Source organism: Amblyomma maculatum, chromosome 1, assembly GCF_055883805.1.
Source record: "Amblyomma maculatum isolate TAMU_Amacu chromosome 1, ASM5588380v1, whole genome shotgun sequence".
Classification (NCBI taxonomy): domain Eukaryota; kingdom Metazoa; phylum Arthropoda; class Arachnida; order Ixodida; family Ixodidae; genus Amblyomma; species Amblyomma maculatum.
In genome coordinates this window covers 284,596,078-284,818,577 of record NC_139344.1, presented here as the reverse complement: position 1 = coordinate 284,818,577, position 222,500 = coordinate 284,596,078, and the positions used below count along the sequence as shown (strand labels likewise).

Here is a 222,500-nt window from a genome sequence, read left to right as displayed (position 1 = left end):
CCGGCTCGGCGGTCGCCGTCAACGGCTAGGCTCCAAGAACGGACACACCGCGCTCCACTGCGCAACGAACTACGACCAGTGTTACGACTTCCAGAGCTACCCGAGCCGTGTCCTTTTTACTGCCTTGCTGCCTCGCAAGTTCTATCGTGCCGGCATAGCGTGGCGCCATGAACAAACACGAACCGAAGCTGTAACACGAACCTTTTGAAGATGTGGAACGACCGCTCGCTGCTACCGTCATCATGCGAGAACAGCTGTAGCCCTAGCGATAACTTGGTGCTCCTGTGCAAGAGAAAACAATCTACTTCACAAACTTTCCTAGCTTTCACAGCGCTATCCAACACTTGCCATTGACAAAATACTCGAAGTAAAGCCTCGTGTTCCACGTGCAACTCGCCGTCGACGGTCAACCAGCGGATCGCAACGACCAACTGTTTTCGCCGTTCACAACTCGACGACTCGACGGCACACGGAACATCTTGTATCGCGTTCTAGTTGAGTTGCCGTAGTTGAAAGCGGAGCACAACACCTCATTCCCAGCAAGTTGGGTGCAAATATCAAGAGAATAAAGGTTGCAACCGCCCGTCTGCAAGCAATGCCAGCAAAAACCAAACCACAAAAACGACCCAGAACTTAGAAGTCAAAATTCACGTGACAAAGCTGGCCTGGCTGCGTATTGCCATACCATATCCCGTAGGCGCACTGGAGCAGACGACGCTTTCAGCGAGTTAAACGGCGATTGTTGCTGGAAGATCTCTCTGAGCGCAACCTAAAAGTAACATACACTCACTGTAAATGGTGATTGTTGCTGAAAGATGTCTCTGAACGCAACCTAAAGGTGACATACACTCACTGAGGCAGGAAATGATTGTGGGGAAGGTAATTGCTTAGTGTAACTCTTGTCATACCGATTCTTATTTAAAGGTGTCATTAAACGGAACCTAAAGGTAACATACACTCACTGAAGGCAGGATATAATTACAGTGAAGGCAATTGCAAAAAAAATATTCCGAAAAAACATAAAGCACAGGAGCCGAACGCATGTTTAAGTGGAATCAGTGAAGAGAGGCGTGGTGTTAATTTTTTTTTATTGCCTGCTTAGACATACATCGCTACACAACAAAAGTGAAAGAACACATGTGCATAGCGTCGGTATGGGCTAAAACTTCCAGCCAAACCTTGACTGATGTAAAGGTGCTAAAAACTCTTCATGTGCATAAGGGGCTCAATTCTCGATACCCATTCGGGCACCGGGCACACATTCTTGTGGGTTGCCACGAACGCCGCAACGGATTCGCAGAAGTACTGGCCTTGCATCAATGTCGGCGTGTCGCGCTGCCATGCAGGCTTTCCATATACAGTGCAATCCCATCAGCATTACTGCGTCGAAAGGGACGCCTTCATCATTTTCCACAGCTAGGAAACGAATTCCTCGGGGGTCTAGTGGCAGGTCTTTTTTCAGTGTTCTTTGCAGTATGTCCCAAAAGAACACGCCACCCAAACACTCCAAGAAGACGTGCTCGACGGTTTCGGGCTTTCTGCATAAAAAAACAATGCACACCCCAGGGAACGTACAGTCCCTTTTCCTCCATCCAGGTTTTTACCTCTAAGGTTCCGGTGTGGAGCCTAAAGAAAAAGGACTTTGCGCCTGGAGCCACATGCATTCTCTTTACGCGCTTTAAAACGTCGCTACCGGGATTGGCACTGTACATGGTGCGATACAGTGGTACAGGAAAAACTACGTCTGCAAGGTCCTTGTACAACTTTTTGCGCTTTACTACAGCTAAATAATCGCGTGAGAATCGCGCACTTAAGAAATTACAGGCCGCCACGACCTCCTTGAGAAAACCAACTACACGTGCTGTTACAGATTCGGTAGAAACAACAAAATCGGGTAGAAGTTTGCTTAATCTGATCTGTAACACAGTGCGTAAAAAAGGGTCCTTCACGTCTCGAAGGAAGCAGAAACGATTAACTACCTGCCGCAGGTATAAATGCGACAAGCCAAGGCCTCCATTACCAACACTACGGAAGAGGTTTGTACGGCTTGTCCTCTCCCATACCGACCCCCACACAAAGACAGCGAATATGCGGTGAAACTTTTGCACATTAGCGCGCGAGCAGTGCAGAACACTTAGCACATACCACAATTTACTGACAAAAAACACATTGCACACAGTGCTGCGTGCGAACATGGACAAGTCCCAACCTTTCACCCTCTCCGTCCTATCACGCATTTCCCCAACTCGATTCCGCCAGTAGGGCTCACTGTCGCGGTAAAACTCTAACGGAGCGCCTAGGTACTTCGCGGGTGCACTAAGACATTGCATGTTGGCGAAAGTATCAGGGGTCTCTGGCCAAGTACCATGCCAAAATCCAAGGCACTTAGCCCAATTGACAGCACTTCCGCTGGCAGCACAAAAACGCTTCACAATATCCACAGTTTTCAAAATGCTCTCATAGTCAACGCAGAAAACCGCAATGTCGTCGGCATATGCAAGGAGTTTGACCTCGGCTTGCTGTAGTTTGAAGCCTTTGATATAGCAAGTCCCGATGATACTGAGGCAAAGGGGTTCTATGTACATATCAAAGAGTAGAGGCGAGAGGGGGCAACCCTGGCGCACAGATTGTTGCACCTCGATGCGCGCTCCCACCGACTTGTTGATTATTAGCCGCGTCGTGCAACCACTGTACGCCATTTTGACACCCTCTGTGATGACTGTTCCGACATTTACATGTTGCAAAATGGTAAACAGAATTTCATGTGGCACTCGGTCGAACGCTTTCTCCAAATCGAGCTGGAGCACTGCGACGCGCATGTGTAGAGCATCGCAGCAATCCAGCACGCATCTCGCCGTGTGGATGTTTGTGAATATTGATCGGTCTCTGATACCGCACGTCTGATGTGGTTCAACTATATCCTTCATAACCGTTTGAAGTCTTTTAGCGAGTACTTTCATGTATATCTTATAATCAACATTGGTTAAGCTAAAAGGACGATAGGCAGTTACTTGCCTTAATGCGGCTCGATCATCTGTTTTGGGGATCAGAACTGTATGAGTGGACAGGGATGAAGGCGGTAGACGCTTTCGTTCGTAAGCGTCATCTAAAACTCGAACCAATATAGGCGCTAGTTCTTGCTTAAAAGCTTTGTAAAAATCGGCGCTTAATCCATCTGGCCCCGGGGATTTCCCTCGTGTTAAGTCGTCAATTGCCAACTCTATTTCATCGGCTGTAATCGGGCGCTCTAACCTCTCTTTTGAGTTGTCATCAATTCTGGGCATCAAATTCAGGAATTCTGCCTTGAAGCTGTTTGAGTCGACCCCTCTACGCATGAATAAGGCTGTATAGAAAAGTGTGAAAGCGTGCTCGATGTCGTTTTTTCCTTTTACGATAACTCCGTCCTGCTCAATTTCAGAAATCATGTTCTTGCTGGCCCATTTGCGTTCCATTGCCAGGGTCCTTTTAGTTGGGGCCTCACCGGTTATCACTTTATCTGCTCTTGCTCGAACAAGCGCCCCGTGATAACGTTCGATATCTATCTGCTCCAGCTTTTGCTTGAGTTCACAGATGTCGGCCTTGAATGTGCCGGGGGCTATATTTTCTTCATTTATTAGCATTTGCAAGGTTTTCCGCAAATCTGCCTCATACTTATTCTTCGCATGCTTTATGGCACTGGCTCGTTCCAATGCCTTCATTTTTGTTATTTGTTTGAATGTTTCCCATTGCTCGCTTATCGCTGTGGCTGTGTCGTTCTCAATTTTTTCAAGCATAACTGACGCCTGTTCTTTGAAAGCATCGTCATCCAAAATTTTCGCGTTCAATTTCCACAGATCCCATGTGAAGTTTTCCTTTTTTGCCTTATGTCTAATGTCAACCTTTACCAGGCAGTGGTCACTGAATGAAACAGACTTCACGTGGTATTCACGACAAAGCGCAATCAGTTCGGCCGACACGTACACCCTATCTAGTCTGGCATGACTTGCTGCTTGAAAATGCGTGAAGCGAACACACAGCTCGTTTCCTAGGGATTCCGCCACGTCTTCGAGCCCAAATTCGTCAGTTATTTTGCTCAATACTGCCGTGCTGGCGTCTCTGTGCGGTGTAACACTCGCTTTATCACGCGCCGATAGCACGCAATTAAAGTCGCCCATCAGTACAAGTTTTCGGTCAACACTCATAAAATTTTTGAGACACTCAAAAAACTGTCGTCTTTCCTCAAGCACATTAGGAGCATACAAACATATCACCCGCCACTCTACTGAGCCAAAAGCAAAATCGCATACAACCGTGCGCCCCGACATGTCCATCCTCGCTGCCTGGACATCCAGCCCCAAATGTTGCCGAACAAAGAGTGCACACCCCGCAGATCTCCCGACAGCATGACTAACACACGCGTAGTACATTGACGTGAAAGGGAGCACCATACTCTCGGTCTCATCATCGCCTTCGATTTTAGTTTCCTGTACAGCAAGGATGTCTATATCTTGTTCCACTGCCAACCTATATAACTGCCGTTGTCTCCTCCTCGCTTTAAGCCCTCGAACATTGATTTGCGCCACCAAACCGACGAGAACGGTGGGCTTTAAATATGTTCTTATTTGTTTAGACAATATATCCACTATTTGTCGCCTGGTGGCGCTGCTCAGAAAAATCACGTAAAACCCCTCTATCTTGAAAAGTAGCGAAATTGTAAGATCTTTGCCGCCGTTTCCCTCTCCCGGCGCTTTCCTCATCGCTCCTCTACGCTCCCCTCTCCAAAGAGAGAATGAGGGCGGTTTTTCTGGTTTGTCGTTGGCTTCCGGGCCCCCTCACGTGGCCAACACGTCACCATACGTCATCAGCGCACGCAAAATCTTGTTTTGCTTGTTTTTTATCTTCTCACTACCGCCATTAAACTGCCTCGTCGTGCCGTTCTTGTGGCTTGCGCGCGTGCAGTTTCGTGCGCGCGATGCCGTGCTGCTGCGCGTTTCAGTGTTCAAGTAGAACAGAGACAGAACGTAGAACAGTAGAACAGAACGACTGCCGCGCTTCGCTGATTACAACACGGCACCGGCAAGGTTAATTGAGTTGAAGAACTTCTTCTCAGTCTCACATGTCACTGACGAACCCATCACCAGCCGTCATCGAAACTGTAAAAATTGCTGAGAACTTTTTCCGCAGTAACCAGAGAGGCTCTCCTCAAAAATTCAATCAGCACTGCACAACTGTAGGCCCCGATAAAAGATAGCATTTCATTGGTATCTTTCTTCCCAGCCTGCCACGATGTTGTAAAAGAGATTGTGAGTGTTTTCGCGAGAGTACGAATCCGGATCCTTGCCCGAGATGAAGCCTCCAAAATATCTCCAGTGACTAGCAGTAAATGCGGTAGCAAAAGCGTAGGCATGCGGGTCGCTGCAGCTCAGATTTGGTGACAGTATGCATTCGTAATTTCATGTTTTATTAATTTGAAACATTTGCGAAAGTTGTGGTTTGAAAATCTGTATACAATTATTATTTTGCCTGTCGCCTGAATGAATCTGTAAATACTTCAAAATTTCTGGTAACTGCTTGCATCTTTTGAAAATATTCTCGTGCATATCTGAAGCTTATTATCATCGAAATTAAAATTGGATTGCAGCGTGTGTTAAAAAGGTTTGTACGAAAATTATTTGCTTGTGCTTCGTTTTCATATCTTTTCATTTCGTTAAGGGTTCTCAGCATATATATCTTTCAATTGTCTAACAGAGTTTTTCTGTGCATTTATTTTTATTTGGAAATATGTGCTTTGAATTAATGTGCCTGCGCCAGTCTTACGACCCTTTTCAAAGCGACCAGTGCTGTGTCAGTAAAATCAAAGATGCTACTTGGTTCCAATGTGCAACAGTGTTTATCGCTACATTTCTTCTGTATTTGGAACTGTTTATTTTGTATGCGCCACATCTCACGACCTTTAAAGCAAACCAGTATTGTGCCAATTAAATAAGATGCTATTTTGCCTGAGTCACTTTGCTGATCAATTGATTTTGCGAAGAAATAAAAGCCACTTTTTGCACCTACACTGCCTCTGATTAGCAGCCGTAAAAACATTGCTTCATCGTTTTCTTACAGATGCGATTTAAAAATGAAAGCATACAACAATCGACGCTTTTGCTTGTAGGTTAGCCAGAAGCGATCGATGTCAGAATTCGCATGGTTTGCCGCTCACGCGCAAAGATGCAGAAGATTTCTGAAGGGGGCATTGGCCCTCATTCAGGGTCATCTGTCACCCAACACAGATGACACCATAATTGCCTGCTCAGTTTATTTTCCGTTTTTGATGCTTCAGAGTACCCGAGCGCGATGCTGAGTGCAAACATTTCTTGCAGTTTTGGGCGTGTCTTCTCCTTCCTTCTTTGTTGTTGCGAGCAGTATGTCCCTCTAAAACCAAACATAACATTTTCAAATCGATTATTTACCTGTGTAAATCAGATTTAAAAGAACGCTTTAAAAGGCTACACAACAAGCCCCCGCCATTCACTACCATTGACCCTTCCGCGGCGCCCCTCGAGCGCAGGCAGGTTCAGCGTGCCGTGCGCAGTGCTCCCGCCGGTGGGAGAGTGAAATCAGAGAATAATTGAGGAGGAAAGCAGCCGAAGGGAGGAGAGTTTCGCTACTTTCCAGATAGGGTGATGCTACATTCACATCAAATCGGTCTAGGGGCGGAGTCTCCGCTTTTCACGTGACCAATGACGTTATGGCATCGGCAAAAAACACATTAAAAAAATGCTTTGCTCCGGCGCGGCGGCTGCGCGGAAAGCGTCGCCGAGGTAAGTCGCCTGCTTCAACTTTAGAGCTATAACGTCCGCTTGTGTACCCTGCACTCGTTGTAGCTAGCCAGCAGCGGGAACTTAAAATTCCTTATGCTAGCATAAGCAGTCTTTCCAGCTATTTATTCACTTTTTTTTTTTTTTTTTTTTGCAAATCTTCGCCGAAAGAGCGCGCGAATCTCGTTCAGTTTCACAATATAGCTCCGGTAACAGAAATGTGCGTGATGATTATACAAACTTACTATGCGCATTCAATGTGAGCTTAGAGATATTGTTCTTGAACGATACCTTTAATTGTGATCATTCGAACCGCGCATTTGCGGAGCTACGCCGATCATCAAAATTATAGGCTTACCGATCTATAGCTGCATATTGCGCAACTTAATTCTGTGCAGCTAATAAAATGGCACATTTTTAGCTGGCATGGCGTTTCGTCGGCACTTACCTCAATCATGCACAGAACCTTCATGATGAGATCGTCATTGAATTCACCAGCTGGCACATATATATATCCATTTTACTCTCGGGATCTTACTTTATTTCATTTTATACATATGTATATGGTCCTATACCTAATACCACTTGTGCGTTCTTATGCTGTGCTCATCATATTTTCTTCTAGCTGCAGCTCAGGTGTTTCATGCAGTCTTCAATACCATATCCTGGGACAAGAAAAATGGTTTGCTTCCACTTATTAACAATATTAATTAAACCGTTAAGAAAAAGAAATAAAGAAAATGAGCTAATTATAACGGCTATATTTACTATGTCTCTCACAGCAGCATTCATCAAAGCTGCATTTTTATTATGCCTGCTCTCATTCGATCATACCGTTCTAATTTAAACAATTCAATTTTTTTTAACAGGACAAAAATCTTGACCAGCTAGTTAAGCTCGTGGGGCTATTCTGGACCTAACTGGCTTTAGCTGGAACCAACTGAGGATTTTCCCATAAACTATACCCTAGATGGTGAAGATTCCTGCTTGATATAATTAAAAACAAAATCTCAGAACTGAAAGCATAACCCCCATGCCCTTCACAAATTTAGCAGAACATACAGTACCTGTAGCTTTCACACCATGCATCAACTTTTCTATGCAAGTAAAAGCAATCGATGCATTCATTTTCTCGAAGAAGGCATGATATGCAGGGAAGACTTCGAAGTCATTGAAAATTCAAGTTTATTTATTATGTACATTATTTACATTGAAATGAACACAATTTCATTACAAAGAACAAAAAAATGAAGCCATATGCAGGAATTAAAGACAGAGATGAACTATGCATGCAATAAAAAATGCACCAGAAACATACTCTAATTTCCAGATATATAGTCTGCACTGTCTGTAAAAACCAGCTAAAGAAAGGATAATTCGCACATGGCATACAGTGCGTGTGACTCAGGTGTATGCATAGCAATAATGGCATAACATGGTAAACACTCTTTTTTTTTGGGGAAGTATTACGAGTGCTTTTCAATGCACACCATTGCCATCAGGTGTGCAGGGCAAATACCTCTGCCGTATACATCAGCTAATTAACCGTTTCTTGTGCCAGCTGCACCCGCCTAGTCCTCACAAACTTCCTGATCTCATCCGCCCACCTTTCTGCCTCCCTCTGTGACGTTTGCCTTCTCTTGAAATGCAGTGCAGTTACCTTATAGCAACCATCGGCTAGCTTGCCTGAATATGAAATGCCCTGCCATGTCCATTTCTTCTTGGTTTCAACTAGAATGTTAATAGCTCCCGTTTATTCCTGACCACTCTCTCTGCTCACTTACTGTCTCTTAGTGTAAAACCTATCGTTTTCTATATCAAAACTGTCTGCATTGTCGAAAAGTTATGTTGAAACTTTTTTTTTTAGCCTTCTCATTGCTGCCCAATACGCAGTACCGAAAAGATACAGCTGTCACATATACTATACTTCTTGAGGTATACTACTGGGCAGCTGCCATTCATGATCTGAGAGCTAGTACCTGCCAAATGTACTCCAAGTCAATTTTATTTTTCTAATTATTTGACTGCCATCGAAGAGACAGGCGGTTGCTATACCTGTATTTATAAGACATATTTCCTAACCACTTCCAGGTCCTTGCTACCTATTGTAAACTCCTATTTGCTATCCTAGCCTATTAAGTGTTACTTTCATTTTCTCCTTATAAAATTTTAGCCCTATTGCTCTACCTTGCCTATCTAAATTCGTCCCCTGAGTTACTTTGCAAGGCACCATTATCAATGAACCACAGTTACTGAGGCATCATCCTATACCCTTCAGTAAAAAAACTGCTGAATTATTTGGTGAAATGAGAGGGCAAAACTGTGCCTTTCTAAGTCAATGATTGTAATGGGGTCATTTGTCGTGCAGGTGCATTCGTTTAGGGAGAGGCTTCAGAGATGAACATTCCTGTACTGGTGAACTTTGTACATGCAAGCCAGAACTCTCTGGCACAGAACTGGCTAGCCTTCTGAAAGCATAGTAAAAAAATAATTCGTTTCGGAGAGAACTTCCTCGTTATGACAATGATAAAAAATTGAAGTGCACGTTTCCCAACCTTCCACAATTTTTCTGTGCATTTCTGAAGGCCCTGGAGGAACTGCTGGCTCAGACACTGCAGCCCCAGAGGTTTCTGTTGAGTCTTTCTTAACTGTTTATGGTCATGGAATGTTGACGCGGTCGATGCCGTCGCATCAAGCTCAGTTCGTTGTACTAACGGTGACGAAACTTTTCAGGACGCGTCATGGAATCGAAGACGAATGTATATAACCGGTGTCACACACATAAAAGTTGGACCCGCATATATGCTGTGACATATATGCGGCACTTACAGAAAAAAAAAAAAAAAAACATTTTCTCATGTCCTGCAAATTTTTGCCGCCGATGATCGATGCATAATACCGCTTTTACAACATATATATATATATATATATATATATATATATATATATATATATATATATATATATATATATATATATATATATATATATATATATATATATTGTAACAGTAAATTCAATTAACATCATTAAGCTGCCGTCAACACCATTTTTAATATTTCTCCCTGCGCGCTTCAACAAAGAAATACTGAGTACTTCCGAAATACCGCGAAATACCGAGTGCATATGCATACGCGCGCACGCACGCTCGCTCGCACGCACGCACACACACACACACACGCACACACACACACATATATATAGGGCCCCTGATATCATTCCTGAATCTATATGCATGTACATGCAGATTTGTATATGTAGTTACATGCGGTTACAGAAAGGCTAAATTCCTAACGCTAGTTGAATGAAAAAAAAAAAGAAAAGAAAATCAGCTAGGTATAACCATCATCAATTTCAAATCTTGCACATACCGAGTTGTCATTCTTCCAGTATTCTTCGCCGAGGATGCAGATTTTTACAACTTCTTTCTCTACCCGGAAAGGCACGTCCATAAGAATTTTTCCGTCATATGATGAATCATGGAGAACATGTAAAGAGGTACGCATTTATCAGGTTCGTATAAATGACTCACACACACACACATACACACTCTCTCTCTCTCTCTCTTTCGCGCGCACGCAAATAAATTTTGCGCAATCCTTGCTACAATCGAAAAGCGAAATTATTGCTCTTATGTACAGTATAAAGTTCACATTACAGCATTGCACAGTTCGCCTTAATGCTGTCGTGCTGCAGCTAAATGGCACAAGAAAAATCGAGTGATGCTTGCATGCGTATACACATACATATATTACTGGCTATAAGCGCCAACACTGAGAAAGGAGCTTACCTTTGGGTAACGCATCGAACTCTCGTGAAGTCCGCACAGCTACTTTAGTTGTCAGCCGAGATCTCTCCAACTTTTTACAATCTTCTTTCAAGTATCAATGTCAGTAGCCTCCTTCCTCATGTATGTAGCTGAGGTAGCGTCGCAAAATGAGCTCCTGACGTTCAGGAGCGTCACTCATGGTCGCGAGGAAACAGTGGAATGGATAGAGAAGATCGAGAAGCGCGCGCGCGGATCGACGGCCGAAAGGAACGCGCGGAGCGCGCTTTTTTATGGTATGTTTTTTTGTGCCGAGGCCATGACGTCACTGATCACGTGAAAAGCGGAGGCCCCGCCCCTAGACCGATTTGGTATAGTGCCTAGAATATACTGGCTAGTGTGCCGAGGGCGCGCGCTGGCGTGTCCGCCGCGGTGATGCCTTCCCGCCGCCACCGCGGGGCGGCGCTACCAATAGCTAAGGTGCTATCGCTCCGCGTTCGCGGCCTCGGCAGCATAGGCGGCATATAGGTCCGGATAGCGCGCTGCGCTTTTCACTGCGAAACCTGTCTCTTGACGGTTTAAGCGCACTTTGTGTCTAAAAACAGTCTTGGTGGAAGACATTCATACCGTCCTAGTACTGTGCGGAGAAAATCATACGCTCAAATAGCGCTCGAGGAAGCGTTTAACAAATACTGTCTGGTCCATGTCTGCTATATATCTGTTTTATTTATTCAGCTGAACCGGATAAGGTCTTAAGCAGAACACATATTGACTTCCTGATATCCAGCGAGAGAAGAAATTTGAGAAAACCACCTAAAGTTGACACGTTGGTTGCAATAGTTTGTTAATCTTTGATTAAACGATCGAGTCCGGGCCAGATTCAATATATTGCTATGAAATATTCCGATGACGATTTTATTTGATCTAAAGCCACTCGATTGCGATCCACGCATCGCGATTGCGGATGTAAGGTATCGTATGCATCTTCCTTCTGAGTGACGCGCTCAGTCAGCCCAGGTGGTTGTCCCGAATTATGGGAACTATATATTCTCAATCGCGATCTAACCCGGAACGGATCGACGACGACTGTTATTGTCCGTGTGTCACAGGTATCAGAAAATACCCTTAATACCTTACACTGTTCATTAATCCAAATTTGAATTTTATTTACTCTTCGGTCTTTTCTTGTGGTCCATGGTATATCGCGATGCCGCAGTCAAGTGCTACGAACGTCAATACGGGCCTCATGCTTTCGGATAGGTTACGTCGACGTTTCTGCAATTCAGTCATGCTTATTGCTAAGGTGATATATATCAGGTTAGTGACGTTTTATAGCGTCACATAAATGCTACAGAAAAGAAGGGCGATCTTGCTTTTTCGTAACATATATTCCACGCGCGCATGTTTTCAAAGATCGCATGCGACAATAAACACAAGCAGTCTGAATCTGACTTCAGTTTTTGTTCTTACTCTTTATTCATTTGTTTTATTAGGAAGTCACTCAATTGTTGCTTCATACATAAATGATTATTATGCGGTGTGCTTTCTTTTGTAACAGAAGGAAAGGCAAGAAACAAAAGTGGTGATTGTATCACTGATTCTTTTTTTTTTACAAAGTCTACAATATAGTAAAATTTGAGCAAAAAGGCGCAGCAACAATAAACAAGTAAAAATATAGAAATGCACCGCTAAAGGTTTTGGAGAAAGGCCGCACATATGACACCGCAATAATTTTAAAGTAGTCTGATACCAATTTTTTTGTGGTATTTTTTTTTTTTCACTTGCTAATGATGCGCTAGATATTCCTGTATAATTCTCCACGTGGTTTCTTGCTTACCACCGCTAAGTAATTTATATATAATTTTACTTTCTTTACCAGTTTCGGCTTCGCGGATATTTCAGCAGCCGAGCGGTTGTTGTACGGTCACAATTGTCTAGGTCACGCGCGTGATTAAAAAAAAAAAAAAAAAACAAGCTTTAACCACAGACTCACTTATTAGCTCCTCATTTTGCGCTTTCAATAGAGCCACTTGTTCTGCGCTCCATGCCAGTTTTCTCTTAGCTCTTCTCAGAGCGCGAGAAATGTTGCAGCATTTATTTGGCTAGTTGCATATGCTTTAATTTTCCTTCTTTCTGCGCATCTTGTGTAAGCCTCCGCTGGTATTTGCATTCAGCGCAGCTAACCCCTTCAGAGTTGACGGTCAAGCGACACTTTTTCTGCAAAATATATTCCCATGAATGATATGTGCTTCCTGAATCAGCTGGTTGCAGGCCACATACGGAACAAAGACCCTCCAGTGCACTCTACCTATATAGCTCTATCTTCAGCTTTAGATATTGTTGTATTGTACGCGCTTGTTTTTTTCTTTTCCGAGAATATACACTGCAGTGTCCACAGAACTACGTTCAGGCTTCCAAAAGTTATCACTTTTTCTATGTACAAAGTAACAAAGTTCTTTTTCTTTTTTTAGGCTCGATAACGCACGTAGGCTACAGATCCAGCAGGTGCTTCGGTTATTTTGGTCCAAGTTGCAGGCATGTAAATTGAGTCAAACGGATCCCGAGGCTCAAAGCTGCACGTCTGCTGCTGCGGGCATGAGTTCTCGCTCGGCTCTTCTGCTGCCAGCTCCTTGGAAGCATTGTCAAACATCCTTGACGGTGCGTGCATGGCTGTGTCGTCTGCAGTCGTTTAGCGGCCGGTTGGTCACAGAGGTTTCTCAACTTTCTTTTCGATGTCTTCTTAGGCAGAAGATGGTTCGGATAATGGTCGAATAGCGTTGGCACGGTTTCGGGCTTAATTCGTGGTCTATCTCTAGCGAGCTCGTTGACGATGCCGTTTACTGACACTTTGAAGCCCGATGTAGCTCTCCTCAAAATATTTTTCGCAGACAACACACTTTGAAGTCAGCTTGCGGTCCTGTCTTTTAATCAGCCGCTTCCACTACGCAAGCTGCGCAGGGTCCGATGGCACACCGAACATAGAAACCTAGTCCTTAGCGGTAGCCACTCCGACAGAGCGACACGAAACATGTCTTTTCCCTGCCCTGATGCTTTATATTTAGCATCATTAGTCGTTGCAAATTTAATTATCTCATATGAATGCAAGAAACAGAACGACTAAAACAAAAGAACAGCGTAGACGCGTCCAAAGCGCTCGAACCCACTGATGGCTCGGCCAGCGCAGCTGCGGCAAATCAAGGGCGCGCCGGCGGCCGACGGCGTCGACGGCACCTTTACGATGAGCAGCGCCCCTGGCGGCCAAAGTTGGAAGGCATCGCCGGCGCGGACACCTCCTCCCATTGAGAGAGCCCTCCGCACGGCACACTAGCCAGTATATTCTAGGCACTATAGATTTGGTGTGAATGTAGCATCACCCTTCCAGATAGGGGTTTTAGAATCACGCGCCAGAGCATCGTCTGCTTGAGTGCTCCTACGGGATGGTTTGCTAATAGGCTGGCCGTGACGCAATGTCCGCCAAAACTTGGACATCACCTAGTGTCGAACCCCCGTCATGCTATTTTTATTTTTTAGTGGATGTTCTTAAAAATTATTTCATTCAGCAAGCCTTAGAATTGGGCCTAACCACAATTTACAAATCCAAAAAGCAGACGTAGTAAAAAATAAACTTTATTTGACATGCCACATGGTTCGGCTTTGGCCGTGTTGTAAACGTGTGCTGGCAACAGCGTTTGGTAATGGCCGGTGTTAGAGTACTATGGTGGCGTAGAGAGAAACGGTAGGAACGGTGTAGCTGGAGTCGTGTGTACTAGTTAGCGCAGTTTAAGAGAGGAAAGAGAAGTACAGAACGTGCCATTAATTACACAACTATAACACATTGCAGTTTTTTTTTTTGAAAATGTGATCTAAAAAACTGCAGAGCACTGACGAGTGTCACCTGTCAAGCAAATCGCGCGTATGTATTTACAACGGGCATCCTGAGAAAAGAGTTCTTGACGGAAGCTCTGGGCGCATTGCCGTGCCGTTTTGTGTTGCTGTCCTATGGAACTGTTTCGTACGTAATCAAATATACATGCTTGCTAGTTCCTGCGAGGGTTACAATTTTAAGTTGCATGAAGCAGGTGTATGGTGTAACGAACTTCGGCGTTAATTTTTTTCGGTGCTTGCGTTTTGTTATCCCAACGTTTACTGAGTTCTGGCATTACATATACATGCAACTATGCTTCTACTGTGAGCCCTATACACTCGCTATAACGCATAACTGCGCAGTGTTAAATGTTTCTTGTGGCGATGTACCGCCTGCGAAAACAAGGCTAACTTTCATCGTTAGAAAAAGATGGGCGTTATTCACCCCTTTTTTTGCTCTTAGTTCCTCGATGAAGACCTAATTTTTACTATAAGGCATCATGATCGCCAAACAAGCATCTAGACAGCCATTGAAAGAAAAGTTTGTCCAGATCTACGAAGGATTCTTCAAGGTAAGTAAAACATCTGGGAGTTTCAGTTTGCACCCTGTTAACCGGTATGTTAACCGCACGTTAACCGGTGACTATTGTGCAGGGCGCTGACCCTTCGGCAAATAATCAAAACTTTTGGGACGAATTGTTCTTGTTAAAGGTAAGAGCTTTGCTTGTTATTGCTGCAACCGGGTGACCAGTGTTTTTGCCTCTAGGTGAATGTCAACTTTATTCAGCAACAATTTGACAACCTCTCAGGGGAGGATCTTGTCAGACTGAAGGTAAATTATGAAAACTAATGCTATAATCTTGTGCTCACATCTGTTTGTTGGTGCTGCTAACTTATTACTTCTTTTCAGGACACAATAAACAATCTCTTTTATCATTGTGTGCAAGCCCTGCGAAGTGATCATCGTATACGGGTAGTGAATGCTCTACAGGTGAGTAGAAAAACTGCTAATTTCTGCAGGCTGGTATATACTGCTTACAGTCGATAAACATATTTTCAAAATTCTGTCTTTGTTCGCAGAAGCAGGTGCTGGAGTTTTAATTGGCTTGAATACTTTGATTTAAAACAGACTGGAGGTAAAATAATACAGTAGAACGTTCAGCTAGTTGGCAGTGGGGACGAAACATACAAGCATGGTTTTTTGTTTGTTTGAAAATGTGATGTGTGTTATTTATGGAGATCACGGAGTAACTGCCATTCTCCTGTGCCTATGCTTCCACAACCTTGTTTTATTTCCATCTGTTTTGCTCTTAAAAATATGGCAGTGAGACAGATGAATCGAAGTAAACAACATGGCATTGAATAATTTCATATGCACTGGAGACATTTTTGATGGGGTTAATATGATCGTAGTTGAAAAAGAATGCATGCTTTTGTAAATAGCCCTTTGTAATAAGAGGAGGTTGTTGACATCTGTGGCTAGGCAACATAGCGTTGAGTTATGAAATGTGCCCTGCCATTTGTACAGCTCTACTTGGTACTTGTCCATCTGTTTACACTTCAGTATGCATGCAACTTTGCAAAGATTGGGCTAGTTCTTCTTTTTTTTTTTGCTTTTTTTTTTTTCCTTTTGCTTCGGCAGCAGCAGCAGCTGGTGTTCTGTAAGATGTAGGCAGTAATGTTTACGAATGTAGGAGAGACTGGATAGTATATGAAGTGAAAGTGTTGCTGTCAAAAAATTCTCTTAAGTGTGTTAACCTTGAGTTAGTCCAGTATGTTGAAGCCTGGCTTCACTCCATTGTAGTTGAAGCTTAGATTGCATGGCAGATACATAGTGGTGTGTCTTGAGTTTGCTTGGAATAAATTATTTTTCAGAAGTAGCTTACATGAAGCTTTGGTGTAAATGGCATCACTTTTTCTATTGTAGCATGTTGTAAATAAGAAGCACATGAGTTCAGCTTTTGGCTAACAAGAACATTATCCACATGTGCCTGGTGTACCATATTCAGTGGTGCAAAGGGCTGAAAGGGACTGTATGCACTATTTAGCACTTGTAGCATTTTCAGTTCGGTTTCTACTCCTGGCTCTTCAGTGCTGTTGTATTCTTTTGCTGCAGTCTAGTTTGTTGTGATTGCTCTCATTTCTTCGTGCAGTTCACAAGTGTTAAATTTTCAGTTTGATACTGTCATCTTGACAATGCTGTGCAAGTACTTTTTGTTCCCATTGCAGTTTGTTTTTTGCTCTCCACATTGCTGCTAGCTGAAAGCAAGACAGAGAGGCCTAAGAATAGCATATGCAGTGCATATGATCAGACAGTGTTAGGCAAGCATTGTGCTTTTATTTATTTTTTAAAACGTATTACCATGTAGAGGTGACAGCAGGTGGCCTGGCAGGTAGGCAAGTGAAGTCTTCCAAATTGAATTGTTCATTTGGGCAAACTTGTGGCCACTGTAAGAAAAAAAAAATTAAGTAGAGCAAAGTTCTGCTTTGTTTAGGTTTGCTTTGCTATATCTTGTCACATTTAGCTGAGTATTTAATAAGTGCTTTGGTCTTCTATTAGGTTGAAGGAGGCCTAATTGAGGCATTTGGTGCAACTTTGTCAGAGGAAATGAAGACAACATCTGAAGCTCAGCTTGAAAGACTGGCACCTAAGCATGTAAAGAAATTGGCTACCAAGTGGCACAGTGGTCTAAAACAGTGTCCAGTGAAGTTGACCTTTCAGTTCGAAACCCACTTGCGGCGAGATTCTTTTTCAAGTGATTGCTCAGTGGAGGCTTCAGGACCACCTTGGCAAAATCCAGAAATGCGGGTAAAAGTTAGAGAAGACACTACACCAGCCAAAAATATTATAACCCAGCATTTTAGGACCAACTCGATCCTTTCATTAGGGGCAACTGTAGTGTGAGCCCGCAGTAGTTGGGTTATAATCTTCGGTTAGTGTTTCCTCAGACTTTTGTTTCAAGAGACCAACCAAGCAGATTTCCATCAAAGATGTTCCCGTTCAAAAGCATGTGGGTAGGGTAGTAATGCTTCTGCATTAGAAAAGCAGTAGTTCACTTAGGGCAAAAGAAAGAAGGTAAAAAAAAGTATAGAAATGTGGCAATGTGCTCAGAAACATGCTGTTCTGTTCTCAATAATGCACATAAGTCTTGTAATGGGTTTGTCTACTGTGAAGAACAATGAGGAATGTAGAGAATTGCAGGGGTATGCACAAAAGAGCACTGTAGGGCCTTTGAGTGTTCTCGGACCACTTCGCTTATAATGCTCTTAGTTTCAGCCATGCAATTCTTGAATGTTTTCGTTGAAAAAAAGGTGGCATTAATTATGACTTTCCTGCATAAAATTACCCTTGTTCGGCCTGCAATACTATCATATGGCAAACCTACATGTATATGCCAATAATTTTATACTTATATTCAGCAGTAGATTATTGCCCTTTAAACTGAGATTTTTATTGATCTGGTGAATTTGATGTAAAACATTTCATTTTTGGCTCATTTTCCACAGACACTGTGCGCCCTCATTCAAGGTGTTTACAAAAAGTCGCATGGTGACTATGGCTTTGACATCATCAACCTTCTCATTGGATTTGACATGGCTGAGGCAACAATGCAGGTAAGCTAAGACCAGCGTCGGAGCATAGTTTTTCTGGAGCAGTGTAGTGCTAAGAGTGTTGCAGGGGTTGTGTTGCTTTCATCACCATCTGAACTGCAGGACCAAAAGGCTTCTTCCACATCCCTTTCTGTCCTGTGCCAGCTACGTAATAATAATCTTGTTTGCCCATCTGACGCCCAGGCTCCACCGGCTACTGTACCCTCTCTCGCTGCCATGCCCTTTCCTTTCTGATTTGTTCCCTGACCCATTGTGCTCTTTTCTTGTGGGCCCACCATTTTCCTTCCCATAGCTGAGTGCGCTGTCCTCAGTGGAATCCTTCAGCCTCCACGTTTTTGCCCCATAGGTCAGTGCTGCTAAGATAGAGCTGTATTTACTTTCTTCTTCAGAAACATTGATAAACTATTACTCATCATCACTCCATCCTTCTCTCCTGTGGTCCGAGTCTACGGTCACTGCCTGCTTTTAAGTTAATGTATTCCCTCACTACTTCACAGCCTATTGTAATCTGTTGTTTCCTTTCGAGGCTATTTAAGATTTGTTTACATTCCCCCAATTTAATTTTTGGGCCCACTGTTCTGTTTTGCCTGTCTAGGTCCTTCGTGATGCTTTGCAATGCTGCCCCTGAATTACTTCACTGAGCTATGTCGAAATTTTAAAAGTGGAAATTATTTTAAAAGGGTGTTGGGCATACTTGTTTTTATGTGTATCAATGCTGGAACTGCTGATTAGTCAACATGCTAGTGATCAGCTGCCAGCAAAATTTGAACTGTAAACAGATTAGGTGTCCGCTGCAAAAAAATAACCTTGCATTGACATATGCTTTCTTAGCAATACTTTCAGTACTGTTGCATCGCTTCTTTCCAAGTGCACAGTGTATGTACTTGTACACTCATTTATGCATGTTTGGGTACAAAAGCACCGATGCTTTCTGCACAACTATAAGAGCTACTGCGGCTATGCCATTGGTGTAAATGCAGTGCGCTGCCTGTCAACCTAAATATATCTTGTTTTTTTAATTTGAAGGCACTGTTCTTGGTTATAATAGAGATATTTCGATAGTGCACTCTCTTTTCATTTAAACCACAGTGCTGTTGAACTGTCATCACACAGGGCATATACTGTAATTTTGGAGATTATCGTTGTGGTTTCAGGTGTGTTGCCTCAAAAATTCATCACTTTTAAATTGAGCACTCGTGTGTACAGCACACATTGTGTTTTTCAATACCCATTCTGAGCGCTTGTTAAAATTGTCAACGCTGTCTTGTTTTCTGTTTCACGGGCACTATCGTTTGGTCAGCAAATTGTTTAGATTATAGCCACCATGATTGTTTGCCATCTACGACCGTGCCTGTCACAATATAAGTAAGGATTTCTCAGTGGAAAGAAAAGACACGCTGCATTCATTGATTAGTCAAGTTGTGTGGGGTACACTGATAATAGCTGTGTTATACCACTAGGCTGCTTAGCCTTTTGTTATGCAGCTTACAGCATTGAATTAAAATTCTAAATGATTTAACCGGTGGTCCCATGCCTGATTCTATCAGCATAAGGCTGACTCATCCCACTTCCACATTATCTTGAACCCTGCACAAATCATAAATGTCCTTTGTTTCAGCTGGTGTGCAGCTGTATAATGCTACCACTTTTCACCTGCACCCATTTGAACAATATTGTGGACAGTATTCTTGTTTTATGAAGGGGCTCCAGAATACAGTTTGCACAAAATTGGTGGATGTGTTTACAGTGATGTGTTTGTTAGTTATTAGCTCAGTTTCTTTTTTTATAATTACAGAGCATATGGTTTTGAAATCTACAGAAAAAGGTCCTTTTGTTAACGGTTTGATCAGACCCCTTATTTTATGAGGGCAACCAATAAATAAAACCAATTTTGCACTAAGAAGAAATGTTTCGATTGTTTAATTATAATAGAGAAAAAAGGTACAGATGATTGGATATAAAGAAATTTTTCCCCTTTACTGCATCTGCCTTTTCCTCACCTCTCACTGCACAAAAAACAATGCTAGTGTGCGAGATGTTTGAGACGGTCCACCCAGTGGCTGTACTTCAGGGTTTCATTCTTTTGGTTGCTTTTTACTCCTGGCCTATTCATTACTTTTACTAGGTTGCTTTCTCTGCTGCTCCACTGTAATCTATTTCACTGCTGTCTGTCTGTCTGTCTGCTGTGACAAGATAATAGTACAAATGATATCATGGAACTGGAATTGGAACAAGTGCGCAAAATGGAACACAATTTTAAGAGAAAGGCTTAGAGGTATACTAAACAGTTATCCAAGAATATTGAAAAAACACTAAATTGCATTCTTCAGACATGATTACACTAGTACAGACGTAAGTCGAGTTAGTTTTGAGCGGATGGCTTTATTTTTGACGTTTACTGAGCGGCCGCTGGGTCCCAGGCAGCGCGCTCCCGACTGACGTGACGTCACATTCACCCTCAGCAATGTCGAGCCCCCCCCCCCCCCCCCCCCCCTGCACCTGAGAGAGGGCCTGCAGAAGAGATGAAGGAAGCTGAGATGAGGGGGGGGGGGGGGGGGGGGGGGGGGGCTGTGCAGGAGGTGTACGAGGCTTTCTGGGAGCTGTGGAATGCTGTGACGAGGGAGGTAGAGGGGGACGTGCGCTGGGAGGGAAGGATAAGTAGTGTGCAGCGTGGTCTAAAGGTGCGCGCGGGAGATGCACGAGGCTTTCCTAGTCTGCAATGTTTGCACGCGCGGAGTGTGGAATGCTGCAGACAAGGGAGGTCGAGGGGGACGTGTACGAAGGGCGCGTATTGCAGGCAATTATTTGCGCGCTGGAAGGGAAGGATGAGTAGAGTGCAGTGTGGTTGAAAGCAACTTTATTTAAAAAAACAAAAAAAAACGTCCAATCGTGCATCTTGTAAGTGCCACAGAGCAAGGGAAAAATGAGCGGGTGCCTTTGGCGAGTGCGATCGCTCGCGATGGGGTTTGCTAGGGATGCATGAGGGAGGCGGGTAAAAGTGACGTGATATCCGGTTTTGTCAGAGCTTTCACAGGAGGCCTCTAGGTGCGGTGATTTGAGGAATATTCATTCATCATCATCATCATCATCATCAGCCTGATTATACCCACTGCAGGGCGAAGGCCTCTCCCATATTTCTCCACTTAACCCGGTTCTGTGCTAGCTGCATCCACTTGACCCTTAGAACTTCTTAATCTCATCCGCCCACCTAACTTTCTGCCGCCCCCTGCTACGCTTTCCTTCTCTTGGAATCCAGTTTGTTACCCTCAGCGACCATCGGTTATCCTCTCTTCGCACTACATGTCCTGCCCATGTCCATTTCTTCTTAATTTCTACTAGAATGTTAGTAACTTGAGTTATTTCTCTGACCCACTCTGCACGCTTTCTATCTCTTAATGTTACCCCTACCATTTTTCGTTCCATAGCCCTCTGGGTTGTCCTCAACTTAAGTAGAACTCTCTTGGTTAGCCTCCACGTTTCAGCCGCATAGGTGAGTACAGGCAAGATGCAACTGTTGTATACTTTCCTGTTGAGCGATACCGGTAAGCTGCTAGTGATAATCTGCGAGTGCTTGCCAAATGCGCTCCATCCCAATCTTATTCTTCTTGTTATTTCCTTTTCATGGTCCGGATCTGCGGTTACTACCTGTCCTAAGTAGACATATTCGCCTACTACTTCCAGTATTTCGCTACCTAATGTAAACTGCTGTTCCTTCCCAAGGCTGTTGAACATTACCTTAGTCTTCTGCATATTGATTTTCAAGCCTACTTTTCTACTTTTCCTGTCTAGGTCATCAATCATTATTTGCAGTTCATCCCCCGAGTTGCTTAGCAAGGCAATGTCATCAGCAAATCGCAGATTACTGAGGTATTCTCCATCTATCCCTATCCCTAACTGCTCCCATTCCAAGTCTCTGAATACTTCCTCTAAACAAGCTGTGAATAGTACTGGGGAGATTGTGTCTCCTTGCCTAACACCTTTCTTTATGGGAATTTTGTTACTTTCTTTATGCAGAACTATGGTTGCTGTGCAGCCACTATATAGTATTCCAGTATTTCAGTATAGTATATTCCAGTAAGGAATATTCATTAAAATACTTAATTCCCGCTCATTTCTGTTCATAAAGTGTGTTGTTTTGCACCTTCAAGGCAATAGCAATAGCTACCATTTGTGCTAGAAATCTCGGTGGCAATTTTTTAATTCAGTATACCTTTAAGGTCTTCAGCTATGCATAGGGAATCTGTCTTAGACTCATATGTGAATTATCACATGGTGTAGTGATTGGGTAGTCTCGTGTTTTTTGTTCAAGAAGGGTTCAATGTAGTGTATAAGGCAGTTTGGTCATACCTGTTTGAAATTCTTGAGGGAATATTAATTGATGATGGAAATGTGGTTATTGATCTTCACCTTTCAGTTATTAGAAATTCTAGTGCTCTGTGAAGTCTTGGTATAGTTTTGATTTTATTGGCTTCTTGATTTTGCATTGAACAGTATCTACCATTTTTTTTTTTGTAGGAGCTGATTGAGTTGATCCGTGGCTTTCTTGAAGGTGAATATAGTCACAGCCTTAAATCATTAGTTCTGCGGTTCCTGCTTGTGCTGGTTACGGTAAGTTAATGTTGTGTCGTTTTTTAAAATCTTTGCACTACTTGTTCTGGTCAAAGTGCTGTAGTTTAAGAAAACATGCAAAAGAGTAATCACAGAGGGAAAGTATTGTACAAATATTTTTTATTGACAAAAACTTGCCTTTGCGTCATCTTGAAGCATAGCTTTATTTTCTTAAAGGAGTATAGACACCAATTTCTGAAGCGTCGGAAGGAATACGGTTGCTTTCCTGGTTATACAGAAATGCTCCCCAAGTAATCCCAACGTCTCATTTTGCCGCAAACATATTTTAATTTGATTTTAAATATACGCCAGGCAAAAACTGCGTGCTTCAAAACCTATCGACAGTGAAATCTCTGTAAAGAAAATGTGTACATAGGTGAACAATATGACGTCATCAAACAACTGTGACGTGGAGTCAGCAGAGCAAAGAGAAGTGATGACACGGGATAGCTCACCGCGTCTGCCCTGTCTGTATCGACTGGGTACCCCAGAGAAAGCTTTGGGCTTTTGCTCACTTGACTCGATGGCTTTCCACTCTGTCTTCGTTGCTGCATGTTACAACTACTTCACCTGGTGTCGATTTCGCGGTCGGCGTGTTTTTCAAGCGCAATGCTTGGGTGCGCTCGCACGGACACGCAGATCGGACTCCGAAAAGGGGAAGCAAAATTTATTTACTTGTTTCATTAACGCTGCACTCGTGCAACTTGAACCTGGTGTACATCAAGGCTGCCTGCTGTACTCTGGTCCCAAGAGCATTCCAGCACAAGTGCACAGCTTTCGGCAACTGCGCCGCCTGCTGGCGCACCGGGAGACGTGAACTGTGCCGCCGCTGCTCGCCTGCCCTAGACGTCGCTGAACCTAGCTGGTTTTACATCGAAGCGGCAGCGGACGGTGCTTTGGAATGGGCTAACGCTGTAATAAACGTTGGACTTTCACGCCGCTTCACTGGGAGGTCTATGGAATAAAAAATGCATTCTTGATTCACAAGACGCCTTCAGCAGCGGAGCTAGCAGACGCCAGGCGAGTAGTGGGGAAAAAAGCTCGCTTGTATCGCTGCAATCACTCTACGGGCACCTTAGTATTGTTCAAACAATCCTCCCAGTTTATTCGTTATTCATGGTCCTTTGTGTGGAGTTGCTATGCACATGAATAAACAGTGATCCGCGACAGATTACAGATAGCGGAGGCTATCGGAGTCAATTGTGGCGGGCCGCTTTGCATACCCAGATCGCCTTGACAGCGCCAAATGGCGCCACATGCTGGGACGGCGCCACTCAGACCTGCCGCGTTGAGACCAATCAGCGCGTGAGTAGGCGTGAGTACAGGCAGCTTTAGCGCGGTAGCAGGACACGGTGGCTGACGTCGCCTGATCAGGCCATGGATTTTTTTTTTCGGAAGCCAGCTTGGAGCTCACAGAGCCGGCAAACAGGGCTGAGAGAGCAGTATCTTCATAGTAATCAGTACCTGTGATCAACATCTCTAACCAGCTGATATTTCCTGCACGCCAACCGCCAAGCTTTCATGGCTGCTGTTAGTTACTGCTTTTTCACTTGAGCCGCTGGCGAGCGGGTCGAAATCAAAGTGCTCGGCAACGTCAATAACATCCGTGCCTTCGGGCGAAACAACGTCGAACTAATCATGCTACGCTGAAACACTGCTCAACGACGCTATTTTCTTGCACGTGCGATTGCAAGCAGACGAAAAACGCTACTCGTATGTGTCATTAGATTGTGTGTGTAGTGTCACCAGCATTGCCAGCAGGAGGTGCTCGTGTGGCGCGCTCGCATCTTTGACGTCATCGCGCGCTAGTGCTCAGAGAGCTCGAAACCGAAAGTGGCCCTGATAAATGCCCCGATAATTAGTTAAGGCGTTTTGGGGCTTTTTGGGTCGCAGTTCCTCTGTTTTGGACCATCGTGGATCGTTTAAAGCAAAAATCCCGAAACAGAAAATGTATGTGTCTATACTTCTTTTAAATGAATAACAGGTGCCGATTCAGGTCTGTACAAATATGTTCATAGTAATGTGAGATGGCTTGTACAATAGTTGTGCTTCTTGAAAAAGCATTACTTCTCACAGATGAGGTGATGCCATTCTGTTTTATGTCTTCTGAATCCGCCTTTTTCACAAGCCCGTTCTGTGCATTCGTGCTTCTCCCCTGGTTAAAAACAAACCACCAGCCCTAGCTGCACATGTGCAGTTCTTGGCGATCGGCGCAGCCGAAACTGATCTCAGGGGCCATATTCGGGGTAGGCATATGTGGCAGATGGCGGTAGCTGTCAAGAACACGCATCGCCATTTCTCTGGCGGCTGTCTCTCCCAATTACGTTTTCAACCAGTAGCGGCAGAATTTTCAACTACTCCCAGAGGGCGCCACATTTTGTGAAAAAGGTCGATTGTCCACATCTGGAGTGCCTTTTGCTAATCACAATGCCAAAATCCATTATCAGCTTTCTGCAGTTTATCTAGAAGGTTTCACTTATACCAAGTTTGTTCAGAGTTTATAACCATGCAATAAACGTGTTTTCAGTAGCTGTCCTGATGCCTGTGGTTTCATTTTACTTTAGTTTTTCTGCGATAACTGATGAGTAGAGCAGAAGCTTGAAAGGGTGTTCGGAAGTGCAATATATTTGGTATGATGCTGCAAGGCCCGTGCAGATGAGGACAAGGCAAACGCTAGCCTCTCTATTACTCCTTCTTGTCTCTGTCTCTATGTTTGCACTGCATCGTTATGAATGAAAAAATACAGGCTTTTGTGCTTTTTAGGGGGCTGTGAAATACACTCCACCCTAAAGTCAACAATTGCCATTGTCATTACTGTAAGAGAAGAAAATGATCATTTACTCTTGTGTTACCTTACACTGTTACTCGGGAGAGGAGGATGGGGTGGCAACGCTGCATGTGAACAGATGATAACTAAGAGTGGTTGCAAACTTCCTTAAAAGCGTGCATATTGTCCTTTCTTGCAGGCCACTGAAAATGTAAGCAATAACACACTTCTGGAGTACGTCATGATGAACTGTGTTTTTGAAGCCATTTTACAGGTGCGTCACTCATTCTTGGGATCTGATACAACCTTCTTATTTGCTGTACAGTAAAACCTCGTTATGAAAGACACTCAAGGGATCCGAAAAAGATGTCTCTTGTAGCCAAAAATTCTAACCAACTCCTATGTGCGGCAATTTAGATTCCCTTATCTAAATTCTGTTCCATATCAGTGTCCTTTTTTGCTGCAATATGTCAGGAACCAAGAAGGAAAGCCTCTTGCTGACTGGGAAGTCAAAATGTCCCCGTTGCTTCAGCCACTGTCATCACATTCCTGCGTGACTGAAACGACAGGGACATTTTGACTCCCCAGTCACGAGAAGGCACTCCTTCTTGATTCCTGACATAATGCGACAAACAAAGGACATTGATATGGAATAGAATTTAGTCTGACAAGGAAATCTAAACTGCTACACATACAAGTTGGTATGAGTCAGCTGCATTGTTTGAGCATACCTGGGTAAATTGTGTCTTTTCTAAATAGTGAAGAAGTTACTTTAGGGACCTGCAAAAGTTGCCCTTAGTAACAGAGTGTCTCTTGTAACCATGTCTTTTGTATGCAATATTGTTAACATGGCAAACATAAGAAAACCAACCAAACTATTTTCAAGTGTCTCTTATAACCAAGTGTCTCTTGTAACCATGTCTCTTGTAACGAGACCTTATTGTATCTTATTTTTACAGCTGCTTGCTGACAAGCACTCTCGAGCACACTGTGGCTATGATGCTGTTCTAGTGTTGACAATCCTTGTGAGCTACCGGAAGTATGAGGTCAGTGCTTTGTTTTCCATTCCATGGCAAGAAGCAATGCCCTTGTTTGGTCTGCTGCACTGCATACAGCACAACATTTAAAACAAAAAGCAAAAGTAAGGCTATGTTCCTGAGCTTTGCTAAAGGTAGTCTTCTGTTTAAAGAGAATATAAAATACAGTCGAACCCGGATACATCGAACTCGAAGGGGATCGCCAAATAGTTCGATATATCGATAATTCGATATACAGAAATCGGCTTGTGACGGCACTTACGATGCGAAAAAACGATGCCGTATTTGTCGTGTAATCAACCCACTCGCATAATGAACCCACCCTCCACTTTTGCACCCGAGAATTTGAAAAAAAAAATGCGTTAAGGCCAGCTCGCTCACATGCAAGCGACTGAGCGATCTCAGCGATGAGCGGCAGCAACAGAGCGAAAAATTTCAAACTTGTTGCTCACGAGCCACCGCGGCAGCTCAAAACAAGGTTTGTGTGTCGCCGCGGCCAGAAATCGCGGGCATTTTCGCTTGCATGTAGATGGCGCGCGTCAGTCCGTTTCGGTCGTCTCATCCACAGCTCATTGGCAGCGTGCCAAGATGCTGCGCAGCGATAACGTCAGGGCGCGTTTATCTTTTGATAGCTCCTGCAGTGGCGGGGAGCGAACTTGGCAGAGTGCCCGTGATGGCTTGATTGCACAAGCCTGGTTCAATTTATCACGCCGCGCTTGGGGCGGGTGTCATGATCGCAGCAGCTGACCGTGTGCTTTCGCTGATTCATACATGCATGGATAAACGATAAAAATAAATAAATAAAATAAACATCCCCACAAAAAAAAAATCCTGCCGCTTCTTAACGTCCGCAGCCGCCATATTTTACGCTACGCCACGCGTACAGCACAACAATAAGAAAGGATGACTCTCGCAAAAAAAAAAAAAAAACAGAGAGAGCTGCCGCTTAACATCCCCAGGCGCCATAGCCAAGGTAGATATACCATGGTAGCGAAGGCTCCAAAGACGCCCATTGGTCCAAAAAATGGCGGCTCGTGGGCACCGCCATATTGGGGGGCAACTACGTATGAGTGACGTTGAATGACGTCATGCATACGTATGTTTTTAGCGCGAATTTTAAAGTGGTCTTTTTATAGAACCCGCGTTTTCAAGCCGGTATCTCATGAAGGTTGCCTTTCAGTGGTCACCAACCTTTGCCAGTCAAATGTGCTCGAGTTCCTGCTAGTTATGGCCGTGTTAATGTACAATTCGGAACCCAATGCAAGTGACTGGCAAAGAAGGCAGCATAGAAAGGCAGCAACACTTTCAGACGCTGGCTTACCTTGGCTGGCTAAGCATGATTCGTAGTGGAAACCTTGGTGGAAATACTGGTGCTAGTACTTTTGAGTACAAGGTATGATGCACAAAGCACAGGCTCAAGTGCACAGTTTGCAATACAGTGTACGGCAAGTATGGTTTTCATATTCATGGTTTATTACAGCAACCAAACAAATACAGTGATAAAGCACACCAACAAAAAATACGCGTCACAGGCAGCTCAAGCAGTAGTTTCTTTAAGCTGGCTATTCATCTCAATGGTCATAGTGCGGATAGAAAAAAGCCCTGCAGTTCCACGAACGTTGCCAGGTAGGAAATTGAAAAGCATAGAAGACAGTGCTAAGACGGCTTCAATTGAGGCAAACATGACGTGACATAAGTAGGCGCATCAACACGGGTCGCAGCCTTTTTGACGATAGATACGCAGACGGTTCGAAGTGCTTGGAACAAACCCGCAAGTCGCGCAGCTGCCATGATGTCTTCTTCTCCAGGCTGACGTTGTGGCAGAACTGCACCCACGCTTGGCACCTGGACGTGATGCAACGTGCACGTTATTCACAATTGCGCCTTAAGGAATACTGGATACTCCAAACGCCAATGCGTCATTATTCCTGTCAATGCTAACTGCAGTACAATATACTTCCATTATATCTGAACTATGGTAGTAAATGCTCGCCCCAAGCTCTCAGCGCCCAAGAGTGCGGTTACGTGCGCTCGTCCTCATGCCATGCGGGTAGCTATACTTTTCTATGGTTAAGATTGACGACAATGAAGTGCGTTTAAAGTTACCCTAACGGTCATGCATATGCAGAATAGCAATAACAAGACAGGCAGTAACTCCTTCTGAGTGAATTCAGTTAAAGCACCCTCAAGGCCGCGCATATACACGTAGCTGAATTTCGATACTACCAGTTGCGAGGGTCAAATCGGCTTCGCGGTGTTGGAAAACTAAACAGTGTTGTGCTCAGACTTGTCAGGCAGCACAATTGGTTTTAAATTGGCCTTCCGGTCAGTGGCATGCGCGGGGTTGCTCCTGAGAGCCCGGTATCAAGTTAACGCTGGTGATAGCCAGCTGCATGAAACTCACCATAAATCAGACAAATGGTGAGCCTCTTTCGCACAGCTCAGCACTTAAAGTGTGTGCCCTGTAGTGTAGTACATAAATATCCCCGAAAAAATGAAGCCACATGCGCATGAACTGGTTACAGAAACAGAAGCGAACAGCCCAACGAAAGCATTCGGAGCATACCTAGAGCAGACGACACTGACAAGAGCTCACCTGTGAAAGTCCAGCGGGAAGCGGTGTAGCTTGACACCGACGGTACTGTCCATGCTGTCGCAATGTTCCACGGCGCATCGTTTCTTCACACGCCGCAAGCTGATCTTGAAATAAAGTGCTAAGCGCTTCAAAAGAACAGCATGAAGCGTGCAAAGACGGAAAAAGACTTTGCACTGGCCGCACGTCGAAGGAAACAACAAAACCAAGAAAACTGCCGCAGCGGTGCGGCGGGGTGCAAATTTTACAAAACGGTGACAGAGAAGTGATGCGCAAGGACGACGAAAACTTCGCAAAAGGGGCATTTCGAGACCGGCGAGCTAAATTTATAAGCTTTATCAGGCCCGCTATTGCAGACAGCTGGCGATAAGAAACCGCTTCGTGAGCTCCCGCGGCCACTGCGGCCGGGTGCCGAAACAAGGCCTGCAAAGTCAAGCTGCAAATGCACCGCACACTCATCAGCAGGGGGCGTAACAAGAACGTTGGAAAAAATTAAAAATGCGGCGTAATGTTTTGCTGAAATAGTTTACCTATTTTATAAAACGTGGCATTAAAATATTTATTTCTTTACGTTATTTTATAGCGTTTTTATTTGTACTTTTGAATTTCATTATCTAAGTGTTTCGGCCCCCCCCAAAGTGGCTGTGCTGCTGTTGCGCTAGACCGTTTTTGGGCCCAGCCTTCGCCACCATTTTACATCCGCCTTGCCATAGCCATGGTAGAATTAGTAGCCACGTCCGCTGCCGCGCCGCCGCACGCAGAGGGTTCGCAACACATGCTGGAGAAAGCTTCCGACGTCTGTCTGAAAACGGGCTGAGCTGCTTGGCCCATGCGTTGCGCGTGCTGAAGGAGAGAGATAGCTTGGCAAAAGGATGGGCACACCCACGCACATGGCTTGCAAACGTCATGTGTTGGCGCGCGGGAAACGACAACTGCAGATGCGCGCGCCTTTGGGGAATGGGCGCGGCGCTGCCCAGACCAGCCGTCGCCGAACTGTCCCCTCTCATTCCTTCCGCACGTGGCTTGAAAACGTCACGCGGTAAACGGCCAAGGGTGATGAGATCGTCTTTGGGGAAGGCACACTTTTCAGTGCGTGGTGCGGAGTTCGATATATCGAACGACCGGTGAAATTGAGTTCGATATATGACGCGGCTTTCCTATACTTTTACATGGGATTTTCAAGGGGATATTTCGTGAGTTCGATATAACCAAAATTCTATATATATCCGGGTTCGATATAACCGGGTTCGACTGTATTAACATGTTCTTTTAAATCCTGTTTAATGGCAATAATAACAGGGCAGAAATTGCAGTTCAGGAGTTTATATCTTATTTAATCTCATGCAGAAAGTGCCATGTTTGCTATACTGGAATGCCTGGTATGTTTGGCCTTCAAGGGACAAGGAGAATTGTTCGAATTATCCGAAAGTTAAAATTATTAGATGATCTTAATAAGCTGTCAAAAACTGTTTTCATCGTAGTGCTTTTATTTAACGAACACCAGAAATATACTTTTCTATACCTTTGAGCTGAAAACAAAGTGACTACTACCATATGCATATTATGGATAGCAGGATAGTGTCAATGAAGCGCAACTGAAACTGGGCTATATTTCCACAATGGGGGATTTTGAGCCTGCCATAGCGCATGCCTAAAATGTTACATACAGTTCAGATAGGTCTATTTAGAGCATTGTGGGTTCACCTTGACGTGATCCCCCGTCTGAATTAACCAGTGCAAGCCTGCCCACATCCGGATTAACAAGCGTCCGACGCTGGACGGAAAGCTGCATTCCCATGTTGCAAAATTACGTTTAAAATTTTTCTGCTGTTTCGTTGCTCAGCTCCATCGCCTGGTATACATCTAATTGGGCAAACAGGGTTTGATTTCTGCATAGCAATCGTGCCCAATGAAAATTGCTAGTTTGTTCCTTTAAATGAGTGTGGGTGTCACTTTTGGATTTGACACGAAAACTTTGTAACTGTTTGCCAATACGAAACAACTAGGGGTGTGCAAATGTTTGAAATTTCGAATACGAATTGAATATATTGGTTGTTCGATTTGTATTCGAAAAACTGATACTGGAATTTTGAAATATTCGAAAATGTTATTCGGCAGTTTTTTTTTCAGGCTCATAAATTGGACATTTTTTCTGGTTCCTTGAGGCTGGATTAAGGAGGGTTTACTGTATTCAGAGGCGATATGGCAGCTCCACCCAGTTTCATGCAGATCTATCCTATACAAAAAACTAATATACACGGAATCTTGTATCAAATCTATAGTGGATTTTTCAGTGGGGTATAATACACTTCTCTGCAATTCTAGCTTAACTTTATTTGCAAATGCCACATGAATTGTGAAATAAACAAGGCAAACAGTGTTTGGTATATTTAAATTTTGTTTTTTTTTTCACTGATCAGATGTTCAATTTGATATTGGAAGGCATTTTTTTCCTATGTTCATATTCTATTCGTATTACAAAATTTCAGTTTTCGCACACCCATAGAAGTAACTGTTTCTTTTTTGCAGGCTGCTAACCCATACATCGTGAAGCTTTCCATTGTTGATAATGAGCTGGCATTAAATGTAAGTATGACAGTTGCTTGTGATGGTGTTTTGAATATTTGAGACTTTTTATTGATATACTTTATTGCCATCTTATAACTTCAGCCGCAGAACGTCCAGTTTGCATGCACTTAAAAACTTTGGTGGCATCTTCATTGAAGTCTGTTATTTTTCTAACCATTGTAAAACTGGTTACTCATTGTGGTTAACTGTTAAGCTTCTTGGTACGATCCAAGTTTCTGCGGTGTATGCAGACCTGGTAGAACAAATTCCCAAATATTTGAAAGCCAGCTTCACTTTCTCGGTTCTGGTAGCCTCTTACGGATGAAAATTTTTAGTACTTTTGTATAGCACACCATTTTGTTTCAGGGGTACGGCATGGTCGTGTCCACTGCTTTAGCCGAATTTAACAGGTGAGCTATTTTTTGAGCTGATTTAACTTTCAGGTTTCCAAGTGGACTCGTTCTGGACACCTGGAGAAACAGACAATTTTGACAGGTTTTAACTTTTAATAAATGCACTAGTATTTATACAATCTTGTTATAACATATGCCATAATTTGGCTATTTAGACAATTTTTTGAGTGTATGCAAAATGTTTTGTTCAGACATTATGCACGATATGAAAAAACAAATCATTCTCGGCGAACTATTGATTTGGCATCTGGACTCCTGATCTAGCAGTAAATGCTTGCGATAACCGTCTTTGTGCTTCCAATGCTTATCTGCCATAGGGAGCGGACCATCAATGTGTTCTCGTCTTTTTCGTCATCCATGTATCTTGTAACACTTTTTTTTCTGTTTTAATTTCTTTACTATTGTCCCACTTCTTCGTCATCACTTTGTGCCTTCTGCCAGGCACGAGAAGGAAACACTTTGTCTTCTTCATCGCATAACATTATGTATTCCTACTCCTTCCCTAGGCCTTCTGGGAAGGCTGGCAGTATTTGAAAAATAAATAAATAAATATACATAAATGGTATGAAATTTAGAAAAGTCATAAATATCAATTTAAAGCTGCACTGAAAATAATTCAGAAAGTAGAAAACGTGCTACGCCATCTGGGTTTTTAGTTGTGAAACTTCGGCGCGCCTATCTGATCGTTTCTTCCTTTAGTGTTGTTCGGAAGCAGTGGTCACTGTCTAGTAGTTCCCACGGCAGTCATTGGATGTCTAAGATGCCCATTCTCCTAACTACACTAGCCAAGTGCAGTGAAGCCAAAGTACCAGGGAACTGATGTGTTATGTGGTGACGTCCAAAGCTGTTCTCTATAGAATGATGTTTTCATAACATTGCTAAAAACATTCGTTTTCAGCTTGTTCTTCTGCTCATGGCACAGCTTAGAGTCATTGCATTTTCGTTTATGGTCTGTATATTTAGGGGCATGTTTTGCGGAGAGTGGCAGAGTGCAATTTGGTATGCTATCAAAAATCTGTTCAAGGAGTAGGGGGTCAGACTGAGTTGATGTGGCTAAAAGAGCACTTGGTAGATGTTCTCAAGATACCACCTTACATGCTGGAGCTTTCTGTGTTGTTGAAACCCTATTAAATAGAGATGAAGCAGTGAGAATATGTAGTGAGCACACATAGCTGCTCAAGAGTGAGCTGAAGTTGAAAGTATGCTTACCTTGGGCCTTCAGTTCAAGTCCTAAGCTGATTGGCCGGATTAATCTGGGCTGAAGGTGGAGCCCGTGAAGTTGTCTTTGGACTCTTTGCTACTGCTGTCATAATAAAAATCCAAAGTAGAAACAGTGGAACTGTGCAAATGACGCCGAATTGTTTACCTGTCCTGATGTAAATTTTTGGCGACACTTCAGATCACTGTGCTCCAAATTATTGCCTGCTAAGTTGCTGCCTGCCCCAAAAAGTGAGCTACACGGAAATTGAAGCTGCTGATGTCAGACTACCTTCTAGCAGGGGCTTCATGCTCCAGTTCATGAAAATATCAACCTGGGAGTGCGTGCAAAACTATCAACCATATGTGATTGCACTTGAAATACACTCAGAGGCCACAAATTACTTTTCAGACAATTTGTACAAGAACAAGCAGAGCCTCAAGCAGGTCTCTTGTCTACTGTAACCAACCTCGTAAGTTGACCAATAGTGTAATCATGTAAAACTTACTTTGATGTGTGTGCTGTGTATTGCATGAGCTGGTTGGAAGCATGAAGCACATTGTAGAATGGAGGACAGAGAGCGTAACTTGTTTACATCATTATGCTGCTTTCTTTATAATGCATATCACTATATCTGCTTACTGTGTGCTTCTGTTAATATTGTTTGAAAATCTTTCTTTAGTGCATGAGCTGCTAGGCATTTATTTATGGGTATATTCTTATTGTCTCTCACATAGGTTGGCACAATGTTTCTTGCTGAGGAAGGGGCACCTATGAAAGACTCTGGAAGGTAAGGCTGTGTAAGATTTTGTTAACTTTTGCCGAGCTGTTGAATTCCATGTTAATATGCCCCACTGTGTTGGCTCAGTGTTAGGCTGCTCGACTACTGAGCCGCAAGACCCAGGTTCGGTCTCGGCTGCAATGGTTGCATTTGAATGAAGGCAGAGTCCAAGGTGCTTGTGTGATGTCAATGCACGTTAAACACCAGTTGGTCGAAATTATTCATCGTAGCCCTTCACTGTAGATCCCTCATAGCCTGTCGCATTGTGGTGTTAAGCCCCCGTAGATAAACCAAACCATGCAAATATTGTGACTTTGTAAACATTGTACGTAGGCTAAGCAGAATGTAAGAGTTGGTAGGAATGGTTGGTTGCAAGGGGCTGAAATTTCCATTGAAAGCTCTCATGTCACACTGCTTGCCGTGAGCCCCGCCACCTGGGTGCAGTGGTTAGGACACTCTACTTCTGTGCCCAACTATGCGGGATGAAATCCCGGCCACGGCGGCCGCTTTTCGATGGAGGCAAAAAGCAAGGCGCGCCTGTTCTGTGCGATGTCTATGCACATATAAAGAACCCTAAGTGGTCCAATTTTCTGCCGTCCTCCACTAAGGCATCTCATAACCTGAGTCGCTTTGGGACGTTAAACCCCATAAGCCAAAGCCAAGCCAAAGTGTTTGCTGTGAGCTTGCATTATTGGAGTGTCAATTCTCATCTGTTGCTTGGCTACCAATACTGCTATGGTTCTGTTTATAATATAGACGGCTGTGACAAGTAAGGCTGCTATTTAGAGGCAGAACTTCTAATAGGTGAGCTAGAATTGGATAAACAATTGTTAAGCTTAGTTGGGATGGACAGGTATTGGTTTTTGTAATTTACCATGAGTATGGTCTTATGAAGAAGGGCTTATTATAACACCCACTTGATGTTGGCTGCCATGAGCTTACTTGATGGTAGTGTGCTGTTTCCTAAAGTGTAGTATGCATTTGCTCTGAATACTTTCTGAGATATAATAAGTGCAATAAAGGTGCGTAATAGGACCATTAAATTGAAGTGTTAAATTGTTAACAAGGTTACATTATTTATGTTTATTTATTCCTGCAGACGTGAATACAAAATATGTTACAAATATTATACTTAATGAAAATTATGCTAAATTGTAGCCGACAGGTAATTCGGACTCCAATAATTCGGACTTGTAGGATATTTCGGACTTCAGTGAGGCACCGTCAGTCACCCCATAGAAGCGCATACATATTCACGACGGATATTTCGGACTTTAAAAGTCCGAAAGTTCGATTTTTCGGACTAATTTCAGTCCCCTGCAGGCCAAAATCTGCCATCTTATCGGCTTTTCGCCGGCGCAACAAGCGCCATCTTGGATTGAGGTGGATTGGCTCTGCAGTTGGGTTGGCTTGACATGGTTTCGGTGCCCCATTTTTGCCAGGAGAGGCCCCTGCTAGGGTCCCTAGAAATATTGCTAGTCTGTCGTCCGCCGGCCGCAGCGGGGGCTGCCGCTGAATGATCGCCGCGGTGGCGCTGCGGTGAACCGGAGTGCGCCACTGCTGACGGAGCAGACGACGCGCGCTCCCGTGCGCTTCGAAATGCATTCGCTGCATGCTCATTGTCAGGTGCCTTGTACATGCGATGCCGCTCTTTAGTCTTTGATTTCAGTTTAGTCGTAATATTGAATTCGCAGCCGAGTTGTTTTCATAACCACGGATGCGACTTTTTTTTTTTCGTGAGTGAAGTTTTGCGCGCATGCCCCTGAGTCGATGTAGAAACGAAGCTGCTTTTTATACCCTATTATCCTGCTGAAGCTACCGCCGTGCCGTATTGTAATGAAGACTTCTGAGGATTTTGTGCAAACAATTGCGCTTGCATGGAGAACTATACTAGACGCACATTCTAGGCTCCAAGGACCATGTGTGCGAGCAACAGAGTGCTGTCGCCGGCGTTTTCATTCATGCTATAGTTTCATCTTAACTTCTTCGGACGTTTAGCTAAGTTATAACACGTATGTAGAACTAGAAACTTTCGGATGCATGCACAATTAAAGCACGCAAGATGGGAACCCGAGCCCTTCAAATCGCACCGCACTTCAGGCAAACTGCTGATAGGCATTCTTTGGTACTTAGGAAACCTAGTAGCCACTCATCAGAATATGCCATCACTTTTGTTGACTTCCGCTTTGCAACCTCTAAAACATGTTTTAACAGCCAGCTGTTAGTTGAGAGGAAGGGCACTAACACTTCTTTCAAACTCTGTCCTTGAAGGTGTTCATTTTCATTTTTCATTTCACCGAGCTAGAGCTTTTACCAGCTTTGCCACCTTGTCCTTCGTACGACAAACTGCTCGAGACATAGAAATCTGTTTCTTAATTTTTTCTTCTTCTTCACAGGGAGTTCTGAGTTAACTTTCGCAAGTATTTGCAGGCTATATACATGTTGCATCAGAAATAATGGTACAGTTCGTCGCAAATTAAGCAACGCCCATTGTAGGTCGGAAAGGTCTTGGTAATAGGCTTCAATCCGCTGCCAGGACACAAGCTGAGTTTCGCAATGTCCTGAATAAGATTAATTACCTCTTCTGTCGACTTTACAGCTATCTCCTTGACTTTGTTTCCTCGAATGCACACAGCAGCATTCATGGCAGCTTCACCACTGCGATGGAACAGAACTCGCCGATGGCAATTGCCTCCGGAGATTCGTCCTCGCTTGAGTGGCACTATGCGAATGTTCATTGTTCAACATCAGAAAGATCGACATTTGTCCCCAGTGGCGGTGGCATGCACCTTTTTGCATTCCTGGAGCAGGCTCACGTCACACGATCCACCACCGCTGTATTCTTCAACTGGTTCCACTGATGCTTCAGGATCAGTGCACTTTTTTTCTTTCTCTGCAGGTCTCCCTGCTGACTGTTTTTGCTCGTACAAGTTGCGCTCCTTTCTCTTGAGAGGCAGGGGTTTCAACAAGTATTTTGGAGTGTCAGGAAACAGCGTTGAGATGGTATCCTTCGTGAGTTGCGTAACATCCCGTGGAATCTCAATTACCTTTACCTGTCTTAAAACTTCGCTCAATAAAGCAGGGTTTGAAGTGTCGCTCACAAACGTCGACACTAGCTTATTCGTGTTACAGTAATGTGAGGGCAACCCCGATCCAGATCATTCGATATTTATATATACCGATATTTATATCAACGTCCAGGATTTCCTGTCTGCAACTCACAAAATAATGAGGAAGATATTCACCACTTGTGGGTTTGCCCGCCACTGAAGCCGACAATATCGGCACCTGACGGCAGTGGGCCTTTCACAGAGCAACCCATCTTCGTACATTGCTTGCACGCAAGGGCCTTATCATCGTTCTCTCTTGAAGTTTATTAGAACGCAGCCAATCTATTTTCTTTCATTTATTACGCCTTTTAATTTTCGTTTTGCATATTCCTTTATGCCCTAGCTGAGACAATAAACAATGTTATTGCCTTTGCAGCCGCGCTTGATGTTGCGCTCCCACTCTTGCCTCTTCCCTGCGTCTTTCGGTGTCCTGAAGAGAGAACATTTCACCTTGCACGAGCGCTACCCGGTCTTGCACCCGGGCAAGAAACACGTGCTATCACGCTTACCTTGTTTTCTGGACATGACGCGATCACATATCCATAAAAAAAGGCACACTTGCACACATGCTAGCTAATTTGCGCGAATTCCGGCTCGCGAGCGAAAAAAAGTGCACGTGGTGCACGAGCCTTGTCACGGCACCAACGGATCAGCGCGGCGCGGATTCGCAGTACGGCACAACCGCCACAGCACCACGTACACAACGCGACCACGCTCCGAGTGCGTACAGCGCCCCCTGCGCTTTCATCCGGGAAGCGGCCAACCGGTTCCATAGGGAACCCCGCTCGGACGGCAGACTAGCAAATACTTCTAGGGACTCTACCCCTGCAATCTCTGCCACTTCGAGGTGGCAGTCGGATTGTCATCGCCGTCAACCTGCTTTTGTTGCCAACGCTGACGCGGGCAGCTATCTCTTTGTGCTTTGTCTCATACGTCCGCCGTGTTGTCACACGAGTTTCTCCGACCGCGTCAACCGAGTGGCGCGCCGTCAATCCTTTGGCCGTTTTGTGATTGCGTCCGGCGGTTCCACCGCTCTAAACGAAAAGTGCCTCATTTTTGCGTGTTTGACGAGCGGTGTGGTGCGCACTCGGGCTGTGGACATGGCCCCGCCGGTGCTGCCGGGTCCGTCAAAGAAGCGTGGGAGCTATTCTACCATGACCCTTGAGAAAAAGGCAGCGATCATAAAGCTAGTGCTGATCGGGCGAACGCAAGCTGACGTGGCCAAGGAGTTCGCACTGTCGAATCAAACTATTTCGGATTACGTGAAAAATAAGGAGAAGACCACAGCCATCGCTTGCACAAATTACGAACGCTGTGAACTTGCTGTCTAGCGTGTACAGCGAAACGACAACTTTGGCGCAAATACAAGCTCAAATCGTCGCCAGCAAAAGAAATTTGCCGCAAGGTAAAATCGGTGACTTTTTTAAGCCGATTTCCTCTGAATAAAGTGATTTTTTGTGCTTCACGGATTTTTCGGACTGTTCGATTATTCGGACCATTTTTCGGGTCCCTTCAAGTCCGAAAAAACGGTCGGTGTCCAAGCATGAAGATTTCAAGTGTGAATTTATTTTTATTGAATACATCTTTGGTTTAGTAATATCATATTTTGTACTTGCATGCTGTGTTTACACTAATCTAATGCAATTTTTTTTTTAGTTCATTGGTTTGATAGGGCACCTTGTGTCATTGTTCAAAAGCAATGTATGAATATAATGCATTTTTTCTTGCTGCTCCTCGAGATAGCTACATTGGGTTCATCACCAGACTTGCAAGTTGTAAGAAGAGCCAATGGGCGGAGGAGGGGGGCGGCTGCGAATGCGTCAAGCATTTAGCTTGGGCTGTTAAGAATGAATTGGCTTTGAAAGAGTAGGAATAGGAAAGAAAAGTGAGGGGGCATAGATCTGGGCCACATGAGTAGTGATGCAGCAGTGACTGCGTTGGAGATAGCGCGCACTAATTAGTCGATGGTTCTGCTACGCTTGATCTGTGTTTGATGATGCTACGCACATCCTTGAAGTGTCCTCTCTGAAATAATGTTGACGTGCCTATTGCTTCCATATTTTTGTATGCCACTTCTGTTTTTTTTCTGAGCCCTTGACTGTAGCTGGCTTGAAAGAGCTGAAACTGAATTATAAGGATAATAATATTTTTATCATTTTCATGAGGCCGCTTTCATGTTATATTCACGGTTGCTTTATACACGTGTAAATACATTATACATATTTTTTAGTTTGCATGCAGCACCGTTCCTATGCTTGTAAGCTTTGCTTCTTTGTATGGTACTCCAGGTTTGTATTGCAGTCCTCTTTTTATTTCCATAGTAGTGATTTTCCTTCTTACATTAGTATGTAATCAGTCACTTTCCATGTAGCTGTGGACAAAAGTTCTGAGATGCAGCTTTGCGGAAAAAGTTTTATTTCTATGGGGTCTGGCTATTAATCAAAAGTATTAAAGCATGGGTGGGGGGGCATGTGTGTTCCATGCTCTGGAAGAATACTAATGGCTAACTAGCAAGGCAATGCAGAAATACATTTTTTTTTTCCCTTGCATTCCGCATCTCACAAACTTGTTTATGACTGTGCTCGCACAGTTTCTTCGCTGCATTACTGTTGTGATGACAGTGATATGATGACTTACGGCTTGTTGCTAATTTATACCATACTGGGCAGGATTCACTTTTGTACACGTTTTTATGTGCAGGTGAAATGCATAATTTGAAGGACTTAAATTGAATTTGTTTATTTATATGGCCATTCAGTATTCTTTTCGTGGTTCTTGAAAAATGGCAAAAGGTGCATGGTTCTAAGTGGTATCCAAAGCTAGTTTGACCCACACATTTGTGGTAAAAAAAGTTTCAGTGGTTGCATGTACCTATTAGCATTAATCTATTGCAGCTGTTGTTGTGCCTATAACAGTACAACCTCAAATCACTTTCAGGAGGTCACACGAAACCGTCATGTAATCCAGGCTTTGTATGATTGGATATCTTGCAAAAACTTGTGAATTCGATTTACAAATTCATCTGCTAGTCTGGCTGCCAAAATTATTTATGCTTTTACAAATTCAGTATGAAAGTGCCTCTATTTTCTTCCTGTGAGAGTTTAGTCATTGACTTGCATATTTTGCGTCTTCTTTCTTAAAATGCTTAAGGCTTCAAATCAAGCGTGTGCAGATTACATGATTTTGTGAACATGTATTAAAAAGTGCAAGATTTACCAAACATTGCCGTGTAAACATCGATCCCTGAACTTGTGCCCTTCACTGGCCAAAAAAGAAAAGTTAGCTTCAAAATGTAACTTGATGCCGACGAAGAGGAGGCTTTTGACGAGGCCCATATGCACTCTTGTTGCGCGCTAAGTAGGAGTATCGTGCTGGATGGAAAATGATGATTTGGACAATGTGCAAAAGATATGTCTGCTCCGACATTTCAACGACGTTTTATGATACACAGTACAAGCATGCCAACGACGTCTGTCTGCTCAGACTTATTCAGAACTGGTGTCACTCTGCGGCGGCAAGCATCAGTGTCTGTGGTTAGAAGTGTGCGTTAGGCATTTGCATCATACAGGAAAAAAGAATGATGCAGTGCGAATGCAGGTGCACCCTAGCCGATGGCACACTTCATGCAGCGAGGCGCCACTAGCCTAACATGCTTCCCCTCTGAAGCCGCAGTAGAAAGAAAGCACTTTGGAACTGATCATAGGAACATCTACTCGTGCCACCGCCAGCCATGAATCTGAAATTGATTTTCGTAATGTCTTTGTTAGCAAAGCGTGCAGAGCTGTCACACACAGATGGGTGTGAGTCGCACGCATGGAGTCAAGAACCGTTGCAGAACTGGCCCTACAAGCCGTTGTATGCTGGATCGTACCCTTGCATGCACTTATCTCTCTTGATTGCGACATGGAACACTCCGATGTGATGCCTACTGATTGTGCTCTGCCATCACCTGTTATTCCAGACATTTCCTGCCGGCCCTCGTATGAAGTTGGGTGGGCATAATTTTTCATTGTATTATGGAAGTTTTTAATGCATTAACCCTATATAGGGATTTGCCAGGCCTGCCCCAAATTATCGCAGAAATGGGGGGGGACACATAATCGGGGGTTCCAGTGCATGCATGCCATTCTGCTTGCAATTTTCACATGTTGATTGAAACCAAATGTGGTACCTTGTTACATTGAGTTTCTAGTGTGAACCTTGTGGAAAGCTTGGTTTTATATGCTGTTCATCATTCAGGGTGTAGTAAAATCTGGTGGGCCCTTTTCAAATTTCGTGCCAGTTTTTGAGTTCCCTTTTACTTCATTTGTTTGATATATACTAGCTAGTTGTACTTTATTGTGTGAGTTAGTGCTGGTTGTTTGGGTCTTAGCATAAGCTATGTTGTTCATGGTAATGCACATATTTTTCTCTTTCAGGAGTGATGATGCTGTTCTTCTCGCCCTGTACGAGGCTGTTCACTTAAACAGGAACTTCATAACTATCCTGACAAATGTGAGGCACTGTGCTTTGCACGCTTATCTTGGTCTAAAGCCTGGCTCGTGTGTGACTTTCCAACTGTCCTTGTTGCTCTGGTCTCCCAGTCCCAGACAGAGTCCTGTGCGACAGCATCGGCCCCTAGCAGTGCTGCCACCTCTCCAGCAGAGCACTCTCCCCATGGTATGCCACTGGCCTACTCACGCTTTTGGAACAAAGTAAGGTGCAATACATAGAATGCTGTAGACACTACTGGCAGTAAGCTGTAACAGATGTTGTCCGCAATATTGTATACAGCTTGTTTAGTCAAACAGATGTTGCTGTTTCTGTAACCCAGAATTGAGAAAAATGTATTGGGAAAAATCTGCACATGGCTTTGTATGGAAACTGTGATGCAACCATTCTTGGCGCAGCATTCTGGGTGATATACCATTCCCATTCAGCAAGTTGGAGGCTAGTCTGCGATAAGGATTCGATCTGACAACATATGCTCTATTGGCCGAAGTTAACCAACCATTGCTCAGGCATCTGGGGCTGCACGATGGTACTGCTCTTTCGCTCTGTGCGTTCACGCCAAACTTGGCCCTCACTCTCGTGCCGCTGCGCTTGATAAATTTTTAGTGCTGCATTCGGTCACTCTGGTGCTCGCAACAAAGGGAATTGTGCCTCACTGTTAACCGAGCACATGGTGCTATCGCGCAGTAATGGATGGCTGCAGGGCATCAAAAGCACTGTGAAGGAACAAAGACTTGTTCTGTTTTGTTGTTATTGATTTATGTTCGCCTCGTGTTGCATATTAGTGCTTGTCACCCACCACTGCTTGGTTTTAGGCAAGACGGCACAATGGCAGCTACCTTGATGCGTGCTTTTTCATGCTGGAGTGATAAGTTATAGAGATGGGGAGGTTTTCTAGGGTGCTGCTCCTCTGTTAAGATTGGTTTTCCGGTATGGTCACCAGCAGCGGGTTTAATATTCATTGCAGTGAGTCCTCTGAAAACTTCTTTTTATCTAGTTGCAGAGACATTCCTTAAAGTTTATTCACGGAAGCCGATAACAATAGCAGTCAATGGCATGAAGGGGTGATGAAGTGTGATCAAAAGTTGCCGTTGACCGTGACAACTTGGCCGACTCATTTTGGCGTTGAGTCATAGAGCGCCACCACTAGCTAATGGACGCCCACGCGGCGTTTCCCCCTTTTTCTTCACAGCATGCCACAGCTGATCCACCTTGCCACCTTAAAGGTGTTGTGGGGCAAGCGTCTTCTTCAACATTCCCTAGATATTTTCGATCGTGTTGAGATCGGCCCCATGAAGCGGTCACAGCAGCTGAGGCATGGCGTAGTGGTTCAGAAGGGCGCTTACAGTGCGTGCTTTGTGCACGAGGCTGCTGTCATGCTGGAACAGGTAGCAGCCATCCTGAAATGTCCAGGACATGAGTAATCAAGTGCTTGGTGAGGACTTTTACAGTACCTCGTCCCGGTGAATGAGTCCTTGACCCAACTGATGGCGCCCCAGACACTGACTGAGCAGTAGCTGCTGCTAAGCATGCTGTGGAGATAGCCAGGAATATAATATGAGAGAGCAAGCATTAACATATGACGTTGGGTTCAAAAGCATGGAGTTAACTCACTGCGCTGCAGAAAGAAAATAAAGGTGGAGGCTAAAATTACACAAATTTGAACATTCAACCCACACTGATATGCAATATGTGCCAATGAAACCCTTGGTATTCAATACTGCACCTATGTCAACTCAAGCGGGGAGAAATGTGGCAGCACTGCCTTCTTGAGGCTACCCACTTTATGTTTTAGCACTGAGAAGTTAATTGAACTTTACCTATGATTTTGATTAGCTTCGAAGGTGCCAGGTCATACCTGCTGTTGAACAGATGCCACACATGCTGCTGTTGGTCCCAGTGTGTACAGAAGGTGGACTTGTCCGTGAAAGTCAGAGTGAAGGCAAAGATTGGCGTCACTCGGGGCACTCTCGGTGTGAATTCACGGAGTGAAACAGCAGCACCGCAGTGCGGTCCTGGAGCTGCTCCGGCTGCTTGAGCCGTGGTCTGTTTCCTTCTTTGGCCAATAGTATCTCCAATAGCATGCCGTTCATTGTAAGGGCAGGTGTTCTCCGAGAAGTGAGACATATACTGTGCTTTCCTTTCCTTACAAAACCAAACAATCTAAAGACGTTTAACACTCTGCCAAACTCTGTGCCAGTCTCTCTATGCCAAAATTTTCACAGAATAATGTCTGTGTTAAAGGTGCTATCGCATTTACTGTTAAGGCAAAGCTTAAGCATCCTCCTAATTTCCGTCTGGAATTGGGAAATTAAAATTTTTTTGCTTTTGTGTGAAGTAAGCATGCTTCGGGGATTACTAACTTTTTCTTTATTGGCATGCAGACTTAGTTCCCGTGGATGTGAACACCATGGATCAACCACCATCCAATTTGCTGGTCACATTCCTGGAGTTCTGCTCCATTGTGATGCAGAAAACAAAGGGTGGGTTTGATTCACTACTATTCTGTACCCTTTGGTTCATGGAAAACGTGGTTAATTGTAGCTGTTATTTATTAGAAATAACTGCTTGACTTCACCCACTGACCCTCTTTTTTTTGTATATGCTGATTGAGACTTAGTTGAGAACTGATTTTTTGTTTTCAAATTATCATACATACTTTAGCACTGTTCAATTATGGTCTAAGATCTATGTCATTGTTGCTGTATTGTAATTAAAATTTTAAGCATTTTCTTGAAAGTATGTGGCAGAAGATGAACAGGTGCAGTCAGAAGCAAATGGAGCACGCCATTGCCTTCAAATAGTTTTTTACACTTTGCCTTATTGAAACTAGCAGTTGTGATACATGCAGGCCAGTAGGTGATTGACCTTCTATGTGAAAAATAAGGTTTGGTTTATTTTGATAGGGAAAAAGTGACTGCAGTTACAATAGAATAGCTCTGTTTACTTGCCTGCACCTGCACTTGTTAAAAATTTGCTGACCCATGTTATTTATCACCATTTGCTGTTGCATGCTTCAAACACTTGCACTTTGTCATGTTCCAGTTGAGGCTAATGCGAACACAACCAAGCTTGGCTTTATAATTCTTACTTGCATCACTGAAGTGAGTACCTGCATATTATTTGGCTCCATTTATATCTTTTTCGCCTGATATTTTCTGCTGTTCTAGCACAAAAACATTTTAGTGTACTGGTACAAATTCTGTGAAGCAACAGAATTCAGTCATATTTTACTCTTATGGATCCTCTGGTGAATGAGGCCTTTTGCACGTATACTCCTGGGCAACTTTTTGTAGCTATGCAGCCAAAGCTGCGGGAACGGAGCTTTCGTTACGGTGTTACTATACCAAGTTGTTCTGGCATATCTGGCATTAGTTACAATTTCTGTTTCAGTTACGCCTTTACTTGAAATAATAGTATTTGAGCTGCCTACAACACAGAAATGTGTTACTTTACACCACTGAATGAATATAAATTCGCAGTTAATGAACATCACACGCTGCATATGTTGTCGAAACAAGCGCATTGGGAAAGTACGCAGACACCGGCGAGTGGGTGCAGTCGACACACGCTCTGCAGGATTCCCAACCAACGGCGCAGCCATCACATTTGCGTTGTGTAGTGTACAGATGCACTACACTGTAATGGCTTGTATTATAGCATAATCTTGATGTCATAATAATGTGAATATTTCGGTAATGGTACAGCATTACAAGGTATTTATGAAGGGAGTATATTCAGCAGCATAGTGAGCTGATGCGTTTTGGCTCTGTAGCTTTGGCTGCATAGCCACAAAAAGTTTTCTGGGAGCATAGTACTTCCTTATGTGTACTTGACTGCTGGTCGTGACCTGTTGGGGAACAAAGTAACTTTTTTGCTCTCTATCATTTTAGCGGCATTTGTAGAACTTTATTCTGTGGAATCGGTCTCTGTAGATAACATGTTTTTCACTCTTGAATTTTTTTCCTTATTCGATGCTCTTTGTTGCCTCATGTTTTCAGGACCAGTATGCCAATTCTATGATGCACGATGTCAACATGGTCTTCAAGGTTCAGCTTCACAGGATGGTATGTCCCTTTTACTGTTGTTATCCTCAATTAGTGTGGAACAGTTGTAGCGCCTTAGTAGGTGGGAGGAAATTTCATTACGTGTTCAGATCCTTGAAATTGTTAAAGTGCCACCTTCAAGCTTGTAAATAGTAATTGTTCTTGAATCCTTGAAATCGCTTAAATTTGCCTATTATATGAAATAGAAATCATTATTGAAATTAAGGAAACAGAATTAGATTTCTGATCATATATCTTCACTTACCCCCATCTGCCACTCCCATGTTTTTGTTTTAAAAATTGTCACGAACTGGGAATGTTCACTTTAATAAAGGGCTCACTATTTTGAGGCCATTGTTTCTGGCCATTCTAGTTGGGGCCACTAGAAGTGTGGCAGTGTTGTTATAGTGTGCACTGATGGTTTGTGCTTTCAATCCAAAGGCTTCTTTGTGCTGCTGAGTGTTTGCTCTTCCTGTGTAGATGAAGTCATGCAGTGCGAAACAATGTCAGGGAAGCTTTAGTTTCAAAGTAATGACACTTCGAAAGACACAATTTTGCTGCGATCCACGAATGCACATTGCATGAAAATACAAGCCCTGTGGCAAGCACTTCAATCCAGCTGCTGTGGGCACAGAAGCATGGACAGGTCATTTAAAGTGTTGAAATGTGGAGTACAACTGAGTGTGGGTGGGCATTTTTCTGCAAGCATGAGCAAGTGAGCCATCATCTGTTATGGTCAATGCATTAGAAGGAAGTTTGGCCAACTAGCAACAAGACATCATACTTTCAAATTAAATGAAGCTTTTGTGAGAGCAAACACACCACTCATAACTTTCAGGAGGAAGAATGTTCTAGATATATTTTTTTTGTGAACCTTTAGCCTTTAGTTGCTCCTAAATGGACCTGTTAAAAGTTGTGAAACTGCGATTTGTGCTACATCCCGGCCATGTAGCTGTTTAAAGGGGGTTTAATGTAAGAGGACCAGAAAGACCTATTTTATACCTCGCAGCTTGAGTGAAGAAGCTGTGTGTACCCTTTGGGTACTGCATCCAATGCAGCAGGGCCCATACTATCTTAGCATTATCATTCTGAAAGAGCTGAGGAGGGCAACATTGCTTACAAGGCACCAGTATAGCCTGAAAAAGCGTGAACAGACATACACAAAACTGGAAAGCAACTTGCATTTGGTGACCTGGCTCAGCAGAGGACTGTGACCTTCTGTGCATTATAAAGTTAGCCTCATAAGAAGAGCAGCGGCTAAGGGCAAAGGATTGTTGATAGTCAGCAGTAAGATTTATTCGAAGCTCCAGGGGTTCTCTAGAGCTTTTCATGACATTTCTTTAAAAAATAATGACTTTTTTGTCAAATGCTGCAAAACATAGTGCCTACAATTGATTTCAAATGCTTTTATGTCAATAAACTGTGACGTGCTACATTGCATTGGGTTCTTGAAAAATCTAAGATATAGCACAGGAAATCCTTGAATAACTTTGAATAGTATTTCTGTGGAGCCTATAGGAACCGTAAGATCTACTTTGTTGCACCAGAAAATGTAATATTACTTTCGCAAATTAAATCTAACATGCTACATTTTTATCATATGCTAAAAGCAAGCTCTAAAAAGAAAGGGAAAGGCAGTATTGTTAGTGATGTCACATGAAAAAACATGGCAGATTTTAAATCAAATGTAAATTTTTGATATGAAGGTATATGGTGAACTGATGGAAAGTTATCACAATGGCTGTTTATTGTAGACAAAATGTTATCATATGTCATACTACTGCGGATGGAATGTGAGTGCAGGGTTACCTTAGTGCCTTTATAGAAGGGAAAAAGGCATTGGTGTTGGGAAGTGATGCTTGCCTTACTCATGTTTTCTAGTGCACTAGCACTAAGGCTTTCACATTTGCATGATGTTTCTTGGCTCCTCACGAGCATGTCTCTGGCAGGTGACATGGCCAGGCACTGCTTGAACGGCAGTTTTATGTGATATCATGAAAACAATGTCATGGCCAAATTGGTAGGAGCTGCCAACTTGGGCAGCGTTCTTGAGATAGGGATTTTGATTCCACGCTGTTTCTTGGTTGTGCAGGCAAATTCGTTCGGATTGGTTGAACTGAGGCTTCATATCTATGTTGGCTGGTCTTTTACATAAGGTGGTAAATTTGCCACATGTAAATCAAAACTGAAGTGAAAATCAAAGTGCTAGCTCACCTAATTTACACTTTGCCTAACCATGCTAAATTAGCTGTCATTTTTCAAAAATCTACCTTTGTAATAATGTGGAAGAGTTCCCCTTGTGCAGCTAACCTCAGCTGCCATTTTCAGTTAATTGTTTTTTCAATGCTGAAGCATGTAATATATGACTGTCACCTTTCGGAAATGCTATTAGTTTCCTACATGCTAAAGAGTATAAATCAGAGGTGCTTATCAGCTGTACAAAATTGTTGATAGTTCATCACAGGCAACTGAGGTACCTGACAGCTAAGCAGCAGTGAATAGCATGCTTTAAGAATATCTTGCAAATATTTATGTTGGGGATACTGACACATTTAGTTCTTAAATAAATTTCGGCTTCAAACAGGAAAGAAGAGACTTGCATTTTTGGAGCAGCTGTTGCTTAGTGGAGGTGATGTTGAAAAAATGTAACTTCTTCTTTTGTGGCTACTGTGTGTTAGAGACAGCATCCATTGTGTAACCACAGAAGGCTGTCTTCCTCTGATTTTTGGCTTGCTACTCGATGGTTTGAAACAGTCACTGTTGTTTAGATAAACGTCTAACATGTGGAGAGTGACAGCCTTACCTTGAGAGCTCAACAAGGGGCTCTGTTTACCCTGTTTTGGTTGCAGCCCATGCGTCACCGCAAGGTAACACCCTTACGAGATGTCCACTCTCGGCCTCTTGCCTGTGCACTCTTGGACCTCATGGTGGAGTTCATCTTCAGTCATATGAAGAAGAACCTTCTGCTGGATCTGTACCAGTAGGTTTGCATCTGCTATCCCTAAGGTCCCCAGGTTTCCACAGTGGGAAATTTTCATTTCTACGAGTTAAGAATAAGGGATTCACAGTATTCAGTGGGAGACATCAAATGACAAGCCTTTTTTAAATGACCTGCATACTCCAAATAATTTAAATCAGAGCTGGGTGTTGCTAGATGATGTTTGGCTCTTGACTCATATTGTGCCTCTCCAGCAACTGTATGATCTTTGTGATGGTATTCTAGCGGGCATTCCTGCGCCCTTTGTGGTGATCATGTCGGGACACAGCTGTGTAAAAGTCTGTCACCAGCCTGATGCTCACCTTCGTTCTTTGTTGGCTCATTACCGCAACATGAGGAAGCCTCTAGATTGTAGGCTGGGTGCGCTTGAAATTAAACACCTTTTTTGCGGCCGCTATAAATATGGATTTCAGAATGCCAGTATCCCATTGAAGGATTTGGGTGTGCTGTTGCAAAAGCTGTCACACAAGTTGTTCAGGCTTGCTTGAGTGAGCAGACGTAAAAGCAAGCATGTCAAGGCATTGGCAGAACTCTGTTTGGTACCCAGATCCTTGCTTTCAATTTAACGATTACTATATTTCTACATATTAATATGAAATTTTCTCCTCAGATCACCTGGTTTGGAGACACTTTGCAGTGCATTCAGAACCAGGTATTTGTTGTTAGTAACCTAGTGTGTATTTTTTTTTCCAGCTCTTCAAGGTAGTTGTGGCGACCTTTGCCACTGGCCATACGAGCTGCTAGCTTATCAGTGACATTGGGGCAGAGCACACCCCAAGACATGTGTAAAGGCAAGGGGAACAATACTAAGGAAAGATACGTCGAAGGTGGTGGAAATAGGCGTTGTTCAGCATCCTGTGCAACTTTCGCATTGAAAATTTTATGACAATTAATGATAAAAAAGGTCGCCAACTTATCTTTGTCGGTCAGAATATTAGGAGCATTTAAAAATTATGTTGACCTAATCAAGATGTGTGCCTAAACCATTGTGTTGTTTCATTCTTCACAGAGCATTTTTTTTAAAAGCTTGGCACGAACCTGATACACCCTGTAAAGTGCTGCATTCTATAGAGATGCTGATACTAGCTCATTTTCAGAGATCTTGCAGGTTCTTTACTTACAGCATCAGTAGAGTAGCTTTGCACTTTGCTTTCATCATTGGTTTAGTGACTTCCTTTTGCTTATGAACTAGAAGGCAGCGTCTTACAGTGATGAAGCTGCTGAGCTATATAAATCAAACTGTTTGAAATCGCAAATTCTGGTGCAGGCCACTGCAGAGCCCAGCTCTTGCATATTTTTGCACCATGTGTGCACTGTTTTTTATCCATCAGCAAAATTGTTTCAACGTGCTGCCTGTGTGGATGCTCCTCAGCTGCAATCTTCTCAATGATGGTCAATGTATACGACCCAGTATATTGGTTGAAAACTTTCTGTAGCATTAAAGGGTACTGAGCTTGTGCTGAACTTGTGCAGGCCACAAGCTTTTAGCTCTGGCTGATTCGTGAGCACTCGGCATTTTCAAATTCCATAGTGCGCGTTCGCAGCTTTCAGGACAGTGGCACAGAAGTAAAGGGGTGTACGAACATTAGGAATTGCAGATAGACTGTGCACAGTAATTGTCATTTGATAATGGCCACGCTTATTCTATTCAAAGCAGCATTTGAGTAAATATTTGAAAACATGAATTTTTATGCTGCCCAAACAAGGGGTCAAATACTGTGGCATTTCGAAATAGCACTCCCCCTTTTGGAGTGGATGTTCTTGCTCTTGCCACACAAATAAATTTGTGCTTTACTCATGAGTCGTTCATTTGCCAGAATGCCACAATGCATGCACTGTACCAGTAGGCTTTGCGTAAGAGAGCTGCACTGACGGCTTATGATCACATTGTGCCATGGAGGGTGGTTGTGACTGTGTTGCGACAAAGAAAGCTACTAAGTTCTATTGTTTTCGGTCACAGATGAGGCGATGAGACAGGGCTTGCAGAGAATAGCATACTGGGCAAAGCTGTGGCATGAATGTGCTCCATTAAAGTTTCCATGGTGACCATAGTCACCCTGGATAATTTTCATTGATTTAGAATTTAGAAATTGGCTCCTCTACATCATTTCACCATATGTAAAAGTATTCGAAGATATCTATAGTGGCTGCACAGCAACCATAGTTCTGTGCAAAGAAAGTGATAAAATTCCAATTAAGAAAGGTGTTAGGCAAGGAGACACCATCTCCCCAGTACTATTCACAGCTTGCTTAGAGGAAGTATTCAGAGACTTGGAATGGGAGCAGTTAGGGATTGGGGTTGATGGAAAATATCTCAGTAATTTATTGTAAGTACCTACAGCGCCCATGAGGCATTATTGTAGGGGGGATACAATAACACATGCAAAGAAGATATAGGGAAACTTGTTAGCAAGGTAACACAACACACTAATAGAACACTAAATGAATTCACAAGTAGTATAAGTGATAACATAAAATACATTAACACAGCGTTGGCAAACGCACGAGATCTGGAAGAAATATATCACAACAGCATTTCAACAGCACTTTGGAAGTCAGGTGCATAATCTGCAATCTGCAATTCGCTGATGACATTGCCTTGCTAAGTAACTCAGGGGATGAACTGCAAAGAATGATTCATGACCTAGACAGGAAGAGCAGAAAGGTAGGCTTGAAAATCAATATGCAGAAGACTAAGGTAATGTTTAACAGCCCCGGGAAGGAACAGCAGTTTACGTTAGGTAGCGAAGCGCGGGAAGTAGTAGGCAAATATGTCTACTTAGGACAGGTAGTAACTGCAGATTCAGACCATGAAAGGGAAATAACTAGGAGAGTAAGATTTGGATGGAGAGCATTTGGCAAGTTCTCGCAGATTATGACTAGTAGCTTACCGGTATCACTCTAGAGGAAAGTATACAACTGTTGCATCTTACCTGTACTCACCTATGGGGCTGAAACCTGGAGGCTAATGAAAAGGGTTCTACTCACACAGAGGGCTGTGGAATGGAAAATGGCAGATGTGACGTTAAGAGATAGGAAGCATGCAGAGTGGGTCAGAGAAATAACTTGCATTAATGTCGTTCTAGTGGAAATCAAGAAGAAGACATGGGCATGGGTAGGGTGTGTAGTGTGAAGAGAGGACAACCGATGGTTGCTTAGGGTAACAAATTGAATTCCAAAGGAAGGAAAGCGTAGCAGGGGGCGGGATAAAGTTAGATGGGCAGATGAACTTAAGCTCGCAGGGGTGAAGTGGATGCAGCTAGCGCAGGACTGGGTTAATTGGAGGAATATAGGAAAGGCCTTCGCCCTGCAGTGGGTATAGTCCGGCTGATGATGATGATGATGATGCCACCATTCAGGACAAAAGAAAGTGGATTATAGACAGAAAAGCCTCAGAGCCTGTTCACACAACTGCATCTGGTACAGTTCTGCTGCACGCACTGTCCCATTTTGTGCTTTCATTTTCACGCCTTTTATTCAGACTTGCATTACTGCAACCATGGAATGGCATTGAAAGCCATAAAAATTTTCCTGCTGCTTGTCAGTATGTGGAAAATTGTTTGAAAAATTTCTTGCTAATTTCTCAAACTGAACTGAGATAATGGTTTTGCAGAGGCATGCTTTTAAAAACACTGGATGCATATGTTACTAATTTAAAGTAGCACTGAATGTTCATTGCAGCCCATCACTGGGCCTACAGTACGGTCAAATCTTGATATAACGAATCTCGCGGGACCGCAAAAAATTGTTTGCTATTTTAAAATATCGTTCTAATGAAAAATCTGCGATTATAAGCCAGTGGTCAAACCTAGGTATGAAAATGAAGTAGTTGGCAGTAGGCACGTGTAGACAAGTGAAACCTCAAATGAAACTGTTGCACTAACTCCAAAGGTAATTTATTTGAAGAAATCAATTATTTTCTTCTGCCTCATACATCAAACACAACCACGCACTACATTACACCACTAATGTACATACACCTTCTACTTTGTGCTACACCTCATCAGGTGCGTGATTGCACCGAGCGATGAAAGTAGGGACTTTGTCCATGTGAAGAAACGTCGATGGTTTGATATGACCTCACCTTCAGTGCTCTTTGAAGTTTGAAAATCTTGTCTCGTTCTTTCAAAATGATTGCGGCGGTCGATGGGGCAATGCTAGCTGTCTGCAGAGGCCAATTTGCATTTTCCCTGCATCAATTTCTCGCAGTGAAAGCTGCGTTCCTATCTTCTTGACACTTCGCTGGCTGCAGTCATCGTCAGATCTCGCACAAACTTTGCAATAAGATAATCCGCACAAACAAAACAAACCGTCCCGCACGCGCGAATGGCACGACCGACCGACCGGCGAATGATGCACAACACGGAGAAAAAAGGCAGGCGGCTAGGCCTGCTGACTACTGCATAATGAACCACAGCTTTATGGTTGTGCTAGGAGCTGGCACTAGATATGCTGACGATGATCATGGACCTTCAAGTGGTGCAGCGCAACGGCACGAAGCTTGTCAGACCAACTAGCCCTCCAGTTCATGTTGTATAGATCATGGACCATACACACAGAAACAGCGGTTTCTGTTTCACGCTTGAGTTGCGAGCTGCAGCGCTGTTAATTTTAGCCAAATTCGTAATACTGATGTTCCTAGATTATTGAAGAAAAATTGAAATACATATGTTATTTAGAAATGTACTTTATTTTGAAATTCATAATTCTGAAATAGTTTCACATTGAAAATATAGGAAATCTGCTGGGGATCCTTAAAAAATTCGCTAATTTGAAAAATTCGTTAATGTGGTGTTTGTAGTGACGCGAGTTCACTGCATATGCTGTCGTGAACATTGCATTTAGGGCTACAGTCCATAACCGTTGCTTTGAAGCCTCGCGAGAGAATGTAAAAGGGATGGTCCCGCTCACGTTGCAGCTTAAGTTGCCCATTTTGTCTTTTTCGTGATTGTGAAATGTTGACAGCAGTGCCTTTTGCCTTCCAATAATCGACTGCTGGCGGCACTCGTCCTGTGAGGAAGTATCTGCATGAGCACTTTACAGTTCTTCTTGGCAGCATTTACATGTAGTAAGCTCATTAGACATGTGAACATGCTGCCATACTCTGATAGTAGACTTGGTTTACTGACTGCAGTTGTTCAGAAATAGTAAAGAAGGTATTGTCTCCAAAATAATGATTATAACAATAACTAGTAGATGATACCGCTTCCCTTATTTGATGCCTGGTAGACTTTACAGATTCTGTAAATTATGTTGGTTATGGGTAAAAGGACATTTTTTTTTTTTTTTTTGCAATATCATTGCTTATCTTCATAGATGTGTTTTGTGAAAAAGTGTATCTTTTGCTTGAGCTACCTACACTTGTTTGACTGTTTGAAATCATTCAAAAATGTTATATACAATTTTTATTATTCATGGCTTCTTCGCACTAAAATGTTAAGATTTTATTTCACACACCTCTAGTTTTTACATTTTTGCATATGACCGTGATGATAGTTAGCATCTGCCTGCTTGAAAAGCCAAAATGTAGCCTATCCCCTTTCTTTAAGTACAGGCTGCAATGGTTTACAGTCTGTACACCGTCACCTTTTCCACATCCTTTTTTCTCTGCACTGCCATGGACTGGAATGGCCTTTCCCACAATGTAGCTGCAATCTCCTGCCCATCAAGTTTTCTAAGCGATTGATGTAATCATTTCAATGATATCGCATGATCACTATAACCAGTAAGTTTTGTTTTCCCACCCCTTATGTAATACAGTCGAACCCCGCTACAACGAACGTCGCTTCAACGAAATTTTCGCTTCAACGAAATATTTCCAATTCCCCGTCAGCTTGCTATACAAAGTAATGGAACAAATTTCTCATCACAACGAATCATTTTTGGGGCGCGTTTCCGCTTCAACGAAATTTTTGCTATGCGAAGCTCGATTTAAAAATATATCTTACAATAAAACAAGCATATCGCCGCCCATCTATGTACTTCCATAGGCCCACGCTGCTTTGTTTCGCTAAACATTCGCTGGACCCAACTAATCCACTCACTGAAACGCACATGATCACCGCCATAGCTTGGTGTTGATGACAATCGGGCTGGCTGCCTTGCGACAAGGCGCGGGGGCAAGCTCCCGTTTTCTTCCAATCCAGAGCCGCAACCAATCCGTTGCCAAAGGACGCAGCAGCCTGGCAACAGCAGCGCGTTTGCCCTAGTTTTTTTCACTCGTGCTTGTGCTGCTAGTGCGCTGTAATGAATGCGAGCATGGCGACTTCATCTAGAAAGCGGAAGTTCCTCTCGCTTGAAGAGAAGGCACGGATTATCAGCGCGGCATCCAGCGGCAGGAAAAAGGGAGATGTTGCAGCGGACTTCGGCATCTCACAGAGCACGCTGTCAACGATCTTGAAGTCGAAAGACGCGATAGCGCAAGCTCTTTCTTCGGGGACATCCGCGAAGCGGAAAAAGCTGACGCAAGTGGCTCACGAGGACCTTGAGAAGGCTCTCTACACGTGGTTCCTCGACGTGCGCGCAAAGAAGATGCCGGTCAGCGGAAACATGCTGCAGCAAAAGGCGCTTGGCTATGCCTGTATGCTGGGCATCAATGATTTCGGTGCTCACGATGACGACGTCGCGATGCAACTGTTCACCGAGTGCGAAAGTCGCGCCACTGCACTCGTGGCAAAAAAAAAAGAAGCAGAAGAAGCTGACCGACTTCTTTGGAAATAAATGATGTTTTGGCACTATGTGGTCCAACCTCACAGTGTTTTTGGGCTGTTTTTGCCTCAACGAAATTTCGCTTTAACGAAATTTTTCGCGCGCCCCGTCAGTTTCGTTGTAGCGAGGTTCAACTGTACCACCACCATGAGGTCTTTAAGGTAACAAAGTGAAGTGAAGTAATGTCTGAAGCTTTGCTGCAAATTGTAATTTTTTCTGCAATAGAACCTGAAAGGTCTGACACAAAATTACCTTTTTGGTCCAAGTTTCTTTAGGATGTTAAACCCTCTAAACTAAACCTGAAATAGCTGCTGCAGATTACAGTGTCAAATACTTTCAAGTTGTTTTACTGTAGCTTTTTGTCTGGGGTCCATCCCGGTAGTATGAACTTAAAGGGTAAATAAAACTAATACTAGTACTAATACTACAAAAAACTTCTACAGAAAACCTGTTGTCAATTCCACATCTGGTGTCTTGCCTTGTGTGAAAGGCCCGTTGCTCAAAGGGCATATGTCTTTGGAATGCCCTTTTGTTTGAGCATGCATGTGCATGTTTAGAATTTACATGAGATAAGTGAATAAATGACTTATTTTTGTCAGTAGGAATGATGCAGGTATTTATTTACTTGTATGGTTGAAAATGAGCTTGCAAGCATGTAATTTGCATTGTACCATTCACTTTTTCTCTGGCTCACTGTCTCTGTTGTGCAGGAGGTGTTTGGGCATAATCCACCGGCTACTCTGCTACCAGAAAAAGTGTAGGGTGCGACTTCAGTACAGTTGGAAAGAGTTGTGGACCTGTGAGTAGTCTTTGGTATTGTGATAAAACTGTGCTCTGCATTTCAGTTACTGGGTTTTTGTCAACTGGTACCAAGTGTGTTCATTAGTTTAGGCTTTGTGAGCAGTGGTCATGACTCATTTTGGTTGTAGTTAAAGAATTGAAAAAGGTTCATGCATAATAGGCAAACTCTTGGAATGGGCTCCTTTTTACTTTCCAACATTATTATTATTATTTTTTTTTGCACTTTTACCTAGGGGTCTATTATATACAAGGTGTCCAAGCTAAATTTAGCCAGGAACTAAAAAATAAAACATTTGAGGTAGGCAAGAGAAACCGCTTGTATGCAGCTGCGAGCCATCTGGTGCACCACAGGCAATTTTTTATTTTGTAGTTAACCAATTAGTAATTAAGATAATTTATCTAACTTAATAAGCATTGCCTTTAGACAATAAATGTTATTTGCAAAGTTGGAGAGCACCTTCTGAAACCCCCATTCCATTTATATCCGATAAAGAAAGCCTCACATATCTTTTTCCTAAGCTCTAAAGAAAGCCCGCGATACAAAAAATATCCCGTGACTGGTGCATTCGTGGCGCTTTCAACTGTGATTTGAGTGGGCAAAATCAGCTGCGGCCATGGCTTCATGGCTTGCAGCAGCAGGCCGGTAAGTCTGCGATGGTTTCTTCGTCTGCTTCAGGCAGTGGGCGCACGTGATAGTTCAAGTTGCAGTGAGCTCACTGTGCTCGCTGCAATCATCGCCTACAAAATATCAGCCTACTGCTGGAACTGGGCTGTCGAGTTATGGCTGCAGCTAATTTCTTTCACTGAAACCGCGATTGAGAGCAGCACAATTATGGCACGCGAATGCATTAGTCACGTGATATTTTTTGTATTTCGTGGGCTTTCTTTAAGCTTGGAAAAAAGATACATACGAGGATTTTTCTATCGGAAATAAATGGAATGGAGTTTTCACAAGATGGTCTCCAACTTTGCAAATCACGTTTATTGTCTAAAGGCAGTTATTAGTAAATTAGAAAAAGTATCTTAATTACAAATTAGTTAATGGCAAAATGATTCAATGAAGCCTTTATTTAAAGAAAGGGATGGCTCTCGGCCGCTGTTTCGGCAATTAGAGAGTTAGGAGAGATGGGAGTGTAGCTTCGTCATCACGGTTCTTCAAGCTGTTGCTTGTTGCTTGCCATGCGGCCGATCTTCGCGCTGTGAGTCGACCTCTCTCACACTATTTGAAGCAGGCCGCTCTCACTGCTGTATGGAGCAATGGAATGTTGTATTGTGGTGCTTGATAGAATGTCGTCGTGTGGAATATATGCGTAATTTCGTTTCTTCCTCGTGAAAACAATGGACATTGCCATATAAGGTGTTTTAGGTCTGCTGTACACTTCCTGACAGTGGGTGCATGTGTTGTGTTTGAGTGTTTCGTGTCTTCCGAGAAACCACTTGTCAAGTATGTGTGGTGTGTAAGCTGCGTTTGTTATTACTTTGTTGAAAAATATCTCGTGGTCGAGTGAGCCCTTTCGTGTTATCAAACACCGGCGTTGGTGTCGCTTCATATAATCTAAGCTTGCTGTCGTGTACCAACAACAGCTCGAGACAGATGCATGGCTCAGCACTTGTGCGACGCTCGGTCGCGAATTCGGCCTTAAAAAGGCTGTGGGGAATTCTACGAAGCCTGCTGGAGAAAAAGAAATGTGCACCACTACTAGCAGAGCTGTTCCTGCGCGCGAACCCAGCTGCACTCGAGGAAAAGGTGATCCACACGTTCTTCCCGCATGCTTCTGAGATACTCACGCCGCCATTGCTAACAATCACGATTGAGAACACAATGATGGAACTTGAAAAACCATTTACATTTGGCGAGCTATTGGCAGCACTAGCCCACGGCAAACCAAAATCGGCCCCAGGACACGACGAAGTAACATGGCAGGAGCTCAAAAACCTTGGTGACGAAGCCCAAGATCAGCTCTTAACTATCATAAACGATTTATGGGAATCCGGAGTGGTGCCAGATGCACTCAAGCTATCATTGATATACCCCATACCGAAATCAGGGAAGGATCATAACCAGAGAACCTACGGCCAATAGCTCTCACGTCAACCATCTGCAAATTGATTGAGCGAATGATAGCCGCAAGAATACAGCATTATATCGAATACGTACAGCCTGGGTTGCATCCGGCTCAGGCAGGATTCCGTCCGAATATGGGCACGCATGATTGCCTTTGGCTGCTCTGCAGGGTAATCAACCGCAGGTCTCGTAAACAGACACCAGATTACATCCTCGTGGTTGATATTTGCAAAGCATTTGACAATGTAAACCAACAGGTAGTCCTAAAGAATTAACAAAGAGATATCCGAGCCAGCATTTGACAATGTAAACCAACAGGTAGTCCTAAAGAATTAACAAAGAGATATCCGAGCCAAAAAGCGTACAATTGGATATGCAGCTTCCTTCAAAGCAGACCTATTGGGCTTGGCAAAGCTTCGGGATGGAGCCCCAGAACCTATTACTTGGATAGGGGCATGCCCAGGGCTCTATCCTCGGCCCTTTGCTATTTAACCTGGCCATGACCCGCGTAGCAGAAGCGCTCGAGAGAGACACTTCGGCCCGCTTCACCATCTACGCAGATTATGTCACCATATGGACAGAAGCAGTGGATTGCCCAAATGAAGAGGTCATGCAGACCGAGCTGCAAGCAGCAATCTTCAGCCTTACTCACAGCTTAGAAGCATTGGGGCTACAGCTCTCGCCTGAAAAGACACAACTCATAAGCATAGATTGCAAGAATTCCGCAAACGCCAGAAAGCAGATTATACTGCCTCTTGGATAACACAACATCACGTCTGCAAACGGGCAGACAAAAATCTTAGGGGCACAGATTTCTAGTTGCAACAGTCTTTGTAAATAGATTCGTACATTGCGGCGTAATTGGACTCCGATGTTGCATATGATTTGCCGGATTTCAAACAAGTACGGTGGAGCCCGGCAAAAATCGTGCCAAACACTGTCTAGAGCGGTTGCTGTCGGCTGGATTCTGTACGGGGCACCTGTGTATGAGTTTTCTCATCGTGACCCTAAAGACATCGAAAAGCTACACAGGGCCACTCTTCGCACCATTACTGGGCTTCCTAAGCACGCAAGGAATGAAGAGCTACTTAAGCTGGTCAGCATACCAACTCCTACAAAACATTATACAGTGAAAGCTCGTTAATTCACAACTCGTTAATTCGAAATTTTGGATAATTCGAAATAATCATCGTGGTCCGGTCCGCAGTGCATAGAAGTCTATGCGCGTAACAGCTCGTTAATTCACTCAAAAATTGGTACCGCCACCCATAATTTGAACTGCGCGCCGCCAAGCGGCGCTGTTAAAAACCATCGTTGGAAGCTTTCACGGCAGAACGATAGATGGCACAACCATCGGGGCGCCGCTAGGGTGCTGGAACAAGTACTAAACAGTCTTTCCTGCCGCGACTCCTTCGAGGAACGACGTTTTAGTGTTATCGACCACGGTTTCGTGTTGCATTTCGTGAGCCCTCGTTTTGCACGCCGCTTGTTGTGAGCTTGTGTCCGCGAGATGTGTTCGCGTGGGAAATACTGTGCCAAGACGGTGAAGGAGAAAGTGGCTATTTTACGCGAGGTGGATGAACGGAAGGCCAGCAAAGTGGAAATCGCGAAAAGCACGGGATTCCACCAAGCACGTTGTCGACGTACGTCCGAAATAGGAAGGCCATCGAGGATGCCTATGAAGCCGAAGATTTCGCCAGCAACAGAAAAAGGCTTCGGCTAGCCAAGTATCCGGAAATTGAGACCGCTGTGATCACGTGGGTGAAAGAAATGAGAAGCGCTGACATTCCACTGAGCGGCCCAATTATCATGGCGAAGGCGGCCGATTTCGCCCTGCGCTTGAATGTGGAAGATTTTGTCGCCTCCGAAGGATGGTTTCACCGCTTTAGAGACAGACATAATCTTGTCTTCCGGGTGTTGTCTGGAGAAGCCAAAGAAGTGGATGCAGAAACTTGTGCCACGTGGCGAAGCGGTGCTCTGCAGCAGTACTTAGAAAGCTACTCGGCACATGATATATTCAATGCTGATGAGACGGCTTTGTTTTATAAGCTCCAGCCCGACAGAACAGTAACATTTAAAGGGGACAGCTGCGCTGGCGGCAAGCGAAGCAAAGAGCGGATTACTGTTCTGGTCGCCGCTAATATGACCGGGACGGAGAAGGTCCCTCTTTTTGTTGTCGGCAAGGCACATAAGCCTAGATGTTTCAAGAACATTAGGACGCTGCCGACGGAATACTCCGCCAACAGCAAGGCGTGGATGACGGGCGAATTGTTTAAAAAATGGCTCTTGAAATTCGATCGGAGGATGGAGCTAGGGAAGCGTCAAGTTCTCCTCATTGTGGATAATTGCTCGGCACACAAAGTCGACGCCGAGCTGAAAGCCACAAGGCTCGTCTTTTTGCCCGCCAACACGACTGCAGCCTTGCAGCCGATGGATCAGGGGGTGATCAGAAACATCAAATGTTTCTATAGGCGCCACATGATCGAGCGCATGACTTTGTGCACTGGAAACCAGAAGACCAGCACCATCACATTGCTCACAGCAATGCACATGTTGGTGCGTGCATGGGAGCAGGTCACGCCGTCCACAATTGCAAACTGCTTCCACCACTGTGGCTTTGCTGCCGGAAGTATGAAAGAAAGTGGCGACGATGGGAGTCCGGAGCCTCTGCCTGCGGCTGTGCGTGCTGTGCTGCAGGACGTCAGTTTTGATGATTACGTTGGAGTAGACAGCGATGCAGCAGTGTGCGGTGCCCTAAGTGATGAGGACATTGTCGCTGAAATTGTTGGGGAGCAGTCTGTCCCAGAAGAGGCAGAAGACGAGGACGACGACGAGGAGCAAGAGCCCGTGCGTCCATCCGCGGCAGAAGTTATGGGAGCGCTGAATGTCGCGCGCCTTTTCTTCAGCTTTGAAGAGGGGGAAGAAGACTCCCTGCGTCGCATTCGCATGCTAGAAGACCGAGTGAGTACGGTAGCCCTCAGAGAGAAGAAGCAGAAGATGATAACAGACTTTTTTGCTAAATAAATGTTTTTCGTGCCCTCCGGGCATCAAACGCCTTCATTTTTGCTCACTTTCATTAGTTCGAATTTTGGTTAATTCGAACTGGCCTGGCGGCCCCGTGGAATTTGAATTAACGAGCTTTTACTGTAAGAGAAGCAAAAATAAGAATGCGATCCCGACTAGAAAACGCGGCGCAAGGGCAGCAGATCGTGGCATGGGACAACCGAATCAACACTGCTCTGAGGCCCCTGGGGACAGACACTTCAGCCCCGTGAGAGACGCCGGTAATTGCACTAAGGCCACAACGACCTATTAGTAGGCAGAACGGGGTGGCTAGGCACCTTTTAGAATAGAGAACTGCCCTCACAAGACCGCTGAATACAATAGAGATCCACACTGACGCTACAATTAGAAATGAAAGGGTGAGTGTGGCATGGGTGGGTGTGCCAGCGCCCCAACACAACGGATAGCACACGTGCCACCTACCTGGAACAATTTTACACGCCGAGTTGCTTGCCATATGGGGAGCCATAAACACCGTTACTACAGCTGCAGCCACAAGAGATAATTTCAATGGCTATCGAATTTTAACCGACTCATATGCAGCGATTGCAGAGCTGACAGCACCAACTACAGACGACGCAGTGGCCAAGGACATCAGAAAGAGGCTGAAGTGAATGCGGGAAGTTGGAATAGAAATTCAAATTATATGGACACCGGGACATACTGGCACGGACAGGGGAAACGCAGCTGCCACGCAAGCGGGTGGGCTTGCTGAAAGGTACAATGCCCCACACTCTAACTCTATTCCTAATCCGATACTTAAATCCTTACTAAACAATGCTCACTAAAGGCTCCCCTGGCAGATCGATGATGCACTATGTACGCACCAAAATTGCAAAATAAAAAACATTTGCTGATGGTTTAACTTTGGTTAACCCTGGAGTGAAGCAAAAGCTTCATGTACATGGCTACGCTCATTGCTAAGCTTGGATTAAAAATGTTGTGTGTTTCTCCGAATGTAAAGCCGCCCAAGTAACACGCCTTCAGTGGGCCGCAATTAGCCCAGTATTGGGGAAAACTGACTCCAGCATTGGTGCAATAATGGCGTTTTATTAAGGTGCTACCTATGCCAAGGTTTGATTCAATCTACTAGACTGGCTTTCCTACAATGGCCACCAATGGCAGACTAGCTTATTTATTGGCATGCAGCCTCACTCAACAGCTACCCAATATCTTATGCCCAAGCATGCCCACTGGCTGGTATACAATGGACATCCAGCCACTGGATATCCAATACTTGCAACCAAGCTTACTCACTGGCTTTTAAGAACTGCTATCCAGCTAGCCTTATTGGTGGCCTAACAGAGCCCACCCAAGCTTGTCCACTGGCTTTGCATCGTTGGCATCCAGGCAATCCCATTATTGTTGAATGTTTGTTTTTATTGGTGGCAATTTTTTGCTTGATGGGTGTTAGCCGCAGAGGCAACTAAGGCCATCATGCGCCAAACACAGGGTTGAGTTCGCTTTTCTGCAGGTATTTTACATGCACCTAATAATATTTATACAACATGCTGAAATTATTAATGCGTACAAAAAAGTCAGAATGGTTCGTTGCCTGAATATTTATTAGGTGCTCATGTGGTACATAGTGGAAAAAACTCTAGGCAGAATTCTTTCAGATTTCCAGGACTTAACCTGCGGTTGAGTTCATTGACAAGGTGTCGGCAGATCCCAGGTTGTAGGAAGACGCCGCATTAATGGCAGCTTCAGGTGTCTGCCAAGCCAGCATTTCTAGCATGCGCCTTTTACTCTCTGTTATAAGGACAGCAGCTTTCAGCAGCCGTTGCCGATGTATGCTTGAGCAGCTTGCATATCGCCATCTTCCCTTTCGCAGAAAATATCTGCAAGTAAAAACAATAAGAAACCATATTATGTACAACTTGGGTAAACTTTTCGTGAGCCGTAAAATTGCCCACTGTTACAAAAGTTAGTGTGTCCAAGTCAGTGTGCTGAAAATGAAATTCATGGAGAGGGCTTATTTTCAGTTTGGTGCAGTAGAGTTTAAGCAAAAGCCTTTCTGACTTCCTGCGTGCATAAACAGGAGATAAGCACATTTTATCAATCATATCAGGTGCCAATGACTGACAAGATGATTAATTTCCAGTTAATATGCTGAACTGGTAAAAACAATTAATAGCTTACCGTTCGGCCAGCACAGCCTTGCATGCAGCATCAACTGAAGCAGCCCAACAGGAAATTGGCACCCAAAGGGAAGTGTAGCAACATGGCAGGGAAATAAAGCAACAAATATTTCCCAAAACCGGCTCCATTACGACCATATATCTTAAACCATACATCCATTTGCACATTATATCGATTTGCACGTCAGAATCGCTTCGGACCTCCACCAGAGTTTCCTCTGGCCTCGTCGTAATAAACAAACCCAGTTTATTAACTTCAGGCTTGCTTGAAATGAAGACTTCTTCAAAATCGGTAGTGTGAGAGTCGATGCACCGAAGTAGCCTCCCTCTGAGTAAAACAGATGCTTTCTCCGCATTAAAAGGGTGTACATACTCACACGGAGGTGCAGACTGTTCTAAGATCCGCTAGACAGGGCGAGGTATGTCGTGGATCGACCGTTTATTCTCCGAGTGAAAGCAGAGCTGCAGCCGACAACCCGCGAAGCACGTACCGCCGCTGCTAGAGAGAAGAAGGAAGAGAGAGCGCGCCAGTCATACGAGCATGGCAGGGCTGTCTACATGGTTTCATATGGCACCACAAGTTTGAATTCCACCGGCATTCACAGCACGGTTGCTGCGGCGTGGGAACAAAGAACACATACACTGCCACGGCGAAGGCTGATGCCGCTGCGTCACAAATAGCTGCCTATCTAATACAGCTAGAGAGAATGTACGTATTTTCTAAACTGTCAGAGAGAACGAATGTATTTTCTGGATTGAAATACCTTCGGTCTGGCTGCAATATGTTTTGATAATATGCCCATAAAAGCATGGAGAAACTTCCCAGAACACTGCTTAGGAAGACTCCTTTAAACGCGTGTGTTAAGTCAACTTTCGAAAAATATTCGAAGGCAGCTCCATGAGAGTTATACACCCGCTTGTACAGCTTTCGGACAAACTATACGGACAAAAAAATAACTTCCTTAATAATAATTTTATGATGAATGTTTCGGTGGTGAGCACGTATTCATTACATCATGCTTTTTTTTTGTTTCTGTAACAAAATTTCATTGCCACATATTTCCAGTGCCGAATAGGGGGGTTGCTATGATTTAAACTTCTTCAGTATTTTCTCTTTCAAATCTTCGTTACCTGCAAATGTTAAGTCCAAACTAGTTAAACAGCTGCCACAACATGTACACAACTTATAGTAAAACGTTAGGCAGCATACAAGTGCTATTGAATTAAATACACTTCATTCCAGAACATCCAGGAATTAAAGCTAAACTTTTTTTTTCTGCCAAGTGAAGGTAGAGAACGTATAGAAAATATTGCTTAAATTTTTTTTCTGTGGGCGGGTATACCTTATGACTATGAGCTATGCTGCATCAACAGCCTAAAGGGTTTGTTCATCATTCGTCTCTTGACGCCGGCATATAGGACTGAAGTGCAAGTTTAGGAAATCACAATACAAAATATGCTGCAAATAGCCCTACTTCTGAGCTTAGAAGACCACATAGGGCTCAATACAGTCGGTGCTGGCGCCGAGTTGAGGAGTCAGCTGGCGAGACCACATAGGGCTCAATACAGTCGGTGCTGGCGCCGAGTTGAGTCAGCGGGCGTACATGGCGAAATGGCGCAGCATTTGCCTTCACTAGCTTAATCTTTTTGACCTCTGTTTTCCAGCACTTGATCATATTCAGTTTCATTTCACCACGTAAATTAAATGTTGTATAAATAAAGTATTTACATGTCTATTTTCAGTCATGGACAGAAGTTTACAGGATGGGGATTTAAAGCCTCATCACTACGGATTAAGCCGAGCTGGCAGCCTATAGTATGGTTTAGTAGGTGCTACATCTTTAAACTGCCCCATTGCTGATTGCAGAAGTGTACAGTGAAATCTCGTTACTACGAACACTACATTAACGAATTTTTCAAATTAATGGATTTTTAAAAAATCCCCAGCAGATTTCTTATGTTTTCAATGTAAAACTTGTTCAGAATTACGAATTTCAAAATAACGTATATTTCAGAATAACGTACATATTTTATTTTTCCTTCTATAACCCCTTCAGGCGGCAAAAAATGTTTTGCAATAAAAAAAATATATGAACACCATTTTGTGTTCTCCACGCTTTAAATCACGAGTGTTGAAGAAACTGAAGCAAAACATTTATTCCTTCAATGTATTTTGTGCTGTCCCCATGCGGGGACAGAGCGCCTCAATACAGAAAAAACAATGCACACTACTAACAGAGCCTGCGATAGTGTTCTTGTGACAGCTGGCACAAAATATGATTAATTATTTGCTGCTTTATTTATAAGCAACTGTTTAGTGTCTACTTGGTGTGAAAAAGGTAAAAGCAATTGTTCTGAGCCGACACGCACAAAAAAATTTGCCATTTTTGACAGCGAATCCGGCACTTTGCTGTGCATCCCTCTCGGCGGCAGCGCTGAGAGTTCGGTGTGCTGACATACTCCGGCCAGTGATTGTAGCCATCATACCTAATGGCTGCAGTCGGTAGCAAATGCGGGCTAGTCTTCTTTGCAACAGGCTCAGAGTACTAGCTGCTCGGCCAAACGCGCTTTTTTAGAGGTGCTCTGTTGAACGCGATTAGGCTGTTCGCAATGTCTGTTTGAAAGGCCATCAAGTCCAAGTACTTTTCTGTGCAAGTTTCTCTGCACTGGCGTCTCTCAGGTATTCAATCCAGCCGTTGCACAGCGCAAAAGAGAGAATGTGAGAAATGACCCTCACCGGCCACTTTCTTGTTCTTGCTGTAAGGGGGTACAGTGACATCAAGAAGTCGATTTTATCGACCCCTCCCATGTACGTGTTGTACTGCACAATCACTTCTGGACATTCAATTTCAATATGTTCCTTTTTTGCCTCGCTCCATCGCTTGACTTTTCCAACGTTGCCAATTCCAATTTGTGTGGATGCTATGTTCACGACTCCATTATCTTGCCATCTCACAATGGCAATGTCTCCTTTCTCAGAAACCTTCTCATCCATGCTTCCCTGACCTTCTTTCTTCATTTCTTTGTCACTTTTTAAGCAGCACTTCAACAACCGGTTGGCTCGAATTGTACCGCTGGCAAGAATGCCTATTTCTTTCAGCTCCAGGAACAGTAGCACTGCGGTGAAATAATTATCCATGAAACACTTCAGGTTCTTTTCTTTTGGCATTGTCTCGACAAGATGCATGACAATTGACCCGCCAAGTCCGAGATGTGCATGCTGCGCACTGGTCCCTGTTTCCTTACCTTGGTACAGCTCAAAGTCATGAGCTAAGCCATCAGCGCTGCAGCGGACGAACACTTTCACCCCTTCCGGGTTTGGCTTTCCCTTCACATACTGTTTTGCAGGGACACGGCCTGTGAACGGAGCCATCTGCTCATGTATACTACTGTGTTCTAACGGTTCCAGCTGAAAGCACCGTGACCTGATGGCTTCTATTACAGGGCGCACTTTCCAAAACTTGTCCTGGCTGGCTGGGTCCCGCGACGCGTTGGAGTCTGTAATGTGTAGCGCGGCTCTTATTCTAAAAAATCGCTTTGCTGTCATGGCTTCAGCTATTGCGGGAATTCTTGTTGAGGCTTGCCAGTACATTCGAATCCGCGGAAATTTTAAAACTCCCATGAGCATGAGGATTCCACAGAAAACTTTGATTTCTTCCTCACAAGTTCCCAGCACAGTTCCATCTTTTTGGAGCACGTACATGTTAGTGAAAGTTGCAAGGTCACGAAAGAGTGTGGATGAAAAATACCGCGTAAAGTATGTCATAGGGTCCTCTGGCACTGATCCACCTTGAGGCTGGTAGGTGCAGTCAGTGTGGTTAGGTTGAAAAGCTTGGGCCACCCATTTGAATGTTGTCACCTTCTTCGACGACACATCTGGCACTTGTTTGTCCTGCGCGCTTGAAGTTCCTGGCGATGCTCCTGCACTCAGCGCAGTGCTATTTGTGGCAGAAATCTGAAACAAAACACCACATTATTTCCAAACCTCAAAAACAGAAAACAGGCATCATTACCTTATTTTGCGTATCTTCCTCGGTGTGTTCGTCATCGGAGAGATCTGCGTCTGAAATGTCGCCGCTTTGAATTCTTCGAAATATATTTTCTGCAGTGTCGTCATCTAACCTCCTCCTTTCTACGTTGTGCTTGGAAATGCCTGAAAAGATGAGATATTCTTCATGTTAGTGTGAGAGCGAGGCCGCACACTCCGAAAAGGAGCATTTGAGAACGACGGAATTGAGGCGCCGTGTCTCCGAACGGGGACGCAAACATTCGGAAGTGCATGCAAGGCTTAATACGTTTCTAACAAGGATGACAGCGGTTGTTTCACATTCATGCGACCTTATTTTCATTAAAATATGCTAACGTTTTGGTCAGCCTAAATTCGCAACAGTGAAAAATGAAACATAACAAGGAGCACTTACTCGTAGCTCCGTTGAAGGTAGTGGCATCCATGTTTTCCGCGCATTTCCGGCAGCATTTTGCTGACTTCGCGTAAGATGGCGCCACTTGTCCGTTAAGGCGGCTTAGGGGGCTTGTTCTGGCCGATTCAAAACGGCATTTTTGCTTCGACTTTTACACAGCAGGGCGTGCAAAGTTCACGTCCCCGGACGGGGACACAGCGCCCGGAGGGGATAATCTAGGAACATCAGTATAACGAATTAGTCTAAAATTAACAGCGCTGCAGTTCGCAACTCTCGTGTGAACAAAAAGAAAAAAAAATGCGCCATGGCTCGGCTGTGCCTATCATCATCAGCATATCTGGTGCTAGCTCCTAGTGCCTTCACAAAGCTGCAATTTATTGTGCAGTAATGAGCAGGCCTAGCCGCCTGCCTTTTTTCCTGTGTTGGGTGCCGTTCTACGGTCGGCCGTTCGTGCCATTCTCGCGTGCGGGACATTACTTTTTTATTTCTCGGATTATCTTAATTCCAAGTTTGTGCAAAACCTGACAGTGATTGCAGCCAGTGAAGTGCTGAGAAGATAGGAACGCAGCTTTCACTGAAAGAAATCGGCGCAGGAAAAAAAGCGAATCGGCCTCTGCAGACAGCTAGAGCATTGCCCTATGGACCGCTGCGATCATTTTGAAAGACCGAGACAAGATTTTCAAGCTTCAGGGAGCACTGAAGATGAGGTCATTCGAACTCTGATGTTCTTTTGCACATGGACAAAATTCGTACTTTCACTGCTGGTGCAATCACACATCCAATGGGATGTTGCGCAAAGTAGAAGGCGTATGTGCTGTAGTGGTGTAATGTAGTGCACGGTCGTGTTTGCTGCACGCGACAGAAGAAAATAATTTATTTCTTCAAATAAATCAGCTCTGGTGTTAGTGCAACATTTTCATTTGATGTTCTGCCTGTCTACACACGTGCCTACTGCCAAGGTACATCATTTTCATACCTAGGTTTGACCACTGGCTTATAATCGCAAATTTTTCATTACAACAATATTTCAATATAACGAATGATTTCGTGTGGTCCCGCGGGATTCATTATATCGAGATTTGACTGTATATGCTTGCATACTGCGCTGTATTTTGTTTGTATACATAGGCAACGAGCATTGTCAGCTTAAAAAAAAAAATTATGCACCAGTTTTGTTGCGTTAATTAAAAGGACGGTGACGAAGTATTCTTAAAAATTTGACGTATGAGTGGCCTCGCGCATCGTGCTGAAGCGTATAGAAGTAATGGTAGGGTCTGTAACGGGTGCGCTTTTCACCCCAGTACTAAATTTGTCCACAGTTGAGAACAGCGCAACAGTCAAGCATTTCTAAGCGCTTCATAGATGGCATAAGCCACACGTCTGACTCGATGGCAGTAACGTGCACATTGCACGAGGCATGCGTAGTGCCACCCAGTCATGCATTTCGGGGGCTTCTTAAAGGTTTGGCTCGAGAATGTCTGCTTTTATCTGATGGCATGGGTTTGTCAAGAAAATGCAGCCTTACCCCGCAGGGGTTCAGCCAGCGAAGCAATGGGGGAGGACCCTATACCAACCCCGCCCTTACTGCCTAAGGCATTTTTCTTGAATAAATGTTCTCTACTACTGTTACTATATTGGTGGTGACGTATAAAACATGCTCGAAATCCACCGCAAAGGGCAAGACAGTATTGATCGGGACGTTAAAGAATATATCAGGATATACCAGTTGAGAATTGATTGTTAATATCTGCAAGCCAGTACTGGCCAACACATGTCATGATATGGGCAGTGTTTTCCAGCTGTCAAAACCCATGCAGTGGACAATATCGACCACTATCACCCAAAATCATATACATTGTTGGAAAGTCCCCAAAACAGGGGGGATAACAACGACCAATGTATGCGAAAATATATTCAATGTAGATAAGCCATCTACAGTCGAACCCGGATATATCGAACTCGATGGGGATCGCGAAATAGTTCGATATATCGATAATTCGATATACAAAAATCGGCTTGTGACGGCACTTACGATGCCAAAAAACGATACTGTATTTGTCGCGTAATCAACCCACTCGCATAATGAACCCACCCGCTCACATGCAAGCGATCTCAGCGACGAGCAGCAGCAACAGAGCGAAAAATTTCAAACTTGTTGCTCACGAGCCACCGCGGCAGCTCTAAACAAGGTTTCTGTGTTGCCGCGGCAGAAATCGCGAGCGTTTTCGCTTGCATGTCAATGGTGCGCGTCACTCCGTTTCGGTCGTCTCATCCACAGCTCATTTCTTGGCAGCGTGCCAAGATGCTGCGCAGCGATAACGTCCGGGCGCATTTATCTTTTGATAGCTCCTGCGGTGTCGGGGAGCGAACTTGGCAGAGTGCCCGCGATGGCTTGGTTGCATGTACAAGCCTGGTTCGATTTATCACGCCGCGCTTGGGGCTGGGGCGGGCGTCATGATCGCAGCAGCTGACCGCGTGCTTCCGTTGATTCATACATGCAAGGATAAACGACTCCCGCAAAAAAAAAAAAAATAATAACTGCCGTTGCTCAACGTCCGAACAGCACAACGATAAGAAAGGATGACTCGCAGAAAGAAAAACAAAGAGAGAGCTGCCGCTTTTTAACGTCCGCAGGCACCATCCTCAGCCGCCCCGCCGCACCCAGAGGGTTCGCAACACACGCTGGAGAAAGCATCGACGCCTGCCTGAAAACGGGCTGAGCTGGCTTGGCGCATGCGTAGCGCGTGCTGAAGGAGAGAGATAGCTTGGCAAAAGGATGGGCACACCCACGCACATGGCTTGCAAACGTCATGTGTTGGCGCGCGGAAAACGATAACTGCAGATGCGGGCGCCTTTGGGGAATGGGCGCGGCGCTGCCCAGACCAGCCGTCGCCGAACTGTCCCTTCTCATTCCTTTCGCACGTGACTTTAAAACGGCAAACGGCCAAGGGTGATTGGATCGTCTTTGGGGAAGGCACACTTTCCAGTGCGTGGTGCGGAGTTCGATATATTGAACGACAGGTGAAATTAAGTTCGATATATGACGCTGCTTTCCTATACTTTTGCATGGGATTTTCAAGGGGATATTCCGTGAGTTCGATGTAACCAAAATTGTGTGCTGGCAGATGTATACAAGTTGTTTTTCTGTCCTACCTCAAATGTTTTATTTTTTAACCCTTGGTTAAAGTTAGCTTTGACACCCTGTATACAGGAAGCTCAGCATTATATAGGTATTCTCAAAACTGCCTGTGGAATAAACTTTGAACTGAACAGTGACTCTCTATCACAGTATCCTTGCTTAAGTAAACTGGCCCATTGAGACCATCATTGTATACCACATGCACATACGCACATGCTGGCAGCTTTGATGCCTGAGGTAGCAACAGTTGCTGCACTCTGCACTTGATCACGTCCTGCATGGCACTTGTGTTATATGGCGGGATGTTTGACGTCCACCTCTGTGTGAACACAGAGCTGGGCCTGCACTCAGAAGTAAAAATCATGGGGGTTTAAGCATGGCTTGAACCTAGTGATATGAGTGAAAGCTGTGCCAAGCCTTGTTATGCATGGTTTGATGGTTTGAAATATGGGGGCCGCGATAGCCCCTGTAACACCGCCTTTTTAGTCCGCGTTTTTTTTTTTTGTATTTTTTTCTTTAAGAAGGGAAAGCGCAGTATAGTTTTGGGCGGACACCTGGAATGGAGACCTACACTTAATAAAGTCAAGGTCACACCACCTTTTTGAAGGTCAAGCGGCCGTAGAGGCTTACCTTGGCTGATACACGGCGTAGCGAAGCTTTCATTTCAAAGGGTGGGATAACCCCTGTCATAACGCACTGCATGTGACATGCAGAGGTTATGGGTTACCAACGGTGGGACCTTGTTGGCGGCGTGTGATTTCTAATTCTTCTACTTTCTCTATCTTCTGTCTTAACCCATTCGCTTTTGATGACTATTTGCTTTGTTTGTTCTAAAATATTCACTTGAAATATACAACAACCGATGACACCACATGTTTGGCTGCTAATTTTTAGATAGTAGTTTTTACATCAGAGGACATTGATTGCTCACTAGCTTTGAAAATGGAATAACTGCAGGAAAAAAAATAAATTTCTTGCTGTTTCTGTTCAACACTACCTAAATGATAACACAACTGATTTTCTACTTCGATCAACCTCACCGTAACGAGTATAGTAACACTCCCCCATGCTTTCCTTGGTTTTGATGGCTGTTGGCATTCACATGTGCATGCACACACATGCACTGCACAGCAGGAGGAATTAAGTCTGTTGACATTACAGTTCCAAGTTATTGCCAGACAGTAGATACGTGGTAGACATCAGAATTTTGTGAGCAAAGCATTTCTTTGTGCATCTCTCATACACAGCTGCTGCATCTGGAAAATGCATGCAAACAGCTGATTCTTTAAGTTACTGAAAAATTTATGTCTTTTACCGTTTGTACTAATTTGCTGCTCTCAAAGGCAGCACTGTGTTCGTGGCATGTACAGTCTGTCAAAAGTGTAAAGCCCAGAGGGTCTGCTTCTTAGCCATTTTGTGTGGCTTGTAATGCATTTGAAGTGTTCTGAATTTCTTGATCGTAAGAACGTTTTTTGCCCTGCCCTCTCCTATGGGAAGGACCTCCACTAGTGCTAAATCGGCGCCACTACAGGGCTCAGAAGCATACCCCCTGGGCTCTACACTTTTGACAAAGGTTGTACCTGCATGAGGATGCAAGACTGGTACTGAAGCCTGCCTGTTTTCGTTTTTCACCATCTGTTCTTCATCACGATGTTTTTTTGCAGTGGCTCAGCTGTTACTTGGTGAGCTTGAGGGCACATGCTCAATCCCAGCCATTGTGGCCATTCTTCTATGAACGCAAGGCGCCTGTGTACTGTGCAATGTCGGTGCATATTAACGAACCTCAGGAAGTCCAAATTAATGTAGAGCCCTCCACTACAGTGTCCCTCATAGCCTGTGTCACTTAGGGATATCAAATGCTATATATATATATATATATATATCAGTCGTGCCTCGTTAATATGGACACTTTGATTCCCGCACAAAACTGTCCATAAAGCGAGTCGTCCGTAATAATGAATCGGAATTTTTTTTTGGAAAAAATGCTAAGGATGAGATCTACTTTAAAGTGTAATGGAGGCCAGCGAAGTTTGCATTAGGAGCTACAAGCACATTATCCCAGTCGCCGTTATGCTTCAAATGCGATGTTATTGAAAATGATGTAATGCAGTGGCATATTGTTCTTAATGGCGTTTCACAAGTAAATTGCTTGACTTTTACAACTTTTCATCTCCTTTGAGCCCCTGCTACATATCAGCTTTCAGTCATTTAAAAGTTGCTGAATGCGGCTTTCTACAAGGCGCAAGGTGCAGGCAGTTCTCTTCGCGTGAATTCATGCAGTGCAAAAAATTGGAATGCAGTGTAACGCATTTCGCAGTGTAAAATATGAAACCACAAACAAAAAGGGCAATCACTCAGTCATTGGCACTATGTTCATATAGTGCCAATGCCAAAAAATCCAAAAGAGAAAAACCTATTTGAAGCAGTATAACTGTTTCGTTTTCATGACTGTCCATAATAATGCGACAAAAATACATGGCTGCTGATGGGATCCCTGCATTTTCTCCTTGTCCATTGTCCAGACAGTGAGTTTCCATATTAACGAGACGTAAATACATGGAAAAAGTTTGGTCCCCAGAAAAACTGTCTATAATTCGAGGCGTGTGTATTAACGGGGGTCGTATTAACGAGGCACGACTGTATACACCAAACTGTACTGTACCATCTGTTATTGCTCTGCTAGATTTCTTTTCATGTACGAACTTGAGAGATGAGCTAGTTAATTAGCTTGGGTGAACATTTTGTTTGAGCTTATGTCTGCGAGGATCAGGAGGGGATGTAAATATTCTTGTGTTTTGTTCGGGTTTTGCAGAAAAGTGCAGCCTTTTGGAGGCTAATTTTCCTCATGGGGCATGTGTTTGTACAGCACTGATCAGTCTGCTCAAGTTCCTGCTGAGCCGGGAATCGGACTTTATCAAGAAGTACGACATCTTTCAGCTTGCTAGTCAAGTGGTGAATATCTTCAACCTGTTCATCACCTATGGAGATACCTTCCTGCCTTCGCCGGGGAGCTATGATGAGCTGTACTACGAGGTCATCCGTATGCACCAAGTCTTTGACAGCATGTATTCTATGGGTGTGTACTTACATCATTTCATTCGTCCAAAGGGGTTGCCATAAAGGTTGTAAAAGTATTGAGGTTTGGTTTTATGTAGTTGGTGTTAGCATTCTTAAGGCCCATAGTGTGAGGTACTTGTCATGTTTAGCAAATAGTTCTTTTTAGTATTGTCCAGTTGCTTTGGCTTCAAAACAAGAGCACCTGCTAGCATTCACTATTGGCACCTGGTGCATATCAAAAGAATGAGTTACATTCATTACATAAAGGGGAAAAAAAGATACACTGAGAGCCAAGGTAGAGGCATACATTCATTATGCGAGCAAATTTATTACACAAGTAAATATAGCAATTCGTTTTAACGGGATTTTGATAGCCTTGCATCATTAGGAAATGGAGTAAATGTTAGCATTCTTGCTTTAGGTTGTCTATGGGATTCTAATACAACATTTAAAAAAATTTCATTCTTTTATTGCTTGATGTGGGTGACTAAACTGAAGAAAGCGCTTTAAAAGCATTTTTTTTTTTTTTTCTGTTTCTTTCTAGTCACTCATCTATCTGAATATTGTCAAAATGCAGTGTACAATGCTGTTAAAGAAAAGAGATGCTTACTTGCTCATGGAAAGCAGAAAAGTCATCTCTGATCTATTGTGTGTCTGTTATGCTAATAAAGCCCTTTTGTGTAATTCACTGCACTCATTAATTAAAATATTCCTTTTATTTGCAGTGAAGCTTTGTTCCCAACTACATCACGTGCATTTTAAAGGCTGCCCTTGGATCAAACTTTCTGTTCTTTAAATTAATTTTCACCTCCCTTGTAGTATGAACTATTGAAAGTTGACTGCATATATTCCGGCTGTGAAGGGTGATGTGTACATTTTGTAGACACTGTAAAAATTTAAAACCATAAAGTTATCACTTTGCTTCACGAGGCACTAAGGAAATGTGGTCCATAGTATTATAAAACCTTGTAGATTTCAATCTGAAAATACAAAAAATTTTTATGATCATGCAATCTTTGGAAGAACCAGAAGTTTTCTATTATTCAGTCTGGACCTATTCATGCATCGGATTTTTTGCTTCAGAAGGGACATTTCTTATTTAAATATAAGACTTGGTCACGTCGTTGAAGAAAATTCTAGAAGGCACTTTGGACCACTAAAGTGCAATGAGGCGAAAGCCAATATAGCGTGGTGGATTGTAGTCCTCCACTACGGCACCTCTATCTGCCTCTTTTCTTTCACTCCCACCTTCCTTCTTTTCTTTACGGTGTGGTACATGTGTCCGCGGAGAATTGTGACAGATACTGCGCCTTTTCTGTCCAGTAAATCAATTTCAAATGCCACTGATGCCTGCTGTACTAACACCTAGACAACTGGGTCTGGTTCTGTTTGCCATGTGCTGCGGCGTTCGAGGAAGCGGGAAATGAAAGGCGCCGCACGGACGCCTGGATCGGACGCCCGGCGGGGTCAGCTTTGTATATGCATGAATCTCCTGGTGTCGTCATGACCTGCCTTGACGGTATATCGCGCGCCCCTTGTCAAACATAACCAGCATTTTATTGAGGGCATCAGAGTTCACCGGCATCCTATAATTCGTTTACAGGAAAGGAAAGGCACAGTATCTAACACGCGCGGAATCCCGCTCTCATCCTCACGGTAGACAAGGGGAATTATGATGAGCGTTTCACGATTCGGGGCGTAATGCAGTTGTTTAAAACACTGGGCTGGGTATCCAAGGGATGGAGGTTCGATTCCCGGTGGAGACAAGATTTATTTATTTATTTTTAACTTCATGTCCGGTCATGGTCGATGACGTTACCGGGTCATGACGTCTTACTCTCGCGATATCCTGCAAAATCTCGCAAAGAACTGTGACACTTCTCGCGAATGGATGACAGTATGAGCCATTAAAGGCTTTTGTCTTAAAATGCCATTATTACAGTAAGAGGTTGTACAGAATTGGACACGTGGCCAATGCTGGCTGCTGTCATACTTGTGATACTACTGGCACCATTTATGCAGCATGTGTGAGAGGAGGACACGGAAATGTACATGTGGAGCTCAGCTTGCTACTGGATTTCATATCGAGCAGTGCTCGAGAATAAAACTAGACTGTTGCTCGCAATAAAATTCAGTTGCAGGTTTAGTGCTGTGTTTGTATATTCTGTTTTTGGCGTGCTTGTCTTTTATGTACTGCTGCATAACTTGCGTCTGTGAACCAGCTAGCCCAGGAAGTGACTGTGCTGTAATACAGGGTGGTCATATGAGTTCCTGTGGTGTTATTATCAGTATGGCTCAAATTATAGTAAAAAATGAACATTTGTAAGTTCGTTGGGTTGGCCTTTTCTGCATTGCATAGTTATATAATATTAAAATCGTTGCACGTGCTAATGTCACCGAAAATATGTTAACTTCTACAACATTATAAAATGCACAAATGTCTTCTGTATTTAACGTGACAGATGCCATCTAATGGATTGCAATGCCAGAGAACCAACTTAATGAGCTTGCAGATGTGCATTTTTACATTTGATAAATTGAACCATTCCAAGTGTTGAGAAAACTTAAAAACAGGGTTCACCTTTTCTATTGACAACCTTCAATTTCTCAATATAATACTGCCCATTGAATTAAAAAATAAGAATTGATTAGTCAATTCAAGTTACTTAATGATTTAATCATCACTCTATATGCCACACATGATGTCCACCTGGCTGTAAAACCGACCTGCACAGACCACACATCTCTTGCAGTTTTTAAAACGCAAGTTTTTAAAGTTAAAAAAAGTCTCCTTGCATACACACACAACCAGCAGAAAGCTTCAACTCGTGGGCTTCAGACACACAGCGACGGTATCTGCATTCATGGTGGTGGTTTGTGTTTATTTCGGTGGAGGGCAAGCATCTCACTGCTCTTTACTGTGCGAGCAATGGTACAATGGTTTAGATCTCCTTCAATCATTAAAAAATCTGAATCAAATGCACGTTAATGCTGCTTGATGGAGACGTAGCAACAACTGTCTTCCTAGCCACCAAGTGTTGCCAGTTTGCAGTGAGCCATGAGATGCTCATAGTTGCAGCATAATGATGTTGTCAAAAAGCAGTTTCTGCTGTGCATTTGTGTATGACGATGCAGTGTGGGGCTGCCACTGAATATGTTGCTTGCTAACTTGTGTTTAGACAGTTTGTTCCAAGAAGGGTTGTGGGGCCATGATTAGGTTTTAGTTCAAGGCATGAATGTTTGTGCGATATCTTACTGTGTATGTTTTTCCACTGGCATAGTTTGTGCGCTAGTGGAAGATTAGCACAGTCATTTTATGTAGTTGTGAGAAGTTATCTGCCTTTACAGCTCTACGTTACACAACTGGGGACAGCCAGTGGAAGGATTCTGCAGCCAAACTTTCTAATCATTTGGTGAACGTAAGGTGAGCACCATATTTCCTACATCAGTGGGTTTCTGATGGGCGTCCAGCTAACTGTTTCATGTTTATGAAAGCATCCCTAGATCCCTTGGACCTCTACCTCCTCAGTGACATTTCATGACTTGTTAAAAGGACTTGGTGGAATGATGCGTCCTTGTTTGAGTCACATATATATATATATATATATATATATGAACAGAAGTGTGCCTCTTTTGGAACGATTTTGTATCTCGCATCTGAATGAACCACAGAATTGCAGTTGCACCATGCTTAGGTGCACTAACAGAGTGAACTGGTGCATTGTTTCTCTCTTCTATGTTAATTTATATGAAATAATGCCAATAAGTGGTCAGAACCAGTTGCTTAAAACAGTCGTTTTGTAAACATAACGCTACATTTCATGACTATGCCAGAGCATTATACAGGCAGTTTATCTTTATTCATATCGACCTATGGCAGCCTACTTTTTTCTTTCATTGAACTGACCCTACTTTTATTGTATAATCTTGTTTGATCCTCTTTTCAAATTCTTTCCAAAACGTATTAACGCAACCGACGCTGCCTCTAAACTAGTATTAGAGCTTCCAGTGGCAGCACTGTTATTAGCAGAAATGATTGTTGGTACCTGTGACAGATATCAGCAGTTTTATTTATTCATGCTATTTTACTTAATTTACCTTCATGGTTTGCATTATAGTTTTGGCAAAATCTGTGCATCTTGGTTAATGTCTTGCTCAGTATTGTCTCTGCAGTGGTCGTTGTGTCCGTAAGGTTGCATACACTTACTGTACTGACTGTCAGTGGCATCGCTAGGGTCACTCGCATCCAGTGCAAAAGCCGCCCCCCCCCCCCCCCCTTCTCTCATCCCCGCTTTTTAAGCACTGAATCGCAACTTCCTTTCTACCTCCTCTGTCCTCATGTTTTGCTTTGAAGTCAACTTTGCTCTGCACCCAAGTACGCAGTGCGAGTGAAGTTGCATTTTTTTTTTTAACACTAGACGCTGCGATTGTGCCTGAAGACTGATAATTCAGCAACACATCACATTAAAAGTACACATATTTCCGAGAAAGGCTGTGGGCGTCTACAGGCTCATTTTTTTAAAGCTTTCTAACGTCAAGTTTTAACGACTTTGCCTTTTTTAAGAGAGAAAAAAAAGGTAAAAATCGCATAGTGCACTGCGTGAGCACCCTTGGGTACATTCATTCTCAATTCCCCTTTTAAAGCACCTGGCCTTGCTAAAGGTACCCTCCTTCTCATTATTATTATTTTTTTTTTCTATTCAGCGCATAGCGACTTGTCATTCCATTGAGCAACAAGCATTCCGTGCCTTCCGGCGTTTTGACTGGGCCGAGGAGCGAGAAAGGTACAGGAGATAAATGAACAAGACAAAAGACTGCCAGAGAGATACTGCCAGCGGTCCTCGCTTGGGAAAGGAGAGCGAGCTGCAAGTACACAAATAGAGGCGATGCATCGGCGTGGCCGCCAACGGGTGTTGTTTAACATGCTCCCGCGCAGGGGTACCCAATGGGTATCGAGTTAATGCTGAGTTTTCTGGGGTACACGCACATACACAGGCCCGGTCAAACGTTAAAATGGCGTGTAGTCTCTGACATAAACTAAGGCATGTGTTTTCAAGCACTCTCAAGAGAATAATTCGTTCTACGAGATCGCACTTGCCAGTCGGTGTCATAGCGGCACCAATGCATGCCTTTTCGCGTCTTTACACAATAATTCATTTCGCCCCTGCCCCTTCCTCCCTCTCACTGCCCAGCTGCACCCACCTGAGCCCTGCACCCGGTGCGGACCGCACCCCCTTCGCGACGCCGCTGCTGACTGTATATGGTGTCTTTGATGTCAGGATTTGTAGAAGCTCTTTGTCATTAAGAAAATGAGACTCTCATATGAAAAAATTAACCTTTAAGTTGCTGTGCCGTGTCTCTCAGCGCCAAAGCTGGGTAGAAACAAATTGTTGAAAAAATCTCCCTTTAAGAGCAAGGTCCTTCATCATGTCCTGCCTTCTTGTTTCCTGCTATACAGTGCTCATTTGCTGTGTCATCATTATTCTGCAGTTATTATTTTTCTGTTTGTGTGCTTGTAGGGCAATTGTGAACCACTTCACTCCTAAGATTGATTCCTGGTCTGCTGCCAACCATATGTCAGCACTTACGGAAAAACAGGTCTGTCGTAAAACTGCTGTTGCTGTTTATTTGCCTTATGTATATATTAATTGGCCCTGAGGCAATAGGGTGCTCGTAATGAGCTCTGCTTAGTGCCAGTGAAAGCGAGAAATACTAGTTATTTCGTGTAAAGTAAGCATGGTAGATTTCCATTACATATACCACGGTGCGCAAGGTCCTTGAAAACCCTTGAGTTTGAAGATTTCATTTTCAAGGCCCTTGAAAATCCTGGAATTTTTGCTGCTCCTTGAAAATCCTTGAATTCTTAGGGTACTGCATGCAAATTGTTATTAATCATAAAAAAAACACAGTTAAAATATTTGTATTCTCAATAATGTGTTTCAGTATCTGCGTTTCAGGCGTAAAAAATCAGTTTGTGCTAATATAGCCAACGTTGAATGACGGTTAGCCACATTGGAGCCACTCGCTCTGAAGCCAACTTGAGCCGATTCAATCCAATCTGATGATGGTTGATGGAACTGTATTTTACGTCTGTTCTGCACCCGACTTGTTGCGGCTGAAGCATCCGACTGCAAAGCAAATACCTGGAAAATACAAATTTCAAGGTGTGTGGCTTCACGACGACGCTTACAAAGACTGGATTGCACCAGATACGACGAATGAGCACCGCTCAAGATGCAGGCCTTGCAGCAAGACGTTCGATATAACCACCATGGATGAGTCGCCGTTAAAGAGGCATATGAAGAGTGCTAAGCATGCTGGTGTCATGAAGATTGCAGCCAACAGCTCGGTGCGATAGTATTTAGTTCCAAGTACGAGCCAACAGTCAGCCGTCCCGCCTCCTTCGCAATCGGGAAAGCTAGGGGATGCTTGCAAGGCACATGAGCTGGTGACGAACGCTGAGATTCTGTGGAGTTTGAACGTTGTCACATCGCATTTCTCCTATCAGTCATCATCGGAAGCAGGCCAGCTATTCCAGCCTATGTTCCCAGACAGGGACGTGGCCGAAGCATTTTCTTGTGGAGAGAAAAAATGTGCCTACGTTATGTGCCATGGTCTGAGGCCATTTTTTTTATCTGCTTTGCAGAGGGAGATAACAGATTATGATTACTATGTGGTACTCTTCGACGAGTCCGCAAACGACCATCTCCAGCGGAGACAAATGGATGTTCGCATCCAGTTTTGGAATTTGTCTCACAAGGCGGCAACGAGGTACTATACCTTGGTGTTTATGGGACACTCGACATCCGAGGACATCCAAGGCAAGCTGTTGAGTGCGCTCGAGCCTTTCCCTCTTGAGAAAATTCTTCAGATTTCAATGGATGGTCCCAATGTTAACCTTAAGTTACTCAAGAGTTTCCAAGAGCACCTGCATCTAATATACTAAGTTCAATGTCTGGACATTGGGACCTGTGGCCTCCACACCATGTTCAATGCCTACAGGGCAGGCGTTACAGCAAGTAAGTGGGGAGTTGACTGTCTGCTCTCCAGTCTGAGCGTGCTTTTCCATGGTTCTCCTGCAAGGATGTAAGACTTCTCAGCACTTACTAGTCAGAAGACTTTTCCCCTGAACTTTGTTGCACACCAGTAGTTGGAGAATGTCCCTGTGATAGAGAGAGCCTTGCTATTATGATGTGATATTAAGAAATTTATTGCAGCCGCAAGGAAGAAGGAAGTAAGCCCCCCCAAAATGTGGATCATTAAATAACTTGTGCGAGTTTGCCAGTGATGTCTTACTGCTAGCAAAGCTTCAATTTGCACTAGGTGTGGCCATGACCCTCAAGCCATTCCTCATTGAGTACCAAACGGATCAGCCTATGGTGTTCTTTCTTGCAAGGGACTTGGAAACAGTAGTCAAGAATCTACTGACGAAGTTTTTGAAGTGCTCGGTCTTCAGCAAGAGGAGTCACTGGTCTGCTGACGGTGGACACTGAAAGCACCGGAACACACACTCCACTTGAAAAAGTGGATGTAGGCCATGCCGCTGAACAGACTGTCAGGAAAACTAAAGCAAGCCAGAAGGACGTGTTCCAGTTCTGCATGGAATGCAAACACTTCTTGATTAGTGTGACAGAGAAGGTGCTTGAGAAGCCCACTGAGATTTTCAATCGTTAGGGGTTTGTCCTCTCTGGACCCACGACAAATGTGTACTAAACCAGATGAGTGCTTGACCAGCTTCAGAATAGTGTTGGATGCCCTCATTACAGCAGGCAGATGTCTGAGCACCAAAGAGACACTGTACTGGGGGAGTATACTGAGTTCCTGCAGGAAGAGAAGAATAACCTGCAAATGTTTGAGAAGAATGTAAACAGGTTGGACGAGTTCTTGTCTGAGCTGATGAAGTTTAATTCATCATGTGGGGAACTCTGAAAAGTTGTCAAGCTTTTGCTTGTACTCAGCCACGGGCAGACCACTGTTGAGCGAGGGTTTAGCGTGAACCGACAAGTTGCCGTAGAAAACCTGAAGGACCCCTCGTATATTTCACAACATATTGTATGTGACACTGTAGGCAAGGCAGGGGGCGCTCCTAACGTCCCTATCACAAAAGGCTTAAGGACTGCTGTATCAGCTGCCCGGTAGCAGTAGGCTGCACACCTGGAGGCAATAAAAAAGAAGCAGTGTGATGATGCCAGGGAATCAAAGAGGCGCTGCATCGACGAAGAGATCGACACGTTGAAAAAAAAAAAGAAACTCGAGGCAACAATAGCTGACCTCCAGGCTTCAGCAGATACGTATGCTGAAAAGGCAGAGACAGCTAATGATCTGAAGTAAATTGTCAGATCCAATAGCCTGAGGGAGGCTGCACGAAGCAAGACTGAGGAACTGTGTCGCCTCAACGAGAAGATTCAGGAAAAGCGGCAAGAGCTCCCCTGAAGTTGCCATTCATTAGCAGTTTTGCAGAATGGATTGCTCTTCGACATTGGTGCAATGCACTGCAGGGTGTTTTTCAAGACTGAACATTTTTTTATTATTTTGGCTTAGTGCAATACTGGCTTTATTATGTTGGCTTAGTGCAATACAAGCTGTTCCTTGAAATGTTTCTTTTTCGATTTTGTTCAGTAAAATTGGTACCTGATATTGAAAACTGCTGCATGTAGCATTGTGTTGAGTCCTTGAAAATACTCCAACTGGGCCTTGAAATTCCTTGAATTTACCCGTTTTGAATCTGTACGAACCCTGATACACGTAATAGTATGTCTGCCTCCTTCCTTGCTTTCTTTTTGTGATAGAGTAGTGATAGCTCATGCAGTGGTTTTGAACTGTGCTGCAGGTTTTGGATGTTGTGAGGAGCAACTATGACACGTTGACACTAAAGCTTCATGACAATCTTGACCAGTATGAAAAGTACTCTGAGAAGCCAAAAGAGTCTCCATTCTTCACCCTGATGGTGAGCTTTTGTGAAACTTTGTACTAGTGCATGACAGCATTCATTGCCTCATTTTAGTTTACATTGTTTACTCTATCATATCACTGTTGCAGTAGAATGCATCGATTGCTGTATACTTGTTAATTGAACAACACTTTTGTTTGAAAGCTCTTGATTTGTAACGCTGTGCAACCATGAATATTTTTTGTAGGCTTCAGTTAGAGTGACATTGTTTCTGTGTAAACGTAATTGGTTATTAGGTTTACAACTAAACTTTTATCTTGTTTTGCAGATCCGAAATGTGGTGTCAGACTTCAGGCAAAAACTGACACTCTCGGGGTTGGGTCAGGAGAATGTCTTGAAGGAGTTCTCCACTATAGCCTAGAATAAATTTTTGGATAATGTAAGGTCAGTCTCCTGCTTCCACACCATGTTTATGCAAAAACTGGACTGAATACATGAAATTCTTGTGTGTTTGAAGGGGCCATGTGACGAGACCGCCTATGGTAGAAGTTGGGCTAGGTGTGGATGGCACAGTCAATGTTAATTGAAAGTGGTTTCTCAGGTTAGGTTTAGAGGTTTGTTTAATTTTTGCTTGCACTTGCACACCTGCTGGCATATATGAGAGCTGGAATAGAATGCAGGAGGCTTAGTGGTCATGTGTGGGAGGGACAGGCACTTATTCATGGTAATAACAGCTGTGGTGTGTCTGTTCTGGGTTGTCTGCTTCAGTCGCTGACCAAAATCATTGGACAGGGTAGAATTCATTTCAGAGAATGAGTGCAAGAAATTGTATCAGAGGCCTTCTAAACCATGAAGCTGGATGAGGCAAACATGTGCCTCATTTAACTGATATGCATTTTTCGTTAGCTGGCTTTGCTTTTTGGAATTCAGGAATGCAAGTGAAATTTTTCTTGTGGGCTTGCAAATTTTTTATGTCTTCTTGTACACCGAGTTTTTTTCTAAGTTTGTACACATGTTTTTTTCTCAGTGCGTATAGTATCTTAAAATGCCTTGTGCTGGGTATTTGTTGCTTTCTATTTATTGATTTGATTTAGAAACAGCCGCATTTTATTGCTGCAATCAGATGAATATTCCTGAGCCTGATAGATTAATCGAAATGCTGTCATACAGCGATAAGTCACAAAGCTGTTGTTGCACTGCAGGCCACAGAGCCTCTCTTTCATGTGAAATTGTGTGGGATGGAGCCATCTTTTCAGCTGCAAAGTCTGACTGCATTTTTGCTTAGTACAAACATAATGGTTCTGAAAGGGGCTCTTCTTGCATGTAGCAGTGATATCAGTGTTCCAGTTGAAGTGCTACTGCGCCATTTTGATATCCTTCTGTTGGGGCAGTACTTGCTTAACCTTTCAAGGGGCGCTTGGAAGTTGTCCACTGAGGGCAATTAAAGCCAGTGATACTGATAGATATGGAATCGCCTATCATCCTTCCCCCAAAATGTTTGCTTTAGCATATTTAGCACCAGAGATATTGTTGATTAAAATTTACCTCCACATTATCACCTTGAACTCGTACACCGGGCCGACTGAGCAATACATGACAGCAGATTCATAGTGCACAACACCCACAAATGTGTCATCAAGCCAGTCTGGCACTTGCTCCCACTGTCATGGCTTGACAGTAGAGGAGTGAGGGTAAAGGAAATTTGACATGCCACTGGCCCAGCCTTTTTTGCTACTGTCTTGGGTCAGCTGATGGCAATCCTTTCCCGGTGACGCCATGTGTGCCTTGGATGTTGAAAGGCAGAATTCACTCAAAAGACCAACATTGCTAGCTGCCATATTTTGTGGAAGTGACAACTTTAAAAATGCTTCCCAAATTTTCAGCTCACTTCTGGAGAGTGGGGTTTGGCATACATGCTCAGTAGCATTTTCTTCACACAATGCAACCATTTGATAGGCACTTTTTTAACCCTCTTTCTATGTCCCTTTAACTTAACTCATACCAGCATCCACACTAAAGCGAGAACTGTTCACATAAATTAATCATTTGCTGGCATATGTGTGGCACATCCTTCATTACTACTAGTGCACATGATCAAACTGTTGTGTGAAGCTCTATAGCACATTCTCATTTGCTGCAGACAATCTTCTGTAACATACCCATGTGCCCGTGTAAGCTTACGACAACTTGTTTCTGCTAAAGGTTTAGGTGTCATTTCTCAAGAGGTGGTGAAAAGGTGCCATGTATATATCACATCTGACAGTCTCTTGAACAGTACTGCTTTTCCTTGAACTGGCCAAGTAAAATGCGTTGTTTTGCATTTATAGCAGTGTCTATGGCAGTGTATGTTTGTCCAATAGATCTTTTTACAGCATGCTTGGGTTGCTTCATGCTTATCCTCGTGCAGTGATAAATTTTTATCCCCTCTGTCCTTGAAGTGCTGGTATGTTCGCATGCTTGGGAAAAAGTCAGAATTTTGAGACCACATTCTGAACCCTAATGAGAACTGCATGCATGTGACGATCCCTCTGCATGAAACACCATAGCTGTCCACCTTAGCAAACCATACACTATCGTCTTTTGGGCCTTTTACCTTACTCGATAATGTCTCATCCCCTCTCTTTGTCGTCGTGTAGCTAGCACGATTTCAGATGCAATGAAACCCCTCTATGTCCATCATTTTCATGCCATCTGTTCTGTCCGCTACCTTTTTGTCTACGGTTAGTGTTGCTGCATGTATGTGCCTACATGGTGTATAGGTAGCATGTATGCTTTGCGACCAAAGGGACCCAAGTTCTATCCCCTCTTCCCACTAACTCAGCAGTGTTCTTTAAAGTGCAACTAATCTACTTCCTGAAAGGCCACTCTGTACATATTTTTGGCATGGGCTTTGGAGGCTGTGACGTTGTAGAACCTTTCATGCGGTAGGAATTATCATCCGACCATCGTCAGGTTTCTCTTTGAATACAAAATCTAATGTTGTCACGTTAAAATGATACAGCCAATTTAACCCCTATGTCCAGACTTGTAACAGATGGGTAAGCTGCTTATGTTTTGCATGCTTTACTTCTTAATTTGCCGGCTTATGGCCATGTTTCCTTTGAGATTGAGACTATTATAATTTGAGCCTAGCTCTAACGAAGTCGAAGGGGCTCTGTAATTTCTTCCTTATATCTTTTGCTATGTTATAGTGGTGCATGACTTTGATTGCAACTGTCATGTGCTGATTGGCTTACCTGCCATTATACTTATTGAGGACAGCATAGCTAATGGTCAGTGTGCTACCTTTATGCATTGCAAGAGCCTTCAACACATGCTCTGAGCACCCATCATGTGGGCGGATGTGTCAACAATGCCAACATGCAACTATTTTTTTGTCATGGCCCACATGGGCCTTAGAAAAATGGTCTTGAGGGAATAAGGTCATATAGGAGAAGGAGAGGCCAGTTTAGAATAATTAGCCCTGTTTTCTAGGTTTGAAGCCAATACAGGCTGTTGTAAAAGAGGACACGTGGCGGTTTCGTCGCAACTACTGTAGCCTTCGCTGCATAACTCAGACCATAACATATGTCAAGAGTACCTTGTGGAGATCTACAATCGTGTACTATGTCAGATGGAGGACATTGTTTTGTGCTTTTGTATTATAGTGCTTGGCCCTGTAAAATGGACATTGTCGAGCCAAGAGAACTGCTAAACCATTTTACCATGTGATCATGTTGCAAAAATGGAAACTAAACTGAACGCGCATGTGAAACTAAAGAAGCAGAGTGCAATCGCACTAAGTCGTGTGCATCGAGGAACTTGAAAAAGGGGGCAACTCCAGTGACATGTGCAACCCTCTCTCGAGATGTGGCATCGTTCTACGGGCTGCGTATCCAATTTTCGGCGAAGGGTAAAGAAGGGAGCGCCAGCATCAAACCACATGTTGAAGCTGACAATTTGTCCTGACAAATGCTTCATGCAGGTCTTGCATGAGGCAGGATAAGCATGGTTTGAATGGCGCTCGATGGAGTGGTGATTTCAGATTGTCACGTTGAACTGGTATCGAAGCATTGGGCACTGCTAACGGCATATACCATGCAAAAAAAAAGAAAACACAATTTGGTCCATTGGAAGTTCTTTTTATCCATTTGTAGAATCTTCACTTTGTAAAAATGAGATACCAAATACATAGGCATCTATTCTTTAGCCATTCTTCCAACAAAAATGGCTGTTCTTTTGTTATATATCTGTTATTTCATTATAATATGTTGTTTCGTTATAACGAGGTTTGACTAAAAATGATTGGTTTTCTAGTGGTGGATCATGTCACCGGTATTTAATGTCGTGAACACAGAATTCTTTCGGCATCATTCTTTAAGCCCATGATTGTTTTGATTTGCATTTAACTGCAGTTTCGGTAGTATTAAAGTGCAAGATGAGTAGGCTTATATTTTAATGACACTTGGAAGTCTCCCTGCAGTGATACGAAGTCTTGGGCACCAATGAAGCCAAGCAATGTATGACTTGCACTCATGGAGTGTGATAAAATTGAGGCAGCTCTGCTACCTCAATCATAGATATCAGCTGCTGCATTTCTGGCTGGTTAATCCTGATGCTAATTTTTATTACAGTTGCATCACAAACCGCTATGGCACGGATGAAAGATGGAAGCATCTATGAAGGCACACTTGTTCCAGTCAGGCCATATGCATGGCCTCTGTCTGGTGGCCTTAGTGGTCTGCACATTTCTTGCCTTGCCTAATGATGGGCCTCTTAGCGACTTTCGACTTCGGTGCCCAGAAACTCCTTGGCGGCAGTGTTGAGGATTGGGAAGGGTTCGCCGCAATTCCCGTTGAAATCGTCTGTATCCAGGGTGACGATGGCGATGCCTCCCAGGAGCTTTTCACGTGCAAATGCAGCCTGTAAAATGATTGAAACTTATTACAATCTTGTTGCGATTAAAGAAATCTGCGTTAGATTTGCTGCATTCAATACCCATTCTCTCAAGAGTGCATCACTGCATGGCCGCATTGAGAACCACATATCAGGGTTGCATGACACTGCAGAGGTCACTACACCTGAATCAGGGTTCATTGTATACCAGATAGTTGAACACCTGAATCACTCTCTGAGCTGTAATCAGGGCTTCCAATGTCATCTTCCTACTTTTGGCTGCTTGCTTGATAAAAAAAAAAAATTAAAATGCCAAATCGCACGATTGAGGTCTATATCGTTACGTGGCCTGAGGCGAGCATGACGGTGTTTTTCTCCACTCAGCCGCGTAAACATCTTGCGTGTCACCGGTAGCTGAGAGAAAAAAAATGTTAAAGTGAAATCGAAAGTTTACATCCCAAAGGAGGTCTAAATGGCGAGACATCTACCAGGGCACAAAAGTTTGAACTTGGCAACGCGTGCAAAGTTATTGCAACAGCGAAGGAAACAAGAAATGAGGCAAGCCAGGCTGCATTCTTATTTCTTCCACATAGCATGAATCATCCCTTGGTACCATTTTTGCAGTGCTCATTCCACTTGGCTGGTATAAAAAGGCAGTGTATTTGTCGTAGCTACTTCGTCCACTAAGTTGCCAGCTAAGTAGCGAACAGTGCATATTTTGGAGTCACCACTATTATGCTCGAGCATATGTTGCTGGTGAAGCTGCATTCTTCATGCTACAAGCTGTTCTGTCACTGATATATGTACCGCAACATCGGTTGAATTGACTAAGTCGGCTCACCTCCGCTATATGGGTGCTATACCGTACCTTGGTTAACATATGTAAGCTCCGAAGCTTCCGGTCTCTTTGGTATAAGCACTAAATCGCCCTGGTTTAACCTGTTTTAGCGGCGAACAGCACCGACTTCTCCGCTACGAGCTCTAAACAAGGCGGGGTAAAACGTATTTGAGTGTCGAGTGTGGTTTGGCTTATGGTTTGATTTATGGGGCTTAACATCCCAAAGTGACTCAGGCTATAAGAGACGCCATAGTAGAAAGCTCTGGAAATTTCAACTGCATGGGGTTCTTTAACATTCACTGACATCGCACTGCACATGGAAGCTTTGCTTTGTGCCTCCATCAAAAAGCGCCCACCGCAACCGGGGCATGTCCATAACTGGACATGGGGGAAATCTTTTGGAGCTCCGAACAATACCATTTCGCCAATATGTTGTCACCGAAAGATGTAGGAAGAAGCAGAACAGTACACCTGTTAAATGAGGTGAAAATCGGCGACCGCCAGAGGCTCATCCCCTTCTGCTCCAACACGACCTCCTGCCTTATTTACATTTTTTTTTGCTGTAACCGCACTTCGAACTACCTTCGAACTAGAAGTCATGCACAGTTCATGTTCCTGACAGGCATATGTGACAGATGGCGGTAACTGTCAAGTACAGGCATTGCGAGGGGCTGCGTCTCCCAAGGACGTTTTTAATCAGTAGTCTGAAAAGGCCGGATTGCGAGTTATCTTTCGTGCGCTTGGCTGGGCATTGGAAGAAAAGTGGTGGAGGCAGTTTTTTCTTGAAGTGCCACTGCGGGGGACACTCTCTGCGCACAGTATCAGATGATGCCACTCATGAGCCAAGAAAGGCTTTCTACTTGAAAAAAAAAATGTTCTTTCCAGCCACCCCTCCCCGTGCCCTACTGAATACAGTCGAAACCCGCAATAACGAAATCGCCGGGGACAGCAAAAAAATTCGCTTTCGCGAGAATTTCGTTGCCGCGAAAATGAGACAGAAAAGATAGAAAACAGCCCGCAAAAAGAAAATTTATTGCCAAAAGTCAGTCAGCTTAGTTTGCCGAGCCTTGCCTTGCAGCAACTTCATGGTTCTATTCTCACACTGCAAGAAGTGATCCATTGCCACGTCGTCGTCGTGTGCGCCTAAGAACGACCGGATCGTGTCAAAGGCGTCCAACACATTCCTCGGGTTTACCGTCTCTCCATGTTGTGGACCTTGGTCCTCGGTGTCGTCAGTTTCGCACACGCTGCTGATGATAGCCTCATCGGTCATTTCTTCATGGACAACTACGTCGTCATCAGCGCGAACGAAATTATCGACACTGAGGCCATCTGGAACAACATAGGTGTCGACAGCACAAAGTGCACCCCATGCGTTGGCCAGCGATTGTGGCACTGCACTGGCAGCACAGTCATCGTGAAGTGTCTCTTCAAGCACGCTTTTATTTGGCGACTCGTCCACGCATGATGTCTGCTGGGTGGGGGCGAAGCCCGCATGCTTGAAACAGTGCTCAATCACGGTCGGAGGCGTCGCAAGCCATGCAGCGGCCAGCATCTCAAGCGCCATGAACAAGTCCACGTCGGTGGGGCGCTTGTGATGGAGGTTAAGAATGAGACGCTGAATTAGCCTCTCTTTGTAGGCGCACTTCACACTTCGTATGACGCCTTGGTCGAGTGGCTGCACAACAGAAGTGCACCCGGGTGGAAAAAAAAACAAGCGCACGTTTGTGAGCTCCATATCAACATGATGGGCGGTGCAGTTGTCTAAAAAAAGGCTCACCAACCTGCCTGCCTTTCTCATGTCCGCATCGAAGGCCTCAAGCCAGCTGGAAAATATTGAACGGGTCATCCATGACTTCCCGTTCGAGGTGTACTGGACAGGCAGCGTGCGGTTCCCCTTGAAGCAGCGGGGCTTCTTGCTCCGGCCAATGACAAGAAGCGGCCGTTTGTCACTGCCGTCCATATTGGAGCACAACAATACTGTTACGCGCTGCTTGCTGTGCTTCCCTCCGTGACATTTTTGACCTTTCAGGTCCAAGGTCTTCGAAGGCAGCATCTGATAGAATAGACCCGTTTCGTCCGCATTATACACGTCTGAGGGTTCGTACTGCCCCAGGATTTCTTCGGCAGTCAGCTGCCACGACGATGTTACCACCGGGTCCACTCCTGCTGCTTCGCCCGAAATCACCTTGGCCACAATATCGTGACGGGCTTTAAAGCGGCCCAGCCAGCCAGCGCTTGCTCTGAATTGGTCATGCCCGAGCATGCAGGCAAAGTCCAGAGCCTTCTGTTGCAGCAGTTTGCCAGACAGAGGCACTTTGTTTGCGCGCTGTTCACAGAACCAGGCAAACACCGCCTTGTCAACGTCCGGGAACACCGCAGCCGTCACTGTTTTATGATGCGCTCGAGCACCATTCTCAAGCGCACCGAGAATGGCTGCCTTGCTTTTCAAAATTGTCGACAGTGAGCTGCACGCAATCCCGTACTCGTCGGCGATATCCATTTTTTTCCTGCCTTTTTCTGCTTGAGAAATGATGGCAGCCTTCTCTTGCAGAGACAAAAATCTTCGTTTTTTGGCTGGCGGAGACATCTCCAACGCAAACGTGCGGACTGCTGCTCATACACACCGCCACCACACACAACGAACACATGTGCACCGCTCGCAGGCCTAAAAGTGCAGCGCTGATGATCTAGTGTCGCCCCCTGATGGTGTCGCTGCGAGGCTGCCTTCCCTGAACATAGCCTCCGAGATAAACAACCACGCGAAACCGATCACAGAGGACACGCGCTGCGCCGGTATGGTGGCTAGCACCGGCTCAAGGTGGCTAAAGTTTTTAAAGTTGTTCCGGCTGCCAGGCGCCAATGCTCTCGCAGTAGCCACACAAGCGCGCTATTGCAGTTTGCTCAATTTGAGTGCTTTTTTGACGCTGTTATTCATAATATGGGAGACAGTATGCGGACCGACGCTGCAGAAAATTTCGTTATCGTGGGATTGCGGTACAAAAATGTTTCGTTACCGAGAGATACGAAATACATTGGCCCCTATGGGCATTTGCCGGGATCTCGGAAATATTTGGTTGCAGCGAGAATTTCGTATTCTCGAGATTTCACTATCGCGGGTTTCGACTGTATATACTTCCGGCATGGACCAGACAGCTGGACGAGTGGCGCCCCTTCTCGGCGCTCCGCTCGTTGCTGGCATGCACCGGCACCAGCCGGCACATTGGAGTACGAACTCTGTCATTTGTTTGTGTGAGTTTCCTTTGGTACTCCTAATGTTTATGTGATGTTGAGCGTGAATATATCCGATGAAACGAAGTCTCCAGGCAAACATATCGCGTTGTTGGCTGAACTGGCTGCTACACAAACTCGTCGGACGCTTCTAATTCGATTTATTTCTACCGGTTTTCACACAAGCATGATTGGCGGGGGACCTGGACATGGTTCGTACGGACAGAGGCCCGTATCTACTGATATGGTTACTGTGTGGTCGTGGAAAGTGTGGAACTTTTTAAAATCTTGTTGCAACCGAAAGCTTTGAGCCTTCTGTTCTTCTGGAGCCAAAGCCGCACTCGGAGCTGAAGCTGCACTCCAGCATTTGTAGTCATTTTATCAGCAATTGGAAATCGGACGAATCCAACAGCCTTAATTACAGCGGTAGCATTTTCCCACCTGTGAACAAGACAAGGCCGCCACGGAAAAGGAAAAGGCAGCCACCATCGTTGTTTGAGCTGCGTTACCTTCCTCAGTGATGGAAAGAACTAATGTGTGCACACCTACTTTTGCTGGCATGGTTACTGCGTATTTATTTTTCTCTTTGCGGAAAGAGCAGAAAGGAGACACGAACGACTGCTATGCTCACTAACTTTTTGTCCTCTCTCCTCTCTTACTTTCGTCAACCAATGCCAGCATGCCGATAACCGAGTCTGCATTGAGACTCTTTGATTTTGTTTAGCTTTGTCGGTGGCACGCCCTTCTCACCCAATAAAAGCACTCATTGCAGAGCTCATTCAATACCACATGGTCACAAAAGCTGCTATCTGCTCCATATAAAACGTGAACGAGAAAAAAACGAAGTTTGAGTTAATGAAAATGAGCGTAAACTCAGTTGTTTTTGTTTTGTTTAGTTTTTTTTTTTCATTTTGGAGGCATGAGATCACAGTTTGGAATGCTTAAAGGTCCCGCGCACATTTCTTCTCGAGTAACAAATATTTTTATGTTGTTTACTTGGCATTTGCGTTGCGCGTACTTGACACCAGTTACGCAATTTCTCAGCTGCGCCCATTTCATGGCCCGCCTAGGCATGATGCTTCTCATTGACCTTTTAGTGAACGCGATATTTCCAGATTAAGACATAGTAAGACGAGGCCTTCTTACATCGGAGAAATTGCGAATGTGACTAACGATGTAAAACAGATTTAGCGTCACTCCAGCAAGCCGCAGTTCACATGGTATGTGCAAATTCATAGAACACAGAGGATACGGAACATCTTAGCGAACAACCCATCATGAAGAGTACTTTAGCAGTAGAATGCCCTCTTACGTTTTCGCCGCCTATCCGACAACACATCACCCTCTCTGTATTTATTTAGTTGTAGTTAGCGATTTTGGCAGTACTGGATTAGCACCTTCAAATGCTCTAGACAGATACAGTCAATCGCGATGAACTTCCTGTGCTTGGAGAGGGCCTGGATGAACAAAAGCAAAATATTCCTACGACCGCACCAATCACAGTAGGTATCCGAAAAATATTGTAGCTCAGAGCAAGAAATTTAATTTTCTTTTTACAACCTCCACAGCATGTGGAGAGAAACATTCATATTATAGCATTTCCGGAGTCGATTATTTGTAGTAACTCTGAAGTGTTCAAACAGGGCATCGCTGATTCACTTCCTTCATATGATGATTAGGTTGGGCAGTCTGAAGGCCGTGTTCAGTGAGTCTTGGTAGCATAACTGTGCAGGGAGTCACGGAAGATTGTTGCTTTGCTTTTTCCTGCCAAAAAGGTTATCCTACTTCTACCTTGGTTGTTCATTTTTCTATTTTTCTAGGTCTCTTTGCAAGGCTGCAGCTAGAAAATGGCTGTCGCTCACTTCTGGATTGTTTGAGCCTATTGCTCTTTTTGTTTTTTCATTTTTCATGAACTAGCTTCAGACCATTGCGACTACCACTAATACGATGTCGGCGCTTCACGGCACTGCGGTATTTGATCTTGGTTTCGAAAAAGAAACATTGTCGTGCAGTGCAGGTGCAGGTCGTGTCACCGAAATCTTTTAAGGTGTTCCTAGAGCATGGCGAAATTCCCGCGTGGAATTTCCTGAATATAGGAGAGAAATACAATGGGCCGGGTAGTTCTGAAAAACACAGATGTTTGACCTCTAAATCTGGCAGTGGTGGTAGTGGCTTATTAAAAAATTAAAAAAAGGAAGGAAAAGAGAGTTGCCGGCCGCGGGAACTGCTATCTAAAATTGAAGCACTCGAGCTTCGGCCGGCGGGAAAGAAAAGGGGATAGGGAGGGGATGGTGGGGGGGGGGGGTGGTGTACAGAGGTGAGCGATAGCAAGAAAGGACAGGGAAAGCTTTGTACAAGACCTCTAAATCTCCCTTAATTTGAAAAGCGTGCATACCCGACGGCTTTTACTACCTGACGTAGTGAAGCTCTCGCTTCAAAAACTTCCTGCCAAGGACGACTCTTCTCTTTTTCAAGAATCGTCATCATCATCATCAGCCTGACTATACCCACTGCAGGGCGAAGGCCTCTCCCATATTTCTCCAATTAACCCGGTTCTGTGCTAGCTGCATCCACTTGATCCCTGCAAACTTCATAACCTCCTCCACCCACCTAACTTTCTGCCGCCCCCTGCCACTGCTACGCTTTCCTTCCCTTGGAATCCAGTTTGTTACCCCAAGCGACCATCGGTTATCCTCTCTTCGCACTATATGTCCTGCCCATGTACATTTCTTCTTCTTAATTTCCGCTAGAATGTCGGTAGCTTGAGTTATTTCTCTGACTCACTCTGCACGCTTCCTATCTCTTAATGTTACCCCTACCATTTTTCATTCCATAGCCTTCTGGGTTGTCATCAACTTAAGTAGAACCCTCTTGGTTAGCCTCCACGTTTCAGCCCCATAGGTGAGTACAGGTAAGATGCAACTGTTTTATACTTTCCTCTTGAGTGATACTGGTAAGCTGCTAGTCATAATCTGCGAGTGCTTGCCAAATGCGCTCCATCCCAATCTTATTTTTGTTATTTCCTTTTCATGGTCCAGATCTGTGGTTACTACCTGTCCTAAGTAGACATATTCGCCTACTACTTCCAGTACTTCGCTAGCTAATGTAAACTGCTGTTCCTTCCCAAGGCTGTTGAACATTACCTTAGTCTTCTGCATATTGATTTTCAAGCCTACCTTTATACTTTTCCTGTCTAGGTCATCAATCATTATTTGCAGTTCATCCCCAGAGTTGCTTAGCAAGGCAATGTCATCAGCAAATCACAGATTACTGAGGTATTCTTCATCTACCCTTATCCCTAACTGCTCCCATTCCAAGTCTCTGAATACTTCCTCTAAGCAAGCTGTGTATAGTACCGGGGAGATTGTGTCTCCTTGCCTAACTCCTTTCTTTATGGGAATTTTGCTACTTTCTTTAAGCAGAACTATGGTTGCTTGCAGCCACTATATATATCTTCCAGCACTTCCACGTATGGCTCGTCTACCCCCTGATTTCACAATGCCTGCATCACCGCCGAGGTTTCAACTGAGTCAAATGCTTTTTCGTAATCAATGGATGCTATGTATAAGGGCTGGTTATATTCCAAGCATTTTTCTATTACCTGATTGATGGTATGGATATGATCGATAGTAGAGTACCGTTTCCGAAAACCTGCTTGATCCTTTGCTTGATTGCAGTCTAAGGTTGTCCTGATTCTATTAGCGATTACCTTAGTAAATACCTTATATGTAACAGACAGTAAGCTAATTGGTCTGTAATTTTTAAGGTCCTTAGAGTTCCCTTTCTTATGAATGAGAATAATGTTTGCATTCTTCCATGGTTCCGGTGCCGTCGATGACATCAGGCTCTGCGTATACAGGGTGGCCAGTTTTTCTAGCATGATATCCCCCCGTCCTTCAACAAATCTGTAGCTATCTGATCTTTTCCAGCTGATTTCCTCCTTTTCATAGTTTCTAATGCTTTCTTGACCTCGTCCTTTGTCACTGGTTGAACGTCTGTTTTTCCCTAAAGCCAATCTCATTATGGTCCTGACTACTTTGGCTGCTGTAGAGACCTGTATAGAACTCCTCAACTACTTTGACTATCTTCTCCATATTCGTGATGACATTGCCCGCCTTGTCCCTTATCGCATACATCTGGTTTTGCCTATGCCCAATGTCTTCTTTACCGCTTTAAGGCTTCCCCCGTTCTTTACAGCATGCTCAATTTTCCCCATGTTATACTTCCTTATATCGGCCACCTTGCGCTTATTGATTAGCTTTGATGTCACGGCCAATTCTATCTGGTCTGTTGAATTGGAAGCTTTCATACTCTGGCGTTTCTTGATCAAATCTTTCGTCTCCTTGGACAGCTTACCAGTATCCTCTCTTACTATCCTACCGCCTACTTCTACAGCGCACTCAGTAATGATATCTCTGAAATTATTGTTCATTGCTTCTAGGGTAATGTTCTCGTCCTCGGTTAGAGCTGAATGTCTATTCTGTAGCGAGATCCTGAACTCTTCTGCCCTCCCCCTCACCGCTAATTCGTTGATGGGTTTCTTACTAATCTGTTGCGTTCCTTCTTCAAGAATATCCTGGTCGAAAACAATCTCCGTGTAATTACTTAAGCTTTGAAAGTCGCAACGCAGAACAACGGGTGAAGACGCAAGGAAGACGTGCTCGCATATGCTTCGCCGAACGGAACCAGCTGCGCCGCTCCGCTGCTTCTGCATTCCGCTGGCGCGCGTTTCCCCGCGGGCGGCGCTGTTCCGTCGAGGCGACTGCCGCCCAGGTGGTCAAACTCGTTCATCGCCAATCCCCCACCCTGCAATATGCATCCTCTGTTCCACCAAGGGCGCCGGTAGGCGCGGTCCAAACACACCCAGGAAAAGTACGGGATTTACACTGAATCCTACTACGTAGACGCAGCAAAGTCAGAAGCGGGGTACGCGGTAGCGGTTGGGATTCACCAACAACTCGTTGATGCCCTCACCGTCTGCGATGACAATATAGAAACGACGGAGGAGGTGGCCATTGCTTTAGCCGCCACGCATACCACCTGCGCCTATATAATCGCATATTATATGGCTTCCTACCGCAACTACATCAAAGGACGAATATGTCCTCAGGCTGCCAGAATATTAAAATATGGGCATCCCGAACAAGACAAATGCCTCGTCTGGACACCGGGACATCAATGCGTGGAAGGGAACCCGAGCTCCCCTCCCCCGGTTCTCGACCCTTCCATCCTCCACACCCCTATATTCCGGCTCTTTGGCGACGTACGCGGAGAGGTTACAGCACTGCAGACTCTTAGAAAATATCCACCCCAGCCGTAGGAAGTTAGATGGCGACGCCACCCAGCCAGTTTAAACGCAATACACCTGCGACCCCAAATGTAAATATTGCGGGGAGATGGCAGGCCTGCACTACATGGTGCGGACCTGCCCACACAATCCACCTGATGAGTCAAATGCAGTGCCAACAATTGAGGGGTGGGAGGGTCCAGATCTGGGCTAGAAGCCCAATGTTCCCTCGTGACGCGCGGGGATAGCAGCGGCAGCCGCTGGAGTCCCGGACTAGGGACCCCCACCTACGCATCCCCCTCCCTTTTCTCTGCTGGCTACGTCACGAAGATGCGGTGACGCTGTAACCGTCATCGACTTACGCGCAGTAGTCAAAAAACCACAGTAGAGATCAGTGGTCAAAACATTTCTGTCGCTTTTGCCTACCGTGATTGCAGGTTTTTCTTTTTTTTGATTGCTTGGCTTTTGCCTACTGTGATAGCCGAAAGGCACGGAAAGGGTAGTTGAGTAAGCTTGCACAGGTGTCTCGCCGACGAAGGTCGCCATGTCGCCGTAAACAGTGAGCAACGCGGAGGGAATACAGACGCCGGCTCACCGAATATGCGGCGAGCACTTTGTCTCGGCTAAGTTCAGTGCTTCATTCTGCGCCTTTTCATCGGGTGACCCTAGCGACGCCACTGCTGCATGACGCACTGTCACATTTTGAGTCCTTCCTAGATTGAAGCCCACGGTGGCCGGGACTGAACTACGGAACCACCGCGATAACTTGTAATTGTATTGCAAGCTAAAAGCGTGAATACCCGTGAACGTTGACGCCGCCCACGAACAGAGTAGATACAATAGGCACGCAGCGTGGTGATATTCCTCTTGCTACTGTTGCCATGCTTACCTAAAAGCCGCTCAACACTAGCGAGGGGCTTCGTGCTTACCAACGGCGATCATTTGCCGCTCGGTGTGAAGAATTATCCGAGAGTGCAATGACGTTCCCAGCGGATTACTTCGTATGTGGATTGCGCGCGGTGTTTACAAGCGAGAAAAAATTACCGTCTATACTTACTCGACTGAAAGTAGTTGTAAGCCTCCGAAGCTTTGTAATTCTCGGCGCGTTCCGCGGTTAATTTGGCGGCGAAAACAGCAAATAGATAACGTTATTAATTTTCGCTGGCGGGCAGCAACGGTTCGCTTGTGCACCTGAAGTGTGGCCCGCATGGGGTGTTTTTCTGAGCGATTCGCCGGCGTCGAAGGCAGCGGAGCGTTTATGTTGTTTTGCGACTGTAGGAAGAAGGAAAAGAAAATGTACGGGCTTGCTACTGGCTCTGTAGCTGAGCCACCTTCGCTGCCTCGTGCGGACAAAGGAGAAAACAGAAAAAAAAAAAGGAGGGGGCGAGAAAGACGCGCGTCGCAACAGCTGTTGTACGCCACCGAAGCGGTGGCGGGTGCATTGACGGCCTACAAAGGTACTACAACCGCCGGTGGCAGGCGTAGCCCCCGCCGCAAACAGTGGAGGCCTACCATTCCCAACCGCGTAGGGCAAGGAGCAGCCACCTACCTCCTGAACGTCAGGTTCCGGTTTTAACGAATTGTTACCAAAGTTTTAAAGGAAAAAAAAAATAAATAAAAAACGCCGGCGCCGCGCAGACGTCGGGAGAGAGCATCGACAGAGTGACTGGCGCATCACATATTTTTTGCATTTCGCGGGCTTTCTCTAAAGCTTGGAAAAACGATGAACGTGAGGCTTTCGGAAATAAATGGAATGGGGATTTCAGAAGGTGCTCTCCAACTTCGCATATCACATTTATTGTCTAAAGGCAATACTTAAAGTAAATTAGAAAAATCTTACTTACTAATTAGTTAATTGTAAAATAAAATATTCCCTGTGGGGCGTCAGATGCCTCGCAGCTGTATACAAGCGGTTTCTCTGGCCTACCTCAAATGTTTCGTTTTTTAACCCTTGGCTAAAGTTAGCTTGGACACCCTGTATTATATCGTAACAATCGAGCAAGCTGAGAACGAGCACCGCTAAACTTGGCGTTGGACCAATTTTTGGCATTTCTTGCATTTGTCCGGAACGTGGGAAGCTGACACATTTTTGTTTATCCACTAGCCATCGAAGAGCCGGGAAACTGCAGTAAGTGGACGAGTGTGGCATTTATTACACCACGGCATGTTATGTTTTAAAATCGCGTTAATTGCTACAACCCGGCGCGGCAGAATGCCCCGAAGAGGTCCTTGTATGTGAATTTCTTAAACATTCCTATTCGAGATGTTGCTCGAGAAGGACAAGTTTTTTTAAAAGCTTCTGCGAAACCCAGTCACAAAATCGGACTCAAGCAAACTGTGCGAGGGAGAGTTTGCACGCAACGCTCAATTTAAATTTCTCGCTGTGCTGAGCCGCTGTTTGGACAGGTGCGGCCGTTGAGGTCACAAAGCCTCGTGACGAACGAAGGCGAGCTTCGCGTTCCGTTTGTAATTCTTCAATGTATCGACTTCACATCTGTTTTGCGATTGATCGGCATCGACTTCACATCTGTTTTGCGATTGATCGGCTTCGCCGTAGCTAGCCGTGCTACATCTGAGCGCGTTCCTCACCTTGTACTTGGCACTCTGGGGATCTTCGTAGCTGACCCACGTCGGTAGCTGGACTGCGTAGGACGCCTTTAGTCCTTTGTCATAGTTCACCACCCATTTGTCCTTTTTCATTGATTCGCAGAGCTGCGCAAAAGTAAAAATGAAAAGGTTCTCAATGAGCAACCGTACAACAAACCTCAAGCAGGCTCGATCGTCTGCCGAAACGCACAAACGCGTCATGAGTTTTGGCATTGTCTGAAATCATCAGGGAACGGTGGTGCCACGGAGCTGCGCGAGGTTTGCGCGGCAGGTCCCACTCACTTCATTGTAGCCAAGGGCGCCGGGCGTCAGGGTGTAGTTCCCTGCTGGGCCGCCTTCGTCGGACTGGGCGCCGTAGCCGATATTGGAGGTATCGTTCAGCGTCCATGTACGACCCAGCGTGGTGATGGCCAACACTATTTTGGAGCGCGGCACGCCCGTCTTGAGGTAGCTGTTGATGCTGTACGTCTGCAGTAGGGAAATGAGTGACGCTGCTCAATTTTGGATGCTCATAATGAGCATCCGGAGGTATTGCTCGTGATAATAAAGGATAGTTGTTTGGGTTAAGTTAACGTCTCTGTGTAGAGGACGTGGAGGGTGGTAATCCGTCGCAGAAACCGCTGCAAAGTGCTACCCGAAGACGAGTATTGCAGGAAGAAGATACGCGTATACAAAATGAGCACTTCCCCGTCAGAATTTCAGTCTCTGAAAAAGGTTGGCATATGTTCCATTTGGCAGCCTTGAGATTTCGAGTTCAAAGACTGCCGCTGACACAGCGCCCCAGCCATTCATTGTTTGTGTCTTTTTTTTTTTTTTTTTGGGGGGGGGGGGGGGGGTACTGGAGATGTCAGGGAAAACGTCTTGCTTGTGTCACCCAAGGTTGCCGAATTCTTACCACGCTGGCAGTGGTGTAGTCGGTGTCGGATAAGCCGTGCAGGGGAGCGACCGGTCCCGTTCGGCCCGACCAGACGCCCCAGTAGTCGAAGGCGTTGACGGTCATGAAGTCAACATTCCTGTCGTGAGCACGAAGTAAGTGTTAGTACTATACGGAAACCCATGAGTTGGGCGAGTGTTTACCACGAAAGCCTACAAGTATGCGACTTTCGTGACTAGTCGGAGCTCCGATAAACTTCCTTCAAACTAGGAACAAACTGATATGTGCGTGCGTGTATGACCTGTTCGTCCCTCCCTTCCTTCCTTTCTGCGTAAGCGATTGGCTGAACGGCGCGCGGCGTATGGGTTTTCACCTTTCGGTTCAGTCTCGCACACGTTGCTCTACGCCCTTCTCTTTCCTTTTATTCTCCTTCTGAGTGCAAATTATTATTATTAAAGTGAAAATAATGCCGTTATGTGGACTGGGGCTGGATAGGTATTTCTTTTTGAACGTTATCTGTAGCAGTGGCCGATTATCGAATAACGTACATACATAGGAAAGTATAATCGTGCAAGAATGCGGCGTATACTTCCACTGAAACGGCCAGCTGCGATTGAGGACAGTGAGGCGAGGCTCGTTTGTGATATCCGTTTGGTTTGTGAGCAGGAATTGCCATGCATTACGCACTTACTTTGCTATTTCCGGCAGGTTGTAGCCGTTGGTGACAATTTCTCTGGCAACTGAAAGATCGACTCCAAGTTCAAGTTTTGCTTTGCTGAATGCCGCTTTCATTTCCTGCACGTTGTAGAGGAATCATTATTTGGCAGGCGATCAATCCATCCCGAGAAAAGTACTCATTGTAGTAAAACGTTTTGACAACTAGCTCCCTCGAGACACCTTGTGCCATCTTAAATAAAGCTGTGGCGATCGAGTAGTCCCTTGGTCAGATATCCGGAACAAGTTTTTTCCAATTGAAGCAGTGAGGTAGACAAACACGGCAGGCAAGCGAGCCAGCACCTGGCTCACATTTTGAGGGTTGGCATTTAAAGGGGTCCTGAAAAGTTATTAATGGTCATATAATGCGACCAATATATAGAGGTAGCCTTTGTGTTCGAATACATTTAAAAGACCCCATAATTTACCAATAATATTTTAAAACTACTGGCGATCGCTCGCAACCGATTTAGCGACATCGCTCGTTCTTAGCCGCCTTCGTTGATGGGCGGGTGTGCCCTCTCATTGGTCGTGATGCGGGACGAGACGCAGTCGCGACCATTTCGACCATCGCGCCACACGTCAACATGGCTGCATGCGCGTGCGGTTTATCGGGTTCCGCTGTCTTGTTCTTTTGACTGGCTTTCGTTCTATGTTGCCTTCATGTCCAACCAAATGGAAGCTTATGGAATACGGCCTCTGTTTTCTTGATGTTCTTTTATTGAGCGTCGCCACATGTTAAATTGAAGGGGGAAAATAGCATTTTTGACCGTCAATACCTGCGGTGTTTTAGCGAAGTTAGCTTGAAAATTTTTGTGTTAATTGTGGAGTGGTGGGATTGTTCCTGCGCGTTTTCTAGCGTGAGTAATTATCTTTTTATGGTCCCTTAAATGTCGATCTTTCAGATGGACGTCTTCGCCAGAAGTAACCAGGATGCATGGTTGTGGCACAATTGGAGCACTTGAATCACTTGTATTACCAGAACTGATTACAAGGGGAAGAGCGGCTCATAATCAAGAGACCTGCTTTTGTCTATGCCTTCTTTGCCACGACCTGAGAGTCGCAGAAAAACATAAGAGCCGCGTATAATATACCCTGAGGAGGAGCACGAAGTTCTCCTTGTCCTCTGGGCGGCCGCCTCCGCTGGCCGGGTAGTGCCAGGTGAGCACGAGTCCGTCCACTCGGTGCTCGCGGCAGAAGGCCGCACCGCTCTCGGCAAACTCCTTGCGATGCTTCTCGGCCACCCTGCTGAATGGTACCGAGCCCAGGCTCTGGCCGCCCACTGCCACAAGGAGCTTGCGCCTCTTGAGGTTGGCGAACCGGCGCAAGTTGCCTATTTAACCCACAGGTGGAGGGATGCAGTGGCAGAAAATTTGTTCGGCAGGGTGTATACCATGCCCTAACAGAACAAAAAGAATGCATCATATGATAGTATACTTTTGCAAAAAAAAAAAAAAAAAAAAATAGGAATGAACAGTTGAAAAAGTACAAAACGGCGAGTTTGTCGACAGGACATCCCATTATGATGATGTCTTGGTAATAAAACAGCGCACTCTTGAGACATGGACAATGAAAGAAAGGACGACAGAGCGCTGACTTCAACTGGTTATTTTATTGCAGAGCGACACAACATATATATTCGAAAAGTGAGTGGGAAAGCATGTTGTAGCAGCTTCTGAGTTTGCACGCGACAGAAAGATAACAAAAAATAATAAGGCACAAAATAACAAAGCTGAACCTGCATGGGGACAAAAAAAGAATAAAATGAAAGGGCGATTAAAAGGGTGATGACAATAGGCAGTAAAAGAGTAACAAATTACACTACGTGATGAAACAAACAAAATGCAATAAAAGGCCAAAAATGCCGTTAAAAGGAGGATGAAAATTAGAAACGATAAAAGAGCCAAAATGGGCATTAAAAGCAGAAGACCGAAAACAAGCAATGCCAAAAGGCCAATGAGCTAAAAGGTGTATTCCGAAATCCTAAACATTGCCTGGCTCAAATAGTCTAAATCGCGTTTCGTTAGCGCTATCGAGGCTGTGCTGACCCTAGCTTTACAATGTGGGCGGCTTCTATGATTTGGCGTGTGATATGATGCGCATTTCTCGCGATTACAGTGCTCTCTTTAAGGAAGGGTTCACACTTCAGGAACGGCACTTTAGGCAGTGGGCACCCAGGTTTCTCTTTACAGTGTTGTAAGCGTTATTTGAGTGCTCCGTAAGACACTCATTGTGGCAACGTCCGGTTTGCCCCACGTATACGAACGCTAAAGAGTAATTTTAATGTTTAGCTCTTATTGGCATTTTGGTTTTGGTTGTTTTCGGTCTTCTGCTTTTAATGCTGCTTTTGGCTCTTTTATCGCTTCTAATCTTCATCCTCCTTTTAACGGCATTTTTGGCATTTTATTGCATTTTGTTTGTTTCATCACGTAGTGTTATTTGTTACTCTTTTACTGCCTATTGGCGTCACCCTTTTAATCGGCCTTTTATTCTTTGTTTGTCCCCAGGTTCAGCTTTGTTATTTTGTGCCTTATTTTTTTTTTGTTATCTTTCTGTCGCGTGCAAACTCAAAAGCTGCTACAACATGCTTTCCCACCCACTTTTCGAATATATATGTTGTGTCGCTCTGCAGTGAAATAGCCAGTTGAAGTCAGCGCTGTGTCGTAGTTTCTTTCATTGACCATGTCTTAAGAGTGCGCTGTTTTATTCCCAAGATGAACTACCAACTAGCCCGTTCTTCCACCTTCATGATGTTGTGCTTGAAAATAAGAAAAAAAGTTGCATGTTTCTGCAAATACAGATGATATGGTAGTATTCATGAATTATGAAATTATTGTCAAGCTGGAAAGAATATAACTGAAGAAAGGCTAGTCTGACCAGCTTCCTCCTTTCGTCCAAGCCTAGTTGGGATGGCGACAAGTTGAGGTAAACCGAATGTGAGGCGCGCTTTCGATGTTCTGTTTACTTCGTGTCGCCGCAAGATTGTTCAATGATATCGAAGGAAAGAAGTCACTAGTGTCGAATTCCGCTACAAACGAAGCTGCCGCGTCTGGGGGGAAGGGGGGGGGGGGGGGTAACAGCAGCTGAAAATAATGGGTGGGTTAAATGCTTTAGAGTGAACGAGAATCAGTTCCAAGTTTCAGGCAATTTTTATGGGGCGGCAGCCGTCGCCACCCCGTATGCTGAAAAAAAGGAGGCCTCCGAGTAACTTACAAGCCCTCGAACAATTTGAGGAGCACGCTACCTATTCCCAAAGACCGATCATTTAGAGAAAGATCCAAAGGCATTGTTTACAAAATTTCCTGCGCCGAACTGCAACACTGAAAAAACAAATACCCAATGGAAAGAATTCGGCAACATGAGAATGATGTAAGGAACGTGTTAAGAGAACGTAACACCATAGCCAAACATTCCGAAGTCTCCCACTACAAAATAAACTTCCAAAATACGTCCGTCCTGGAGACCTAGACCAACTGTCGAAAAAGACGCCTTCTTGAGTGAGACGACCCCCCAACAACGTTGATCAGATAATAAGCAACATTCCTGGTGTGTACCTACAGTGTTTTTCCGCGTCGCTGGCCACCGTAGGGGGATATAAAAAAAACAGCAGTTTTTTATATCCTCCTAGTGGCCATCTCGCAAAACACGCCAGCCAGCGCCGATGCCTGCATCTGTCATCAGCCACCATTTCAAGCACAAAAACATTTCGAATGTTTTACCTGCAAGTTTCACATATTCCATCACTCAGAATTGTCTTTTACTGAAGTTAGATCGACTTCGTGCGCCTCATATGGAGAACGTGAAAACCTCTTCTGATCGCCTGTATGCTTACCATTTCCGCCGCTGTCTGAATAGTCATTCCAGGGGTCCAGCGAGACAACTTCGGCGCCGCGGATGCCTACTGTGTTGTATACGAAGTGCGTGCATAGCCGTGTTGGCCGTGTGTCCAACTTCTGCACGGTGCTCTTTCCCTTGCCCTTCCGGTAGAAGGACCAGCTGTTCCAATAGCACACCACTCGCCGGGTGCCGTCATCAGCGGGAGCTGTTGTCGCGCCGGTGGTGGTCGTCGCTGCTGGAAACATCGTGCAACAACTTTTGGATTTAAGCGCCAAATGTTTGTTTCGTTGTCCTCCGCCTAGTCCTTTGGTGCATGCCCAAGGATTTGAAACTTGAGCGAGGCTGGCACTTTGCCAGCTTTGTCACCATCTTTCAGCATTTAAGTTTGTAGCCAAATGCTCGCGAGTTTGGATTACGCCCACATTGTCACTGCAGCCATCTCGCATTCACCATATTCATGCTTACAACGGCCTATAGTGTTCGAAAACGACATTGCTCGGCGAGTTTGCGTTGAAAGTTGTGGAGCTGATCTGGAAATTTAACTTCCGTTTGCAAGGTACCAGACATTGCGGACCTTTATTAAAGCGAGAGCTTTGAAACTCCCGTCCAGCGGAAAACTCGACGTCCCGTCTGCGTCCTCGCAAGAAACTCCTGCCGCCATGAAACGTGACGTCGCGCTTCGAACGGAAGTGATTAAAACATCTGCAAATTGAATCTCTAGGTGGTTTAACTTAGTAAAGATATAAAATTCGACTGAAGAAAAAAATGATATGTTTCAGGTGGGATTTGACCCTCTTTATAGTTCGCGAGACGCTGAGTCGCACGCCTGCACGGTTGTAGGAGCCTTCGCGTCCGCATATCTTGTGGTGCCAACAAAAATCGGCAAAGACGTCGAGCTGGTAAATTTGTAAACCGGCGCATACGTACAAGACCTGTTTTTGTCTTTTCTTTGTTCAGTCTTATTGCGCTAGTTTTATCAAGCACAAGTCAGCTGCCTGCATGGCAGTGATCGTTGTAAAGATGCAAAGGTGCATGTCGACTGCAAGATGCGAGTTTTTAAACGTGAAAGCGCCGGTGCGCGCATTATATTTTTGCCTTTTTCGCATTGTTGGAGACCGCAGGCGCTGTCTGTTTCTTGTACATGTCAAGTGCTATTGGACGGGCAAATGTGCAAGAGACAACAAGTACTTCCAGGCGGCACATAAGGGCTTTAAGCTGCAGGAAAAGCTGCACAAGGAAGAGAATGACCAAAGGCTTTGCACATAGTATGTGTACGGATCTTCTAATTAGCAACGAGTTTTTCCAAAGTTTCTGAAGTAATGACTTTTGCTAGGTTTATGCGAACTCGACAAAAGTCCGTCTTTGGGGGGAAAGTATAACAACACCTAGGAAAAGAGTAAGCAGCAAGTGACGTCTTTGCTTCTGAACATTTGCTATTTCTTCCACATATTCAATTCGACACGGAGGTCATTTGTGAATCGATTACAATAAAGATTCAACGGGGAGTTAGCGTTTCTCGTTAACGCAATCGAAGCAGTTTTTTTTTTTTTTTTGTCACTAAAACGAAATCTCACACGTCTAAAACGCATGACATTTAACGAACAACTGCGCCAAGCTAAAGTTGGTCTGCACAGAAAATCCTACGTTGGCAGTCGAAGAGTTTGACAGTGCAAGTGCTGGCGCAAGTCTTTCGCAGTATTCGGGCGGTGAATATCAGCGAATGTAGGCTAATTAACATGCTGTGGTTAGTCACTAACCAGCGCCAGCCACTCGCTGTTAGGCAGCCTGCGCGCGCATGCATATGCGTAGCGTTTCTTTCTAGACCATTGTGTTTTCGCAGTTGCAGACGGCCTCTTTCAAAGTGAGATGCAAAGTGAGTTTTTTTTAAGATAGCTCACTTTTTTTTTTTCATAAAGAACGCACTAACAGATGAAACTGCATACTGTATCCCTGCTAAGCTGAAAGTAGTGTTTGCTTTTCAGTTTTGTAAACATGCCTAACCACGAAGCTATCGCGCAACTGCCGTAAGCATGGACTTGGAATCAGGAGGCACCCCGCAGGCCTACTGACCAATCAACACGGAGCAGCGAGGGAGGGTAGTGCCCGCTACAACAGGATAAACACGTCTGTACAGCGCCGTTTCTGAGCAGCTGGGTGCAGCCGACTAGCGCTCGATTGCAATAAGCAATGTTCGCTCATCATCAGAGCGCCGCGGAAAGGGAGAACGCACAAGTGAAACCCAATCGGCATAGTATGCAACATCTTCGGTCACGTAAGCGGTAGATGCCGTAGCCACGCGTTCTCCGCAGTATATATGGCGTCCACTTACCGAAGCAGGTTTCGGTGACCAGCGAGGCCAGGAGGAGGCCGGCTACCCACATCGTCATCCGCAGAGGAGAGCATGCAGCCGAGGGCAGACAGGTCCCGCGACGCTCGGGGCAACTGTCGCAAACTCTCGCCCCACGATCTCTGGCGGCTACCGTGGAACGAGATCAGAGGGAAAGTGCAGCGATAAGAAACGAAACTCTTCGGGCTGCTGCAGCGCCGGGGGCCGCATTGTAATGAGCCGGGCGCTCCTTTATAAGGCGAACCGGATTTATCACTTAGGAGCACCGAAGGGCTTTCGACCTGCGACCGGCACACTGTCGGTTGTTGCCCTGGGACGCTCGGCCCGGTTGTCCTTGGGTCGTGCTATTCAACTGTATTCTTCAGCCGGTCGAAGCGAACCTTTTGTCTACCCAGTGTGGTATCAGCGGTCATATGAGCAGACGTGCACTTCTATCAAGCGCTTCATCGCCGCGTGGAATAATACTTCCCTGATATGTGCACCTGTAATGAGCAAAATTTGCATGGACAGCACGCGAACCTAAGGCTGCCCTTTCATGACTACGACGCGAAAAAGTGCAGCTGTCCAAGGTAAGGCGCCGCGTGTCATTAAAATACTTTGGCATCATGCGCCATATGTACGGATGTATGTCTGTGTAGGTTGAGCAGACATAGTTCTAGCGCATATCACAGGCACCGAAGGGAGAACACAAACGAGCGTTTGCAATGTCTGTGTAAGGTTTGAGATGCAACACACGGGTGAAGGATGTCGTAGTAGAGGGTTTCCTATACAAGTCGCATGTACAGCACACGGGCGTTTCTCGCGTCCATGTAAATGTGGCCGCTGCTGCCGAGATCCCGCGAACTTGAGATCAGGAGCGCGGCCCATTTCTACTTGGACGAACCTCCTTACACTTGGAGGCCGAGGTGCAGGCGCGAGGAATCTTTCCTTCTCTCTATCTCTGCCTATCTCGTTTCTGTCTCTTCTTTCTATCTCTTTTTAATTTTTAACAGCGCCGCCACCCTCGACCGTAGCACCGCGCGTCGTCTTTTGAATGGCGTGTTTCTTGAGCTCCGCCAGGCGCTTTGCCGGTGTTCGCTTGGGCGCGCAGACCTTGCGTCTCCGGTCGCTTTGTCGGGTTGTTCCTTTACGTGCTTGTAATGTCATCATTTCAGTGCATCGACGCAGTGTTTGGTTTTTTGTTCATGACCATCGAAACCTGTCCATCTCTCGTGACGCCGCGCCATTTGGTTTCGCAACCATCTAGCGCCGTGAATCATTTGTGTGTCCTTACGGTCGGGGTGGTGATTACCTATTTTTTTCTTGCGTCCCACGTGTGCGGTGGGTCTCGCTTACCACCCTTACGTTAGACAACGAAAGGAGCGCGGCCCGCACCTTTTAAGATTCCCGGGTGCCACTGAAGAGCAGCGTTTCGCTTTGGCGGCATGAGTCGTCTCTTCGCAAAATTGTTCGGATACGACTCAGATTGACACACTAATCAAATTCGACACGCAGAAGAGCTGATACATCGTGGAAGACAGTGAACCGAGCACAGCGAGGCGAGTGCACTCAAGCACCGTTCGTCCTTAATGTATGTGTGTATTTTATGTACATTGCGTTTTCACGAATGTCGCGCTATTTTTAGAGCAAATATTCAGTTCACTTTCAAATTTTCAATGAAAGACATGCAAATATTCAGTTATGTATATGCGCACTTTCTTGCCGCTGTGCTGAACACTATTCACGAAGTCGAATGCATGCTCTCGCAAGCTCCCTCGCATTCTGTCAGGGCTGGATTAGCGGTGACGAGGGCGCGGTTAAAAAAAAAAAAAAAAAAAAAAAAAAAAAAAAAAAAAAAAAAAAAAAAAAAAAAAGATGAGAGTTCCTGTAACTAGCATCACATACCCCGCCCCGAGTTGTCATGTTTAAGACGACGCGTTTTAGAATTTCCTACAGAGGACACATGCCATGTTTACTCGAAGAATCTGTAGATTGTTAATAAACATCGACTGAGCATATACTTTCCCGCAGAGCACATGGACAGACTTTAATTTAAACTGAGATATTCTAGGAAATGACAGGACACACAACATCCTCCCTCGAAAATCAGAACGGGAATTCGTAAAAAATAAATTCTCCGAGTTATTTTCTTGGATAATCCGACAGCGCAGAACTATTGGCTGCGTGTGAGCACAGACGAGGTAGAAATGGGTCTTGTTCATAAGATATCCGCAAATTCTTATCGTAAGTACTCTACGGATCGTCTAATAGTTTCGTGAATTTATCCAGCAAGAATTGAAGCTCGCCTAATGAATGTTTCCACAGGAACTATGATAATGCGTCCTATATGCTGACCTAAAATACATCAAATAATGTTTATTACTCCAAAGGTTGTCATAATGCGGGGAACTAAATCATTTCGGAATGGTGCCACGGCTGTATAAAATTTCATCTCTATAGAACTGGTAGAAAATTAATGTTTTAATACATCCAAATAATCAGTAATATACCATATAGTGTCACGGAGCAAAACAGACAAGCTAACGTTCACCAACGTTGCAGGTCCGATAGTGCGTGTGTCCTCTTCTTTTTAAAAAATCTTCAGGTGCCACCTAATGACAGCATTATTCCTCTTCTTGGATAAGCACTGGTGAGAATCAAGCTTGCTGGTGCGGGTAAGAGAGGAAACAAATCACCGAAAATAAATGGCAGGCAGAACGCACAAAAGAAAAAAAAAAAAGCTGAAAATGCAAGCACCGGCCGTCACTGCGTGAAGTAGAGGTTCATTCGGAGCACGTGCACTATATCTAAGGTTGAGGCTGACGGCGTGGACGATGCACAGTGCCGTCGGGGAGAACTTCATAAGTCGCATCAGAGAGACGGCGAAGCACTTTGTAGGGCTCATAACTTCTCCGACAATCCTGGGCGACAGACAGGTTAGTCATCGGGGTGGTACTCGTCGGCGGCGTTGGTTTAGCGACGTGCATTGGTCGCCTCTTGTCGCTTGATGTGGGCAAGTTGGCGGCATCCTCTGCGTATTGAGTAAATTCCTCGGCATGCGGCGTGAACGGCCGTCATCAGTTGCACATGGGAGCATGGCATCCAACATGTTTTGTTCGGCCATAGACGAGGTGAAGCGGCTCAAAGCGAGTGTTTTCCTGTACGGCCGTAAGCAAATGTCACGTACGGGAGGACTTCGTCGCCAGCATGTCCGCTACGGTTTTTTTTAGCCTTTCCGGGAGCCCATTTGACTGCGGGGGGTAGGCAGTACTTTTCCGGTGGCACGTGTGACTCATCTGGAACACCTCGTTCAGGCCGGGCCTCGATCTGCGATGACGTAGGATGGGACGCCGTAACGCAATGTGGTGCATAAACAACTGTGCGATTTCAGACGGCGTTCCTCGCGGTACAGTCTTAGTTTCCGCATAGCGCGTTAAATAGTCTGTCACTACTACAGTCCACTTATTACCAGCCGACGGTAATGTGAATGGGCAGAGAAAATTCACAGGGTGTCTAGCAACCGGGTAAACCGAGAATTGTCAGGGAAATTTCATGCACCGGGAAAAATTAGGGAAATGTTAGGGAAAATTGCACGATATATTCTGCGGTGCATTTTCATTTATTTTAATACCCCAGTCACACGGGCAAGTTTAGTGACACTTTCACGAAGTGCACTTACATAGGAAGAGTGACACTTTCGGTGCTCGCTGTCACACGGGAAAATGAAGTGTCATTTTGAAATGACGGCAGTGCCGATGCGGATACTGCAGCCCTATGTGGAAATAATTTAGTTTTCATGAAAATACTTTAAAACTCAATTTTATTGCAAGCGCAATGACCCCAAGCTAATATTCAGTTTATTTGTGCATTTGAGTACGTCTTCACAGCGTTTGCTTGCCGTTGTACACAACGTCGATAAAGGTCCGGTTTCCGCAGTATCACGAAAGTGGGCGACAAGCTCGCAGCGTTCACTGGACGCTACTAGCTTTCCGCTGTAGTACCGCCCATCGAGCGCCCGTGAACGGCAGAGCGCGTGGTGCAAGTAGCGCTTGGCCGTGCGCTCCTCCGTGGTCGTCTGTTTGTTTCGCATCGAAGTATCAGTGGGCGGCGCTTTCGTATGGCCAGTTTAATAGAATACATGGCTCACTCGTGACACTGCCTTATTGTCAGCCTTGCTGTCTGTCCATAATAAGTGACAGGTGCAATTCAAATCGACAACTTAGATAGGGTAGCGTATACGTGTACTGCAAGGGTGAGCTGTGCCGCGCCGCCGGCGACGATGGCTATGAAGCGGTGAGCAGAAATTTGCTTGTGTCGCAGCAATTACACCTACTAGCGACTCGGTATAGGTCAACGATCCCCAAGGAGGATTAATTACTGACATTGCTTTACTTCAGGAATCATTACGGAAAAAAACAAATTCTCGCACACTTTTCTGACGCCGGTGACAGCGGGGCAGGATGCGCCGTAAAGGTGCTGGCGGTGCTGGCTTGGCGCTGGCGGCTTGCGGGAGGAAAAGCGGCGGTGTCTCCGGCCGGCGCTTGAGCGAAATGCTGCCTGTCAAGTGACGACTTTCTAGAGATTGGGTTACAAATAACTCCAACTTCGTTGATGCAGCTTGAGATACCGCATACCATCGAAGTGCAGCAGCAGACGAACGCCTTCGCGTTAGCGCAAGCACTGAGAGCGAGGGTAGCTATTCATGTGTACGCATCGTTTTCAGTTGGTGACAGCTTAAATCTGTTGCCCATTAATAGATACGCTCATGAAATTACGATAAACATTTCAAAACATTGTAATTCTCAAAAAATGTATGAGTGATATATCACTGCCTGCTGTCGAGACTACACACTCGCCTGCCGGACAAAGTGTAGTGAGTTCGCCAAACTCACTTCCCGCCGAGTGTGTTCGGCGGCGAGTGTCATTAAATCGTATTCAGATATGTGGCGCAAACAAACACAAACACATATCTGAATACGATGTTGCACCAACTAGCCCCTCAAGCCGTTATTTTGAGTGTCATTAAAGTTCATCGTCTGACACGATGCGAATGACACTAAACGCGAGTGCACTCGTTGAAAGTGACACTAAACTTGCTCGTCTGACCGGGGTATAAGGTGGCGCACTGCAAGTATGTTATTCGTGCAGACTTTTTTTTTTCTTTTTGCTGAGCGCGGCCGCGCTGACAGTTCCATGTCCGCAATCGCGAACTCGGTACTGGCGTCGCATTCCCCGCTGTCGGCGAGGTGGAACTCGTGTTGGGTCGCCGACTTCCCTGATAGCTAGAATTATTTTACGCCGACCACTCAACACAGTGCGCCGGATCCGCCGTAGAGTAGTACGCGGCGGCGGCGTCAACTTGAAGTGTACCGTGGTCCGGGATGCGATTCGCGCTGTAATTTCAACCCGTAGTGTCGTCATCGGGCAGCGTGGTTGATGTTTCCTGCACATCTAACTAGTCTGGCATCGGCTGTAACTCAGGTTCCGACGGCACGCTTGTGGCCGGCGTCTTCTGGTGTTTGCTCCACGCCCGTTTCTTACGGCTTCCAAAGGCTCGTTGCGTGCACGGTTACAATCCACTGTTTTCCGGCATCTCAATCGCAAGGAAAAACTGTGCACAAAGCGGTACATCGAGAAACACGAGCGAAACACAGATGCGCACGAAGAGACAGCGACGGCGGCAAACGCAAAACAGAAAGAAAAAAAAAAAAATGACACGCCGATCATGCCAGTCAATGGGAGACTCGCGTACGTGAGAGCTGATCAGAGACCATAGACGGCCTTCGGAAAACCGGCCCGCGCACCCAGTCCGCTTGAGCGAAGCCATTTTGAGGTGACGTAAATTCCGGACAAATAAAACAGTTTCAAACCAAGCCCAAGATGGCGGCGATCGGCCAGCTGCAACGCCCGCGGCGCGCGGGAATTTCGAACAAATTTCCTCTTTTTCTGGGGCATTTCGTGGCGGCCGTGACGTTTTGAAAGCCGATTTTATCGCACTTCCAAACGAATTCAGCGTTAATAATTTGATCAAAATAGCTATTTGGGCCAGTTGGTTCATACTTAGCACATGAAAAGACCAGCGCAAAAAACGAGGACAAAGGAACACAAAACGACGGGCGCTGTCCTGTCGTTTGGTGTTCCTTTGTCCCCGTTTTTTGCGCTGCTCTTTTTATGAGTAAATAATTTGAGTGCAGGTGCTCTAACGGATAAACTTTACGAAAACGAGTTTTTCTCAAAATAGATTTTTGACCACTTTCACGGTTCTAAGACTCGCTGCTTTATTTAAGAATTTTCGCTACTGCAAGTATTCGACTAATTTCATTTTCCAGGTGATTGCGCATTTATCAACAATCGAAAGATTGCAACTTAGACGCAGTCTCCTTTAATGGCGGCGGGCACCGCCACTATTATGCACCTACGATTCACCCTATATACACCCGAATTTTGACCAATCAAATTCGCAATTTTTTTATACGTTGTAGTTTCAAAGAGCTGAGGCTGGCATCAGGGCGCTTTTAATTCTCAGTAAACTTTTGACATTTTTACCGGCCATCAACACTAATAACAGCCTTTCACTGTTGTAAATTGCACAACATGATTATTAAAAAATTGTTTCTTTGTTGGGAATTATTCGTCTATACTCATTATCATCAGCAGCTACATTTTCGAGCCTCTTCACTCACTAGGGAATTTGAACTGAAAGTCAGGGAAAACCAGGAAATGTCAGGGATTTTGAAAATAATGGTTTGCTAGACACCCTGATTCATACCGACTTGGTCAAAAGGGTTCCGTGGCGGCGCAAGTGCATGGTTGAAGCACACCTGCAGGCTTTACTGTAGGGGACTTGCGGCGCTGGCATTCGTGGCGACCTCTGACATAGCGGTGTATATTGGGTGAAAATTTGGGCCAATAATAGAACTGACTCACTTTTTGCTAGAGTGCGCGCAAACCCCAAATGGCCAGAAGTTGGCTCATGGCTCATCGTGACAGGCAACAAGCATGTTGTCTCGGAGGTCTGACGGCACCACTAGAAGGTGGCGCTGCTGTCTCCATGCTGGGCAACTGGGGGGTGAAAAGAAGGCTTAGGACCCATGGGAATACATGTAGCGATAAGTTCCCAAAACAGTTTTCTGATCTCACAATGCCTCTATGATGACGTCATTCGGTGCAGAGTAACCATGAATATCGTAGGACAGATAGTAAAAGTATGAAACCTGACTACAGAGGCAGAGTATTTATAAAACACCGCGAAAGGTATAGGTGATACAACTCGGGAGCACGACCCATAGAAACGCGTACAAGGCAAACATAAAGTAATTTTCCCCTTTCGGAAATCACAAATACATGTGGTCGACGATTAAAAGTTAGTTATTGTCTGGAAGAAAAAGTGTGACAAAGTATGCTACGTCATTTTGAAGTCAATCTATTTTTAATACGCCCCGATAAATGTGTATTGTAAAGACCTACATACCCACGAAGAGCTGGGTGCTTCTCGCAATTGCGACAGCATCTCGTGTTGTCCGGCACGCTGCCGCGCAGGCTACATACAAAATTTCAAGCTGAAGGCAGTCCTCGCACAGCACGGTAAACGAGCCGCGCTCAATGAGACGACCAAAACCCCCCGTCTTCTTGCACTAGTCGCGTTCGCGGACGCCGGCGTCGCCTGCGTTCGAATAGGGCGTCATCTGTGTCGCTGTCTGCAGTGAGCCAGAACAGCAGACTGGGCTTATTGGTGCAAACAATGTAACAGGAACACAGGATCAGAGGGTGGCACAATGAGCGCTGACTTTCAACAATGTTTATTTCGATGAGCACGCATCCATGCATACAGCATCACACGTGCCACAGACACGTGGCTTCTGCTCAATGCAGAAGTCACGTGTGATGCTGTATATATGGACGCGTGCTCATCGAAATAAACATTGTTGAAAGTCAGCGCTCGTTCGTCGTCCTCTTCTCCTGTGTTCCTGTAACGTAGTTTGCACTGTTAACCAGTAATGCAGTGAGCCATTCTCTTTCGTTCGCTTGCCATGAAGTTTGAGAATTGTGCTCTTTGAATATAGTTTTATCTAGACTGTATACCTTGAACGACCGGTTTTAGTGAGCAAATTGAGTGCATGCGGCAGCATTCAGGCTACACGAGGAGCTTGCGCGATTCGGAAAAACACCCAGCGGATAGCGATCGAGCTTGTAGGCGGCATGTATGGCTTCACAACACTTATCTTGAACTATGTTTCAAAAACTAAAAAACCTCCATTGGTACTCTCCGAAACCGGAAAATTATATAGGGAAGTCTTACCGGCATGCGTTTCTGCGGATTGTGCTCCCGACTTCTATCCTCCTACGGTGCAGAATCTGCAGCGTAGAGCACTGCAGAATCTGCATTGGAGTTATTCGAAAGCACGGATGCTGCTGTTGGTTGCTTCTGGCCGCTTCATCATCATCATCATAAGCCTGACTATATCCACTGCAGGACGAAGGCCTCTCCCATATTTCTCCACTTAACCCGGTTCTGTGCTAGCTGCACCCACTTGACCCCTGCGAACTTCTTAACCTCATCCGCCCATCTAACTTTCTGCCGCCCCCTGCTACGCTTTCCTTCCCTTGGAATCCAGTTTGTTACCCTAAGCGACCATCGGTTATTTTCTCTTCGCCCTACATGTCCTGCCCATGCCCAAGTTGCTTAATTCACTTTTTGTTTACCCAGTTTAGTCTTTGGTAATTTCAAATTGCGCGCCAATCCCTTCCTATGCCCTTTTTCGGCTCTACTTCCGGTTGCGTGACGTCACGTCCTTGACGTTACCCTAATTGACTGACTTATTTAACTATTTTAGTCTTTGGTAGTTTCAAATTGCGCGTCAATCCCTTCTTATGCCCTTTCTTGGCTCAACTTCAGGTTGCGTGGCGTTACATCCTTCCCGTCACCTTAATTGACTGATTTAATTAACTATTTTAGTATTTGGTACATCCAAATGTGGCGCCAAGCCATTGGCTAATGAGACCATTTTCGCTTTTATTTTTACATTTTTTGCCTCTAATCAATTACCTAATTAACATGGGTCTAATTATTTTTTCGGACAAAATTACGTCACCCCCCTTTATCGAATGACACCACTCATTAACCTCTACCACTGCTTAATCTGCCTTTTTGCGGGAGGATGTGGCGCCATCACGCGGGAGCGGCGAGAAACACATTGGATGGCAGTTAGCAGACTACACGAAAGCGCACCATGCAAAATGGCCACGCCAACGCAGGTAGAAAGCGAAAGCTTCCCCCTTTTTTGCCTTCGGGACGGAAAGTAGTGACAGTGATTGCAGTATCATGTTCACGCAGTATGGAGGAATGTTTCACCGTTTTCAGAATCCACTAATAACGCACGCATATATTGTCTTCGACTCCGCCGGGGTGGCGCAGTGGTTACGGCGCTCGACACTGTTCCCAAGGACGCGGGATCGAATCCCGGCCTCGGCGGTCGCTTGTCGCTGGAGGCGAAAAACAAGGCGCCCGTGTGCTGTGCGATGTCAGTGCACGTTAAAGAACCCCAGGTGGTCGAAATTTCCGGAGTCCTCCACTACGGCGTCTCTCATAGCCTGAGTCGCTTTGGGACGTTAAACCCTCCAAACCAAACCAATATTGCCTTCGTATTGTAAGAGCGTGTAGCGCGGGCCATGGCGCAGGCTGTGTTCGACGTGACAGAATGAGACGCTCTCAGCGTGAAGATTCACGACAGACTTCAATTTATTGTAAAAAAAAAAATCGAAAGGAGAGTGCGGAGACAGACAGAGAGAGGGATTTCAAAGGGCAAAGCAGCCATGAGTTTGTTGAGGCTGCAGAGCTAGCTGGAATCGTCTCCTGTGACTTATACCCTCTTTACACGGCCGGCTTAACCACGGTTAACCGCCAATCGCGGTTAGCTGTGCTTACACAGCTCGCCGCTATAGTGCCTAGAATATTCTAGGGACTGTATCGCCGCCGCTCTCGGTTACGGCCGCCATTGCCCATAAAGTACAACCGAAGCGACGCGATGATCTGCGGAACGAAGCAGCATTTACAGATATTGCCGCGAAACCTTCAAAACAGTATTTGTTGTTTTTTAACAGCCGCCGGCATACAGGCTTATCACTCTGATTCTGGACCGCGTATCAGTTCTGTAATCTTTGTTTGTTAATGCTCGATTTCTCGAGTCACACCTTTATCAGTTTTGTTGTAGCACAAGATGCACCGAGATCTGTCTCGAAGGTTCCGGCCACTAGGGTGTCTTTCCACAATGTTCCAGCCCGTGCTGGTAGCTGTTTGCGACGTTATCTAGATTGTTCTGTGCAGCCTTTAAATTGAGCGTTGACGAGTGTGAGGAGCATTCTTTGTTCGACGATCGACGAGCACGTTTGTTGCTATCGCCGCCGCCGAGTTGCTTAGTTCTTTTGCGGGCGCAAGTCAGCACAATAAAGAGTTTCTTAGTGCAATCATCGGCCCTTCATTTGTGTCATCGACCTGGTCACCACCACGTGACATCTGGTGGAGGTGCTGCCCTTGATCCTTCAAGCGAAGACCTCAGCCTTATTCCTGTCGCCCTGGAAGACCAGCCTACAGGTCACCGAGCCAGCCGCCGACTCCAAGGCCTACAACCTGTACATGGTCTGCTGCCTGACCCCATTCGATCTCGGAAGGCATCGACGCTGACAATGGCCCAGCCTACAGCACCGGTTGTTTTCGTCTAACCCCGTGAGCCCCCCTGCTTCCATGCACGATCGGATGAAGATGCGGGTGACTGGATGGAACTTTTCGACCGTGTGGCAGAATTCAACGGGTGGAACGACGCTGCGAAACTCAGGCAGGTCTACTTTGTTCTTCAAGGGCATGCCCGAGTTTGGTTTGAAAATCGCGAGACTTCTTTCAAGGATTGGGAGATATTCAAAGCACAGTTCTTGATGGCCTTTACAAGTTCTGTCCGAAAAGAATGAGCTCAGGTCCTCCTCCAATCAAGAATTCAAGTACCAAACGAGCCCGTCCTGGCCTACGTAGAGGAGATGAAACGCCTGTTTCGCCGCGCTGACCCTAACATGACCGAAGGTGACAGAGTGAAATTCCTAATGCGAGGCGTTAAAGAGTCGCTTTTTGCGGGGCTTGTCCAGAACCCGCCGAGAACTGTGGAAGAATTTGAAAGTGAAGCATCGACCATCGAGAAGACGTTGGACATTCGGATGCGCCACTACGAGCGACCACTTCAACCAGACTACTCATGCCACTACCTCAGCGCATCTGCAAGCGGAGAGAACCTTCGCGACCTCATCCGGGAGATCGTGCGAGAGGAGCTCCGCCGAATGCTGCCATCATCGCAACAACCCCAGGTGGCGACGCTCGCGGACGTCGTCCGTGAAGAAGTTCAGCAGGCGCTGGGCGTCCCTAAAGCGACGACTCCGACGGCTCCAGAGCATGAATCAGCAGCGATGGACTATGCAGCTGCATTATGTCGTCCTGCACCCCGACGCGACCTCCCAAGCCGACGCGACCTCCCAAGCCCTCGTAGTTACCTTCCTGCTTCCGTGCTTCACATCGTTAGCAAGGACGGTATTCGCCCAGACCTGGAGAAAACAGCTGCAATCGCACAATTCCCACCGCCTGCCGACAAGAAAGCTGTGCGCCGATTCCTTGGGCTGTGCGCTTATTATCGACGATTTGTCCGAAACTTTTCGCGGATCGCCGAACCGTTGACGCAGCTTACAAAGGCTAACGTACCTTTTAAATGGGAAGCGCCGCAAGGAGAAGCCTTCAACGAACTTAAGCGCCGCCTGCAATGCCCTCCTGTATTTGGCCACTTTGATGAAAACGCCGAGACCGAAATTCACACCGACGCGAGCAGTGTGGGCCTAGGAGCCGTTCTCGTCCAGAAGAGTGCCGGACAGGAGAAAGTAATCGCCTACGCTAGCAGGTCCCTCACAAAAGCCGAAGTCAATTACTCGACGACCGAGGAGTGCCTTGCAATCATCTGAGCCACTTCTAAGTTTCGTCCATACCTATACGGCCGACCATTCAAGGTGGTAAGCGACCATCACGCGCTCTGCTGGCTGGCTAATTTGAAAGATCCTTCCGGCCGCCTTGCCAGATGGATCCTACGACTTCAAGAATTTCTCATGACCGTAGTATATAAGTCGGGCCGGAAGCATTCCGACGCAGACTGCTAATCCCGCGCTCCCGTCAATGCTCCCCCGAAGGACGATGACGACGCCTTTCTGGGACCGGTAAGCGCCAGCAGTTTCGCAGAACAACAGCGATCAGACCCTGAGCTGAAAGCGCTATCCGATTACTTGGAAGGAAAGACCGCTTCCCCTCCTGGTGTGTTCAGGCGACATTTATCATCCTTCACGTTAAGCAATGGCCTCCTCGTGAAGAAGAACTTCGCACCCAACAAGACAACAAGACCGCGCAGCTTCTCGTAGTGCCTAAAACCCTCCGGCAAGAAATTCTGCAGGCGTTGCACGATGAGCCCACAGCAGGCCACCTCGGATTTTCGCGCACGTTGTGTCGAATCAAGGAGAAGTATTACTGGCCGCGACTGCCTGCCGAAGTTGCCCACTACGTGAAGACGTGTCGTGAGTGCCAACGACGCAAGACTCCGCCGATCAGACCAGCAGGACTACTAAACCCGATTCCGCCCCCAATCCTGCCCTTTCAACAAATTGGGATGGATCTCCTCGGCCTCTTTCCATCTTCGTCTATGGGTAACAAGTGGATCATCGTGGCCACTGACTACCTACCCGTTACGCTGAAGCAAGAGCACTACCAAATGGTACCGCGGCAGAAGTCTCCAAATTTTTTGTCGAACAAATTCTTTTGCGACACGGCGCCCCAGAAGTGCTCATCACGGACAGGGGAACGGCGTTTACGGCAGAGTTGACGCAATCCATCCTGGAATACAGTCACACAAGCCATCGACGAACAACTGCGTACCATCTCCAGACCAATGGCCTTACGGAGCGCCTGAACAAAACGATCGCGGACATGATCGCTATGTACGTCGACGCTGAACACAAGACCTGGGACGCCATCTTGCCGTACGTGATCTTCGCGTATAACACGGCAGTCCAGGAGACGACCAGACCGACCGCATTTAAGCTTGTGTACGGCTAGGGAGCTCACGACGACGCTCGACGCAATGCTGCCGCACGTAACCAGCGAAGACAACCTTGACTTCGCCGCCTACCTGCAGCGTGCAGAGGAAGCCCGACGACTCGCACGGCTGCGTATTAAAAACCAACAGCGCACCGACAGCCGACGATACAATTTACGACGACGCCACGCAGAGTACAATCCAGGAGACCAAGTGTGGGTTTGGACACCAATTCGCCGTCGCGGATTAAGTGAAAAGTTGTTGCGTCGATACTTTGAGCCATACAAAATCCTTCGCCGCGTCGGACCACTGGATTATGAAATTCCCGACGAAACGTCAGCATCACAACGGCGACGCTCACGCCCAGAAATTGTAAATGTTGTACGACTGAAGCCATATTACGCGCGTTAAAGAATCTGTTGTGTTTAAACTTTGCAGTGTTTATGTCTAAGTTTCTTTGTTTTGGAACATCGAGGCGATGTTTTTTTAAGGGGGGAGTAATGCAGCGAAACCTTCAAAACAGTATTTGTTGTTTTTTAACAGCCGCCGGCATACAGGCTTATCACTCTGATTCTGGACCGCGTATCAGTTCCGTAATCTTTGTTTGTTAATGCTCGATGTCGCGAGTCGCACCGTGTGGGCGATTTCTCTGCCCGAGGGATGCGCACGACAAACACACAGTGGGCCGTATGACAAACATCTTTAATCTCACAGGGATCGTCGAAGTCGGTGCTAGGTCGTCGTCCGGGTGGCTGCGGATCGTTTCCGCGGAGAGCACCAGGAGCGAAGCAGGAACGAGGAGCCAGGGACCAAGAGAGGGCGAGACGGCGGCGCGTGCCTTCTTTTATAGCCCCCTCGCGCGGGACCGGTTATCCCCGAACGAGCGGGGAGAGGGAAACAGGTACCGCGCAGGGAGCATTGGGATAGTGGCGCGGCCTTCGAATGCGCGGAGCGCACGGGCCCTACAACCTTTATCAGTTTTGTTGTAGCGCAAGATGCACCGAGATCTGTCTCGAAGGTTCCGGCCACTCGGGTGTCTTTCCACAATGTTCCAGCCCGTGCTGGTAGCTGTTTGCGACGTTATCTTGATTGTTCTGTGCAGCCTTTAAATTGAGCGTTGACGAGTGTGACGATCATCCTTTGTTCGACGACCGACGAGCACGTTTGCTGCTATCGCCGCCGCCGAGTTGCTTAGTTCTTTTGCGGGCGCAAGTCAGCCCAATAAAGAGTTTCTTAGTGCAATCATCGACCCTTCATTTGTGTCATCGACCTGGTCACCACCACGTGACAGCAGCATTTACAGATATCTTATTTATAACGTAGTTTCCGGAGTGCCGTCCGACAAGGCGTCAGCAACGCGGTGAAGCCCCGCACGATGGCAGCACCTCATCGACCACCGTAAACACTGCCGCGTTGGTTCCTCCTCTCGCAGACCGTACGCGAACGACACGGCGGCTCGCTAGCGCCGACGTCAGAAACAAAGCGTGCTAAATTTATTGGCATCTGGAATACTGAGCCGAATATCAGGATTGAATCACTCTTGAGGATCACTGACCAGCGGCAACTTGCTGGCAAGACCGATAACCGCGATACTATTAAGTTTCTGCTCAAGACAGCTGCCGCCGGTGCATTGCGGTGCATTGCTTATACTAGCTCTGCAATTAATGCATCGTCAAAGTTTATCATATCGTTATTTTACATCGGCAGAATACGATTCACAATAAGGAAGTTTCATGAGTACACCATTTCGACAGCGTTGATCAGTTCCAAAGCGCCAATCGCCGAGGCTTCGAAGAGGAATAATTTAGGCCTATCGACGACTGCGGGGTTGCGCACCCCGCCGTAGTTCGCCGCGCTCGCTCGCTTCACCGCCGCAGTAAGTGTAACGTACTTCAGCCTATTCGCAGCATCCCGCACTGCTAGCGTTGTGAACTTGTGCACTTTCATTATAACGCTAAAACCGCACATTTTTTGACGCTCCGCGCTAAGCACCAAGCCGCACAAACGATACTGCAGACCCAGGACGGTGATTCAGTACGCAGACGCTTGGCTGTAGGCCGTAACTGAAGGCGCCGGGTGGCACAGTAGACACCGGCTATTCAATACGGGCAAACGAGTACACTGCTGAAGCAGACACGCTCGTACGTTTCGCGCACTCGGGTGTCGACGAGCAGCCTCCGTCAACAGATGCCGCCATAACCTCTGTTAACGACGCAGACCGAGGTCGCCAAACTCGGTTTGCGATAACCACGGTTAGGGGTGTAACTGTGGTTTAGTCTGCCGTTTAAATGGGCTAACCACGGTTTCGCGTAACCGCAGTTACGCTAACCGTGGTTAACTCTGCCCGTGTAAAGAGGGTATTACGAGCGGCGCATATGCGCGGGGTGTCTTGTGATGCACCGCCGTTCGCGAGCCTCATGACCACCTAAACCACTCGGCTCGCGAACGGCAGTGCATCACAACAAACACCGTATTTCTTTTTTCTTGTTGGTCAGGCGGCAGTCGCGATAAAACATGCTAAATATTACGGTCTAGCGCACATAGTTGCCTGTGATATCTGCGCTACTCGGCCCCTTCGCACATAAAGAAAACAAACGACAAAATACATCGCGATCAGGCCCCGCCGCACATAAACCATACACGCACCGAACAAATCCTCATTAAGGCTATTACTGGTGGGTTACAGGCTTGGTGCTAACTCCAGTAGGTACTTTTCATCATGCACATTTCTTTTAGATGCATACACACCTGTAACGAAGTGTTTTTCGCACAGTCGAGAGTACGCAGTCGGTTGCTAAGGTTGCCCATTCACATCCTGACGCTTGGCAGCCCTAAATAAAGCTTCACGTCGTTGTTGGTCGCGGCTCGCCGAAGGGAACCTGAAAAACCGCGTCTTGAATCTCGGCACGCCTCGATAGTGGCAACCGTACGTGGCAGATGGGGTTGGCATCGCTTTGCTAAACCTGTGACGGTCGCCGTGCCGCCAGTCCCTGTGCGCTGGCGGCGACGAGAAACGTCGTCGACGCCGTCCAATGTGTTTCTACCAGTCGCCGCTAGGACTTCGCGCACGCGCAGAAGATTCGCGCAAAAGGTGGATTACTCACACTGCTGCGGACACGATTTTGTGTGTTTTGCCTCTAATTAATTACTTAATTAACTTATTGGCCTAAATATTTTTTCGGACACTACATTACGTACACCCTCTATCGATTGACACCACTCATTAACCTCTACCACTTCTCAATTACTCAACTGCTGTGGACACGATTTTGCGTGTTTTGCCTCTAATTAATTACCTAATTGACTTATTCGCCCTAATTATTTTCTTAGACACAACATTACGTCACCCTCTATCGACTGACACCACTCATTAACCTCTACCACTTCTCAATTACTCACAAATGCTGCGGACATGAGTTTGCGGACACGTTCTGCGGACAGAAATCTGTGAACATAGCGAAGTAATGCTTTCGTATTAAAAATCTGCGCCTTTGAAATGACATTTCATACTTTCGAAATATATTCTAGAATGTTTATGGCTGCTCTGTACCAACATACGACATCATAGGTGCCCTGTGTAACTAGAAAGTATTATGGCACATAGGATACTAACGCCATCATGCGCCAAGCATGTTTAGTGTAGGCCAAGGAGGATATATAAAAACTTCTGGAGTGGAGGTAACGTCCAAAAAGCATGGAGGAAGGAAAAACTAGGAGGGAGCATGACGTCACGCGGCCAACCTTAGTAAGCCAAGTGCCGATGAAGCCGCTCTCTCCCCCGTTTATTCGCTCTCTTAGTTAGACCCTATAGGTCCGTTCGTTTCACCTGCACTACGTGAACTGGTTCACGTGGTGCTGCACTTCACCATTCGTTTCAGCGATGCAAGATGGCGCCCTCTGCACCACGCCGTTCTTTTCAAAAAGTGCAGACGTCGTGCAGGTCGAGTTCACGAAAAGTTCAGCAAAACTGTACCTCCTCAGCGGTCAGTGCCGAAATGGTGCAGCTGTAGTCGCCGCATGAAAGCAGACGACAGCTTGCTCGACGATGGCTTGCGTGTTGTGATAAATAGTGAAGCGACCCTTATTCCACTCGTCAACGAGAACGGTACCCGTGTTTGCCAAAGAAACGACGACACGTACTTCAAACCATGTCTACCAAGTAAGCACGTGCATGCGTTATAGTTCATGCTGACTTCAATCATGATCGAAGTTTGTTATTTGCGTTCATGCCAGCTGCCGCATGGTGCGCATACACATACATCGATGAGGCTGGTTCGCTTCATTGCGATGTGCTGTTTGAAAATGGATCTTATTTAGCATTTTGGCGCCGGTTGATGTGAGTGGCAATATAATTCACAGATAGCCGACCACATATGCGGTCGGCTTTTGTACATATATACATCGCATATTCATGAAGGAATAAAGAAACATGAAGATTTTCAAGTATACCACGTCGCATTAAGTACGTCTTGTGCAAATGCATATATATGCGCCTTTTGCAGCAGCCGGCGTTCGAAGCGCATATGATCATGATTGAAATATATATCAGCATGCATCACACCGCATACGTGTGTCTACTTCTTGAGTATGCGTAGCCGATACCTTGGCGAACTCGATCGTGTTCTCGTTGACAAGTGCCGTTTATTACAAAGCACAGGCCAAAAGCATCGCGGCTGAATAATGTCAAAACTTCGTTGTCATGTGCTATTTGAAAATTCATTAAGTTAGCCGGAACGTTGGCGTCCGCTGACGCGATGTTGCACACAGCCGGCTGCAGCTTGTTGGCGACGCCAAGGCTAGCAGACGGCCCGGCCTGCACTCAACCATTCGTTTGTGAGTAGCTGGTGCCGATGTTGCACCTGAACTGCTGGAACTGGTGCTGAACGCTAGCGGCACCGCCGCAGAACTTTACGGAACTGGTGCAAAGAGTGCAGCTGAATCGAACAGACCTAACGTTTTGATGTCTGTGCGTTTTAGTGCGCGCGTCTGTCTGCTGTGTGGAATGCTGGGTGCTGCGCGCGCGGCGGACCCCGCGCTGCCCGCGCGGCGCCGATTCGCGCATGCGCGTGGTAGTAGATATTACCGCACGCTACCACGTGCTCTAACACGTCGGGGCCGACTCGCTCCCTTTTATATTTTATGACTAGGCTGGACGGATATTGCCGCGCGCTCCCTCCTAGTTTTTCCTTCCTCCATGCCAAAAAGTGACGCCAACGTGCCGCCATGTTGGGAGGGGGGGGGGAACATACAGGCGGCCACATTCACGGCAGTAGCCGCAGTCAAGCGCGCGGCCCGTTACGGATATTTCTTTACTGCATGGCAACGCCGCTTGGATTAATGTTGGTGTATGGCGTCATGAATGGTTCCTGAGCATATTAGGAGCGTTTTGCGCTAATTAATTACAGCTAATTGCAAAATTGTGAAGAAATATTAAAATACCTGATATATCTACAAGTTGTACATCGTTGGGTAGCTTATGCCAAGTCCAACAGCACTGGATTAGCTGCACGTTTTAATTACTTACCGCTAATTGCTCTAATTACTTGTAATTGCATAATTGTGAATAAATATTATAATACATGCTATAGCTACAAGTCGTACATCATTGAATAGCTTATGCCAAGTCAAACAGCACTGGATTATATGCACGTTTTAGTTATTTACCGCTATCTGCGCTAATTAATTATTGCTAATTGCATAATTATGCATAAATATTAAAATACATGCTGTAGCTACATGTCGTATATCGTTGGATAGCTTATGCCAAGTTCAACAGTACTAGACTAGATGCACGTTTTAATTATTTACCGTTAATTGAGCTAATTAATTACTGCTTATTACATAATAGTAAATAAATAATTAAATACATGCTATAGCTACAAGTCATACATTGTTGAATAGCTTATGCCAAGTCCAACAGCACTATACTAGATGCACGTCTTAATTATTTACCGCTAATTGCGCAAATTAATTACTGCTTGTTACATAATTGTGCATAAATATTGAAATACATGCTATAGCTACAGGTCGTATATCGTTGGATAGCTTATGCCAAGTCCGACAGCACTAGACTAGCTGCACATTTTAATTATTTACCGCTAATTGCGCTAATTAATAAATTACTGATAATTGCATAATTGTGAATAAACATTAAAATACATGCTATAGCTACAAGTCGTATATCATTGGATAGGTTATGCCTAGTCCAACAGCACTAGACTAGCTGTTCGTTATAACTATTTACCGCTAATTGCGCTAATTACTTACTGATAATTGCAATGACATTAGTTTAGTACAACTACTCAATATAAGCTACGCCACGATATATGACTTGAAAGGGCAGTATTCAATTTAGGTTTAATCACAATTGACTAATTAGCGGTAATTATTTGACGTGCAGTTATTTTAGAGCACTTCTACTCCGCATAAGCTATCCAACGATATATGAATTGTAGCCAATGAGTGTATTTTAACATTTATGGACTATTATTTAATTAGCATAATTAGGAATTAAATCAAGCCAGTGCACTTATACTCGACATATGCTATCTAACGACATATGACTCGATGATGTGTAAAATCTGAAGCTCATTAGCAGTTAATTAATTCACTGTGTTTAATTAAGACTTGCTCGACTGGTAGCCCACAATATTGCATTGGAGCTTAAAAATCCTTTAAAGGCCCGCTGTCCGCCCTCCGGTCGAAAATATTTTCTTCCCCGGTGACTGTGAGACTTCGCCCCTAGAGCACAAGGCCGCAAAATGTTTTTGAAAAGAGTAACTAATAACGCAGTTACAGCCACCGCAGTCACCCGATTCTGTTATGCTTCTCTCCTTTCGTTCCCTCACAAAGATTTTTCACTCTCCTGCCCGATGTCGTCTAGCCTCCGCAAGACAAATTCCCCTTCCTCCTCTGCGTTTGGCGGGAGGTGGGGCGTGGCACTCCGCGTGCGCGAAAAAAAAAAGTCGGGCGAGGGAGCGCGCGCCGCTGGATTCAGTTTGGCCCTGGCGAGGGAAAAGCGCGCAGCGAGCGGTAGACACCCATCCTTCTCCCGTCAGTGAGCGAGGCGGGCCAATGGACGTCGTTCTCGGGAAGTACGTCATAACTGTGGCTCGACGGGCCAGCGCAGGAAATGGGGAAGCTGGCTTCCCGAAGGAGAGCATGAGAGAGCTTTGATTTGTAGTTTCGTTGCTTTGCGGTGTGCGTGTCACTGTAGCATTTTGCACAGACTATCTCCGGTACCTGATCGAAATACTGGGCTCCTTTGCTTAAAAGGTCCTTCCCTGGACAGTGGCCCTTTAAGCACTTTTAACACACTGGGAACGCCCGCGAAAAGCACTCCCAAGCACTTGGCAGTCCTTTTCTTGCCCACCACAAGATGGCCGCCGCAGGCTTCACCCCAGCCCATTGGCCGGTATAGGAGACTTCCACTCCAGCAGCTTTTTTTATATCCTCCTTGGTGTAGGCCCCAATAGGGAACCTGCGCTGCCCAGGGGGCGCGCTTAAAATCAGACACCCAGTGCCGCCTGGTTTCAAAATGAGCAAGTGTATAGTAGGACGGAGTACGCCGCTCGTCGTGCCGTGGCTGCGCCCATCGGCGGATTGTGAGCTTTCTATTTCGTGCATAATGATGTTATCAAAAGTTTAATATTCTGAAGAACTTAGAATTTCCTTTTTGATTGACGAGGGTGCAACCTGGCCTTCTCAACTGCCTGCCAACTTGGCTACGAGCCGCGCCACCGCTGCATTATCGAAACCACTTCGTTGCCACGCGCAGGTTTTAAACGGTTCTCGTGAGTTCAGTCTTTCTCTTTTTTTTTTCTTGCTATGGGGCGCTTGCAAAGTTGAGTGTCCCTGCACTGTGAATTACGTGTGCACTCTCTAGCAAATAAAATTAATCTGTGTTCAAGCATCGCTAGTGGAGGGTAAATATATCACAGCCTAATAAAACGATCTCCCTGCTATATTAACATTCGGTAGGATTTGTGAATAGTGCGCTCGTTAAGCGCATTGAACGCGTGCAATACTTACCTACTGCCCTTTTTGAGGAACAGTAATGATTAAACCGCTTCGTGATGAGAAAATGTATCCACCAGAAAAGTGCCTCGTGTATCTCGAAATATAATGTACCGTTATTTAAGGCGATGCTGTTTAATGCATCTATAGAGAAACGAAGGTCTGCAGTAGCATTTCGACACTTGCCTGTTTACGACAGCGAGCGACCAGCAATTGATGGATTTAAGTGTATTTTGTTCATTCTTCGAAGTCAATAACACCGAGATTTGCTGCGAAGCATGGATCTAAAAGAATCACAGTGCTAGGACTGTAAATAGTTAAGTGTCCACAATTGTTCCGTTGATAAATGTTGGGCGGAAATTATCGGTGCCCTACAATGTCAGAGCGTGGGGGAGAGTTGCCATACCTTAAATCTCCTTAGTCTAAACCCGCGCTCTCTATCTAAGAGCCAAGAATGAACTGCATCGAAGGATGGGGTTAGTATCGGTGATGGTTAATACAAAAAAAAAACCAGCGCGAACTTGAAAATACAAAGTTGCTATGCTTTGCTCCTTGCACAAAATGAAAATTGCAGCTGGCACCATTGAACAGTGTGATGTGTGTGATTAGACATAGGGCCTCTAGTGTGTTATTGTTCCAACTACCGCACGATCGCGCTTATTTCGCATGCTAGCTAGGTGATGTTGAAATTCCTCTAGGATAGGCTGCAGCAGTATGTGGATCGGGAGCTTCCGGACGTGCAAGCTGCGTTTCGCAAGGGCAGAGGAACTAGAGACCAGATTGCCAACCTTCGCTGGATCATGGAAAAAGCAAGAGAGTTCCAGAAACCCATCTACTTCTGCTTTATCGATTTTGCGAAAGCATTTGACTGTGTAGATCACAGCAGATTGTGGCCAGCTCTCCAAGAGATGGGAGTTCCAAGTCACCTCATCTGTCTCCTCAGGAACCTGTATGAAGGGCAAGAGGCCACAGTCAGAACTGGGCATGCTCTTACTGATTGGTTTCCGATTGAGAAAGGAGTGAGAGAAGGCTGCATACTGTCGCACTGCCTATTTAACCTATATGCTGAGTGCATCATGAGGAAGGCCGGTCTGGACGAGTCTTCAGCTGGAGTGAAGATTGCTGGGAAACGTATCAACAACCTTAGATATGCGGATGATACCACTTTAATGGCAGAAAGTGAAGTGGAACTCAAGAGACTTCTGATGTGCGTACAAGAAGAGAGTGAGGAGTTTCGTCTTAAACTGAACATTAAAAAGACAAAGATCATGGCGTCTTGCCCTATCAAGTCCTGGAGCATCAAGGGACAAGAAGTGGAAGCTGTGACAGATTTTCTCTTCTTGGGCTCCAAGATTACCCCGGAAGGAGACTGCAGCCATGAAATTGGGAGACGCCTGCTTTTGGGAAAGAGAGCCTTGGCTAGCCTTGACCGCCTAGTAAAGAGCAGAGACATTAGGCTGCCGACCAATATCCGTATAACTCGTGCTGTGGTCCTTCTAGTTGTGATGTATGAATGCGAGAGTTGGACTGTGAAGAAGGCTGACCGCCGAAGAATTGACGCGTTTGAATTGTGGTGCTGGCGGAGACACTTGAGAGTTCCTTGGACTGCCAGAAAATCAAATCAGTCGATATTGTCGACCATAAACCCTGACTGCTCATGGGAGGGTCAAATTATAAAGTTAAACCTCAGCTACTTTGGTCATCTGATGAGAAGAGAGGAGTCGCTGGAGAAAGATTTGATGTTGGGAAAGGTTGAGGGTCACCGGAGAAGGGGTAGGCAGCGAACGCGATGGTTAGATGGCATCCTCGAGGCGCTGCAGATGAGGTTATGTGATGTTAGGAAGATAGAGACTGGAAAGCGTGGCGTGATATGGTTCATAGGGTCACGAAGATTCGGACACGACTGAACTGAACTGACTTAGTGTGTTATGTGTGTGAAGGGCCTAAAAAGCTGGCTAAAATCTATAACTCATTTAAAAACTTAGCTTCTTCTAGGAATGAAACAACACGTGATGTATTGACAAGTGATTCACTTCCTAAATGTAGGCGAGGATGAAAAGGAATATGTTCGTTGAAGAATTGTGGGAAGTGTTTTTTGGCATCTTGTCCAGTTTGTTTGCATGAGCATAAAACGTGGATTATTGTCATCGTTTTTCCACACAGTCCACATATCGGCCTTTCCTGTTTTGCAAGAATAAAGCTGTGTGTAAGGTGTGTGTGTTCGATGTGCAGGCGACATAAGATGACTTCTATGAAACTCTCTTGATGAGAGCATGACTTCCATTCTCTTATGGCAGGTTTTATTAAGTGCAGTTTATTTTTCAATTCTTTATTCCATTCTGACTGCCATTTTTCTTTCAACTTGTAGTGCACTCACTTTAAGCGGTCCTTGCAGGGAATGCGTACTTTCCTAATTTTTTCATGTTGTGCTTGTGCCGCACATTCATCTGCTTCCTCATTGCCTTGAATTCCACAATGACTTGGAACCCAGCACAATACTATGCTCTGTCCTCGTTCTGTGGCTTTTGCTATGCTTTGTATGATGTCGCCGATAAATGGTGTAAATGAATTTCTAGGGTGATGCGCTGTGAGTACACTTAGGAAACCGGTGTCAATGACACTTTTCTTCTCAGTCTCGTTTATTGTTTTTTTGTACTGCCACGGAGATCGCATAGCACTTGGCAGTGAAAATGGAAGGACACTGAGTTAACCTTACTATTTTTTTCTTGTCTTCCACTATGACACTGCCTACATAAAATGCTGTTTTAGAACCATCAGTGTAAAATGATTTAGAATTTCTGTATTTATCACTGAGGGTCAAAACCTCTTGTAACAGGTGTTTGTGTGGTGTTCGGTTTTTGTGGAATTTCGTAAGAGCTAAGTCACATACATTAGGGAAACTGTACCAAGGCGGCAGTGGGTGGGAACAATGCGCAACATCGGGTAGGGTATCGAGTATCTTTGATTCCTTGCACTTCTCTTCGAAACGAAGAAACTGCTTGGGGCTTATTACTAAACAGTGTCATAGATGGGCATTTTGTAACTGTTGTGTAACAAAGGTGTTTCGGTAGTGAACGAATTTTTAGGATGTACGAAAATTTGAGCATGGTTCTTCGGTATGCAAGGGATGGTTCATTTGTTTCCACGTAAAGACTTTTAATTGGTGACGTCCTCTAGGCACCAGTTGATTGACGCAAACCCAAGTTGTCGACTGGGTCCAGTCGTTTCAGGTACGAGGGCCTTGCCGATCCATACACTATACAACCTTAGTCTAAGCACGAGCGAACAACAGAACAATAAATCTGCAGTAGACATGTCCTGTCGGATCCCCAGTGTTTATGTGACAGGATTTTAAGTATGTTCAAAGATCGGGAGGCTTTATTTTTGAGTGTGTTTATGTGGGGGAGGAAAGTCAGCTTTCTGTCGAAGGTAATGCCTAAAAATTTGTATCATGTCTTGCAGGTAAAACGGCATTTTTAAGATAGATTTTGGGATCCGTGTGCAGACTTCATCTAAGTGAAAACAAAACAGCTACTGACTTCTGTGTGGAGAACTTGAAACCATTTCTATCGGCTCATGTGGCTAGTTTATTTACAGCTAATTGAATTTGTCTCTTGCATGTTGATACACTGGAAAACGTACATGATATTTGCAAGTCATCGACATACACTAATTACATCATGGACTTTGAAATCACTTTTGCTATAGAGTTCATTTTTATTACAAATAGTGTGCTACTTAAGATGCACCCCTGTGGAACACCATTCACCTGTGAAATTTCATGATAGGGTGGCACCCAGACGTACTTGAAATGAACTGTGGGACAAAAAGTCATTAAAGCATTTTAGCATTCTGCCGCGGATGCCAAGGTCTCCCAGGTCGCGCAGGATTCCTAATCTCCATGTCGTGTCGTAAGCTTTTTCTAAATAAAAAGACTCCGAGGCAGCGTTGTGTGTGTATAAACGCTTCTCGGACTGTATTGTTTAAGCGTACAAGATGGTCAGTCGTCGAACTTGTTTTAGAGCGCAGCTCTTTGGCGCCCGTTCCTGGGTTTCGCGTCATCGTCGTCGACCGCGTCGGCCTCGTAACCAGCTCCGCCCCCCTTTCATCCCCCCAGTTCGAGTCGGCGCTTCGGCAACCGGAACCTCGCAGGAAGAGAGGAGGGGGGTACACTCAGGGGCGTACGATGGGGGCAGGAGCGCGCGCAGCAACCGGAGAACACGAAGAAAGGAAGGGAGGGTGTGGGGGGGGGGGTCGCTGGAGGCAGCGCTAGCAGCGACGGACTGATGCCGCTGCCACCGCTAGCAAGTCAAGCCAACGTGACTGCGTAGAACACCGTCGCCGCTATGCAGAAAGAGGAGGAGGGGGTTCCCCCTCTTCCTGCGTCGCGGCGAGGGTGCTCTCCGGTTGCCGAAACGCCGGTTCGCTGTCAGCGGATCACGGTGCGTGCATCCCGTTCTCACTCGCTTCACTCGCTAGCGGCGTCAGCGGCATCATATCTGTTCGTCGCGCAACGTTCCTATGGGCCCGCGCGCTGCTTCCCGCAACCTTCCGATAACTCAATTGCTCTCTTCTTTTCTCCGACCACAAAGCTTCTTTCATGACATCTAAGAGCTGTTAGTGGAGTGTTTCTTGTTAGAATACGTGTGAAAAACTAAAAAAGGTCTGTAATTGTACATACGTGTCTTGCTCGAAATCTTTGCTTCAATCTATCGAAAAGGTGAAACAGCTGATGAGCTGCGCTCAAATTTCGCATTAGGAAATAACGTAATCGTGGGCATTTTTTTTTAAACCACATAGGTGGGGATCAAGAAGTTTGCGAGATTCCAATGCATGAGCCTAATATTTAGGACACTCTCAAAGGATCTTGCGAGACAACTCGTCAGGGCTATGGGTCTACAACTGCTTGGAGAGGTAGGTGACTTTCCAAGTTTCAATAAAGGAAGAATAATTGCTTTCTTCCATGCCATCGGTATTTCTCTTAACACCGATATTTTATTGAAAAATTTCAGGAGTGCCTCAACTGCAGACTGAGAAAGATGGGCTAGCCTTTGATAATGTATTTAATCTGGGCCTGGCGCAGTCTGTTTACTTGAAGAGAGGACAAGATTTATTTCCTGTAGTGTAAAAGGACTGGTGTATGTCTCTTGAACATTTCCGGTGGCAGGTAGTTTTTGTCTCTCAACTTTGTTTCTATACCTTAAAAATGATTCCGTATAGAGTGATAAACTAGATACCATTAAAGAATGCTCGCTTAAAAAGTTTCCTTGCTCTTCAATACTTATTTGGGTATTTGGATCTGTAAGAAGGGGGTCTGTAAACGGAGAGCACCTGTAATTTAATTTTTTTACTTGCACCCACATATCCTTGGGTGTTACCCGACTGTTTATAGAGGAGATGTAACGTTGCCATGACGCTTTTTCAGCATTTCGACGTACATAGCATGCTTTAGCTCTAGCTTTTTTAAAAATGATAAGATTCTCCTATGTGGGGTACCTACAAAATATGCCCCATGCCTTATTTTGTTATTTCCTCGCCTCCCTACAATCTTGTATCCACCAAACTTTATGGTTTTTTTTTCGCACTACTCCGGATGATTGAGGGATAGCAAGGCGTGCGGCAGCTATGACACAAGTGGTAAATTTCTCATTTAATTCGTCAACTTTAAAATCTACTAAATGCAGTTTTTCTAAGCTAGCATTTGTAGTAAAAAGTTGAAGCTTCCAACGTTGCGGATTTTTTGGAATGATTGATGGTGGTGTCGTTAAAGTGATTGTTATAGATAGGTGATCTCACCCAGGTGGATTGTCTAGGACATCCCATTTAAAATCGCTAAAAATAGAAGCGGAACTGAAAGATAAATCAATTGAGCTCATTTTTCCTGAGCTTGGGGAGCAATATGCAGGTTTTCCAGTGTTAAGCAGGCTAATGCTATTGCACAAAATAAAGTTCTCTAAAATCTTGCCCCTCGTGTTAGTTTTTTCACTCCTCCGGAACGGAGAGTGGGCATTAAAATCTCCAACTAAGAAATATAGATTTGGCAGTTTATTATTATTATTATTATTGGTTTAAAAGATCTTCAATCTCATGGAGTGTTATTTTGAGGTATGGATCTATATAAACACTGCAAATTGTGAAGGTTTTGAATGTAAGAAGATTGGCAGCTACTGCTTCTAGCCGAGTTTGGAGCCTGTGTTCACGTGCTGCGATATGGCTTTGGGTTGGAGACTCAGGTTCGTTTCCTGTAAGCACAAGGCCACAGGTGAGTATGTCGCTAATAAGTTCTTTATGTCACCTAAGTTATTAAGTAGTCCTCTGCAATTCCAGCTTATTACAAAAGCCATATTTTATGAGTAGGTAGGAGATTAGGTTGTTTTTGGCGCGGTAATTTGGGCTTTGTCCTTTTTCCGATACAGGGAATCCCGCCGGGGTGCAGGACTATACCTGGGTTGTCGTGTCCATTGCATCTTCAGATATGCACTGGACGACCATGGACAACACACGCAAATGTCTGAAGTATGCCTCGCAGGGGAGACCTTTGGCCCCGCTGACCTGGAGGCTCGCGAAGTCTGTTTTGGAGGTATGTGGAGCAGCGCCAGCTGCATTCACAGGGGGCGCGGATGGCCCTGCGCCAGGGTCACTAGACGTGACCTGGGAAGATGCCGAGGTCTGCGGTGACGCTGCGCCCTGTTGCGTCACCACAGAGTAAGTTGGATTCTGCACCAACGAAAGCCGCTTTCTTGCCTCTCCGAAAGTAATTTTCTTAGTGACTTTCAAGGTAACAATGTCTTTTTCCTTTTTTCATTAGGGCAAGATCGTGCGTAGGCTGGATGATTGCCCTCACAGTTTACGCAAATGTTTACTTCTGTGTGACAGTTGTCAGTGGCATGTTCTTTGGAGGCACATTTTGCACAGGTGAGGCGGCCTCGGCAGCTCTGGGAGCTGTGGCCATATCTTTGGCAATTGTAGCAGCGGCGTGGGTTGGGAATGTACAGTCTGAGTTTGAGGTTTTGGTAGCCTACTTCAACTGAGTCAGGAAGGGTGCTCAGTGCAAATGTCAGCACGATGTGTTTAGTTTGAATCTTGTTACTGTCTCTCCTGATTTTGATTCGATAGACATGCATTTGTTACATTTTGGTCCCTGAGTCTTTCTAGGAATTCCTCATCAGTTAGGTATTTGAGGTCATTATCTGAAACGACTCCACGAACTGTATTGAGTGACCTGTGGGGGCTGATTGAACGGTTTTTAGCTTTGCACTTTAATGGTTATACAGAATTTTTTGGAGGAGGTCGCCATATGGTATATTCTTGATTTTGTAGCCCTGACCTATGGCACTTGCTAGCGTCTTTGCCACTAGGAATGGCGAGATCTGACGGGCAGTTTTTCCTGGGTGTTCAGAGTGCCCAACATGGAAGCGGTGAAAGCTGTTGACATTTTCGTGAAAAACTTGCTTGTCACATCAGTGCGCCCTCTCTTAGTGGGAGGGCGATCAGTTTCAGGAAAGGAAGAGGCCATGTAATTCGATTTTTGTTCGGTTATGATGCCAGCCACCCACCATGAAGCCCAACAAAAGGACGGGACAGGAGCTTGAAACAAGCACCCTGCCCACGCTAGCTGTACATCTTAACTATAACCTAATATGGGGCAACACAGGGTAGTTACTGCACACAAGGTTAACCCTCGCCACCGGGAAGTAAGGAAAAACCAAGAAGAGAGTAGAGGACAGGAGAGTTTTAGGCTAGAAGATAGGAAAGATGGAGGGGAGGATAGGAAAAGTCGACTGCCGATTTCCTCCAGGTGGGTCAGCCTGGAGGTGCCGTCTATGGAAAGCGTGGGCCAAAGTGGTGTATTGCCTCCGCTGAGGGGCCTTAAAGGTCCAATCACTCGGGATATTTGTTTGAAGTGATGTTTCTTCTTTTTTTTTGAAAATGCGATTTTCAAATTTGTGGACGCGTTCCAAGTGCTGCTTAGCTACCCTTTATTATAGATGAGGGCATAAGAGGGAAATAGTCTGGCATAACTTAGTGAAGTTTGTGCCGCGCTTGCTGGTTGAGTTTTTAGCGTGGCTGTGACGTTGTGGGTTGTCAGAAAACTCTCCCGAAGACAAGTTGTAGAGTGCCTTGGGAACCAGGGTTTGCCAAGGAAGCCTTCTGGCTGACTGGGCTCAAGAGAAGCAGAGTCGGACGACCCAGGCTAGCAGCAACATCCCAATCCCTCCAGACAGCGGATGCAGTCCCCTGCCCTTCGGGATCTCCCTCCCCCGGCGGGGCAGTCTGGTTTCGCCACCGACAAGTGCGACAGCCGACGCGGCCACAGCGCAGCAACAGGCAAAGCAGCGAGTGTTTCGGCCATTTCAGCGCCGTTCGGCCGGCCGCCAGCGCTTCCTCCCGCGGGCGCGTCTCGGCACGCCGAAGTCACACGTGCCTAGTGTGTGTGCGTGCGTGTGCAAACGCTGGCCAAGCCCGGCGCTCGAGAGAGAGAGCGTCGTCCTCGCCCGTCTGCAGGAAGTGGAGGAGATTCTGTCGCGCCACCGATGATTGAGTCATCTCGTCTTGTTCAGAGACGAAGTTTCTCCCTTTCCTTCTGAACTGACAAGCGTATCAAAAGCAGCGGCAGACTCCGCTGCGAGAGAGTCTACTTGGAAGAAGTCGCAATGACGATGCCAGACACCAGCTGTGTCAGCGTGCCAGTATTCTCTCCGGGTCAGCTTCTCTGCCCGTTCCTTCATGATGTTGTAATAAACGTTTGTTTTGTTAGAAGACGCCTCGTCTTTGCTGGGACCGCTGATGCCATCCCCCGAGCCACGGAGCTGCTAGGTCAACGCTACCGATGGGGCCGCGACCCGAATCTAACTGGCGGCAGCAGTGCGATACCCAGGCGCTAACCAAAATCTAACAGTGTGTGTGTGTGTGTGTGTGTGTGTGTGTGTGTGTGTGTGTGTGTGTGTGTGTGTGTGTGTGTGTGTGAAAACTTTATTTCAGGGTGGAAGCTTGAGGTTGCCGGGGCAACCTCTCGCAATCACTAGGTGGCTCCTCATTACAGCAGTCCATTGGCGACCGCCGCTGCTCGGGCTCGGTGGACCAGGGCCTCCTGGCTTGCCATGTCGGAGCAGCCGAGCAGGGCTGCCTCCCAGTCCTTCCGGGCGGGGTTGGGTTTAGGGGCAAGCCAAAATTTGTTAGAATCAGGCTCTCGCTTGGAGTGCGGCATGAAGAGAGTTACCGAAGTCGGGTACGCGAAGGCGTCTGGCAGGGGTGCACGTCATGGAAGTGCACCACGGTTGTTGCGACCCCGCCTGCCCGAACACGTGGGTGCGACCCACAACACGACCAGCGCGGTGGCAGTAGTAGGCAGGTCCGCCACGTGCGGTGGGAGAGCTGACAGGATGTCTTTTGCAGCTCGACAATGACCACACGCAAACTGGTACAGGAGTGGTCCCCGGCGTAGGTGTCCGTCATTTACGGGATTTAGCTCTTCGGAAAGGGCTCGGCCTGGGCGATTCCATGTAAGCCCGGGGGATACTGTTTGACGAGCTGTACTCTTCTAACCAGGGCCGTCCTGCGAAACGGTAATGGTCTGCGGGCGTTTCAGTAGGCTACGAGAGTGAAGACGAAGCGAAAGCAGAACTGGCGCAAGCATCCTTTGAGAGTCTGTCAGTAGTACCGCTGTGAGTGCCTACTTGTTGAAGCTGGATCAGGTCGTCGTAGAACACGCAGCTACAAAAAGAAATTTAACCACGAAGATGACACATGTACAGTATGTGGTAAATCTATAGAAGCAATTGAACATCTTATACTCGAATGTGATGGTATCTTTCCGGATGTCGATGCAGGCGCAGTAACTTTTCCAGAGGCCTTGGGGTAGAGATACCAGTGGTCGGGTGAATGAATCTGCGGTGGAAGCTAGCAAAAAGCGATTGTAAGATTGGTAACTTAAAAGCAGGAAAAAAGTGACATAATGTTAGTAATGTTGAAATAAAAATTCAATAATTAGAATGAAGGTATAGTTAATCGATCTAAAACAATATTCAAGATAAGAGAAAAAACGAGCATGACAGCAACTGCTACCACCCCATTTCAAACGGGATGCTCCTATATGTTCCTACATTCATTCATTCATCCATCCATCCATCCATCCATCCATCCATCCATCCATCCATCCATCCATCCATCCATCCATCCATCCATCCATCCATCCATCCATCCATCCATCCATCCATCCATCCATCCATCTATCCATCCATCCATCCATCCATCCATCCATCCATCCATCCATCCATCCATCCATCCATCCATCCATCCATCCATCCATCCATCCATCCATCCATCCATCCATCCATCCATCCATCCATCCATCCATCCACACACTCACCCATCCACCCCCCCGTCCGTCCGTCCGTCCGTCCGTCCGTCCGTCCATCCATCCATCCATCCATCCATCCATCCATCCATCCATCCATCCATCCATCCATCCATCCATCCATCCATCCATCCGTCCGTCCGTCCGTCCGTCCGTCCGTCCGTCCGTCCGTCCGTCCGTCCGTCCGTCCGTCCGTCCGTCCGTCCGTCCATCCATCCATCCATCCATCCATCCATCCATCCATCCATCCATCCATCCATCCATCCATCCATCCACCCACCCACCCATCCATCCATCCATCCATCCATCCATCCATCCATCCATCCATCCATCCATCCACCCACCCACCCACCCACTCACCCATCCATCCATCCATCCATCCATCGATCCATCCATCCATCCATCCATCCATCCATCCATCCATCCATCCATCCATCCATCCATCCATCCATCCATCCATCCATCCATCCATCCATCCATCCATCCATCCATCCATCCATCCATCCATCCGTCCGTCCGTCCGTCCGTCCGTCCATCCATCCATCCATCCATCCATCCATCCATCCATCCATCCATCCATCCATCCATCCATCCATCCATCCATCCATCCATCCATCCATCCATCCATCCATCCATCCATCCATCCATCCATCCATCCATCCATCCATCCATCCATGCGCATTTCAAGTGGTAGATGGTCTTCTTCACAGGAAATGCATATTTAGCTCAGGAAGGCAGGTTCAACAGCTTGTGTTACCGCAAGATTTGCGAGGCGGTTTTACACTTAGGACACGACTCCATCATGGCCGGACACCAGGAGGTTCAGAAGACGGTGTCCAGAATCACCGAGGAGTTCTTTTGGCCAGGCGTCCAAAGCGACGTTAAACGCTTTGTTAGGTCGTGCGACGCTTGCAAACGCACAATCCTAAAGGGCAGAGTTAGTCCCGTAAAGCTGGGCAAGATGCGAACTATCGGCCTACCGTTTCAAAGATTGGCTATTGACATTATGGGACCAATCTCTCCAAGATATACTAAAGACAATAGATATGTGCTTACCTTTGTCGACTTGGTACTCGTTATTCTGACGCCGTTCCATTGAAAACCATCGATAGTATCCACGTTGCTAAAGGTCTTTTGGAAATGTTCCCTCGCTATGGGATTCCCAAAGAGATTTTAAGTGATCGTGGATCAAACTTCGCGTCGGACCTGATGAAAGAGCTTAACCGCCTTCTGTCTATAAGGCATATACTAACAACTGCATACCATCTCATGTGTAATGGTCTAGTAGAGCGATTCAATGGGACGGTCAAAAATATGATTAAGAAAATGTGCCAGGAAAGACCAACCGATTGAGATAGGTACCTTCCAGCCCTTTTATTTGCTTACCGCGAAGTACCGCAAGCAAGTCGTGATTTCTCTCCCTTTGAGATGTTGTATGGAAGAACCGTTAGGGGTCGCTTGACAATACTCAAGGAGCTGTAGGCAAATAAAGACTGCAGTGGAGCTCAAGACGACGTACACATATGTGCTTGAGTTGTGAGACAAGCTGGAGGAGACATGTAGGATGGCACATCAAGGTCTCGAGAGGGTGTGAGAATGCTGTAAAGGCTACTACAATAAGAAAGTCGCCAATCCTACTGCCCACGGACAACAAGTTATTGATGCAATGGGAAGGACCCTACCTAGTGACCCAGAAGAAAAACAATATGGATTATGAATTATTAATACATAACACCAAGAAGGTATTTCATGCAAACATGTTAAGAAATACGAAGAAAGAGTTGCAGCACAGGAAGAGTTAGCAGACAAAGTCGCTTGCTCTGTGGTGATAGAAGAGCCAGATGATGTTGCCGAGATGCCCTCTTGCAATTTGAAGAAATCTGTAGGATGGGAAAAGGTATAATAAACCCCAATTTGAATGAAGACAGAATATCACAGACAATAGCTCTACTACAAAGTAAGGGAGATAATTTTTCGGATGTACCGGGCAAGACTGACGTAATATGCTACTAATTAGAACTCTCTACAGACCGACCAATCAATGTGAAGCAATACCCACTACCGTTAGTGGTACAGGAATCAATTGAAAAGGATGTGCGGGAAATGTTGGAGTTGGGTATAATCGAGAGGTCATGGTCTGTATACGATGCCCCTCTCGTGGTCGTCAAAAAACCTGATGGCACCAACAGAGTGTGCGTAGACGTTCGTCGGCTTAATAACATCTTGGTACCCAATGCTGAACCAGTTTCAAGAGCGGACGTGGTGTTCGCTAAGGTAGTCAACAAAAAGTTTTTTTTCCAAATTTGATTTAGCTAAAGGGTATATAGCAAATACCAATGGTGGAATCATCGAAGGAGAAAACAGCCCTTTCCTGCGCAGCGGGACTGTTTCAGTTTAAGCTCATGCCCTTTGGATTGAAGACTGCATCGGCTATTTTCACGAAATTTTTTAGGGAAGTTTTGGATGGGCTCGAAAATGTGGAACATTATATCGGTGATATACTGGTGGCGACCGATACATGGAAATAACACGTAGTTACGCTAGAGAGGCTCTTTGACAGAATTCAACAAGCCAGGCTGACGGTAAAACCAACAAAATGTGAGATAGGCTTTGAGGCTATCTCGTTTCTCGGGCACAAGCTAGGGATGGGTCGCATCACGACGAAAGACGATATATTGGGGAAAATACAGGCAGCCCAGACAGCCAGTACTAAAAAGAAGTACAGTCGTTCCTTGATTTAACTGGGTACTACAGGAAGTTTATTGTCGATTATGCTTATCCACTTGTAGAACTCACTAGGAAGGGTGTCAGTAACAAGCTGAATTGGACAGCTGAACACGACAACGCCTTCGTGACTTTAAAACAGCGTATGGCAAAGCCACCTGTTCTGCTTGCTCCGAACTTGGACAAAGGGTTTGTTCTTCACACTGACGCGTCCGACAGAGCATTGGGAGCAGTACACTTGCAAGAAGAGAATCACAAATTACATCCGGTATTCTTTGCTAGTAACTGCTTGTGAACGCAACTACTCCACCATTCGAAAGGAATGTTTAGCTGTGGTATGGGCAGGGAAGAAATTTCATATTTATCTCTACGGGAGGCACTTTTGAATCCAAACTGATCATCAGCCACTCGAATATCTAACCAAAGCTAAAATGAACAATAGCAAAGTCATGAGGTGGAGCCTAGCCTTGCAAGAGTACGAATTTCATGTAGAGTATATTAAAGGCAGAGAAAACATTGGCGCAGATTTCATGAGTAGAGCCAAACAGGCTTAGTTAGATTTGAGCTATGTTTTTTTTGTGGGCTTGGTTCTCGGTTGGTTGATGTGTGCTTATAGAACGAAATGTGTTGTGCGCGTTAATATGTTTCTTAAGGACACTGTACGGACAACGATAGTGTTGTGCTAGTGTTCTATGAAAACAATTTTGGTGTGTTGTGTCAGTGGTGTGCATCAGGCGGGTTCAAGACAACTGAGGTGTTCTAAGTGCTGGGTCCAGTCTGGTTAGAGAAGATATTCGGTTTGCTAGAAGTCGCAATGGCAGCGAAACTGTAAGCCATTATCAAGGGAACACTCTTGAGATGGGGGCTTTTGTCACATGTAAGAGGCCAAATACAGAGGCTTTTTGCGAAAGCAAAGAAGACGACAATGGCGAAAGGGTTAAGTGAACCAACGATGGATTAAGAAGATGGAGAAGAAGTAGTTGGTGACATGGCAAGCGCTGATTGGTGAACAGAAGAAAATGAAGACGACGATAAGGCTGACGTGTATCAACGCGGAGGTTATAAAAAGGCGCGATATGGAGAGGCAAGGAGGTGGAAGCCAGAGAAGAGGAGGCTCCGAGAGGTGAGGGACGCCTTGGCTGGGAGTGAGCAACGCCGGCTGCTGTACCGGTGTCCACATGTTCGACGGCACTGCACTGTAGACTCCTTGCTGTTCTAAAACCGGTTCCAAGGATTGAGCGACTACTCAGCCACCTGCACATCCAAAACTCGTACCACCGTCCACCTGCACCGCCCAGGAGGTTTTCTTTGTAAGTTGTCAGTTTTTTGTCAATTGTGTTTGCGTGTTAGCGTCAGTGTGTGTATTAAATGTGCGTCCATGCTGGTATGGCTGGCGTCTAGTTCATGCTTTCGGCATGAGCATTCTCCGGAGATCCGTGACACCCATCCATCCATCCATCCATCCATCCATCCATCCATCCATCCATCCATCCATCCATCCATCCATCCATCCATCCATCCATCCATCCATCCATCCATCCATCCATCCATCCATCCATCCATCCATCCATCCATCCATCCGTACATCCATTCATCCATCCATAAATCCGCCCGTCCGTCCGTCCGTCCGTCCGTCCGTCCGTCCATCCATCCATCCATCCATCCATCCATCCATCCATCCATCCATCCATCCATCCATCCATCCATCCATCCATCCATCCATCCATCCATCCATCCATCCATCCATCCATCCATCCGTCCGTCCGTCCATCCGTCCGTCCGTTCGTCCGTCCGTCCGTCCATCCATCCACCCGCCCGCCCGCCCGCCCGTCTGTCCGTCCGTCCGTCCATCCGCCCGCCCGCCTGGCCGTCTGTCTGTCCGTCCGTCCGTCCGTCCGTCCGTCCGTCCATCCATCCATCCATCCATCCATCCATCCATCCATCCATCCATCCATCCATCCATCCATCCATCCGTCCGTCCGTCCGTCCGTCCGTCCGTCCGTCCGTCCGTCCGTCCGTCCGTCCATCCATCCATCCATCCATCCATCCATCCATCCATCCATCCATCCATTCAGATGCGCAGGGTGCCATAAGCTACGTAACCTATGTGTCACGTGAGTGCGCACCCAGTACCTGCACCCGCAGGCGATACCCCGGCCGCCGCTGTGGCTTGTTGGGACTTGGTTAGCGACGCCATCGGCTCCTCCGGTGTCGGTGCCGTGCTCGAAGAAGCGAGAGGCTCAGTTGAGAGGAGAAGAGAAAGAGACTTTATACAAGAGGTTACATGTTCCAGGTTCACAGTGAGAGAGAGCTCGCATACGATGGAGCTCGGTATATCTACCGAAAAAGTTCCCCAGGTCCCCACACAGAGTCCCTAGGAACGCACGTCACATCACGTAACTGTGGGAGAGAGTCCAGAGGAACGCCCACGGTCAAATGGCAGCTTGACGCGGGTTAAAATTTATGACCGCGGCGGAAGCGGCCGCTCCTTGGAGGTGGTATCCGAAACCCTTGGAAAGGGCTGCGCCGCCGGCTCCGTCCGCTCCGCTTCACGGCAAATGGCCCCGGAGTCGCGTCTCGGCCGCGGCGCGAAGTGACGAAAACCAAGCAGTTAGACAGCACCGCGTAAACGCAGTTCTTGTAAGATCGGCGCCAACTGCTCTGTGTGTTTCTCTTTTTGGGCGGAGAAGGCGCAGACAGTCATAAATTCCCGATACACGTCGAAACAAGGACCGAAGAGAATGCGTGGCACAGGAAGTCGTTCACTGTGGCCTCTTCGAAAGGCACTTGGCCAGATGTCCCTTTGAAGCCGCCGTCCGGACGCAACAGCACCCCCGCCGCCAGACACTGCATCAGGAGGTCGCGCAGTTTGGCGCTGCTCGGCTGACTTGATGCGTTGACTCGAAGGCTCGAACGAGTGGTCGGCTCCGCTTTTCTCCGAATTTCTGGTTCTCTCTGCTGCATGGTGTCCTCCCCTCAGCACTCAGCGGCACCCGTCGCTTGGAACTTGTGTACGCTTGGCGCGCTCAGCAAGACTGCCTTTGCCAAACACACCCAGCACAGTAAGCACCCCGTGAAAACCACTCGAAACGCCAGATCTTCAGGAAAACAATCGTTTCTGCTAATATGCTATATAAAAAAACGAACCAGAGTGCCCGACAAGTGCAAAAAGCTCAAAGAAGACCTCCCGCAAGGGCGCCTTTACACTACGACGCCATCTGATTATGCAGTTCAACTAAATGAATGTCTAAAATGATAGAGCATATCAGGCAGGCGAAGGGGACAGCTCACTGTACTAGGAGCGTTGCATTATTCCCTTCTATATCTAGCTGTTTCGATTTAAGGTGACTTCGAGGCCCCTGAGGTTTCGCATATCTTTTGACAACCTGCACACATTCCCTAGTGCGCATTAAACATAGTGGCTTGCATTAAAACTCAAAGCGCACTTATTCGACTGCATGCGGTACATACCATTCTCAAATCATAAATGTCTATGAATACAATGCATTAGGTTACACAGATGCATAACAAGGTAGGAAAGGGGTTGAATTGATTTCAGAATGCTCGACTGAGACCGTCAGCGTTGGTATGCAGCTTTCCTTTTTTGTATCGCACTTCGAAGTTGTGCTGCTGAAGAGCTAAACTCCACCTAAGTAAGCGGCCGTTCTTTGAGGACATTCTTTGCAGCCACGTTAAGGGGCAGTGGTCAGTCTCTATAGTAAACTTTGACCCGGCAATGTAGCAGGCGAGCTTCTGTACAGCCCAAATGAGGCATGCACACTCCTTTTCTGATGTGCTGTACGCTTCTTCTCTAGTGCTCAATTTGCGACTAATGTACAGAATGGGTCGCTCTTGCCCATTCGAGTCGGTCTGACAAAGCACGGCTCCCAAACCTCGGTCGCTGGCATCGCACTGAATAACAAAAGGCTTCGAAAAATCGGGCGCTGTGAGAACAGGTCTTTGACTCAACACCCTTTTCAAACTTTCGAACGCGGCCTCTTTCTTGGCGTCCCACTGAATGATCACGGGCTCTGTTTTTCGCAGGCAATCTGTCAAGGGACTTGCAATCTCGGAATATTGCCTGACGTAATGCTGGTAATAACCAGTAAGCCCTAGAAAAGCCCTCATTTCTGTCTTAGTCTTCGGGCGACGATAGTCTGCCACGGCAGCTATTTTCAGTTCAGATGGTCGGCGTCTACCCCTTCCAACGCTATGCCCCAGGTAGGTGACTTCCGCGCAGCCCAAGTGACATTTCTCAGCTCTTACCGTGAGCCCTGCCGCCATCAACCTCTCCATTACCTTACGCAGGTGATCTATATGATCCTCCCACGTGTTTGAAAAGATCGCTACATCGTCTAGGTAAGGAAGAGCGAACTTCTCCAGTCCGTGTAGAACCCTGTCCATTAGGCGAGAAAAACAGTAAGGGGCATTCTTCAGCCCAAAGCTGAGCATCACTGGTCGGAATGTTCCTAACGGGGAAATAAAAGCCGCGTAGCGACTGGCACGCTCAGTAAGCGGAACTTGCCAGTATCCGCGAACAAGGTCTAAGGTTGAAATATACTTAGCCTGGGATACTGTCTCAACCCTTTCTTCGATGTTTGGTATAGGGTACGTCTGATCGACCGTTACCGAATTTAAACGCCGGTAATCTATGCAAGGTCTTGGATCTTTGCCAGGGACTTCAACTAAAATCAATGGCGACGTGAAATCGCTTTCGGTTGGAATTATTACCCCTAATTCACACATCCGGCGAATTTCAGCCTCCATAATTTCCCTCTGCTTGGGAGAAACCCGGTACGCCTTGCATCGAATCGGCTTATCATCTGTCAACTCGATATCATGTTCTACCAAGTTTGTTTTGCCTGTTCTGTCTGAGAAGACGAGAGAGAAATCCTGGACTACTTGTTCTAAGTCCCTCTTTTGACTTTCGCTTAAACCGGGCTCTGCCTCGATCTTGGCCAGCAGGACACTGTCTGCCGCAGTGGTTCCCGTCATGACAGGTGGAATCTCAGGGGTTTCCTCCTCTGGGAGGTTAAGTGCCAGATTCACCACCGCCTCTCGCTGAATGTAAGGCTTCATGAGGTTACTGTGGTACACTCTAGAGTGTTTTCTTCCAAGCTTCACCTCATAATTTGTGTCAGAAAGCTTGGACACCACTTTGGCTGGCCCTTCCCATTGAACATCCAGCTTTGTCTTTTTCGAAGGGCATAGCAACATGACTTCATCGCCCTCTTTGAAATTTCGCCTGCGAGCCGTCCTATCATAACGTGCCTTGGCAAGCGTCTGCGCCGCTTTCATATTGCTTTCCACTATCTCTCGGGTCTTTCCCAGGCGTTCCAGCAATTGCAACACGTAAGAGACTACGTCAGGATTCTCGCCTTGACCCTCCCACGATTCTCGCAACAATCGTAGCGGACCCTTCAAGTTACGCCCGTACACAAGCTCTGCCGGACTGAAACCTGTGCTCTCGTGAGGAGCCGATCTGAGGGCAAACATTGCCGCAGGAATGCAACTTTCCCAATCACGTTTTTCTTCAAAACAAAGAGCCCTTAAAATTCTCTTCAAAACGGAGTGCATTCGCTCAACCGGATTCGACTGCGGATGGTGAACCGAGCTATGCACGACCTTGATTCCACATCGCTCAAAGAACGTCGTCGTGAGACAACTAGTGAACACGCTTCCGTTGTCACTTTGGATCTCTGCTGGGAATCCGATCCGCGAGAAAATAGCCAGCAAAGCATCCACGACGCATGCCGAAGTTAGCTCTCTCAAGGGGATCGCTTCTGGAAATTTAGTGGCTACGCACAGCGCGGTCAAGACGTAGCGGCAACCTGATTCCGACATTGGTAGCGGTCCAACGATATCAATAACTAGCCGCCGGAATGGCTCAGTAATTATCGGAACCAATTTCATCGGTGCCTTCCACTTGTCAGTGGACTTCCCAATTCTTTGGCATGTGTCACAAGAGCGAACGTAGTCCTCTACCTCTTTCCAGCACCCGGGCCAGTAGTACTCTTGTACTAACCTTGCTTTAGTTTTTCGTATGCCCAAGTGGCCGGCCCAAGCGTTGCTATGTGCCAGGTCTAGAATCTGCTTGCGATACTTCCGCGGGACCAACAATTGGTCGTATACTCTACCTCTACTGTCAGAGTATCGGCGGTACATTAGATCATCTTTTTCATAGAACGAAATGTTCTTTCTGGGGGCGCCTTGTTTGACACTCTCTAGCAGGGCGCTCAATGAAACATCTCCTTTCTGCTCGGCAACAAGTGTTACCTTGTCGAGCAGAGCGAGCTGCTTCCAGCTGTCGGACGCAGGTGACAATACTGAGCCTGCGCCCGGGTTTTCCTCAGCAGGCGCCTCTGTGCTTTCAGTGCCCTTCCCCTCACTCCCATCGTCTGGAGCGCGGGGCTGAACAACCGGCGGAACAGCGTCGGACTCAGCTGTCGCATTTACTGGCGCTTCTTTTGGCGGTGTGCTTCCGAGCTTTCCGGAGAGTTCGCGAGCCCTCGAACGGGTTAACGCCATGCAAGCTATGCTATTAGAGAACGACTGACCCCGTTCCTTCAGTATCTGCTCAGATTTATTTGAAAACAAATAGGGGAAATGATCAGGTAGGTTGGGAGAAATCGCCGCCTCTGTGCATACTTTCCCGAACGGGCCTTCTATGACCACCTTAGCCAGTGGCAGGCAGACACTCTGCTCTTCTACTACCTGCCGGATCCATGCGCATTCTCCCGTAAAATGTTCCGGAGAAACACAACGCGGATGCGCCACATCCATGGTGGCCGCAGAATCTCTCAACACTCTGCATTTCTTACCATTAACAAGCAGCTCCTGCATGTACGGCTGTAAAAGCCTCATATTCTCATCAGAATCTGCAATGCTTGCAAAAGCGACTTTCTTTTTGCAGCTTCTAGCCAAGTGGCCCCGTTCCTGGCAGTTATAGCAGATAACTGGCCTGCGCGCCTCGAATGCTCTTGCGTTGTCATCAGGTGACTTTGACCTTTCCGCTGGATTCGGCGATTTTGCCTGGCCCTCCGTTCCGCTCCCCAGTGCCTGTGGAGGAGCTTTTTCAAGGTTTTTCGGAGGAGGAAATCTCCTTCCTTCGAGCCTGCGTGGAACAAAGTCCGTTCTGTCGCTTTTTTCCTGTTTTGCCAATTTCGGGCGTACATTTCGGCGAATGTTGTATTCTTCAGCCAGTTCGGCTGCTTTATCCAAACTTAGTTCCGTCATTCTATCCTGCACCCAGAATCTAACTTCCTCCGAGATTCCTCGATAGAATTGCTCTAGGCCAATGCACTCGACCACTTTATCGTGATCTTCATATGCGCCTGCGCTCTTTAGCCATTCTGTCATATTAGCTCTGATCTCATAAGCAAACTCCTGATGAGATTCTGTACCCTTCCTCGCGTTTCTAAAACGCTGCCGAAAGGCCTCAGTCGACAGACGGTATTTCCGCAACAGCGCCGCTTTGACTTTGTCTTTAGCCTCGTCGTTGCTAAGGCGTGCGACTACCACGGAAGCCTCGCATGGAAGTACAGTCAACAGCTTTTGTGGCCATTCGTCCCTTTCGAAGCCGACCTTTTCGCATGTGCGTTCAAAGTTAACGAGAAAAAGTGCTATGTCCTCGCCCACCCTAAACGGCTGCAGAAGGTCCTTCATTTTTGACTGACCACCTGAAGAAACAAAGCGCCCCGTGGAAATACGAAGTGCGTCTATCTCGAGTTTCTTCAGCTGTAATTCATGCTCTCTTTGTTCTGCTTCCTTTTTTCTCTCCAGCTCCTTCTCTTCTAGTTTTTTCCTCTCTAGAACTGTTTTCCAAGCTTCGTCGGCTTCTTCCTCAGTCACCTCCTCTGCCCGCATTAGCTCTAGAATTGGCTTTTTGCGCTTTGTTGGGCCAACTGATATGCCCAACTCCTGACAGATTTCAAGAAGGTCTTGGACTTTAAGCTTGTCCATCCTGACTTCGCACTCTGCGTCGTTTGCTCCCTGCTAAATTTTGTGCTCAAACCACCCAATTCTTGGCCTGTGGCAACAAAATTTTCTGCAATAATTAAATTGCACCAAACTCGACTAACGACTCCCTGCGCTAGACAATCTGGCGAATCGAGAGACAAACACGCGGCACTCACCACACCAGGATAGCTGACGCCGGCTCATCCCACCGAGCTGCCATCCACTGTTGGGACTTGGTTAGCGACGCCATCGGCTCCTCCGGTGTCGGTGCCGTGCTCGAAGAAGCGAGAGGCTCAGTTGAGAGGAGAAGAGAAAGAGACTTTATACAAGAGGTTACATGTTCCAGGTTCACAGTGAGAGAGAGCTCGCATACGATGGAGCTCGGTATATCTACCGAAAAAGTTCCCCAGGTCCCCACACAGAGTCCCTAGGAACGCACGTCACATCACGTAACTGTGGGAGAGAGTCCAGAGGAACGCCCACGGTCAAAGGGCAGCTTGACGCGGGTTAAAATTTATGACCGCGGCGGAAGCGGCCGCTCCTTGGAGGTGGTATCCGAAACCCTTGGAAAGGGCTGCGCCGCCGGCTCCGTCCGCTCCGCTTCACGGCAAATGGCCCCGGAGTCGCGTCTCGGCCGCGGCGCGAAGTGACGAAAACCAAGCAGTTAGACAGCACCGCGTAAACACAGTTCTTGTAAGATCGGCGCCAACTGCTCTGTGTGTTTCTCTTTTTGGGCGGAGAAGGCGCAGACAGTCATAAATTCCCGATACACGTCGAAACAAGGACCGAAGAGAATGCGTGGCACAGGAAGTCGTTCACTGTGGCCTCTTCGAAAGGCACTTGGCCAGATGTCCCTTTGAAGCCGCCGTCCGGACGCAACAGGCTCGCACCGTGCAGACTACGGCGGCCGGGGTATTGCCTGCGCCATCGTCTGCAACGGTGCGCAGTTTGTTATCGTTCGTTTGTCATGCCGTATGAGAGCTGCTTTGCGCGTAGAGCATCTAGGCTGCTCAGTTTCAACGACCGTACTATGAACTAGTGGAGCGGGAGTAACAGCTTGTTGGACTCCTGGGAAAGCCTTGTGATTCGGAGAAAGACCAGCTCACAGCGCACCTGTCAAGAGTACGTTTGGCTTCACAGTGAAGCACGCACTTATTGTGCCGTTTCAAAATTATAGCTTCTAAATGTAGGCGCATATTTTGTCACAGTGCTCTTCAAAGCACACGGCAACTGTAAATGAATAGCTTCCAACATGACAGAACATGCTTAAATGAGAAAAACTGAATGCTTTGTTTCTTTGGGTCACGCCTCCATGTGGTGCTGCAGCGGCGGCACCCACGAGGACGTATCGCGCTGTTTTAAAAATACATCGCCCTCTAAATGAGGTTTCATAAATGAGGTTTCAGGGGGCACCTGGCTTTTCTTCATGATGGGCCGACACAGTACTTCACCGTGAAATGATAAAAAATACGCTTAAACTTCTGTTTAGATGTGTTCTTATGGGGCGCACGTAGTCCTGGGATTAGATCTGCGCTGAGCCTATAATGAATTTACCTGTCTGCGAGAGAATGGCATCTGCCAACATTGACTACAATTTGTTTTGCTTTATGTTATATGTAGTATGATGCGCATGCGATTCGCGCGCTCGTGCCCCGACGCGTATATCGGATCCCAACAAACGGATGCGGCGCGAGGGGAAAACCGAAGATGGAGAGGGAGAGGAGGCCGTCGGTTGGCTGTTATTAGCTGCGGCCAGCAACCCCATTCCCCGCTAGCGAGGGTAGCACTCGCAAGGAGCTCGGCCAATGCCTCCTTGGTTGTTGAGTGCCTAGGCAGCTTGCGATACGCGTTGTTGCGTGGATGTGTGACCATGCTCTTGTGCCGCGAGTCTTCTTTAAGGACCGCATAAGGCTAGTCGTCTTGTTTCGCCCCGGATGAACTAAATGAGATTTTTGCATTGATTCAATCGCTGGCGCACGACCTTCTCACTTTCCGCTTACATGCAAATCGGCTCTGAAATGCTATTTTGCCAGTTATGAGGGAACGCAGGCCTGATATTTTGGCAAAATCCCCATGTTAACTGTGTTGACTGCTAGCCGTTGGATGTGCGTACGTGCTGTCGTGCCTCGAGACTTCCTCAAAGACCAAATGAGGCTAGTGCTCTAGTTGCTAGTCTTGCCACGAATCGATTAAATGCGGTTTATTTGTGCATGTATATAGTCGCTGGCGCACGGCCTCGCCATGAAACCCGTCGTGGCTCTCAGACGCAGGTTTGTGTTACATATCGTTAACATGAAAATTGGCTCCGTAACCAGTTATGAGGGAACGCATGCTTTGTATTTCGTTGAGATCCCCACTAAGGTAAGATTGTATTATTTAAACCGTCCGATGAAGAAAATGCCTGCATTAAAGGAAAAAAAATGCGAACCGTACGCAGCTGTGCTTCAACCCCAAAAGCTGATACATTGCTTCTCTGAATGCCTCTACTGCGTGCAGACACCTTCCGCCGTGCATGTAGTGAAAATGGTGTGTGTATTTTGCAAGGCGAAACGCAAAGCAAAAGTTTTCTTTACTCGTCCTCTTTCATGAGTGATATGCACGCCCTTCTGTTGATGTGACCGGTGGCCTTAAATAGCCCTTGCAGCTTTTCCAATACTAATCAAGTGTGGAAAATTGCTTTTAGGTATTGCAGCAATGTGGCACTTTTCAAAGCTATCTTGTTAACTTCTTAGTTTTGCAGGGTAGCAGATAACAGTAAAATGGTGCTCACAATGTCTTGACAATATTGTGACATATATGCCCTGCATCGCTGGACGTTAAAGAAGACAACGATCAGCAACAGTGACACAGAGGACGACAAAATGGTAGCAACGTTTAGTGCTAGAAGGTTGACGCTGCTGTGCTTCTGTGCTTTGTGTGCTGTGCCATCCTGGATTATCCTTCGTGCACTAACCTTGCCACGTATCATCTTGGTGGAGGTGACTAAAGATCCCCGTGTGCACATATTAATCCATTTAAGCAGCCGAAAGCTGGATTTGCGCAGTGGCTGCCACCTACCTGGGATCACAACGTCAACAACGGCCACTATGACCTCTGAGGCAGCTCCTACCACCGCAACATCGGCGCAACTGCTCGTCCTCACAAAAATCCGCCACCCTCCCATCTTCAATGGCGAAGACAAGACAGATGTTGACGACTGGCTGGATGAATACGAGCATGCAGCAGGAACAATCATTGGGATGCGACCATCATGCTGGCCAATCTGATATTTTATTTGGCGGGAACCGCTCGCACGCGGTTTCAAAATCACGAGCACGAGCTGGTGATCTGGGAAATTTGCAAGCAAAAGCTTCACGACTTGTTCGGGAAGCCCATTGGACGGGCTCTCGCAGCCAAAACCGAACTTTCGTCTCGCGCCCAATCCACCTGGCCTACATTCAAGACGTGCTCGCGTTGTGTCGCAAGGCGAACAGCTCCATGCTGGAAAGTGAAAAGGTAGGGCACATCCTCAAGGGCATCGCAGATGACGCGTTCAACATCCTCTTCTGTATGGATTGCTCTACCGTCGAGTCGGTGCTTCAAGTTTGCCGAAGATTCGAGCAGGCTAAACAACGACGCCTGGTACATCGCTTTGAGCGCCTTCCGAACACGGCAGCTACATCATCCTGCGATGATCTGGCTCCTCTGCAACAGCCTTCGCAGTCCACAACAATGACTCGGATCGTCAGACGAGACCTCGAGGCCTTAGCTCCTGCACCATTCCCATCTCCAGTGCCTGACACCGTGGCCATGATACAGGCTGTTGTCCGACAGGAACTTGCCAACGTCGGTCTTTCCTCCAACACCGTACCGCCTTCGTCACCATCGCATCCTGTTCCTGTAGTGGCTATTGAAACCACTAGCCAAGCTCCCCTACGTCGCTACGGTAGTCGCAATCCTGCAGAGTGGCGCACCTCCGATGACAGGCCAATTTGTTTGATTTGCTGTCGAGCCGGCCACACTTCCCGTTATTGCCGCAGTCGCACCCCCCTCCCCCCCTTGTTCTTATTACAACGCTGACCATCGGTACTACTACGGACGTCGACGCTTCCCTGCCCAACCTGAACAGCTCCGTCCCGCATATGATGGACCTAGACACTTAACTCCTCACCTTGATGAACCTCACACTGAAGCCGTCTCAAATGTCCGTCACTCCAGCCGATCTCCGTCTCCACGGTCTCGTCAATCTCGTTCACCGCTGCCTCGTCGCAACTCCTCCCCATCATACGCCGGCGCCTACTCGTGAAACTAGCGAGTGCAGCGCCCGGGAGTGACGCTGCATTACCGACCCGGACTGTCAACTCGAAACTGACCCTCGCACCCAGACGTAACCTCATTGACATTTTAGTGGACGGAGTCTCAGTTTCTGCTCTTATTGGCACTGGCGCCCACATTTCCGCCCTCAGTTCCTCGCTCCGTCAACGCCTCAACAAAGTCCTCACACCCGCTTCCTCATCTACCGTTCGTGTTGCTGATGTCAACACAGCTACTGTGATTGGTATGTGTACTGCGAGAATTACCATTGCCGACCGCCATATCCCTGTGCTATTTACAGTACTCACCAGTTGCCCTCACGACGTTATATTAGGACTCGACTTTTTAACTGCACATTCCGCGCTCATTGACTGTTCTTCTGGACTGCTTCATCTGGACCTGCCACTCTGCCCTGACAAACAGGCCTCTGATACTTCAACGCTCCGTCTCCGCTCCTCTACATTTACTCGTCTGCCACCAGAAGCTGCAGTGTATGTGCTCATGTCGCCTTTCCCCTCCGTTCCTGATGGCGACTACGTTGTTTGCCCCATAACCGACGGGACACTGCAGCGTAGAATCGCTCTCCCTCATAACATCGTGCACGTAGAAAATACCAACACTTATATTCCAGTCTTGAACTTCAGCCTTTTTGTGCACGTTCTTCCTGAGGGCATTACTCTCGCTGAACTGACCCCACTGTCTGAAGTCACAGTTGCCGCTCTTTTACCTGACCCTACTGCTAAAGTGTCGACACGACCTGCACCGTCCCCATCTCCGGAGGCCCGCATATCAGAAATGGTTGCACCTAATTTGCGCCCTCACCGTGCTACAGCACTTACGAGTCTTCTGAATTCGTACAGCGATATTTTCGATTTTGGTGACCGCCCCATAGGACAAACGTCCCTCGTTACACATCGTATCGACACCGGAGACGCCCGCCCAATTCACAGAAGACCTTATCGAGTCGCCATTTCTGAACGACGCCTCATACAAGATGAAGTGGACAAGATGTTAGCAAAAAACATTATAGAGCCTTCGAGCAGTCCCTGGGCGTCGCCTGTCGTGCTTGTTAAAAAGAACAATACCTGGAGATTCTTCGTTGATTACCGACACCTCAACAAAATTACAAAGAAAGACGTTTACTCGCTCCCCAGGGTAAATGATGCCCTCGACTGCTTGCACGGTGCCAGCTATTTCTCTTCCATTGATCTTCGTTCCGGTTATTGGCGGATCGCAGTCTACGAACTGGACCGAGAGAAGACCGCCTTCGTCACTCCCGATGGCCTGTATCAATTCAAGGTGATGCCTTTCGGCTTGTGTAATGCGCCCGCAACATTCGAGCGCATGATGGACTCTCTCCTGCGCGGCTTGAAATGGACGACGTGCTTGTGCTATCTCGATGACGTCATTGTATTTTCCTCTACATTCGAGAGCCATCTCCATCGCCTTGATGCCATTCTTGGCGTCTTTCGAAGAGCTGGCCTTCAGCTGAACTCAAAGAAATGTAGCTTCGGCCGACGTAAACTCAAGGTGCTCGGTCACGTGGTCGACGCCCGTGGCGTTCAACCCGATCCAGACAAAATACGTGCTGTAAGTGCATTTCCTACACCCCGTTGTACCAGTGACGTGCGTAGGTTTCTTGTGCTTTGCTCCTATTTTCGGTGGTTTGTACCCAACTTTGCGGAGACGGCTCGTCCACTGACCAATCTTTTGAAGAACGACGATCCATTTTGCTGGGACCAAGAACAATCCCCAGCCTCTTCTGCGCTCATTGCAGCCCTCACCAACCCGCCCGTCCTGGCACACTTCAATCCTCCGGCATCAACGGAGGTACGCACCGACGCCAGTGGTCACGGTATTGGTGCCATACTCGCCCAGCAGCAGATGGCTCGTACTCGCGTCATTGCTTATGCTAGTCGCCTCCTTTCTGGGGCTGAACGAAATTACTCGATCACAGAACGTGAGTGCTTAGCCCTCGTGTGGGCCATTACAAAGTTTGGCCCTTACTTGCTTGGCCGCCCGTTCTTCGTCATCACCGACCACCATGCCTTATGCTGGTTTTCTACACTGAAAGACCCTACTGGTCGCCTGGGTCGTTGCGCCCTTCGCCTCCAGGAATACACTTTTTCTGTCGTCCACAAGTCTGGCCGGCTGCACGCTGAATGTTCTTTTTTCTTGCAAACAAAGTAAGTGGTAAAAGTTTAATAATAATTTATTGCTACAATATATTAATCCATTTATTTCCGCCACCAGCCCAAAGTGCAATGTCTGGTGGTTAAGCGAGGCAAAATGAATGAAACAAAGTCGATTACAGTTTTCACGTAGATGAGAAGTAATTCATTTGTACCCAGTGTGCACGAAGCAAGAAAGGTATTCTCTTTGGCATGTTTTAACCTTGATAGCGTATTCCCTTGCAGCATACTTGCGCTCTTGCTGCCCATGCAGCAATGAGGGAGATGTACTAGTTGCAACTGTTACCATATGGACAAACTGTCCCGATGAACTAGAATGCTGGCAGGGCTTGTCCACAATCACTATAATATTTTGCTTCTGCTGTGCTTTGGTTGTATAGTCTTTCCCCCTAGGAATAGGAGCACACTTTCACCGTTAGTGCAGTCTCGGCACACGTCTACAATGCTGGAGAGGTGTGCTGCGGAGCATCATCATCATCATCATCAGCCTGACTATACCCACTGCAGGGCGACGGTCCCATATTTTTCCACTTAAGCCAGTTCTGTGCTAGCTGCATCCACTTCACCCCCGCGAACTTCTTAACCTCATCCGCCCACCTAACTTTCTGCCGCCCCCTGCTACGCTTTCCTTCCCTTGGAATTCAGTTTGTTACCCTAAGCGACCATCGGTTATCCTCTCTTCGCACTACATGTCCTGCCCATGCCCATTTCTTCTTCTTAATTTCCACTAGAATGTCGGTAACTTGAGTTATTTCTCTGACCCACTCTGCACGCTTCCTATCTCTTAATGTTACCCCTACCATTTTTCGTTTCATAGCCCTCTGGGTTGTCCTCAACTTAAGTAGAGCTCTCTTGGTTAGCCTCCACGTTTCAGCCCCATAGGTGAGTACAGGTAAGATGCAACTGTTGTATACTTTCCTCTTGAGCGATACCGGCAAGCTGCTAGTCATAATCTGCGAGTGCTTGCCAAATGCGCTCCATCCCAATCTTATTCTTCTTGTTATTTCTTTTCCTTGTGCTGCGGAGCAAACAAAGTTAAATTTTGTCTGGGCTGCTATATTAGTGGTAAAGTGCAGTTGTCAGTGCAAATAGTATGTCTACGCGCCGTCATTAAAGCGCCATCATTGTTAAGAGAATTGGGTCCCTGCTCAAAAATTTCATTTTCTTTGTGCGACAGATCGGTGTTAGAGCACTCCAGACAGACCTGCTGACGTCTGTACATCAAAAGGCGCTGGTTTGCCTCATGCACCCTGCAACACCAATTTTGTGCCATTCAACTTCTAGCTGCTTCCTAGAACAAATAAAATCATGAACTGCAGTGCACTGATAGTTTAGTCAACAGATGCACCGGTCACAGTTAGCGTGCTGCCACCAGTGACGACTGAATCAAAAAGTGTTAAGTAGGACTGAGCTCATTTCTAGCGTTATTTTAAATATAAATTCTTTCTTTTCCATCATGTAAGGAGTTGCAGGACAAGAAGCAAAACGCTTTTTAATGCACACTGTATTATGAACAAAGGTGTTCCTTTGACACAAAAGCCAGTGGTTAATACAACCATTGGGAGCTGCCTAGCTGCGTCGTCGTGCGGAAGAGCTAGACTTTTTTTCTATGGCTACAGTGGAGAATGTGATGGGCTTTCGAGTTTTTCCTGCTCAGCTAATTTTATCTCTCATTTTTTTTTGTTTACACCTAACTTATTGAATTTACGTCCTACGATCGAACTGCAGATTGCAAAAACTTTTTATTTTTGCAACGTGCGAAAATAATGGCTTTGCAGAATGAGTGCATTTCTCACACCTTACAAAAGTTTAAACCCCTAATCTTTTCGGTACAACGAAAAACTTACTTCTAAGGTACTCATTCCATGAAATTTTTATTAGAAACGCTGTAGAAAAGTTTTTACCAAGAATATTTTCATCAGTAGATGCTATTGTTATTCTTTTTTTGTATGAAGAAGCTGGGAACCATGATCAATGAATACATGTCAATCACAGGCCGGCAAAAATGATGTAATGAAATCTAATATAAAAATAAAGCTCTGCTGCCAGACATTCACTTTTTTTTTACAGAACAGAAGAATCTATTTGAGTTCCCTCACCTAACCATTATGGCACTGTGACAGACGCCTAAGTCTATGCAAGCATTAATTAACCGCGGCCACCATTTCAGCCAAGAAATGCAAAATATTGTGGTTCCACTGAGTGACAGAAGCCAGATGCACTTCACTGGCGAAGTGAAGGGAGCATTTATAATCAGAAGAGTGCTGGCCAGAGAGTGCATAAACTAAAATAGAACATGAACACTCGTGAAAGTAAAGCTCATGTGCACTCTAATATTTCACCGAGATGGGGTCATATCGTGGGATGCACTGGTAACTGGAAGGTTTCACAGCAATGTAACACTCTAGCTCATTTGATGAGATTTTCAGTGACAAATAAATTCTTTTGCTTCCTATACTGCTGTCCTCAATTACAAGGCAAGAGCTTGCCATTTCCGTTATAATTTATGACACATTTTGGTCTGTTGGTCCCTTGAATGTGAAGAAACCACCTACACATATTTTAGCCACTTTGTGATTCTGCCAAAAACAAATTCTGATAAATGAAGTTTACAATCAGTTCCCAACTGCCATAACTTGTGTTTAAGATAGTTAGTTTATAGTGAAAACCCAGTATTTTTCTGTATTTCTACCCATGCATGCTTCGTGAATGTGGGGACAAACTCAATCATTATCCGAAAATTCTATGCATCAACTCAGCTACTTTTTCAACAATTGAGAACGGTATTAAAAAAAAGGGTCAGAGTGAGAAAAGCTCAACAGAGAGATTGCTGCCAGCACTCCCAGGCTTTCTATATTAGGTGTGCTGTAGATGCAAGATGTGTAGCGCTGCATGGCCATATAATTGGTCACTTGTACATGATTGTACAAGTGCAAAACTAAAGGAAGTGCGAGTTGCTTTTAAGTCACTCATAGGGCAAAACCACTTGCCTATGTCGCAAGGAACCCATCACAGAAACAGCACAATACAGGAGCCTTGGAGGCACAACATATACTGACACGTGAGCAAGAGAAGATGCTTTGTACTCATCGTGTTAGTACAGTTGTTTACAGCTTTTGCTTAACAAAACTTTTCAGAGTTGTATGTAATTCGTCATTATAAACTACCTAGCCCTAGTTTAAAGGAAAGTTAAGACTTTTACAGCCATATTCTACAAAATATAACTTGCCAGTACAATAACCTCAAAGCAGTGCACAAAAGCAGCTTTTGATAACTGCATCTCCTGAATGCAATTTCAGCGATTTCAGAGAAAGTTGCAAATACCCCGCAGTATATCTTTAACAGTGGGTCTGGCTGGAGCCCTTTGATGCTACTACAGGAGCACTAAAGGGTTTTGGTAAAGCTGCGCTGCTCTCACCACTCAATCGAATTCCAAGTGGCACTTGCGGTGTTAGGCCTATTTCCATTTTGGTTGAGGGTGACCCTTGTGAGCAATCTCAATATTCGCCTGTGCACAACTTAATTATACTCGGAAGAACAAGGTTTAACAGCCACTACTTGAGCTCACTTGGTACAGCACTGTACTCAACATACAGAGGCTGTTTGTTTGGATCTCTCTATTGACATATAGTTGCCGTCTCTCCTACTTCCACCGTAATCTTTCAGGTAAAAAACGATTAAATTAATAATTTCCCACTGCATACCCTGTGAAACAACAACAATAATAAAAGTTTCCATATGCTTTACTTGATTATAATCACTTTTGGCTTTTTTCATATGCATGTCGTCACGAGCCATTCATTATTCTACCCTTGTCTGTGCACGAAAGGAATGAAGTTGTTACAAAACTGCTGCATGGAAACCACAACAAAGAAGGAACAAATAGATGACGACAAAGCTGCATATATTTTTGTGATAATGAACCAACTAGTTCAGCTATCTCACTCGATTAAAGTAACAATGAAAATGTATTTGCTGTGGCTAGAAAAGGTGCACTAAAGATTAGTATTTCATCGCTCATTTCCACAAAACAAAAATGTTTAAGCTGGTTTCACTAACACAGATGGAGGTAAAAAATAATGCCCCTTCCTCCTCTTTAACTCAACACACGCCGATGAGAAAAGTAAAGAAAATGTCACAACCGCTCCCCACTGTGGCCCATTTCGCCTGCATCATTTGGTCCCAGATGGGCAAGTTTATGTCAGTAGGGGGCAGCTAAAAGCAGGCAGTGAGATGTTGTCCAAATAGACTGCAAAAAGCAATTTTGAGAAATTTGTAAATTAAAGGGTGTATGCAGAGACATTTCAAATTTGACTTGAATACCAACAACGAAAATCCTAGAAATGTACTGCATTACAATATGACAATAATTATCTTTAAAGGTACCTTTTAGCATATTTCCACAAAAATAAAAAATCAAATCTTAAAAAAACACAAGAAATGAGAAAAAATTTGGAAAACATCAGCAAATGGCTTCCCCTATAGATCCTCATTACTTTACAACTTACTTTACAACTCGCTGAATCACCAATTCCTGAATTTGTGACACTATCATCTCACGCCTACTCATTAGCTTATACTCGTGAGCTACTACATTATGTGAAACACCAACAGGCATAGCTAAAAGACCTGCTTCAACCAAGAACGTGCCTGCATGGCATAAGAGTAATGCTCTTAACTCGTTATGTTTCATGCCTGTTTAGTATGGATGAATTACTCGAGCAGTTTTTAAATGGGCATAACAGGTTCAATTAGTCTAGGCTACACAGGTGTGATTACGCGAAATACAGATGGGTGCTGTGTTGCAGCTAGAGAGGAGATGCCATGTAACGTCAGTTGTCTGCTCCGTGTGAAGAGGGAGACAATGGCTGCTTGCCACACCGCTCGGCGCACGGCACTCGGTCGAGGCTCCCAGCTGGCTGCTCCGATCGATGAGGATACGATGCATCGCTGTTGTAGCTAGCGCCATCAATGGGAGCTTCTTGTAACAGTATAGAAGGCTTCCGGTGGGTCCGGTTCTCAACTCGCCCTCCATCTCAAAGGAGCTGCTGGAGTCAGGAGCTCCTACATAGTCAGCCATGTCTTGTGGCTTTGTGGCGACAATCTGCCGACCAATCAGTGCACGGTTTTCTCACCTGCCAACTTCTACCTGCCAGAGGCATGCGCATGATTTTTCAGTCACAACATCAATATTGCCGCTGTGGCTAGATTTTCTGAAAAACGAAGTCTTTAATGCTATCATATTAAAACAATGCCTCAGAAGCTAAATGCTACTTGGGCTCGAGGCAAGGCTGGCAAAAAGGAAAAAGGAAGGCCGAACACATTGTAGGCTGAAGACCTCAGGAGCGAAGGACGAGACAGCTGATATGGATCTAGAACAGACCAGCCAACTGTGGCTTCACGTGCCACTGCCAGCCGGCGTCTTTTTTTCTTTTTCCAGCGGCCGTGCTTTGGCCGCAGTCTTTGCGCAGCCAGAAGAAGGCGCTATACCATGAAACTGTTTGATTTGGAACTGGCTCGCTTTGCCGCAATGTCATTTTCACATTGGCATGGGTGAACAAACATTTTGGTAGGACGAAAAGGCAACAGCAGCCAATCGGCCATCAAGCACTCGTGAGAAGGTTCCACTCAACTGAATTTGCGCGGGAAGCCTGCATAAGCATTTTAGGAAACGTAGCGCAAAGAAGACAAGGACAAAGTGAGGGATACATTCTGGTTAATTCTGGTTATCCGCCCCGTTAATCAGTAACTCCTGCTTTGGGTGAAGGGAAAGGACACGAAAAAGTCTAAGTTGTGCAGGAAAAAAAGGAAATCACTGGTTCTGCCGTACGTGCACCGTTTTTCAATGGGTTGCGGAATGTCGCCAATCGGTATGATGTAGGCACAGTAATGTCAGCCCCCACGAAATTGTCAGGTGTTTGTGCTTTGGTTAGAAGAAAGGCAGACGCGTTAAAAAGTGAGCATCGCTGCTATGTTAACCATAAATCTGGGTATATACAGTGCAGAACGCAGGTAATTTACAAAATTCCTCTTTCTTGTGAAAAAGACTACATAGGGCAGACTGGCCGTTGTTTGAATGTCCGGCTCTTTGAACATAGAGATTCTTTAACCCCAACAGCACAAGACAATTTGCCTAAACATTGCTCGAAATGTAAATGCCACCCCATTTTCGATTAAACTGTCGTGCTTGGCACATCGCGCAATCAATGTACACGAGAAATTATAGAGGCTAGAGAGAAGGAGGGCATAAGTGTGTTTGCGAAGCATTCATTAACTTAACAAAAGTAGGGATTACATACCTTGAATCAGTTGTCAAGTAGTTTTTTCGCGTGTTTTGTATATCTTTCCAGACTTGCTTTTTCCACATTTTTGTCAATTCACCTCCTTCATTTCATGTATTTGATAATTTTTTGTACCCTATATATTCTGTTAGCATTTCCAATAAAAAATCAGTTGTGAGTAAGCGCTCGTGTGTGTATCCCTCATTTTCTCATTGTCTTCTTTGAGCTACGTTTACTAAAATGCAAATGCACCAACTCGCCCAATTCATCATACTTGTGCAAGCCTGCATAACTTTTAATAGAACAAAATTTTTGCAGTGTTTTGCAGAAAATCTGCTGTCAGCGTTATGGAAGTGTGTCGGCATTGTGAGCGCAAAATCACAGGCATGCCTTTGCCAGAAAAAAAATGCATATTTCAGTGCAACAAACACAGGGCAAAGAAAGGAGACAGACGCAGGGCAAATGCTTTAAAGGATGCAGGACGAAGCGTTAGTCCTACATCTGTCTCCTTCCTTCATCCTGTGTGTTTTGTACTGAAATATGCAGTCGTCATACCAATACCAACTAGCCCGTCTTTCCACTTTAACTTTGTCAGAAAGCAGTTGGCAGCTGACGTGGCCGGGCGCTTACTGGCCATCAGGTTGTCTGATGTCAGAACGATATACGGCATGACCACTTTGGCAAGTGCTGCAAACTCAGACTTTGCCTTTGAGATAAGAGGGTGAGATCGGAATCCAGCCCTCCAAAACCCTTGGATCTTGAGTAGGACACGCTGCTCCAAGGCCCACGGTGGGACAAAGTTCTCTCCCATATTTCTTGAATTTATCAGGTCCTGCGCTAGCTGCATCCACTTGACCCCTGCAAATGTCTTAGCCTCATCAGTGCACTTAAGGGCTGCGCTTGGTATCCGTTGGAAAAACATTTGTTACCCTTGCAAGCGGAAATAACTATTCATGTGGCAGCCTTAGGACCCTTTTCTCTAGAAAATCCTTCCAACCAATTACAACCTGATGGTAGTTGGCAGTTGCCATGGCTAGGCACTGATTGGGCAGCTGGTTGTGTGACATCACGAGGCCACTTGGCATGGCCGATTTAGCTGGAGCCCTGTATGCCTTGAAGGCAGTCGACTGTCGCGGCCACGGACCAAGGATCTCACCCGCCGTTAAATGGCGAAAGTTGAGGCGGTCCAGCGCACAAACCAACTTTTCTCTTTCATTCATAAATGCAGGCATTCCCACAGGAGATGTTCAACTGTCTTTTCACAGCGACAATTTTCACAGGCAGGGCTGCCGGCGGTTCTAATCCAGAAAGCATATATTTGTTCGTGAGAGCAACATCGAGTCATAAGCAGCAGTAAAGGTTACTCGACAGTAACCCAATTAATAGCAATAGTTCACTCGCTTGCATTTGCCCTAGACAGTAATGGTCAAGTTGATCTAATATTCCTAGATTTCAGCAAAGCATTTGACAAAGTCCCTCATGACAAATTAATCTTAAAACCTAAAGCAATTGGCCTTCCTGACATGTTGGTTACTTAGATTTCAGACTATTTAACAAACCGCAAACAGTATGCATCAATTAAAGGAGAGGAATCGGACTGTCTTGCAGTCACTTCTGGAGTGCCACAAGGGAGTGTACTCGGGCCTTTATTATTTCTTATTTACATTAATGATATTGTTGAAACAGTTGTTCCTGACGTGGCGATTCGTTTGTTTGCAGATGACTGTGTGCTGTACCGGGATATTAGATGTTATAATCACCAAATTGATCTTGAGGCTTCGCTAACTAACCTCCTTGCATGGTGCCAGAAATGGGGCATGGTCATAAATAAAGAAAAGACCAATTTCCTTCGCGTGACACGTAAAAAAAATACATTTATTCACAGGTATCCCCTTGGGAAATCACCATTACATGAAGTATCCAGTTTTAAATACCTAGGTGTTGCATTAACTAACAACCTGTCCTGGAATTCACATGTTACGAATATCTGCTCGTCCGCATTTCGCAAGCTATGTTTTCTGCGAAACAAACTTTCGAAAGCTCTCGCTGCAGTTAAATTACTCGCCTATAATTCATTAATCAGGCCTAAGCTCGAGTATGCATGCGTAGTGTGGAATCCGTATACTAAAACCGATGTAAAAATCTTAAAAAAATTCAAAGAAAAGCCATAAGATTTATTTATTCCAAGTTTTCGCCGTTTTATTCCCCATCTGCGCTAATCAATATTAACAGTATCCAACCCCTTGAGGCAAGAAGAAAACATATCCGTCGAGAGTTCCTTTCCCCGCTCATAAATAACAAGTTGGCGCTTGATCCTGCACCCTACGTATCCTTTTTAACTACACGCCCTACACGTCATCATCATCCCTGTGCACTTACTCCATACTTTGCTCGAACTGACACATTTAAATTTTCCTTTTTCCCACGTACCATAGCAGAGTGGAATCTTCCGGCACAATGATTGACAGCGCATAGTCATGCTGCATGTTTCGCTTCATTTTGTTTATTTTGTTCATTTTACTTTGTGTTTTTGTATTTGTAATATATACGAATCCCGGCCTCGGCGGCAGCTTTTCGATGGAGGCGAAAAGCAAGGCGCCCGTGTGCTGTGCGTTGTCAGTGCACGTTAAAGAACTCCAGGTGGTCGAAATTTCCGGAGTCCTCCGCTACGGCGTCTCTCATAGCCTGAGTTGCTTTGGGACGTTAAACCCCACAAACCAACCAACCTACTTGTGTATTTGTTCTGCTTGGATCTGTACAATGATCTGCAGTATGAAATAAATAAAAGATCAACGTTGCTTCTCGACGCGCTATTTTATGGGCAAGGCAAAGGCGTAGTCCAGGGTCCAGTGCCCTGAGACAGCGGTTGCAAAAATTTCCCGTGTTCCAGGCTTAAAGTGTGATCTCTAGGGCCAAAGAGCGGAGGAGCGCACATGCTCCGTCAACCTTCAATATGGGGATTATTACTGGAACTCCATAACTCCGTAGTTCTGGGCAGAACGGGCAGCCTCGTCCGCCGGGTGGTTTTCATTATTACCGCAGTGTCCTGACAGCCACTGAAAAATAATATCGTAACCTTGATATTTGGCGCCGTGGTACAGCTGGATGATACCACTTTAATGGCAGAAAGCGAAGTGGCACTCAAGAGACTTCTGATGCGCGTACAAGAAGAGAGTGAGAAGTCTGGGCTTAAACTGAACATTAAAAAGACAAAGATCATGGCGTCTTCCCCTATCAAGTCCTGGAGCATCAAGGGACAAGAAGTGGAAACTGTGACAGATTTTCTCTTCTTGGGCTCCAAGATTACCCCGGAAGGAGACTGCAGCCATGAAATTAGGAGACGCCTGCTTCTGGGAAAGAGAGCCATGGCTAGCCTTGACCGCCTAGTAAAGAGCAGAGACATTACACTGCCAACCAAGATCCGTATACCTCGTGCTATGGTCTTTCCAGTTGTGATGTATGGATGCGAGAGTTGGACTGTGAAGATTGCTGACCTCCGAAGAATTGACGCGTTTGAATTGTGGTGCTGGTGGAGACTCTTGAGAGTTGCTTGGACGGCCAGAAGATCAAATCAGTCGATATTGCCGACCATAAACCCTGACTGCTCATTGGAGGGTCAAATTCTAAAGTTAAAGCTCAGTTACTTTGGTCATCTGATGAGAAGAGAGGCGTCGCTGGAGAAAGATTTGATGTTGGGAAAGGTTGAGGGTCACCGGAGAAGGGGTAGGCAGCGAACGCGATGGCTAGATGGCATCCTCGAGGCGCTGCAGATGAAGTTATGTGATGTTAGGAAGATAGTGAGAGACCGGAAAGCGTGGCGTGATATGGTCCATAGGGTCACGAAGAGTCGGACACGACTAAACGACTGAACTGAACTGAAGAGCTGGCGGATTTCTCCAACGAGTTGTTCATGTGACCCACGGCGTAGTGCAGCTTGCTGGCCTTGAAGGGCTGTTTTAGAATTTGTGAATGCGGTCTAGTCATATGCATGTTCTTGGAAAATGAATTCAACTGTAGCAGACTTTTAAGGTTTGTCCTTACGTTCATTTTAGTAATGTTACTAAATATGGGGACGCTGTACCGCATATAGTCCAGAAAGAGTGACCGGTGCAGGTTGAGCATAGAGTGCACTGATGCACCCCAGGACTTTCCCCCGTTAAAGGAGAGAACTTGGAAAATCGCTAGAAGTCTGCTTCTCATTTCGCTGAGATGGGGACTCCACGACAGATTTCTATCAATGACGACTCGAAGGAAGCGATGGCTTCTCTCATTCTCTCATAGGGCATGCTTTAGCACTGATGAATATGGGGTAATGTGGCATTGTTTTTCGTGTGTATTCCATAAGGAAACACTTCTCGGTCGAAATATTTAGGCCCTACAGACGAAGGTACGATGTCAACATCTCTGAAGACTCGCACAAACTTGGAGACGAGTCTCACTGAATGCCCAAATGGATATATCATCTGCATAGATGGGGATTTTAGCATATTGTGGCAGTAAGCTAGTCTACGAGGCTGACGAGAGTAAGGCTGAAGAGAGTTATTGGCTCAGTAACCGAACTGACGGCAATGAGAATAGCAGTAGCGCAGAGCAATCAAACGTTCCGCTGGTAATGGAGTATGCTCGAAGTAGAAGTAAAGAGATAATTTGAAGTAAGGAAATGGGGAAATCAGCAGGATAAGATCAGGAAACTTCAGATTTTTGAAAGGGGGTGGACAGATTGTGCTAGAAAAATTGGACACATTGTATACGAATGCCTTTTGACCTCGAGAGTATCGCAATCATAGAAGAACGTTGACATTGTTTAATCTGTACTAAAGGGGACGCAAAAATCATGAAAAATTTCAGAACGGTCAGCTTATTATCCGTTACGTACAAGGTACTTACGAAGGTAATCGCTAATAGCATCAGGGAAGCCTTAGACTTTAGAAAACGTAAGGATCAGGCAGGATATCGTGAGGGCTGTTGTACAATGGAATCTGTACCTGCACATTGAAGTGGCTGAAGGTGACATTAAGAAAACCACATTCACCTGCCACCGCGGGCTCTTCGAATTTACTCGACTCCCGTTCGGTTTGTTTAATGCCCAAACACGTTCACGCGATTGATGGACATCACGCTGGGCGGTGCAATGTTCAACTACGCGATGGCGTACCTCGACGACGTCGTGATATTCTCACAGTCGTTCGAAGCACCTCATTCACCTGAATTCCCTTCTTGAAAGAATGAGACGTGCGGGTATAACGATCAACCCAAAGAAAGTGCAGTTGACATCAAAAAGAGTGAACCTCTTGGACTTTGTGGTTGATAATGGCACCTTGAGACCGAACGATGACAAACTGCAGGTAATTCTGAACTACCCCCGCCCGATGGACGTGAAAAGTTTGCAGAGGTTTTGGGGAATTGTTGCTTTCTGCAGGCAATTCATCCCTCGTTGTTAGGAGCTCGCAAGGCCGTTGAACCAGCTGCTGCGGAAAGGCTCGAAGTGGGTCTGGGGCAAGGAACAGAACGACACATTTTTTTGCCTCAGCTCGCGCCATAGCGAACATCGCTAGTTTGCGCCTCCCCGACCTGAACAAGAAATTTGTCTTGCAGACAGATGCTAGTGATGCCGGTGTTGGAGCTGTTTTGTTGCAGGAACACGAGGGCAAGCTGCGCCCTGTCGCGTTCGCTAGCCGCACGCTCACATCGGCGGAGCGCAATTACTCCGTGACCGAAAAGGAATGCTTGGCGATAATGTTCGCATTGTCAAAGTTCTACATGTACCTAGACGAAGCGGTTTTCACCCTGCAGACAGATCACCAGGCACTTACGTGGTTAAAGAGGCTGAAAAAACCCGCAGGCAGACTCGAGAGATGGGCGCTGACGTTGAAACGCTACGCGTACGCCATTGAGTACCACCGGGGCAGCACGAATAAGGTAGCCGACGCTTTATCTATGACTTTATCGCGCGCACCGTGGAAAGCTGGCGCATCTGAGACGCAGTCCAGCACTGCTGAGGAGGATTGATGTTCTGGTTTGGGATGGTAGGAAGGGGGGTAACGTGGTGCTTTCAACTGTCTCCTCTGTTGAGGGAATCACCGCCGTTGCACCACGCGGGGAATGGGTATTAAAGAAAAGAAGGGGTGGTCGTGGCAAAGAGGGCAAAGACAAGGAGAAGAGCAGAGCCGCTCCAGGAGCGCACGCACGAAGTTCCAGCACTGCTGAAAGCGGCGTCGCCGCTCTGGAAGCGGCGTCGCCGCTATTGAAGAGGAGGAGAGGGCGGACGCGAGTGTCGCGCCCTGCTTAGTTAAAGAGAGCGAGGAGGCGGACAGAGGTCCCGCGCTGTGCTGCGAGAGAGAAAAGGCGCAGCAGCTGGTGGCGGCGACTGCTCGCCTGCCAAGGAGCGAGACAGAGAAATCTGTATTGGGAGAGCAGCAGTAGGGAAGAGCTGATTGAGGCCCAGAAAGCAGATGGTCTATGCCAGCGGGTGCTGACAAAGCTTGAGAGTAGTGCAGCTTGCACCGGGAACGCTGAGGGCAAGTACGGCGCGTATCTGCTCCGCGATGATGGCTTACTGCTCCGCTACATCCCCCAACTTGACGAGGAAGAGGCGATTACATTCCGAGTCGTGGTCCCGAGAAAGTTGCGGAAACGATTCCTCCGGTACTTTCATGGCAGCGGCAGTAAGACTTACGACAAGTTATGCCGTGTCGCGACCTGGCCAGGTATGAGAAAACATGTGCTGGGTTATGCCCGTACATGTCCTGTTTGTCAGGTAGCCTAGCTTCGGGCGGGGAAGCCCGCTGGCATGATGAAGCCGGTAGTTAGCAGCTATCCGTGGCAAGTGGTTGCGTGCGATATCATGGGACCCCTCCTTCGGTCTGCGCGTGGAAACCAATATATCCTGGTAATAACAGACCACTATTCTTAGTGGGTTGATGTATTCCCCCTTAGAAAGCTTATGTCGGAGAGAATTCGGGAGAAACTGTTGGAGGCATTCACTCGTTTCGGTTTCCCTTCCGACATGATTACAGACAACGCTTCGCATTTTCACAAGCAAAATCTGTGGATTCCTGTCGGCCACTTCAAATCCGCCACAGGAAAACGAGTCCCTACCACGCTGAGAGCAACATAACCGAGAGAGTGAATCGGGATGTTAAGAGTATGCTGGCCGCGACGACCGAGCAGTGCAGAGATTGGGACGCACGGCTGTGTCGAACTAGCGTTCGCCACTAGAACAACCGTGAATAGCTCGGTGGTTATGACACCCGCTTACTTGAATTTTGGGAAAAAGATCGCTTTTCCGCTAGAGAATGCCCTACTTGACGCAGCGGAGCCCGCACTCCCTCCGCTTACGCAGTACGCGGCAAAGCTCCGGGACCGCCTTGAGGCAGCAGAGCGTGCGGCTGGTGAAAACCTCGATATCGCGCGCATGGAGCAGGCGGATCAATACAAACGTCGTTTTCAATACGGGACACCATGGTACTGAAAGGAACGCACCCGCTTAGTAACGCAGCGCGTGGTTTCGCCGCGTCGCTAGCTCACAAGTGGGTTGGACCGTTCGAAGTTACGGCACTGACTACACCGCTCACCTACCAGCTGCGGTTGTTGACGAGTGGTGAAACCGGCGGTTCGGTGCACGTTGCAGACTTGAAGGCTTACCACCTTCGCAAGGAAGATAAGTGCGAAGTGGTGGAAGCTCAAAGTGATGCAGCGATCTCCCCCAAGGCATACAGATAGCAACCCGGTTAGCAATCGACGCTATAACCTAAGACCAAGGTAGTGCACAACTTCGTCTAATGTCTTTGCTTCTTTCAGAATGTATTCTAATAAGATTTTATCGCAGCCAAAGGAACACCGCGTCGCTGGGACGGGAAACCGCACTCGGAGCAAGGTTCAAGGAGGGCCCACTTAAACGGGGGTACACCTCTAGTTTGTCGTGCTTTGTGACCCATCTTCATGAGCAGCTCAGCCATGCAGACCGTCTTCAAAGAGGCTGGCTTTGGAGCCCGCTGCTGAGGTCTGGAGTACGGGCACCAGGTAGCCAGGTGTCTGGGGCAGAAACGCCTGCTGAAAAGGCGTCCCGGTGACTTCAGCACTGCGCCACATGGAGAGAGAGAGTAAACTTTAATTGTTTAACGGATTATCGTGGGTGGTTTCCTCAGTCCAGGATATCATTGGCTTGGGCTGCCTCCCGGGCCCTGGTGAGTAGGCTGCGCTGCTCATAGAGACCCGTGTGGGCCAGCTCTGCCTCCCACTCCGCTTGGCTGAGTGCTCGAGCTTTATATTTTTCTAATTGCTCTTTGCTGGTCCATATCATACGAAGGATGTAAGAGACTTCACTGCATGCAATGCATGTGTTATTTTTGAATTTTTCGGGCCAGATTGTGTGGTACTTTGCTAGGTTTGGTAATGTCCTAGCCTGTATGTTCCACCAGGTTACTGCCTCCTGTCTGCTAAGGAAAGGAGTCGATAGCGACGTGGAGGAGCAGCTCCGGGCCGCTGCCGGGCGTATCCGTGGCCGAGCCCAGCTGCGCCGTGACCCCGAGGAAGTGGCCGCTTCCGGAGAGGGGCCAGCCGGAACAGTCCCGCCATGCCTGCTGCTTTCCTGCCGCCATACGGACCAGTTAAGCGGGCATCCCGCCAGAGCCAGGCGACAAGCCTGCATATTGGACGCCAATCCGGGCTCGGACATGCCCCGGCTGTTGCGAGACCCCGAGTCGGACGTTGCGGGGGGGGGGGGGGGGGGGGGGAGGGGGGAGATGTGGGGCCCTGCTCTACGCACGAGGCAGCGCAGCGCGCCACACATTTGAAGGCCGCGCCACTTCCCGGCACTCCCTGTGCACAGCCCCATTTCCCCTCTCCTCTCCCGCCGACGGGGGAAACCGGGCCCCACTCGGACCCCATAAAGCGAGGCGCGCGGGCGTCTCGCTCCCCCTTTGTTCTCCGCTGCCGCTTGCTGCCCGCTCCTGGCTGCTCTCCCGAGCGGGGTCCAGCACGACCCTCTTGACCCCCCCCCCCCCCCCCCCCCCGATCTGCCTGCTCCTGAGTGAGATAAAGATGTTTGCTTCACGGCCTGCTGCGTGTGTGCCTTGCGTCTCCCTCAGGTAGAGGAATCGCCCACAATATACAGCATTCATAGATTACAAAAAATCATTCCACTCAATCGAAACCTCAGCAGTCATGCAGGAATTGCGAAATCAGGGAGTGGACGAGCCGTACGTGAAAGTACTGAAATATATCTATATTGGCTACACAGCAACGATATTCCTTCATAGAGAAAGTAATAAAATTGTCAGAAGGAAAGGTGTTAGGCAAGGAGACAAGACCTCTCCAATACAATTCACAGCTTTCTGAGTAGTATTCGGAGACCCGGAATGGGGAACAGTACGGTTTAGAGTTGATGGAATACACCTCAGTAATATATGTGATTCGCTGATGATATTACCTTGCTAAGTAATTCAGGCGACAATTTGCGAAAAATGATTATAGAGCTAGAAGGAAAGCAGGTTGGTACGCCTAAGATTAATATGCAAGAGACGAATGTAATGCTAAATAGCTTCGGAAAGTAACAGCAGTCAACCATATGTATCGAGGCGCTGGATGTGGTAAGGGAATACGTCTACTTTGGATACGTAGTAGCCGCAGGTCTGGACTAGGGGAAGTAACTATGAGAATGAGATTGGAATGGACAGCATTTGGCAAGCATTCGCAGATCATGAACAGCAGCTGACTAGTATCCCTCAAAAGGAAAGTACATACATGTTGGTACTAACCTATGTGGCAGAAACATGGAGGCTGACAAAAAGGGTTCTACACAACAGAGTTTGACATAGCCCAATTAGCCTGGACCTCAATTTTGGTTAATTTTGGATGAAGTCACATTTTGGGAGTCCTAGGAGCGAACTATGGGGGTGACCCACCTAAATTTGGAGGTCACGAATGAATTCTATATCCAAATCAAGTTAGGCACCAATTTTGGCAACATTCGGACAGTCAAATTTTAGGGTTGCAATGTGCAAAATATTGGGGGTGCAGGCAGCCACCTTCGCGGACTCATGGCCGTCCTCTACGAGTGCTTAGAGAGCGGACGGTTTACAAAAGTACGTCTGGCAACCGTGAGCGGCACGCTGATCCCGCGCTGGCGGCCATATTTTGTTCGCTCCATCCGTTCGCTTCGTGTCCGTCAGTCAGCGCTCGCCGTTCTGTTCGCGCTTTTTACGTTTTAACCTAGTGTGCTGTGCTTGGACCTCTCTTCGGTCCCTGGCGGTTTCTGTTAGCGACGCCTAGAAGCGTACTTTTTAACAGCCGAGACGTGGCGGGACCCACCGAGCGCAGTTACAAATTGCTCTATGAGTCGTGCATGGGCCCCTCGGCAATCCGCAGCGTCATCCCTATCCAGGTAAAGTATCCAGAGTTCTGTAATGTGGATTGTTTTTTGTCTGTGCGCCATTGCTATTTACCTAAACGCCTAAGAGAGATCATCGCGAGTTTGTTTGCTTGGTTTGCACAATCACCGTCGCTCATCCCACTGGAAGATGCTTGGTTGCTGAAATGAACGAGGATGCATTTTATTTTATGATAAAAGGATCGTGCGTAATTTGACGTAAGTTGGACTGGCGCTTAGCACTTTCCTCCCCATGCTGTCGACGCAATAGTTGGCCTTAGTCTCGGAAATAATCGGGGGCTGCGTAAAAAAAAAGGTGCCATGGTAATTTGTGCTTCCAGTGATTGAATATTAATTGGTGTGCGATAGGCGATGACTAGTTAATAAAATCTTTGTAATTAATTGATCAATTGATGAAATAAAGAAACGAAAAAAAAGGAAAATTGGAACGTAAGGGTTGAAAGGTATCAGAATGAAAAGCAGTGCATGGTGATGCTAAGGAAGAAAATTTAGAATGTGTGATTGATTAATTGAAATAATTGAAGAATGTGTTCAAAAGTGTCAAATTGCTCAGAATGGAAAGCCGATTGTTGCTTACGCATGCATATGGTGTGTAAAAATATCAAACGTCAAATGAAATAAATAAAAAAATGATAGAATTATAACATAACATACATAACATAGAAAAATAACATACAAATAACATATAACATACTATACTTGTGTGCAGTATGTTACTTTTGATGAATTCATATTTCATTGCATTGTATTCTTTTCGCCCCTCCTGCTAGGGCCCAGTTAGGGCCTGCAGTAGCTGGTAAATAAAATAAATAAATAAATAAAAGAGCTAAAATATAACACGTGAAGAAAGAAAGCATCGTGCATGTGTGTGTATGAGAGAGAGACACTATCGCGTTATACCTTTAACGCCGGAGCTTAAGTGACCCCCTAATTTTTCTATAACGATATTATATATTATAAATCTGATTTTATGAACGCAGCCAGTTGCACAAAGCACGAACACTTCACAGTAAGTGAGTTGACTTTTCAAATTTCTTTTCGTTTCAGCCGAGTTTCTCCTCTTCCGAGTTCCTCGAAGCTTCCAATGTCAGCGCTTTCATATGAGATTACGGCTTCAAACGTTTACTTTCTGAAAGAGGGAATAAACAAGAAATCGACATATTTAAAAATTCCAGTGAATTTCAAGTAGCTGTGAATTAGCGAGCCATCGGGTGACTCGAAAAAACACACAAAAGTGAAGCGCACGCTTCGTTATTTTATCGGCCGCGCTGGCAGGTAAACCTGAGCTGCGCGCTCTGGACGTGGACCGGTCGAAACGGTCTGCACGTGAGCATGTTACAACACACTAGTGGGATGTCATCTTTTCCTGCTTTTCTAGACGCCGCGGGTTTGGCAGCCGCTTGCTTTTGCAGCGTGAAACACGCACCTCGGGCGCACTAGACAACCGTATTGCTTTCTGCACCAAGCACTACCATTTCGTACGACTGTGAAAAGTAGTTTCGGTAATCATGCCCGTGTCTTAAATCCAATACACAATGGTAAATGCAACCTACGTAAAAAATGTTTCAAAGAACGTATTTGCACAATAGCGTTCGTTATACATGCATTGCTCCTTCTCCCGTGTCCTCCGGCACAGCATAAGCTCATCCTTCAAGTTCGCAAGGCTCCATAGCGCGCAAAACAACCTTGCTGTTTTAGGTGATAACACATTCTATGAGCTAGTTCCCAGTCAGAGGGACGTGCAGTATTGCTTTACATGAAGCAAGTGACCCTTGTAAAGCTGTTTAGGACTGCATACGAACGGTCGCATACAAGCGTATACCTTGATTCCGTGCGCGTCTACGACGATGCGCTGGCTGCAAAAGGGCACGCAACATACTGGCATCATTCCGAATAAAGCTTGGAGCTAACAGCGACTGCTGTGATATTAAAAAATGAAACAATCGTTTGTGTGCATTCCAGTGCACCTTTCGGTGCATGCACGGGTTCTGCGAAGGCGCACGTTGACAGCGTACTCGATGGGAGGCGCGGGCGGACTGAACAAAACATGGCCGCCGCGTACAGTTTCTGTTTCTTTCACTAGATGGCGCTAACTTTTGTAAAGCCTCTATTCGGCTTGTTAAACCTCGTTCTGTACCCGGATGTTACCGTTATACTGCCCGGCTTTAGTTTTGGCTCGACGTCACCGCATGGTCGCAGACAACAAGAGCTAAGATTTAGTCAGGTTGCGTGAAAGCTCCGTTTAGCATGGAGACGCTTGATTAGATGTGTTGAATCCGTAGCACTCAGCCTAGGAAGGCATTCTTGATGATACTTGCGTTGTTTGACCAAGCAATCTTCTTTCTCTTGAGGTGTCGCTTCTCGTTTACACGTCGCTTTCACAAAAGTTCCGCATGGCGAGCAATGTCAGCCGGATGATCAGACGCAGCTTGGCTCCTGTATTGAACCGTTCTTTTACTAGGTGCAGGCCTTTCCATGGCGCCGCTAAGAACGGCGAAGCAACTGAACAGCTGCCGCGCTCATGTTCGGCTAAAATAAAGGCTGTGTCCAAAACGTAGTGCAATTTTATTGGTAGAAAATAAATTATTCAAGATATCGTTACAAACGTTTAAAATTCCTTTAAATAGTCTTGTTTGACAGCTACACATTTTTACCAGTGAATCTGCCGTGTACGCTTCCTGGAAGGCGTCTACAGAAACCTCGTTTAGAGCCTTTGTCACGGTGGTTGGATCCCTTCGATGTTCCAAAACGGACTCCTTTCAGGGCGCTCTAGATTCTCGAGAACAGGAAGAAGTCTAGCAGAGCTAGGTCAGGACTATAGAGGGGCCAGAGCAGCGTCGCCAGGTTGTGCTTGGCCAGACACTTCCGCACGCGCAGAGAGTATGGCTGGGAACGTTGTCGTGGTGCAACTCCCTGGTGATTTCCTTTCCCGCTCGCAGGAACCTTTTTCTCAGTCTCTTGAGCACATTCACCTGGTAGTCAGCGTTGATTTCCTGCCCTTGGGGTACAAATGCGTTGTCAACTACACCGTTGCAGTCAAAAAAAGACCATTTTCATTGTTTTAATTTAGACTGGCTCATCGTTGCCTTCTTAGGGCGAGGGGCTTTGAGGTTTGAATTTGAGAATGAATTTGGTGCTATGAGAATAGGATAAAGCAGATTTCCCGTTGACTTGCTGAATAATCTGATAGGAGGACTCTCAGTTTATTCCAGAACTTGATCGCGTTCCGTTGTTCGCGTGCGGATGCCATCACACGTCGTGACAAGGGCGCTATCAGTAGACTCTGGGAAACAGCGATTATGACGCTCCTGGAGCTCAGAGCAGTCTGCGCTAGGCAGTGATGAAACGTTGAACAACCCCCTCACCTAAAGCAACCAATCCGAGCGCGGTAGGATAGACTATGTGGGAGAAAAAAGTAATTGCATTACTTTCCGGATACACCCTGTAGATGTTATATGGCGATCATGCGGTCGTGGCGAGTCAGAAGAGCGCGCAACAGCAGCTGCGGCACGGCGAGACGCAGCTAGTGATGTGGTTGGAGATCATATGCTTTAGCGAGGTGGAGGAGCGAGTGCGGCTAGGGTGCCTCGACGTGAATCATTTCACGCTTAAAATGCGCCCTGCGGGCCAGGCTGAACAGAGAACCGTCAGCGCGACTATGTGGATGCCAGTAGAAGAGAGACGTGGAGAAGTGCGGTGTAGGAATGAGATTAAGACGGGATAGGATGTCCAAGTAATGTGAGATCAATAGGAAAGGCTCTTGTAGAGCAGGATACTTGGCTGATGACGGTGGAAGCGGGCGCGTTAGAATAAGGGGTGCTTATGCACACCTTGCACGTCCATCATTTCTAGCCTTTTGATACCTGCATGATACGCCGTCAAAAAAGCAACCATTAGCACGAAGACTGAACCAGACGTATTTTAGCTACTCTCAGTGCAAATGAGAACACATGAAGCGTTGTGTCGGCGCTAAAGGAGTACAGACACCAAATTTCAAGGGCATTTTTCTCTTTGTTACTGATGCGTAAGACATACCTGCGTATGGAGCACTACGTGGTTTTTGCATACGAGCGCTAAATAATTTATAATTGAACTTTCTTTTCTGCGTCTCTCACAGCCTGGGTCTATTTGGGACATTAAACCGCATAAACCCAACTAAAGCAGCTGAAGTTTCTTTTCCAACCAGTTTCGATTTTAACAGCCGAGAGATGGCTGGGACGTCACAATCAATTCTTGGTCACGCGCGGAGTGAAAAAACAGCGATCTTCACTTCTTGTGATTGTTGTTCATGATGCAGGCTAGCTTTAGCGTTGTAGTGAATTGAAATGATAAAAAAAAAACGATTACATTGCTGCTTTTTTCCTTCCCTCGCATGACCTAGACTTGATTTTGACGTCACAGCCATCGCTCGGCTTTTTAAACCAAAACCGAAGCAGGTGAGAAAAGAAATTCGATAACAAATTATTCAGCGATCGTTAGCGAATGTCTTTATGCACTATTAAAAATAATAAAACTCAAAACCAAAAATTAGATGTCTATACTTATTTAAGGAGCATTAGACTCTCTACTAATGTAGACGGCACTAGAGAGCCTCCATGCCACCGAAAAATGTCCATATATATCGCACGCTTCAGGACTGAAGACAAATTCTTATGCCATGGCGAACATTGTTGTTAAATGTCACCGAATTTCTCGAGCACCCTTGCACATGTGTTTCACGTGCTGGTGGCCACTTTTACAGCGGTGAGTAAACTGTGGCATCTCATTCAATTGTAACATATTTGTATAGCTTTTTAAAATATAGATGCGTATCGCAAACGTAGTTCTGACACTATTTCACATAGTATAACCCCCATCCCCTCCTCCGTGGGAAAATAAGACCTCGCTGAGGCTCGCCTCTCGAGCACGTCCATTTTTGACGCTTCTAGCTGGCCATGCGGTTGCTCGTTAGCGTTCACACTTACAAAGCTGGAAGGAACTATGCCAGCCAGGCGTCTGCTTAGGTTCCGAATGCGGGCTTCTATAGGTTGTGAATTCCTTTGCGGAATGAAAAATGTGCACTGCCTTTGCCGATCATGTACTGGGTGTCCAAGCTAACTTTAGCCAAGGGTTAAAAATAAAACATTTGAGGTAAGCCAGAGAAACCACTTGTGTACACTGCAAGCCATCTGGCGCTCCACAAGCCATATTTTATTTTGCAATTAACAAATTAGTAATTAATATAATTTTCTAAATTTACTATATTGCCTTTAGACAATAAATGTGATTTTCTAAGTTGGAGAGCACGTTCTGAAACCCCATTTCACTTATTTCCAATAAAGTAAGCCTTATGTGTATCTTTTTTCCAAGCTGTAAAGAAAGCCCACGAAAAAAAAAAAATACGTGACTGGCACGTTCGCGCGCCCCGATTGTGGTGCTCTCAACCGTGGATTGAGTGGAGAAAGTCAGCTGTGGCCGTTACTCGAGAGCCCAGTTCTAGCTGTAGGCTGATATGTTGGCGATGGTTGCAGCGAGCGCGGTGAACTCGCTGCAACTTGCACCGTCACGTGCGCCGACTACCTGAAGCGGACGAAGAACTGGATTGGATTAGAAAACATTTATTGCCATCAATGAGCTATTTGTGGGCACTACACTTATATCTTTGTCACACGAAGACCTCCGATCCTCATTGAATTCGATCTGCATTGAGGCTTTCAAGAAGGATTGAAGCATCGGGTGCTACACGGGCGTTTTCAATGAGCATTGAGAAATTTCCTTGATGTGTGATAGGTGACGCCAAATGTTCTGCCGACAGCCATAGCACGGTGGTCTGTCGTCTGCTGTCGTCTGCCATCAGTCGCAATAAGTCTCAAAAAAAAAAAAAAAAAAAAAAAAAAAAAAAAAAAAAACGCGAGATTGGGGTAATGATTGCGCGATTTCAGCGTGAACAGCAGAATTTCGCTTTTGGCGCCTCAGGTCATCTAATGTATCTTCCCAATAGTCGATGAGTGCTGCAGTTTCTCTTTCGCTTTCCGCGCCGATAGATAGCGCCGACGCAGTCGAAGAGCCATCTTTACCAGCGGTGGACCGTGGTGATGAGATTATAACATTAGCTCAATATAAACAAGCTTAATGCTCTACGAATGTTCGAACAATGCTTTAAAAATGTTATACCATGCCTTTTAATACATTTCTATGTTATTATTTGCGATTCTATCGCACTTACTTATTTTCAAATTTTAGAGCTCGCTGATGGCGAGGGTGTCGATGGCCGCTTTCGAGTGTGCTTGAAATCTCGAGAGCGATTGAGGAAGCAGCTTGAAGTCAAGCAGGCTCGAGCTCGATTGCACTTGAAAGCTGTCGTGTGACAACCTCGATCTTCATTGAGTTGAATGCTGATCGAGTTCAATGAGGATCGAAACTGTCCGTGTGACAGGGGCATTAGATGACCTCAAGTCCGTTGCTCTTGGCGACTTTATGAGCCGACTCAGTATCCCGACCTTGCGTCAACGGGTCTGATCTGGCCAGTATAGCCTCCCACTGCTCTAAGAAGGGACTGGTATCTAGTTCCGTCGGTGGCGGCGCTTTTTTGCAGCTCCATAATATGTGATCGTACCCGGCTATTTTGCCGCAGTGTTTACAATTTGGATTGTATTGTGCTGGGGTACATGTGTGCTAATTTAGATGAGCTGAAGAAGGCACGCGTTTGGAGCCGACGACAGATTACTTCCTGCCTTTTGTCAAGTTTCTTGTCTGGTGGAGGATATATCCGCCTTTATAGTTTAAAGTGATTCATGTAGTCATAAAATGAGATAAGTGCAGCTCTGGAGAAACTGGGGGAATCAACCTGGCTCCCTGCTCGGCTGACATAACATCGAGCTATACTGGGAGCCAACTCGTTTCTTCTGCTCCCCGAGTGTGCCGGCACTCATATTAATTCCACCTGTAATAGAAGACCTTGAACAGGACGCTACGCCGTGAACAGTCAAGGGAACGTTCGGCGATCAGTCGTAGAACTTGTGTCAGCACATGCACGAGCGTCGGAGCAGGCTTCGTCGTCGTTGTCTTTTCTGACCGAGGCGTTGAACATATCAGAGCCGAATACCTGTTTTACAGGCTTCCCCCGGGCGAAAAGGCGCCATCCTGGCGGCTTATGGCGATGTGATGATGACAGGATCATAGTAAGGTTTCAGGCGGTTACTGTGTACTATTTCACGGTTGCAGCGACGGTGGTCAGTGGATGGCGTAAGGGGTTCGATGGGGTAGTTGACTGGGATGTTTGCTTGACAATGCGGTAGGGGCCCTGATACTTGCTCAAAAGTTTGAATGAAAGGCCGCGACTTCTGTGGGGTCCAATATCTTCTCCGTACACAGCGCTTTTCATCGTGGTAGTCTGAAGGCAGGGGCCGGCGTCCGTCGACGTAGGGTAGGGTATGCGACGCTAGGTCTGAGAGTTAGGCCTAGCTAGCTCTTCCATCTTGAAGGACAAAAAGGAAATAATCAACCGAATGGCCAAACTGCACGGAGTGATGACCAGGATCTGAGCATACGCTCAGCTTTTTAGCTGAGCGTATGCGAAGTACCTACAACAGAAAAATCCGGTGGCAGGCTGGTCGCCGCCGCATCTAGCTGCCCGGACGAAGAAACCATCGCAGACATATCGGCCTGCCGCTGCAACGGCCCTGTGGAGCCCCGGCCATGGCTGATTTTGGTTCACTCAAACCACAGTTGAGAGCACCACAATCGCTGCTCGCGAATTTGCCAATCACATGATATTTTTTGTGTTTAGCGGGCTTTCTTTAGACATTGGAAGGAAGATACCTGCGAGGCTTTTTTATCAGAAATAAATGTAGGGGGGTGGGGGTCCAGAAGATGCTCTCCAACTTTGAAAATGACATTTTTGTCTCATTAGTTAGTAAATTAGATATTTTATTCTAATTACTAATTAGTTGATTGCAAAATAACAAATTGCCTGTCGTGCACCAGCTAGCTGGCAGCTGTATACAAGTGGTTTCTCTGGCCTAACTCAAAAGTTTTATTTTTTTAACCATTGGCTAAAATTAGTGTATCGGACACGTGTAGTGACTGTTATCAGCGCCGATGCGTATCAGTGATGCGCAGTAGAGACAGCGCGCGTGTTCGTGCCTTTATAAACTGTGCTGGCAATAAACGTCGTCATTCTTGCACTGACCGTGCTGCTGTACGCGTCGTCCCTTCAAGCGGCTACAGTTAGATTGGACAGCCTGTATGACAGGAATATATACCTGAGCGATGGCGCTGAGGACAGGCTCTCTTTGGCCATGCGGTTCTCCAGAGTTTTCAATCCCACCAGGAAAATAGCGGTATGTTGGCTGGAAGCCAAGGGCTCGACTGTTTTGTCCCTGTGGCACCACCTAAGTGTTAAGCTGGCTGCGGTCGCAAGATTAGTCCGTCGCGCATTGGTGTCACGTGGGCGCCGTGCAGCAAGCTGCCCGCGTTGCCAATTTCCAGAGAAACGCCTATTTGGGTGTGGGCTTTCTCGAAAGTGGCGGACAGTTTTTTCTGTATCACGGTGATGCACGTGGACGTCAGAGCGAGGCCAAAGAGCAGGTACACGAAAGTGGCCATCATGAACGCGGGCTGCCATGGCACGTAATCTCCGAAGCCGATGGTGATCATGGGCAGAAAGACGAAGTACAAGGCCTCACAAAAACTCCAGCCTTCCCAGAGCGAGAAGATGAGCGTACCCAAGGTCATGTAGGCTAGTAGGAAGAGGAACACCAACGACACCGGCACCCGCGCGTTCTCGGTAGCCTCGTCGTCTTAGGAGCCTCTGGTGCATCCTGCTGCCGCGTTCCGCAGGCAACAGCGCGCTTCCTCTGCGGGTACGCCGAGCAGGCCGCCTTGGTCCGCCATGCCACAAGAATATGCCATGGAGGGGGATGCAAAGAAGCGAAAAATGACAAAAAAAGACGATTGCAGTCTTTAGGCGCATGTGATACCCCGTAGGGTGCGCATATAAGATATCAGGTGCTTAATTAACCTCGTTTAACGCAATACACACACGGTTGTGGATGAGAGGAGCTCAGAAGAGATGAAAGCATTACTTCTTTCTGTTATTGCAAGTGATGCGATGAGTCACCTGAAACAATGCCGTATGATGAAGCATGAAAAGCCTTTTGCTTGACTGTGCCATGAACATTGTGGACTAGCTAGAGTTCCCTTCTAGATGCAAACCGTATGTATACATCAGCAAGATTGATTGTGTGACATTCCCTGTCTCTATCTTCAATGCAGAGATAAAAGTACTTCATCTTAACTTCCGGCATGTTCATTTTTAAGATTCCTTGTAAGATGCCATGCAGGTCTACGAACACACTTACATATATACAGGATGCCCCAGCTAAGCTGGACCAATATTTAAATAAAACAAAATAAAACTTGAGTATTCTTTCCAACTGAAATCATGTGGGTGTCGTTAAGAGGCATGTAAACTACCAACTGGTATTTTTTTCGTTCCGCCTACATAGCTAATTTGTCAACATTAACTAATTAATTTTTTAAAGTATCGCCCTAAGCGCTTAAACGCAAACAAGAGAGTTGTCGAGTGCCCCGAAAATAATCCAACCTAGGTGTTTTCCGTGGGGTAACCTAAGCGTAGCCCTTTTTATTCTTCGAAATTGAGATCCCGCGAAGTTTAAAAGATACCACGTGACATATCCTATACGTATACGATTAATTAGTTGTGTTTTCTTTGTTTCGTTTTTGCTTGTCTCGCACTAAATGAAATTAATATAACAGCTTAAAATGAACTAGTCCGCCAGTTAACTCTTTTGAAGGCATTGTGAATATGACCGCTGTACACGCCGGACATATTTGAGGGCAGTATCCGGAGTAATGCACAAGGCGGGGACGAAGCTCAGGAGGGTGCTGTAGCGGAGCCCGCAGCCTTTTTTTGATAAAACTTTTTACTTCACTAGAATGGGCATTACTGTGGAAACATGGTACTAGCCGTAATGAATCGGGATCTAGGGGGATCGGCTACTTTATTAATGCGGTTTTGATGCGACCCGAAAGCCAGGTTTGAATGACCACTATTGAATCCCGGGACCTTATGCTGCCTCGTAATTAGCACGAAGGGACGCGCGAAAACAGTATTGTTAACTGTACAACGAAGCATGCAGCAACGCTCTTTTCACAGCCGTACGTTCTCGGTGTTCTAGATTGTGAAGTTTGCGGCAGGGGCATCAAAAATAATTACACAAGTATTACTGGGCGCACCAGCTAAAGGTCGCCATTGCAAGTTGAAAAAAAAAAAGTGTCCTATCTCAGTGAACCAAACTGAGGGCTGCAACGTGGCATAATCTGCAGTGAATGTTTCATTTATTTCACATTTTCTCATGGCCAACGCAGAGAGCATTGAATTTAATTAATTGATACGCATTAATTAGCTTTATATTTACTGTTTTCAAAAACAAGGTGTCAATGCAGAAATTGTAGATCCTTATGAAAGACAGCAGACTCAAATGCTTTCACCAAGGTACCGATTGCGCAAAAAAGCGTTTTTGTTTCGTCGGGTTTGAAAGATAACACGAACAGTAAAAGGTTTGCTTCCCCTTGTCAAAACAGGTCTGCATGAAAAATCGTAGCCCCGAAGCGCTCTCCCAGATGGGGATTTGCATGTGCAGTGAGCAAGAGATATGCTCCAGAAGCTGATAATGCGGTGGCTTCATTTTAAGGCCAGTGAATAAAGCTGCATGAAGGGTGCAGACATATCAGACCACTGTTTTTTAATGACGACTACAACAGAAGATACAAGTGTGAGGTAACCATGGCTTCAGGGAATCTCTCCGTGCTCTCCCTTTGTTGACAAATCTCACTGACTGCTGCCGCACCCCTACTCGTTCTTTCCTCTACAGTATCCGTCCCACCTCTGCAATCCCAGAAAATTATGATAACGCGGAACGTTTCCTACCTTTCTGTCCTATTGCCATTGAATGCCCAAGTTATCTGTACAACTGTCACCCGACGCGAAGATCCCGGCTAGCCTCGAACCGGCCGGCTTTGGTGTCTGGCTCAGGATATCTTCGACGGGCAGTGATAGGTTGAAATAAAGTTTCCCCGTCCTGCCGCTGATTATTGCCACTTTTAGCTCATTGAAAGGGAAAAGCACGGAATTCTCGTGTACACAAAAAAAGGCGCCCAAAGTCTGTCACCTGTCCGGGTGCCCTGGCGGCTGGCCCTGCGTAGGCTGCGCATGTTTTTGGTGTTCCGGATGACCGAAAAGGCGAGCTTGATGAGGAGTGTGAAGAGCTTGCCAAGGTCAGCCAGCACCACATTGGAATGCCGAACCATGTATACGCGATAGTCGCCGCCCGACCTGCATTGGTGCTTGGCGCGATGTGGCCATAACATGCGTGAAAGAAAGCAAAACAGGGATAAACACTTTTGCATCCCTGCAAGTCCTTGCTGTCTTGTACACTGCGAACACATTGATTTAACATCAGAGCGGCATTTTTAAACGCGCAAGAGCTTGACACATTAGGATATTTTAGGACGGGAGGTCTATTCTCCGGAATGGAACTCCTGAATTCGTTGGTTGTTGGCGAATGACCTTGCGCTCTTCACGAGTCCTCATCTCGTCTTCTCCTGGGAATAAGAATTATTTCTTCACGTGGCCCCATCTTATCTTTTTTTCCTCTGAGTGGGGATAAGGATATATTAGAACGAGAGCTCTACTCTCCGGGCTGCAATTCTCGAATTGGCTGGGTGTCGGGGAATGACCTTGAGCTCTTCACGAGGCCTCACTTCGTCTTCTCCTGGGGATCAGGATGATTTCAATACGCGGCGCCATCTTGTCTTCTTCTCCTCTGAGTGGGGATAAAGACTTTTTTAGAATAGGAGCTCTATTCTTCGCATTGCAACTCTTGAATTCGCCGGGTTTTGGCGAATTACCTTCAGCTCTTCACGAGGCCTCACCTCGTCTTCTCCTGGGGATAAGGATAATTTCTTAATGCGACCCCATCTCGTCTTTTTGTCCTCTGAGTGGGGACAAAGATATTTTATAACGGGAGCTCTAGTCTGGGCCAAGGCCTCGCAAGGTGGAACTTGGACGTAGTCATTTTGGTGTTGAATGAGCTAGACTGGACTCTGTTGTGCTTTCACACTAAAATAAGCTACGGAGCGCATTCGAACCCGGATTGTCACGTTCAGTAGCCTAGCGATCTTACCACTGAACTGGGATGGGGGTAATGTGGTGAATGTCCGGCTGATGGGCGTTCAGACTCTGAAAGAAGTTGGCGTACTGTTCTGGAGAGTTGCGACTAAAACTCTGACCATATGATGCCCTAGCTAGTGCATAAAGGGTGTGTGTTGCATTATAGCGAAGGAGACGAATATATTTTGGTGGATAGTTTGGGTGCGGTGATGGAATAGTCTATTTTCTCGAAGGTTGTTGCACTGTATTTGTATTTTCTTCCGATGTTGAACGATCCCCAGTCCCGGTGATGTGCCAGGGAATCGCAGGTTCCCGGTGTAAAATTTCGCGGGCGAACTATCGTCTGCAAGCCCGTCGCCTCCAATGCCGGTACGACCAAGGCCCATATAATTCAAGCTCAGTCTTCGGCCAGTGTGTCTACCAGCTCTTCGCTAGTGTGAGAGGGAAGCCTGCAGTGTGAATACTCCTGACAGCATGCGAGTAGACGACGTATCCGCGTGGTTTAGGGGCGAGCTGCGCGGCTTCCTGCAGATCTGCTACAATCAAAACTATTTCTAGCATAGTAGTCGATGGGAGCGACCACAAGTGGATCGTGAACTGCAGTGAAGGCGGCTTTTTTGAATACAAAAAGCAATAGCTTTTGACAGGAACATAATAGAGACATAATTTTCTACACTGCGGCAGGTTTTCAAGACCTCGGGTGGCCACAGCTACGTCGTGAAGAGGCATAGCTACGAGAAGAAGAAGAAACCGCTGGTGATAACCACTCGGTAGTTGCCACCCTGGTAGGGACGAGCGACAACAGCGAGTTACCCGCACCAAAAACTTTCGCTCCACATCCGGTTCAGCAGCGTTGAACCCCTCTCATTTTTTTGTTTTGCAACGAATATCTCAATGTCAGAAGGTAGTAATGGCATAAGAACAAACATATAATTTGCGAAAAGAAATGTTTTCAAAGGTGGCTACGAACCTCAAATGCGGAGTTTAAGTATGCTTCAGGTTTTTGCGCTATTGGCCAGAGTCAGAATTTTATCAAGGGCAGCCGTTATTCACAGATTATCGCGAGAAAGACGGGTGAAAAAACAGGACATAAAAGTGTTATATCCGGCCAGGTGGCGCTTTTGGCGCCTGGCGACGATGACGAAGTGTGTACTCGTGCGCAACGTTATAGCGTTTTAATGGTGATTTTCGGCTACAGGCACTAGCGCCTGAGTTTCTAAAATAAACCCATAATGCCCCTCCCGTGCAGGAACAAAACTGGCGATGCTCGAGTGCTACGGAATACAGCGCAGCGCTTTGTGCAATTTACCAATTTACGTCAGGACGCGGTCTAGGTAAACAGAGAGAAAGGAACTCTGGAATAAAAACTAGCACGTTAGCAGCAGGGTCAGCGATGGCAGTCCTGTTTCCAGACTACTGCTCTTTTCCGATCAGCGAGAAGCCCTTATCGGTAATTTGCAATCTGCGCCAACTCCAACTTAATCGAATGCATTCCTCCACGCCTTCTCTTGGGTTTTACTTCTTTACTTGGGATCAGCGTAGTTTTTTCTTTGTTTTTGCGCGCACTTCGGGAGAAAGAATGTGTTGCTGCAAGGAGCTGGGACGTAGGAGGAGGAGGCTAGAGAAAGGTTGTATTCACCGCTAAAGAGGTCTTTTACGAGCCGCTTAAATGGGCGTGAGATTGAGCCCTGGTTGAAACGACTGGTGCGGTCGTAGTGCGCCATATATACGATCTCGAGTAGGTGCCGAGGGAGGGTCAGAGCTGTGCCGGAAAGGGGACGCGCACAATTGGAGTGCGGTGAAATCGATTCTCGCTTCCGCAAAGGGACACGTTCCGCTCGAGGAACGAAGTTGTTGCGTGATCCGGGGCCTTCTTGTCCCTCCGCCCAACTACGATCAAGACGCCTAGAGGGCGGCGCGCTGTACGTGCTGAGATTTCTCCTCTTTTTGCACCTCTGAGATGCCGGGTGCGAATGCGCTGCTGTCACGCCTTCGAGTTATGCGCGTTCATTACGCCTCCCTTTTCGGCCGTCTGCGAACCCTGTCGTGCCGTGAGGCCATTTGTGCGGCCCGCGCCGCCATAGATCCGCCGGTCGCGCTTTTCCTATCTTACCCGGCTCTATCGTAAGCCCACCGAAGTCGAGTGGCGAGAGACGATCTTTTCATGCAATGAGCTGCAGACATCTTCTTCGAGGTGTTTCTATACCATTCTTTACCACAGTGGGCCAGTTTGTCTCGCGAAACTACTGTTCCGTATATCAATGGATGTGCGCCTCCACAGTTATGGGAATGCACTCCCGACAAGAAAGATGTTACTCGCTCCATGTTATGGGAGGAGGAACCTGTCTAACCCTTCATTTATTTTTAGTTTGCACTCTCTCAAACGCGCGATAAATACTGACGCTGTTCGTTATGGTTTTTCACCTCTTTCACTACTTGTCAAAAATCGCAAGGAGGCGAGCGGTCACGGATGTGCTCTGGTATGTGCTGGAAACGTTTCGGAGTTCGAGATGCTCTAGCTTCCGCTATGAACCGTGCTCAAAATAGCCACACGTGACAAGAAACCACTTGAGCTGCGGGGACGTGCACTGTGCAGGCTCATTTATTTCATTTGGAAGCACTGGAGTCCGTAGAGGTGCGGCTGTGATTATATTACTGATATCAACGAAGAGAGAGCTTGTATCGCTTTGTAAGCAACGTGCTTGCTTATCTTTCCTTTATGCTGGTTATTTTTAGACCATACTATAGCTTCCTCGTTCCGCTGGAGGTGCGTGCTGAAAGCAACAAAAAAAAAAAAAGGCATGCCGCATTTTGCGCGATAGTCCCCAAGTTAGTTTCCTCTCTTGAAAGACGTCACCACAGCCGCCGTTCTTACACTAGTTGAAAATGCTTGCCATTCCTTAGCATACTAAGAGCTCTGTTTGTGTGAACAGAGTAAGAACACGAACCCCGACGTCACTTGTTCAACTGCCAGCCGTCACAAAACAGAGACAATTAAATGTGGCAGCTCATCGTGCGCCTTTGTCATTTGGACAGGCTTGGGAACAAGCAAGCTTGGAGTGTCACCCTTTTCATTCGGTGACAGGAGCAATTTGTGGGATGCTGTCACGGAGCTGCTCGATTCAGTATGACAGAAGTTACCACAGTTAAAGGCCATATATCAGGTAATTTTGCTTAATCCACTGTAATAACATCATTTAGCACGAAACACAACCAGGCCAAATAAACACACGTGACAAAACACGGGTGCTACTCACCACTCAGTTATTGAAGAAAAGAGTCAAGGTATATATACATGCTCGTAGACCTGCCCAGGCGCCACCATACAGGAATTTTTGAAATCAGCATGCAGGGGTTTAGCAATTGAGGCGAGAGACTTTATCTCGCTTTAATAGAGGGCAAGGGGACTGTGACAGTTCCCCTGCCCTCTTTGAAAGCGAGATAAAATTTACTTCCGTCAATAAATTAGTGGTGAGTAAGGTGTGTTCCGTCCTGTGAGTTTCTTTTGTCTTGTGTGGGTTTTGTACTTAGTAATTTATTATAATGGCTCAGTACCAACTAGCCGATCAGTTAACTCTGAAAATGTTTTAATCATTTGCAAACTTGTATAATAAAGTCTACGAGAGATGCATCTGAGCGGTCTGTGCAGGCATGTTTAAAAGCAAGATGGACAACGTGTACAGAGTGACCGAGCTTGGGGATTAGATGATCAGTTAAATAAATTAACTAATCAACTTTTTTATTTCCAATTTTAAAGATCAATAGAGTCACTTAGCAGTAACAAGGTGGCAGGCAACAGACGAAAAGACTAGGATTGCACTGAAACCCGTTATTGGGCTCACTTGAGCCCGCAAAAGAATGAAACAACTCGGCTGTGGTGTAGCAGCAAGCGTGGTCGTCGGCCGCCGAACTACCAACATACGTCTTTGTCAAAAGTGTAGAGCCCAGGGAGTCGGCTTCTGAGGCGCTTCGTGTGCCTTGTAATGCATTTCCAGTGATCCGAACTACTCGAAGGCCAGAAAATGTTGTATCCTTTCCTCTCCAATGGGAAGGACCTCCCCTAAAGCTAAATCAGTGCCTCTACATGGCTCAGAAGCAAACCCTTTGGGCTCTACACATTTGGCAAAGGCTGTATATGCACTTAAGCTGCATTTACAAATTTGGCGAAGAAACATCTAGATAAAGTCTTGAAAGGGGACTGGAACAATTGGGAACTATGTGGAAGCCGACGCCAGTGGCTACAGTCGCTCGACATCAATCTTCTCCCCGTTAAAAAGCTCCCAAAATAAAGAGCGAAGGGTGTAAATAAATATTACAACTTTCGACATCAAGAGGCCTTTAGAGTACGGGCGTAAGGAGTACAACGTGCACAATTTTTGGGCGCGCGCATAGGCATCCCGCGCATGCCTACCGCGGGGGTTCGAAGTAGGGTGTCACCAATCTGTGTGCAGGGCACTCAAGTCACATCCGACTTGAATCGGAGACCCGGGGTATTTCCAGCTCTTTCACGGTCAACAGCCAACCCAGATTAACACGTGATGGAACGCCACCGGCTGGTCTAACGTAAAAAGACACTGGCACAACACTTGCCTTGGGTAATTTAACAGGAATTTCTTGGCATGAGGTACACGAGTCACATGAGCTGCATGCGAAGACAGATGCATACGTGAGTGAAACGCGCATCAACATACATCACCGCCTTTCCTGGAGAGGCAGTAGTGCGCAGATGACAGTCGTTCATCGAAGGGACCGCTGAAGCCCGGAACTGTTGGCAATACATTGGTCTCCTGCAGCTACCGGGCCAAAACTTGAAGCTTGTGCTAGCGAAGAAAGCGGGTTAGCTCCCAAACTGTAGTGAAGGAGCATCTGTAGTTTGACTGAAGCACACTAGAAAAGCTGGTACGCGACATATTCAGTTAGACGTCCAATCGTTGTATGAGAACATATGTCAGGTTAGATAAAATGGTTCACCGTGAAATGTACAAGGGATGCTGTAGCGCAATCTGGCAATGCAGCAGACATTCTTGGAGTAGCGTGTAATGCAGCAGGTGGGCAGGCCATAGTCGGTGGTGATTCAGCATTTCCATTGTCGATGCCTGATCCTGATGCATGTCTACGGCGTGCAAGCAGTTCACGGTGCTGTCGGACCTTAGAGACCTCTGCCCAAAGGCGGGCAATTTGGTCATCTACTGCTGCCATGTCGTGGCTGGGAGGCTGGCATGCTACGCTGTTTTATAGCCTGCATGCGCCGGGAGTGTTTAGCATTTTCCCGCTATAAGTAAGTTGGGCAGCGATTTCAAGCAAGTGCAGCTCGGGAAGTTCGGGCCACTCATAATCATCTCATTGGACAGGGCAAACCTGTTGGAGGTTTACACAGGGGTTGTATGGGCATGGTAAATGGTAGGGGTAACATTAAGAGATAGGAAGCGTGCAGAGTGGGTCAGAGAAATAGCCCATGTTACTGACATTATAGTGGAAATTAAGAAGAAATGGGCATGGGCAGGACATGTAGTGCGAAGAGAGGATAACCGATGGTCGCTTAGTGTAACAAACTGGATTCCAAGGGAAGGAAAGCGTAGCAGGGGGCGGCAGAAAGTTAGGTGGGCGGATGAGGTTAAGAAGTTCGCAGGGGTCAAGTGGATACAGCTAGCACAGAACCTGGTTAAGTGGAGAAATATGGAAGAGGCCTTCGCCCTGCAGAGGGTATAGTCAGGCTGATGATGATGATGGTGATGATGATGCATGGGCATTCTGAGTCCACTGCTCACGATGAATCCCTTGTGAATTGCCTTTTGCTTTGTTGGGCAAGTGGGAGATGTGATATCGTGGTCGTCCGTTTCAGAGGCCACATCGGTAGGCTGGTGCGCCTCTAGATTCCGGTTCGTCTTGAGTTTTGAAAGGGACCACGGGACCAGGGCGGAAACAGTTGCAGCAGTAGACGATACTAGTTGATATGGCCGAGGCCGTAAAATGCACCCATAGTTGTAGAAGCAGGCTGGCGGTGTTGGTGGGCCTTGTAAAGCAACAATGCAAGAGCGTCCCTTTCTCGTAGTACGGGCTTGGATCACTCGGTAGGTGCGACAGTAAAGCTCATGCCCAAGGGCGACCCCTCATTAACGTCGACGTAGCAAGCCTGATTTGTCAACCAGGTAAACTCGTACCGGCACCGAGGCCTGGTTCGTAACTGTAATGCACTGTAGCGTTTGCAGACTCTCTACAGCAGTCAAAGTTGGTAACCACATAGCAAAGGTACTGGACTTCTTTCTGGCCGTAAAGCTGCGAAAACCTTTTGTTCCGAGACACGCACAAAGGTTCGCTTGTAGAATCATGTTTGGTATATCTGCAAGTATTTTGGTTGCTTTGTAACTCTAAGTTTTCGGTAGACACAACTGGGGTCTATGATGGTTAGGCCGGAACGCTTGCCTTGTAAGCCGCCGCTGGCCGAAAAGGAACCTGGTGCAGCGCCTCAATAAGGACGCTTTTGAGAACTATACGGCGGCCCGGCGACCCGGATGACCTAAGACTCTGTTCACTGCCGTACGTGGTAACAACCTTCCTTGCCCTTCTGTACTCTGTACAGAAGGCTGTACCGTTCGAGATTTTATTATTCCCATGTCCACATGAGCTGCATGCGAACTTTTAAGTCAGGCTCCTGATAAAAGTTCACCGAACTTGCGGCCACAGCGCCGCTGATGCCTAGGCCAGACGAAGCCGAGAGGCTCGCTACGTGCAGCATACTTTCTGATAGGCAGGTGAAAGTACTGAAATTATCAGGGAAGCAAAGGAAATGGGGCCCCAGATGTTAGCCTATATCGGCCTATACAGCGTTGACCAGAAAAAAACATCCGCCAACTTTTCTTCGATGAACAACAAAAATTACCTATTCTCGTCGTGTACTCTGTGCTTGTAAATAAATAAAAATTAGGGGACACTTAAGCTTAGCCTGAAGAGTAGACGCGAAGCGCCTTTAACACCACCTTTTCATTGCGCGATTTTGAAAAACAATTACGGCCGATTTGCATATACAAATGCAAAGTAGGTGCGTAGCACTGCTTAACCATGGCACTTCAGCACGTCAACCACGGAGAACCAGCGCCGCAGTGCCTGACGCTTCATTGATTGCGACGGGAAGCAAACGCGTGGCCCAGCCGCGTCCTCATATTTCCTTACATCATCTTCAGAAATAAACGAAAACAGGCACAATGTACCTCGTTACAATGCACTGCTCTGCGGCTGAAAGGTCTGGAGGGATCATAGGGGGAGAGAAAGAGATACGGAAACGCGCTTTAATGCGAGCGCCAGTTAAGGCGCGGAGGTAAGCACAAGCTGCTTCACGACGCGGCGAGCCGATCGGAGCCGAGGTCCAGGGAGCACCGCGCGTGCACGTCTGCTGTCCGTGAAGGCTGAGGAGTGACTGATGTGAAGGGAGAGATGCCGAAGTTGAGGACGCGCGAGCGACACACGACGGCTCACTCCGGAGTAACACACGCTTGTGAAACGCTGCCCAGTGAGGGCTACGTCCACACTCAATCACTCATTTACTCTCTCACTGGGTGCATCTATGCGGCCGCTCCGCCCCCTCAGTGTTAATTCGCGTGATTCGAGCGTCACCTGTTTCTCTTCCTTCTATTCAAGTTCACGGAGAGACGGATGGGCAGAGATAGAGAGAGCGGCCGCTCTCTATGCGCATATATGCCGCATCTATGCGGCCGCTCCGCCTTCTCAATGCTGAGCCGCGCGACGTGCGCGTCACCACATTCTCTTACTCCAATTCACGTTCACGGATAGAGAGTGAGCGGCTTCGGATAGACATCGGCGAAATCCTTTATTGCGGCTAGTAGTACTACGCACTAAAACATTCGTCTTATTGTTTCTTGTTTGCTGTTTAAATCAATTCTATTTCAGTATTTTTATTACTGTAATATCAGTACAGATCCCAAGCACACGTTAGTAATAACCTGTTCTGGAGCGTGGAGGGAGGTGGACTGGTCCTAGTGAACGTACTGCCTAAGCTTATCGTACAAAGGTTCATTTTCTTCCGGAACCAAGAGGATAATTTCCTTCGGACTGCCACTCAACAACTACGCTCGGTGACATGGCTCCGTGGTGGGCCAAAATTAAGCCAATATGCTAAGGCATGAGAGTCACGGCATTCTACAAAGAATTGCACAGTCTATGACACTGCTGCAAGGACCCTTCTCTTGGCAACAACTGCTCTCAGTAAAATCCAAAAAAGCTTTACTGGCACCTACTGGCGCAAGTACTAAAGCCACCTGTATATCGGACAAGACTGATGTTTTCAAACGCGTCAGGAGGTGGCCCGTTCATATAGTCTCCAAGGACGTCTTCCGTTAACGCACAGGAGTGTCGCCCGTGAACGCTGTTTCTTCCTATCATGGGGCGCAAAATGCCTCCTGTGTGGCAAGCGGGAGGCTGCACAACACATCTTCATGGAGTGTAACACGACTCTCATCTTCTGGGACGAAGTACGCAGTTTCATTTTTTTTTTGCATCAATTTGGACGTCACGTGGCCAGGCCTCATTGTCTCAACGCGCCTTTTGAGTGCTACCCCTCTAGCGCGCGCGTGTGGAGTGCGTGCATAGCCAGAAACCAGCACGGCACCTGATGGAAAAACAAAGTGGACAGGGGGCGCACTCGAGTCGTATGGCTCCGAGGACAGCCTGCGGGAGGAACTGCAGCGGGGCTGGCGCGCTGCGGTTAATTTCAACACCCGACATTAGGAGCGGCTTAGGTGCTGCTGATGTCGGCAGGAGCCTTTGGCGGCAGCCTCGCCCAATGTTTCCACCCTTTCCTTTTCGGCGTTCTCCCTTGGCTCCTTTAGGCGCGCATCTCGGTATAGCATGTCTAACTTTCTCTGTCCCCAGACCCCTGTACATAATTTTAAGTTTGTTCATTAAACTCCTCTTCCTGGTTCTTCAATGCGATGTTAACACGCTAAAGCAATCCGTGCTCTGGGCTTTGGCTGAAAAACAGCCTTGTACATATGTATGTAAATAAAGTTGTTTAGTTCAACAAAAACAACAACAGCAAAAACCATCTTCGTGACCTATGTTGCGTGCCCGTCTGGCGCGCAGTGGACCTGGGTTCGAACCCAACGGCGGCAATCAATTTATGCGATTGAATAACTTCGCATTTATAAAATACTTCAATTCGAAGAACCTCCTCACCAATGTTGCCTTCATTTGAACCCATCCCTAATTCGTTATATAGCTTTATTTTGTATGTGGGTTCCAAATTCCCGCACGAGGTCATGTGGTTGGGACGTCAGAACCCTGTCGACCAATCAGGACACGCTGTGCCGACACTATACGCCGCCGGCTTTTCTACAGAACGCGTTGTGTACGCTTCGTGTAATACCTTTATTGGCAATAGTGTAAATAATCATAGAACGAAGAAATATGAGGTTCTATAATTCAGTTCCTGCCTGAAAGTTCGCTGAGTGATAATCGTGACAATCAGTAATCGTGGCGAACGTCGCAGTTTTCCGGCTCTCGAGTTGAGTTCCCTCCTGACCGTCCGCCAAGCGACTGTCACTGCGACTTACACCGCTCTAGAAATGTTATGCCCTGCTTGAGCATTAGTGGCGAGAATGTTTTTGCAGATAGTCAATGCGCAATCACGTGACACATGAGTGACGTAGCCTACATGTCACGTACATGCATCTCGCGGAGTCTTTTCTTTTTCCTGCTCGCGGCAGTTTGTTTTGTCCAAAAAGCCCAAAAACAGGGGACCAGTCAAAGGACCGGTTGCGCTTGCTTAGAGGAGGTCGGCGGGGTTCCCTTGGGATGTCGCGGCCCCGCGCGGGATCACGGCCGGTCTCGAGGGAGTGCGCGCTTCTGAGCGCGCGCTTTTCCTCGATACCGGCCGTGACTGGATAAGCCAGCGTTGGTCTGCTGGTTGGGAAGTACGCAAGAGAGACATGGTAGAAATAGGGAGAGACTCCCACATCTCTGGGGCGTTTGAGTTGTCTGTGTTGTAGTGTGTACAAGTCCACGCCATGTGTATGAGAGTGGCCGGCGTTGAGCAGTGTTTACACATGGGGCTATCTGTTCCGGAAAGATCCTGCTGTATAAGAGGGAGTGTGGGAAGCTGCTAGTTTGTAGTAATTGTGCCATCGGACGGCCTCGCGTCTTGTTAGATCGCGGTGTGCGGGAGGATATATGCATATTTGGAGTCTGTAGGGCTGGAGTATGTCCCTGTACGTGGCGAGTAGAGAAGCGCGTGATATATTATGGTATCAGCGGAAGCAGGGTGGCTGATCATACTCTCGGCTCGGCAGCATCAGATCTCGAGCGAGAGTGTGCGCCTGGGCATTTCCGTCGAACGACTCGTGGGCTGGAGCCCAAAGAAGTAAGCGAGATGTGGAGGAAGGTGCTGTAGAACGTAGAATGTGAGGAAGGTGCTGTAGAACGTGGAATGTGTCACATCAGTGATTCTCAATAGGCTATCCGCCACTACGATGCTGGCCGTATCTCTTGCCAGGCGTCCACGCCATGGCTCCTCCTCCAACAGTCTTCTCCCCTCCCTCATGGCTCCAAGCAGTGCTGACATGACTATGGGCAGCAGAAAAAGAATTTTCCTCCCCCGGGGGAATCAGTCAGTGGAGATTCTGTGCATTCGCAGTCTTTTTCTTTCGTTCATTTTCTTCCGGTGGTCTGGTGGGGTTAGAGCTGGTATTCGAAGCGACGCAGGGACTTCGAGTCGCGAGTCTGCTTCTTCGCAGCGCGCTGCAGGGATTGTGAGTTTGCTTCCTCACTACAATGAAAACATGCAAGAGTATATGCGGGGCTGCAAATATATTGAGTACCTGCGCATGAGCTATTTGCACACACGCGCGCCTACAAACATGCAGTTTTGTAGTGGCAAAAAGCAAATAACTTTAACTGCATGAGAGCATTTTGCGTGTAAACGTTGTTCAGAATTTAGAAATGAAATTATACAAGACGGTACTTATCCTATGGACAAACAATCTTACGTCACCACACACGCATATATATATATATATATATATATATATATATATATATATATATATATATATATATATATATATATATATATATATATATATATATATATATATATATAGTCAGGCTGATGATGATGATATATATATATCAGTTCGGGAGAAAGCACTATGAACCAGGAGTTATATTATAAAGTAGACTGACACAACCTTAAAAACATAACAAGGTTTTTGCTGGCGTTTCCAGTCGAAACGTCAGTAAAACCTTGTTATGTTTTTAAGTGTGTGTCAGTGTACTTTATAATAATAATAATAAGTAATATATATATATATATATATATATATATATATATATATATATATATATATATATATATATATATTGTGGAAGAAGGCCAGGTCGAGACGGCAAAGCAAGGGATGCCGAGTCTGGCGTTTTACTCCGATGACAAAGCCCAGGCGCGCGCCGGAGCCGGCGCCGCGGGACGATGATGATGGTATGTACAAATGAAAGAGGAAGATCATGAAATGAACAAATTAAAGAACATCCACGGAAGGCTCACACAATCTGCCCGGGGGGTTGGAAGCGGCCAGCCTGGCCGCTCCTAACTAAGCGATGCATCGCGGCGCACAAACGGTTTCAAGCGAGACACATGAACAATTTCAGTTCCACGGTGGCGTCGATCAGCTGGGGTATCAACAGGCGTCACTTTGTAATTCACTGGGGAAGTTTGGCTTATGACCTCATAGGGACCTACGTAGCGGTGGTGGAATTTGTCACTAAGGCCAGGGGTGCGCAATGGTGTATAAAGCAGTACTTCGTCGCCAGGACGAAAAGAGACCACTCGATGTGTAGAATCATAGCGAGTATTGCGGTCTTCCTGGCACGCTGTCGTGTTGAGGCGGGCAAGATGACGGCATCTGGCCACACGAGATAAGAACTGGGTAGGTACTGATGTGGAGTAGTCAGGCGTAGAGAAGAAGGAAGCGTCGAGAATGGTAGTGGGAGGACGGCCATAAACGAGGAAAAATGAATAACCGGTGGTCCGTTGTACTGCTGTGTTATAGGCGAATGTGACGAATGGTAGAATAGTGTCCCAATTTCGATGATCTGGTGTGATGTACATGGATATCATGTCTGACAAGGTGCGATGAAATCGCTCAGTCAGACCGTTAGTCTGGGGATGGTAACTTGAGGTTGTCTTATGAAGGGTGGATGACGCGTGAAGAACTTCGGCAACGACTTTCGATAAGAAGGCTGTACCGCGGTCACTTAGGAGCACCCGAGGAGCGCCATGACGCAATACAATTGATCGCAAAAAGAAATTTGCTACTTCTTCAGCGGAACCAGTCGGTACAGGTGCTGTCTCAACGTAGCGTGTGAGGTGGTCGACAGCTGCTATAATCCAATGGTTACCCCCATCGGAGAGAGGTAGGGGACCATATAAGTCGATGCCGACTACGTCGAATGGCGTGGCGGGACAAGGAAGAGGTTGTAGAAGGCCAGCGGGCGAAGAAGTCAGTCGTTTGCGACGTTGGCACAGAGGGCAGGATGCGACGTATTTGCCAACGGTGGAAGAAAGCCAGGCCAAAAGAATCGTTTTCTCACGCGGTCGTAGGTTTTGTCAAAACCAAGGTGGCCTGCAGTAGCGTCATCGTGGAGAGCCGCCTGTATACGTGGGCGAAGCACAAGCGGCATGACTGGGATCCAGCGAGTTCCATCAGGGCAATACACGTAACGGAGTAGGATGCCATCTTCGAGCTTGAAATTGCGAAGCTGTCGGCGAAGCCTAGCATTGGGCGGGTCCGAAGCGCCGATAAGGCGGTCGATGATAGGACGGCAGTAGGCGTCAGCTAATTGCTGCGAGCGGAGTGCGTGTTTGTGCTCAGAATCGTCAAAAGAAACTGTTGTGATATGCGTCGGGGGAAGAGATGGTCGTCTGTGGTCAGAGGTAGAAATGCGTTGCGAAGAAAAACAGCAGGCTGACTCCGTAAGTGGGCAGCGAGAGAGAGCGTCGGCGTCTTGGTGTTGGCGACCAGATTTATAAGTGACGTCGAAATGGTATTGCAGGCGTAGAATCCAGAGGCCAAGTCGGCCTGTCAAATTTTTGAGTGAAGACAACCAGCAAAGAGCATGGTGGTCGGTCACAACTGTGAAGTGCCGACCGTATAGATAAGGGCGAAATTTTTGGACAGCCCAGACGACGGCAAGACACTCCTGCTCGGTGATGGTGTAGTTTTTCTCAGCTGGAGTCAAAGTCCGACTGGCAAAGGCAATCACTTTCTCACGCGATGTTGTATCACGCTGCAGAAGTACAGCGCCAAGACCGTGACCACTGGCATCGGTGTGCAGGATAGTTGGAGCGCTGTCACTGAAGTGGGCAAGAACAGGATCTGATGTGAGGGCGTGCTTTAGGTCATTAAAAGCAGTTTCGCACTGTTTCGTCCATACGAAAGGGCTGCGTGCTTTAAGTAGCTCATGAAGTGGTGCAGCAATAGTTGCAAAATGCCTTATAAAACGCCGGAAGCAAGAGGCGAGGCCGAGGAAACTGCTCAAATCTGTAGTCCGTTGTGGACGAGCAAAGTTCAAGACCGCGATTATTTTTTGAGAATCTGGGCGAATGCCGTCATGGCTGACCAGATGTCCCAATATTCTAATTTCCTTCTGTGCAAAGTGGCATTTCTTGGTGTTGAGCTGAAGGCCTGCCGAAGCGAGACAGGTGAGGACTTCATTCAGGCGCGTGAGATGGTCATTAAAGGTTTCCGAAAAGACAACAATGTCGTCCAAGTAACACAAACAGGTTCTCCATTTTAGGCCACGAAGCACAGTATCGATCATTCTTTCAAATGTCGCTGGTGCGTTACAAAGTCCGAAAGGCATAACATTAAATTCGTAAAGGCCATCGGGTGTTGCGAAAGCGGTTTTTTCGTTATCGTCCTCGTGCATAGGTATTTGTCAATAACCTGAGCGGAGGTCCAAGGTCGAGAAATATTCGGAGCCTTGGAGAGAGTCAAGGGCGTCATCAATTTGTGGCATCGGATATACATCTTTGCGGGTAATTTTGTTGAGGGCGTGGTAATCAACATAAAAGCGTACCGAGCCGTCCTTTTTTTTTAACTAGCACTACTGGGGAGGACCATGGGCTTGTTGAGGGACGAATTATATTGCGATGGAGCATGTCATTTACATTTTCTTCAATTACTTTTCGTTCAGAGAGGGAAACCAGATAAGGCCGTCGGCGAACGATAGAGTTACCTTCAGTAATGATGCGATGGTGCGCAACACTAGTCTGTCCCAGTGGTGTGGAAGTGGCATCAAAAATGGCCTGGTGGTGTCGAAGCAATGTCAGCAGTTCTTGGCGTTGGTTCGGCGTGAGTTTAGGATTAATAGTCTTTGCGAGAACAGAAAGAGAGACGTCTGACGAAACACGTTGCTGAGGCGGAGGGGTGGTGAGCACCATCAGGGAAAAAGGTTGAACATCCACCATGCAATGCAGAGAAGTTTCTTTTGGGAGCACGAGAGATTCACGTGAAGTGTTAGTGGCCACTACTGTCGCTGAGCCGTTGTGGAACCGGACAAGACTTGACGGGAAGGCGATGCCGCGTGCAAGATGACTATATGATGGTGCTATGAGTGCTTCCCCGTCAGTTATGTGGTCAGAAACAACAGTAAGCAGTTTTTCGCACTGAGGAGGCAAAACAGTATCAGCGGCGGCAACGAGGGGATGATGTCGTTCAGGAAAGTCAGATGAAAAATCGCTGTCTGTCATATGGATAACACGCTCACCACAAGAAATTAACGCTGAAGCGGTTGACAAAAAATCCCATCCAAAAATCATCAGATGCGCACAAGGTGAGAGCACAGCAAACTGCACATGATGGCGGATGTCGTCGATAAAAACTCGTACGGTGCACTTCGCTGAAGGGCGCAAAGGGACGTCACTGGCTCCACGGAGTTCAGGCCCATCATATGGTGTTGTCACTTTTCGCAAACGGTAGCACAAATAAGCATGAATGACAGAAATTGCAGCCCCTGTATCAATCAAAGCTTCGACCGGTAAACCTTCAGCGATAACAGCAATCACGTTATACGGGCGATCAGGAGGACTTTTAGTAAGTTCGCAGAGTGCAGTTTGACCTCCGGAAACTGCAACACTTAGTTTTCCGGATGGCGGACAGGGAGAGTGGTTGCGGGGCGGAGAGGGGAAACTGAGCGGCGGTATGGGGAAAGGGATCGGCGTCGAGATACATGGGCCCCATTTGGTTCAGACGAGGATACCGGCGGTGGAGAGGATCGACGAGGTGGGCTGGGGATAGGTCGCCGCTGATAATATGAGGGTACGTCACTTTCGAAGGCGTCGTAACCACGCCGCTCGTTTTGAATGCGTCGACGACAGAAGCGGGATATATGCCCTCGGATTCTACAGTAGTAGCACACTGGGCGAGAGGGGCGCCAAGGTGCGTAATAGGGTGGCGTAGGCTGAGCCGTCGTCACGGCGTTGATGTGGTTGTAGGGTGGTGCCAGTTGGGGCGGCGGAACAAAAGGAGGGGGTGATGCTGCGACGTGTGCGTAAGTCGATGCTGGGCGGGGTGCAGGAGGGTCGGACACCATAGGCCGAGTAATTGTTGCCAGCTCATCTTTAATGATGTTGCGGAGACCGGCGTCATTAGAAGGTACCGAAGAATGATCGCACCAGTGTTGACAGACAGGCTTGAGGGCTTGGAGCTCCTCCCGGATGATGGCTCGAATCAGTGCCCGCAGATCTAGGTCAGCAGAGGCTGGGCCAGTAGCAATGCCGGGCTGCAATCCGGAGGACTGCAGCTGGTCGATACGTTGGCAGGTCGCAGTAATGGCGTCAACAGTAGAAGGATTCTGGGCAATCAGGGTGTTATATGCCACTGAATTAATTCCTTTCAAGATATGGTGTACGCGTTCAGGTTCCGGCATGGTGGGACTAATACGCCGGCAAAGTGCAAGTATGGCCTCTATGTAAGACGCGTACGACTCATCGGGACCTTGGAGGCGAGAGGCGAGCTTATTCTTCGCGACCTCAGTCCGAACTGCTGGGTCCGCAAAATATTGGCGGAACTGCTGCTTGAACGTGGTCCATTTAGTGGTGTGGGGTTCGCGGTTAATAAACCAGGTCTGGCGACCTCAATGAGGTAGAAAGAAATATTCAGAAATTTTAGAGCATCGTCCCACCGGTTGTAGTTACTGCAGCGTTCATAGGTGTCCAGCCAGTCATCGACGTCTTCATCGCGACGACCAGCGAACAGCGGCGGGTCACGTTGTCGTGTGGGCACAGTCGGAGGGGGTGGTGCAGCCGAGGTAGAGGGTGCTGCCGATTCGTGGGTACTCTCGGTAGTCATAACGATGGTGGTAGGCAGTAAACAGCGACCGGAACGTAGCTCCAGCGAGAAGCAGGGCACAAAACAGCAAGGGGATCAAGTCCTACCTCCACCACTTGTGGAAGAAGGCCAGGTCGAGACGGCAAGGTCGAGACGGCAAAGCAAGGGATGCCGAGTCTGGCGTTTTACTCCGATGACAAAGCCCAGGCGCGCGCCGGAGCCGGCGCCGCGGGACGATGATGATGGTATGTACAAATGAAAGAGGAAGATCATGGAATGAACAAATTAAAGAACATCCACGGAAGGCTCACAATATATATATATATATATATATATATATATATATATATATATATAAGCAGATCAATTAAGAGGAAATGAGGGTGCTCGTATTAATACATGAAGGAAAGAATCCAACAGTCGGCGAGGCCAAGGAAAGCGTTGGGGATGATACTTTGTGTTTTTTTAATGTTTACTTGGATAATCACAGAAATTAGTAATGTAATCTGTTTAGGGGAAATATAATTAAACACAAAGTAGAAGAAAAAACAACGTGCCGATGGTGGGAACCGAACCCACGACATCCGAATATCGCGTCCGGTGCTCTTCCAACTGAGCTACATCGGCCTCTGTCCCCCCTGCTACTTGCTTGGGTATTTATGTTGTCTGTATACGAACCTTGAGAGTGTTCACCAGCGCCACCCTCAACCATAGCGGCGGACGTGGAACGTCCTTTGTTACCGCCAGCGTCACGTAGAACGTGATCAAGAGCGAGGGCGAAAGCTGTGCTAGAACCCTCTTACGCTAACTATGGCTTCAAGACTGCCAGCTTTCCTTCACATATATATATATATATATATATATATATATATATATATATATATATATATATATATATATATATATATATATATATATATATACATATATATTTTTCAGATAATTGAGGCGACTTTAAGGTGCAAAACGGCCGATTGAGCCAAGTACACGCGCACAGCAAATCTTTAGCACTCCACTGCCGCTCAGGCCAAACCATGCCCATACCTCACAGCTAGGGGAAAAAAAAGGAAGAAAGGAAGCAAGCATGAACACTGCTTTGCCGAGGGCAGCTGAAACCAAGCTGTCTACTTTGGCTATCCTGCCCGCCCCTCCTTTCAACCTTTCCTCACTGATAGGGGAAAAACAAAAATACAGAAGAAAGCGTGCGTGCTGTTGAGTGCGGACGGCTAGATGCTCTCCCTTCTCCAGCTCGAAGCCACGCTCTGACGGCCAAGCGCTTTTCTCACTACCCCAGTAGAATTGAATAAAAAAAAAAAAAAGTCGAGAAGACACGGAGAAGTGACGTAGCTCTACGTCACTTTTGCGTCACGTGATTGTGCGTTCAGGATCTGCAAAAATATCCTCCCGCATTAGTGCTGTCACCCGGCCATTGCGGTGGAACATTACATGGCTTCTGTGGAAGCCCCTTCTAGTATTAGAATAACTATGGAGAAGAAAAAAAATATAGAAATACATGTATGAGATGACCTTGCCTCGCATCTTCCAAGATGATTGATTGCGCGCAATTATGCAGCAGTTGTCCTAGAATCTTCGAATGAATGGACGGCCTGTCGTCTATGTAAGCGTATTCGAAGCTGCCACAACCGCGAACTTGTCGGAAAAATCGACCGCCGTTGCATGAAGCTACAGGGATGGCGCGCACAAATCGATAAGCGCCGTGGAGCACAGCGGCTGCTTGTAATGATTTAAGGTCCTTGAGAAGGACACATAAGGATTTATCTTGCTTTTTACTCGTGATCATTGCGTTGAACCAGGCAAGCCCTGCCTAAGAGACCGAGTGTTGCTTGCGTATTACACAGACAGGTGAGGCTAAAAAATTGGCCGTGGCCACGGAGTATAGACAGGAGCACCGACTCCGCTCTTTGGAAGGGCGAAATTTCGCTACGTCGTACAAAGCTTGGTGGCGGATCCAATAGATGGCGCTAGTATTTGTAACTAGTGACGGTGGTGAAGCCACGGCCGATCTCGAGGGAGAGTGCGCGCTCTTTCTTACGGCCTTCTCAATCGCCGCGGGAACAATGGGAACGTTTCTCCTTGAGTTACGCTCTCCGCCGCCGCAAGGCGCGCGACCTGCTCACTGTTCGCTCCGCGTCTGCTTCAGCGGCGGCGGGTGGCTTTTGCCTGGTTTCGCGCTGTCGCTCGCGAGATTCGTGGTGAGTGCAGTCCCGAAATGAAAGAACACAGAAGGTAGATGCTGCAGCGGCCTGTCGTTAACGTACTACACACGGGAACGGATATAAAAAACACTGTCGTTCTGCTAACGTTTGACAAGCATGACGTACATTGCGGCATGGTAGCTACTTTTGTCCATTTTAATCCGAATTTTTCCCAAGCCTGTACAACAATAGGAACAAAAAAAAAAACTGAATCAGCAGTGATCACACCGAAGCTTCTTCAAGGCTAACATGACAGCAGCTCGTCTGCTACAGCAAAACCGTCTTTCAGCGCTAGATGCGAAACTATCCATGTAGCACCGAAGACGGAAATAATTTCATAAATATGTAATGCAAATAGCAAAATGCTTGCATGATATAAAGTATTAGTATAACAGTCAAAGTAAATGTTGTAGGGTTGACTTTTAAATGTAATTACAATTTATATATTAGCCAATGTGTGGTATTATAAACATTATTTTAATTTTGCAAATAAACATTGTTTTAATGAAATTTTTACATGATATTAAGCTTATTATGAAAACAATAAAAAATGGTTTGATATTGTGACATATATGCCCTGCATCGCTGGAAGTTGAAGATGAAAACGATCAGCAACAGTGACACAGAAGAAGACAAAGTGGTAGCAACAATTGATGCTAGAATAAGGTCGACGCTGCTGTGTTTCTGTGTTCTGTGTGCGGTGCCAGCCTGGACTAACCTTCGTGGACTAGCCTTCCCACGTATCATCTTGGTGAAGGTGCTGGGTAATCAACGCAGAAAGTGGGAAAGGCTCGAGAAGGTCAAGACCAACTCGGGAAAACGGGTCTACTGGGATGTCGATCGGCTGCAGGGATCCAGCTGGCATAACCGAGGGCTTCTTCCGTCGCTGACACCGGTCACAACAAGCCACGTAACGACGGACAGAGCGATAGAGGCCTGGCCAAAAGAAGCGGCGGCGGACGCTGTCGTAGGTACGAGATACGCCAAGATAACCCGCTGTAGGTGCGTCGTGCAGCTGTTGAAGAACGGTGGTACGCAGGTGTTCGGGGACTACTAGCAGAAGCTCGGTGCCATCTGGTCGCATATTCCGTCGGTATAAGGTGCCGTTGTGGAGCACAAACATAGCTAGGGTAGCGTCAAAGTTGTCAGTGCTGAGGCGATTGATAATGCTGTTAAGCTTCGGATCTAAGCGCTGCTCATGGCGAATGTTTGAAAGGTCAGAGACGGCCAACACATATGTGTCATCGTCACACTCGCTCGCAGGTGGTGGATCTACCGGGTTGCGGGACAGGCAATCGGCGTCAGCGTGCAGCCGGCCAGACTTGTGGATGACAGAAAAAGTGTATTCCTGAAGGCGGAGGGCCCAACGGCCTAGGCGACCAGTAGGGTCCTTCAGCGTAGAAAGCCAACATAAGGCATGGTGGTCTGTGATGACGGAGAACGGGCGGCCAAACAAGTAGGGGCGAAACTTTGTAATGGCCCACACGAGGGCTAAGCACTCACGTTCTGTGATCGAGTAATTCCGTTCAGCTGCAGAAAGGAGGCGACTAGCATAAGCAATGACGCGAGTGCGACCCATCTGCTGTTGGGCGAGTATGGCCCCAATACCGTGACCACTGGTGTCGGCGCGTACCTCCGTTGGGGCCGAGGGATTGAAGTGTGCCAGGACGGGCGGGTTGGTGAGGGCTGCAATGAGCGCAGAAAAGGCTTGAGATTGTTCTTGGTCCCAGCAAAATGGAGTGTCGTTCTTCAAAAGATTGGTGAGTGGTCGAGCCGTGTCCGCGAAGTTGGGTACAAACCGCCGAAAATAGGAGCAAAGCCCAAGAAAACTACGTACATCACTGGTACAACGGGGTGTAGGAAATGCACTTACAGCACGTATTTTGTCTGGGTCGGGTTGAACGCCACGGGCGTCGACCACGTGACCGAGCACCTTGAGTTCACGTCGGCCGAAGCTACATTTCTTCGAGTTCAGCTGAAGGCCAGCTTTTCGGAAGACGCCAAGAATGGCATCAAGGCGATGGAGATGGCTCTCGAATGTAGAGGAAAATACAATGACGTCATCGAGATAGCACAAGCACGTCGTCCATTTCAAGCCGCGCAGGAGAGAGTCCATCATGCGCTCGAATGTTGCGGGCGCATTACACAAGCCGAAAGGCATCACCTTGAATTGATACAGGCCATCGGGAGTGACGAAGGCGGTCTTCTCCCGGTCCCGTTCGTCGACTGCGATCTGTCAATAACCGGAACGAAGATCAATGGAAGAGAAATAGCTGGCACCGTGCAAGCAGTCGAGGGCATCATCTATCCTGGGGAGCGGGTAAACGTCTTTGTTTGTAATTTTGTTGAGGTGTCGGTATCATGACACCACCTGTGCTCGAAGTGGTAAAAAGAGGCCAATAAATGATGAAGGTGATACTCGATGCAATGACAAATGAGTTCACCTGCTATATCGAAAGTATGCAAGAAACTTCTAAAGCGTTAAAGAAGGACACACTCACTGAAGACTCATTTCAAGCCCTATATAGCGACCGATTGAGGCTCTCTTCGGGAAAGTAAGGTAAATATGCGGAAGGGACTGACATATGCTAGATGCGAGGGCCGTAACAGGTAGCGGCGCATGACTACATTGTCAAGACGGACGTTTCATCTGAGAGAAAAATCAATGCACTGAAGGAAGTGATGGCATCTCCTGCCATCCCATTTCCCACTGTCACATATTCCGGTTCACATTACGTTGCTGGATATATCGTTTAGTTAATCAACTTCGGGTGCGACGCTTGCGCTATTCTTCTTGAAATTAGCGAAAGAAGCAGCCCCATGTAGTACACTCTTCTACGAGGACAATATTCTAGTGGCCTGCATGATCCGAAACCAGAGCTTGTTGTCTTATTGGTTAAGCTTTTTTTTAAAGCTGCCGCGCGCCTACTACACACAAATGTTCTCGAAGTACTTAAGATCCTGATTCAGTCAGCATCTCAGAATTCAAGACTGAGTTGCCCGAAAGGAATTGACAACAGCTATGTTATTAGGTCCGCTTCTTTGATATTTGAAAAAATTCTCAGAATTCTTATCAATTAATTATACAGGAAAGTGACAGAGAAGACCGAGAGGCCAACTCCTTATGTGCACAAGCCGTACAGGCTTGACTGAAGTTTCCAGACGCAGGTCGCATTTTGATGAATTGGTGAATATGTAGTGCAATGTGCAACTTTGAAGGACAATGTTTGTATTGAAGAGGACAAGCTGTTGGGCTAGTTTTTTTTCCATAGTTATAGCAGCGCGTAGCCGGACAAGGACGAAGACGGAGAAACACGTAAGACGCAGAGGCGCTTAACTGCAACTTTATATATATATATATATATGGGGTGTGTTTATTCGGTGAACCCAGATGATTCCAGCCGCTCAGGGGAGACTCGCAGCGAAGCGTCAGGCGTGGCGAAAGAGCAAGGCAGCGAACAACTTCTTCGTCCTTGAGAGCGGCAGCACGCGACGCATGTCAGTGGTTATATCGATGAAGATTACCACACTACAGTTTCCCCCCGGGCAGAGAAGGAGCCATCCTGGCGACTCATGGTGCCGAAAGGACAGACGGATCGTAGTAGGGCTTGATTCGGTCCACATGAACTATTTCGCGTCCACGGCGACGCAAGTCCGCAGATGGCGTAACGGGCTCAACTACGTAGTTCACAGGAGATGTTTTTTGAAGGACTCGGTATGGACCGTGATACCGAGCAAGAAGCTTCTTTGACAGGCCGGCGGTTGTGGCAGGAACCCAGAGCCACACCAGGGAGTTGGGCGCATATGAAGGCGCCTCACCAGTGTCACGATGGTGTTTTTGTTGCCACTGATTTTCCTTTGTAAGCGAACGAGCGAGCTGACGGCATTCTTCTGCGTACTGGGCGGCGTCCGAGAGTGGCGTCGATTCAGAAACATCAGGGCGGTAGGGAAAAAGCGCGTCCATTGTGCAGGTTGGCTCGCGCCCGTAAAGAAGAAAAAAAGGGAGAGAATCCAGTGGTGGTCTGTATCGCAGTGTTGTACGCGTAGGTTACGAAGGGAAGAACGTGGTCCCAGTTGGAATGAGCGTCGTTGACGTACATGGCCAGCATGTCACTCAGAGTACGGTTGAAGCGTTCTGTCAGGCCATTCGTCTGAGGGTGGTAAGAAGTAGCGGTGCGATGAATGATGCGACATTCTTTCAGTAGGGCCTCGAGAGCGTCGCACAAGAAAACGCGTCCGCGGTCACTGAGCAGTTCCTTCGGAGTCCCGTGGCGAAGAATCAAGTTGTTGAGAATGAACAAAGCAACGTCTCTTGCAGAGGCAGAGGGTAACGGTGATGTTTCAGTGTAGCGAGTCAGATGGTCTACTGCCACAATAATCCACCGGTTTCCAGCAGGAGTAGTCGGAAGAGGGCCATAGAGATCTATGCCAACGCGGTCAAACGGACGAGCAGGGCAGGGTAATGGCTGCAACGAAACAGAGGACTTCTGAGGAGTTTTTCGGCGTTGACAAGATTCGCAAGCGCGCACGAAATGTCTAACGAAGCGGTACATTCCACGCCAGTAAAATCGCAGACGTAGGCGCGTGTAGGTTTTCAATACGCCACCGTGAGCACATTGTGGGTCACCATGGTACGCAGCACAAATGTCGGCGCGGAGATGACGCGGGATGACTAGAAGCCACTTCCGTCCATCAAGCAAATAATTGCGGCGATAGAGAAGACCGTCACGAATGGAGAAGTGGTGTGCTTGGCGGACGAGCGCTTTGGATGAATGACCGGCAGTAGGACTTGAGAGAAAATTCAAAAGTGCATTGATCCAGGGGTCATTCCGCTGCTCGGTAGCCATGTCGATAGTTGTAAGAGTCGACAAATCGTAGGCACAGACGTGGTCAGACGAATTATCTCTAGGCAATGGCGAGCGGGAAAGAGCATCCGCGTCCGTATGCTTCAGGCCTGATCGATAAATGACATGAATGTCAAACTCCTGGAGACGAAGAGCCCAGCGAGCAAGGCGACCGGATGGGTCTTTCAGAGAGGCAAGCCAGCACAAAGCGTGGTGATCGGTCACAACGTAAAACGGTCGACCATACACATAAGGACGAAATTTTCCGATAGCCCAAATAATGGCCAAACATTCCCTTTCTGTGACTGAATAATTAGATTCTGCCTTTGTCAATGTTCGGCTGGCGTATGCCACAACATACTCGCTGTAACCAGGCTTACGTTGGGTAAGGACGGCACCAAGCCCAATACCGCTGGCATCAGTGTGGATCTCCGTAGGCGCAGCCGGATCGAAGTGGCGTAGAATGGGCGGCGAAACCAAAAGGCGGCGAAGAGTGTCGAAGACTTTATCGCAGGCTGGAGTCCAGGCGGAAAGGTCGGAGCTGCCGGCAAGGAGCTGGGTCAGAGGAGCGATGATAGAGGCGAAGTTCAAGATGAAACGTCGAAAGTAGGAGCAGAGGCCGATAAAGCTCCGAAGCTGCTTCAGGGAGGTTGGCTTCGGGAACTCTGCAACTGCGCGAAGTTTGGTGGGGTCGGGAAGAATGCCGTCCTTAGAAACTACGTGGCCTAAAATTGTGAGTTTTCGAGCGGCAAAGTGGCACTTCTTCAAATTCAACTGAAGCCCAGCGCCGGCGAGACACGTGAGGACATCCTCTAGGCGGAGAAGGTGAGAAGAAAAGTCGGCAGAAAAAACTACGATGTCGTCCAGATAACAAAGACAGGTCTGCCACTTGAGTCCACGAAGAACAGTGTCCATCAGGCGCTCGAAAGTAGCCGGGGCATTGCAGAGGCCAAAGGGCATAACGTTGAACTCGTATAATACATCCGGTGTTATAAAGGCAGTTTTCGAGCGGTCATTATCAGCCATCGGTACCTGCCAGTAGCCGGAGCGCAAATCCAAAGAGGAGAAATACTCGGCTCCCTGTAAACAGTCCAAGGCGTCGTCGATTCGCGGCAAAGGATAGACATCTTTGCGCGTGATTTTGTTAAGCCTACGGTAATCGACGCAAAACCGGATGGAACCATCTTTCTTGGTGACCAAAACAACCGGAGAAGCCCATGGACTGTTAGATGGCTGTATGACGCCCCGGCGAAGCATGTCGTCCACGTTGTCAGCAATGACTTGGCGCTCAGAAGCCGACACGCGATAAGGACGCTGTCGTAAAGGTGCGTTTGTACCAGTGTCGATTGCGTGCGTAACGACAGACGTGCGACCCAGAGCAGTGTGAGGAAGGTCGAAGGCAGAAGTGAAGTTCTGTAGAAGAGCAGCGAGTTGATCGCGTTGTGCGGGTGGGAGATCTGCGTCAATAGCTTGTTGAAGAACATCGGGTGGTGTCGAAGCGGTCGCTGTATCGCAAGAGCTGAGCACATTAACGTCTAATGAAGTAGGCGTTGCAGGAAGAGTATTTACAAGCGCGGGATCAAGTTCTTCAATACGACCGAGACACTCGCCGCGTAGCAGGACGGACGGGCACGAAAATGGATTTGAGACGTACATTGCACTAAGGCCATCTTCGAACTTGAGGACCGCAAATGGAAGCAGGAGGCAGGGATGGCGTGAAGCGGCGTCGGAAGGTGTGAAGAAGACAGTCGAACTAATAACGCTTTCACAGGAGAGTGGAACGAGGGCAGCAGAAAATGGAGGAATGTCTGTGTCACTGGCGACGAGGAGTTTTGCAGGCCGGGTAGGGACGTCACACAAGACGGTATCACAAAGAGGTAAAAAGGAAACTTCCGCGCGGGCGCAGTCAATAACGGCATGATGAGTGGAAAGGAAATCGTAGCCCAGGATGATGTCGTGTGAGCAGCGAGACAGTACAATAAACTCGATGGTGTATAAGACGTCTTCGATGAGAACACGGGCCGTGCACGCCGCTGAGGGATGAATGCGCTGTGATGAGGCGGTGCGAAGCGAAAAGTCGGAAAGTGCGGTGGTCACCTTACGAAGACGACGGCAAAGAGCTTCACTGATGACTGATACGGCAGCGCCCGTGTCGACTAGAGCGAGTACTGCGACGCCGTCGACAAACACTTGAATTACGTTAGTGGGAGAACACCGAGGACTTGAAGAGTTCGAACCAAGCGCAGTTCTTGCCCCGGGAACTGCGACTGTTAGTTTCCCTCAACGGTGCCGGTAGAACGTCGGAGTGGGGACGGGGAACGGCGACGAGGGGAAGGTGATCGGCGAGTTGTGTACGTTTGATTGTCACGAGATACAAATTCGGAACTGGGCGGATTTCTCGGCGAGGGCTGGTCTGTATTGTAGGAGTAGTTCCATAGTTCAGGTCGAGAAGGTGGAAGGCGTTGGCGGCAAAGGCGTGCGACATGGCCCGGCAGCCCGCAAGAGTAGCAGATTGGTCGGTTGTCCGCAGTACGCCAAGGGTTCGTAGGGCGTTGGCGTACCCTTGGAATAGGGACATGGAATGCAGACCCAGGCAAAGGCGAAGGAAGGTTGGAAGGAGCGGCCTGGTAGGAAAGAGATGCTGATGGCATGAGCGGCCTGGCCGCAACTTGGGCGTAAGTCAGTGGTGCCGTTACTTGCGCTGGCACGGGGCTGGGCGGCAGCACAGGGCTGGGCGGGAGCATGGAGCTGGGAGGAAGGACGTCAGCGATGTGATCTTGAACGGCACGCCGTATGGTAGGGGCCAAAGACGGAGCCATGTCAGGAACAAGGCGGCCACTATCCTGTAACTGAGGGACCAGCGATAGCTGGCGGGCGACCTCTTCTCGAACGAAGGCTTTGATTTGCTGAAGTAAAGGGCTGTCCTCTGATGGGGTAGAACCGCCCAGCGCAAGTGTAGAGATGGCGTCGTCTCTAACACCGGACCGCCGGGTAGAAGCGCGCTTCTTACGAAGCACGTCGTAGCTCTGGCAAAGCTTGATCACGTCACTCACCGTAGCAGGATTTTTTACCCAGAGCATTTGGCACGCGTCGTCAGAGATGCCTTTCATGATGTTCTCGATCTTATCCGCTTCAGTCATTAGCGGATCGACACGCTTGCATAGGTCCACGATGTCCTCTATATAACTAGTGAACGACTCATCGACTTGCTGAGTGCGCTCACGCAAGCGTTGTTCTGCCCGGAGCTTACGAACAGCAGGGCGGCCGAACACTTCTGCAAAATTCTTTTTAAATGCAGACCAAGATGGCAGGTCTGCCTCATGGTTGCGAAACCAGAGGTTCGCCACGTCAGTCAGATAAAAGATTACGTTGCTTAGCTTGATAGCGTCGTCCCATCTGTTGTAGCTACTGACGCGCTCATATGCCGCCAACCAATCGTCGACGTCCTGGTCGGCTGTGCCACTGAAGAAGCACGGATCACGCTGCCGTAGAGCTCCAGAACACAGCACGGTGGTTGGGAGGGGCGACGATGTCGTGGCAGTGTCGTCCGGCATGCTGGAAGCAGAGGGTAACGTGCGGCTTCTTAGTTCCAGGGTGGACGGGAACGTACCCAGCAGCACCTGCACCAATTGTAGGGGTGTGTTTATTCGGTGAACCCAGATGATTCCAGCCGCTCAGGGGAGACTCGCAGCGAAGCGTCAGGCGTGGCGAAAGAGCAAGGCAGCGAACAACTTCTTCGTCCTTGAGAGCGGCAGCACGCGACGCATGTCAGTGGTTATATCGATGAAGATTACCACACTACAATATATATATATATATATATATATATATATATATATATATATATATATATATATATATATATATATATATATATATATATATGACATGGTTGGCTGATTTCCAAAAATGAAGTTGCAGTTCAGCGCCTCTGCGTCTTACGTGTTCCTCCGCCTTCGTCCTTGTCCGGCTACGCGCTGCTATAATTATAATTTTTTTATTGTTTGCTGGTCCTTTCGATTCTGCTTGACTGTTTATGCCCATTTCCTTGATTAAAAGTAGTCGCGAGACTACATATACATCTTCGGTCTTTCAACCGACTGATATAATTTGAACGAAGCTAGAACAACCCACTCCACTAGACAAGGGAAATTTTTAATATATGAGTAAATTTTTGTTCTTTACTGTGAATCTGAGACGCGCCATGAATTTTTTCCGGTGCCTCTTCTGATCTAAACGAAAACGGTAGCGGTTGACAGAATCTACACTCAACCGTTCACCATGCACTCAAGTCAGGTCGCGCTACACCTGCTTAAAACATTCAAAGGCACATTGCATAACCTGGTAAATTTATTTTTGTACAAAACTTAGGCATAAAAAATGTTGAAGTGTACCCGAAGCTTCATTCGACCGTGCACGGCCGCACTGACGAAGGAGCGCGCGCGTGAGCGGATTGTTGATTGTATTTTATTCCTCGTACTCGATAAACGTTCGATGTTGATTACGGACTTTGTATAAACCATAAGGGGTGAAATGTCAGGACCTGTCGGTTGCAACTGACGCGGGCGAAGCTAAAAGCGAGCGCGCGTTTCCCTTGCACGTGAACGGCTGTAGCGGAGGAGCAGCAGTGGGGCGGTGGCGACCCCACAGAGGCGCGGCGGGCAGTGGAAACAGACCCCATTGGAGAGGCCGTAAGAGAAGAGAAGCGCTCTCTCCCTCGAGACCGGCCATGCATTGGAGAGGCCGTAAGAGAAGAGAAGCGCTCTCTCCCTCGAGACCGGCCATGGGGAAGCTTGCCGCCGCCGCGCCTCCGCTCCGGCGGTTGCGTGCTGCCGCCGTGTCTGTCGTCTGCTTCTTGTCGCTGCACTTGCGTATCGCCTGCATCGCTGCGGGAATATGTATCGCCTGCATCGCCGCGGGGAATATATCCCTTGAAATAGTGTTGCTGCATCTTCGAGTTGCACTGAGGTGCCACCTGTTGCCTGCCTCATCGCTGGCATATATCTCTTTCAGTCCTGTTACGCTCATCTTCATACAGCTCATCTGCCGCGTCCCACTGACTCCTTCGTATTTGCGAAGATCCCCATGCAGACAGTGCGTTTCACCTCTCTGTGTTTTCTCTTTTGTCCTGTGATCCTGTGGATGAAAGTGTGAGTATTACGATTAGAAAAACGGTACGCGATGTTAAGTTCAGTCTCCAGCCCATGCGCATAGACGAACAGAGGCCGAAGTGCATGGTTCTGGATCAATGTGGGCCACCTAGAGCTCTTGAATATGCACTGACATTCCACAGCGAGTGTATAATCTGCGTGTTTATTACATTTCCATAGCTCAACGTTGTAGATGCAGCATCGGTGGCAGAATTATGTTCTGCTTCCACTGCTCGAAAGGCTTTGAATCAGTTGGCGGCCGAAACAAGGGGACTTTTTCGTTTCCTTTGCCGTACCCTGAATTACATCCAACGACGAAACACTTCATCGCCTACCCTACCATCCGCATATAAAAAAAGAAGCAATGCACAGTATGCGCTCCTCACACGTATGTCGTGCTGTGTGCCGTTCCGTTTGCATACTAGTGATCTCGCTGCGTGGTTTGTCGTCTGCGACTCATTCTCAAGGGAAAACGCAGACGACAAAAATAAAACAAAAAAAAAAAGCATTGGCGGAGCTTTATCTTAAAGTTTTATCGTAAAAAAAAGATACAGGTTGGTGATGACTACGATTCCACTTGTGCGTTTTCCGGCTAGCAGACGACGCGCAAAGCTATCCCTCCGTCTGCTCTCTGCCCGTTGTACGCGGCGCTCGCGCGGTCGCCTGGATCGAGATCGGGGGCATTTCGTTTCGCAACACTGTTAAGAGATGGCGCGCATATTTGTCTCTTTCAGCAAGGAGGATAGAGAGAGGAGGAAAGCATGACCAAAGCCGCGTCGGCGAGGAAAGGGGAGCGGAGGAAGAGAGTACAGCCCGAAGCTGAGCGCCGGACGCCGGCTCGGCATTCGTGTAGCAAAATCGGCCTACGCCGAATGAATTGCAGCGCGCCATAGTCGGCGCTCCTGTCTATCTTACTCCGTGGCCGTGGCTTAGCTCGGCTACGCCAGGATTAACGCAGCGAGAGCTACTTTCCCCAGGTTTCGGCACGTTGCCGAGTCTATTGTTGAGTTTATTAGCAATGAAGTGGTCGACACACATCATTTTTTTTTTAAATTTCATGCACAGAAAGAAAGATGGTTGGTCCCGTGATCAGTATAGTAACACAGTGGCCATGGTCCTGTTGATGCTATATCCTGCTGCTGTGTTTTCTTTTTGTGTGCTACTGCCACGTAATGGTCTCTTGGGCCTTAGTGAAGCTTCTTGAGGAGCTTTTAGCCCAGGAGACCATTCAGCTTGTTTTCTGAAAAATAAAATACACTGATTGATTGATTGAACACACTGTACATGTGTCCAAACGTATTGCTCACGAAGTCTGTTTCAAATGTTCGAGTCGCAGATCAACTTTTTGACAGTCGAATGGTATGATCAGTTACACGACGGGCACTGTCGTCGGTTCCCCTTGATCTTCCGAAGGCACCATCTGAGCTGCTATGCGCCCGCCTGTTAGGTAGGCTCTCCATCCTGGCATGTCTGCTTGGTGAGAAGTGCTCTCATTTCAGACGTCTCTGCTGCTCACTTGACCTTTTTGTATTAGTTCTTTCTCCGCTGAATGTCCAATTGCCAGGCGACAACTACTGCATCCGAGGAATTGTGCCTATCCTTTCGACACCGCCGCTTAGATTAGGGGTGCACAACACCCTGGAAGAACTACGGGAGATGCACCTGGTTGATGCAACTCGGTAGGCTTTCAAAAAAAAAAAAAAAAAAAAGCAGTAGCGGCAAGGGACACATTGGAGAAGATCGGTATTAGGGTTGGAGCTCCAGCCGGCGACATGAAAGTTCAGGTGAGGCAGGAAATGAACAAAGGGTTGTACATAAAGCCTTTGCCCAAGAATATGCATCCGGTGTGTCATGAAGGTCTTAGGAATTTAAATTTAAATTGGTTCACAGGAAGGGAAAGGCGCAGTAACTGTCACACTTGCTCTGTGGACACCCGAACCGCGCCGTAAGGGAAGGCAGGGAGGTGGGAATGAAAGTGGAAAGAGAGAAAGACGAGCCGTAGTGGAGGGCTACGGAGTAATTTCGACCGCCTGGGGATCTTTAACGTGCGCTGACATCGCACAGCACACGGACGCCTCTTCGTTTCGCCTCCATCGAAACGCAGCCGCCCGGTCGGGTTCGAACCCGGGAACTTCGGCACAGTAGTCGGGCGTCTTACCAAGATCCAGAACTTTACATGCTAAGTTTGGGAAGTAAAAGGGGCCGTCTATGCAGACGTTGGAGATTATAAGGGCAAGGATGCATTTGCAGCTGTGGTGGTCGGACGAGGACGATCGGGGACCTCTGGACCAGTCAGAACCCGCTCCTCAGAAACTGCAGAGGCGGCAGTTGTAGCATCTATATCTCACGCTAAAGCTGACCTGACCTTCAGCGACTCAAAAACAGCCATCCAAAATTTGGCGAGGGGCAGCGACCACATAGCAAGCGGCACAGCGGCACAACTTCTTAATCAGGCCAAGGGACGAGAGCTTAGGGAAGTGGAAATAGTATGGGTACCGGCACACTCTGGGAACCCTGGCAACGGGGCGGCTCACATAAATGCTCGAGTTTCGTCAGCCGAGCAGGTGAGCCATCGGTTCTGGGGAGGTCCACGAGAGAGGGGCTGGTATCCTTTCACGATATCACAAATCACTATAAACTTGAGCGGAGGATTTATCCGCACCCGGACAAGCAATTGCTCAATGCATAAGAATGCGCCTGGCGAAGATTACAGACCCGCTCTTTCCTCAATCCCTATATATTGAGCAAAATGTACCCGGAAGAGATTAAGCCGGAGCTTAGATGGTGCCAGGAGCTGGCAACATATGAACATGTCCTATGTGTGTGCAGCATAGCGCCGCCGCCGGCGGATATTGTGCGGAGTCCTTATTTCGAGCAATGGGAGGCCGGTTGGCAGATCCGGTAGTCCAGACCAGGCCCGTGAAGTGGGCCACCCAGGTCGCTGTCAGCCATGGGTTGATGGCCAGCTAGCACGGAGCAGTCCACACCTGCTGTCAGACGAAATAAAGTTTTTCCATCCATCCATCGACTGGTAGCCGAATGTAGCTCTCGCTACAGAAAAAAAAAAATTCTTACCTGCGGATGCCAGCACTGGACACCATTATTGACACCATCATGGGTAAGTGTGTAAAAGCGAGGCGAAGGTGTCGGAAAGCAAGGCAGAAATTTTTGCCTTTGGTCGGGGGGAAGAAACCAGATAAATCGGAGCGCTGTGCTGGTCACGTAATCTCGCAGGTGAAAGCGAGCGAGTATAGACGTACTGTCTTTGCAAAAAAGTGTAGAGCTTCTTCTGAGCCACTTCGCGCGGTTTGTAATGCCTTTCCAGTGTTTGGAATCGTTTGATGGTAAGAATATTTTTGTCTTACCCTCCGCAATGGGAAGGAGCTCCACTAATGCTAAATCAGCGCCACTACACGGCTCAGAAGCGGACCTCCTGGGCTTTTCACTTTCGAGAAAGGCTGTACGTTGTATCTTGCATATATTACACCGACTGGTGCACGAAGGGCTTGATTAGAGCCATCAGCGCTGTTGTAAGCCAGGCATGACCCATGTCATGCACGCTCTAGAAAGGCATCGTGAAGGTGATTGGAGGCAGGAAAGTTTCGGCGGTCTAGTTTTGTCCCTTTTGGTGTGCTACCAATTTGCTGCCTTTTTAAAGAATCTTTGCGTTTATACTGTCAGCCATCCTATAGTCCCCACGTATGGCTACCTGCAGTAAACAGAATCATCTGCCCTCCCTAACCTAGAGAATCTATATACTACATGCATGAGGGGCCGAGTGGGGGTGTCAAATTGCGTCGGCTTCTTGAATAGCTCAAGTTTTGTGCATCCAATACCTTTCTGCACACAGTCAATCCCCCTCATTGACTATGTTAAAAAAGAAAAAAAAATCAATTCTTCGATGCACTTACTTTTCACTAATTTCATGAGGGCTTTTTTTATTCACTTCGGTATATGGACATTTGAAGGAGTGCCTCAATGATCAACACAAATAAGAATGCCGCTTCTTATGGCATGCACTCTCCGAATTCGCGCGGGGATGAATTAAAAGAGGAATTAGCTAAATAAAACCTCCTGGCTTCCTGGGAACACTTCAATAAATAGAATGTAACATTTTAATAGCATCCCACCAGGCTGGTGCAGATATATAGGACGCTCGACTGCTGCACCACCCAAGTGTGCGAGATTGAATCTTGCGCCCGTTTGCTGTGAGATGTCGGTGCTTGCTATGGAACCCCAGGTGGTCGAAATTTTCGGAGTCCTCCACTACGGCGTCTCTCATAGTCCGAGTGGCTTCGGGACCCCATAAAGCAAACCATTTTTTAAAATTTCACGCTGACTGTTCATTGAACGTCGTACCGTTCATGCATGCCTGTCTGACAATTTTCTACTCGACTTTCCAGCTTCTGAAGACGAAATTCCAAGCATTGTTTTTACTTTCTTCGGCCATCTGTTTCTGCCTTTCCCCAATCTCCACATCTTTCTTAATACAATCGCGCCAACTAGCCAGAAACCAGCCTCTCGATTGACAACAAGCAAGTTTACCGCCATGCATTAATTTGTAAAATATATCAGTTTTGTTTATCTTGAAGGATAACACTGAAAAGAAACGAAGCACAGCCCTTTTTATCGAGATTTATCGGTGACTGCGATAACGCTTGAGTAGTACACGTGGGGGGCCATAAGTCGAATCTTGCGTTCTCGGCTTCGTCACTGTCAGGTATCACCAAGTTTCCGTGGTTTGCAAATATTCCAGAATAGACTGCAGCTTATTTTAGTGGCAGCACCGCGTCCTTGTAAAAACTCCTCTATCCTTCGGCTTAATACAGCGATGCCGCAGGGACAAGTTACGCTCAGGAAACACTTTTAAACCGAAATGATACGGTCTTTTTGTTTGAGCCTTTTGATTTTTTATTCTAGTCTGCGCCTGTGTTTTTTTTTTTCTCCTGCTTTTCTGCCTGTAAATATCGTTGCCAAAAATATCTCGGATCTCTTACTTGTTGAAGGTGATTGGTAAACGTAGCGGCCGAATTGAACTAGCGTATCAAGTGAGGCAAATCTAGTGCTGACCCGAAGCCGTACTCTTACTGCTCTTACAATGAATTCTACCATTTAATAAACATTCAATATACATTTTATATGCTGCTCGCGCACAGCTTTTCACTGTATTAGTGTGAAGCGAAATGTAGAACTGGGGGCCGAAAACGAAGAATCGATTGAGCCGCCTCCGCTCTTGCGCACGCCTCTCGGTCTACTCTGCTCGTTTTGCAAGAAACATAGAGAGAGCGGCAGAAAGATTGGTTCCGCTGCAGCGTCTTGCGCTTCTGTTGCGATGCGAGCGCATGCCACAAGGTGAGCCCGGTCATGCGGAGATGAAAGGAGGGCTGCGCCCAAGGCAAACAAACCGTATACACTCCTTCCGCTCGGCTTTCAGATTCCGACGATGGCCGGTGTTTATTTATTTCCGCTGCCATAATCCCAGAAGAGCAATTTTTGTTTAGCTCGTTCGTTCTTTGCGTCGTTCGCCTTACTTGCGCCGCTCTCATTCGTTGCCGGCGCTTGCTTTGTTTGCTTCTCGCCGTGTTCAATTGAACAAGTGCGCTGTTTAGCAACCGAACAGCACCTCATTGGACGTCGCACCGGTGACCCAGAAACAGCGGGCTTCGCACGAGGCTAGCGCTGCTTGTCTTCGCTGGCGCTCCGGCGTTGGAAGCACCGTCTATGGCTCCGTTGCGCACGCTTCCCAGTGTTTAGCGACGAGCTGATCCGCAAACTAGCTCATGCGTTGTCATTACAGGGGGCGAGGAAGGCGGCGAGCGGAAATCGTTTATCAGACGAACATGACGAACACGCGTCCGTGGTTGCCTGCAATGTTGCTTGGCCGCTCTGACCAGAACACTATCTGGCATCGACAGTTTCGTTGCTGGCCCATAGAGAAACATACCTACCTAAAAAGCGGACACTTCCATAGGGCCCCGCGGCCGAGCTACAGCACTGCCGCCAGTGCCCCCAGCGGCTGGTCAGACCGATTATTACGTCATCCGAGATCTTATGTGGGGGCTTTTGCTCCGTTTCGGTTTTGGTTTCGATAGCAATGCTTTAGATTCTGATTTACCTTTCGCTGTTAAAATATTCGACTATAACGTCTATAATGGCGCGTAAGGTCTTTAATGACGCCATGCATACAGACGTAACAAATACGTGGATCGCAGCCTTTTTACTGGAAATACCACCAAGGTTCTCGAAGAAAATAAGCCCAGCTTACTTTGTTCATGCAGGTCAGAATAATACGATCGAAGCTGTTCTTATTTACTTTTTTTAATGTCATTTAGCAGGTTTTGTCAGTTGGACACATAGGAGGCATGAGTTCCACGCAAAATGTTCATTTCTTTTGTTTTTATTTTGAATTGCGAAAAAAATACTGGATCACACACTTTATGAAATGCAAAAAATCACAAAAAGCAATGAGAAAGAAGGCATGGTAAAGCAGGGTGCACAGTGTCACGTAGAAACAAAAATATTGCGCATCCCCGCTGTGTGTGTTTCTTCCAAATCATCATCCGTGAGAGTGACACAAAAGCAGCTGTGGATGGCTAGACACAAGTCAGGAGGGACAAATGCAGGTACAGCAAACGTGAAATTTCTATACTTGAGGCTTGAGCAATATATGCTGTTCAAACACTTAAACACAACACACTGAATACATAATAGTATCACAATACTATCATTATACTTCTGATCGCGATCAAAACTGCCATTTGCCCGTATGAGAAAGGCATTACAGGGAGCCCACTGTATACACGCGACTAATAGCAGTAGATGTCCTCGAACATGCAGGCCACAAACAGGCAGCAGCGCTTTTCACGCCACAACGAGAATTCTTTTGCCATGACAAGGAACTTGGCATGTAAAAATGGTGCTTATGAACCGGCAAAAGCACATGCATTGGGCAAATGAGCGACGTAAACATCCTTCACAAGCCGATCTCAAATGCGCACTATAGTAGTCTTATAGTGCAAAATAAATATTTCTGCATTAAGATACATGTGATCCACCGATAAACTCTGTAATTTAAACCGTAGGTGTTAGGGGTTACTTTAGAAAATTACGCAATTGAAGGAAGCACATGTTCTTCAGAAAAACACGATCCAAAAACAAACAATAACTACACATTAAAAAGGCGTCATGGCTCATATTCTATGTTACATGTGTAAAATACGCTCACGCAGCGCAATAAACGGCTTACTTCAAGCATTCTTCGCTCAAAAAGCACCAAAATAATTCTGCAGGCAAAAGGAAACAAGTTACAGGCAAAACGAGGCGACGCATTGAAAAGCGAGGTGAGGTGGGCGTACCCGGCGGCACGTGACTAGCCCACAGCATCAACGATTATATGGAGTGGCTAAGGAAAGAGGAAGCTTAGATTCAATCCAATGTATGTATGACAAGCTGTCTACCTTTGAGGTGAAGTGGACGGACGGACGGACGGACGGACGGACGGACGGACGGACGGACGGACGGACGGACGGACGGACGGACGGACGGACGGACGGACGGACGGACGGACGGACGGACGGACGGACGGACGGACGGACGGACGGACGGACGGACGGACGGACGGACGGACGGACGGACGGACGGACGGACGGACGGACGGACGGACGGACGGACGGACGGACGGACGGACGGACGGACGGACGGACGGACGGACGGACGGACGGACGGACGGACGGACGGACGGACGGACGGACGGACGGACGGACGGACGGACGGACGGACGGACGGACGGACGGACGGACGGACGGACGGACGGACGGACGGACGGACGGACGGACGGACGGACGGACGGACGGACGGACGGACGGACGGACGGACGGACGGACGGACGGACGGACGGACGGACGGACGGACGGACGGACGGACGGACGGACGGACGGACGGACGGACGGACGGACGGACGGACGGACGGACGGACGGACGGACGGACGGAATATAGGAGCGTCCCCTCTGAAACGGGGTGGTAGCAGTCGCTATCATGCTCAGTTTTCTCCCTATATCTTAATTATTGATTTAGATTGGTTAACTAAACCATCATTCTATCTATTAAATTTTTGTTTCTACATTACTAACATTATGTCACTTCTCTGCTTTTAAGCCACCAATCTTCCAGTCGTTTTTTGCTAGTTTCCACCGCCGGTTTATTCACCCGGCCACTGGTGAAACCCCAGAGCTTCAGGAAGAGTGACTGCGCCTGCATCGACTTTCGGATGAATACCATTACATTCAAGTATAATATGGTTAATCGTTTCACTGGAGTCGCGATGGAAGCAAACATCGTGACGCCGCCTGGCGGGTGGTCAAACCCTTACTTGCTCGGCCGCGAAAAGGCTCGAGTGTCCGCTCTTTACGTATGTTTGTCTATTTTTCGCAGAGGTGCCTCCCGCCCAACATCTATGTCGCATCGCGTCGCATCGCGTACTGTTTTTATCGTGCTGTTCTGTTTCGGCTGCGGTTGTTTATATGCCCTCAAGCTATTATGACGTTGTTATAACGCCCACACATGCGTGTAAAGCACACAATATGATTTACACAGGACATTCAGTTGCCGAATTTCAATTTGCGTCTGTCGCTCAGCACGCGCACTGTGCTGCCAAGACGACATGAAATTATATGCATACATGAACCTGCATAATGAATGTTTAAAACGGCGTGAGAAGAACGTGCGCGACGAGTAGAAACACTAACGACATGACCGTAGTAATGCTCGTTGTTTTTCTATTCCTTTAATCGTCTCTGTTAGCCTGCGCTATTTCAGATTTCCTGCATAATCAAGGTTAGCATCTAAAAACTTCGGAACAAGGTTGGGACAGTTTTTGGTATGCATTTCGCCTCCGATAATTTTATATAGTGCATCACCATGTAGCAGTGACCTTGACTCTAAGTAAA

The 222,500-nt window shown here is 46.5% G+C and overlaps 3 protein-coding genes and 2 pseudogenes across 12 annotated transcripts; 3 read left to right on the top strand and 2 right to left on the bottom strand.

Moving 5' to 3' along the window:
- Positions 1-14,203: 14,203 nt before the first annotated feature.
- On the top strand, positions 14,204-87,880 carry LOC146206722 (armadillo-like helical domain-containing protein 3). Of its 5 annotated transcripts, none has more exons than XM_084591518.1 (26): positions 14,204-14,287; positions 14,879-14,987; positions 15,070-15,126; positions 15,182-15,247; positions 15,326-15,406; positions 17,923-18,030; positions 22,543-22,635; positions 25,602-25,676; positions 26,362-26,448; positions 31,562-31,618; positions 31,967-32,010; positions 33,623-33,683; positions 33,949-34,001; positions 41,521-41,596; positions 41,686-41,761; positions 43,978-44,076; positions 44,639-44,697; positions 45,595-45,660; positions 48,489-48,619; positions 56,056-56,144; positions 73,842-74,051; positions 77,381-77,456; positions 79,552-79,630; positions 82,863-82,979; positions 83,251-83,366; positions 87,536-87,880. In XM_084591518.1, the coding sequence occupies exons 2-25, from the start codon at positions 14,916-14,918 to the stop codon at positions 83,341-83,343; spliced, it is 2,025 nt and encodes a 674-aa protein (XP_084447644.1). In that variant the 5' UTR covers positions 14,204-14,287; positions 14,879-14,915; the 3' UTR covers positions 83,344-83,366; positions 87,536-87,880. The 5 variants fall into 5 exon arrangements, with proteins under 5 accessions (XP_084447644.1, XP_084447643.1, XP_084447645.1 ...); XM_084591517.1 differs by lacking the exon at positions 14,204-14,287 and adding an exon at positions 14,295-14,464; XM_084591519.1 differs by lacking the exon at positions 14,204-14,287 and adding an exon at positions 14,295-14,563 and having other exon boundaries at positions 83,251-83,361.
- LOC146206723 (uncharacterized) lies at positions 80,559-82,765 on the top strand (annotated as a pseudogene).
- Positions 87,678-107,648, bottom strand: LOC146206721 (chitinase-3-like protein 1). 2 transcript variants are annotated; one of them, XM_084591522.1, is made up of 8 exons: positions 107,515-107,648; positions 105,181-105,420; positions 102,443-102,681; positions 101,326-101,429; positions 100,656-100,773; positions 100,043-100,228; positions 99,743-99,865; positions 87,678-87,824 (listed from the first exon to the last, which is right to left on the bottom strand). In XM_084591522.1, the coding sequence occupies exons 1-8, from the start codon at positions 107,570-107,572 to the stop codon at positions 87,678-87,680; spliced, it is 1,215 nt and encodes a 404-aa protein (XP_084447648.1). In that variant the 5' UTR covers positions 107,573-107,648. The 2 variants fall into 2 exon arrangements, with proteins under 2 accessions (XP_084447648.1, XP_084447649.1); XM_084591523.1 differs by having other exon boundaries at positions 105,181-105,417; positions 107,515-107,644.
- Positions 106,893-137,365, top strand: LOC146206720 (uncharacterized). Of its 5 annotated transcripts, none has more exons than XM_084591526.1 (5): positions 106,893-107,058; positions 133,437-133,550; positions 135,166-135,341; positions 135,445-135,551; positions 136,858-137,365. In XM_084591526.1, the coding sequence occupies exons 2-5, from the start codon at positions 133,470-133,472 to the stop codon at positions 137,172-137,174; spliced, it is 681 nt and encodes a 226-aa protein (XP_084447652.1). In that variant the 5' UTR covers positions 106,893-107,058; positions 133,437-133,469; the 3' UTR covers positions 137,175-137,365. The 5 variants fall into 5 exon arrangements, with proteins under 5 accessions (XP_084447652.1, XP_084447650.1, XP_084447653.1 ...); XM_084591524.1 differs by lacking the exon at positions 106,893-107,058 and adding an exon at positions 107,991-108,101; XM_084591527.1 differs by lacking the exon at positions 106,893-107,058 and adding an exon at positions 107,991-108,101 and having other exon boundaries at positions 135,053-135,341.
- Positions 137,366-181,211: 43,846 nt separating this feature from the next.
- The window catches only part of LOC146206719 (TWiK family of potassium channels protein 18-like), a 104,067-nt pseudogene continuing 62,778 nt past the window's right edge, over positions 181,212-222,500 (bottom strand).

Bases quoted from the DNA above. Each gene is read 5' to 3' on its own strand.
- LOC146206722 (XM_084591518.1), top strand. From the start codon at position 14,916: ATGATCGCCAAACAAGCATCTAGACAGCCATTGAAAGAAAAGTTTGTC. The intron at 31,619-31,966 runs GTAAGTATGACA...ATTTTGTTTCAG, and splicing joins ATAATGAGCTGGCATTAAAT to GGGTACGGCATGGTCGTGTC. The intron at 56,145-73,841 runs GTGAGTAGTCTT...GTGTTTGTACAG, and splicing joins TTGGAAAGAGTTGTGGACCT to CACTGATCAGTCTGCTCAAG.
- LOC146206721 (XM_084591522.1), bottom strand. From the start codon at position 107,572: ATGACGATGTGGGTAGCCGGCCTCCTCCTGGCCTCGCTGGTCACCGAA. The intron at 102,682-105,180 runs GTAAGCATACAG...TGGGTTAAATAG, and splicing joins TTCAGACAGCGGCGGAAATG to GCAACTTGCGCCGGTTCGCC. The intron at 100,774-101,325 runs GTAAGTGCGTAA...TGCTCACGACAG, and splicing joins AACCTGCCGGAAATAGCAAA to GAATGTTGACTTCATGACCG.
- LOC146206720 (XM_084591526.1), top strand. From the start codon at position 133,470: ATGAGCCTAATATTTAGGACACTCTCAAAGGATCTTGCGAGACAACTC. The intron at 135,342-135,444 runs GTAAGTTGGATT...TTTTTTCATTAG, and splicing joins CCCTGTTGCGTCACCACAGA to GGCAAGATCGTGCGTAGGCT. The intron at 135,552-136,857 runs GTGAGGCGGCCT...CAATCCCTCCAG, and splicing joins TGGAGGCACATTTTGCACAG to ACAGCGGATGCAGTCCCCTG.